The sequence below is a fragment of the Dysidea avara genome, chromosome 7 (assembly GCF_963678975.1).
Source record: "Dysidea avara chromosome 7, odDysAvar1.4, whole genome shotgun sequence".
Classification (NCBI taxonomy): domain Eukaryota; kingdom Metazoa; phylum Porifera; class Demospongiae; order Dictyoceratida; family Dysideidae; genus Dysidea; species Dysidea avara.
This window is the reverse complement of record NC_089278.1, coordinates 37,356,235-37,617,888: the sequence shown is the minus strand read 5'-3', so window position 1 is coordinate 37,617,888 and position 261,654 is coordinate 37,356,235. Positions and strand designations below refer to the sequence as shown.

Genomic DNA, 261,654 nt, shown 5'->3' with positions numbered 1-261,654 from the left:
GTAACTGTCAAAGTTTTGAGTCATTGAGTGCTCCAAACTAGTGTTTTTTAGTGATCATCTGGGAATGTTTAAACTATAAGGGTTTCTACTTGCCAATCTAATTTTAGTTATGGAAAAGTTTAAGTTTAAGCTCACCAAATGTTGCCGGCTTTCCATACCCCTGTAGTGTTCAGTGATAAGGAATTTGAAGTTACTAGACTAATCATTAGAGGACTACATTTGAATTATAAAGTTAAAGCTATGGCCCATCTGCATGGACTAGTAGTTAATGTTACTGAAATTACTTTGGTTACAAAAGCATTAGTAACAGTTATAATCTGAACAGCTATATAATCAAGGACAAAACTAGCTATAGTTAGAAACATTTCATTAGTGTGGCATATATACCTAATATTAGAGTTAAGAGTAGTGTGACTGCTCTATTGGAATCCCTGACTGCATGCTCTATTAGAGTATATCGATCTTTTGCAGTAAAAAATAAGTGTCTTGCTGGGTCACGTGCACTTAAGCACCTGTAATATTAATAATAGTCCTCATAAACTAGGGTTCCAGGTTTACCATGCGGGCGGGTGACCAGAAACTAAGGTTTGACTTGGTGTGGCCTAATGTACTGATTGTATACAGTGTAGTCTCAGGATGAGTCACACAAGTGGTTGCAAATTCTGCAGAGGAGTGTTTCAAATAATTATTTTAATGTTCATTTTAATAAAAATATTTACAGATCATACAAAGATATTCAGAAAATCCTAGTCAGCTAATACCATGTGCTACTACTGGCTGCTATCTACAATCTACAAAATAGCAATACCAAACTACTGATGTTTATATATAATAACATTCATTCATTCACACTGCATCTACTTCTTCAGGTGAAGTCCAATTGTAGCTGCAATGGCAAAAAATAGAAACCAACCAGTTGGGATTGCTAATCCCAACCACACTTCTTGATGGCCTAGTCCCCAACCTATAGGGTTAGCACAACAAGTATAAAACAATGCTTTAATGGAACAATGATATTTAACTGATATAAGATCATGTGCATTATTACAGTGTGCAATATATACTACTTGGTTACCTTTCAATAAAATATCCCTAACTGCTTTAGCAGGCATGGCCACTGGTAAACAGTAGGCGGTATACCTTATCCAGGCTTCCAAGCCTTGTAGCGGCCACATTATACCTTGAATAGAAGAAACAGAGTAAACAATCATACAGTATGGTAGTATGGGATTGTGGAGGTTTGGGCTTTCTTGTCCCAAAAAAAAACAACAAAAAAACAGTCTCATAATATAACACTTGGTTAGGCATAACTGAGTCCAAAAATGTTCTACCATTATACAGCACAACTTCTACAATCCATGCAGTCACTATTACCTATGATGATGGAAACTACAGATGATTATCGTGACACTGAAGTCATCACATGACAAATCAACACTTGTGTGGCAATGGAGAATTACGTGGTAATTTTGTAATCTACCAATTATTCAGCAATTCAGAATTACGCGGTAATTTTGTAATTTACCAATTATTTAGCAATTCATCAATTACGTTGCTATGCATTGCTAAGGAAGTGTAACTCAATGAAGCACTTTAAATTAACACAGAAGTATCTAACAATTGTTTTATAGCATACGAGGCCTGTTATGGTTGTCAAACTCCTGTTACAACATATAAGTAAGCCCCTACCTAAGCAGATCAGCATAATTTCAGTAACCGGTTACACCCCCTTCAAGGAAAACAGAAAGCTAACTTTCTATACAGTACATAAACAGCCTTCATTCATCGAATGAAGGTTTATTTTCTGTAGTTCAAAGTTAGTTTGCTCACGTCATTGTAAACAGACATGCAGGTACACAGTTTTCCCAAAACCAATTTTAGGAAACTAGGTGTGCGCCTGCAGCCAGCCGTGGGCATACGCTTAGTTTAAAAATGACAATAGAAAATCTTATTGTTCACACATTGCAGGCTTGTAGTACAAGAAAATACACATATTAGCAGATACTCCAACAGTATTGACATACCAGCACTGAGTACAATTGGGTAGAAGATGGCAACAGACAACTGTAGAGCAAAGGCCTCCGAGCTTATATATGCAGATATTGTCAAACCTTTAAAAATAATAATAATCACTTTAAACATGCGATGTGTAACTCTAAAACAAATACTTTAAAATGTCACCACAAGTACTACTTACCAAATGCAAATCCAACCATTCCTTCAACAACATATATCAAAAAGACAAGAACCAGGCTTCCCTCTCGGGGGAGCTTTAAAAAAAAAGAAAAGAAAGTTAAAATAAAATAGTGCAAACATACATAAAGATGTATGCATTCATAATTAACAAGTACATCAAAGGTATATAGTACTGAATAGTAGAGATCACGAAAATTGGACTTTCCTGCTCAAGAAACACTGCCCAGGGTGGCACTTGATGGATTTAGCTATTAGCATTGTGAACATATTCATGATTTTATGGTTGTTAAGAAATTACTTTGGTACACTCAAAACATCATTATGAGCTTGCATTTCAATTTTCTGTGCTTAACTGCATACCCACAACAAAAGTCTTTTTTTTTGTCATTATACTTATGTTTGGCCTCAGTAACACCTTGTCATCATTCTTATGTAGGAACTTACATCAAAACCAAAAATTATAGTGAAAAATGTTGGGAGCAACTGAAAAATCAACAAAACAAAGAATGACATGATCTGAGCAAGGATAATTTCCACAGGAGTGACTCCTACAAAGAACAACAAAAAAAGTTAATCGTTTACTACTTATTACTTAACTACAACAACATTTGTGCTGTGCACACACACGCACACACTACATGTATGCATGCATGAACACACGCACTACACGCAAGCACAAACACAGACACACCTGCTACCCATGTGCGGTCTATGACACCTTCTTTGCGCTCTGTGATCAGCTGAGTTGCAGTCAAGGTAACAGACAAACCAGTAATCATACTGGAACAAACACAATTTAATGTACACACTAATATAACTTACTGTTCCATCACTTACGCTCCTATGATAGGTGTGAAAACAGAATCAGAAAAGTCCAGGCTTGCTTTACCATAAACATATCTGGAAACCTATAGAAGAGAAATATTTTATATTTCAGTGTAAATCACAGCCTATAAACTATCATTAATCTGGTTGTAGCAATGTATTCTAACTAATTCATTCACCACAAAGTAACTCAAGTAGTATTCATCATCAAGGCCATTTTGAGTTACTAAATTATAACCAATGTATCTATCTTATCTTACAACTCATGCTGTTTGTTCCCATGCGCTAATTGACAACCCAGCCACTGGAATTTATCCCCCAGTGTAATTAGTCATCACCAGGCGTAACACTTCAATCCTCCCATACACAAGTACACTTACATTTAACAGTGGGTAGTCAACATAATCAGGGATGCTCTCATTCCTTTCGATGACTCTCAATACTGCCTACACCAAAAACAATTTAAAAAATATAATGTGTGCATGATGTGGCTGTGGCTGTCTGTACACGTGTACATACTGGTATTTACTATTTATAGTACGCTTGGTTAACATCATTGTTTATTGGGAAATTCTTTAGTAGCCAAAATGTACTACTATGTGTACAAAAAGTGTGTAACATCATACCGTTGTTCTTAATGTGTGTAATATCAACACTATGGCTCTTAATGAGCCTTTTCAGTGCATAAAATCAAAGGCAACGCTGCAGAAATCATGGAATATGCAAGCCTCTTACTGCACTGTTCACCAAGTATCCTCAAACTGCTCTATAATAGACTATTCCATATCTGTTCAGTCTTAAGGGGAGACTTTTAAAAACAACATCTTTTAATAGTGTTCTAGGCACTGTTGTCAGTCTGTGTGATTATATAAAGTGCATAGAAATTTGTGTTGCAATACATTGTTCTGCTCTTTTGGGTTGTAACTTACAATACATACTTCACATGTTATTACTTACTCTAAATGCAGCATCAAGAGTACTGTTCACTGTGTAGTAAATCTGTTGGTCTGTATTAAAAAGATAGTGAGTCTAGTGATTACTAGTGATGTGTAATATCATTGTTATATCAATTACCATGATACTGTTAATAAAATACAAAATTTCTTATTATTAAATTTTATATTGTGACACTTGGGGGATATGTAGCAACTTAATAAGGAGCACTACAAAAAAATTAGGGGTGAAATGAAGGTCAGATTTTAACCTCTGAAGCTTCTTGCAAAAGCTACCAAAGCTGTGTAAACACTACTGATACCAATAATGTATAAACTTGATGACTCATAATGACATCGACAAAATTAGGTACTGCAGTAAACAAAGAGACCGTATGACGTATGTACATATTCACAAGTGATGCAAATTTTTAACTCACTGGCAACATCCATCGACACTTGAATTGTAGCTCTGTCCAGTTCGTCATCTACATAATAACAAATATATTAAGTACACTAAACAGACTATCCTCATATGGAGTTTCCTGATACATAAGCCCAAACTCAAGAGTTGGACATCCAAGGATGGAGGTGTAAAATATAGGGTATTCCCTGTGCTCTGAATAACCTACAAAAAAGTTGACAGTGGGTTGGTATCAAAGCCATTCATTAGTGCATTATTCATTACGTAGTCGTAATTATATGGCAAGTACACCAGAAATGACAGAGCTTGTACATCAACAGTAGTAGGTGAGATATAGTCTAACACATTTTCCCACCTGCATAACAGTATGACAAGATTGTTGTGATAGCAAGAGTTCATCATATAAAAAGAGAGCTCTCTTTTTTTATTCGGTAATAGTGAAATAACTTCAGAATTAGCACCAAAATTATGCATTAGTGACTCTTCAGTGCTATGGTGTGAAATGAATGTGTGTTATGACAGTGATGTCTCACTATCCTTTCAAAAAGATTGAAGCACGTCTATAAACTTTGCCCACTTACTTGGTTATTGTACAGTACATCACCAAGATAAAGGGGGTAGCACAGAACTAGTGAAGCTGTATAACTGTGACATAATGAACGTGTGCAGAAGTTGATTGCAGTATGGGTTTATGGCAGAGTGACTAGCATTAAAATGTAGAGAAAAATGGAGGACAACTCATAAATGAATCCATGTATGAAATTCACTGTTTGAGAGAAGGTCACGAGGTGAAAGATGAACATCTGTGATGTCTTAATTGTACCATTATTACACCATTAATGTAGCCATTAGCCTTGTCCATTAGCCTTGTCCATTAGCCTTGTCCATTAGCCTTGTCCATTAGCCTTGTCCATTAGCCTTGTCCATTAGCCTTGTCCATTAGCCTTGTCATTAGCCTTGTCCATTAGCCTTGTCCATTAGCCTTGTCCATTAGCCTTGTCCATTAGCATCCATTAGCTATCATACTTACATCTAGTCATGTCCATTACGGACATGTGATAGGAGTGGAATGGGATACTGGAATGAAATTGTTACAAGGCTCAATATCACTTTTTAAAACATCCATACAGTCGTAAGTCATACAAGTGTTATAGCAAGGTGAAGTATGCTAAAAGTAAAAGAGTTGACTTCAAGGGGAATCCTAATTATTTTCTACTTAAGTGGAAGAGTTGTACTTTTTGAAAGTAAAAATGTTATTTTAACTTTCAGAAATCAATCATCATAGTTAAACAGCTTCCACTACCCCTTTAAGCAATACTACACTTTGCTGTCTTTGCAATGTAGTTACATCTTTAAAGTCTTAAATGTATTAGGTGTGATTGGTTGATTGGTGGTAAGCCACAAGCCTCTTTATGCCAACCTATGAGGTTATTGACAAGCAAGAAACTATAATGTGGAATGGACTGACAAAGAGGGCTCGAGCTGACTTTAAAAACAATTTGCAATATGACGTCACAGAATTTTCTAGTTGGCCGACTCTTTCATGTATTGTTATCTCAAAAAATTGTATGATAACTAACAAACAAGATATTATAGTGAGGTATGGTTGTTATAACAATGAAATAGTATTTCTCCAGAGAGAGTGAATTCTATATTGTTATACCATACCTGTTAGTTTTAACTCGAGATTCAATAGTCTTATTTAGTTCCATTTATAATTTACACTTGGACATGTTAGAGTCCCCCAAATAGAACATCCATTAGCAATTAGTGATGTCATTGGCTTTTATAAGGTTACATGACAGATCATGCTAGCAGCCATCATGTGGAACTGAGATTTAGCTAACTGAGCACTAATTAGATCAAGAAGCTACCATTATAACCAGCAACCAAATCACAAAACTTGCTTGAATTTCATAGTCCTAAACCATAGGCTATTCAGTGATTATGAAACATCCTTCACAAGCCAGATCCTCAAATCCATTAACTTGCCATAGTAATAGTTAGTAATAGTACCAAGAATCTATACTTATATACTTATACATCACGTATACCAATCAGATATTTAGTTAAGATTGTTATTAGGTGTGTTATGACATAAGACCCATTACTTTCTAAGAGATGTATCATTACTGGGATATACCAAGTGTTTTGTCATACTATAAAAGTCCCATAACTTTGACCACAGTCACAGAACTTACCAGAAATAATGACAGGTTCTACATTTAGTATCTTGATGCATACATCTTCTCTCCTGTATGGAAAATAAAGACATGATGTTCATGTGGAAAAACAACCTGACCAGGTCATAAAAGTGTACCCATGGACAGACAAATGCTCCACTTAATTGTGAGAGATTCTTTGGGTGTGCTGAAGAACCCTAAAATTTCTACTATATATGCTGACTATAATTAGTGGAGGCTACAAGTGTAATTGTACTTCAATAAAAAGATGGAAATAGCAAGGGGAATGTATATCTTAACACAAGCTCTTGTAGAATAGAAACCCTCACAGAATACTTTGTCGAATACACCACTGTGTAATTCCACATTGATTATGCAACGAGATGTAACTTGTACAATCAAGTAACCGTTCTACCACTACACTTGCTAAGCAAGTTCTTTTTCCACAGCAGTTTGTCATAACAGGCCAAAATCTTGAATGCTAGTTGTGTTCAGGTTAATAGTGCGTTTACACTAGCAGTTGGGCACGGTACGGTACAGCACAGCACAGCACGGCACGGTATGCTTAATTTTGCTAGTGTAAATGGGTATCGATCCGAACCAAACCGTTACGTGCTGGGCTGGCCTGGCCCTGCTACTTCAACCGTGCTGGCTCAGTACGGCACGGCACGGTAGACAAATTGAAACAAACCTTGCTATATCCTTGGCTGCTGTACGTAAATACGATGGCTTCTACAATGGCCAAACGTGAAACAAAGTCCAGTTACCACGTTCAACTTGAAATGAGCTGTCCATCGAGCGGTAGCCACTGATATTGTCCCTCAAATGGATTGCTGGTAACTTGTACGACAGCAACAGCTTGAAATTGGCGAGGGCATCTCGTAGGACGATACTTTAGCCATCACGTGCTTATGTATAAACTTGCCCAGCACGGTTATTTCCTTACCAATGTAAACGCGCACTTAAAACATAGCGTACCGTACCGTGCTGTGCCGTACCGTGCTGTGCCGTACCGAGCTGGAGGTACTAGTGTAAACGCACTATAAGGAATCTTGTATAACTATTGTGCTGCAGTCAAGCGGTTTTAGCAGTAGAGTTTGCATTTTCATTTTATGACTTTCTCATTGTCTAGAGGGAAAAACCAATGGGCTGTTAAAGTTTCAGTCTTATCTGGTAAGAGCTTTCACAGCTATAGAAAGACAAGAAGAGCAAAACATCCATTTGTACAGTGCCTACCGTAGATTCCCTAAAAATTCAGCAGAAATAAATTAATTCCGTTCGTGTCTGGCCAAACAAGTAGGAAAAAAAGTACCAACCCGGTGTTATTGTCAAATTTTTAGGGATCTATCCCTAATACTCTCTGCATGCTTCATGACTATGTTATTTGCAATCCGTTTATTGTTTACTTTCTGGATTTCTTTCTACAGGGACCAACAGGAATGCCTTGCGATGGAACTGATGATACTGGCTGCAGCACTAACTTATATACCGTGATTGCCTACATTATCCAGGAGAGATGATCCATGTCATTACTACATCGCTTTTGAATACAATCACTCAGACGCAATATTAAGGATTCCATAAAAATAGAAACCACAACCAATAATATTATTAAACTATCTCGTGATGATTAAATTTTGCTACCAGATGCTGCATGAAGTGTTCCATGATTTAACAGAGCATTATCTGAAGGTGTATCATGTTTGTGGGTTCCAGGAGAGATGTTATTTTGTGAACAAAAACGAAGATCATTATGCGGCAGCCGCGCATGATGTTACACAGTGATATCGTTGGGCATGTTCCCTGAACAATTTCACACTTGATGCTTCATCCAGCATCGGGGTAGCATATTGTGTGAGGTCACTGGGAATCCTCAGTACTCAAGAGACCTTCGTCAACTAGTACTCCAATTGCCGAAAAATTAGTGCACTTATAATTAGAAACTTTCTTTGCGTTTGCCGAAATTTAGAGCATATTGCATTCAAAGCATGGGGAGTGCCGAATATTTAGAGATGCCAAAATTTTAGGGAATCTACAGTATATGGGGAAAAAATTACAGGCACTTGTTTATTCGATCATAAGTTTTGAGTGCAACAGGCTACAGAGTTGGGACTTCATTTTATTCACCATGAACTGGGACATTCATCAAGGTATAATTTTTGGCCTAAATACACCAACGCTATTAAGCAAGCAGACTGTTCAAGCTTAGAAACGGCAATGATAAAGTTACGTTTTACTGCAACGTAAACAAACATGTTTACTTTATGGTACAGAAACAAAACAGAGATATTCTTACTCTCCATGAAGAGGTGAATCCTTTGGTATATTAGATATTTCAGTTCAAGTCTTCCTTCACTGTTTACAGAAGCAATTAAAACACACGTAAAATTATTTATGTAGCATGTGTCTTTTATTTAAATGGAATTTATCTCAAAAACAGAATTATGTAAACAAGTCAGGATTTCGCTCAGCGGGTCACAAATGCTTTCCTGGACAACAATGATAGCTGAATTAGTATAGCTAACAATGATGATACCACCTTTTTTTTTTAGATCTCTGCACTGCTGTGTCCCAAACATTTTTCATGTACTGATTCACTTATAACTTTTAAGGCAGGCTAAGCCCATAACATCTACAGCCACTGCAGTGCCTTCCCAAGATCAGAGGTAAGCAGCACACACTCTTGGTAAAAAAAAAGCACACACTCTTACAATGAAGTGTGGCTCCAGTAACCAACTCTGACAAGTTTAAGTTAATTAGTGGGATAGTGTAACTGCTACATGTGTCCTTGTATTTTTTTTTTTTGTTTGCTTTATGACAAACAGGTTAGTTTTCTAAAACAACGCACTATTACCTTTTAAAATAGCTATCTGTAAAGTTTTCAGGAATCAACACATGTGCAACAGCTTTTCCATCTTCCACTTTTTCAACTCCTTCACGAGGGTCGCTTGTAAAGTCCTGTATGAAATAAAAATTACAGCACTTAAAAATATCGAAGTCCCTACCAGATCTAAGGAATCTTCATCAATGTGAGCAATGAATAAGGCACCAAGGGGACGTGGAAATAAGGCTACATAATTTACAGAAAAAATACAGCATTATAATAATGTAATAGTACATTTAAAAACTATCACTTAAAAAAATGAATTAAGGGATCCAAGCGATAAAAATTGTGAAACAAGAGATGAATGACTGTATTACAGTATAGTGTTATAACAATTACTTTTTGTCAGTTGCCAACGTAGGGATTTTTCCACCGAGCTATGCTGCAATACCATCATTCATTCATCTCTTGGTTCACTACTTTTAGTTGCTAATGGACTACAGTTTCTGAAGGAGATGCCCCACCAGTCCAGACTTGAAAAGATGATTGTCAGTGATGATGTATTAAATAGGGAGACAGCACTCACCCTTCTAGGTAATGCTTCTCTTAATATCAATGATTGCAGGTCTTCCCTTTCATACATATTAAAGACGACCAGAAAGCACTTTAAGCTAGTTAAAGCACTACCACACTTATGCAATTGTGAAAAACAGCACTCTGGTGCCTGAATACAGCACTCTGGTGTCCGAATACAGCACTTGGCTTTGCCTTGTGCTATATTTTTCCATACTATACTCACAGCAGTGCTTTAGCTAGTATTTAATGCCTACCAATGGGTCTTTTTGTGGAGGAAACCTTGTGCCGAAGTTTACAAAGTATTTGGATATGATGCAATACTACACAGTGTGTTTTAAAAGGCAATACAGTAATGTCTATAATAACGAGGTTGGAAACTGTCCCTATTATATTAAATAGCTATGAAAAAGAGTAATCATTGTGAAATTAAGTGATAATAAAGGTGGCAGACAACAACACAGTAAGCTTATTAAAGAATATCATTCTATGAATTTCCATTACAATTGCTAAATTCAGCTGGTGAATCATTGGAGTTACTGAATGGGAATAATCAAATAATATGAAGGAAGTATCACAATTTACCCTAATACAACAGTCACTGTAACACTATTTGTCTAATATCTTTGTTAGTCAATCCAATACAGTAGTAGTAGTAGCAATGTTTTTAACACCATAGGTAGGCAATACGGGATACACAAAATTAGATAAACTAAAAATACATAATAACATAATACATTACTTGGTTGAGCAGTGTCAAGATTAGTGACATAAACCTTGAGGTCTTCAAGGTCAGTTCCGTAGCTGAAGCAAAACAAGGATAACTGGATCAGTGGACTGATGAGAATGAGAAACAGCAGGCTGTAGAAAAATACAACCATGTCATAAACTTGAAGCACTAAGTTTAGCTGTTTATTAGTAACATATCACAACCTATTACACACACTACATTGTATCTACACACAAGACAAAGCCACTGGCAGCCACGTGACACGCAGCCATTGCCAACTAGCAAATCAACATTGGGATGTCTATACATTACTCAGGCATTTGAGTAACAGGAGACCAGAGGCCATTGGAACTAATGATGCCATGATATAGAATTTTTTATATCACAATATAAATCATGATAATCACGATATACATTAATACTCATCATTGCATTACCAATACACGGTTTTAAAATAGGTACAAATAAAAGCTAGAGACAATATTTTATGTAATTTTGTCCATAATTGATATTCTATAGTGAATTAGTAATGACAACCGACGACAAATTTGAGATAAGGTCTTTTTACAGCATGTAATACAACTTTTGGAACAATTTTTTCAATTATACAAATGAAAATTTAAATTAAATTCCATAGTATCACGATATAGGCATTTGCACTATTGTACTGTATCACCACAATTTATATCATGATTATCGTGGCATCATTAATTGGAACCTGAAGTTCTAAAACAACCCTACCATCACTAAGCAAGACAAGACAGCTGGATAGACTGCAAGTAACTCTTAGGCAAACAACAACATACATTACCAGGCACGCGCGCATGCACGCACACACATATACACACTCACAGTGGTTCACGGAAGAATTTCATAAACTGCTTCCAAATTAGTGCAGCTAAGTTAAAAAACTTGGGAGGACTTGGTATTCCACACTTGGGCACTGGAATAACATTAAGAACACATACAACAATCAATAAAGTACACAAGTGACCTAATCTAACAAATGCATAATACATGTACATGTACTTCCATCTAAGTCAGAAGTTATGATGACACTTGATACAACCTTACACTCAAAAAGTGGTGGTGGTGTTATATCATCATCTTCTTCCTCTGAGCCTCGTACCAATGGCGTCCTCTCAGTTGGCTCTGCTGAAGTGGGATAACTCTGGGAATGGAATTATTAAATACACGAAATCATTTTTTTTGCAGTTACGTACAATGGCTGCTCCCGGTTTGCTGGCCTTCTTCTGTCCACTCAGTTCATCTTCTTCAGATAACTTTAGCAAAACATCTTCCAGAGTCTGTGATACAATTGAAACTATCATGATTATGAACAATACTGTTTTTAGCTAACAACTCGCCACTAATAGCATTCACATTTACAAAATATATCTGCTACTGCATAGAACTAGATCTATGCAACTATACAACTTACAGTAACATTGAAGGCTCTGATGAGATCATCAGGTTTGGATTGGGCCAACAGTTTACCTGATCTCATGAGACCAACCTAAATTAAGACAAAACCAATACCACAATTACAGACACATACCAATAAGAGCCTCTAAAACTCACCACATGGGCCTGTCTGGCCTCCTCAATGTAGTGGGTGGTGATAACGATAGTTGTGTTACCAGCTGAGGTAATCTCCAATAAATGACGCCAGATCCTAAATAATAAATAAGCACATCCTAATACAAGCACTACTTGATTATTAGTCACAGCATTACTTAGCTCTCAACAAGGGATCAATTCCCACAGTTGGCTCATCCAGTATCAACAATGGTGGCTCCTGAAGCAGAGCAAGAGCAAAGGAAATACGTCTCTTCTGTCCACCACTGAAACAAAAGAAATATTACTTGAGTTTAAATAGGTTGCTTCTTCATATAAGAATCACAAAACATGAATTGTAAATATAATGTGTACTGATAAATTCATAAATATAATAGAAAGTACATACGACCAGTAGTTGTCACTGGTTGTACATTATATCATAGTGGTTGCGTGTAGTTGTATTGTAAGTACATCATATGGTTGTGACTGTACAAGCTAAGCAACAAAATGAAATGTTGCTGCTATGTGATTCCCAAGTTTAGACAACACATGCTAATTTGTAGCTGTTTATTAGTGAGGAAAAGCAGGAAATGCAGTGAAAATTTTTAAAATTATACATAAAACATTAAACAATGTAGTCTTAATCTTGGTGACAAAGGTTTTAAGCCATAATGTAGAGAGAGCAGTTGGCTAGTTTAGTTTGTAAGTCAGCATGATGCACCCCTTCTTGGCAGCCATGATTATAGTGGATTAGACGTCCCCAAGAGTTCATAATGTATATACTGAGGAGAGTATCCTACTCTCATATACCCCTGTAGAAGGGAATATCGTGAAGTTATGACATAGCACTTCTGAGTTCGCCTGTTTTTCCTTGTAGAATTAATGATGTCATTAGTTGAACATGGTATCGATTGAACACGTGTCTAACAACGTTGCTAGCAACTTCAGCTCTAAAAATTTCTCACCAAACTACAATCGTTCCTTCATGGGTTAAGATCGCTTCATAGGTGTTTCTTACTAGGCCATTTGCGAATGCGGCTATCCTGAGCCTTGTGGGTGTGAAATGGTGCTAACAATTCTTGCACTTTTACGGCTGCTCATACATCCCAAACCACATCTAGTCGTTACATCATAACTTCACAATACACCCTTCTACAGGGTTATACGAGAGTAGGATACTCTCCTCAGTATATATATATACTATGAACTCTTGACGTTGCTTGATCAGAATGCAAATAAATTTGAATAGTGTCTTAGAACTTTTTGAGCAGAATGCTTGTGTACTGGATCTCCATACACTATAATAACTAAGTACACTGTACACTGTCTGGGACAAGTTTTCATCATGTACCACTAAGAACCCTTAGTTAGCAAAACAGGCAAGATTGTGATTGGTGATACCCACGTTGGCACATGTGTTCAGCATACCATTAAACCACAAAATGGTGTGAAGAGCTTGAGTGAAACACCTGAATTACCCTAAACACAAATCAATAAATAGCTTTTGTTATCAGGAAGTTATGGTTTGGAAAGGGGAATAAAGCCACATGTTCCACAATTCATCATCTGTCTGACACTGACAACACAGAGGTCATTACACTATGTTACGTACAATATTGTGTGAGAGATCCAGTTACCCAAGTTCCCATATTTTTAGGGGTGTGCCTGATAGGCTTATAATAGAAGCTCCTAAATCTTTATTGGTGTCAGTTTTACAGCACTAGGACACAATATCACACATCCTTATCAGTTAATTTAAAGGATGATTATTAAATTTAGTAAAACACGCACGCACGCACATGCGCACACACACACAACAATACCTCATGATTCCACATCTACGATGTATAGTTGGCAAATTCAAAAACTCCTTCAAGAATTCAGTACGCTTGCGTGTGTATTTCATGTTCATCCGATAGAGGATACCAAAATAGTACATCAACTCCAACATGGTGAATTCATATATCAGAGCAGTTTCCTTCAGAAAAAGAAAGTTTAAAATTGTATAATTAATTTCTGAGGCAGTATACCCCCACAATGATTACTACAGAGTATTTAATACTCATAGGCGTAGCAAGCACCTTGTGGTTGGGGGCAGTGCTCACCCAAAAACATAAACAGAAAGTACTATCTAAATAACACTGCACATATGCAAATGAACCTATTTAGTATTCAAGGAATTGTCCTCATTATTAAGAGCTAGGTGATCAGAGTGTGCTTCTTGATAAGGTGAATGGTACTAGACATATTAAAAATTAAAAATAAGAAATAGGGATCGCTGAAAAAAGCAACGAAACAAGAAGGGATCGTTGGGGTGGTAATGTAAACCACAAATCCCTATTTTGACTCTTTATACTCAAATGGAGCATTTATAGAGAGTCAAAATAGGGATTTGTGGTTTGCATTACCACCCCAGCGATCCCTTCTTGTTTCATGCCTTTTTTCAGCGATCCCTATTTCTTATTTTAAAATTTTAATATGTCTAGTTTGTGTATTTTTTTCCAAATCCATTTATGGATTATAAGTTAATTGACACATTAGTGTAGTAAGCTAACAGAGATTCCTCAGTTTAAAAGGTTAACTCATTAACTAGATATATTAATGCAATATTAATTTGACTGTATTTTCGTCCTGATTTGTACACGCACAAAATATAAGGCAGGATACATTAATTCCTAGTCTACTCAGTGTTTTAGACATCATTGTCACACTTGGTGCCATTGTTGAAAACACACTGCTATTAGGGCTGGGAGATTATATCGATTATGGGATTAATCGTGATTGTCTCTGAACATCGTGATGTTCAGATGTGATATAAATAATCATGATGTTGTGACATCACATGCAAATGTGTATTAGTAAATTGTACTTCAAAATGGTGGCACATACTGCTGTGGAAGAACACAATCTGGGAAACAAGCTTGATATTATAGTTCATTGTGTGAATAACTCTTACAGCGTAGTTTAAAGCTTACCTGTTAGAAACCATTGAATTTTAAGGATATTATTATTCATTATGCTGTTTTGTTTGTATTAAACTATAACTGCCTATGGCCTTAATTATGTTGAACAGTTGTACACAATTTCACTGTGTATTAAATAATTCATACAAAGTTGTGCAGTTGTAACATCGTGATAGTTATCATAATCGTGATATGTTGCATCCCACAATCGTGAAAGTAGCAAAATGTCACAATCGCTCAGCCCTAACTGCTATATAAGCTAGCTACCTGTCAGAAGAATTACTGATTGTGCACCTATCATACAGGAGACAGTGTTGATGACGGCACAGGAGACTTGAAGAAGAACAAGATGTCTTAGGTGTTTATTCTAACAGAAGGACAAGAATGAAACTCTATGATACAAGTTATAAGCATGGTAATTGTTAGTGTTATAATTCCTGTAGAGTCCAAACTTTTTTCAAAAGAGAAGATAAATTTCACGTGATATAATGATGCATACATCAAGCATGTGCATTATAGGTGTAGAGTTGTCTAGCAGAATAGGTAGTGAAGAGATAGCTATACATTGTAGCTGTAGTGCTATTATTGTAGCGATGACACTTTACAACACCTATAAATGCACGTGTGAACAAGGCTGCATGCAGCAGCAACCGTGTGAGTTGGTGTTAATCAAGCTAAATAGGAGGAGATGGCTATGCTTGGCCGAAAAGTCTTCCTATGCCGGTGTCTGCATGTACAAATCACAATGTCACTACTAGTGGCCAGTGGCGTAGCCAGTCTTACATGATTACCAGGGATTTGGCAGTAATTACCCATGCAGGAGTACTTTAAACTGGCATATTGAGTTCCAATTGCCAGGACTTAGACTGGGCTCTAGCCCTGGAAAGCCTAGGTGTAGCCTGCTAGCAGCAGTGTGTCATAAAGTGGAACATCATAGGTATAGTCAACAAAGTCTGGTTAGCATATGGTCATAAATGCTTGCAACTGTCAATGTCACTAGCTGATCGGAGAATGTGCTAGAGTAAGTACACAGTAGCTAGTTACAGTGACATAAGCACAGTAGCACACAATCCTCCCATATCAGACTGTCAGGCTTCACACCATGTAAGTTGTTGTGTGTGAAAAGCAACCATGATATCAGCGTTACTATTTATCTTCCCCCTATAACGGACAAACAAACAAAGCACTCACTGTGATGACTAGGAAGAATAAACTGGATGCCTTGCATACGCACTTGAACGGCTTCTCGTAGCGAACACGGGAAGCTCACTAGAGACCCTATTATGGCGATCTTGTAAGGTAAAAGAGTGCTGCACAACTTCAATCTGCCATCTATTAACGTTATATAGACTATAGTCGAACAATATGCATCCCTGAGCACACAAGATCCCGTAATTTTGTTCTTCTATGGCTTCTTCCATATACGGAATAGCAGGCAATGGCAAAGAAGAACTTGAGGCGGAGGCTGGTTAGCGATCTGTGGAGTACGGGTTAATTAATGGGTCATGGACACGCGGAAGGACTCAGTGAGTAAGGCTGTGTAGTTTTTATTGCAAAAAATGGAAGCCTTGGGCTGTACACGAGTGAAACAAAATAATATTATGAATAATAATATGAACAATTCGCATAAAATTTGCAATTTTTGAATGTTTCCAAATTTCGTCTAGACCATTTTTACTGCTATATCACCATTTGTCTGAGTTCAGTGTTTGATAATAAGCCTTCTGAGTGTTGTTTTATGCTCGAGTCTGCTTTCTAAGGCTGGTTTTAGGTGACTGCTCTATTAGGATTTTCAAAAATTCTTCTGCGATCCCTATTATGAGCCCACTATTGTGGTTCATGATACTGTGACCTTTCTGAAGGTTCTGTTAGAGCACATGTTGCATCCCAAAAACAAATCAAGTGTCGGAAAGCACAAAGGCCAGAATTTAAAAGCGACAATGCGACAATGGAAGCCATTCAAAGATATTCTATGATTTCACAGCCTGTGAGCTCCCATTTACAGTAGTAGGAATGGAGACAAAGGATTCAGACTTGGTGATTAACAGTACAACATTGGTGGTTGTTACACAGTGCACTGGTTACATCTGGGACTGCAGGGTTCTACCCAGAAATTCCTGAGTGGTGGCCTAAAGTTAACATGAATTGATATCCTGTGTGTTGTATATTGCATGCATATCAGTGATATATACAAGAATTGTACTGGTCGGAATTAAGAGGATACTGGTCGGTTTTTAGAGGTACTGGTTGCTTTGAATCACTGCCGGTCAGTGTGGGCAGAACCCTGCTGAGAGGGACACAAGCATTGCATGGACAACAAGTTATGGTGTGCTATGCCTTTTTAACAGCCCTACACTGAAAAGGTTCAAAACTTTTTATTGCTATTGCATCATTCACTTGTTAATATTGCATCATAAATTTAATAGAGCCAGATTGTCTCTTAACTATTGTGGAATGCACTACTGGGCTGTCCCTGGTTATATATGTCAACAGGCTATAAGCAGCCATAGAGTGTTAATACTGTGGTAAAAGAATGGTCAAGTTTGTTTCTTGTCCAGGTCCATACAGCGGAAAAGAACTTTCGATACTGTATGACTTAAGTTTACAAATAAGCATGTGTTTATAATGCGTTTATAGGTGATGATACAACAAATCATTGAGCAGTAGTGAATCAGTGGTGGGAGGAGGTAGGAGATATTTTGTGTAGGGGTAAACAAAATTGCTCCTATATACATGGGGGTGTAAATCTAATTAGTATAATTTATCTTTACCCACTTGCATCATTGTAGATGATGAAGTAGATTGCATTTACTACTAGTGACTAAGAGTACAGCAAACAATAGCACAGGTACCTGAAAATAAGATCAGAATATATTCTTAATAACGCTCTACTGCAAAATTCATCTGGAGCTCAGTGAAGCTCAACACATGAAACAATTTCTACACTGGTGAATTACCATTTCTGACAATAAAGCCAGTGCTAAACTTCATAGTTTACTAGAATTATAACCTATGCTAAAAATGTGCAATATGCACACGTCACGCAATTATTGTGATGTTATGTCCTGCCTCCTCTGGTAGTGAATGCTCACTTTCTGATTGTAGGCTCTTTAGATGATATTGTAAATAAAATAAAATAGGCTCCTGAAAATATTAAGCACAACACAGAGGAGGTCAGCAGCGATTAAGCGTCTTTAGAAATTAATTATGCAAAAGTCGACACTCTGGGATGAAATTAAATGTGTGGAATATGTAACAAATTGTGGCATCATTGTGTTGTTCACAAGAATATACATACCTGATTAGTGCTAGAAGATACGAGAGTTATCTAGGGTCTTTTACAAAACAAAATACATTGCCTGAATGTTTACATGAAGAGCAATCCATATATCGAACAACCCCCTGTTACCCCCACCATTTGCTAGCTTTTGTATTGCGAATCACAAGCAAAATAGTCATTATTAGTGCTGTAAAAAGGTCGAAATCATCCTATATAACATAACACTAATTCTATTTCAGACAATGGTATATAATATGTAGAGTTGACTTTGAAGTGTGTAGGTATCTCATTTATGAAGAAACCTGATATACTTGTTTACAATCACAATGAGACCCACAATAATGCACTTAGCCACATCATTAAAGAAAAATCAAAGCAAAAAACAGTATTATCTTCATGCTATATCGAGGAAATTATAGAACTCTGCATGGGCAAAATGCTGATTTACCTGAAAAAAAGAAAGCTCCTAAAAGCCAGAGAAGAAATCACTCCAGAGGATCTCCATGGTGCGTCTTATTATTAGAGCTGTGTGTACAATTATCTGATTATCAAGATATCGTTAAGACAGATTGGGATGACAGGTTTATTTAACCCTTCAACCCACAAAGAACACTTGGAGAATGCGTGTTTACACAATATGGGGCACACATGGCGACACTAGGTGGAGCAACCTAATTTTTTATAGCCTATTGATCAAAAGTCTGTTCACTGGGCTACAGTACTTGGAGAAGGTTAAATGAACACTGTAACTACAGCAGCTTACTTGTTATGAAGCGATGAATGAGTCGCGTCTCCGAGTTTCAAAATTCTTGCCACATGTTTAATTTCAATTGTGGGTTTGCTCACACGAGTCATACAAGGCCTGATAGAAATTCAACGGCGAATTGAACGGAAGTTGTTGCAAGGTGACAGAAGAACAAGATCATTTTATAAAGAAATGTAAAGGGTCTACGTGTTTCCTTACCGAAAAGTTATTTACACAGCTTGTTTTGGCCCATACCATTTAGCATTAGGGTAAAGCCCTAGGTATCAATTTAATCCTTGTTGCATCACTAGTAGAATGACGTAAATTACATAGCCATAGGTTGGACACTTAAGTTACAGTGCTTTGTATCATTGCACACCTCTAATCATTATCCGGAATGAAATTGGCTGTTTCAAGCTATTATTAAAAGTTATTTTGTGTGTTTCAAGCATGTTCTAGTTACTGGCTTGAGGGAAGTTCTTTAAATTAGTAAAAGCATTACCTTGCTCGTGCTATATGAAAAATATAGCACTAAAATACTGGTATCAACACAAGAGCACTTGACTTTGTCTCGTGCTACTATTTGTCTCTTGCCCTCTCTTTACATGCTATATTTTTCGTATCTTATTTCTTGCAACATTCAAGTGACCACAACACTAGGCAATAGTGCCGCAATGTTAACGTGGAAAAAGGGAGTAATTTCTTCAGAGCTTGTCAATCATCACCAACTAACCCTGGTAGATGAAACAAAGTTACTGTAAATACTTTCTAATTGTCTGCACAAAGATTAGCAGTGTACTGAAACCACACTCAGCTGCAGTTGTAGTGATTCTATTTTTATGTGTTGAAAAGATCATGTAAAGGATCTGTTATTAGCTATATGTAGCGTCTGCATGTCTTCATGTTAACATAAAAATCTGACACTAAAAAAAGTTGATTATTATGAAAATTAGATGAGACACAAGCTGTAAGTTACGTATACACTGCATGCTAACAGTGGGAGTGGTTTATATTGTTTCCAACTGTCTAAGTAACAGTTAGACACTCGCAATAGGTGTCTTCGAGGATTTAAAAACCTGAGGTGACGTCAATAATTACCGAGGCACAGCCGAGGTAATTATTGACGTCACCGATGGTTTTTAAATCCTCGAAGACGCCTATTGTGAGTGTCTAAGTGTTTTAGACAATGGCGTAGAAGCAGTGAGTTAGTATAGAGAGTTCCCATTGTAAACACCTAGGGTATTTCAGCGAGCAAAAGATGTGAGGTCGCGCAAGCCATGAAGTGCGAATAACTGAAGGTTTGTAAAGTCGATAAAAAGTATGTTTGAGGCATTATAGATACGTGTGAATGGCAGCAAATGGGAATAGCCAGTGCCAACATGGCTGTCTTGGTCTACAGAGCGTGCTTTAATATGGCGAAGGCCACAAACTGAATTAATGGCTTGTACCACGATGGTCTATAAATCCACTGAGCTACCCACAATAACAGCGCACCTGAGTGTAATTTCTTTGTAATAATCTGCTCGCAATCGCTTGGTGTTTACTGATGTGCGAAATACTAACTGTCCACAAAAAGCTAATTGCATTACTGTAGGCCACATTGTGGTTGTAAACAACTGTCGGGTGTCTTACCAGTAAGACACCTGATACCAGGTTTTTTCGCAAATAAGAGACCTCCACACATCAAACGAAACACTGCATACCATTGTCTAACTGTAGTAAACATAGACCGTATTCCAAATGATGTCATACGCATTTTCTACTTGGGGGACTCTTTTTGAGTATTATCAACAATGATCGAGATTTCAAACATTGATATACAGGCTAACAAACAAAATATCGAGGTGAAACTACCAGGTTTGGTTATTACAGCAAAGAAACAATAGTATTTCTTCTAAACTTTGAAAGCCAGCTGAAAAATTCTAACCCGGCATTAGAGAATAGATTTTATACCTTTATAACTGTACCCGTTAGTTTTAGGTCAATATATTCTTCCAGGATTGTATTTTAAAGTCCCATTGGAACTCTCACTCAAAGTTGTTAGAATACCCCAAATAGCTGTGGCCATTATATTTTGTGATGTCATTTGGAATACGGTCTATACCGTAGATGGCTTAGGCAAACTTCTTTTGGAGTCTGCTTCACCCAGTTTTAATCAATATTTCTGCCAGCAAATCGACACATATAAACAGTATTACAGTGTTTATAATACTACAATAATGTGTAGATCAACTTCTAGAGCAATTTCCATTAGTAGCCAATACACACAATAAAAGGCACAAAGTGCAAAATGTTTAACACAAGGAGTATCTATAAAACAAATGCTCAACAACTTCCTAGAACTACACTAGCTCATCTCTACTCCAAATTCAGCAGTGTTTAATGAAAGCATGTGGCTCAACAGAGGTAAAATAAATACAGCAACTGAAACAGAAAAGTACTCTGTAATAACATAAAAGCTGTAGCGATACCTGTCAGTGAACAATAAAAGCTCACTAATCACCATCCTGTTTGTGAGTGCATTCATAAAGAAAAACACATTCTACCCTATTTAATGCATACCTGAGGCATGTAGCCTACATCTTTGCCAGGTACAGTATGTCCAGGAGCTCCAGGAGGTTTACCCATGATGATGATTTGTCCTGAACGGATGGGTATTCGTCCCAGGACACAACGTAACAATGTGGTCTTGCCACACCCACTGGCACCAAGGAGACCATATCTAAAGAAAAGCACAAACACAACAGTAAACCCTAACCCCTGCTGGCAGCAAAAGTTAACTATGCTTACAATAGTAAAATGATATTAATCCTTCGTATAAATTACAGTACAGTAAATCTACTTTCGTTCATCCTTGAGGTAATGTTGCATACTTCCCAGAATGCAATTAGATTACATCATGGTTTTTTTTTTGCACCAAGGCTGACCAAGCAAAGATTTACTGGTAATGTCTTGGTGATATATCTGAAACATTGTTGAAGGCCTTTCTGCTGTTCACAAATCCATAACAAACCATTCTTCTTCCATTCCTTGCACTTTTGACTAGAACAAAGAGTCTTAGCACATCACACTTTTACATTTTCGTAAAAGTAGTCGGTAATCAGCCGCTAAGAATTTAAATAGTTGGTGTTTGTTTCATCTTAAAGTCCGCGAAGTGATTTTATTCATTCTGGCAGTGGTCATGGAATAAGTGCAACAGCAATCAGAATATTTATCTGCCACCCCCTAATAAACCATATGGCAAGCAGCATTGGAACTAAACAGTGGACTATACAAAGACTGCTGGACCATCGTAAAATATCGTGCCTTCATTGTACGCTTATATAACCCATAAATTTCAAGTCAATTTTTAAAGATAACTTGGCCAATGAACAATCTAGTGCTAAGGACAGTAAGGAGTTTTGATTTTAACCACTTCTCACCTTGTAGAACAATTTTACTGATGACAACATGGAAAGTACTGAAAATGCATACCCATGGACTACAACATTGGCTAACAATGCCATCAAGCCTGAATCATGAAAATTCAAAGCGTAGAGTAACACTTACCCGATGGCCACACCAAATTTGATGGTCTGTGGTGGATAATTTGAAGTCATTTAGCAAGAGAGACCGTGTGGCTAGTCAGGGTGCGCTCCATATAACAGTAATCACCAGATGGCAGCTGGAGTTAATGTTTTTAAAGCGTGAATGTTAATTATATCAACAGTAGCTGGGCAGTCTGATAAGAGTTCGTTCTGTGAGATGCTTCGCTGTTGTCTATGGATTTCCACGTTTGTTCGTGCATTACCACAAACATGCTGTCCAATTAATCACTGCCCTTAATCAGTTCAGTGCAACTTGGTGAGGGTTTGTCTTCACAAGAAATTTACTGAAGCAGTCGTGTACCTTTAGAAAGGAATTTCTCAGATGCTAGCTAGCTACTAGAATCCACTCACAACCCAAATCTCTTGACCAACGCCTGAACGCCACATAATCATACAAATCCCTTCCTAGCCCCACTATCCCCGGGTTTTGCTAGTCGAGGCTTGGTCAGGGTTTTTATTGCCAATACTTCCCCAGTAGGTGAGTTCTGTGATGCAAATTCCTACCTTCCCCCACCTCAATCCCGAATCTGGGGACTACATTGATAGGTACATTAACAAAAGAAAAAAAGGAAGCGTTTTGGGCTAAAGACCACATACGCCGTAGATAAAATGCATCCTGACCGGATCTTATTAAATAACACTAGCCGTTGAACTTGCTTTAAATGAAAAGGTTAACAGTCTTCATAAGGCCCCTATTCGGTGATTATTAGTTTCTCATCCAGCCTTTCTAATTATTATGACGCGGGCGGGAGGGTATTACCATTATGCCATTATTTTATAATATTAACACACTGATGTACAGACCTTGTCCAAATTGTCTTTCTTTCTTACTACAAACATTTCCTTCACCAGCTGATTCTACTTTTCGTGATTGCCAACTGTTTTTCGACAGTCAACTGAAAGCCTGCTTTGATGAAGTCGATAGAGCACGATTGCAACTGGCACTGCAGCAATTTGCTAAGGAAAACAACAGTTCTCCTGGTGATATATAGCGTATTGTAGCGTTCATCAACAAAAATTATAACAGTTTGGTATCACGTGTTCTTCTGAGCATGCGCAGAGTAAATAATGGCTTACCATGCGGTAGTTTAAGAAGGATGCGGGCGTAGTCTCGCGTGCCAGACGGTTTTGTGTGGGGGCGGTAAATAAACCGTCTGGTCACTGTTGCACACATTCCGGGACCACTACCGGAATGTTGGCAGAGCCAATCAGATCATTTCGCGCACTCTGTGACGAAACAACCACTAATAATTCAAATTCTTAGTGTAATAAAGAACTGAATCTCGGCTACAGATCACTTTTTCGAAAGTTTAACGCCATGGGCTTAGGATCTTTGTTTCCCTAGTACAGGGCTCTTAAAAGCGTTCGTATAAGAACGATCGTGGTCCGCTACGGATTTGTGAAACGACAGAATTGTCGAGGAAGACGTTCAGCAATGTTTCGAATACGTCACCAGGACATTACCAGTACAATTATTGTCTTAGTCTGCTCAAAGAGGTGATTGGAACGATTATTGCATCATCCTTGGCGCAAAACAATGCCGTGATGTAATCTAATTGCATTCCAGTGAGTTCACGGAAAGTGTGCAACAGTGACCAGACGGTTTATTTGCCGCCCCCACACAAACCGTCTGGCACGCGAGACTAATGCGGGCGGTGGATGAGAAACTAATAATCACCAAATAGGGGCCTAACACTATTGCTAACTCACATCGTCCCATACGGGACACTCAAGTTGAGTCCTTTGAGTGCATGGAATGCGTTCCGCCCAGTTCCATAAAACTTGTGCAGATCTTGTGTCTGTATTGCCAAAGTCTTCGCGTCACTGTCGACGGCTGAATAATCCATCCTCCAATGTTCGCTAGACCAGGTTTGGATTTCACCAGGATCTCACCCACACTCCACGCACTGAAGAGGCTTATAGAGTCCGGAGGACGAGAGACGGATAACTTCGTAAACGGAAAAATTGAGATTTAAAAAGCAGCAAAACTTTCCTCAGTTTGCAAGGAAACAATTGCTTCAGCGCTTGTCATGCCAAAATGATCCTGAGGCATTATGGCTTATGCCCAGAAGATGGAATAGACTTGTTGAACTAAGTTATTAATTAAGGTTGTTTTGTAGTTAAAGTACTTAGTTTGGTAGTTAAGCTAGTTAGAATTTTGTATTTAATATATTTAATTGTAAGCCTACTAAATGAAGCTTATTCACCAGCTTCTTACTTGTAACCAAAAAAAAACAAAAAACACTTTCCTTATTTGGTTATTTTCTGTTACGCATGCGAAAATTGTTAGACACGTGTGAGCGGCGCCGCTGCACACTTTTCTTCCACAACCGGCCGCTTCAATATCTATATAACGCACTCCAAGTCTAAATGCATCTGACAAAAAGGTGATAGAGAGTCGTAAATCGTAGTATTGGTCTCAGAGCTACCATGAAATTCGAGATGCTGCCCGTGACGTTTTCAGTGTGAGTGATTACAAAACACCTGTAGCTAAAGTAAACTAATACCGGCCTGTATTTACATGCACCTATCAATGTCAAGCCCCACCCCCATCCCTGGGGATCCCCATACACCTTGACATCTACATCTTTCCCCCACCCCTTGGGCTTTTAACAGCAGCCAAAAATTATTTTAATAGATAAATCAAATCCCCTATGAAACCCCTTTTGAGGTGGGGAAATAGTGGGGTTTTGGCAAGCTTCTTATACTGGGGAGTTTGATGCTAGGCTTTGTCAGTATTGCTACCCAGGGGTGGGGGTGGGGCATGAGATTGATAGGTAAGGTGGTTGCCTGATACATATATGGAGTGGCACTCTAATCCTGTAGTCTACTGCAATCTTTGCGTGGTAATGATAAAAACTGCACTTGACTGTTGGTTGATTTCTAGTAAAATCACATTTACACTAAGCTATGAATTGTGGTATACTTTTTATTTGACCAATTGAAGTTTTTGTCTTGCTTGCCTTTGACTTAAAAAGGCAAACAAGAAAGTACAATGTTAGTTGAGTTGTGTATCTTGCCTCATGTCCCCTATGCGAGGAAACAATAGTTAGGCATAGCTACGCTGACCCGCAAAGGAGGCATGTAACAGTATTATGCATGCTCTTGCATGATCCTTACTGAGAACTGGTACGCATAATCAAATGGCCCCATTGTTTGTTCTGTTACATCACTGTTACATCAATGTCACCAGAGTACTATTCCTTGAAGTAAAAAGGCAAATTATGCCACATCCACACACCACATAGACAATTCAAGGACGACAGGTCCTAGGGCTACATAATCATAATTAATTTTGTTATACAAGTGTGCAATGGAGCACTTCAATTTGCATACAGATTGGCTATATATACACTATGAAAGAGGCATTGACCTGTGTTTGGCACGTACTACACAGACCTAACATTGACACCTGAATCAGTAGACATGAAATAGTGAGGACATACTTATGGTGAATAGTGTAGTCAACAAATCACAATAATTGTGTTACATGTGAGTAGTCCTCTGTATGGTGGAACATTTATATTTAAGTTCAAGCATTGCAGTGATATGAGGCAGCAATTTGAGACTAAACAATGCTGCCACGTTAACGAGTTCACCAGAGACAATAATTTTCCATATCAACACTTCCATATTTAAAGTGCTCATGCTGCTGTAAGAAGTATACTAGCTAGACTTGTAGCTGCTTCTTACAATTTACCATACCTTCTTAGCAGCACCAATAATGATTGAGCAGACAAGCACTGCAATGATATAGTCATATTTATTGCAATCGATCATAATGATCACATGCCTCTGACTGGCACACCACATGGATGGAAAGATTACGCCCCTTTAAAATACTGCATGTGTCTCATAGGCTAGTTGCCTGAGGCCCACTTGAGATACTCTAATAAAGTAGCCACCCTGATACAACAGCCATGTTCAATATTCTAATACAGTCACATGTGAATATCATACATAGCACAAAACTAACAAACTAGTGTAATTAAAAAAATACAATGAAGTGTATAGGGATCCAAGCAATGAAAACTAGTGAAACAGGAGATACGAATGATGGTATTACAGCATAGCCCTGTAGCTACTATGACATTGAACAAACTAAATGTTAATGTAGGGACTTTCCCACAGTGTTATGTTGCAATACCATCGTTTGTACATGTTGTTTCACTAGATTCTATTGCTTGGATTCCATCCCTACTTCATTTTTAAATAAACAATACTAGTTTTTGTGTGCTCAGACGATATGCTGTTGCTTTTGAGAGTCAATTTATATGTGATCAAAGATGTGGTGTAAATGAATGTTTCAGCTTTTCCAACAAGTGAGGATATCACTAACCTTAGGATATCCAGAAAGATTTTACTTAGGACACCAAAAAACCACTAATAGCTGTTTTAGAGATAGTGTGGTCAATCATCTTAAGGGATCCACGTTATTAGCTATATGTAGTGTCTGCATGTCTTCATGTTTACACAAAAATCTGCCACTAAATTGAAAATCATATGAGACACAAGCTATAAGCTACATTGCGTGCTAATCACTGCACTTCACAAGGGCTTTCATTTAAGATTGTTTCAGTGTTAAAAACTTGCTGTGGCTGTTTGCACTGATAGGCGTGGAGACCATTGTGCTGCCAAAGGTGTTCAACACTTCATGTGAAATGGTAGTCACACCATTCAGAGCTAATAGGCTGTGGGAGTGGTGAGATTACACAGGTAGATGAACTATTGCTTTGTTCTGTTTCCAGGTCTATGTTAGTGTTGAATAATCAAGTGATCTGTAAACAATACTGTACTGTATGGTTTTACATGTTGTGGACGTATATATACAGTGAAACCTCAGTTCATCCAAACTCCTTGGAACCAGGGGAGGTCAATTATTCTGAAAAGTCAACATCTCTGAAACTGTGTATAAATAGCATAAAGATTTTTTTTTTAAATACCAGTATTTTAACTACCATATAAGAACAGTCACTAGAGCAGTCATTAAATTTCTGTAGTTCAATTTAACCGAGAATCTGGAAAAGTGGGTTCTGGGTAACCGAGGCTCCATTGTACGTACAAGATTAGCTAAATGTTTAAAATAAACACTAGACATTGTAAATAGCATAACTGGGTAGTGCTTTCTTCCATCTCTTGCATGTTTGTAGTATCAGATTTGTTTTGGTCCGGTGGTGTTATCCTTCTACTACCAAATTCTACAACATACTGTCTTCTTCACTTTTGCTAGTTTACTGCATGTAACGACAGTAAACTGAATCTATTTAATAAATGTAAAGTGCTTCATAACCACCAGCGTTGTACATGTTGTTGTTGACTACTACCAGATTCATATTCAGCTGTGCCGGATACTGTGTACAATTAAACATTTTTATTTAACCATATTTTGACAGATTGATTAGACCATTTGTTAAATATACATATGATTCCTCAGTCACATGCAACCACAAAGACCAAAGGTATGGCAAGGATGGAACTATTAGAGTGCTAATTACAATTGCAATATCTTGCTTGGGTCTTATAATATTGTCAATTACGTATACCGGTATATCTTTTTTCTCTCCATATAGGTTCACACCTCACATGAACACTTATTGGTACTATTTTCATTGCTAGACAGGCCTGCCCATAACAAATCCAGACAGTTAGGGATCCACTGACTATGCTGTGGCATAATGTTAAGCATAATAGGTGCCTGAAAAGATTGAGCGTAATGCTAGCATAATAGGCAGAATACTTGTGCCATAATAAATCCAAAACTCACAGAAAAAGATCGATGTACTCTAATAGAATAGTCAGCAACACTAATAGCACCTGACTGTTCTATTAGAATATGTTGATCTTTTCTCTGACATGCATTTTGACAAATAAAGATTTGCTCTACTTCACATTTAATAGGAACTGAGGGATAAATTGAGTATAATAGGCAAAAGTTTTGAGCACTGCTCAAAAGCATAATAGGTTAAAAGCATAATTTGTGGGTCCCTACTAACAGTGCTGTTGTCTTGTTCATTGACCAGCCTAGGCTCTGGCCATCTAGTAGGAGTTTCCACAAATGTATATAGCTGTGACATAAATATCGTACAGACCTATGCACATACTTGAATACATACAATGTCATATTACCATCAGTCACAAATTTCACATCCTCCCATATCACTTTGCATGTGAGTTTACGTCTCTCTTACTCTTGCTATCCAAAGTCCCTGGGCCACGTTGTTGGCTCTTAGTTTACAGCTTTACACCACTTCCCTAATTGCCGTTATATCATGTGTATGAATGTCATGAACATCTTCCAAGCATATCACACTTTCCTTCCTTCCTTGATAGGAAACTAAAACTCTGCAGCACCTGTATAGGGTGCTAGCAGAGCATGAAGCAAACACTAAAATTTAGTATAGCCAATGTTCTTGTTTCATTGTAACAGACCATTCCAACACTTCATTGTGCAATGCACTATATGACTTTTGGGATCCATCCAATCCATGTCTGTGTGGAGCATAACCCTCTATCTTCAAGGGAACTCTTCAAGTTCATTTTTCATGTAAACAGCCTGATCAAGCTTTGAGAAAGGTAACAATTCAATTAGTGTAGTCTATTAGTCCATATTATTGAATGCAACAGCCACGTAGAATAGGATTAGGCCTCAGAGGAAATACAATTATATTCTGATTTTGTGAGAACAATGTTAGAGTTATACATGCTTTTTATATACTATGATGTTGCACAAACCTTTCCACACTACACATGCTATATAAAATTGCAGCAGAATAGTGGTATATATCTTGGCTTTTGCAGCTCGATTTTCAAGTTTCCCAATAATTCCCCATTGCACATTGGAATCAGTAGCTCTCCAATGTCTTCCATAGTTTTTGGGTCATCCAATGCGAAGGGTAGCACCATAATGATCACTTTTTTAATTGACAGTATGGTTTCTCTCCAAACTGCTCTTTTTGGTGATAGATTTGTCACAAGAATAGTGTATACTAAACATTCTTTCTACTATACACTTGGCGGAAATAAGTATTGCAATTTTTTAGCATCAATGTGTAAACAGCGGCATACATTCACCTTTATTTAGGTACAGCACAAGATCATTGCCAAGCGAGTGCTCAATTTAGTAGGGTCTGGAACATCTCTTTTAGATTTGCAATAATAAAGTTCAGCCTCTTTTAAGCCTTGCTTGCTGACTTACTTACAACTCCTTATGTTTAATATTACATGTCAAATTTTACGATAAAGATTTGTAATGCTGCAAATTCTGAATATTATGTTTTCATTCATTCATGGTTGCATGTTTGTAGATATGCAGAAGCAGAAGAGGTAGGACTTGGGTTGCGTGTTGCAATATTATACCATTTGGTATTCATGTGGGTCTCAGTAATTGTAGTACAAAATCAGCAAACTATATGGGGTTCACTTTGGTTCAGTGGATACACTCACATAGTGCAAGCTTTACACAAATTGTACGTTGTTTTGAAAGAGCCCATTGATAGGCAAAGGAAAGAGTATTTTTTATAAGAAATCCAATGGCTCTTACAAGTGCATAGCCTCAAGTGTAGAACATTTTAAAATCTTTACTATGTAATTTATAAATATAGTGTGCTTTTTATACTCAATTTTGAGGTCTTCCACAGTAATAAAATAAATTTTTAAAAAGCCTACAAGCATATGTGAAGCACTATCTAAATATCTACTGAGCCCAAGTGAAACCCATTGTTTGCTGGTTGATTGATTATTGAGGCTCACATGAAATACCAATGCAGTGTATGAAATTAAGTAAGCAGTCCTGTTGTACAGTGGACCCTTGGTTATCTGAACCCCAATGTGTCTCATGCAATGATAAAGGAGTTCATATAAGTGAACTGTTTAGAAAACTGAAATCCATACATTTATATATACAGAGTTCTGTTGAAGTACTCTAATAGAACATACACTTGTACTAAAGATACTCTAATAGAACAGGTATATTCAATTTCAGATAAATGAGGGTATGGATAAATGAGTGTAGAATAACTGAGGTTTACTATACTACAAAACCTAAGTATGACTCAAGTGTAAATCAACCAATGAAGTCGAGCAGAAACATTTCAAATGCAAATACTGGTAAATCATCCTATTAGCTATTTTTCATGTCATATCACTAATGGAAATAATTGTAACTGACAACTGTCTTGCAATTAACTATGTGCATATGGATGTATGCTCAACATCAGGCTGTAATGATAATTTAAACTGGCTATAACAGACATGTTCTGATATTATCTTACAGTACAACGATCACATGCAGAGGTTTGTTTGCACATTCTCACAAACATATTGAAACTTGCTGCATATTGACCCCCACCAGCCTGGTACCTGCAAGTTTGTTTTTAGGAATCTCCAGCACATCCCATTTGTTGCACAGAGAGGAACTTGAATTTCACCATTATCACGTTGTACTTTTGCACACAGTAACTTCACACTACGTGGAAGTGTAGTGCTCACAACTATAAAATTAATATTCTAATAAAGCAGTTACGACAAACTGCTACCTGATTGCTCTATTAGAGTTATTTACTGTATATCAATTTTTCTTGGATGTGTAGAGAAGTTTTCAGCATAGATCAGTAATTCTGTCGGTAGTTACTAGCATTATGTTTGAAGCTTTCAGGCATCCATTACACCAGTAAAATAAGCAAGTACACAAACAATTTAAAATTATTAATTTTCTCACATGGAGTACAATGGCCGATTCCAATACTTAATAAAAACAGCAGTATTGGCCTGAAACTGACACTGGAATCGGTGTAATCAGCAATCTATAAATCATGTAACATTTTAGCTGATGTTCCACTCAGGTAGTGCTCAAACTGAGGGAGCAATGGGATAGACAAACAATAACTCATCACTTTTTTGCTAGCATGTCTTGCAAGTTGGCCACATTAGAGCAGTTCATGAAACAGATTTTTCTGTAATTATATAGGCTAAAAATAAAGAACACTCTCAAACTATTCCACTACTAAAATTAATGCAGGAGAGGAGAATCTGTGCACCATCTATCCCACCAACAACTATCCCACCACTGTATGCTATTGAAAGAGTCTTTGGGCTTGTAAAATGTTAATGCCATGTACGACTGTATATTATAGTGATCAAAGTTATTAGCCATCAGTTTGACCTAAAGTGCCATTTAATTTGTTTGCTTTTGCAAATAGAGAGTGGGCATTTACGTTATTACTCCAAGGGAAGGCTAGAGGCATTTTCAACAACTGTATCATACAGTATGAAAGTAACGTATAGTAGGGATTATGATGGTTTGGGCTATCCTGCCCAAAACACCAGCCTCATGTTTTTCTCTTCACACCAGCACGGCGGGGATTAGTTAACTACAGGATTGGTTAGGCATAGTTGAGTTCAAAATAAGCCTTCAAAGGAATCCCAATGCAAATCAACAAGCTTTTATAAAATTTCAAAACTTCTATTTAACTATGTGTAACTCAACTATGGATAATGTTATGGTCTTGATTTCTTCACTATTCATTGTTTCGACTTGAGATGTGCTTTTATACCAATTGCAGCAGCTACAGTGCATGCATCATGGACTTATCTTTATCCTCCTTTGGTCCCATTTCTTTCTCCACTACCACATAGGTGTTGATTCGTGTTAACACGTGATGGCCAGCTATCATGACAATTGTCCATAATTGCAAGAATTGTCTGTATTTCCTTAGTCAGAACATAGCTGTCATTCAATTTCAATGCTGACACCACTCCATCCTTCAATGCAGTATGTGTGCCATAAATCATGTTATAAAATGATTAATAAACAAACAAGTGTACATATTTGAGTAAGGATCATAGAAATAAAAGTCATCTATATCTGCAGCTATGCTAACTATACCTAATCCGTACTTTGGTCATGGCTATACTCTGTACATGACTGAAGTAAAATGTGCAATAGTATAGCTGCAGATGTAGATGACCTCCCTTGTTTTATTGCTATGATCCCTACACAAATGTAAATTTCTCCTTATACATTGTTATATAATAGTGCACCAAGATGTAAACTTCTGAAAATTGTTTTTTTTTGTTTTGTAAATATCTGCAAGATGCATAACAGGTTATGGTGTAAGTACACCCAATAACTTCAGTTTACACTCCAAATTGTCATGGAAATGTGGCAAAAGCAGGAAATTTTTTTTATGGAATTTGCTCTTCATTATGCTCCACAGTACTTATCTTTAAAGTGTTGCAGTGATACTTATAATTAACTTGAGTGGTGGAATGATAGTTGATGCCAATAATATTATCTGATACATATATACTAATAACACTACAACTCATCAAAGTTCCTATAAATGATGCATGTCACAGTGCAGCATGTAAAAGTGATCATCAAGTTTGCTAAACATTTCTAGCCTTGTATAAATGTAGTAACAATCTTTTCCTAATTAGGTAGACTTTCTACATGCTGAAAACAAAGTCACTATAATGATAAAAACTCTTCTTATACTAGTTAAAGCACTGCTGTGAGTTAATATGAAAAAAAATAGCATGAGGCCATGGGTAAGAGACGAGTATAGCATGAGGCAAAGCCGAGCACTGTATTTAGCTAGAGACCACATCAGAGTGCTATAGTGCATGAGTGTGGCAGTGCTTTAACTGGTTTAAAGTGTTTAAAGTGCTTTTAACTGGTTTAAAATACTTTAACAGGTTTAAAGTGCTTTCTGGTTGTCTTTGTTTGGAGCGTTCATTTTGTAGATGTCAGTTCTTCCACCAGACAATTGGTAGGTGTCTGTAGTACAAGTTTGGTCATAAAACAAACAGATAAATATTGTTTTGGCTACTTCTGGTGGTTTAAAATATTACGCACGTGATCAACATTGCTGTATTTTCTATACGCAGTGCTATACTTTCCTTTCACTGCTGTATGGAAATAATAACACTTTGATCTTTTCCCATGCAAATGCTTTAATTACAACACAGTGAATCTTTGTAATATATCATTGTGATATTACATTCATTCTTATATTTAAGAATACAAGTGGTACAGTTTATATAGGCCCCAGTGAATGTTTTGTTACCTTATCTTCAATACATTTTGAAGGACACCAGATGTTGCATAATTTCAGGTATTAACTATCACAACCCATAAGATGACTGGACTAATGCACTATACATTAGAATACCAGCTGAGGTAAACACAATAACTAAAAGCAATGCATTAGAGTCCATTAAATCCATTAACACTAATGTAGTTGCAATTGCACACAAAAGGTCACTGCAGACAACACCACCCAAACAATCATACACTTTTTCACAAAAGCATGGAATTCTGATATGCATGTTATGGTATCATCACAGATTTGACCTTTATGGTCACATTTACATAAAAATTGACCACAAAGGTCAATGCAACAGGATGCAATAACTATGAGTGTTTAGCAGACTAGTGTGAAAAAGATGTGATAAAAAGATTGGTATAAACAGTTTACCCAGGATCCAAAAATTATATTTCATTATACATTCTATACTTGTACCAGACATCTTTGTAAGTCATGGTGCCTACAGTCTCACATGACTAAACCACTTTTTCTTGACTCACATATCACCTCTGAAATAAGCTGACTAGTTAGCATAGGTCATGAATGCAGCTGTATGATGAGCACAACAAACTTCAAGCTGCATATGGTGAACAAAGATAAAGACTTGTTAGGATTTACTATTATTCCCTTGTGGCTGAAGGTATGAAGAATGAGTCAGTTACCTACTTATGTCCAGACCCTACAAGCATATTGATTTAGTACTTTATGAGGCACCGTGACAGAAAATTGTCTAGTTGTTTAAGACTTGCAGCATTAGCTATATATCTATAAAATGTATAAAGCATATTATGGCAAAAGTTGGCTTGCCCTCAAGCTCCCCCCACCCATGGAGTTTTGCCTGGTCAACCTTGAGTTAAAAACTATCTAAATGGTGGGAAACATAGCTGAGCTCTGAAATACAATTAGTTTGCTCACACTGAGCTGACTCAGTGACTCCTGAGAAAACAGTTTAAAAAATGAAATTTGCCAACTAGAGCAATGACAGCAAAGTTATGAAGAGCACAGTTTTAGTAAACTTATGGATGTAGTTAGATATTTGACAGAAAATCTTTTTAGGGCCCTGAAGTACTACAAATGAGCCAAATTACAAAGCCAAAGTTGGGAATTAGTAAAACGCGGAATACGGAATAACGAAATAAGCAAAACTTATCTTTTGCCGATTGTACAAATAGTTATATATAGTAATTATACTTTATTTACCTTGTAACAGCTCTGTATGGCGCACCACGGCGATGGATAGAATAGCAGCTGGCGAGCATTAAATGGGACGAAGCACACAACCAATCACCCTAGAACAATCTACCTTTGCTAAACTTACTTACCTACACTCTTGATTCAAACCTGAAGAGTTTTGTAATCCATTTAAAGACACACAACCACTGGACTTCACTACTGAACTCTAGTGTGACTAATAAATTCGGTCATATGCACATGAAGGGTAGCTAAGAATAGAACTAGGTCTTGGCGTTTTGTAGCTATATCAACTAAGGTGTATAGCGAAGGTAGACCGTTCTAGGGTGATTGGTTGTGTGCTCGTTCCATTTAATGCTCGCCCAGCTGCTGTGGCATGCCATGTAGAGCTGTTGCAAGGTGTAAATAAAGTACGATTGCTATAGAGCATTAAATATTTGTACAATCTGCTTGACTCTAACCTACGCAATTGCCTTAGCAGGATTATGTGCTGTAGTATTTCTGATAGCACTTAGTTTCAAGCTACTTTACCTTTTTGTATGGTAGGTTTGGGGTTATGTGACGCACAGCATTCTTCTCACCCTTATTTTCTGGGTTCATTCAGCCCAAGTTTTGGTGTCCCGCTTAATAGAAACTTTTGATGCTACTTTGTCCATGCTGGGAGAAGACAGTGCTCTCCGCTCTTATTTTGATAATTTATCGGCCCGGCGATTCCTACAACCAGTGTATCCTCCCAATGTGAACTACAGGCTTCTCTTGATAATCAGCTATTTTCACAGATCTTTAATACCTCAAACATTCGTGGTCAAGCACGCCTGCTTGCTGTCTCTCATTCTTCTGGACTAGTAGTGGCTGGCTGAAGGCAATTCCACAGCCTTCTTTGGGTTTGGCTTTGTCTTCGCATGATTTCATTATCGCTCTTCGCATATGGTTGGGTGTTCCGCTTTTTCCCTTATCACCGCTTTGTACATGCTTGTCTGTGATTGATCAATTCGGTGACCACCTCCTAGGTTGCTCACATGGCCCATTGCGTATCCAATGCCATGATGCTTTGGTTACTGTTGTACGTCATGCTCTACTCCAACGGACCATCCTGATGTTCTTCAGGAGCAAGGTATTGCCTCTTCTGACTGGTCTCGTCCTAGGGACATTTATCACCCAGATTTCTCATTGGGTCGTCCAGCATACTTTGACCTCTCTGTCAGGTACACAACTCAGCCTGCTTTTATATCCTCTGCTGCTTCTCAGGCTGGGGTGGCTGCTGCTGCTGCCAGTGAGGAAGCTAAGGACAATCACTATTTACATTCTGTTACCAATGATGGAGGTGACTTTTCACAGTATCCCTCTAGTGTGTGAATCATTCGGTGTTTGGTCTCCTTTTGCTTTGTCCACTCTTTTTAAAATTGCTGACCACACTACAGTTAAAAATGGTTTGTCTCAGAAGTTGGCTAGGAGGCAATTGTTGCAAAGGTTATCAGTGACTTTATGGAAATACAATGCCAAAATGGTCCTCAGATACTATGCACTTTGCTCAGAGGACACGATAGATTTTGTTTATGTTTTGTAATGTAGTTAAGTAGGTCACAGTGTAGCTTGTAAGTAGTTTAGTTTATTGTAATTAGTGTGGTAGTTTGTAATTAGCTAGTCTTTGTATTCTTTTGTGTTTATTTTTTCATTTTATAAAAATCTGCAAAATATAAGTTTTGCTTATTTCGTTATTCCGTATTCCGCATTTTACTAATTCCTGCCAAACTTGTATAATTCCACCAACAAGAAGGCTGGGGTTGCACAAACAGAGTAAAAATATTAGGTTTTGTGTTTCACTGCCTGTCACAAATAAAAATCATGTATAGGCACATTTGCAAGGACAAGAAACACATGACCTTGTTCATGGCTTGTTTGCAATCCTTCAAATTCCCAGAATCTGGGGATTCAGAACGAAATGGCTATTGGCGTTTTAATACAAAAGAGGAAGCTCCTGCAAGACTTGCAATAAGCTACTGGCTGGTCTGGCCAATTATCATTTCTCTTACGAGCCACTTCTGATACACTCCCCACTGCCATAAATCTGCGAAGGTGGCAGTGTTGGGCAAGTTACTTTGTAAAAGTAACTAGTTACATATTACATAGTCTATTACTTGCAACTGAACTATTTAGTTACAGTTATATATTACCCATAAAATAAAGTAACTGTAATAATATTGCATATTATATTACTTTGTGTCCGCAGCCTTAAGCTGTCACGTGTGAAACTACCACCTTATCACGTGACATGATTGCGTTGTTGGACAATATGCAAATTTTGGTTAAGAAGCTGGTGAATAAGCTTCATTCAGTAGGCCTCGTTACTTTGTTGTGGCTAGGTGTTACTAAGGGATAACTAACGAGATTAGTAACTTCGTTACTTGTAGTAATAATATTACGTAATATTAGACTCGTTACAGTAACTATATTACTTAGGTAACGCGTTACATTTGTAAGTAAAGTAGCTTGCGTTATATTACATGTTTTTATAGCGTATTTCGTTATATTACTTTGTTACCACAAAAGTAATAATATTACGTAACGCGTTACTCCCAACACTGGAAGGTGGTCAATACAATGTGATGTAAAATGTTTATTATGTGAGTCCTCCCGACCTACAACAGCACATGTCTTGAATCAGCAGCGTTACACTTATCGTCATAACCAGGTGCTTTCTGCTCTAGCCACTATACTTACTTAGGCTTTTACTGACTGTCCATCTATATGATTCAAGTGTTTGCTGACTTACATAACCACCGAACCTGTGAAGCACCTCAAGCTACCATTCCAACTTCGATTCTGATAACTCCATATTGCCCTGATATTGTTGTGTACAATTCACAAGCCCATTCTGTTGCTATGACCTGTCCACTAGACTCTGTCCATCATTTAGAATCAGCACGGAATAGAAAGCAATCAGAAGTTGAATATTTACAATTATTGGCAGACAGATTAAATATCATGAAACTATTGAAATTTCAACACTTGGCCAATACCAACCAGCCTCCATTGGAAGTTACCTTAATTTCATCAAATTTTTCAACCCTACTAAACTATCCCTAAATCTACTGTAACTGTGAGGAAATGTTTAGATGATGCTGCCTACCAAAGTATTCTAGCCTCTAAGAGGATATTTTTGGCTAGGAATAAAGAGTGGCTGGATGTGGCTAGTATAAATTTACATAGCTTCTTTTTTATATTTTTATATTCACACCCTTGCCATGCCCATGCAAGTTCTTCCTTAGGACGTCGTCACATGTGACCAAGGACTATCATACTTTCTGTAATTTATGTACTTTCATCATTTCATAATATTGATGGTTTTCTCTCTCATGGAGGAAAACTCATATGATGAAGGGGACAATGAAGTGTCACTATTACAAGTACTTGCATTCTGAGACAGTGAAGAATAGTACACAGAAATGTCCTTAATGCCCTTGATAACTGCTATACAACTGCATGCACTTAACTACTCAGACCGGCACGGCATAATTGTGATGGTTTGTTGCACCATAGATCTATGACTCACACAAGAGGTAATTACAATGCTGGAGGAGGACAAGTGATCGGTGAAACTTAATCGTTTGCAACATCCCAGAGAGATGAAAGAGCTGACAGGCTGAGTCGGCGTCATGATACATATATTCCATGGATTAATTATACTGATTGTGGGTTGTAGTTGTTTCATGTTATATTCCTCCGCAGCTCCGTAAAAGCCAGGTAGTTCAAAGTAGACTAGTTTGACCAGTTTATCAGGCTACTTCACAGGTCTATGATCGAGCTCCAAACAGAAGATGAGTAGACTCTCTACTCAGTTTACTTATTTACGTAGTAGTGCTGGAACTGTACATGTGATGTTTCAACTCCCTGGGATACTCTTCTATCAGCAACAAGCTGCCTATCCCATTTACAAATCAATCAACTAGCTACAGGGTCAGGTCTTACAACTGTTGGACTGAGTCACTGGACACTGAGCTGTAGTAGTTAATTGTTCAGGCATCTAGCTAGGACATTGCATGGGTTATGATGAAGTTGTATGGTAGAGATTGTAAAATTGCAGTGTATTTAAATACATGTGAGCATTCTGCAGCTGTACTTGTATGCGTCACTGACTGTGTCACTGTAGAACCATGTAGAACCATGTAGCTGACACTTTGATATTCGTGGCAACTATTGCCATGCAGCTTGTGGGAAGTACACCCATGCACTGTACTTGAACTTGCTGTAGAGGTATAGGTGCACCCCCTGCTCATTTTCTGGTAGTTTTCAGCAAAATTTGAATGTTTGAAACTGATCATGAGTGTTGTTTGCAAAGTTGTTTGCTCCCTTGAGAAATACTAATGTAAATTAACTAGCCAATAGCTAGCTAAACAGTGTATGAAGTTTCCAGTTGGAGATTTTTGGTGAACACTTGAAGGCAAGGCTAGAATATTGCTACCAAGTAGAAATAGGTTTTCATAAATTTTCATGTTAATTAGGCCAGACAAATATAATTAAATTTGATTCTTTGTCCGCCTGTATCACCTTCTAATTACTGCATCTAGATTCATTACTGCTATAATTGATCACCTGTGCTGGAGTTCAGATGTTTAGAGAAAGTAGCAGTCATTTTCAGCTAAGAAGACATTCTTTGTAAGTGGTAAAGTGTAAGCATAAGCTTTAAAATGGCTTTTGATAATCCTTGTAGTGACAGATAACCTGCATGATGGTGCTGTGGTTCATTCAATACTGTGAAAAAATGACCACCCACCCACATCAAAATTGAGGAAGTGGCTGAAAACCTTAGGTGTCATACATGCAGGCATTAAATAATTACACATGGAGTTAGCTACATGTACAAATTACCTGTTCAAGTTGTATACAAAAAGCAACTCAAAGCTACAAAAAATCTTTGGAAACAGAAATGCTGTTAGTCAAACAGGTACTGGCACTGTGTAAGTGTTAACATCACAGAAGTATATGTGAATTCGTCTGAGCTCCAAAATGTATTTGGGTATTTGTATGAGTTGTAGCCATGGAAATCTACTGGTGTTGGTCTACCAAAATGTTCCTTCTTTAGCTCGTCTTCATACCATTGTTCATCCACCACTCCCATCATGCCAATACCACTATAAAAACCATTCTCAAAAGTGGGATGTATGTCAGAAGGTATAGTTGAGCCATTAAGAAAACGTCGATAGTTTGCAGGGTAATAGTAAGGATTGTCCTAGTAACAGTACACAATGATTTAATTAATACACCTTATAAGAGATGTTTAACTGACCTCGTACTCATTTCTTCTTGAAAGTGAGAAGAAACCATTGTAAAGTTTGTACTTTCCAGATAGCGTATTGTTTACCAGCCAACCACATAGCTGCTGGATAATGGTGCGTACAGCAGGTTGAGTATCTGGACTCAGCTTGAAACCATCTCTCCAAATATAGAGAAGTGCATTAGCTGCCATAGAAGTTGAGAAAATTCGATCCTCGGTGCGATTCACAGGCATACCTAGAAGCATACAACAGATAAGTCAATATACACAATCACACGTTTATAGTTGCGTACCAGAAATGTCTACATCATTATTTCCTATATAGCCATCATAATATGCAAGACCATTTTCATCATGATTAGCTTGTTGCAAGATCTCTTCAGTAATATTGTTTCTCAAAACTGGTTCAAGCTTAGTTAGAGCTGTATTCAGTTCTGTGTAAGGCAGTTTCTGGTCAGTTGCTTTTAGAAGCTGAGTGGTACGCGCAACAAACCAGTAGGTAACAATCTTGGAATAATAGTACAGATTGGAAAAATCAGGTCTACTAGAAAAATTGTGAGTTATTTCATATTCAATGTAGTCCACTGTGTCTAAATACAATTGTGAGTCAAACCAATCTTCTGGCAGAGTCCAGTTAGACAGCGCAGCGGCTGTGAGCCCGTACAGTACATTAGCTGCCACAGGTACAACAACGTTATTGACATTGGAGGGCATATACATATGCTTACTGAATGTCATTACATTTTCTGTAAAACTGGTAATCCAAGTTGATGGTAATTTTAGAGTGGTATGCCCATCGCTTTTCTTTTTGTTTAGATAATGTCTAAGATAAATATACATCCTTGAATCAGTAAGGTTTTGATCAAGATCATTGGTAAAAGGCTGATAACTGTAGTTGCTAAGTGCTTGTATACCATCTCCAATGAATTCATTGTCTTGTAGCCACTTTAAGTAAGATTTCTGGTATTTTGAGTTTTGTAAAACATAGCCAAGTCCAATGTAACCTAGTGTGCTATCTGCATCAGGTGGGCTGGCTAAGAATTGCACCAATCCTTGCCTGTGTAAAATGAATTAAAATTACAACAATTTCTAAACATACATGTTTAGTGAAGTATGACATATGGACTATAATCAATCACCACCATTATACACATTTCTTAAAACTTCCACAAGCTAACATTACATGAGCACTTACACTGAACTTGTAAACTCCTGCAAAACTTTAGACTGATTAACTAACCCAACATCTTTCATCAACCAAGTCAACACATTAGAAGCAGTTTCTTCACTATCAGCTATATTTCTAACATTGGTACAATGGGTGGTCCAAAATTCAACCGATCCGTTATAAAACTCTGGCCAAAATGTCACTATGGAAGATCCCATTCTTTTATTGTGATCATGAAACTTGTTTAGGCCTTCCAGTGCAAGCAACAGCTGCCTGTCTCCAATGTCCGGTCCCCCAGGTATGGATGCTGCTTCCAGTTGCATTATGACTAACCACAGTGACATAAAAATATTATTGTCATAGATTTTCAGATTATCACGTAGCAGTTCTGACTCTGGATTACCAACAAAATTGAACCTAATATGTGATCGATATAGACCCTGCTGCCTCTCCCATTGTACGCCTGGAATAAATTTAGCATCTTTTTTCTCCTACAAATAAAAGAAATTGCTACAATACACCAATATAAGAACAAAGCTAAAAGTAGCCTAAATGTACATGTAACCTTGTAGCACATCAATTATTTGGTGAGCAATAAGATGACATTGCAGAGGTTATACCAGCAGGGATATTAAACATGTAGATACGTCACTACTATAATTTGTATAGATCGCTACTGAACACATAGATAATTGTGTGTGTGGTAAAATACTAGTCTGATAAAACATCTAATATTACTGTACTAATGAACGAATTTAAAATTAATATTAAAAAAAAGCTTTTAAAAGAAAGAAGAACTAGCCCTTCATGTACCATACTCTACTTTGTGTGGTTTAGACTGCACCTACAGATCTAGAGCTATAAAATAGGACCTTCAGAACAAAGAATTGAGAAAAAGTGGGGCTAGTAGACAGTTCCAGGATGTCCTACCCTCACTGCTAGGTCAACTGTGGATGGAACTTGACCCTTAAAGGGATTACCAGAGAACCCCTTATGACATGATGGCAGAGTGCAACAAGGAAAAACCAAGATGACAGCAAAGCTAGCTCATAGGACAAGTTTTTAAAGCCGGACAGTTATAAGCCACAGTAGTCCTACTATAGTTGAACAACATCACCCATTCCACTTGTCTACAACACTGCCAATTTGAACTGGGACACTTTAATAAATTTTTAGAAGCCATAACTGAATTTTTGTAATGTATTCATACTATACATGTGTCCATATGCACTTTTGTCTCTTACAAATAGTGTATACATGTGTACCCATGTGGTCTACATATACTGCAGCTATTGATTTTAAACTGATGTTTTAGTTAGCTACCACCCAGCTATCAATGGGTAATCCATCATTAGAAGGGTCATTCGGGGCACCCCCTTTCTCCTTCCCCATTTTTACTGCTGTATTTAAAAATGAAATAGGGATTCAAGCAATTTAGTGAAACAAGAGATACGAATGATGGTATTACAACATAGTTCTGTGGGAAAATATGTAAATTGGCAATTAATAACAATTATTTTCCTAATTACCACCATTCATATAAAAAAACCAATGAATTTACAAGATGTGTTATTTAGGGGACAATATGAAGAAGGATGTGACTTGTACTAGTGTTGTTTTAGTATGGAGTTTTAGTTTTAGTTTTAGTTATAGTTGTAGTTTCATCAATAATTTTAGTTTTAGTAATCTTTCTTAATTCTTTTTAGTTATTGATTTAGTTATGGTTATTCACTCTTTGTTGTTTTAGTTTTAGGTATAGTTACAGTTAAAAACATGAAAACCTTTTAGTTTTAGTTATAGTTTTAGCTATGCACATGAAAATGTTTTAGTTCTAGTTCTAGTTACAGTTAAAAACTTGAAAACCTTTTAGTTTTAGACACAGTTTTAGTTATGTATCTGAAAACCTTTTAGTTATAGTTTTAGTTGTGCATAAGAAAACCTTGTTTAGCTTTAATAGTAAGCACCAAGTGAATATTTTATGTGAATGAACTCTTGTTATAATTTCAGTACCATTTTTCCAGCTTAGTAATACAAAATCTTTGTATTACAAGACCTGTCAATTTTTTTATAATATGGATTAATACAACACTTAATACAGTGCATTTGATGCAATCTCTGTCACAGGTATTCCTTATTCTTTCTTAGTAGAACTTCCCTTTCCAAGTTACTATTAGTAAGTCTGTTGCATTTGCCAGATGTCGATTCCCCACTTGTAGAAAATACTACTACTACCTACTACCTACATCACTACTACCTAGTACCTACATTACTGAGTTCGTGAATTTTGGTCAAACAGTTTTTATTAGTTATATATTTAATAGTATGTACGTAACTATATGATATAGATATTATAGTTTTAGAAGTAGTATCAAATACATTTAGCAAGCAGTTACAGTTTTAGTAATAAGATCAACTTGCTATATTGTAAGCAGTATTAGTTTTAGTAATAATATAGATTTGATTTTAGTTAGTTATAGTTTTAGTGATTATATATGTTTGTTTTAGTTATAGTTTTAGTTTTAGTAATAATATAGATTTGATTTTAGTTATAGTTTCAGTGATTATATACATTTGTTTTTAGTTATATTCACCTTACTAAAAGTACTTTTAGTTTTAGTTACAGTTAACTGAAACAACACTAACTTGTACATAGATGTTGACTACATCAGGGGGATGAGACTCAGTCATCCAGAGGTAAATGTTCCCATCCCTCCAGAACAAGACTGTGAATCACTATTTTGACTCTTTTCCAGGAGTTATTCCCATCAGTCCTGTTCTGATTGAACACACTGACCAAGTGGCAATTGATGAGTCAGTCTCATAACATGATGAACAATTCCTGGAGCAACAGCATCTGAGCTGCAATTACCATGGCCAGCTGCTTCTGCACAACAATTGCCAACAAACTCTGAAAAGTAGTTGCAACAGTAATCAAATACTGTTATCTTGATACCAGCCATGGGAAATCAGACTACAACATCACAAGACATCATCACATCTACCTTTAACAATTTCTCCTGACCCTTAAGAGAGTTTCTTAATTGTCCAGCAACTAATCCAGTACTTCTGCTGTCCACCAAAGGTTAGTTCCCAAAGCAAGACTATACTTCCAAGTGATGAAAGCTTGAAGAAAAGGAAAGGTGCACTTTAAGACAAAGAAAGAAGGAAGGATGAAAATAGATTGTGAAGGAAAAGAATAAGAGACAAGAAAAGCAGAGAATTCCAGAGAAAAGGTAGGGAAGTAACATGAAAAGGCTAAAATGACATCAACCAGAGCAGGAAGACTACATTGACCTAGATATTATAGGAGCGAATCTACCCCACAGTAGCAAGTTGATAGTACATACGTCTTGTTCACAGGAAAACATGGATAACTTACAAATGATTTCATAAAAAAGCTGGTATGTATGTTCATAACACAAGCAATAACCAGCATGTTTTACTGACACTCCATATGAGAGTGGTACATACGTACATGTTCCTTATTTTTTATTGTTTTTTGTGCATCATCCAAATGCGTGACACAAATGATAGAGATGAATTGCTCCATAGGCATTGCAGAGAACTTAATAGATTGTGAATGAAAAGAGAAACACCAGAAGAAGTGGAATTGAGAAGTGCATGCAAGAAGAAGGGAACACGACAGACATAACAGACAGCAAACAGAATGCCTGAACAAACAGAATTAAGAACAGCATGGCAGTCACAGGAGAGATCACTTATCTACAAAGCAACTTCAATTTATCTTACAACAGTGAAGAATAGTTTACAAAGTTAATCCCCAACTGGAATCTCAAGGTAGAACTGAGTGATGTCAAACAGTAGTGGTACTCAAAGAGATCATGACACCAGTGCCACTAACACTGCACAATTTCCACAATTTAATCAACCAAATGTCATTGCTAAAATCACGTACACATATGGGTTCGTCACAACACTGTAAAAATGAAGTGTGTCCTGCCCACCAAAATGTCACAATACACACACCAAGTATTCCAATTGTTGTGTATATTGTGAAATATTGACACACTTTATTTTTTACAGTGAAATAATTCAATGAGAAGTGCGTCAGAAATACCTGCTATAGATATTTTACCTTAGCTATTAGTGAATCATCTTTTCAATTTGCACAATATTGCTTATTCTTCTCCACCTACAAAATACCGAAACACAACACAGCATACATTTAGCTAATCTTCAACTATGCACAATTCTATGCAATTCAACTCATTCAGCTAGGCTCGCCCCATGATGTTGTTATGTAGCTAGCATCTGTCTAGTATATAATGAAATGTGCTTTGGTAGAATTAGTTGAGCACACTGACGTATCCATTGAATTCTGGTATCTGTTATCTTTGAAGGCACTGGAATGTCACTATCTTTTAGTATTCGGCCACATGTAGTCACTTGTTCTCTATTTTTGTCTTGCAGTGTATCCATAGCATCACGTGATCATTTTATGACACGTTGCCCAGCATAACCCTCAAGCACAACTCAAATAACCCTTGTAGGTGCCAGGTAGTCAAAACATTCTGTTACTCTTTTATTGTACATATCACTTTGTTGTCCCCAGCCATGTCTGAATCCAGTGCTCTGATCCATAGATTATTAATCCCACACACATGTCTGATCCAGCACCATTTTCTTGTTTAAATACCAGGAGTCAAATGAGAATGATCATGTGACACAAACTGTGTACAACTACATAAATATCAAAAGATTTACAGACTTTTGGTTCTAATATTGAACATTTTTGTGGAAGTTAGCTACATTGCTTGTAGGCGGGAGATTCAATACCTTGGGTGTGAGAGCGTGGGATTGCACCTCAATCGTGAGAATCACACCTCTAAGAATTATGCTAGTACTGTTTCTCAGCATGGTACACTAATTTTTACAACCTCGTCAATAAAGCCACCTTGTTATTGAGACCAAAGGTTTTGGCCTGAGAGGTGACCCTATTCATTATCTACCACTGGTCCTCCATCCGTACAAACACTGAATATCTCTGTTGTCCTATCTTTGCATACCCATCTGCCACATCTAGTAGATCAACTGTGCTCCAGCACCTGCCAGCATATCATCTTCATAGTTAGTGTGTGGCATAGCAAATGGTGGTAGAATGTATGTACAGATACAATTAAGAGCAACTAAGCCTGCATTAAACAGGTGGAATAGATAGAAAGCATAGGTACACAACTACACATTGTAGGAACCTGGGCCGGTCGGTATGACCCAGGTGGTAGTTGGTTAGCCTAGCAGATAACTGATCACGATGTATAAAACATGCAATTAATTGTACAGACAGATCATTATACCATATAAGTACAGTCCCATGATGGTCACATGATGAGTACGATTAGGTAGGAATGTGGCTGTTGGTCACATGTCTAGTTAATATCCTACACACATTAATTATCAGCCTATAAGGGCACATTTTATGCACGTATGTTGTGGTTGTTCTCTCCATCAGGTTGCACGGGATGGATGGCAAAACTTTGTTGATCTCACTCCTGGCAAAGGCTACAGATCGAGAGCTCTGTACTAGAGGTGGCCACTACAACGAGGTGGCCTTATTAAAGAGGTGGTGCACTTTTATCGACATTCGCGAATGAAAATTTTATCACGTGATCTAGAGGACTGAGGATCAGACGATTCTAACAGTGAAAGCACGAAGATATAATGTTAGGCACGAAACTTGGTCGCTATTCCGGCGGTACCTTATGCTACCACCGGGCAAAAACAGTTGGCAGGACGATTCTGAGGAAACCAACTCGAAGACCAACTGCCTGTACAGCTATAGCTACAATTAAACGAGCGGGAATCGGAGTGTTGCATCACAAAAAAAATCACCCTTGCATGCAGTCTACTCTCATACAAGGGGGCCCTAGCTATATCCCAGGGAGAAATCATGTGCAAGACTTGCAAGTCTTCAAGCAAGATTCTTGCACGGAAAATGTCCCTTTTCTTGCAAGATTCTTGCAAGCAATGCAAGTCTAACTTGCAAGTAACTTGCAATATTCTCGCAATGCACGATTCCTGCAAGAAACTTGTAAGTGCAAGATATGATTTTTAAAAAATGACATCAGTTAAATAAAGTTTTTAAAAAGTGCAAGATTCTTGCCGCACGTAAAATGTCCCTTTTCTTGCAAGTCACTTGCAGTCTTGCAAAAATCTTGCAACTCATTTTTCCCTAGGTAGCGAGCTAGCTATCTACTATCAAGCGTCAGAACCTCTCTCACAGCTTTTCTGCATTAGCTAATTTTTCCTCTGGCAACTATCTCCAGCCATAGATCGTAGCTAAAGGATCCGCTATGCTCCAGCTGAGTGTTGAGACTTGCCGGTGGTAATTAGGGTGCTAGCTATCCACTTTGCCATTGTTCACCGCGCTGTTGTTGAAAAGTAAAACAATCAAAAGAAGAAATAAACTATAACACAACCACTACATGACATGATGTATGATCACTACAGTTATTCCAAATAGCTTACCAGGCCTGCCTCTATCCTGATTCTGAGTGCTTCAATCAAATCTTTGGTCTTATCTTTGAAAGCTGACTCTTCACTGAGCACCAAGTGCACTACTAGCCAAAGGGGAAGAACGCCCCGAAGGAAATGGAATCTACAAAGCATCATATGAATGACGATAGCTAGCTTTAGCTACTGCATGGTTGATTGGTGTGACACAGCTTATATGCAGCATAACAAAAGGTGAGACAAAAGGTCAAACCAGTAATATATAGCTATCGTGGGACAGCAGCGGAAACGGAAACGTACAACATATGGTGATGTTTTTATTTACTTTTTTTTACGACCTGCATGGTGATGTGCATGCATCTATATATAGGGCGTAGCTTCGTATGATCTCTTTGATACGTTCTATTCCAAAACAGTCCCTAAGCAGCCAGAATAACTGGGTTGGAATAACTCGCCACAGCACGAGATCGAGAGAAACCATTAATGGAATGATGAACTTGAACTTACAAATAGCTAGGCCTGCGAAAACAGGGCATGCACACTATCAATTGAATGCTTACTAAGAGCTGAAAATTGCATTGCCATAACATTATGGTGTAAAAAGTTATGACTTTACAGGGGCGTAGCCAGGATTTTTTGAAGGGGGGTTCCAGCACCAGCATTGAGTTACTAGAAGCAGGGGTCTGGGGGCGCAGCCCCCAGCCGCTGAGAGACTTTCAATATTTTAATAAATCAAAACTCAGCAAATTACTATATTTTATGCAAAAAGTACATTAATTATGATGCATTATGTGCCCCTGGGATAAAGGTAGTACTAGATAAAGTCACCTAGTGAAAACAGACAGCTAGCTTAACACATAGAGACACATATAGTAATCTGTAAGTGATGGTTATATAATAATAATAATAATAATAATAATTAACTTTACAGTGTACATATACCTACATACATACAAGTTGCAGATGTTGGTATGATAGAATTGGGACATATGGCAGCACACTGATGGTCCACTGACATCCTGTGTCAGTGGCCGGAAGCTAAATTGTAGTAGTGATTAGCTACAAAGTTTACTTACTAGACTAAGTCTAAGATTACTTAAAAGGAGGGGAAATTAACAGTTAAAGGGAGTTGAAGTTAGGTTGGTGAGGGATCTTTGAACACTTTGAGCATGGACATAGAAATGAAAAAGAGCAGGTGTTGTTGGAGGTGAAATTGGCAGTGAAATGATTCCACAGATAATCTAAAAGTTTGGCCTTTATCTTGAGTGGGTTGTCCTGGTATAGTTGATAACGGGAAGGGCATTCCAGATGCGAGGAAGCCGGTTAAAATAAAAGTTACTAGTGGAATTGTCAGGTGATCTTGTTTGGAGTAGCTTGTTTCCAGAAGCTAGACGTGTGTGACCAGTTGCAAATTTAATGAAATTATTGATGTCAAATCCATTGTGGGGTTGTGGAGATTTTTAAGAAAGAACATCACATCATTTACATCAAGAATGTACATCAGGGGTAGCATATGGAAATTATTAAGACGAGACTTGTAGTCAGTAGAGTAATCATTTAGAATGTATTTAGTTGCACGCCTCTGAACACATTCGAGTTGCTGAATGTGCTTAATTAGGTGGGGTTTCCAGATGACCGAGCAGTAGAAAAACTGGGATCTAACAAGAGAGGTATATAGTCGAGATTTGGCTTGAACATAATTTTGTAGGGAGAAAGATCTTCTTAGAAGTCCAAGTACCTGATAGGATTTGGAGATAATGTGGTTATAGTGAGCATCCCATGACAGGTCGCTTGATAACATAATTCCTAGATCTTTGTATGTATCAACACAAGAAATCTGGGAGGTGCCGATATTGTAAGATGTTGGAGATTTCCTTTTAAAAGATAGCAGAAAGATTTTTGATAGACCGAATAGAAGATTCCAGTGGGTACTCCAAAAGTTTAAATTATTTAAGTCTTCTTGAAGTTTAAGTGAATCTAGTGGTGAGGAATTAGTTTTGATGCATTTGGTGTCGTCTGCAAATAGGAACAATAGACAAAATTTAATGATGTCCGGAATATCATTAACATATATGAGAAATAGAAGTGGGCCAAGTATACTTCCCTGTGGGATTCCGGATAGAACTGGGAGAAGGTGAGACAAAGAGTTGTTAATTTTCACACACTGATATCTCACTGTGGTATAGGAGTCATGAATCCACTGATACAAATGACAATCAAAACAATATAACTACACAAATATGCATAGCATGAATTCATTTTGCATAACACAAGTGATAAATTACTGGAGCTCTATATCTTTAAACACTGCACACCAAAGCTATAGCAGTATAAGGTCATGCTAAGTTTTGCATTTAATGTTGGAATGTCTGAAAAACTTCATATGGACATGGATATTTACATGCATGTTCTATTAGAGTATACCTGACTGCTCTATTAGAGTATATACCTCTATTAGAGTATATCGATCTTTTAAACAAGTTTTGAAGAGGGCTCATGTTACCTCTGTAAATCTTTCCCTGAGAGATGAACGTAAGTTTTATCAATTGTTGTGCTGTGCCATTACACTATATTGCTCACTCATTTTGTCCTACCACACTAAATGGTGTGTTAGGATCCTGCTTGCAGAAGTCTAAATTTTACAGGGGAGCAGAGCCTAAAAAACTTAAACTATTTAACAGAGAAGGTTATTTTCAGAATAGATTTTCAATTAATGATGTTTTATACAATTTATAGTACATTAAAGGTATAAATCTTTTACCTGAAGTGATTGGTATATGGCAGGATGATTGGTACAATGGTGAGGTTAGCAGTGCACAGGTCTAGAAGAATAGGTTTAATTTCAGCTTACACTCTGGTAACTTCTTGAAAATTATAGTTTTAATGTTGGATGTTCTATTAGAGTAGTTGACTGTTCTATTAGAGTATTTCGGATTTAGCAACTTCTAAGGTATAAGACTTACTCCAATAGTATAATTTTGAACCCCTTTTAGTAATTCTTGGATAAGATTAGCTATTCCCCTTGCTCTTTCCATCTTTTCATTGCCCATACATAGGGTCCGCAATCCGAAAAATCAACTTCTACAAATCGATCCCCCTATCATTGTGGGATGTTCATTGTAGTATCCCATTGCTTGATCTACCATGAAACCGGAGGCACGATTGTTGTCTTCACAGAAATATCATTTTCAGTATCTCACAAGATGCAAGATTTATTTTTAAAATTTCGTGCTCAACACAAAGGACCGGATGAAACTTGCTACTTAGCCAAATCGTATCCAGAGTTATTGTAGTTGAAAACTACGCACAGAAATAAGTAAATGATTTGCTGGGTGCCCGGCATAGGGCTGCTTTCTTTGAAAAAACAGACAAAGAAATACGAAGTTTCGAATTCAAACTGCCCTACCACCCAGGGCAAGAGAAGCCAACTCTTCCTCATAGTGTTTCGATACGGTTGGGTGCATAGTCTGTCTATGCTGTTAGTTTGGAAAAGATCTGAGACTTCTCACCATCTGGGTGACGAGCGTCAAATTTTTTTGCAGCATCAAAGAATTGTGTTGCGAATTCTACCCATTTCCAGCGCTTCTGCAGCCACAACAATCATCAATTATAGACTAAAACTATGGCAAAAGATGTCCCTGAACGTTTGGTAATAGCGGTTGTCAATTATTATTTCATCCACAGCTTCCACGCCTCGCTCTAAGCTATGCATCAACGGAGGCAGCAAAATCGTCCAAATTTGACTTCACCTCTAACGCTCTACAGCAGCTTCAAATCTTCACTAGATCACCCTACATCACCATTATGCTGCAAAACATCCCAAAACAAACCGAAAAATGTACAAATCTTTCATTTTTTATTCGAGCTGGGTGGAGCCGGCTCCTGGTGAGCTGCTGGTACACTGCATCATATGAAATCACAGAAACACCAACTACTACTACTGCCAAACGTTTTGATCCATCATTTATCATCATTCTAAACAAAATTAAGTGACCAGTGTGGCATCAGAAGTACCGGAAAGCACTTTGGTACCATTGAGAGAATCCCTTGAAATGACGCACGAAAATTTTGACGTTTTTCACCCAGATGGTGAGAAGTCTCAGATCCTTTCCAAACTAACAGCATAGACAGACTATGCATCCAACCTTATCACATCACTATGAGGAAGAGTTGGCTTTTCTTGTCTTGGCTGGTAGGGCAGTTTGAATTCGAAAATTCGTGTTTCGTTTTCTGGTTTTTGAGAGAAAGCAACCCTGTGCCGGGAACCCAGTGAATCATTTGCTTATTACTGTGCGTACTTTTTAACTACGTTAACTCTAGATAATATCTAGCTAAGCAGCAAGTTCTATCCTATTCTTTGTGTGGAGCCTGAAATTTTAAAAATAATTTTTACATCTCACGAAATACTAAAATAGATAGTTCTTTGAAGACAACAACCGTGCCTCCGGTTTCATGGTACAATGAACATCCCACAATGGTATAGGGGGATGGATTTGTGAAAGTTGATTTTTCGGATTGCGGATCCTACCATACATTTGTATAAAATGGGTGGGCACTATTCTACGGAACGGAACGGAACGGAACAGAATGATGGACTAAACTGCGGAACGGAATGCTTTCTCAGATTGAAGCTTGCAGCTTACCATTGCTGTACAAGTTATCAGTGGCACTTCCAGCAGGTAATCAAACGTACCCCAAGAAAGATAAAACGAATTTAAGGATTGATTGTGGGTTCTTGTTGGTTGTCATTAGTAACGAAGTACTAATTGTGGGAATAGCTGACTCAGTGATTTCATCTTCGGATATATCAAGTAGGGAACTTAATGCATGACTTTTTTTTACTAGTATGTGAGTTATTTTTACTTACTTGACTTTAGAATGTACAGTCTGAGGCCCAGCCTTTCTAATCGGCATAAATCAGTATGTGTATAGCTACACTACAAAGGAAACAAGTATGGTGACAAGCTGAATAAACTCAGTCTAAGTAGAATCTAAAGGAATTTTGTGCAGTGTGTGAGGAGCAAACATTCAGATACCTCAAGGAGGCTATATTGTGTGAACATCAATGATTCATTAACAGAGTAGTGGACTATTGTCAGATATCTCAGCCTGATTACTGAGTTGAATTCTGGATGGGGTTTATTTTACAGAATGGAGTGCTTTCTGAATCAACTTGCAGCTTGGCTAGCTTCTATCATTGCTGAAATTTCATTTTATCAGTGGAACCTCCAGGAAAATGGAATAGGATAATTATAAAACATTAATTAAGTGATTGTTTAGGTAATCATGACTATTCAGTCTAATAAACAGAATATATGGTTGATTGAGTGAGGTATCACTTTCAGAATGTTCAGACGACCAGTGATGAGATGCATGGATTCATCGAATTTTTGTTGTGGTTGGAGACATTAAATATCCAAAAGCAAACTGACTGTATAATATTAATTCACTTTCTTTATATTTTCTCAATTTTGAGCCTGTATACAAATAATTGAATTTTCCTTGTCAATAGAAATCCTAGAATAAGATGGGAGAGAAACTTATCTTTGTTTACCTATACTGTACAACCAAGAGTTCGTAATACTGATTTGTATGGGGGAGAGTGTCTAACTCTCAGTATGGCCTGTACAAACACCCTGTGTAAAGTCCACCTTTCATCAAATCAACACCTTTACTGGGGGATAGAAAACTGTTGATTAGAGTTGCTGAAGAAGGTAAAGCCTTTGTTCTGAAATAAGGCCGAGGTGTTACTTTAAGCAGGGTGTTTGGTGAATGCATTCAAGTTAGACACTCCCCACCTTATTATGAACTCTTGGTACAACTTCAAAGGAAATGAAGAAAGCATACAGATGAATCAATAAAATCACTACAATATATAAGGTGAATTACAGACTAGTGAGATCTTGGTTAATTAATGACAGTGGTTGGAGATTAAGTGTGGTAGCTTCTTGCTCTTGAATATGTTGCAAAGTGGAAGTACAAATCAAAATGGGATATCAATTTCATTATGAAAAATTTGTATACATAAATAATCTAGCATTACTATTTCATTTGTCCTCCACTTAAACATGCTACAACAGTACTAGTGTCAGTAAATTGGCAGTGAGTCTACCTTGAAATCTCAACTCTAGAGTAGATCCAACACAGGACAGCCCGCACTGTAACAAATACATGTGATCCCATTGTAATTTCATGGACCAGCTGGACTGGGAATCACTTGAAAATAGACGAACAAATTTAACCTGTTTTGTTTGAAGTGAAGCATGTGAAATGTTACACTTAAGAAATCCTAGGATTCTTAGGTGGTATGTAATATAATGTAAGTGTTCCATTTCAGGTCTGACTAGATACATTGAAATTACACACACATCCTGGTCCAAATCACGTTTGCCTGGTGGCTACGGGCATGGTTTCACATGCGGCTTATAATAGAGATTTGGCTGATCTTGGAGTTTTGACATTTAGCCTGATTCAAGGCTAGCAGTCAGACTCATCCTTGAATTGTGCAACAGATAAAATCAGCTCACTATTGAATATGGCATTAGTCCACTGCACCAGCTGTTAATATATAAATAACTCCATGCATACACTTCAGTGATGTTTGCAGAATATACCCTCCTTGCGGTCTGCCAAAATATTTGCTCCTCACACACTGCACAAAATTCTTCAAGTTTTAATTCAGCTGGCTCTTTCCTGTTACCAGTATCTTCCTGCTTGCTTTATTTATACACTGACTTATGACTTGAAAGACCGGCCCAGACTGTTTTGTAAAGTCTAAATAAGAAAAACAGCTCACATAAAGTTCCCTTCCGTATGGATGAACATCACTGATACAGCTCATCCCACAATAATACTTCGTTACTAATGACAACCAACAAAAACCCACAATCGATCCGTTAATTCTTTTTATCTTATGTTTAACCACCCACTGGAGATGCCACTGCTAACTTATAAGGGAAGTTTCAGCAATGGTAAGTTGCAAGCTTTAGTTTGAGAAAGCGTTCCGTTCCGTGGTTTAGTCCATCATTCCGTTCCGTTCCGTTCCGTTCCGTTCCGTAGAATAGTCCCCACCTATAAAATGCAGCTGCACCTGTAGTACAGCTTCTAAAAGCTTCCTAGCTTGCTCATTGTAAAATTTTGGAGGGAGCGGTGCTTCAACGCCCCAAGCACCCCCCCTAAATCCGCCCTTGCTATATCATTGACTAGTATTTGCTGCAAGTTGTTGGAACATATCATCTCCTCAGCAATATTTTTCTCACACTATTGACTACAATATCATGTGTACAAATTAACATGGATTTCTTTGATTGATAATGAAGACTAGCTGTGGTGAATAGCGTAATTTTGCATTCTGCATAGTAACGCCGTTAATGTTTCAGTACAAACATGAAACTGATCAAATTGCAATGTACATACAAACTAAGAGTCTCCCAATATGAGCCACAATTTTACCTTTAATAGCTGTCAAATTCAGTGCAAGGATTGTTGTTATACACTTGACTGCATTATTAGAGTATTTACATGACTGATCCACGTACAATAATCACGGAGCGAAAAAACCACCTTGCAACAAAGTCATCAGCCCAGGTTAAGCTTCCTGGCCTATACTGAGTTTAATAAAGACAGATTCTATTAGCCACAAGCAGCGCACATCAAAAAACCTAACTTTGAGCGCGATGTTGTATGGCTTCTCGAGGGTATGGGCTGTTTCCGGCCATCCGAAAACGAAATCAAAAATAGGTCATGGACACGAACAATGATCCATTCAGTAAGCCTTAATTGCTACTTTTTATCCCAGGATTCTCCTTATAAACTTCGCTATGCCTGTGAAATAATAATAATAATAGCTATTATAAATAATAAGAATAATAATATGAACAAACTGACATATTTCAGTTTTGTCTGAAATACACATACTGTTTCCTTTTCACTTGATATACTTACTAGTGGACCTATACTCATTGCAAAGAACCACCAGAGGGTTGTTTTGAGTTTAAGGATGCTTTTCAAGGTGGTTTTTAGGTGTGCGTTCTATTAGGATTTTTGCAAAAAAAACATGGGCGATCCCTATTATGAACCCACTATCGTGGTTCATGATAACCAGAAAGACTTGAAGCCCTCATTTTTGATAGACCATACTGAAGTTAGATACTCTCTCTTTTATTATTATTCATTCTTGACATTATTAAATGCAACAGCAGCACTATACCATCTGTATGATTACATGCATAGATGCTATACCTGTTCAGCAAAACTGAATATCTTGCCAACAGTATGGGAACAACTCCTGGAAATCTCTCTTTATCCTTGTGAATAGTTCATCCTGGATTTATTTTTGAATTCTTTCTTCTACCATCAGACTATTGAACACCCTCCCAGAAGAAATTGTTAATTTCCCAGACCGGTGTGATCACTTCAAAACACTTTAGAAAAATTATTCATCTAATAATTTACACGTATACCATATACTCAATACTGAGTTCTGTACACTACAAATAAATAATATCCTACTCTGGTGGGCAGCATCATCTAAGCACATTTTGACAAATGACTTGTCGAGTGTAGCTATATCATAACATGCATATTCTTTTCATACCCATACAAAGAATATATACATATCTATGCTAATAGCTAGCAAGTGTGGAGATTTCAATGGTCTCATAGCAACTTAAGTACTATCTAGCTATGGTATGTTCCTTAGTATGATATACATACTTCACAGCATGATCATAATATCTATGGGACGTATAATGTGCATACTTCTGAAGTATGTACATCTTATTGCAAACTAAGTATCCAAATTTCTGTGAAAGATGGCTGTAAAGGTTACTGAAAGTCAAGCAGCATGTCAAAAATAGCTACATGTCATGAGGAGTACTACATACATGGAAGGTTTCATATGGTTTTACTGAAAAAATGCACGGTTTTTGCTACAATATTATACTGATGGTGTATTTGCGTAAGCAACCAATCAACGAACCCTTATTTCTGAGCATTCCTGGAACCCAGGATCCAGTATCTTTCTTGGAGCACAAGCAGATCCAGTATCATGCATTCCTTTAGCCCATGATCCAGAGGGATTCCACTTAAATTTTTACCAATTTTAGTTGTCTTCCTGACCAGGCAGTAGCTTCTGCTGTGCTAACAGTTGAAAAGGGGCAGAACCATGCAGTTGTTGGAATGCTTTGGAGTCTGGGCTATGACTGAAGACTTTACAGAGTACTGCTGACTGTATATATAGTAATATGTGGCCTAGCGTACATGTACAGAAGTTTGGCTAAGCAGTTCACATTGTAGATTGATGAATATTAAAAAATAACAATTCAAGTTGATTCTATTATCTTGGATGGATGCTGTTATTCCATGCAGTGCGTGGCCTGCAATAAGCAGAGATCAATAATTCTTTGGAAAATAAAATTCATTGTTCAAGGAATTATTTAGCCATGTAAGTCTCTCCTTAGCTACGTACACTTTATTACTGCCTGAATGTAAAATAGTTTGTGTCTATTAAGTCAGCGGAGGTGGAAACAAGCTAAAAGAGTGTATTTAGGGGACAATAATTATTGACAATGAAAGCTGCAAGTTTAGGTTTGAAACATACATTCCATACAGATATGCCATCTGGGGGTATGTCCTAGTTTTACAGTACTTTGGCCAGCCATATATATTTCACTGCAAAAAAGTAAACAGCTATGCTAATGGTTTTTATGTTATTGGAGTGATTGACTGCTCTATTAGAGCACTTCAATCTTTTGATATATCCATTAAAAATTGGGAACCATGGCCCCATCAGGCTGGGCCTCATGGCCCTGCCTAAGGCCACTTTTATGTTTCAGATCTCCGCCCATGTATTGCTATGTCTCACCACCTAAATTTGGTCGCTATTATGAATTTTCACCATTATATAATTCATCATCTCAATAATTATTTAATGATTGTATAAAAGTTATAAATGAGCTTGCTTTCATAGCTAGGCAGGCTAAATGGGCTGAAGATCAACCCCGATGTCAGGAGAAGGGACTTTGATTAATTTAACCCTTTCACTTTTCAACAAGTTAAAAATAAAATATCGAGATACTCTGATAACTGAAGTTAACTTAAGAAAATGGTGCATATAGTGCGATGTGCAATGTACTTTATGTGGCTCTTCCGGGGACTACAACTGACATGGTGGCTACCCTGTGGCATTGACTCAACAATGCTATGCATACTGACATTACCAAGTTCTACATCTTCTGGCCTCTAGATTTGTGGACATGTTTGTCAGTTGTTCATAATATCCATGTGTACGCTACCTACCAGGCTTATGAGCTAGTGAAGGACCTCAAACAACTGTCCCATAAAACCTGTTGATCACATCTTATACATTGTCTACAATTCTGTGAAATATCCACTATTACTTAACTGGAACTGACTTGGATTCTGAACGTCACATTCAAGCAGCTAGATCTAGGAAACAAAATAAGACTGAATACTTAATTACAACTGCTTGCAAAATTTGATCATTTACAGATTATGAGACAGTGAAAACTAATGTGCTAGGCCACTAGCTTTATTCAGAATATTTCAAAAGCTGTTTGACTTCATTCAGCCACCTGTTACCACCAAATCTTCCACTCTTGATGATGCAGCCAATACATACATATCCTGCAGTTGCTCACAAAAATTTCTTGGCCTGGAACTACAGTGAGTGGACACCTTAGTTTACGTATTATAATAATGTGACAGATTTTCTGTTTCTGTAGTTTGTGTTTTTTCCTTAGTCTACTTTTTTTTCTTACCCTTTTTGTGCCCACACAGTTCTCCTTATGAAGTCTAGTTGAGGTCGCATGAGACTGAGGTATCATCTTAAATATTGTAGTGTATTTACATGTTTCCTTGTTAATAATGATGGTTCTCTCTTTCTTCAGATAACTCTAATAAAACAATCAGGTGCATGTAAGACTGTAATGGATAGTGAGCTGCCCTCACACATTGGTTTAGACTAAGTTTCTGATATGAATTATAAAATTAACAATAAGTGGGAAAATGATGCAGTGTAATAAATTACTCTAATAGAGTAATCACTTTGGGAGATGAAAACTGGTATTTACAGTGATGCTTAATATCTGTGTCTTAGTCAATTAATAATTTCACAAACTCATAGGCCATCCACACAACAGTATTAGAGTATATGGCTATACCTGCATTACAGTTTAGGTAATCACAAAAGATGCAATATTGATAGTTATTGTATAGAGAGTCATGTACATAAACATGTTATTGAGGTCACTGGAGCTGGTCCTGCAATAAAATGCTCCAGAAGATATAAAATGATTATTTTATGGTATTTAGACTACAAGCACACTACATTATACTACACACAGGGGAACTATAGGAAAATTGATGTAGAGGTTGTCATGGGTGGCTCTGGTAATTTTCATGACTGGTTCCAAAGCCGAAATGTGTTATAGAGTTGACTATAATTATTTTCTTTCTAGTTATTTGCTTTACGTGTATTTGAGTGATTTTTTTGGAGTGATATTCACTCCTAACAATTTCCACCTGCTCAGTATTAATAAATAAATAAACAAACAAACAACAGGTGACAATGAGGTATTTATAGATTACAATGAGTAACAAGAAGTCACAGTAGGTTACAACAGGTTATAGGTTACAATGGGTAACAACAGGTTACAATGGGGGTAATTACAGTAGGTAAAATGGGATAATTATAACAGGTTACAAAGGTCACAGTATAAACAACAGGTGTTTTAGATGACAGAAGACTTGACAAGAGCATCAGTGTACTTTGCATAGATTAATTCCAGCAGTATTATTATTCTCAATATTTGTCATACCCAAAATGAACTTCATTAGAATATGGCATGCAGCATGGTTTGATCTTTGATATTTAATGAGGTCTCTAATAACTTCCAAGCATATCATAAATCTCCTTGAGTTGGTAACCTGCTGAGTAATTTATTCAGACTTCGAGCACATTCACTGTATAGTATTAATTTTAGCAAAATGTACTTAAAACCTAGTTATTAAAGCTTATTTTTACTTTTCAAAAAATATATATAATGCAGTTAAAATTAAACACCGAGCCATGTTATAAGTTGGTTAAGAACCTTAGCCCTTGGTTCTTCATAATTTTAGAAACCTTTGGCTTCACCTTGGTTTCTAAAATCATGAAGAACCTTGGGCTGGGTTCCTAACCAATGCAGTGGAACCTGTTAAAAAATGAGGACACCTGCAATCTGGACACTTAGTAATGGTCCCAAATAATCCCTTAGCATGTAAACTGACCTGGAAAATCAGGACACCTTTATAAAATCAGGATACTTTTGGTTGGTCCCAAGGTGTCCTTAAAAAACAGGTTTCAGTAAAATATCTTCCATTAAATAATATTAAACTCTCTTAGCTACATAGAACTCGTGAATGGAGGGTAAAGAATATAATTGATTTTGTAGGTGATTTCAAATTTTAAATATTGAATTAATGGATTTCTAATTAGATTTATCAGATAGCATAATATACAAGAGTCCCAAGTTGTTGGCTGCCCCTATCAGACAATATGTAAAGGGGCGCAAGAAAATGACTCCATTAGCTAAGTGTACAATTTATGGCGTTTTTTGGGGGGCAAGTGGAAGAACTGCACATGCAAGTTAGAAGGAGTAATGATAAAAATTCTGCTATATAGCATCAATAATGGCATATGTTGCGTAAGCAAATTTATTCTCAAAATTTCCATCACAATTTTATTCTAAATTCCAAAATAGCTGACATTGTGCTCATTTTTGTTATTCCAGCCTACAGTATTATCTCTTAATGTGTTAATTTTTGTAATTAAATGTTCAGCAGGACAATAGATGTTGATAGATCTAGCTGTGCCAATACTTGGTTTCAGCTGGCAGGGTGCTTATAGAACTTTGGTGAACTTTACACAGAGTGTTTGTACAGGCCTTACTGAGAGTTAGATACTCTCCCCATATAAATATTATGTACTCTTGGTAGTAAAACACCTTGATATTTGTGAAACAGAAGATAAAAGTAAAATTCTTCAACCAGCTAATATACAAATAGGATTACTAGAGCCAAGAGTTCATAAATATTAGAAGAGGGAGAGTACCAAATGCTCAATATACCCTGTACAAACGGGGCCTACTTGAAGAATTTACGTGGTCTGGTCCAATATGGTCCGTGTTTTCTAAACCCCTTGTACAAACTACAAAGGGGGTACAAACGCACTGCTACAAGTTCACCTTTTGATGAAATCAATGCTCTCCTAGTATGGAAAGGCATTGATTGGTGCTTAATACAACTCTACTGGTATGAGAGAACTGTTGAAAGGTGATGGATATGGCGAAGCCTCTATTCTACAAAACAGAGTGAGGTGTTCATACTGTACTACTGGCAGTGCGTTTGATAAATGCATCTTACTCTCTCTTAGTACTCTTACTACTATATATTATGAACTATTGCTAGAGCATCCAGTTAATAAGACCCTATAGTAGTACTCAAAAACACAAAAGCAAGTATTCCCTCCTATCATATTTATATTTATACTTCTCCAGGTTACTAATAGGACTGGTCTAGTACTAACCTAGGTTAAAACCTGTTTTTAAACTTACAGTGTGTATGACACATACATTTATTAGTCTAAAATAGTAACAAAACCACAAACATTTTTGATATTATCTTACGTAGAAATGTTAACAGTTAAAAAATGGTTGTTCATTTATAAAGCCATTGGATGATTAATGTTATTCTTTCAGGATAATTGGTTCAGAAGTTGATAGAACTCACTTGTTGATACTTTTAAATCAAAGAATCTCTAATTCACTTGCATATTATTGTTATTATGTGCTAACTCCGTAGGTTAGGCGTAATAACTGCTCATACATACATGGAGATATATACTGCCTAGTTAGAATCAGTTGACCAACTGAGCGCATCCTCCCTAGACTTACTGTATGGTTTTGTAGTGCATCATAGAGAATGTGCTGGTTAGTACAAAACTCAGCCAGGGGAGAAATCCAATGTCTGATTACTGAGAGGAAAATGTAAGAGCCGATCCGGCACAGTTTGTAACTGATACATGTAGCTATAGCTATACTTCATGGTTAAAATAACTAACTAAATAGCTAGTTGATAAATTTAACTGAGCTCTCAAAAGATAGCCAACTACAGTGATTTCTGGAGTTCCACAAGGTTCAGTACTTGGCCCATTATTATTCCTCTGCTATATCAACAACATTATTCAAAACCTTACATTTAAAGTTCGACTATATGCTGATGACATCTTAATTTGTTGTACATTTTGAATGAACAGGATATTGTTGCTCTTCAGAATGATTTGAATACAATAATGAAGTGGTCTATAGACTGGCAAATGTCATTTAACCCAAACAAATCTGAATTTCTAAGAATTATGAACAAAGTCAACTACATTTAATCTGATTACTATTTGAGAAATTGCCAAATACTCATGCAAAATATCTGGGTATGATTATTGACAAGCATTTAAACTGGACTGAACATGTTAATATGATAACAGCTAAGACTAACTCTGTAAGAGGGTTTCTACAACATAACCTATTTAGTCATGTTAAAAGCTCCTCCACTAGTCTTAATGCTTCTCCTACACAAGTGATAAAGACTGGTTACTTATAATCAATAGACATGTTTGCACTCGAAGATTATCAGATATTAGGTACATCATGTTGGTAGTGGATTGGTGGTCAAATGCTATAAAGGTATGGCCAGCAATTTTTTTTTTTTTACATTACGATTTTTTAAAGTATGCATTGTGTGAATAAATTGCATACAGCTAGATTTTCCACCATGGTAAATATCTAGTGGTGAAGGGAACTGACTGGTTAATGGGTAGGTAATGGTATTGAGACCTTCCTCAAGGCTGCTTTGTTGTCGCACATCTCAATGACAGTGTTCCTATGAACATAGGTGGAATTATTCACACTGTATTGAAGTACAGAAACCATAAGGGCAAATAGAAGACAACAATTATATATTCATTAGGTCTAAGTCCTTGAAATTAGGTTAGGTAATCCTAAGGCTGCAGCACATGTTGCTGTCAGACCTTCAGTGCTGGTCACTGTAAAGTGCTGATAATAATTATACAACCAAGTAGTAAGAATAATACGAAATGCGGTTAAAATTACGTCATTAATAATGAATGAATAAATAAATAAATAAATAATAAATAAATAAATAAATAATAAATAATGTTTGAGAAAACTACGAGGCCTAGAGACATGAACTAAGCGGGGATAGATTCGCCTGTGAATGAAGGCACAACCGTATAATAAGTACGCCTGTTCGTGCTGATGACCTTACCGTACGTGTAATTCTATATAATGCCCGGCACCACGCCCTTGTTTAATTATGGCTGGAAGGAGAAGATTAGTAAACGTCCGCGGAGAGGCCAGGCGCCACTTTACTGGTAAGCAACAACATTGCAAGTATGTTTAAATGTTTGTAACTGTGTATTTTGTGTGCAGGATATGCGCTCCAGGCGTCATGAAGTGAAGGACCAGCTGATGACAAGTTGGGATACCAGCTGATGCGCTCATAAACAACCAGCTGAAACAGCAAGGTAATGAGTAATGTAACACTTGTACCGGTAGTTGTATTATAGGTCTACATCTTCATCCTTCATCTGGCTTGCTAGCGGCTGGAATTAGTTTCATTATACCGGCACCTTCATCTGGCTTGCTGGCGGCTGGAATTATTTTCCACTCGGCTTAACTACTGGTCTACTGTGAGTCTGTAATAGCTAAACAAGAAGCCGATGCAGTGCTGCATATACAACAATGTGTAACTATCTCCTGTATGTTGTGCACGGCTGTATGCATAATATTATAGACTGTGATCACTGTGCCAATGCCACACCGCTGATATACAGGTACATCACCAGTGGCCTCTAGTTACAACAGAGTCTGTTGTGCCATATTGGCTTGATTGGGATCAATTGCTAATTGTGCCTTCACCATATCCCTTATTCTGCATAGCCTCACTTCACTGCTGAGTCATCTTCAGAGACACGTCACACCTACAATATATAGTTACTTTCAATATAGCTAACTTAACTTGGTTTTTTGTGTAGGTTGTGTTTTAGTATTGTGGTTTTCTGAAGCCAGTTAAACTCCCTTACCTGCGTACGTATGCATATGTATCATTTCCACAGGTACACGCACACTGCTCTGAGTGTTTCCTATGGCACTGTTTATACTTGCCCAATGGGTAGGTTGCAACGTTGGTGTATGTACTTGGTTGTATGTGACGCGGTCCTAGTAATAATAATAATATTGGACTACACCTGCAGTGTATAGTCACCATACCATCAACACAACATATCTAAAATTGAGATGGTACAGAGAAGGGCAACATGTTTTGTGACTGATAATTATGACTGGAATGCTAGTGTGACAGATATACTGCAACATCTGCAGTGGGAGCCCTTACAAGATAGACGAAATAGCTTCCGTGTCATCACAATGTATAAAATAGTTATATTAACAATTTAATTGACATTAATTCACCTGAAGGATACTTACAGCTAACTAACAGTATTACCAGGGGTCATCCACTCTGATTCACACAGTTGCAAACCAATGTAGACTCTTATAAATATCCATTTTATCCTCATGCTATTAGACTCTGGAACAGCTTGCCAACCAATGCAGTAACATCAACTAGCATTGAAACTTTTAAAAGTAAATTGAACATGTAACTACCTTAATTACTTAACTACTCTTCCCTTTCTCTTTTTTGTACAATTATACTCAATTTTGAGTTTGTACAGTAATGATAATAAATAAATAAATAGCTTTTTCTAAAGTTCACTCCTCAGAACTGTGGGATTTGACAGACATGTTAAACTAATTAATTTAACTAATAATTGATGTAGCTATGTGTGTTTTGTTTCTTTTGTGTGTGTGTGTGTGTGTGTGTGTGTGTGTGTGTGTGTGTGTGTTTGCCTTGCCAGGGCTCCAGCTGTTTTGAAACTTCTTGGTACCCCTGCCCCTTATTTCCTGTGCATTTGTCTTAAACCATAAGACGTATACATAAATCAATCTACTGCATGTCGGGGTGCCTGGCTTTTACATAGAATATATTTCTTTGAACGAATTATACAATCTATGCCGGGTTTAGAATTAACATGTCGATTTGTTGGTAGCTACTCCATTTTGTACCTTGATGTTTCAAGCACTAGCTCCTCTATACTGCAACAGTGCATGTGACTAGCATGTAACTATTATCTGGTTTTCATTTCTACTGTAAATTTATAGCCAAGCTTAAGAAAGTTTTCTTTCCAAAATTATTTGCCATATAGAAATAATGCTAATGACTACTACAAAATGCTACCTGTACGTATATAGTAGGATGCAGACCTATTGATTTGTAAGCTTTAGCATTTGTTCAAAACTCTAAGTTCCGTAGCTATATAACAGAAAATGCTATGCTGCAATATTGTTAATTATTTTCATAATTTTGTCTTGAAATTATTCTGGCATTATGTGCTGATGTCTTTCTTACTGGCATGCAGATATTAGACTGATTGTTACTCTACCATGCATATTGACTCAAATGTTCATTGCACATGCATCATGTATATGCACTACTTGTGTTATAGTGAGACCTCGTTTATCCGAACCCGCTGGGGCCAAGCCCTGTTCATAACTTTGGATAATCCGTAACTTTGAATCATACATTAGTGCATGCATAAATGCAGTCACTTATTCACTATATACCTGTTAAATGATGGTACTAATGGTCAACACTGCACTAAGAGCACTTAACACTTCAATACAAGTAGGTTACCCCACTGTCTGCTAGGGTTTGGTCTGTGGTCACCACCAAACTATCAACAAATTAACCAATGTTTACCACCAAACCATCATCAAACCATCATCAATCCATCTAATTACATGCCAATGTCTTTGAATGGCTGCTCTCCAGCTGGCAAGCCTATATAACTGCCTTCAATTATTAGTCACGTGCAGTACTTCAGACCCGTTCGGTTACCTAGTGTCCAGATGTTTGGGGTCCGGATAAACGAGGTCCTACTGTACATGAATAATACTGTGTGTGTCCTATATTGCAATACAGTTAACTAAGCATAACTAATATCACATATAAAGGTACGGATCATCATGGGAGCAAGTGTAATAGTTGTAGGGTCTACTTGATGATCAGTAGTATCTGTAAGGATCACAACTATTGTAAAATCATGCATACAGTAGTATCAAGAGTTCTAGTACATACTGCACTATATAATAGGAATCATGGAGGTTCAGGCTTTAATCAACTTGTCCTTTGATGGATTGGCTAAGCCCAAAAATGCCTTCAGAGTGGCCTCAAATTCATTCAGAAAGTTTTTTATTTAACTGAATTTTCTACTAACTGACTGATGCCTTGCCAAGCAAAGTTAACTATAGTCATGCTATGGGCTTGATTTCTGACGTCACTTTGGTCAGAGATGTGCCTCAATAGCAGCAGCTACAGTGCATGTATCATACACTTATGTCCTCCATTTCTTTCGTTCATGGTAATGTATGGTGGCTTGCAGAGGCACTTCTTGTACTGCTCTTCATTTGCAACACTATGTAATGGGCTGAACATAGCAGAAAACGAAACATAATGGCCACTTCACATAATTGATAGTTAGGGTGCACGTTCAAATGAAAAATAAGTCTGGCACCATTCTTTCTTTTGATGCTGTATGCACAGGTTCACCAGTCATAATTTCATTACAAAATTAAAGTACTAAACAATCCCAAAACATTTGATTACATAGAATATAAAGGAGTGAAACAAGGGAGGTCACCTATACACCTGAAGAAATACTAGTAGACAAAGCCATGGGTGCATAGGGATTATAGTAATTTTTCAAGTGTAGGTGACCTCCCTAGCTTTTATTTCTATGATGCCTTGATATTATACTTGAAATTCCTTGTACTTGTGTTTTTTTGTGTTCTATATTAATACTATAGTTCTTATTCTTTTATTACAATACATTCCACAAAATATCAACAGTGGTTTATTACCTCTAGATAATACAGAAGGTGTACCAATGTTCCACTTCAGTCTGTTTACCATTGATAACGGTACATCACCACCCAGTGTCATCTCTACACAACTGATCACCTCAAATGTAACAAACAAGTCCTGAAATGGTAAATACATGCAACATTAAAAATACTGTGCTCTAATAGCAATTATTCATAAACAACATTTCCATAATAGTATATGTACCTTCACATTGACAGTTACAGAGGTAGACAAGTCAGCATCTTCCTTTACAGCAAACATATGCTCTAGTCTCAACAAGAGGCTTGTCTTCTCCAGTAGTTGAACTGTCAACGGATGAACATTTTCTGGTAACTCTCTCCTCAACCCACTGATCTGTCACAAGAGAAAACAGGTGTAGCTATATACCATTTCTATACAAATCTTCATGAAAGGTCCTTGTCTCAAGGGCTGTGAAACAGACCAAATATTCAGGGGAGGGCAACTTTGGCTATAAAATAGCTATATAGTGGGTAGCTAGATGCAGTTATGATATAAATTTGATTGTTCTATTTGAGTAGTTTACTGCTCTATTCAGTAGAATATCTCCATCTTTTAAAGTAAAAGTGGTTAAGATGATCTTTGCCCCCTCCCCCCCCCACCTGGTCCCACCATTTCCATCACTTATGGCTGGCTGGCTGGTATGGTGTTGTGATTTAAACTTTGCACCATGTGCAGATGTATAATATATAAATAAGACCAACAGGGCATGTGGGTACACACCACCACATAACAGATCATACCTTAGTACTGAAATACACTATTCACAATGTGTAACTTGTATTATATTTTAATAAAAGCACAACATTGCATAATAGAATGAAAAGTTAGTTACAAGTAATAAAAATTTGAAAAGATAGGTAAATACTTTGTGCCACATGTGGGCCCAGTCACAAATTATAATTATGTGCATAAGCACACATATGACCCAATTAATTTGTGAAAGGTACCTTTTAGCACATTGTACAATGTAGTGGTTTGAATTGACATCAATGGCTAAAGATATATAGCCACCGCCATTAAGTGTAGCTATTTATTCATTGTATTGGTAGAGTACATGCAATGATACCACCCACAATTTAGACACAATCCGGTATAATATCACAAGTAGGGGAGGTGGGTGGACAACTTATAGGAGCAAGAAATGGAGGGAAGGAATGAGCCAGGCTCAGTTTGAGGCCAGAGGATGTTGTCTATCCACTGAGAGTACTGGGCACATTCCCAAAAGTGATCTAGCCCACTGATGCTGTTTGGCTGAGTCCATAAGAGAAGTTCCAGAGTGGTATCAGGGCATCAGATTGTCTAAATACTGTGGATTAACAGAGCTCCAGTGAAAGAGGCACAGATAGCAGACCCAGCTGCAGCAGAGTGGCAGTAAAAATCATTAATGTAACTAATAGCCTATATTTGTGACACAAACACAATATTGATTTTTGTGAGAAAATGGTACCTTTTTGCAATTTGGTCACATATTATGTAGGCACAAAATCATGCTGAATGCATGTAACAGGTATACACCATTGAGGGAGTTCAGACAACTACTTGCACATGACTGTTTTAATAAGGGGGCAGGCAACTTTGTCATATGGGTTCTGTAAATAATTATGCTTACATATGAAGCTATAAAACCAACACAGATACTGTTTCCCACCTGATGAGTAACACATGTTGTAGTTTTGACATTGAACTTCTGTTTAGTGCAATTCTGAGTGAAATCCTCCAAAGCATGTACAAATCAGTGCATGGCAGATCTAGGACTTTTAAAAGGGGTTTTTGAAAGTTGGTATAGCTGAAAAATAAGGCAACTGAGGACATTTCTCCAGAAATTTTTGAGATTCTAGAAGCTCTGAAATCGGATTTTAGGCTACTTTTAGTTAACAATTATAATAAATCCAATGCTTTAAACTGTATTAATACTATAGCTATTAGCCAAACTATAGGGCACAAGTTGTGACTAAGCTGTAGCTTTGATTGCTCTATTAGAATAGTTACTTGACTGCTCTATTAGAGTATCTCAATCATTTTTAATGTAGTAGGAGGTGAAAAGTCAACAGTTGCTGAGAGTTTAATAGCTATAAATGGTGCTAGTTACATACAGTTTACATGCATGCATGCTACTGAAATACAGTGGTATATAGTTGTTTGCTATAACAAATTGTCAATGCAACAATAATAAAGCTAGTGACTGCCACTGAGCTAAATTCAAAAGAGGGTTTCTGTCAAAACCACAGAAACCCATCCAGACCTGCCACTGCAAATTATGGTGTGATTACAAAACACTGCAATTTTAGATTCCTCTAAAGCTAATTGAAAAGTTCTCCAAAAATTCTGTTGTGGCTTGTAACAGTATTCTCTTTAACAGTATGGAAACAGATTTTTAGCTACCTGACTGTTACACTTGGTTTAAAGAATTCTATAGCTCAAGCACTTCAAAAAACTACTTCAATGCTTTTATTACAATATATAAGGTAGCAGATGACAAAGTTCAAGAGCATAGGACTAAAACTGAGAGACCAGATCTAAATTTCTCAACTAAAACACTAAGCCGAGTCTTTAGTTAGTACTTCTAACTGGATGATTTTAAAGTGTCACAAACACATCTGATACAAAAGGGAGTCGAAAGCAAGCAGAGAAGCCATTGGAATTAGTAGCATGCCCCTTTAACAATTATATTTCCTAATAAAGCAATATTATAGGCTTGAGTGTATTTTAATTTTTAGCATTATAATAGACGCATCAAGCATAATGTTGGCATAATGCTAGCGTAATGGGCATTATTTAAAACATAATATAGGTGAGAAGCTCCCCTACAGTGAAAAGGTTGCAATAAAATTCTCTATAGGTAAATAAAAAATACAACTGTAGTTGTGGTGATTACTATAAGGTTTTGTTTCAAGACTAAGTTACCAGCATTTATTTGATAAACAGTAATATGGTTTGATAATATTTGATATACATTGCAACTGTTAATTACAATAAACATGCAGTTATTAAGTTCATAAAGTAATATATATACTGTAAAATTTCATCTTAAATTCTTCCTTGTTGGCTTTGCCATTGATAAGAAAACTTCTTTTCTGCTGCGATACTCACCAATCCTTTGTTCAGAATATCTGAAATGGAAAATGTTAATACTTAACTACTATTACCAGGAGTAGTACATAAAGTAGGGAGGTACTCTTGTTATTACTATAGATTCATCTGTGAGACCATGTAGTCATCAAGGACAATTAGCTTAAACACTTGCTATAAAATAGATGGCTTCATTAAAGTGGTGGCCACGATGTGCTGTTGTGCTGTTTTACTCAACAAGTGATTCACAAAAACTATTTAACCTTAACCTAACACAGTCACACACCTAGCTAGGCAGTTAGCATAATGATTTCAAAATCGTTTTACTTAAACATGTGATATTTTATTTACGGCCCCATATTGAAATTATTTTGCTACAGTACTAGCTCAGTGTGAACACTCAATCATTTACATAATACGGATAGTTTCTTTAACTTGTATATATGCCATAAACCAAGAAATGTTTCCACGAAATAACTTGCACAAGCTCATCACTGGATATAGATGCAACCTTCCTTGGTAACAACCTTGTAAGCTGTTTAGGATTTATTAACAGTGAACGGAGCACCTAATGACATTCACATACTGTAAATGACAAAAGTTTGGAACAACTTAATATTTGGCAAAATCAGCATGCCAACCAGGTTGACTAAATGACAAAAGTTTGGAACAACTTAATATTTGGCAAAATCAGCATGCCAACCAGGTTGACGGATATAGCATGTAGCCAATAGTCAATAAACTAAACAAATAAACTTCATTTGATTCACCAAACTTTAGTCTTGCAAAAACTTTTGTCATTTACGATGGTATAATCGCATGGACATGCAGAGATTATACTCACGTGAGATAGTCAAAATCTATCTGAGATGATCCAGCTTGAATGAGTCCATATATACCCCACATCAGGTAGCAGGCCTGAAGTAGAAATGACACACAAGACAGTAACATGTGCTCTGTATGATCACCAATACATGAAGCATGGAAGGTACATATATCATATATCAAACAAGTACAGGGCAAGCAAGAAGGGAAAGAAAACTACATGCATTTAATAAATTCTGTTAGGGACCATAAAAATATAAACAAAACAAGGGAGATCACCTGTGGACATACCAGTAGACATTTCATCCCTACTTTACTGCATTTGGGATGAAATGTCTAGCAGGTATAGGTGACCTCCCTTGTTTTATTGTTTTCCTTGTACTTGTTTACTTTTTCATAGTAAAATCATGACTAGTGAACCACCCTGTACCACATCAAAAAAAAAAAGTGCCAGACGTATCATACACTACGCATCTGAACAAGCACCTCAACAATCAACTACTGAAAAGTAAAGAGGTCATTATGCTTTGCTTTCAACTACATTTAGTCTGTCATACATCATTACATGAACAGTACAATTAAGAAGCACCTCTGCAATCAACTCATCACTACAGAAAATAGGGTCTTCCCTTTAGAAACTTGATAGTCAAGCCATTACACGCTATCACGAACTTATACATTGCACAATCTATGATCACAATAATTGCACACACCGAATGGCATTTTTGGCATCGTAATTGAAATACCAAAATATATTGCAAATATAGTGACTGAATTGGTGTAATGAACATTGGAAACGCTGCAGTATTTCAGTGAAATCTAGTTTTATATACCTCCTTGCTTCAGAGTATTACTTTTATTTAATGTCCACTATATGTACACGAATACTGGCAAACAAGAACCAAAATAATTTATGGTTGATCACTAGTGAAAAGAAATGGCACACAAAAGAACGACAATGATGTGTTATGGTAAAATGCTGTCAGTCTACCGTCTAACAATGATTAAAAAGCCTCGAGTTGCTCATAACTTGATCAGTAGAAAATTTCACTAAATAAAAAATTTGTAGCAACCTTTTGTAAACACTTCGAGATGACAGGGCTTAACCAATACTGCATAGCTGGTTTCTAGTTTGGTGAAGAAAAAAAAGTACAAACTCCATAATCCCTAATACACAATACTACTGCATGATTAAAGTGATACTTTACAATAGAACTATTATTGAAGACAATACTGTATAGTCAACTTCACAAACACGATATATTTTTCATAAAACAATTCTCTTTAATTTGTACACGAAGGAGAAATGCAGTCTTTCATTAATACCGATTTTCCAGATTTTCCAGTTTCCTCTGAGATAAACAAACCTACACACAAACACATGTAATATTTGCCCAGTGGCTTTTCTTGTTCTCCTGATTGTGTACACCATGACCGTTCCACTGATGCGGTCACACCCTCTGCCAGGCACTGATAGTACACAACTATAGTGTACAAATGACATACACACATACACTACACTAGACTACACACCAATAAGAACTGGCTGGCCTCCATGTATAAGTCTTCTACCATTTCATCTGTCACTGTATTGGAGTTCTCACCTGTAGAAAGGTAGGAATATTAATAGATATTGGAGGGAACAACTTTTACCCATAGGATGGCCCATGACATTATTTATTGATTTATAAATTTTAGAAGCAAATGTGGAGACAGTCCTGTACGCAAGCCAGGTACTGACGCTGATAATTCTAAATGGATTCTCTGCAATCAACCATATTGGTTTTTCATATGTAGGTCACATTTGAGACCATAGATATATTGATTGAAAACACCTCTACTATTACTTACACATTTTCAGCCAGTCTGTAAGTCAAGTCATTAGGTCTAAGTCCCTGAAATTAGGTTAGGTAATCCTAAGGCTGCAGCACATGTTGCTGTCAGACCTTCAGTGCTGGTCACTGTAAAGTGCTAATAATAAATACTTTAGGTTTAAGGAAGAAAATCCATCCCTCCTGGAGGAAGACTGAGTGTGGCCCCGACTAGACATTGGGTGACCTGCAGTTCGAATGCTGGGACTGGAGGGATTTTTTTCCTTACTTTGGCCCCTTTTCTGTTACACCTTTTCAGCCAGTCTGTAAGTCAAGTCATTAGGTCGAAGTCCCTGAAATTAGGTTAGGTAATCCTAAGGCTGCAGCACATGTTGCTGTCAGACCTTCAGTGCTGGTCACTATAAAGTGCTAATTATATAACTAAGTACTAAGAATAATACGAAACGCGGTTAAAATTACGTAATAAATAAATAAATAAATAATTAATAATTAATGTTTGAGAAAACTACGAGGCCTAGAGACATGAACTAACCGGGGATAGATTCGCCTGTGAATGAAGGCACAAACGTATAATCGTCGCTCCTGTTTGTGCTGATGACCTGACCATACGTGTAATTCTATATAACGCCCTGTACCACACCCTTGCTTAATTACTTACATATTGCGCGAAGAAGATTAGTGATGCCCGTGCAGGAGAGCCAGAAGCCACCTGTGTAAACAAGAAGATTACAGAAGCCACTTGTGTAAACAAGAAGATTACAAGTAAGTTTTTATGTTTGTAACATCTCAAGTCTCCATGCCAGCTGCCAGTGGATTCACTGATTCATGTAAATAAACAATACAAGAAAACATTAAACTGACATATGCCACGCTCTTTACAATAAGCTTACAGTTACATATAAAATACAAGTAAACAATTTTGTCTTGTGCAGCTGGCATGGCGAACTTTCTTTGTGTTGGTGTCAGGCAATTCAATACGTGCTTAATCTTTTTTGCCTTCACCTGGCGTAGCTACTAGGCTCTAGTGGCTTGGCTGTCTTCCTTTATCTGGTTCATCTGGCTTGCATACGCCTACAGCATTGTGTAGCTATCTCCTGAAAGTTGTGTATGCATAACTATGGTGTGTCACCCATCACTGTGCCATTGCTACATCACTGATGAACCTTACTTAGCTCTAGTTGATGTTGATATGCATTGCTGTATATTGGCTAATAATTTTTATCTGCATGGTGATGTTGCCTATAATGTATTGCTGCATACAATACTGCAATAATGTATAGTTCTCTCCTGTATGTTTTGTATACATATACTTTGTACACATCACTGTGCCATTTATACCACACCAATGATGTACTGGCACTTAGCTACTGGTGGCCTTTAGTTACGATGCCACTATAGTGTTATATCTGTCACTACTGTGACATATTGAGTTGATTTGGGGATAATGCATTCACCACCTAATAGCCTCACCGGGGGGCTGTCACGTTGGTGTATGTACTTGGTTATATGTGACGTGGTCCTAGTAATAAAATAATAATAATAAAAACATAGTAGCATCATTTGTGTATGTACTTTTAAAGAACACGAGTTGGAGGTGGCCTTCTGCCATCCTGGAGCAAATCGTGGCCAGCCATGATGAGCAATAAAAAGCTTGCTTGCTCAACAGGTGTAGTGGTAGGACAAGGCAATTTCACAATGATATGCTTGACACCACATTCTGTGAGTTTCTATCCTACAAGAGCTTGCACTGAGGAGTATTACAATGTACATGTAAAGCATATCCCAACAATTCATACATTACACTAATAGCAAGTTATCTGAATGACCGTATCTTTGGTTTGACTAAAATTCTGATGCAAAGTGTTTTTAAAGTGTATCCAAAAAGGACAAAACTGAAAAAATATAATACCACCAGCTGGCCCATCACCTACTGCACGCTACCACTTTCGAACAGTTTGTCCTCTGTTGTACATCATGGCCTTCAACGTGTTGTAGACAATGGACATGCACTCTAATGACAAGTGCCTTTGCAACATGATCTTTGCAACATGATGATACAACTTTGATAGTGGCATATAACTACTCTTAGTGAAGGTATTGATATTGTGACGGTCATAGCAGTCAAGCTTGGGCAGCTAGCAGACCAATAAAGATGTCACAAATGATTGTTAACATTATTACAGTGTATGCATTATCTCAAATGTGACTACGAGAGTTGAGTTGTGATCACCCAACAAGGTTAAATTGACAATTCACTTTCATTGAGGAGTTAAACAGTTGTTTACAAGATATACAAAGAGACATCATAGGATCACATGATCGCATGCACCAGATCATCCCATAACATTAAGAAAGTATAGACAGACAGACAGACAGACAGACAGACAGACAGATCATCTTACTTAACCTTTCCCACTCAGCAAGAGACATCATCAAAACAAACAACAAAAGACTTGTTCAAAAGTTTTACTGCACAGGGAATAAAAATCTATTGCTCTGACAGACCCAAACACGACATTCCACAGCACATTACTAACCTTGGAGGATAAATGTTTCTTCAAGGTACATACGTAGCCATGTTAACTGGTAGTACACACTAGATGACTTATCAGTATTAAAGTCAGTAGTGTCAAAGCCTACAAAATAGCAGCATGATTCACACAAACACAGGTACATATACACACTCACCAGCTAACCCATAAAAGAAGTCACCCAAGTCAAATCCTCTGAAATTTGGTCCAGCAAATTCAAGGTCAACAAAAGTTACTGAGTCTAAGAAACAAAATAGCACCATAAGAAATGGATACCTACAGTAGTTTGTACATGAAAGATGTGATATAGGGTCACAATCTGTATGCTCTATGATATTATTCAGTATTGGGAAACCACTGAACTCTCCAGACATCAGTATATTGTAAAAACTACAAGGCTATCATTAGAGCTAACAATGTGTGACCTACACCTTGAACTCAAACTAATACTACACAGCAGCAAGAGAATTATTTTTATGTTGTAGACTAAAAAAATAATTGACTTTGTCATTTAGCCACAGAATGTTACATAACACCAATCAAGGTCATAACACATGTCAACAGTATAAACAACTGCACACTGGGAATGTACTGCTTGTGTGGCTAATTGTCATGAAAATGTCATACCAATGCTATGTTGTTGCCAAGAATAACTTCTACAACATTAACACACAGAACAGCCTGTACCTTCATCCAGTGAGTATATCATATTCCTGTACTGTACATCATTGTGACACAGTACTACTGGACTATTGAGTTGATCCAAGTGACTCTTTAACTCATCACATTCTCTCCTCAACTCCTCCACTGATCCTATCAGCTTCTTCATCCTAAAGTGATGAGCAAACACTGATGAGGAGACAGATCCCCAGTATATTTTATACCTGTGATTGGGTGTGACAGTGACTACTTAAGCAATTATCATATTTAAAATCACTGTCACTTCAGCTACTAACACTTGTGTACTTTCAGTGCAACAGTACAACTAAGGTAACTGAAGGTTGAGATGGGTAGGTTAAAACAGTGGGCCTGAGCTGAGGACCTGTGACTCTGGGTATTAATGATATCAACTTCATAATATCAATACACTTCTATTTTATACTAATCTGCATGACTCTCAATCACAAAGCACTACACACCAACGATACTCTGTAAAGGGTCTTCATGACTTTAGCCTGTAGCCGGCAGCTGGTTGGCATTGGGCGATCATTCTTTACAAGTCCAGCCACATAAGTGGCAGATCCAGTGATGTGCTTTAGCCATCCACTGAACTTGTCATAGGTACTGGCTTTGTACTTCATGTGAAGCATGGGGCCACTACTTCATCGAAGCAGCTACTCCCCTAATGAGTGACTTGCTAGGCAAACAATATGATGGGTTAGTGGAAAGGTACCTAGTGGTATTTACTGTGACAGAAAAATGGTCTACCTATGCCATCATTACCTGCAGAGTTAGCTAGTACAATGCATATAAACATCATGAAGTACGTCATATCTAGGGATCTCATGGGTTCCTAGTCCCTGGTGCTCCAGTCCACTGTTTTTACCTACCTGGTTGAGACACACCTTAACATCTCCTTACAATTTCCTGGCCAGTTAGGACAATGTTGTGCAACTATGTTTACATGGTGTACTGCTATTGAACTTAACACTTCAAATGTGATCACTCAAACCTCTGAGCTAAATACTATGGCTACCTGTCATGTGATTGCACAACTTCCTAACTGTAATGCTATTAGGTAAGCCTTTGTTGTGGTCAATATGGGAACACCACAGGATACATTATGGAGTGGTGATGGAATGTGACAAATACCACAATGTTGCTGGGCAACACAGCGCTCATAATGATATATAGTCAGAAACTAAATAATAACAAAGGACATTTTATCATGAAGTTCAATAAAAACCAGTGTTTGATCACTATCATTATGGACTGATATTGTTGTCATACATTAGCAAAGATGTTTACTACATGTCCCCATTATGGACTCTTGATAAAATTATTTAACTCTCCAAACAACCTCAACTATAACATTCCCATCACAAGCAATGACAATAAAATTATGTTGTTGATAACAGCCTTATCACATCTAGTAAATAATGGAAATTACCACATAACGAGCTATGTACTGAGATACTCTTGCAGAAGTTGATAAATCAGCAATATGCTTTGTAAAGAACAATGTCAGACTAAATTCATAGTGGACTGTACCACATACCTCAAATATTGTTGCCTAGTAGCACCATATGTACATTGCTACTGTGAGACTTCGCAACAACCACTCTTGTTCTTACAACCATAGTGATATATACTTCCAACCAAAAGTGCATGTATTTGCAGTACATGTAATTAAAGAAGCCACCAGTTGTGTCATTGTAAAGTAGTCCTGTACTCATCAATACATTGCTCCCTCCCCCCTTGGGGCTATACACTGGGGAATTGACATGAAACTATTCCCCAGCTTTACTAGTATCTCTTGCAGGTATGGCAAAATTCCACTAGGGCATATGGTGGGGCTATCACACACTAGATGGGGGAATTTGACGCCACACACACACACACCACAAGGACTAACAATAGCCCTGTAGAATCATATGCTACTGGGATCAAGGTTTTTGAAGTTATCTTGCTTGCTTGATTTCGTTTGAAAAGGGCCTTGATTGCTCAACAAATTAACACATATTTTGTAAATTCTCATTATGCTTTTAAGCTAGCTTGATTGCCACCATTGAGGACTTCTTGATAGCTTGATTAAGTGCAATTTTAACTTTGATTGCTTGATTCAACTTGATCCCGGTCGCAGAGTTCTGCAGGACTATTGGTAGTGATTATCCCTTGCACCATCCAATCCCATACCACACCCACACACACCTACCTTGCAGTTCTGGCTTCAGTCTCTAAAGCTTTGGGTATCTCATCCAGCCAGGTATTTAAGAATGAACTGAACAACAATGGCTGTTTCAAGTCTTCATCTGGCAAAGGTAGTGCATGCATCCTTGCCATCTGTCTAGCTATCCTTCTACCCATCACTTCATCACGAACCTCATATAATTCTAATTGTCTTCCTTTAGCATATCCATAACATAGTCCATTATCAAAATGAGCATATACTGGTGGAGTCCCTATGTGTTTGTTGAGGTATACCAGATTCTTTATCTCTGATTCTCTGTTGATAATTTTTTCTGTGTTTCTACCGTATACTCTGACAAGTAGCATATCTTCTTCTTCACCATACTTTACACCGACTAGACAATTAGTCAGACCTCCTTCAAACACTTTGAACTTCACTGTATCGTGTTTCCATTGTGGACGGACTAGTTCCAACACCTTTAATATTCCAGACTGGTAAAGTGACGAGTCGATGCAAACAGACACGTACGGTACAACAACGTCTAACATGATGAAACACAAACTTGAAATAAATAGGATCAGAACTCGTTGTTGCTATTTAAAGACTTACTGTAGATGCTAGCTCATTTATAATTAGTCACCCATCTGGTCTTCAAACCTGTTACGCAAGAAAGGGTAGTCTCGCTCGTTAGCTCATGATAAATCGCAAATGTTCCGCCCGCACATGCTTAGACGATTCGTTTAATTTGAATCTCCAGGAAATCGACTACAGCTTGCCCAGAGGAAAACATTACATACATACAATTCGCAAGTCTATTATGTTGCTATGTTGGAATTGACCTGTCCACTAGACCATAGACTCTGGAATCAGCACGGAATAGAAAGCAATCGAAAGTTGAATATTTACAATTATTGGCAGAATTTGACAGATTAAGTAGCTATCTCCAGTTATTATGAAACTATCGAAATTTCAGCACTTGGCCATTACCAACCAGCCTCCATTGGAAACTACCTGAATTTCATCAAATTTTCCAACCCTACCATAACTATCCCCAAATCTACTGTAAGGAAATGTTTAGATGATGCTGCCTAAGTATTCTAGCCTCTGAGAGGATATTTTTGGCTAGGAATAATAAAGAGTGGCTGGATGTGACTAGTATTAGCTAATTTATATCAGTAGCTTCTTTTTATTTTATTTTTTATATTCACACCCTTGCGGCGCCATCCCCACGCAGGTTCTTCCTTAGGACCATACATATGGTCGCATGTGACCGAGGACTATCACACTTTCTGTAATTTATGTACTTTCATCATTTCATAATTGATGGTTTTCTCTCTTAACAGCTAACAATACAAAAACGACCAAAAACTATAGCTAGCTACAGCACTATTATTTTACTAATGCACATATCTTGCCTATCAATGTCATACCCTACCCGAGTAGAGGCTAAGAAGTTTGTCAAAATCCCACTGTGACCCTTACAAATTTTTTACTAGGGATTCCATTTTCGGCAAGCTGTTGTCAGCGGGAAGTAGCTAAGTAGATATAGATAATGACACCAGCTTTACGACACACACTGATTATGATGACAACTGAGACCATGACAGACTATAGTCAAAGATGTACAAATTTAGCTTCTTTCCTTGATCAGTAACACATTGCCAATTAACAATGATTGTACACTAACTGAATTTGAACGCATTATCTGACTATATTTTATGAACAGTAAGCACTAATCGTAAGATATTGTATTTATACTCAATTTTTTGTGAGTTTTACAATTATTAATATACATACATACATACATACATACACGAACCCTGTTTCTCTGTACAACATTATCAAAAAAAAAGGAAGATAATTAACTTTGCAGAGCGATTTGAGGTTACAGGAGACTTATCATTAAAATCCACTGTTGTATTGTTGAGAGTTGAGAACAATGCATAGTCAGTTGGTCAGTGCCTGTCATTATTTTGATATAAACCAATACCAAGGGTTCATAATACAAGTAGCTAATGATCATAGTCAAATTAATAGTGGACTCCCCAGGGGTTCGACATGAAGACCTTAGACTGTACCAAATTCAGAGTCAAGCAAAGAGGATTTAAATCTTTTGAAGTAGCTACTATTAGTTAGCCTAGCTCAACCTAACTGGTAAGAGACCTGTATGAGACACCTAGCCACAAATTTGACAAACTACACAACTTTGTGGGCTACTAACAAAATTCCAGTTACAGGGGCCATTGTCTAGATACGTATTGCTATAGGATTCTTTAGTGGATCAACACTCCTCAGGAATGATGTAGCTACCACATGTCTTGTACAAAATGGCCTGATATAGAAGCCTTGTATATACTGATGGGCCAGATCTACCTCTAAGATGTCAAGATTGATATTCTGGCTTAAGTATACTAGTTAGTCATGTACCCAAACAGTGACCACTTTTCTTTTGTGTGTGTGGGTGGAAGGGGACACAAAAGCAACCTGGTACTTTCTGTCAGTACCTATGTACAGCCGATTTTTTTTGTACAGGTTGGTAATTTAGCTAGGTCAGAAAGAAATCAAAAAAATTCTATTTCACCACATTCAGGGATATGATATTTTAAACTTTTACCACTGTGGTGTGTACATATACAAAAGGTGCCAACCATTGTTGCCTCGCGAACTTCTTTCTTTTACAGCAACATGGCCATGTACTTCTCCCACATAACACATAAGTATTCAACCCTGTATATTCATGTATTAAAAATACAATGGAAACTCAGATATTTGGACCCCCACTTATCCAGATTCTCGGTTAACTGAACTACAGAAATGACAGCTCTATTAGGGTGGTGACTGTTCTATTAGGGTAGTTGATAATACTGAAATTTTAAACTAATATTATGTTCTTCATGCTATTTATACACAGTTTCAGAGACACGGACTTTTCAAACTTATGGACCACCCCTGGTCCCAAGGGGTCTGGATAACTGAGGTTCCACCATAGGTAATTTTGTTTGTATACCATTTCATGCATTTCCTTGGTGATGCCATATTTACAATAATTGAAATTATAATAAATAAAATATGATTTAATGTTATAGTCAATACATATGTGTAAGTATTGCAATACAACAAAGTGTATAGTTCATCTTAAACTCTTCCTTGCAGGATTCGTCATAAACATCATCTTACCATTACGATACTCACCAATTCTTAGTTCAGCACATCTGTAGAAAACAAGAGAAGATGTATACATGGTTAGCACACACACTCACAAAATTGAGGTCACAAACTAGTTAATTACTTTCTTAGCTATATGCATCTGGTACCTAACCTACAGAGTACATGGCAAAACATTAGAGTGAATTTCTCTACTAATTTCTACCACAATACTCAAACTAGTCACTCCTTTAGTAGTGACGTTCACCACTTTTACTGTGTAGCCTGGAAGAATGAGAGGTCAGTTGCAAAGAGGGTTGATTTAGGCAGCAATATGTTATATCACTGCAGCCATCTCTTATCCACCACCTCTAATACTATATACCTGTAAGCAGAATATTTGGTTTGGAATAATTTGTATTTGGCAAGAGTTTAATTTGATGAAACAAAGTGGAGTCCCAAGAGGTAGTTCCTCTTTGTCTACAAAAATGCAGACGTTGCCAGAGAGAGTCTTTCGTGTGAAACCATAGATAGCTAACAATGGGAGATTTATCCAATATATAGCCAGTGACCATCCAAAAAGGAAAAAAAGTTCTTTGTGTACGATATTTGTTGTGGGCTTTCCAGTGAGAGTAATCTGTGATATTACAAACAATCGTAGAATTCATTGAGTAACCATCTCCATTATCATCGGGTTAGTAGGCATGGTAACTAAAGTATTGACAAAATCTCTTAATTCCATGGATGATTCATTTGAAAGTGTACCTGTTTGTTCTTGAGCAGTTACAACTGTTGTTCTTAAGGCTGTCTCTCCATATTGTCATCACTAATAAAATATGGCAAGATTTTAATTTGGAAGAGTCCGCCAAATCACCAATTTTAATTTGACACAAAAATTTCTGCTTGTACGGCATTATGTGTACTTTTTGCAATATTGTGAACTATTAATTTAAAACACACCCTTTTACAGCTCAGCCTTTTAGCATACTCACATGAGATAGTCAAAATCTATCTGAGATGATCCAGCTTGAATGAGTCCACATATACCCCAGCTAAGGTAGGAGGCCTGTATAAGATGTTGCATACAAGTGCTCAGTATAGTGATCAATATCACTAACATGGTAATACATTCCAACTGAACTACTGTCATAAATTACAGTTATGCAGCAAAAGCTTTGAGATACCATGTTAATAGGATTTGTTGGGGTATATACTACCCATTAAGTCAAAAGTACACATACTATACATACCATGATTCCACAATACTACTGACCTCGGAGGATAGCTGATTCTTCAAGGTACAGTTTATACGTAGCCATGTCAGCTGGTAGCCCACTACAGTGGACATGTTGAAATCAGCATTGTTTAAACCTGCACAAAGTGGTCAAATTATAGTCACACTAAACACACACACACACACACACATGCACGCACACCCACACACACTACACACACATGTACCAGATAATCCACAAAAGAAATCACCCCCAAGTCAAATCCTCTAAAGTTAATTCAAAGTCAACAAGAGTTAATGTGTCTAAAGAGAAAAACAGGCCAATAAAACGAAGTGTCACTATTATATACCATCTGATGTATTCTCTATTAAGGGCAAACTTCAAGATCAAACAAATAAGAGTGCTATTATATTCATACAACACTGAAAGGAAAATATAGCACTGTTGACCATGTGAGTAACATTTTAAATGGTCAGAAGTGGCCAAAACAATGCTATTTGTTTGTTTTATGACTAAACTCGCACTATATTGACACTTACTCATTGTCTGATGGGTGAAAACCGATGCAGTTCAAGTCTACTAAATGAATTCTCTGAACAAAGACAACCAGAAAACACTTTAAACCGGTTAAAGCACCACCACACTCATGCACTTTGGGAAAAGAGCACTCTGGCATGGCCACGTGCTATTTTCCCATATAGCACTTGTGGTGGTGCTTTAACTAGTATTCAGAGTATTCCCATACAACAGGACAGAAAAACATTTACACAATTATTAATATAGTGGCTTAACTTCCCAGACAGTACAAACATCAACATGACAAGACTGTTACAACAAACTATGATGTAAACTCTGAAATCTATATTCAATAAATTATAGTATGGTAACATGTAGAGGAAGGGAACAGTTTCTATATATAAATAACTGGGTTTGCAGACTGACCACTTCTACCCTTCTTGCAAGTCCTTTTTGGGATAGCAATATTATAATTATTAACACGGTAACAGAAGTCTGTGACTGCAGAATTTTTAATTATAGCTTTAAGAACAAATCAAGCATTTGGTTTTACCTGTAAAAAAATATATAGTCCTTGTATGATATAGTTAAAACACCACCATACATGTGTATGGGAAGGAAAATACTGCACAAGGGGTGTATTCGAGAGGCTAATACAGCACAAGGTAAAGCCAAGTGCTGTAATAGCCTCAAGATACCTATCAGACTATCACTACATGTTCATATACTGATTAAACGCCGCACCTTTAATAGTAGCCACTTAAATGGTGCCACAATTGATCTCGGCATTTTTAAGCATCGAGTGGGTAGAATAGTCAACATTGTGGCATTTAATCTATTACTGGTAGATAGGATTAGTTTGGCCTAGGTTTTGACAACTTACAATGTTACACGTGCTGATTATCTGTATAACTACAACACAGTTATGTAACTAATTGTTGTTATGAATGGAAAGTACAGTAATTGCCGGCACTTTGATCTTCCTATGTGAAGTACAATATACATTTGTAACAAAAATACTATTTTAAAACTACTATTTTTGTTACTCAAACAAAGTGGGTGTGCACATGGAGGAATGTAGGTCATAATGTACAGATTGAGCCAAGTCAGTTGTGAGTTAAGCACCTTTAATACATTTGCCATAATTTATATTGTTGCTGTGCAAGTCAAATTTGCAAGTCTCATTCAATTTCTTACTATTCCAACTGTCTAGCACTATAACTCCAAAACTATTCAACATGAAAAGCTAGCACTTTGGGTATCCATTTCTTTGCTGCTGCTTTGTTACAACAGATAACATTGATGAATTTGAAGAATGCATGAAAACGACAAGTTTTTGCTTACCACAATTATTACAGAAGTTGAGCTTAGCACTTCACACAACCTAAGAAAATGTTCTACAATATTGTTCATCATGTGTGTCATGTCGTACTGTATACTACCCTTTACAGCAAGATGAAAACCAACAGCAGCAAACACATATTGTTGCTATGTTGCAAGAAGTAACTTCTATGCTATACTACAACATTAACATACACAGAACAGCCTGTACCTTCATCCAGTTAGTATATCATATTTCTGTACTGTACATCATTGTGACACAGTCCTACCGGACTATTGAGTTGATCCAAGTGACTCTTTAACTCATCACATCCTCTTCTCAACTCCTCCACTGATCCTATCAGCTTCTTCATCTTAACATGAATCAATGGACACCATTATACAGAGAGTATAATCTTAACATTGGAAAATTTGTTTCACATCATCAATAATATTACTTTACAGTAAACTATAAACACAGTTTGGCTGGTTAACGCAACTGCAGGTGGCATTGTGTTGTTACTAATGATAATATAGTACACAGTGACCTGTTGAATAGCCTACTATCATACAGTACAATAGCACTGTATAGTAGGGACAGAAAAGGTGTAGGCGTGGCCCATGAAAAAAATATCACCCAAAAATCAGCCTCACTTTTCCCAGACAAAGATTAGGCAGTGTAAAACTAAGCCCAAACAACCGACCCGAAATGTTTCCAACAAGTTGCTATGGAATGTTAAAAAAATTATTTAACAGAATTTTCTACTAACTGAGACTGACTGATGCCTTCAGACAAATGTAACTCGATAATGGCTAAGGCTACAGGATTGATTTTTCACTGTTCGACATCCGAGAGGTGCCTTTTGGCATACTGCAGTACGTACAATGCATTCTTCATGGACTTACCAGTGTCCTCCTTTGTGTCCCATTCATCTTTGCTGACAGTGAAAGGTGTCGATTTGGCAGTAGCGTGTAATGGCTCTCTTCCCTTTGTAACGGAAATCGTCTGGATTTTTCATACTGGCTACTTTGATTGCAGAGATACTTTTCGAACAGTTCTTGATTCGTAATGCTGTGAAACTGAACATAGCTGACAACAAAGCGTAATAGATACTTCACTTTCAGACGATAATTGGTAGCTGGGGCGCGACGCCATTTCTTTTGATGTGGTATACATAGGTTCACCAGTCATAATTTTATTTTACAAAAAAGGTACCAAACAAGTACACAAAAAAATTTGGTTTTTTTTCAGCTAGAGTAGGGTGTACTTTTTAAAGGAACAATGCAACAGTATAATACCAGTTTCAATCCCAAAATTATTTCACAACCATAAATTGCAAAACAGTGACAGTGATGCTTTGTGTGAATTTCACAATATCCCTTTAACATATAAAGGGCCAGCTAGCACACAAAAATTAATATAGATACTAGGTAGATATACCAAACAACAATAATTTAGAGTAAAATAATATTATTTGTATACTCATCATCTCCATAGCCAAGAGACCACATGTTGGCTGGGGACTACAGTACAGAAAGGAAAATGATGAAATGTTTGTGTGAAAACATTAAACCTCAAGTCTGAAAATTAAAAGTATCTACCTGTCATGTGACTACACATCCAGACAACACTTCCTTACTAGCTGGCTTAGGTGAGTACCTTGAAACAGAACTAATGTCATTACCTCAGCCTTTGTTGTGGTCAGCAATAATCTCATCACATCATAGAGTGTGTTTGTGTGATGAACAAGACAATGTGATAAATACCACTCTGTTGCTAGCAAGCCTGAATGAGGACTACATTAGTGAGTGCTGTGATAAGTTCACAGTTAAACATGGAAAACTTTAATGAGTGTCATATAAACGTTTTATCATCATCAATACAAGCGATGAAGTTAATGGTGTACATTACTGAATTTGTACTTGTCATTGTTGATGAAGTTACGTTAACAGTGTAGAGTACTACTTTATTTTGTCCTTGTCATCATCAATGCTACATATGGTGAAATTCCCTATTCATGCATTCCTGGTCCTACACTCTCTACCAATATCACTACTTCAATAGTACATGTTCCACCCATGAGTCATCTTGTCCATGCACAAAAGACTTGGCAGAGGATGATAGCAACATGAAGCTCCAACACAAGTGATTTAGAACTCGAGAATAGCACTGATAGTACTTGTGAGAATGGTAGTGATGAAGAGATACTGTACCAGAGGGAGAATTAACTGCGCAATCAACCATACCAAGCTCCCAAAGTAATATAATAGGTAGGTAATATATGTGGGGACATGTACCCATGAACTGTTTTGTTATAATATTGATATAAAATGTGTGAAAACCGTTTGTTAACTGCCCTGGCAAAGTTTCAGATTCCAAGAACTTTTGGACTCTGAGTTACAGCCCGACAAAGTCGCAACAACAGAAAGATCAACAATTATTTGTAAAACTGAGTTCATTCCTGTGACCACTCCTCATCTACACCGATCCATGACCTTGTAACACCAGGCACAGTTCTAAGGGTGTTTCACCGGTTTCCGGAAACCAGTCAGCTTTTTGAGATTGAAAGAATAATCTAAACGTTCAACGAATTTTAAGCCTAAAATAATGTACTTGGATTTATTAAATAACTATTAGTGATCAAATTACTCTTTCCACCACAAACAATCCAAAATGCTTCATTTGCACCTTATTCATTTGCAGCTTAGATGAGATGTGTTGAGAACGGATACATCAGTACATCTACACTCATGAAGGGAGAATGGATTTGGGACACAAACACAGGGATTGGAAATTTAGTTTACTAACTAGCTGTTATTTGTGAACAGACACTTTCTAGACTATGTATTGTCAGGATCCGGCTTATTTGGCAAAACACAACTACAGTTCACCAGATAAATTCCACACCAACCAAACCATGTATACTAGTGATACTCCAAAACTTCAAGTGAGACTGTCCTTTGTATGACTGATAATTTGTCACAGTTGACATTTGGATAAAGACACTCAATGAAGGCCAGTCCAAAGGCATGAATCATCACTACTAGTACTATAATCACTACCATGTAGGCCACCATTATTTGTGTTATATTATTTGCTTGTGTAACTATGTTAGCTAGATACTTTGTGCGCGTATATGGCTAGAAGCAGTATACTACACAGGCATGAGTACTCACTTGAGTATCACCACATGCATTGGTTTTATCCGGTGCTTGCTACATAAACTCCTGACAATACATAACCTAGAAAGCAGCTGTTCATAATTAACAGTTCTCTAAAGTACCTATTTGATTCACCTAATATATTGCCTGCCAATCAGACTGCATAGACAGTGAACTGTTCCACTAGAGTATCTTGGAATAAATTGTCTTGATTTGAAGGCACTAGAGTACACATTCTTCAAGACTTATCAAAATTATTATGTTTTGTAATTATGATCATGTCAAGACTCTGTATTGTTATACTATTGTATCACACACCAAAGCTACACATGGCTTATTCATAAATTCAAATTCAGAATTTGTCACATCAGAGTGTTTACAGTACACATTACTATTGCTTATCCTGTGTGTATTCACACTAACCACAACAGAGGCTACTGTAGTTCTGCTTAAAGGAAATCACCTGACAAGCCAACCATTATAATGACAATTCCTAGATGACTTGTATGTTTTCATATTAAACATTTCATGAAATTCTTGTAGACTGATGATCTATAAAGAGCTGGCTCCTGGTCGTAAGTGGTTATTGACATTGAGAACACTTCAACTGTAATGAAACAATAGTCAACATGCATGTACATACCGTACCAGGCGATTCAAAGAACATAGAACAGGTATTCCATAATAGATCCAATACCCTGGGGACCACCTAGTGTTCAGTTAACTAAAATCCCAAAACTGTTTAAAACAATGTATTTAACACCAAGAGAAATTTTCAACTACTCTAATAGAACAATCACTTTAGTTAACTGCATAGTTCACACTTGAGATTCCACTGTTGTATACACTTACCTGGAGAACATCTGGACTTATAGTTCAGCTATCCACACTAACACTGATAGGTCAAAGGTAGATCACCTAAATTCACTATTACAGTACATCGCTTTACAAATGATTAGTGTTAGAGGGGTTCCACTGTAGAACTATAAATGGGTCAGTCCCTGTGGCAGCTCACCAAAGAGCTTTGGACAAGTTATTTAGCAGCACAAGTACTTGAAGTACTTGAAAAAGAAACTATTTCTGTTAGACAAAGTCAACGCAAGTAAAGATCATTAAAAATTTATTACAAAAAAATGAATAAAAAAATGCACACAATCTGGATTCTCTATCGTAATTTTTTTTTGGCTATCTTCTTCAGAGTCAAGCAGGTTTCTCTCCTGGCCCGATATTCACCAATTCTTAGCTCAGCATACCTGCAACACCAAACCAACACAGTAGTTACAAAGGTAACAAATAACATCTACTGGATGAACAAGCACCCCCAATGATCAGGTGGGTATTGTGATTTACACTGGCTTCAACAGTGAAGCTCTCCCACAATCATACACAACACAACATAAAACTGTTGTACTCACTCAAGGTAGTCGAAGTCCAACAAAGAATAATGAGTTTGTATTAGACCCCATATTCCCCAGATCATGTGACATGCCTATAGGAAGGTTTAGATGATTAACCGTAGTGACTAATATTTCAATGGATTAAAAATACACAGTAATAAGGGTTCAATACTAATATAATATGTGACCCACTGAGCAAACCCCCGACCAGTTGGCACAATTCCGCTTTTAAAATAGATCACATAATTACATAGGAAAATGTACTATAAAAATAATTACATACATTTAAACTTCAGTTAATAGTGGAACAATTAGACTTTAATCACACAATTTACCATCGGAAGTCAAAGTACAAATTGATTGTTTAGCACTTACTGCTGTCTAGCACTGTTAGCGTAAGTGACCTATTATCGAACATAAAAATCACGTGATGTATTCGGAAGTTTACAATATTATTCCGCATACTCGTAAGGTGTTTATATGGAGAATTCCAATAGTGTAGCCTATTCTTAATGAGCTTTCCATCGTTTAGAGTTTATGTGTGGACATCACAGCAGTCTTGATACTCATCACCACTGACGAAGAAATGAAGAAAAAGAACACAGGAATCGCCGTGAAAGAAGTACAACTCTAGCGTGACTTTGTTGGCGGGAATGGGCTTACTGTTTGTCGTTTTCCTGAGTAAAAGATGTATCCACGAAGACTGTACAGAAGGGGTTGTTGTAAACAAGGATAATAAGACTGTGTTATTGGTCATAATGTGCTGATTTTTCACTGTACGCATTTACACTAAACGATTTGCCGTTGTAACTCACAAGTGCATGCTTGTATCAAAACTATACTTCAGTTACAGTTCAGATAACACGTTGATATAATAGTTAAGAGTGTGTAGGGTGCACTGAAGTCACCACAGTAGAAAAGGTGCAAAACATTCGATAATTGATTAACGCAAATTAATGGGCGTTCGATAATTCATATTTTACGGAATGCAAAAATCCACTCATAACACGGACACTAATCGGATTCTATTGCTCAAACTTACGTGAGGTATTCTCTACAAGAAAGGCGCTACCTCCTGGTGAAAATTCGAAGTTGATACTACTTTCCTCGAGATATTTATGAAGTAAAGTATAAACCTTGTTCGATAATCGGTCACTTACGCTACCCCTGAGAGTATCCACCAGATAAGGATGAAAGCCTATTGATTTTTCCCCCTCTATACAACAAAGAAGTAATCAAAAGAAGTTTGAGAAATGCAATCTAGTTGGGTTTTAGCTCAGCAGGTCATGTATTATAACTTGTCAGAGTGCACAACATCACACTATACACACACACACACACACACAGACACACACACACATACACACACACACCAGAGTAAATTGGTTCACTTCCACAAACAGATCTTCTACCATTTCATCAGTCACTGTATTTGGGTCCTCACCTGTTAGGAGAAAGGAGCAGTAACAGTAGCAATAAAACATCCTAACTACTTAACCCCCTAACTACTTAACCCAACAAGACTAACTAACTCAACAAGGCTAGAGCCAACAACACCACAATAAAAAGCTGAAACATGCACATTACCAACAAGCTACTTGCCTCCTCTACACAGACTACACTAGTACCATAGTACACTGTAGCACTACCAACAATATAATTTAGTGCTACAAGATGTTACTTGTTTCCAGTTGCCTGCATGGCTAATGCGTACTGATGTGTATGTCCACCGTCGTACTATGGATAGACTACAAAATGGAGTGACATACACAATACGCTATAAACCCGCCAGTTATTAGTGCTGTCACAACTGCTAGGGGTCACACCGGTCCAGTCCAGAGGACTATAAACCATTTCTGATTACTGTGTCTCAATGTTATCACTAGTAAGATCACACGTACACACACACACATCAAAAAAGTTGACAACGTTGACTCACCTCTCAGAAGGGCAGCCTCCTCCAGGTACATACGTAGCCACACCAACTGGTAGTCCCTACTAGGGAACAAGCTGAAGTCAACATCATCACTTCCTATATGGAAAATGAACAATAATAATTAGATGTGTATTTTCTGGCGGTTGAACGCAGTGAATTAGACAGAAAATAAGCTCCCACAGGAATACGTAATGTAGTTGTGTCACGTGGGGACGTGACGCTGGGTGGGTATATAAAGTTGGGATAGTGTGCACTAATTCAATCTATGCCACGTTTTCAGTACAGGTTGGCTCCCACCCTAATTTCCTTAGCTGTGTTTAGATGAGTTGTTACAATGAAGTGGATTGGATGCTGGACTCTTCTGACATTTTGCATACACTGAACATCTGTATCATTTTGCACACATGCAGAGTGGAGCATTTTGAGCTTTTCCCTGTTGGTAAAAAAAAAGAAAAAAAAAGCCATCAGGTTTTTCCTAGGGCCACTTGGGCTGAGCAGTCCTGAATTTTTTTGTTAAGTTTATTATTATTATGCTAGCCCCCACTCTGCCACTCAAGTTATCGTGCATACTGTGAATTTTACTGTTAGTGTATGGTGTCGTGCGTTATGGTGTCGTGTGTGTTTTAGTAGTATCAATAGCCAACTGCTTTGGTGGTACAACCCCATTGGATGAGAGTTTATATGCATGTGTATTGGGGTGTATGGGTAATCAGGGTATGATGTGGGAGGAGCTCCTAGAAACAATACTCTAAATGCTTGGTATATCATAGGTCAAAGCCCAAAATTTCTTTCTAATATTAACCAAGCTAATTTGAGTTTTCATAATGACTTTCCAGCCATGTTGTCAGTCTCTTATATAATGTATTTGCTTGGTTAAACACCACACCCTCAATAGTAGCCACACATGAATGGATTAAGGGCTTCAATATTGTTTTAGAGTCAAGTGGTGGCCAAATTCGAATAGTCGCTGTATTGATTGTTACTAAGGTGATAAATTCCACGGCGTTTAACCAAGAAAACATGGTATGCTACTTTGCATTTAGTGTAATATGAGAACTTCTTTACTTCTGGTCTGTACAAGGTTAGAATACACGCTTACCAGCAAATTCACAGAAAAAATCAGCAATGTCAAATCCTCTAAAATTTGGTCCCCCATACTCCAAGTCAATAAATGTCACTAAAGAATCAAACAAAAGGTCCAGTAAACAAGGTCATAGACAAGTGGTACAAGCATGGTATACACTAACACTTATAGTGCTAATTGTACCCATCCATTAATAGATCACTTGATAATTGGTCTTAGTTCAATTGCAAACATTCACCTCAAACTTCATTGACTCACTATTCACAAACAAATAGATTTACTCTTGCTATTATTACCAGATTACAAAATTTTTGTCACTAACAATACTTGGCAATAACTGGTGTGTAGTAAAGTGATATATCAAAAGCCTGCTGGAAGGTTTAGGGTGGTACCAAAGTGACCATCAACATCCTGTCTTACAATAACAGCTATTACATATTTACTGTTTGAGGTTATGTTGCTATGTCAACAGGGGTAATTTATATTATGGTTTACCAAGTGGGTGGGCAAAACTGGTTTAAAGTGGTAATTGGCTGACCCTAGACAACACCAGTTAATAACTGGTTTTTTGTATACTAGCTGGTTCACAGCACTAGAGCTTATGCCCACCCCATTAGTTAAGGTCACACCTTTATCATGAGAGTAGATGATGTTTCTATAGGTAAGGTCATTATGACAGAACACTATGGGACTATTGAGTTGATCCAAGTGACTCTTTAACTCATCACATTCTCTCCTCAACTCCTCCACTGACCCTATCAGCTTCTTCATCCTAAAGTGACAACAAGCTGTCAAACACAATACATACAATATAACAGTACGTTAGTGTAAGATGTCGAATGTGTTCTAAACTGACAAAAGGTTCTTAGGCCAGCGGATCTATACAGTCTACTCGTCTTATTTCTATTTCCAATGTATTCACTTTTCAGAATACAGTAGTTGATCTCATAGCATATTTATCATTACAAACTACAAATACATAATCCACCAACTCAAAATAACAAATAATGTATCAACACTCTCCAGTAGGGAAAAATGACTTCACTGACCACTGCAAGAGTAAATGTGACTGGATCTGCAAAATCCTGACTGCATTTTCAGTTTCAAATAAGATGATACCCAGTTTTGTTGTTAGGCCCCCTTTTCATTAAGAACAAAGTGTTTAAAATTTTACATAATATGAAGTATTTTACCCATTGCTTTATACTGTAAATAGATCTGTAAATTTAGGATTGCGCCGGGTTTTCACAGATCTGGTCACAACTAACATTATATCAAATCAATTCTCCCACATCTTGTGATAGTAACATATTACTGAAGTTCTCTAAAAATTCGGCCCCTCTATTCTAACAGTGAAATAATTTCCTCTAATAAAAAATTCAGCACGTTTGCTATTTTTGCAATGGATGCTGATAGTGGTGAGAACGTCAGAGTTGTCTAGCCTTAATATCGACGATACCAATTATACTGTGACGAGTGGTCGATCAACTAAAATTAGTGGTGATTACTATCTAATTATAGGCCGAAATTCGGCGAGATGAAAATTATTGATTTAAAAATATGCCGAATTTTTATAGGACTTACGGTAGACCATTTACTGATCCTTCATTACTGCCTTATTAGGATGCTGTATGTGACGGACATTTGGGAATGTAGCACATATACACTCCAGCACATGTTCATAACAACAGTACTATGTACACACCTTCTAGTTCTGATGTCAGTCTCCAAGCTTTCTGGTATCTCAGTCAGCCAACTAGAGAAGAAACTACCATACAATACTGTGTGTTCTGGGTCCTGATCTGGTGAAGGTAGAGCATGAATCCTTGCCAACTCTCTGGCTATTCTACGCATCATCATTTTATCATACAAGTCATTCAGTTCCAATGGTGTACCCTTCACATATCCATAACATAGTCCATTATCAAAATGAGCATATACTGGTGGAGTCCCTATGTGTTTGTTGAGGTATACCAGATTCTTTATCTCTGATTCTCTGTTGATAAACTTCTCCGTGTTTCTACCGTATATTCTGACAAGTAGCATATCTTCTTCACCAGACTTTACACCGACTAGACAATTAGTCAGTCCTCCTTCAAACTCTTTCAACTTCACTGTATCGTGTTTCCATTCCGGTCGGATTGTCGCTAATAGTTTCAGTATACCTGGCCGATAACACGACGCGTCAATACACAGCGATACATGTGGTATGACAAAACCGCTTGGTACTTCATCCAACATCTTGAAACACCACCCTAAAATACCGTTAGCCACACTTCACAGCTCGCTTTACATGCTTTACAGCCACAACTTGATACACCAAACCGGTCAGGCGAGTGACGTAAGAATTAACTAACGTATTGAAAAGGCGTATCCCATCAGTTATGAAACAGTGAAAGCATGCTGACAAATTTTAAGTGAAAATTTGGAGATGCATGAAAGCATACCACAGTAATACCTATGATGAAAGAAACAATATCCCCAAGAACAGCTGTACTGATAATTAGTCATGACATGTTTGATTTCAGAACCTCACATCAAGCAGCAATTAGGTTTAGGAGCAGCTGGTAGTCTGGTACATATGAGCTTATCAAGCAAAACACTTATTGGTGTTAATGTACTGATTGTATACAGTGTAGTCTCAGGATGAGTCACACAAGTGGTTGCAAATTCTGCAGAGGAGTGTTTCAAATAATTATTTAATGTTCATTTTAATAAAAATATTTACAGATCATACACATTCAATAGTAACTGCATTTTTAGCGGAATTTTCTCTTTGCTATTTTCCTCAATGTCAAACAGACTTCCCGTATGGCATGATATTCACCAATTCTTAGCTCAGCATACCTGCAACAATAGTAAGAAGCTATCATAGTCTAACGTAGTATTAGTAGAGTAGATACACCAGACTATATTGATATGGCGGGTTGCATAAAATCACAAACTGGACTGGTGGACTACTCATGTTTTTCTTCTTTTCTTTGTAATGCAAATCTTGGTAGCTAATTGGTTATTGGTATTGCTACACTAAATGTAGAATATGGAAGTGAGTTGCAGCTGGGTGTACTTAGTTTTGCTCCTAATTTTTGTTGTTATGTGGTACTTGACACAAAGTCTGACTATCAATAAAAGTACTGGACTGTAATTTGCTTTTTGTTGTTAAATAATTTTCGTAGCAAAACTTGTATGAAAATTTCTTCACAAAAACTTTTACACAACAAAACTATTCTAATAGAGCAGTCATTCATGTAAATCATACAAATATTTTTACAAAATTTTATTTTGCTTGAAAATAAGCAAATTACGGTACTCGAATTTATAATGATGTAGTTAACAGTATTCTACACCAACTGACTCTTCAACAAAATAACAACACTGACTACAAGCCAATACTGAGTAGTACTACTTCCAGAGGGTGTCACTCCAGTAGGAATAGGCACTGTATAATGATGTGGAGAGCACTTTTTGAGTTTGACCATTTAATGTTCATTGACTCTTCGCTTTTACTGTGTAGCACAGTGGTTATTGGAGTGACACACCCTCTTGCATAGGAGGATGCAATGGTTCCCCAAGCGTAAATATTTGAAAGATAAAAGGGTACAGTTGTCTGGTGATTATGTGTGTCAATACTGGTTGTGTTACTCACTCGAGATAGTCAAAGTCCAACAGAGAATAACGAGCTTGTATTAAACCCCATATTCCCCAGATCATGTGACATGCCTATAGGAAGATGTACATGTGTAGTGACTTGACGTTGACATGTAAATAATACAATTTCAATGGAATATGAAGTAGCACATGTGCACACACACACACACTTCAAAGAAAAGTAAAAAGCAAAACAATGCTTTCAGCTACAGTGCTAGCACCACACACACGCATGCAAACACGCACGTGCGTGCACACACTACACACACACACACTCATACACACCAGAGTAAATTGGTTCACTTCCACAAATAGATCTTCCACCATTTCATCAGTCACTGTACTGGGTTCCTCACCTGTAGAGAGATAACAACCACAACTACTAACTAACAAGTTGCTCATACAACAAGTGTAGCACAGTGTGATTATAATGAGGTCATTGTAACTTTCAGGGTATCTCCACAATGCTTTATAGAATACTTTCAAGACATACAAAATGACTCTGATGTATTTCTGTAAAAAATATCTAGTGGGTACCCACAAAACTGTGGCATAAACATTGTATAGTTTCTCAGTAGTGAAGTTGATACCTGTAAACTTTCATGTGAAATTAACTTTCAGACTTTCATATTCTTTGAGACAATCACAAAAGAAGGAGCTTGTGATGGTGGAATTGAAAATGTGAACTGAAAGTACTCAGTCGTAACTGCTAGGGGTCACACTGGTCCAGTCCAGAGGACATAAACCATTTCTGATTACTGTGTCTCAATGTTATCACTAATAAGATCACATATACACACGTACACATACACACACACATCAACAAAGTTGACAATGTTGACTCACCTCTCAGAAGGGCAGCCTCCTCCAGGTACATACGTAGCCACACCAACTGGTAGTCCCTACTAGGGAACAAGCTGAAGTCAACATCATCACTTCCTGTAAGGTACAGACAATACAACACATAATAGATCACTGTTATTGTAGACAGGAAAAGAATCTTGTCAGGGCAGATAAGCATCACAAGACGTCTTGTGGTGTTTATCCACTCTTGATTGAAATGATTTTAAAGGACAACTTGTATGTGTAAACTTAGACCAGTGTCACCACCATCTTAAATGGTTCAACACTCAACAGATCGCTATATTTCATGTATGAATTAGTAAAGTAAACCACTGCATCATACCTCACCCAAGGGATAAACTATATAGCCTTGCTAAAACGCATTTCATAACAAGATGAATCCATAGTGGTCACATTTCTGGAATAACCGATCTGATTAATATGCGTTTGTTATGTAATATATAGCACAAAGTGTAACCTTTCTTGAATTAGATTGTTCTTCAAGTTGAAAAGTATTGTTTCAATTTATTTGGTAATAAAGAAAGTGTTATACATATGGAGACAAGTACAGTTGAAAACTGTATAGAATAGTTCTTTGGAGTGTAAAGACACCTTTTTAAATGGTTGGGATTCCATTGTTTACTTGGGCTGGTTTTTGAATGTTTACACTTTGTTGTTTGATAACTTCATTGCAGTTATTGTTATGTAAATAAAAATAACTTTTTAATGCGGCAGATAATCACTGGCAAAAATGGAATGACCTATAAACAATCATTATTTCTAGGATGTGTCTTGTACACTCAAGTGATACAGGAATTCCATGGTACTGGTAAACCATAGGTATTTATATTTGAAAATTTCACACTACTGTAAACCTAAATTTCAAATAGGGGATTTCCTAAAACTCTTGGAACTACAACACCACAAACCCCTGTGCCATTTTCTGTACCATTGTCGGATCTTGAAGAGGTACATTAACACATAACCAACATCACTAAGTTTCTGTATGAGCCACTATCAGAGTTCAGAGTGGTTTCACCTTCATGACATTGTAGCCACAGTAAGTAACAAATACTGCAGGTATACACCAGCAATGTTTATTTAATACCATTTTTGTCTTGTGCCACTAAAATATTTAAAAGGTGCACCATAGTGAACTATTCCACTATTGGTGTAGGTTGCAGGATACCAATGAGTTGGACAACAATACAGGGGTGTGTGCCTATAATGGAGAACAGCCTTCACACTCTCCTTACCAGCATATTCACAGAATAAATCAGCGATATCGAATCCTCTAAAATTTGGTCCCCCATACTCCAAGTCAATAAATGTCACAGAATCTACATAGCATGAGAGAGGAACAACTCAACTATATTTACGCACACAAACACCTAGTATACAGACATACAATATTATTCAGACATAATTAATTTCTCTAAAAAATTAGCTATACTGTAAGAGTGCCATTTGTTAGCACACTCACACCTTTATCATGAGAGTAGATGATGTTTCTATAGGTGAGGTCATTATGACAGAACACTATGGGACTATTGAGTTGATCCAAGTGACTCTTTAACTCATCACATTCTCTCCTCAACTCCTCCACTGACCCTATTAGCTTCTTCATCCTATAAAACATTGTATATTAACAATGACAATAAGTAAGAGATCACTAAATCAACAATTAATAGAGAGCCTGGAAGGTGACTTTCAATTTCACATGGTATACCCTGTACTGTAACCATGATATGAACGTGTAGCTATGTTTAGTTTTTGCTTTGCATACACACTTTCACCTTGTACAGTACGGTCAACTGCTATCTACTCTTAAGGAGTTTTACTAACTACTATGTGCAGGCAGATGCATGAAAAATTATCCATACTGAAAATATAAAGTAGTTGATAAAAGCTGTTTAATACACAACACACTTTACACGTAGACTCACCAACAGTAACAAGTCACTCTTCAAGCTGAAAAGTGTCTTAACAGTACAGAACCTAATCTAGCTTAGGAAGTTTATTAACTTTTTTAAAAGAAAAGACCCATCGAGCTTTGTGTGTAATGCAGCAGTAACTCGTAAGATAGAGGAAATGGGAGATTGCAAAACTGAAACAATTTGTGGCAATTTTGCACTAACCTTGCAGGGTCTTCCCTAAAGAATAGTAGATTTTGCTTAAAATTCTTTTGATATGGTAAAAGGAATGTAGATAAAATAACTTTGATGTTGGTAGCGAAGTGAAACTTTTACCTCTCTATTTTGCTGGGGGAGAACCATGACTGAGAACCATGCCTTGGCTAAAAATCGAAACCTAATTTGTATGGATCAATATGCTCATCCCTAGACACTAGCATAATACGATTAGTACATTGTCAATAATTATAACTTGTCGCCAGTAGCTAATAAACTATCTGATTCAAAGTTAAACAGTTAACCTGTCTCATTTATAGACTTGGCTATCACAAAATAGACATATTGAGGTAGTTTTAGCCAAATTGTCAATTTTTGGTCATCAGTTCATGGTCATCAGTTCATAACAGGATGTTGCCAGTTATTGTACATCACACCTTTTCTGTGCTGTATGATATAATGAAACTTTATACTGAGATTTTACCAGATACCACTTCGTCAGCTTGACTTCCCAACAGAATTGTTAAACTCAAATGGAGAACAGTGCACAAACAAACACATGTACAATATGCACGCACACACACACACACACACACACACACACACACACACACACACACACACACACACACACACACACACACACACACACACACACACACACACACACACACACACACACACACACACACACACACACACACACACACACACACACACACACACACACACACACACACACACACACACACACACACACACACACACACACACACACACACACACACACACACACACACACACACACACACACACACACACACACACACACACACACACACACCTTGCAGTCCTGGCTTCAGTTTCTAGTGATTTAGGTAGTTCATTCAACCACCCAGTAAAGAATACATCATACAACAATGGCTTGTTTGTATCTTCTGCTGGTAAGGGAAGAGCATGGATCCTTGCCAGTTCTCTGGCTATTCTACGCATCATCATTTTATCATACAAGTCATTCAGTTCCAATGGTGCACCCTTCACATATCCATAACATAGTCCATTATCAAAATGAGCATATACTGGTGGGGTCCCTATGTGTTTGTTGAGGTACACCAGATTCTTTATCTCTGATTCTCTGTTGATAAATTTCTCTGTGTTTCTACCGTATACTCTGATAAGAAGTATATCTTCTTCACCAGATTTTACGCCGACGATTAGATTAGTCAGACCTCCTTTAAACTCTTTGAATTTCACCGTATCGTGTTTCCATTGTGGACGGACTAGTTCCAACACCTCTAATATTCCAGACTGGTAGAGCGAAGCGTCGATACGAAGTGGTATGTAAGCGACCTCTGCAAACTTGGACGAAGCGAAGGCCATGAACCTGCGAAGCAGTGTAACGTGCTAGCTTTGATCGGCAGCAGTTTTAGTCGAAAGGTTGCGTAGTTACAATACCGCTCTTTACGACTATTCAAAAGGGCACTGTACCACAGAATCCTCGCAGGGTACTGGGTACGCACACAATACACACGCGTGCCCCCCCCATTATATGCGCAAGTCACGTGCTGTACCATAGTATTAGAGCCTACGTACAGAGGTATATTATCAAAGTAAATGGTCTAGCCACAATATAAATACATTAAACATATCATTTCATAAAACACAACTAGAAGAGAATAATATTTTCTATTTCTTTGATGGCTTCTTCAGCAACAAAAATGTTTCCCTTCTAGAGCGATACTCTCCAAATCTTAGCTCAGCATATCTACAACAATATTAATAACAATGGTTACTTTCACAATGTCACCACTTATAGCATACACAAGTTGAGCTGAACCCTGAGTGAGAAAACATCACAAGGGGGTGTCACTCAGGCTCTTGCTGTAGGTCGATCTGTGACCGCAGTCAAACTCTAAGTCAACGGTCAAGGCCACAAAATAGCTCTTATAGTGGGTCAAGACGATACGGAAGGTTCGAAACCCACAATCGAAAACTATACGTAGCTATTATCAAGTTTATGGGATTATACGTAACTTACAAGAAGTAAGGATCTCCAAGAAGATGTTTTAAAGCTCCAACAGGCATTTCTCCGTAATTATAATGATTTTTTTCTCCCAGCTGCTGGTAGCATGCACTAAGAAAATATTATACTATGTTACAAGCACAGATGCATATAGGAAAACAGAGAAATAAGTGGAGGTCAAAAGTTCGACAAGAAACACTCAAGTCACAGGTCAAAGACGACGCTGTAAGTCAAGAGTTAAGGTGAAATTTTTCCCGGTCAAGACTTTGACCGCGGTTGCAGATCTACCTACAGCGTGAGCCGACGTGACACCCCCTTGCATCACGACTATCAGTTAGGGTGTACATGTGTGGCTTGGCCCCATTACAATCAGTGCATTTTAAGGTTACGGTATAGTCACGAGCAAAATTTTGAATGCCTATCGATACTTTTTGAGAAGCCCATAAAACCAGTCTAGCAGTGTGAAAAGTTTTAAATGAAGGTGAAGCTCTTCGTATTTAATGTTTTTATGTAGCTACAGTGTAGTTTGAGGCAGGTGGAACATTATAATTTGTTGTACAGACACTTTCCTAATCCTTGCAATTTTCCAAAGCGAAAAGCATGCTCACGTCACCATTAAATAATAGTTAGCTAGAGCCTGCTGAGCGCTAAGGCTGTAATTACTGTGCAGCACGAGTACAAGAGGCAAGGATACAAAGTATTTGTAGCATTGTGTTATTAAATGAACTCGTGGATAATCCAGCTAGCGAGATGGCTTTCACGGACTACGCTTTACGGATTTGAATTGCAAGTTGTTGTAAAGTGTCTGTAGTAACACAAGTAAGCCAGCCTGTACATCGCTCAATTCCAGCTGTCACTACCATGCTTTTCCGCCGCCAAATACAGCAAAAACTGTAGGCTCTATTGGCTTTTCTGGGGCATAGTGATGCTGTATATTAAATTTATTAGGTCCTGTGGAAGCGTTTTTGGCATGTTTCTCCCCAGTGATTCAGATACAAGCCTTCAAAGAGCTTGTTTCACTCGAAAAAACTACTAAAATTTCAATAAAATGTCTATACTACCAGTAACTTAAAAAATCGCTTCCACAGGACCTAGATATTTTAGTTGTTTAGCCACTTGTGATGAAATTATAAGGATTCAGTAATCTGCTAGTCTGGTTTTTGGCAGCGTGTTTTTATAAAACATTGCTCTATTGTAGACCACACACCCAAGGACAGTTGTTGTTCTGTAGTAAAAACAAACAAGCACAATTAGTTGTATTGCTAACACAACACAGTTGTTGAAATTACATTGCGGAATGCTCGGATCACATATCAACGTGTTTGGCCTAGTTTTCCTTATTTCAGCAAGTTTTCGTAGGATCAATAAAAACGGAAGTGACGTCAACACAATTGCCATATAAGTACTGCCACGTGCTCACACCCATCGGCCATTTTTCTTGCTTCACCCAGTGAGTAGTAGGATCGTCCTATCATGTCTTCAAGTGACTCTCCCTCTCATCGCCGGCACCACAAGAAGCACCGACGCCATCACAAACGAAGTCACTCCCGTGGATCCGAGCATGAATCTTCGCAACTAGCGTCCTTGCTCGAGTCTCTACGTGGAGAAATCAAGACAAGCCACTCTCAACTGTATGACGAACTGGGAAGAATTACTTCAAGAGTCGACGCTATGGAGGACAAAGCCAAAGATTCGGCAGTGCCGGGGCAGAGACTCCCCACCGCATCATCCCACACCATGGAGCAGAGCCTTCCCCCGCCATCGCCCAGTACAGTGGAGCAGAGCCTCCCAGCCGCTACGACGCAACTCCAGGAGCAGAGCTCCTACAATAACCGGGACAGGGCTGACGGGGCAGAGCCCCAACAGGAATCCAACCACCTGGAATCACACCTATTGAATCCAACCATCCAGCCAGCACCGGGTCGTCAGACTGGGGAGAAAGGGAAGACGAAGTTCCTGATTACGACGAAATAGTCTACTGGGAACCTAGTGACTCAGACTCGCCAGAGGGCGACCTTCGCAGAATATCATCCACCACTGCTAATATCGTCAAAGACGCCTTCTCCCACAAACTGCTGCCCAAGAAGAGGAAAAGCCTCAAAAGAAAGCAGCCCATCCCTGACACTCCATTTACAAAGGTACCTAAACTGGACTCCACTATCCAGTCAAGGATGACACCAGCAGCAAAGACAGCTGACAAGGGCCTAGCAGGTCTACAGGGATATGTATTAGATGCTGCCATTCCCCTAGTGAACATGCTGGAATCAGCTAGAGCAGGGACTCTTAACCCAAAAGAGGCAGCAGAATCTGCCCAACAAGCTTTAAAACTCGTTGGCAATGCATCAGCCCACCTATCCTCCGAGAGACGTCGCAGAGCCTCTCAATGTCTCAACAAAGAGCTATCCACCCTGGTGCAGGACGAATCTACCTTCAATGATGCTGCCCCCTTCCTATTTGGTTCCTCCTTCCAGCAAAGGATGAAAGACCATATGGAGGCACTGAGAAACCTGAAGCAATCCACTTCATATGCTCATGGACAACAACAGTCTTTTCGGAGGAGCCACCCTCCACAGTCCCGGGGAGGTGGCAGCAGCAGGGGCAGGGGTCAGAGGAACTTCAAAAAGACTAGCAAATGAACTTAATATCTGTATGCTATTTGAAAAAGCCAATAAGTGCATTAAAAAGTATGAACGTTCAAGGGGTTCATCAAAGGGTCATAAACGACACCCAGAGCAGTTGTCTAGGGCCCAATACCAAGGAAGCCAGGGTGATAAATCAACCACTAGTGACCTTACAGGTGCCAGAGTGCACAGCCAACCAAAGGGTATCAGAGAACATACCACAGGCCTCAGATCTATCACCCACCAATCAACAGGTGTCAGAGACCACACCATTACACTCTCAGAAGACACCAACCTGTTCAGTGGCAGAGCCCACTCAATACTCTGTGTTGGGCCTTCCCATAGTGCACCTCTACCTAATTCTGGACAATCCACCTTGGACCCAGTTGACTCAGAGGGGTATAATCCCAATGGCAGAGACCATTTGTCAGTCCAGTCAGTAGTGATGTGCGATATATCGAAAAAATATCGATTTCGCAACAATTTTGTCAATATCGTTATCATATCAATTTTCGATACTGCATTAGCAGATTTTGATATTTATCGAAAAGGTAATATTTTGCAATAATTATCGAAATATCGAAGAATATTTCGATAAATCTACAGCATTAGTGTGTGATTGTACAATCACGCTAGAAATGAAGGTTGGTTCTGTACTATCTAGCCACTTTAGAAACTTGTCTACCAGTTTTCTAGGCTTATTAGTTTTATGCAATAGTTTTAGTGAGTAAATTGTATTTCAAGCATACTTATAAATATGGGCCGCCCACGCAATTACACCACCCACACAATTAAAAATTATCGAAAATCGTATCGAAATTTTGATATTTACCTCAATATCGTATCGATATCGTATCGAAATAAAAATCATGATATCGCACACCACTACCAGTCAGACATTTGCAGGCAGAATCAGTCTATTCAGTCTGAACTGGAAGGCCCTAACGCAGGAGACATGGGTGATTCAGACAGTGATGGAAGGCTACCACATCCCCCTCATGTCTGTCCCCAACCAATGCTCCCCTCCCCAACCCTCACCTGTCCTCAGAGGACACTATATTATTGGAGGAGGAGATACGGTCTCTCCTGCAGAAACAGGCCATCTCTCAGATCTCAACTCCAGTAGAGGGATTCTACTCAAACATGTTCATAGTGCCCAAGAAAGATGGGGGTCAGAGACCTGTCATCAACCTAAAGTACTTGAACAGACATGTGAAATCAGAGCATTTCAAGATGGAGGGCCTGCACACAGTCAAAGCTCTATTAAGGAGAGACGACTGGAACTGAAAGATGCATTATTCATGGTCCCAATAGCCTCCCAATTCCGACATCTTCTCCTCTTCAAGATGGAGAAGAAGACATACCAGTTCAACTGTCTCCCTTTCGGCTTGTGCACAGCCCCGAGAGTATTCACGAAGATACTCAAGCCAGCCATCGAGATGCTCAGATCACTGAGCATTCGACTAGTAATCTACATGGACGACATGCTTCTAATGGCAGACTCCAAGCAAAAACTAACGGAGCACGTCCAGTGTACTGTGTTCCTCCTCGAGAACCTAGGGTTCATTATGAACAGCAAGAAGTCCATCTTGCAACCTATGAAGGAAATCGAGTTCCTGGGAATGATTGTAAGCTCCCTTTCAATGGACCTAAAATTGCCAGGAGAGAAAATCAGGAAAATCAGGCTAGAAGCACGCCGCCTGTTACATTCAAAGCAACCATCAGCTCAACTACTCTCCCAGCTCCTAGGGAAACTAAACGCCACCTCTCCAGCCCTGCAAATGGCTCCCCTATTCTGTCGTTCACTTCAGATCTGCCTAAAACAAGCTCTGTCAGACAGTCAGCAGAATTACCAGGCAGCAGTTCAGCTGTCCCCTCAAGCACTGGAGGACCTTCAGTGGTGGGAACTTCACCTCTCCTCTTGGAATGGGAGAAGCCTGATCACCCAGCCAACATCCTTGACAATAACATCGGATGCATCCCTACAAGGCTGGGGGGCCACTTGCAATGGCAATCGGACCAGAGGTCCATGGTCCCCATCCGAACAGTCCCTCCACATCAACTGCCTGGAACTACTAGCAGCCACCTTGGCAGTTCAGTCCTTCGCAAAAGAGAAATCAGGCATTTCAATCCTCCTGCAAATCGACAACTCAACAGCAGTTGCTTACATCAACAGGAGGGGGGGAACAGCATCACCAAAGTTAACAAAGGACCTGTGGTTGTGGTGCATGGAGAGGAATATCCTCCTTCATGCTCAACATCTACCGGGGGTTTTGAACATCATTGCAGACGAGGAGTCCAGAACATGGTCAGACAGGTCAGAGTGGAAACTCTCCCCAATCCTATTCCAGGAAATCAATCATCTGTTAGGACCTCTGTCCACAGACCTGTTTGCAAGCAGGCTATCGTCTCAGCTCCCAGTATTTGTGAGCTGGAAACCAGACCCCCTAGCAGTGGCCACAGATGCCTTTACTCAGGATTGGAACACCCTTCCAGGGAGACTGTATGCCAATCCACCCTGGGGTCTGATAGGCAGAGTCCTATCCCTAGTTCACTCCCAAGGGGTTCAGGAGCTAGCACTGGTAACACCAGTTTGGAAAGCCCAACCATGGTATCCCATGCTCCTCCAAATGCTGGTCAGAGCACCAGTCCTCATCCCACAGTCTCCAGACACACTACAGCCAGTGTGTCAGGACAACCTACCAGACATCATACCACAATTAGCCGTGTGGGTTATATCCGCCAACAATGCGAAGGCAGCCACCTTTCTCAGACAGCTACAGACCTTGTCCTCTCATCATGGAGAGACAAATCTACAAAGTCATACAATTCCTCCTTTGGGAAATGGGCTAGCTGGTGTGCTGAAAGGAACAGAAATCCCTTTTCAGGCCCTATAAGTGATGTAGCCAATTTCTTAGCAGAGCTATTTGAACAAGGCTACCAGCACAGTTCATTAAATTCCTATCGATCAGCCATCTCTTCAACTCATGAGAAAGTTGATGGTATGCCCATTGGGCAGCACTCCACTATCGTGAGATTACTCAAAGGGGCTTACAACAAAAGGCCCCCTCTACTGAGATACTCTACCACTTGGGAGGTGATCAAAGTCACCTCCTACATTACTGCCTTGGGTGATAAATATTGTCATATAAACTGGTAGTACTCCTGGCTCTAACAAGACCTTCAAGGTCCAATGACTTATCTAATTTGAGCTTGAAAGCTATGAGAGTGTTACCAGATGGTGTACAATTTAATCCAGTGTGTCTTTCAAAACAGTCGAGACCGTCTAGGCCACTGAAGCCATTCATATTTCCATCATTCTCTTCTGACAAGAGGCTATGCCCAAAGGAGGCACTAAAAGCCTATACAGCAAGGACAGAGTCCTTCAGAGGAGAGGGGAAAGATAAATTGTTTCTCTCATTTGTTAAGCCTCATAATCCAATATCATCATCTTCAGTGGCCAGGTGGATAGTTACCATGCTAAAATTAGCTGGAATAGATACGGACACCTTCAAGTCACACTCTGTAAGAAGCGCTTCAGCTTCTGCAGCAGCAACAGCTGGGATTACAACAAATCAAATTATGGATGCTGCCGATTGGAGATCTGAATCTGTTTTTGAGAGGTTTTATTACAAACCAACTAGTAACAATCAGATGGGACAAGCAGCGTTGTCTACATCTTCTTCAGATTCTCTACAAACATCACGTTGATATGTGATCCGAGCATTCCGAAATGTAATTACCTGAATGGCTCAGATCACAGAGTGATTGCCAGCTATTCTGGATTACATGAGGAATGTGAGGTGAACATATCAACGTCCCACCCATCCCTTACCCGTTGATATGTTCAACCATACCACTTAGGAGCAGAGTCTCCTTTGTTACTAGCATTACTCCAATCAGCAAATCCACTTTAGCTATAAAAATGGCCAATCGGTGTGAGCACGTGGCAGTACTTATATGGCAGTTGTGTTGATGTCACTTCCGTTTTTATTGATCCTACGAAAACTTGCTGAAATAAGGAAAACTAGGCCAAATACATTGATATGTTCACCTCACATTCCTCATGTAATCAGAATAGCTGGCAATCACTCTGTGATCTGAGCCATTCAGGTAATTATTTATCCCTGCTTGGTTTAAAGTAGATTTTGTAATTTGTTCTGCCCACGCATTTACAACTATTCCGTAACCTCATAGGAAATGTATGGTGAACTTTTGGCCATAAATAATGTCAGATATTTGAATGAAAAGATTTCATTTTTAGCAGATCAAACAGTACTACAAATGAGCCAAATTTCAAGAATTTGTGCTATTCCACTGAATCCACTTTAATGTTATTGAGTGTTCAGTCCAACGCATACATAGTATAGTGGCACAACCAAACTATTGTGCACTTTTTCATAAAGCTATGAAACTTTCCACATAAATAGTACTCCTCAATACATGTATTTTCAGATATAGTGCCATCACTGATTTGACCTTTGGTGACCTTTACTGCCATTTTTGTACAGAAAGTACACAATATTGCCAATTTTGGGGGCTACGCCGCTATACTAACAGTTAGATCTCCATGTTTAATTAAGTTCATGTGGTACATGTTAACATGTGGGTATGAACACCTGTAGACATCTGCAAGACAATTGTTAGCGTATCCTTTTTTGCAGTGCTTTGTACATAAATACTCTAATTGAACAGTCTCCTCCTTGCAGTACAAGAAACTCTTCACCTGATAATTATTTTGGGTTAGTCTCGTCCTTGCAGACCCATTCTCTGGATAGTCTGGCACTGCTGACCTTATTTTAGGCACCTATAAGTGCCCCCTTTTCGGGGTGCTTATAAGTGCCTAAAATAGGGTCGGTGGTGCCAGACTATTATCTGGGGTGGTGCCTATCAATTACAGATCATAAGGGGGACTGATAATCTCTAATTAATAAGCATCACCCTTCCCATGGGGGGATGTTTATGATTCTATATTGTTGTGATCACTAATCCGCTACGCAGGCAATAATAAATTATTCAGTTGGATTAAAAGATTTTTTTGGTCATAATGGGTGCACTAAAGTGTTAGAAAGAGATTGGTTAGCTTGCAAGGCATCACATATACAAGTTACACCTTTTTAATATCAAACAGTATGTTTAATCATTTAATTAGATGAAGACACTGTTAATGTACAAACTTGTATGGGAAACATAAAAAATGATTTGCTAATCAACCTGTTAATTGTGTATTACAGAATATTTGATGAAAGAAATTTGATGGATTTGTTAAAACTTTTTATTTATTTATTTATATTTATTAATGCTTTACAGCACAAGTGCTGAAGGTCTGTAGGACACCTGGTCCTACAGCCTGTTCAAAGACTTTAACTACATAAGGTGTGTTTGAAAAGTTGCAGAAAGGAGAAAAAATCCATGACTAGACCTATATAGGTAGCCTCAAACCTGCAACTTATTTATTTGTCAAACATCCATAAGCACCCCTAAAAGTACATACAGTGGAACCTCAGTTATCCAGATTCTCAGTTAACCAAACTATGGATACGACTGCTCTATTAGAGTAGTGGCTGTTCTATTAGGGTAGTTGATTATACTGATAATTAAAAAAAATTTCTTTATGCTATTTTAGTTATTTATTCACAATTTCAGAGCTACAGACTTTTCAGACTTATGGACCACCACTGGTCCCAAGGGGTCTGGGTAACTGAGGTTCCACTGTATTTTGATTTCTTGATCTTCATCAACATTCAACATGATAAAGTGTGGATCATCAACTTTCTCTATCGTCAAAATAGCCTGTCATACAGTATAGCTCTAGTGTTGTATTATCAATTTTCAGTATACATCTGATACACATCATTCACTCACTCCAGGTAATCAAAATCCAGTACAGAATATCGAGCCTGTATTAGTCCCCATATGCCCCACATTACGTGGCATGTCTAATAGTGATAGAATACAGGCAGTATACTATATAACACACTACACACAAAAAAACACAGATGCATGCACGCACGCATGCACACACACGTTAGGACTGAGACAAATGTAAAGCTTTGAAGCATCAGAAGGTTTTTACAACATTCAGACTTCACTTTTACCCCTACAAAGCTAACAAAGTATTGTTATTGTAACCTTGTGTTGCTGTAACATATTATTGTTGCATTTATAGTTGTACTACTACAGTTGTAACAAAGAATGAAGCCTGGACTATATTATATATATCAAAAAAATATAAATTTAAAAATGAAGTAGGAATCCAAGCGATAAAAAGTAGTGAAACAAGAGATGAACGATGGTAGCTATTACAGCATAGCTCGGTGGGAAATCCCTACTTTGGCATGGTATATAGTACGTTCACGTTGAGCTGAATCCTCAAAAACATTTAATAACTCATGGATGCAATTACACACAATCTCGAAATTTGGCTCATTGGTAGGGCTGCTTGACCCGCTAAAAATATTTCAAAATCTTTTTGTTCAAATGTTTGACATAATATTTACGGTCAATCAAAATTTTCACAATACATTTCCTATGGGGAAGCCATATAACTACAGTGTCCATTACAGCCCTTTCCCGAACTTGTAATGGAGCCAAACCGTATGTGTCCGCTGTTGGCACCTTTGCTGTTACTAATAATCATCTAGTTGGCTGAAATGTTAACTCTGTTGAGAAAAAAAATCCACGTTTAATTTTTAGCTGTTTTTCAGGATTCAGCTCAACGTGAACATACTATAGCAATTATTTTGTGTTCACTGCCAAAGTAGGGATTTCCCACTGAGCTATGCTGTAATAGCTACCATCGTTCATCTCTTGTTTCACTACTTGGATTCCTACTTCATTTTAAAATTTATAATTAGTTTGTTTAGCTTTTTGTTAAGGCATACAGCTAGCTATAAACATGTGACTGTTCTATTAGGGTGACTGCTGTATTAGAGTATCTCAAGTCAGCCTGCAAAGACGTGCTCTTGCCCAAAAAGGGACGTGGTTTCAATCGATTATAGATGAGTATCTTGAGTCAGCCTTCCAAAATTGAAGGTGTGTGGTCACTGAAATACAGCTAGTGTGTCATCGTGGTTTTAATCAATAGATCGATAATGTACAGAATGAAGAATGAGAGTGATCTTATGACTTATTGTGAAAGCTATCTAGTACCAGTACCTCCGTACAGTAGCCTCAGTCATAGATTATATAACTAAGGAATATATAATCTATGCCTCCACACAGTAGCGTAGTCTGAGCACCTTAAATAATCTTGCGGTGTCTATTATGTTACTTAAAGTGTTGATACGGAAAAATAACACCTTGATATGGCTTCATTGGATGAATAAGACAAACAGCCTGATTGAAGATAAAAGAAAAAAAGACAAGGCGCAGAGGGCACACACTCATCGGAACCCCAAAAGGCACATCCCACTGGTGAGTTTGTTATTGTGGCGTAAAATGGTGGCCGTGCACTGCTTCGTTTGGCCTCTAGGCTTGCGACTGTGGTCAGTCAGGCAGTCTAAAATTCAAGTTTTTGGCGATTTTTAAAATTCTGTATCCAGCCACCTGTAAATGTTGTTGTATTTAATGCTGTTTTATGTATAGCACTATTCTGTAAAGGTGATTTTCGTCTTGTAAGATATCTCTAGGGTAATTTTCAAAGGCAGAATTTTGGGCTACACGTGAAAATTTCACCTGGATTCCTACTTAAACGGTACAACCGTATCGTTTGATACCATCAATTGTGTTCATTAATCAGTGACATAATGCTAGCTTTGAAAATTCCGTATGAAGCTTTGTGAAAGATGTATTTGTCTATATTGATGTGTTCATCCCAGCCCCATTACACACATCTCTACAGCACATTCACTTACCAGTGCAAACTGGTTAGCCTCAACATATAAATCCTCTACCATTTCATCAGTCACTGTACTGGGCTCCTCACCTGAAACAGTTCACACACACTACTAAAACTGCTAAAATACTCTAATAGAGCATACACAGCCAAGTAAACACATGATATGGTGGAGTGAAAAATCTCCATCAATTTGTATGCACAAAAAGCAAAAATCAACAATACATACAATTGTCCAACATTGACATTGCAATCACACTGAATAGCTCATGCAATAATCGCATGTCACAAATTAAATATCACCCAACCATACACAAAAGCAACACAAGTCAAACCTGTAATGGATGTTAACAGCACTACTATAAATCATAACTATTATTACAGTGTCAAGACTCTAACTATCTGTATTAATAGGTGTTAGCCTTCTGACAGATCTATATCCTGAATAGTAGGCAAGTGAGCAGTGTGCCAAACTAATTACTCAATCTAGTAACACTATTCCGTGCCAAATGTCAATATACTATGATGTGTATGATGATCAGGTTATAGCTAACTGCTATATACCATTTTATGCAAATCCTAGGGGATACACACACATACAATACCAGGCCGATCACACACACACACACACACACACACACACACACACACACACACACACACACACACACACACACACACACACACACACGCACGCACACACACACACACACACACACAGAGTCAGTGAGTCTGGTAACTTCATCATCAATATATCAGTCAGTACAACACAATCAACCACACCAATACCAAGTTGTGATAATCACCCAGTCACAGTTTCTGGGACATAATGAACACTTCAATAGCATGAGGTCATGACCTCATCACCCCCTTGCCCTCTCAGGCTGTGCTGTGTGTACCTCAATAGGATGAGGTCATCACCTCATTAACCCCCCCAGGCTGTGCTGAGTGTACAGGAATGATGACATCATCAGTTGTATCTTGTATTTAACCCCCCCCTTCAGGCTGTACTGTACAATACATGTGCCAGACATCTCCTCCCCACATCACTTCTTGTATTAGTTGTGTAGAATGTACACAAGTGATGACATCCCTCACGCTATGCAATACAAGTGTCAAGAGGTGATGAAATCACTACCTACTTGTCACAGAGTGCACAAGGTACAAGTTATGACAAACGTTGACTCACCTCTCAGAAGGGCAGCCTCCTCCAGGTACATACGTAGCCACACCAACTGGTAGTCTCTACTAGGGAATAAGTTATAGTCGACAGTATCAATACCTACAGCATGGGAGAACACAATAGATTAACATCAGCAGGACCTCATCAAGGGAAAGAAGTACAGTGTGCGTACGTCTAGTTAATACAGTAACATACAGTGGTACCTCTCTATAATGGGTGGAATCTATGCAAGATAGGAAGTTGTTACATCTTTTAAAAAGCAGTTCACGTCTTTGGCAAAGATTACATGAACTATAACTCAAGCACTAATACACCATTGACCAACATCTCTTTAGAATACAAATCAACAACTCTAAGACAATCTAATCGTGACAGTTATACATTTCAGGCAAACACACAACTTCTAGCTATCCATGGAATGAGGAGGTGTTTTATTTTTCATTACAATTACTTGTTGGTTTTCACTAGCATACAGATACACACAGACAGTGATGCAGCCACCAGGTAAATTCCAACCACAACAGCACATATACAGTATAGCTGGAAATTTTCATGGGACAAAATTTTCACAAATTTCGTGAGTAGTACAGTAATAATAGCTTCGTGAAAAAATAATCGTGAAATGTTTCAGAGCTATTACCTTAACTCAAAAATTTGTCTGGACTTCATGATTTTAAAAAATGCGAAAGTCGTATTTTACAGTTTCATGAAAGTTTCATCTGTCAAAATTTCCAGCTATACAGTATACAGTCATTGTCCTTTAAGGTAAAATTGACAAACTTGCATTGTCCATAACAAAGCAATTCAAGACAAGTACACTAACAACAAACAAAAAATATATTTAAGAAGTGAACTCTTGCTGCTACTACTAACAGCTACTTTATTACTGTACAGTTAGTTTACACTGTTCACCATAGTGATATATCAGTGATGTACATGACACATATTCTAACAAGACTAGCAGATGTTTATTACACAACTGGATGTCTGCTTGACTTTACTGTACAGGGTGTATTACACCTTGTTATGCTGTAACTGCCAGTTGTCACTATGGAGAGGAGTACTCAAAGCTAACAGTAACCATGTAAACAACACAACAAATTGCTGGAGGGGTCAACAAGTTGTTTACAGGCTATCAAAGTTGGTTAAAATTCCATAAACAGTTGTGCTGTATAAAAATATTATAAACTATTTATTATACCACCAACTTGACTGCATGTACCGACCAACAGGTACAACTGTAGAAACACCTTCAACACACAATTACTGTCAAGCATCAACTATTACCATGTGGACTGACACAGTAACAAACTTAAAGCTTGCCACTATATTTCTAGCATGGCATACAGAGATGTAATAAGAGTAGAGAGAACACAAACTGATATCTAGTTTTAGGGGACACCCACAAAATGTCTGAACATATAATACACACAGTCCATAACATGAGGATAATCTGGTTAGTGTCTAGTTGCAGTAGGCTATAACACACACCTTATCAGACTGAGGCTATGACAAGAATGCTATCACACCATACAGCAGTAAACAAACCTGGTGTATTACAAACACCTTGGAACTAACCAAATAGTAGTGTCCTTGTCATCCAATTTTCCACATGTATACAGTGGAACCTCTCTTAACAAACTCCCCAAATTAAGGACACAATAGAAAAAACTTCCATAATAAGGACAATTTTGGTCCCAACAGGTCTGGTTAATACATTTTCTACATGTACCTCTGAAAGAGGAAAACCTCTATATTACAGCACACAAAAAGTGGCCAAAAATTCTGGGTCCTTAATAGAGAGGTTCCACTATATAAAATCTGGACCTTAACAAAGTGTCTAAATTATGTATAGTAGGTATAGTTGGAAGGTGTCCCCAAGTGTCCACCATAACAGGTATTGATGCAATGTAGTCTGGCAATGTCCACCCCTTTGCATAGAGTAAGGGTCTGGTGACCGTAATATACAGTACTTGTGCAACTGGAATTCAAATGTGGGTTCAAATTGCGCGTGATGTTATAAATTACCTGTTCAGGCTGTTGTAACTTGGCAAAGAAAGCATGAAACTTCATTCTTCTCAATGTAAGTCTGTACAGCATGTGTATTTCAGAGTCTCGCTAGGAAAGTATCAACTGCTTTCCAACTATTCCTAATTCGGTCGCTATGGTGATGGTATTATTCACGCCACAAACTACACATATTACATCACAAATAATTATTTACATTGGATACTGCAATTTGAATGGCTCTACTACTATACTGGTAGTAGCACAAGTAACATATACCAGACCCTTACTCTATGTGAAGGGGTGGGTGCTACCAGACTAGGGTAAACAATGAAGGCTAAAGCCTGTATAAGGTGGTTTACCATAAGCCAAGGGAGCCTACAAAATTGTTCATACATAGGTAAAGTAGGACACATTCCTAGTAGGGCTTAACATCTACAGGTTTCCTGCAGAGAATGGTGGTATACAGGCTACACAGGACTAGGTCACAGATGGGTAGGGCAGTAACTTTGTGCACAAATAGTATAACCAGTTTTGTGGTTCTAGTCTTCAATTACAAAGCTTGTTAATATAGGAATGCTGTTTACTTTACCGTTGTCAGCAAAAATAACTCTTTTAAGTGGCGCCTCTCTATTTCGGACCACTTTAAAGTGTCCTTATCAATGAGGTGATCAGATTTCAGGGGTGTAAATGTGTGTACAAATGGGACAATGGACAAGTGTCCTGACTGTCAAGGTGTCCACATTTCAGGGACTTTCTAAGGGGTTCCACCAGAAGGGAGACAGTTACACACAACACCTGTTAGATTGACTCACTTTATGAATATTAATATATGGCATATATGGTGTAGGTGTGGAGTCACTATAGCAACAAAACACACACACATGTGCAACACAGCCATAGGACAAAATTTTTGTTATTTATGTGGCTTACCAGGAATTTTACCTCAGAAGTAACAAGCTCATTGCTTTATGTACTGAATAGTCAAGTATCCTCTCATGAAAAGGCATTTTATTAATCTATGGTGGCCCCATAAATGAACTATTGCCATACAGTATACCTCAGTCACACAGGCTGTGCACATTTTAATGTACAACATTCTGTGCAGAAGCCACTATTGTGTGCACCAGACTTCACCAGACTTGTCAGAATACTTGTAGTTGACATATATGTACCCTAATATGGGCATAAACATTATCAGGAAACCAGTGTGGTGTATTACATCACTAGAGCACAGCAGACAAGAAGATTGGAAATATTCTTCAGTAGATAATTACCATAAATGAAAGTGGAAGTTTGGCATGACTAAAGTTGGGTGAACTGAAGATAATTTATTTGCAGTTGGCTACATGGTAAATTCACCAAACTTTTATCTGCTAACCTGCTTTGCATGCTGATTCACCAAAAATTTACATTGCAACAAACTTTAGTCATTTTACAGATTCACCTGTTAAACTACATACTCATTAAGGCATCTTAATTTAGACAGAGGGGTTGATTTTTGTTAAGAGGACCGACCAGTTAACACAGGAGCCCAGAAGTGCCACAAGTGCACCTTGCAACACTTCTGGGCTCCTACATTCAACCACTGGTCACATCCATACTGGTCACAGGTTCTCACAACACTATACAACACTGATCAATAGAAAGCCACTGATAGAAGGTAAACAACTACTATCATCCCATTGGATTAATACAATGAAACCTATTTACTGAATTATACAGTTACCTCCCTATAAAGACTTTGGTCCAAACAGTGTTGACGTTATGTATGACATATTTTACTACAAGGTAAACCTCTTGAAACTGGTCAAACGTAAAGTGTCTGTTCCTCTGTGATACACTAAAAATCTCTCTTAAAAATCCTTCTGAAATAAAGGACGCTGTACTTGCCATAGACCTCTACCAACATAATAAACATCAGAAAAAGGATGACTAAGTTATATCAGTACAAAATCACAGTGTCCATAACACATGGTATTCAACACAACATTGTGACCAGATTAAGGAATAGGATCTCAACACTAATCCAATTATTCTGTAGTTTTGTTTTGATGAGGTGACCTGAAATTTTTGGCCTCCAGTTGCAACTCAATTATGGACAAATTTCAAACAAAAAGCATTTTGTGTTATTGTAAAGCAGTTGTGTGCCTTTGGTCACATTAAAATGGCTTGTACATATTAACACAACCAGGATGGGAGTATGATATGGGACAATCCCACACTGTACACACTACATACACAATATTATATTAGTGTAGCTAATGAAGAGACAAGCCCCACACCAGAGGCCATAACCACACTGACATCAATAGGATGTGACATGCTCCAGTCTTCAAGAATGCATTGATCTTTCTAACACAGATAATGGATTAAATCTTTATCGTGTTACTACTGTAGAATAACCCTTTGAGACACACTTCGTTATAGTGCCAGAGAGTGTTCTAAGGCATTGGAATATAACAAACTGGCTTCTATCTTGGTACTAAGTACATCATTGTTGGGCTGATCCACAGTAACACAGTCCAAACAACTTGTGTAACGAGAAGTAACTAAACAAAAAAAGTAGTGATTCACAAAACTGCAACCAAATATCAAACTGTGACGCTAGTACCTGCTGAACACAACTGGTCCTTCTTGTGTTGATATGTGTACTAACTCTTTGTACTGTGTGGATATGTGTACTAACTCTTTGTACTGTGTGTTACTTTGGGTGCTTCCCCTCACTAATACACTGGATAGAGTGATAGCTGATGACCCACAACAGCTAGCTAACACTAGCCGTCATACAACCTGTAACAGTTTCTTAAAGGATCTTCCCAATTGCAGACACAATGCACCAATCATCCGGCTGCATACCTTAATAAAGACAATTATCTTGGCCCCTAAATACTTCACTTCATACCAGTGTACTAATGTTCAATGTAGCATGTCAACCATATTCTGTAATAGTGATATGGCCACTAATGGCCAAGACAAATATCCAGGCCAAAAAATGTCTCAACGTATAAATGATCAATGGAGCATATCTGCAGTAATCCTGAGGCAGGTCATATAGCCATTAATGGCCAGTCATTGAGCACAAGAAGTAGGCAGTTCAACAATGGTAAGCATTCACAACACACCATCGCACACATATCAGTATTGATGGGCCATCGGTGGTGTATTGCCTGTAATGTATGGTACAAATCACGTACTTGTGTTGGTATGTACAGTATAAACTGGCTATGTTGAGTGTGTGGAGAGCATAATTAATTGGTGAACCCCCCAGTGTGTTTGTTTAATAGTAATGTATGGCATATGTACTGTTCAATTTCACATATTATAATATAACATGTAACTATACCATGAGTGTGTAAACTCATTATACAACACGTGTGCTGTGTGTGTGCGTGTGTGTGTGTGTGTGTGTGTGTGTGTGTGTGTGTGTGTGTGTGTGTGTGTGTGTGTGTGTGTGTGTGTGTGTGTGTGTGTGTGTGTGTGTGTGTACAACAACACGTATGTTTTTATTGCCTGTTTATTATAAAGCTTAAATGGTGACTCTAGGAACCAAAAAACAAAGGAGAGGGCATATATCACCTCCAAAAGATCAGCCACCAACAGGAGACAGAGCTATTTGCTATGATGAGTTGGTCAGTTGCTTGCTAGAATGACAATCACATACCCAAAACCACCTTATTCTTGATGAGAACAGACAAAGCCACTAATAAGTAGTGCTGAGCAGTTTTGATATGTCATAGACGTTGTAACTTGATATTGCGGTATAACTATATTATATTTTCATGCTTTAGTTAGATGCCATTTAAGACTAGATCCATATACAAGTACAATTTCTAAACATCTTTATTCAAGACAGAATTATGAGCGAGCTTATTGCAGTATATTATTGTATACCAGTTCAAATCCTACATGTGTACACTTTTCACACAACTAATGAAGCTTTAAAATACAGTTGCTTTTTAAAAATCTACACTATTGCAGTGTTAAGAAATTAGACAATATCAGAAACAGATACCACAGTTTAAATAAATAGTTGGTATATTGTTCAGCACTACTAATGAGAGAAGCTGGTATGATATAAGTAGTAGTAACAGATGTTGAAGTACTGAGGGTAGATATATTCAGAAACAAGTCTCCAGAGTTTCCTTATGTAAAGCAAAATAAGTGTGACAATGTTGAAGTAATCATGTCCAGGAAATTGCCTAGGATACCATATAAAATTTAGTATGTTTGTGTGTCAGTACATGTGTGTGTGTGTGAGTGTGTGCACGCACGCGTACACACGTGCACCCACACGCCATATGGTGGGGGAGACATGTCTACAAACAGCCAACAACAACAGGTTACAGTTAACGATGATATAATCAAGCTAAATCAGCAGCAATCAAAATGCAGTCTATAAGCTAACAGAATTATTGAATTATTTGTAATTTCATAATTACGTAAAGAGAGCAGCCAAATAAAGCATGAAAAACATGTGTCCACCATCTACACAATACATTAGGTCGGGCTGCCTAAATTACAACTTTTAGCATTCACTAATATGTTCACTGTTCCACCAAAGTTATAAAATATTCGTAGAGCTCTTACTAGTAAAATAAATGTCAGGAAGGATAGTTTGAATAGAAAAACTTTGATAGAAGTTTTTCAAATTGCATTGTTGCTATTCACTAAACTTAGCTACTTATAGTCTGTAGATCATGGAGTATTCATCCACATGTTGTGTATCATCAAAAAGTACACATTTACACAGGCTGGCAAGCAAGACTAGCGCTCCAAAGGACCATCTAAAGGCAATATGTAATAGTTGTATCATGTACTCGAGTGATTTGCCTGATATGTACACCCAAGCTCGAGGGCCGTTAGCCTGATATGTACACCCAAGCTCGAGGGCCGTTAGGCCCAAGAGCGTGGGTGTACATATCAGGCAAATCACGAGGGCACGTGATACAACTGATATGTACCATGTAGGCTAATAGCCTACTGTGGTGGGCGACTAACCACCCAAGCCAATACGAGGCAACCCGCTGGATTTATTATATAGAGAGACTTGTAAAATTCGATTATGGGTCAGCAGCAAGTAACGTTGCAGTTACGTATGTTAACATAAACGGGCAAATCCTATGAATATCACGGAAACACTCAATTTTGCGATTTAACAAGTGTTTCAAAGTTGCTACATCGTTTAACCACTGTTTACAATGTTTTCTAAACATCCAGAGGGGTAAGCTTCACTGTAGAGTGGTTACCTCGTGATATACGAAAAGTGGGCGTGGTACGTAATCAAACACACGGACACGCGATTGTAAATTAACTATAACACTAGTTCTCACCTTAAACCTCCGTTTGTCAATTCATAGGGTGGTAAGGGTGTCGAATCGCCTTCATATGAGTGCTGTAGAATGCAAAATCGGGTTCATGGTTTTCATCACGTGAGTAATAATAAACTCCCATAATCGAATACTGCCAGGATTCTTATAAAAACAAACAACGTTACCTCATAAGATATCAAGGCCATGGTACATTTAAATGTATCATAGCCAGCCATGGTTTATTTTAAATGTACCATAGCCAGCCATGGTTTAACTTAAATGTACCATGGCCAGCCAGGGTTTATAAGATATGTACGCTGGAATTTGCCTTTGAAGTTAGGTGGTTTCATGGTACATATATATACAATTTCTCCTTGAGGGGGTAGTTTTCATGGTCATGAACTATAGACCTCTACCAATACAATTCAACCTCATAATACCATGACCATTTTTGCTACTGAGAGATGTGATGGGGTGTAGTTTGTGCCCACATGTCCCTATTATCAGAAGCCATTAGTTATTACATTACATACACTACCTCACAACCCTGACATGATTATCCTCTTGGGTTATGGGTTCTGTGTTAACAAGTTAGTACGGTTTCCCTAGCAACATGTCACTGGTACAATGCACTACACTGGTAGCTGTTGTACTGATATCATTATAATGTGTACACTGCTATTGGAGATGACATGTACCCTCACATAAATTATGAATCAAGCTTCACTGATACCATACTGTGTACACTATGAGTTGTAATAGTATAGTAGTATAGTGTATTAGGAGTTTGCACTTTTTCATAAAAAGTATTGACCAGAAACCAACCTCACAATATCATCATGGCGTCTTGGCAGTACTAATTAGGTAAATTTTAAGTACAAGCCAAATGCTTCCAATAGGTTAAAAAATTCAGTGGCAGAATTTTCTGACTGACCTGATGCTTTCAGACAGGCATAACTCAATAATGGCTAAGGCTACAGGCTTAATTTTTCACTGCTAGACATTACTTCAGCCTGACTGGTGCTTTTTGCCATACCATAGTACGTACAATGCATATACATTTGTTCTCCACTTCTCTTTACTGACAGCACCGGTTGCAGTAGACCACGATGGCTTCCCTACATTTGCAGCTAATCATTTAAACTAGTAGTGACTATTGATTGCAAAAGCGTTTCTTGTACTACTCTTCTTTTGTAACGTAGTGTAATGGGCTGAACATAGCTGAAATCAAAGCATAACGTCCAATTTACTTTTCAGCTGATAGTTGGGGTGTGCTTTCAAATGAAAAAAAACAACAACAATAAGTCTGGTGCCATTCAAAGTAAACAAAACAAACACAAGGAATTTTAAGTTTATTAAAGATCACACTGAAACAAGGGAGGCTGCTATATATATCTTCAAGTATAGGTGACCTCTCTTGTTTCACTAATTTCTAAGATCCCCAATAACTTAAAATTCCTACTGTTGCTATTATATTAGTAATATTACCTACCAATGCAAATTCACTTTTGTATGCATACTTGCTTACAATAATATGCAAACTATATACACACATACATTTACATACTACACTACACTACACTACACACACTTACCAGCAAACTCACAGAAGAAGTCACCTAGGTCAAATCCTCTATAGTTAGGACCACCATACTCCAAATCGATAAGTGTCAACGAACCTACACCACAAACAGAAAAGAGACCTGAACACAACTCCACCACAAACAGACTGGCACCACTGACATCATTACTACTAGCCTGTACACAGAGCTACACCACTGGCAGTGATTTAACTGCTAGCAATGGCCACATTGACTAGACCACTGACTGTACAAATGTAGTAACTGTTAATGGTGTAGATCATTGAAATTTGTGATCAGTAAATAAGTGCATTACGGTAACATCTAGTGTAGGTTTCTGCTTGCATTTCTAATTATCATAAGTGACCAGTTCATAGATGTGTGGTAGTGAAATTCCTTATTCCAGTGTGTGTCCACCACATCTCACTTAATGAACGAGTGGGACTTCAGGAAGATTTGCTTGACTTCAAAATGTCCCAGTGTGTTTACTGTGACACACACACACACACATGCACGCACACGCACACACGTACCATCGTTCTGGGAGTATATCATGTTCTTAGACATGAGGTCATTATGACAGAACACTATGGGACTATTGAGTTGATCCAAGTGACTCTTTAACTCATCACATTCTCTCCTCAATTCCTCCACTGATCCTATCAGCTTCTTCATCCTACAAAACATGGATGGTGTAGGCAGTAAGTACAGTGGAACCACATTAAGAGATTTTCTAGATCTAAAAGTGAGCTGCTGCTTTATGAGGTCAGCAAATTTTGAAAGTCAATCATGTGACCAGATTAAAGATTAAAAACATACACACAACACATGAACCATGCCATGCCTAAACTAATGACCAATGAAAAGGCATAGCAGTATGTAACAAAGACACACTAATGCAAAGAGTAAGGGATACCTTATTTCCAACTAAATGTAAGTTCAGTTCTAAAGGTCACAGGAAGAACTACCAACCATACATGGTCAATTTTAAAAACAGCACAAAGGATATTCAGCATGATATGTTGAATACCATAAACTAAAGGTGCTTACAAGTGACACTTCCAAACATTCCATACAACTATAGACACTCACATATGTGTAGCAAGGGATTTTTGGATTTTCTCCCTAACTACAGAACTGATCTATAGCCTTTACATGCAGTACATAGGTTGGTATGTTATTTTTTCCTCTGTTCGTATAAGGCTAGTCCCTATCAGTGTAGTATTGTCAAACACGTAACTGTACTTCTAATAACCAAAAACTGGTAGGCATGGTTGATAACAAGTGTATAACATGACTAGGTAGTTGTGGTAGATCACTTTCAGCCTATATGTGTCACACAAACTTTAATGCACTACACACACACACACACACACACACACACACACACACACACACACACACACACACACACACACACACACACACACACACACACACACACACACACACACACACACACACACACACACACACACACACACAAGCAAAGCTCTTGGCGGTCATGTGAAACACAAGTGGCACTGTGATACCAGTGTACCACACAGGTACTATTTCTGACACAGGCATTCCTGGGCTATAGGTACTATTTCTGACACAGGCATTCCTGGGCTATAAAGTAGAAACACATCACACTTTTTCTTTGCTGGTCACATGCCCCACGAAAAAGAACAGACAGACATCAGCAAAGGAGGGAACCTGCCACCTGGTTTACCAACAGTAGTCATCATTCATTGCACTTGGAAACTAAAATGAACTCCAGCAACACCATACGTCCGATAGATTGTTGTGTTTTGTACAGATAATATTGGACACTTCGCCTCGCCTTGGAACTGACCAAAGATGTCCTGGTTTATCAAGTGTCTAAAACATAAGAGGATGAACTAGCGTCAGTATACTGTATATATTGTGAAGTAATTCAACTTTGATCCAATGCTAACGTATATCCATGATGTGTATCTCATACTCTTTACAATCCTTCTATCAGCCAGCCCAGTACACTACACTACACTTGGGTATAGCACATGACCAGCATCCTCTGTATCCATATATTGACAAGTTCCATTGTACTAACATACTTGTCCCTAGTGTACACTTCCCTGTATTGTGTTTCTTGTGTTAATAGTGTAGAGAATTGAGATGGTATCTGGAAACAGACCAGCGATTGTGATCATTAATATATCAGTAATAGTGATAACCACAGCTGTTCCTACCTTCTATGATGAGTTGTTCTATGTGTTGTAGATTAGCACTATGTGATTAGTTGATGAGTAGAGCATATGGTAGAACATTGTTTGATGTTATTAATTTATGATATAGTTTGTGGTGAATTGGCTCAATGACTGTACCATCAACAATTTGTAGCCTCTCATCTAATAATGTACTGAAAACACTCAAGCTACTAGTACACAACAATTAGTTATAAATCGTGTTATCTTATAGCGACAATGAACCACTGTTGAACATAAGCTTAGAAAAAAAGCAAAAATTGCCAGCAAACAGGCACCATGATGAATTGGTTACTGTGGACATTATCCCCTAAGAGACTTGTGGAATGGTTCAGAGGTTCCAAGATCCTGGTGTATGCCAAGTACCAGCAGCATCTTAGGAGGTACCCGACTCATGATACACATAGCACAACTTAAAAACTAATGGAGTTGTTACAAATTTACGTGACCAAAAAGGCAAAAACTAACACCTATAACCACTAATATATCTATTTTTAGAAGGAAGATCATCCTAGCCTTCACACACACAAGCTCCCCATGTACACAGTCACACACAATCACCACCTCATAACAACAATACAGTTCCTAGAACCAGACAAGATCTCTCTGAAGTGGTACACAGCACAAACAGGTAGTAAGTAATAATAGTAGTTAAAACAACAGCAGCTAGTACCATCATGTAATGGCTTCCCTTCCTGTACAACATGTGTACCTGCCAGTATCCTGTACAGTACATGAAGAAAATTATAAGAGGATTACAGTGTGGTATAACAAATTTATTAGTTCTACAACTATGTACATGCTACTTGTATTTTTATCTCTACATGATCTCTCACTCAAGATCAAGTTTATGTTGCAGATCATGAGAGATAAATTGGATACACTGCTACAGTATTTGTGTATGGTGGCCTGGATGTCCACAAAATTTCTTTCCTGGCTTAAAGCAATCCTTGATACAAATCACTGCAAACACCAGTTGGATGAGACCAAAATACATCTGACACTCTCCCCTTCTTTATGCACAGTGGGAGTGCATAACTGCCAAGTATATGCTACAGGCTACCACAAGGTCAAGGTCAAATTATACAACACATAGTGACATCTATGTGTCAACTATAGCCAACTGTGATTATACTAAGGACAGCAATACACCACTACTCTGGTAAAATTGGTATTAGCTGGTTCATTAGCACAACAATGCCTTGTGGCAGTTAGGAACAACTACAGCCAATAAGGTCTTAGATGATTTCCACAGCCAGAAGCACCATGCCCAGAGTGAGCCAAGTAATTCATGGAATAGCGTATACAAATTTCTCAGTGTCGATCTCACCATACAGTGTTGCTATGGGCACAACTCGACCACAAAATAGAGTATACATTCCAACACATAGGAGTGCTGTAATATTGACAAGTATCATATAACCACACAAAATGTCACACAGCCAGATTATACTGAACAAACCAATTGTACGACTGTAATAGCACAGTGCTTACATCACAAATACATTACATTCCAGCACATAGGAGTGCTGTTCACACTAACAACTATCATATATCAACATGGTGGTATAACGACACTTTGGGACCCAGATGTCCTGTTTAAAGAGGAAGTCTAACGTACTCTACCCACAGTGACTATCAATTAAATATTGTTGCTTATTTCTATAAATGGTAAACACCATGTGGAGACTATGGAGACACCATATCAATAATGTGATGCTTGTCAAAGTGAATAGCACTGTTTTGTGAAGAATGTGAGGCTCTATACTTGTGTGGCAAGATCTGCTCTCTGTGACATTGTGATACTGTGAGGTCAGTAGTACGTATTGGAGTCACTGTAGTGTGAAGGATTAGGAGGAAGTTGTGTCAATTTTTGTTTAATAGGACTCTTGCATGCATGCGTGTAGTGTGTGAGGCAGCATAACCAAGCATGGCTAGAGAATCCCACCCAGCTGTAACATCAATGGGTACCTGGTGTTAACAGGGGAAGCAAATGCCAACCGTCCATGTCTCACGTGGTGGGTGAAGGTCCAAGTAGGACATCACACTTTCTGACATGGTGCAGCCTCCTACACCAGGAGGATTTGTCTCCTGAGCTACACAGGTATCCCAATGCTGGTTTGCTAGGTAGGTGTGACTGCCTGTACGATAGCTGAAGGCTTTGCTCTTTTTGTATAGAGTCATATGCTGGTTTTGTGTGTAAAGAGATAATAAAGGAAGATCCTGCTATCAAGAGCTTATGCGCTCCAAAAACATTTTAAACATACACAGTGAATGAGATTATGGCACAGTATGTGCTCATGGCATAAAGAGAGCACATACGACTTGTGTATAATATATTGAGCAGAGTGTGAACATTACCCAGCAACAAGGAACCACGCAAGCACAAACAGACAAAGCAAAACACACACTACACACAAAATGACATCATCACATCCACACTATGGCTATCAATCAGGAAGCACTAATACACACCCACACTAGTACTATACAGCTACTAACTATTGGCTATTTCTTAGTTACCAGTAAAACTAAGGACACTCATCCCAAAATACCACATTTGGGATTTGTTCGGCAGCAAATATTTAGTGACCAAGTTAAGAATTCATGAAGTACTAATGAGCTAGTCAAGTACATGTACATCAATGCTTGACAGTACCATTATAGTATCACAAGCAGTTAAATAAACAATTAAGGGTACATCAAACAACTACATCATACAGCAAATGACATTAAGTTAATATTTCATCTCAATGTATACAAACATTTACACTGTCATCCTGTAGGGAACTGTACAGGATTCCAACTTCACTAATGACAGGAAGTACACACAACACAAGCTCCTCCCAGTAAGACAACTGACTGAACAGGCATGAACTAGCAAGCCCAAACCAGCCCATACCTGCCACAATGAAAAGAGTTTGAATACACACTCTAGTACACATAACACTGACACTTCTTGTATGCCATCTATCCATTTACCAGACAGCTGCCAGTATGGTTATGTAGTCGGTGGTCAACTCAGACACAGACAGTGAAGCTTGTCTTAATAAGGCCAACTTGAAATCTCCAAATGTGTCATTTGTGTACTGCCTAATGTAGCCACCTCCTTACCAGATTTGAGCAAGTTTCCTTTTCTTGCATAAATGGGTCATAAATTTGTCACTTTCATTGTCTAAGCAACATAGACTCACTGGTGCAGCAAAAGTAAAGAGATTTCCTTCAGTAACAAGTTTAGTCTATGAACTAACTGGCCAAATGGAATGTACTTATTGAATATTAAAGAACAATTATCTCTTATAGTTGGTTGCCATGTGAACAGGAATGAAGAAGAAGCAGTTCAACAGGTGTGTCGTTATCAGTGAAATGTTAGCTATGTAGCTGAAGAGGTATAGATGTCACGTAGCTACATGAAGCTACAACTAACACTGCTGAGTTGTGTAGTGAGTTACATTATGAAGCTTCCTTCTAAAGACTTGTTGAAAAGAACATCATTACAAGCAAGACAATAGAGAATAGTGTCCACAACAAGATACCAGAGGTTATGGTGAGTTGTGAGATGGCATGAGCAAGTCAAACATGAAATCCTAACAAGAGTGTTTTTATCAAGAGGCATCATACATACTCAAAGTACATGCATATTTGTACAGAACAATAATGCAAATGTGTTACAGTAATGTGTCTCACTGCCTAGTACTTTTGTGTTAGTTTGCATACTGCAGCATGCGTATAGAAACTACAGAACATTACTATTACAATTCTAAGTCTGTATACAACCGTACAACCAAGTTGAGGATATAAATGTTTAGTCTCAGTCCCCCCCAGACCATGCTGTGATGCTGTGTATAACTATTACACACTGTACCTACACAGGCAAGCATTCATTATGGACACCTGCCATATCTAATCAGTGGTTAGAATAATAACAATATCAAAAGAACACAGTGAAATATTCAAAACCATTTCACTGGCTTATAGTAAAAGAATGTGGTAATTAATTATCATAACCCACTGGATATGACCTGACAAGTCCAATACAAACAAAGCACTGTATCGAATGGTAACCATACCACTACACTGTTATTAAATGTGCTGGACGGTAAGCACAGCCCATCGTTAGAACAGTTGATAAACTATCAGCCTTCAAATATGTAAACTTCTAAGTCTTAGTCTGATTACAGGCGACTATACATGAATAATTTTGACAATAGCACGTGACAGTACAGTACAGTTATATATAGGGTACTGGGACCAGTGTAATGTGGACATGTTTGGACCTGTGTAATATGGCCACCTTGTCAATAGTGTGCTGATTTCCAAAGTCCAGTTTCTTGCAAATGTCCTCATTTTTCAGTGTCCACATTAACAGGTTCCAACTTATCTGATATGGTATAAGGCAACACAAGACATCCTGGTTGGTGAGTGATCGAACGTGGCCTTCACTTTCCTGGCTATCACAAAGCAAAATCACAAGATGATTGATTTCCTGTCACTGTGCTAACAGTACATATTTGACGCATGATCTCTGACGGTAAAAATTCAGAACATCAACTAGTGCTCTTCAATGAATAGAATAAATACTCATGACCTTGGCATAGAAAGCATGTTAAAACATACCTGGTGCTAAAAACAATTCTGTACCATGCATTATAATTCCCAAAAAGCCATTTTGTGTGCTAATCTATTGTGTTTTACAATGGCAGTATTATGAATAACAACGCCGTACTGATTACAAACACCACTACAATAATTCAATATCAAAACTTTCAATTTCTAACCATGTTAAACAACACGTAATGAAAGACACACGGGAATAATGAATTACATTCAATCATAAACTCTATAAGTTATAACTGAAAACCATCATTACCATAATTCATATACTCGATGCTTATAAAAGAAAGCCCTTCGAATCTTTGGCTTTTATTATTCAAAACTACGACTCTAGTCTAGGGTGCAGCCCACAGCATTCTGATGTTGGTTTTGGTGATATCTAACTGACCATACACACAGTCATAAATACCAACAACATTATAATATGTACGTTCATACTTTAAAGGAGTGGTCGTGCATCAATTTTCCTTTAACAAGCTCATAGCTAAACAGTTATACCTATGACAGCAATTCTGGCACCTCAACATACGCTACATGGAAATTTGTCTGCTACTAAACTCATACATTGATTAATTGTCTCTATTTGCTTATTTTGCTAACACAAATATTAGGAGGAGAACAGTTTTTGGATGTGAAATCTCAGAAACAGTACCAAACTTATATTCATCTGAATGTACACAGCCATAGCTCTTGGCAACCATTGATTTTGTGTATACAGTCAACACCTAACACAAACCACACATATACTGTGTTCAATATTCAGCTACAACAATAACACAATTCATAGTCACTATAATTACTTATTATCACTTTTATTCAACACAATGATCCATCTATCCTAACTAATCACTCACTGCACATTAATGAATGCACTTTACAAGGCAGAGTTCATAATTGACAAACTTGACTTGTAAACTGATTCATAAAAGCATGAATGAATGACAAAATAGGATGCATTTTTGAATAATTATAGAACTTTGCATGGGAGAGATCAAAGGAAAAGGTATACTTTAATTTTAATAAAGCACACTTTACGGCAAACAGTGCTTTATTGCACTGCAAAGAGTGTTTTATTGCACCACAAAGAATACTTTATTCGTACATTATAGAACTTTGCGTGGGCGAGATCAAAGGAAAAAGTGTACTTTAAATTTCATAAAGTACACTCTTTCAGCCGGCCAACTACTTCATCGACCACAAAGAGTGCTTTATTCGTTCAACAAAGCACTCTTTGCGGTGCAATAAAGCACTCTTTGTGGGCAATAAAGCACAGTTGCCCACGTGCCTTAGTGTAGGCTAATAGCCTACGGGGCTCGCGCCAGTACGACTAATCACCCAAGCCGGTGAAGGCTGATAGCCTCGCCGCGCTGAGTGATCAATCACCCCAGCCAATACGAGTTTCACCACTGGATTGCTTTTATAGACATACCTAAATGCTTCGATGATGGGTGGGAGAAGGTAACGTTGCTGTTACGTTTGTTAATGTAAACGGACAAGTCCTGGAGATATCACGGAAAAACTTCACCATGTGACTCGCAATAGAATCGATTGTGGGTTGCAAGCAAAACCTGCCAAAAGACGCGATGAATGTCTACTATGCCAAACTATGGTGAAATAACTTTGTTAAACTTGTTTGTGTGTGTTCAGGCTGCTAATAGTTCGTGTAACGCTTGTTAATTACGAGTCCTAGTGTATGGTGAAGCTACACGACTAGAAAGTTCCATAAATCATTTAAAGCATAGCCTTGCTCGTGCTATATGAAAAATAAAGTGCTCGGCCGCGCGCCTCGTACTTTATTTTTCATATAGCACTCGCGGCTATGCTTTAACATATACATAAAGCACTCTTTGCGATGCAATAAAGCACTCTTTGTGGGCAATAAAGCACAGTTGCCCACGTGCTTTAGTGCAGGCTAACAGCCCACCGTGCACACACCAGTACGACTAACCACCCAAGCCAGTGAAGGCTGATAGCCTTGCCGCGCTGAGTGGTCAATCATCCTAGCCAATATGAGTTCTACCACTGGATTGCTTTTATAGACATACCTAAATGGTTCGATGTCGGGTGGGAGAAGGTAACATTGCTGTCATGTTTGTTAATGTAAACAGACAAGTCCTGGAGATATCATGGAAATACTTCACCATGTGTCACAATAGAATCAATTGTGGGTTGTGACAAAAACCTGCCAAAATACGTGATGAACGTCTACTATGCCAAACTACGCGACACTTAGTTAAACTAGTTTGTGTGCATTCAGGCTGCTAATAATTCGTGCAACGCGTGTTAATTACGAGTCCTAGTGTATGGTGAAGCTACATGATTAGAAAGTTCTATAAATCATTTAAAGCATTGCTGCGAGTGCTTTGTCTTGTGCTTTATTAGAATCTCAGCTCATGCTTTATTTTTCATGTATATAGTATTACAGAGTACATGACTTGTGTCTCACAAATCATTGATGGTAGATTTTGGCTGCTCACACAAGACCACTATAAGGATACTGAAACAACACAAACTCTTTTATTGTGTAAAAATTGACAACATCTGCGATTCAAAACTGATCTGATTTCAAGACAACTCTATGTCTAAGAAAGCACCATATATAGTCTAGTGAACTGTACTACATCTAACCAAACACCTTTGTAACAATACACCGGCCCATGTAAATGAGGGATCGTACTAGCTGATAGTATCATTATGATAAGTGTCACACATCAGAGATGCTATTATCATAATGCTTTCCACTATACAACTAGGACAAGCATACACACAGATGGATAGACATACCTTGCAGTTTTTTCTTCAGTCTCCAACACTGCTGGTATTTCATCCAGCCAAGAATTAAAGTAAACTGTGTCCAGTAATGCCTTGTTTGTGTCCTCGGCTGGTAAAGGAATTGCATGCATCTTGGCCAGTTCCTTGGCTATTCTACGACCCATCGTTTTATCGTACAATTCATCTAATGCTAAATGTCTTCCTTCAGCATATCCATAACATAGTCCATTATCAAAATGAGCATATACTGGTGGAGTTCCTATGTGTTTGTTGAGGTATACGAGATTCTTTATCTCTGATTCCCTGTTGATAAATTTCTCCGTGTTTCTACCGTATACTCTGACAAGTAGCATATCTTCTTCACCAGATTTTACGCCAACTAGACAGTTAGTAAAGCCTCCCTCGAATACTTTGAACTCTATCGTTTCTTCTTTCCACGTGGGTCGGATATGTTCCAACAGTTTCAGTATTCCAGGTCGGTAAGACGAGACATCAACACAAAGTGATACATACGTTACAACAACACCACCAAACACGTTTGATGCCATCACATCTAACTGTGCGAGCCAAAATCAACATGGACAAATTCGAATGGTCCTCTAAAAAAACATGTGACTTTCGGTAAATATTATTATTTACAATATCGAGTATCGGAAAACACGAAAAAAATTATTTTTAGCCAATGGAAGTAAGGTGTGACGTATCACCGCCATAGCAACGCGGCATCTGTGTTAGTTTTACCGCATAGTGGTGGGGCTTGTGATTGCAGCGAGTGTTAGCGACATTTCACAGAGTGTTAATTGTTGGTCTTGTTCCTTGAAGCCATATCTTGAGCTACTGAACGCCAAGAACGCTACTGGGAACCAGAAATTTGTAGTGAGTTAAATATTGCGGTGAAAACTGTTGTCACTAGTTATTTTAGCGAGTAGGAACTGTGTTGTTTTGTTTGTAAATGGCTTTCCTATAGGTAATTTGATAGTAAAATGGTTAAATTTTGTGGGTTTTCGTGGCAGTTGTATGGTAGCGGGTGATTGATTACATAATTTCTTATCAATGATCTATGAATATTCAGGAATCGTATAATTACATAGTTGAAGTTATTTTACTGCTATTGTATCAGTTGAATGTTTAGAAGAAGGTAGCCGGACTCGTTAGTACTCAATGTTTTAATTTTGTTCTCTAGCGAGATGACTTACGGTGTGGACGCGTTACCGCTTCTACGTGAAGAAGTAGAGGATTGTCCGGCTACTTCAGCTACGCTATTGCTTACAGATGACTTTTGTGAGCTGAATGACAAGAACCACCAGTTTATTTGTTATGTGAAGCTCTATTTAACAACTGAGGAGCTGATTGTGGCGCGAAAGAAAATTTGTAAGGACAGTTCACCGGCCTTCACTTTTTCTCGCGTCCACAGATTCAAGGACGTTACGCTGGAAAAAGAAGAGTTTCTGAATGATGTTATGGTTATTGTGGACAACGAGAGTGAAGAGAGGTATATGTACCAAGTTCATTTCACCGGCGATATCCACAGCTGGCTGACCACTTTTGAGCGTGTTTTAATTTGGAATAGCCAGCCAGTAGAAATTAATACCGAGGTTTGTGCTACCAACGGCTGTGTGAAGAGGCACAATTTTAGTGGACAGAAGACACCCGTAGTGTTGTGGAACAGGGCTGACTGCCAGTGCTTGAATTCAAGTGCAAGAAGTTGTAATATTTCTTGTAGTGGTGACTTGGCCTCACATTTGGCTACTCCTGTTAGGAGCAGACTGTCCTCTGTCTTTAATAGGCACTCCCGTTTGGATGAATCCCCTTCTCCAGAGCTACAGGAGCTTGGTGGAATTGACTTGGACAATATGTCAATGCATGATGAAGATAATAGCAGACAGAAAACATCTTCATCATTGTTGCAAGCTTGGAGCCAGATTAGTAGTGATGAGTATGTTACTGCTACAAGTGAGCTTGATTCACAGGCCAACAATAGCAGGATCCGTACCCTAGACACTGCAGTGTGGAACAAAGGGCATACTCGTAACAAGAGTACATCGGTGACGCGGGGTGTACAGATAATGTCACGATCGAACAGCACAGTGAGTGCGACTGCGTCTGATCCAGGAGCAGACCCCAGAGTAGATTCTGGGATGGTGGTTGAATCTGGACTGGCTTATACCAACCACACTGCTGTACTGAGATCAGTTTCCTGCGACTGTCAACCAGGTAGTTTTGATAGGAACTTGTTTCTTGCCTCGCCATTGAGGCACAAGCAGATTCGTGGAAAGAAAGTGAAGTTTTCTCCACGACAGAATATGCTCACCACATCTCTACTGCCTGTTGATGATGATAGTGAGCAGTGTTTGATTTTTGAGAATGGCACCCTTGATCACAAGCAGGATCATAGGAACTGTGCCACTCCTGAAAGCCTGACTCCGCCAGAAGATGGTACACCGATTACCCCTACCAGATCGGTGCCAACCACCAAGCATGAAAAAGGAGGCTCTTTGGGTTTTGGAGTAATGTTTACTCCACCCAAACGCAAACTAGTTTCAAGACTTTTCCGACGTCGTACCACAAGTAGTATCAGTGATGTTGATGACCTTTCTCGTACAGAGATGGAGTCCCCAGAAACTTCAAAACCATTGAAGAAGAAGCTTCATCAGATGGACCCTAAACTGGTAGCTTCACAGCTGGTCCTGATTGATGCAGAAATGTTGAGGAAGATTAAACTTGAAGAGCTGAAAGGTGGAGCATGGGTTGGTAAAAACAAGGTGAGCTTCATATTATTTAGTCACTGTGGCTGTGTGTACAATGTACATTATTGTTAAACCTCATTCAATAAGATTACAAATCAACAGAATACCTGCTAAGACCTTATTAGTTCATTTAACTGTACCTAGTATTAGATGTGGTATACTATCCTTTAACCATTTGTTTTTTTCTTTCCACCATAGGAGACCAGAGCTCCTAATGTTTTGACAATGGTGCAAGCCTTCAACAGGCTAGCTTTATTGGTGCCTACTGAGATACTGGAAGAAAGGACGCCAACTGCACGTGCCAAAGTGATGGCGGCTTACATTCAGGTAATCACACCACCTTTGTATGTAATGTAAAGTAACTACAAAGAATGTTCTGTACCAAATAAGTATGACTTTGTGAGGTGTAACTTAATACCAGTGTTATATGTATGGCTACATTAGTAGTTGCCTGTAGTTATAGTACGCTAGATTGTGCATACTGCTAGGGATGGGTCAAGTGAATAGTTACAGGTAGCCAAATATTGTTAGCGGTTTTTCTCCCACGTTCTACAATGATTGGATCTTAGCTGTAGCAGTGTGGTGTAACTATGTGTGCCTGAGGTTGGCATTTTGTAAAAACCACCAACTGGTAGGTACCACATGTCACACCACTGTCTGTTATGACTAGTGCTTTAATGAGAATGGCTTCCTGTGTTAATGTAGGTGTAATGAGCTAGTGACATTCCTGTGGTGGTTTTTAAGTTGATGTAACTTCTCTGCAACCTGTGTGCTAGTGTTTATTGTGTGTGTACTGTTATTTAGATTGCTGACAAGTGCCGTAGTGTGGGCAACTACAACTCACTGAAGGCCATCTTGGCAGGCCTACAGTGTACCCCAATTTATCGTCTGAAGAAGACTTGGAAGGAAGTCAGCGGTAGACGTAAAAAGTGAGTTTAAAAATATCAATATACAGTAAAAATGTTAGAAATGCTACTACTCTGAAAGATTTTTTTATGAACTTTCTTTTCTTTTTCATTATAGGAAATTTGAGGATTTGTCTCGTTTGATGTCGGAGGAGGACAACTGGAAGACATACAAGAATGAGTTGAAGGAAGTTATGTCATCCAAGAACCTTTGTGTACCCTTCCTCGGACAATTCCTCACCCAGATTGTGCAGCAAGAGACTGTGAATGATTTGAAGTCTTACCGGAGAAAGTCACGTGGTCGTAGGCCACAGTCTGGCGAGTTTAACTCTGGAAGTCATGAAACTTTGTCTGCCCCAGCCTCCCCAGTTAATTCTTTCCATGAGGATCAACTGGAACTTTCACCTGTTACCTCTCCTAGTACAATGAACCCACCAGCTCAGTGTGAGCGAAAGACCAGTGCTCCTTCAGACATTTTAAACCACGTTGAAAATTCTGTGAATAAAAAAGATGACACAGTTGACCTTAACCTTAAACTGACCAGTGGTAGTAGTATTGTTGAGAGAAGGGATAAGCTCTCCCCACTACCTGTTGGCAAGTTCAAGAAGAACCCCCTGTCGAACAACCTGTACAGGGACAGCTTTAGAAAATCCTCTCCAATTTCTGCTATGAAGCTGGATGGTGCTGTGGGACAAGATGTTTTGAGCCCAGAAGATGTTAGCATGCTGTCGGTGATTAGCCCTCAGTTAAAAAGAAGCTGTGACTCACTGGACTCGTTGGACAGCAGCAATTACAGTCGTGGCTCAACCCCACCAAGAGATATTCATGATGAACTAGATGGCAGTTTCATGACCTGCCCTCTTTCTCCCCTAGATGTGTCACACATTGAAGTGTCCATTGAAGACAGTGTCACTCCCTGTGAAGAGATGGTAAGGGAGAGTACCCCTGTGGAGAATAGCAATCTCAATGGAGAGGCTAGTTTTAATGGAAAGGACATGGAAGTATCCACCATTGAGCGTGGAGCTAAAAAGACCTCCAGTTTTGGTTTGAAGAAGAAACGCTGGAGTAGTTTGAAGAGGAAAGTTTCTTCTCCAATTGGAGACAGCAGCAGCAGCACAAGCTGTAGCGACGCTGGTCCCCAGAAAAGGGACAACAAACTTCATATCTATGATATGGACAGCCAGGACGTTCACATGATGCTACAACAGATACAGTTTTCCTCACTTGGTTACACGAACTCACTAGAATGCCGTCAAGACATAAAGTGTTTCATCGAAGGACTTCACTTTAACAGTGAGGAGGAAAACTACCATAATTCATTGGAAGTTGAACCAAACGACCAACCCCTTTACTAACTCGCTTTTTCAATTGCCAAACTATTTTATTTTTTAAAGACTGACTTATTATTATTTTTAATGCAGGTATTTATCGTGCTGTGGCACAATGGGTACTGGAACATATAAAATACTTACAAAAAATGCATGCTTAAGGAAAAATATTTAAAAATTTAAAATCCAGTAACCCGGAATGTCATGGCACACTCATTGTAATTTATCATTTTGTGTACATTTGGAACAGCAGCAACAGCAACAACAACAACATGTGTGACTTGTACAATGACCCTGAATTGTGTTTTTTTTTTATTGAGACCAACATTTGACTTCATTATGTTATTTTTAGGGTGGATACAGGGAATATACATACAAAACAGCACATCTCTTGTACCCTAGAGCATCATACAGCCAAAGGGGTGAGCTTTCAAGGTTGGGTACATTGATCATTGATGTGAAAGTTACTTAAGAGCATTTGAGCTATATGGTAAATACCACACATTAGGATGAAGTCAATGAGCATAACTAAATAATGCACAACACAACCACTTCTTCCTCATCAGTGTGTCACCCACTAATATATTAACTTAACTACATTATCTTCTGGTTAGCATTATACAACACATTACTTACTGATCATAGATGACTCACAGTCAGCACAACACTCCCTCATTATACAAGTCAGTGACATTGTCTAAATAATCTACTACCTAGTTACATGTTGTCATAATAGAACGGTCTGATTGATATGGGCTACAAGTAATAGCCTTAACAGGTACATGGTCATATTACATGGGACATGAGTTTGCCTCACAAATGGGAATACATAGCTAACTGTTGTATTCAATCATCTGACTGTTGTTTGGGAGTTCTATCTACCACATACACTGACCATTAATACTTTCACAAGTGCTCCTGTGAGAAGGCCAAACCTGTTGTTAATACAGGAAGTCAAATCTTCAGAGAATAATGTTATTGGATTGATGAAATGAAGTTGAAAGTATTCAATCAATGGTATTCACATTGTTTACTGCAAAACAAGGTGGCAAATACAGACCTTAAGAAGGTCACTATGTCAAGGGAACCAATACAATAAAAGTGTTGAAATTCTCTACAGGCCTGGTTGTATTTTAGTGAGGCATTGAATACGAAAACTCCACCCAATACTTTCATGACTGTTCTATTAGAATGTTTTGTAATAGCATACTGAGAATATGTGGACACCTCTTAATGAAGCAACACATTGCAGTTGAGCAATTCCACTATGTACACTATGATATGACCAGTTTACTACTAGGGGACTATATAGTGCCAATAACATCATCCTCTTGTAGTAGCATGCTTTTTACTTATTGGTAGTTGTGACCTATTTAATGCTGTTGCCAAGGTTACCATGCTTGCTTTATATTATCCAGTCTAACTGATCCTCCATTACCGGTCCTTGTGTACATATGTCTGTCATTATCAGTGAGATGGTATGATAAACAATGGTTGGTCTTAAGGAATGAACTTGTGACATCACATGATGGGCCCTTCACAACCTCAAATTACTCTAATAAAACATACAAAAACAGGTCCAGCTAGTGATGTTGATCTTAGGAAGCAATTGTTAAAACCGACAGTAGTCACATTAATACCTTCATCAGAACTCTGGACAACTTTTCAAAACACAACTACAACCATATCTTCATCTACACTGGTGTTGTAAACAATAACACGAATGGTACTTTTATTGTCAACAACAGCTACTCTGAAACCCCGCAACCCTAATACCTCATCATGTTATATCACTGTACTAGTTAGATACTGGAAGGAGTACCACCTAGTGAGCTGTTCCTATGAGTTAATGAGCCCATCATCTACATCATTATAGTTCCAAGGGGCAGTGGTGATGTTTTTCTATTCTGTTATACTGGCATCATACCTGTATAACAACTAGTGACACAGGAAACTAGATAGTACCAGTGCTAAGCAGCGCTCTCTAGAATAAGCAAACGTGTACATGTAACTAGCGACTAATTCAAGGAACGCAGTCAATAATTATTTCACGACGCGCCTTACCTTTTCCTCACGTCAGTGGAGTGGGCGGGCTTCACAGATTTGAGCGGTTAGAGAGTCTTGTGTTGTGGTTAAATGTCAGCAGATATTATGCCATGAGCACTGGAATAGTTGCTGGAACGTCAGTCGGTGCTGGTTTAGTGAACGTGGGAAACTCTTGCTTCATGAACAGCGTGATTCAGGCTGCTTTTCACACTCCGTCTATCAGACCCACTGCAAAGTCTCCTGTGCAAGTGAACTAAGAGTGTATATGTACCAGGTGTGGCTAGCTTTCATACATTTAGGTGGTACTCTCAGCCAGTTCTGTACTCTCTGCTGCTTGAAAGATTTGTTGGCACAACACACAGCAGTCCCGGGAAATGCAGTCTCCCCATTACGGTTATTTCAAAACCTGAACTGTAAGATATGTACTTATCATAGTCAATACATACATAATGTACACAATACACAGGTCTAATTCCGACTTGGCATCCTGGTAGTCAGGAAGATGCTGCTGAGCTATTTGGTGCTATTCTTGCAGAAATAGACAACCTACAGTACGCATGTATAATAGCTATGCAACAATAGTTACAAATTTTGTTCACTCACACACACACAAGTGCTGTTCTAGTTGTAGTTACTATAGCTGTAGATCTTCATGTCTTTGTGTACATTTTCTTGCAATCTACAGGAAATCAAGCATATACGACAGCACATTAGTTAACAGTGAAATTGAATCCAAGAGTATGTGCATACTACATTTGATAACTGTTAACGTGTATGTTGAACTAGTTACATGCATAGAGTGTCAACATTCTCACAGTATCAAACAACAGCAATCGCATTTGCAGATAAATTTACAGGTGTGTACAGACATGTAAATAATTTTCAAGGGACAAAGCTTTTGTCTCTTTGGATATAGTGTACAGTGGAACCTCGAGTTGTCCGAACCAAATGGGGGAGAAGGGTGTTCGGATAATCGAAAGTACGTAAGATCAAATATCCATACATTTATATACTGAGCTTTGCTCAACTACTCTAATAAAACATACACTTGTTGACAAAATATCCTAATTGAGCAGTTGATTTGGTGTTTGGATAATCAAGAGTTCGGATAATCGGTGTTCGAATAATCGAGTTTCCACTGTATACAGTTTATCCTCAGTTATCCATGTAACTAGAGATACATATAAGTGATTTGTTCTGATGAATTAAGCCCATTTTCTGAGATTTGATCAAATTGCTTTTTATAGGATACACAGCAGCAATGAATATTTAATTGAACAAATCACTTTTGACATTAAGGTACATATTTGGATAACTGAGGCTTGAGTAACAGAGGGTACACCAATAGTAACTGTGTTTGCTTGTATTGTTTTCCTTACTGAGGGCCGTACCGAGGGGGGGTTTCCAGGGGTTTTAGGAAACCCCTTTGGATTCTACACATTACTTGAAACATTAAGAAATTGAAACTTCAGGTTTTCAGAATCTGAAATCTATCATGGAACAGGACACATTTGAAACTTTTATTTTAGTTAAATAATAGTTTCTAACCTGATAGCAACACTTATAGCATTTTTCTGAATTATGATTTTGGTGAAAAGACCGAGATACTCTAATAGAGCAGTCAGGCAATATAAACTACTCTAATATAACAGTCACTTGAAAACCCCTTTTCAAACTTCCTGTGTACGCTCCTGTTATCCTGAACATTTAGGGTACTAGTATTGATGAAGCAATTCAGAGTACATTTGCCACAGAAGATATGTCAGAGAACAACATGATCCATTGTGACTTGTACGTTATAATATTATCGATAGTGCTTCGATAATACTTTTATGCAGTTGCCAAAGAGACACTTCATGTCGAATAACCGCTGCTCTCTCGTCTCTACCAGTGGTAATGGTGATACAACTGAAAAGGTACATACACCAATACAGTGTTACATTATACAAAATGGGTGTTGATACCACTTTTATCAGTATTGGTAAAATAGATAGTGGATACTTGGTCAGTACCTTAACTGATGACATAAGTTTGTTGGACTAACCAACAAAACTAGAGGTATCAGTACACTTTCCATTAATACATTATTAATATTGTACATCTGTACATGGTTAACTTGGGATAATAGCATGCAATACTACAACCAAAAACGCTTCCATCATCCATTTCACTGAACGAATATCAATCAATGATAACAAGGTTCACATTGTGTGCTCACTATAAAAACAACCTGGACAAGATCACTGATTAGTGATAATATTTCAGCTGTACTGCCATGTTGTTATTACAGTTTATGTACGTGTACTATGCAACTTAACATCATAGGGAACTACACGAGAGTACTTACTAAAAGCAGTTATCGTGCACATTCAGGGCTCAACCCAGAATATTAACCTAGAGGGGGCGAAGTAAGTCGCTTCGGATTCTAGGGGGGTCTGGGGGCATGCTCCCCCAGGAAAATTTTGAAAATTTAGGTGTAAATATACTCAATTTTGGTGAAATTTTACTGTGATGCCATTGAATATTGACCATTGGATTATACAACTTTGGGATCAATTAAACCTTTCCATTTCTCAAGGCTTTAGGTATAAACCTAGGGGGGGCAATAGCTAACCCAGAGGGGGCCTGTGCCCCCCCCCCGCCCCCCCTAGATTAACCCCTGACATTGGACAACAAATGGAATCTGGTCATTATGTCTGTTATGTGAACACTTTGAATGGGTGGTATGAGATGAACGATGCCCAGGTAAACTGTAAACCTTGCAACATGTATATGTATTAAAGTAGACATCAATTAGGTAAAGAAAGTTCCTCTGAAAATGGTCCTAAAATCCCAAGCGTACATTTTAATTTATGAACAGCTAACTTCAACAAAAAATAAAGTGAGCTTATGTGTAACTGTAGAACAGTGTATATATAGCTACATGTAACATGGATTATAAAAAGTTTCAGCAAGTGTTCAAAGCGTTGCATAAAGGAAATAATGTAGTGGCTATAAACTTGTTGAACAGTCTACCATCCACAAGCTCGTTTAATCTTAATAACAGCAGCAGTACAGCTCATGATGGTAACACAAGAATGCCTAAAGAGAAAGGTGAGAATAGTATACTATCTGTATCTAAATAAAATATGCTGCTAGAAATGGATACGTGCCTACAACAACTCGGAAAAGACAACAACATTTCAATTATTACCTGTTACAGCTTGAATGGGGTCTGCCGTAGTGCAAATATAACAGGAATACATTTACAATGCTGCTACCAAGAATGGGAGGTACATGACACCAGAATGTGTTGGATAAATGACAAGGTCATATACATACATCCATTATTTACTATGTAATAAATCTAATTATTTAGATTATGAATGCATACACAATGCTAACTGCTGACGAGTTTAACCGAAAAACTGTACGCTACATCAACATTATTTCATTTTAAAAGTATATCTAACTTCCTAGACATACAGTGCTTTACCTATCAGTAGTTATTTCATCACTAAAATGATACAACATGGCGTATCACAAGCAAAAAGGTGTGCATTTTGAGTTGTACATGACTGGTACTTAACCATGCATGTAGATTGTAACGTTTGGCTATCATTATTGGATAATTCCTGTTCACCAAGCAGCACATTGGTCAATCATTGTGAGCACTACAAAGACCACATATTGTTTGAATGTATATAAAATTCTAGGTAGTAAGTTTTGCAGACAAGACCATTCATTATTACGATTCATTAAATAGCCACTCTGGTCTGAGCTATGTTCAAGACATCATGTAAGTACACCCTTCTTCTGTTGAATAAATATTTTTGTACATCTTATTTAGACTATTCATAGAGCTACGGTATCAGCAAGAAAGGCAGATGATGTTTGAGTGGACCGGATGGAAAGCAGATTTTCATAAGGCATGTTCCAATCATACATTGCTATTTATTTCCATTTCACATTATCACCTGTGTCAAGATGATGTCAAGATGATGTCAAGATGATGTCAAGATGTCAAAAGTGCATTGAATTTTGTTTGACTTTACAGTATAGATCACGTGAAAGTATGTACTAGCCCTCACACACTAATAGAGCAGTCATGTACACGCTAATAAAACAGTCAGATATAATCAATAATTACTGATTATCTCCTGCCTGCCTCTAATCTCAAATAATCAGACCACTTTTCCTCAACATGGTGCTTATGGATAGAAAATATAAATGTCTAAAATTGGTATCAAGCTACAGCAGTGCAGTACTAAATCAACAACAACAAAAAATCAGTATTAGTGTGTGCTTCCTAAAACTCTAACCCTTGTGTTACAGACGATTCCTGTTTATAAATGGGAAGTCATGCATCATGCTACTGCAAATTGACACCTTGGGTAGTAATCAGGGAAACAAAGGAAGACAAAAGTAAGTCCATGATGTGTGCATTCTATGTGCTGCGGTATGCCAAAAGGTAGATCTTGGGACAAAGTGATGTCCGACTGAAAAAATCAAACCCATAGCTTTAGCCGTTATAGAGTTATGCTTGCCGGAAGGCATCAGGCAGGCAGTTAGTCAGTAGAAAATTCTGTTGAATGTTATTATAAATTTTGTACCAAGCATTCAGGGTTGTACTGAAGGAACTTTTGGTACTAGGATGGTGAAGATGATTTTCTGTGTTTTTTTAGCCAGAAAGATCCAAACTTCGTGATCCCTAATAAACAGTACTACTGCACTGTATGGTGGTGCATTTATTTTATTTATGTACAGGATTATCCAAAACAAATAAACAAGTTTGATTGTGGGATATTTGCACTGAAAGTATGTAAATGTCATGGTCCCACAGTGGGTTAAAATAACAACAATGCTTTGTTCAGGTAGCTCAACACTTGGTGCACGGAACTTCACACAGGTATAGTACTATACAAGTATGAACAAGTCAATACATCGGCCTCATATTCATTAGAATGACATACCATGATTTAGATACGAGATAGTGATTGAGCTGTCACACAACAGACTGCTGTAAGTTTTTTAATTAGGGATGAGAAAAACATTCAACTACATAAATACAGTGAAACCTGTCTAATCAGGTCACTGCATAAAGAGGTCACCTGTCTAAACTGGCCATTATAAAAATCCCCACATGTGCTAATTGTGTATAAAGTGACCAGCCACCTCCTTAACGATTTTGTCCCTATGATGACCAGAAGAGACAGGTTTCACTGTACAGTGGAGAATCAGTTATCCATATTAAGTTGATATTAATTAATTCTCTAACACCACCTAATACAAAAACAGCTCTGATTTAATGCATGCATGATCAAGCAATGTTTGTGTAGAAACCAGTCACTACAAAAGTATGGGGACAAAATAAATAACAGATTTCTGTTCATTTACTCTATCAGAGCACGCAAACACAATGCACTAATACATTAACTGTCATCATTGGCATGTGGGCAAGATATTCAGATAATCACTCTCCACTGTAAATAATATGATAAGACTTGTCAGTGTTTACTTTAACTAGGTAGGAATGTAAAGACAGACATGATCCTGGAGTTAATGCTGCTCTCAAATTTGCAACAAAATTTCCAAAATACTGGAAGGAGAAACTAGTAACACCGCTGACAACAGTGACACCACTGACAGCAGTGACACCACTGACAGCAGTGACACCACCAACAACTGTGACACCACCAACAACTGTGATACCAACGACAACAGTGATACCACCAACAACAGTGACACCACAAACAACAGTGACATCATCACCACAAATAAAGCAAACTTACAATTCAGCTCCAACAAAACGTCAGCTGTCTCCTGATGCCATAGCTTCGCCAAACAAAAGACCCTTTTCTGTGAGACATGATGATGTTATACCATTCAGCTGCTCTCAGTGTAACAAAATCTTTAAGCATAGACAAAGTCTTTATAATCACATTAAAAGCCATCATTCTGATCTCCTGACAACAGGAAACATCACCTGCAGAGAAATAATTGTAACTTTAATAAATGCAGATACTTAAATCAACTTTGGTGTCACTTAATGAGCCACCACCAAATTAAATTTGAGATGATCAAGTAAGAATTTAGCAGTCTAACAGGTAAAGTAATTCTACTTGTACACCTAAATGTGTTAAACAATTTTTCACATAAAACAGAGTTTCTTGACTGGAAAGTGGGGCTCGAAGAAACATCAAACTGTAACTACTTTCAAAGTACAGGGAACAAAAATAATCAGACTGGGGAAACAACATACTACTATTGCAGCAGAAGTGGGATGTATCAGAATTCTGATGTTAACAGAACCAGAAATTTGAAATCTCAAGGCTCATGTAAAATAGATGACCACTGTACAGCTAATATAGTGTTAACAAAAACTTCAGATGGAGTCTTTAAAATGGAGGCGTGCAATACATAAACATTCATTAGGTCATGTGAAATTACAGAAGGTAACAAAGGAACAAATTGCTAGTAAGATAGCAGCTGGTGTTGCAGTACAGCGTATATTAGATGACATACGAGATAGCATACAAAATAAGTTCTATTGACATCATTTGATTACCCGTAAAGATATCTCAAACATAGAGAGGTTGTTTGGATTACGGGAAACAGAGAAACATCCAGATGATGCTATCAGTACTGCTCTTTGGGTGGAAGAGTTACATCATAGAGGTGACACAAACCCAGTACTATTGTTTAAGGAACAAGGTAAATTACTAGATGGCTATGACCACCTCAAAAAAGATAACTTTATGATGATATTGCAGACACCATTGCAAGCAAATTTAATGAAGAAGTTTGCAAAAAAAGTGGTGTGTATAGATTCTACCCACAAGACCACAGGGTATGATTTTTTACTCATAACTATGCTAGTAGTTGACGAATATGGTGAGGGACTTCCAGTTGCCTGGTGTCTTAGCACTCGAGAAGATGAAGCCATTGTCACCACCTTCTTCCAGCACATTAAACAGAAGGTTGGCCTCATGTCTCCATCCTGGATTATGACAGATGATGCCGAGCAATTTTACAATGCTTGGATTACCACATTTAATACATATCCTCAAAAACTGCTCTGTACTTGGCATGTTGATCATGCATGGCAAAACAATTTAACTAAAATTAAAGACAAGTCACTTCGGTGCCAGGCTTACCACACTTTACGTATACTACTAGAGGAACCCTGCTTTGAAAAGTTTAATGAGTTACTGGAACAGGCTGTTGACCAACTTGAGACTTGTAAAGCAACTGAAACGTATGGACAATATTTTCATGAGCACTACTACAGTCGTAAAAAGCAATCGGCTATTTGCTATAGGTTGCATTGTGGAATTAATACTAACATGCGCATGGAATCCTTTCATAATGTTCTAAAGTCCCTTTACATGAAAGGAAAAGAAAACAAGAGAGTGGACAAATTGATCAGTATTTTGTTAAAGATTTCAAGGGACAAAGCATTTGAGCGGATGATCAAGCTAGAGAAAGGGATATCTTCTTCCTGAATAACAACCATTAGAAAACGTCATACAACTAGCCGAAAACTGGACCAAAGTGGAATACAACATACAGGTGAAAATGAGTGGAGTGTCCAATCATGTGAACATCCAAATGTGTACTACAAAGTAGTACAGAATGATTCTGTACCATGCACACAAGACACATGTACACTGCGGTGCAATACCTGTAATATTTGCATCCATGTGAGTGCCCAGATTCAATATTACAGACCACAATTTGTAAACACATACATCTTGTAGCGAGAGTGGTAAAAACTGGGCAACCATCTACACAACATACACATCACTGTACACAAGAAGACAATGACAATATCCTTTCTGAAGTTAAAAATCAATCAATACCATCAACACAATCGATTAAAGAGAAAGCTATATTACAGTTAAATCATAGATATACTATACACATAGATATACTATACACATAGATATACTATACACATAGATATACTATACACATAGATATACTATACACATAGATATACTATACACATAGATATACTATACACATAGATATACTATACACATAGATATACTATACACATAGATATACTATACACATAGATATACTATACACATAGATATACTATACACATAGATATACTATACACATAGATATACTATACACATAGATATACTATACACATAGATATACTATACACATAGATATACTATACACATAGGGATTGGAAACGGAACTCGCGCACTATAACATCCGTGTTTCGGTTTGCGTCATAGTGCGGTTGCTAAGGACGATGATGGCGAGCAGATGTGTCCGTAGTTTGGTTTATCTGTTTGTCGCTAACTTCACTTCAGGATGAAGCAGTTAAGTCTCCCAGGACAATAACAAAAGTTTGAAGAGTTTGCAAGAGCCGTATTTCGGCGAATTTTCGGTAGTGACACATTGGAGGACGCTGGTGCATGATTTATCCAGTTTGTTTAGTGACTGATTTCAACGACCCGTGACCTTGTACTGAGTCGTATATTTGAAAGAACGGACTTTAGATGTATTCCATACCATACCATACTGTCCTGCAAGTGTGTCTGCAACTAGCTAATAGAACACTTGGTCCACCAAGCCACATTCTTCAATTCCCAGTCCAGGTCATTCTATGATTTCATAGATTTGCAGGAGGCCTGTATGGAAGCTTCAGTACTTACACATGGCATTATACTACAAAGTGGATAAACATGATTGATTGGTCCCAGTATGACTTCAGTTAATTGCACAAGCCATTCACCATTGCTACAGAGTTGGCTAAAGGTAGCCGCACCAGTACAGCCAGACTGTGTTAAGTTGACATTCCTCAGGGTAGTGGGAGGCATTCCTCAGGGCAGTGCATTGGGCCCTCTCTTATTTTTAATATATGTTAATGACTTACCATCTCAAGTCACCAGTGGTTTACTGCTACAGTATGCTGACGATACCACTATTATATGCAGTGCACCTACTAAGGATGATGTAGCTTCATTAATGAATAATCAGTTGAAGTTAATTGACCAGTGGACCAGTGCTAATAAGATGACAGTGAACTACAGCAAGTCATCTGTCATGTGGTTTAGAGTGTCTAATAGAAGATTGCCACATGGTTACCCACCAATTATGATGGATGATGTTATATTACCTTGGTCTGATATTTGATTACCATGTCTCAAAAGTGTGTAAATCCATGTCATACTATCTGCATTTGCTTTGTAAACATCGGCATGTCCTTACAGATGATTTCTTGAAAACTCTCGCAGAAAGTTTAGTTTTTTCTCACTTGATCTATTGCCTGCTTGTGTGGGGTCCTTCATTGCCACATTGTTCATTTGAACGCATCAAACGTATGCAGAACCGTGCTGTCCGTTTGTGTAGATGTCTTCACAAGTATGACCATGTTAGTCATCATTACCACTCATTGAACTAGTTACCTTTTGAACTGTTAGTCCAGTATCGCTCTCTTTGTGCTCTGCATAGAATGTTCAAGTACCAACGTTTACCATTAGATCCACCAATTGTGTTTGGTAGTACACACTCCTACCATACTAGAACTTCTGCAATTTTTGCTCAGCCGATGCGATGTCGATTGTCTTTTGCACAAAAACATTTTAGATATAAGTCAACTATGTGGTGGAATGCTTTACCTGAGGAAATGGTGATGGCAAGAGATTTTTCTGATGAACTGTTTTTATGTTTATTGTCAGTTACTTAATTGATTTTGTAATAATTTTCTGTATGTTTTGTGTTGTATTCTTGTGGTTGTATCATGTGTCATGTACTATATACCATAATGTATGTGTGTTGTAGTGTTTTTTAAGAACGGCTGGTGCCGACTGGTTTTGAGTTTAAATTATAAATCAAATCAAATCGACAATCCCTCACACTAACTAACTAACAAAGAAACCATACACTTTGAATATTTTAACTGTACAGTGTAATATGTGTACGTTGATTATGAATTACGTGTGCAATGTAGCTAGCTATAAGTGTTTATGTCACTTCTTTTGAAAGTACACGTACTGTTTAAACATATAATTTGGTAGTACATCTTGAGCTCTTGCTTGTTGGTCATCAGTACACTGTCATCATAGTTCGGTGTTCTTTGATGGATGTCTAATCATGTGGCTTGGATGATTCTTCAAAATTTTGTGTCTTATTAGAAGATTCTGTCTTTCAACCCCGTGCCATACAGCTTCGGTTTCAGAGCAATCCAACACACACTTTACACCCCCCAAGTGTGGTAGTAGTTGATGGTATGGTAAACTGATATCTAGCATTGGTCATGGGCCTACTAAAAGTCCACAAGTGTAAAGTGGTGAGCAGTAATTTTATACAATATGACAATTGATACAATAACTCCAAGTTGCCTATTACACTACACACTTGATATAGATTTCAAAACTACCTAAGCTGCTTCCCAACACAGAGAATCTGTGAAAAGTCTACAAAAATGAGACGGTGTGGCCATAACATAATTCGCTTACCTCTTGACATACTGGTGGCTTGTTTATTACGAACAACAGCCTCTTGTGGTTGCACACGCATTCCTGTTATTGTGTACAAGGCTAGGTTAACCAATTCGTCAAGTTAAAAGTCGACAAATTGCTAATAGTTGGCAAATAAAGCCATTAGAAATAATATCGCGCTCGTAACTACGGACAGTATCTATGGCGACTAACTAGCGCAAGCGAAACATGGATGATTTTTCGAGCTCGTTACGTCACATTGGGAATTTGTACAGATACGTCACGTGAGTTACTTCCGTTTCCAATCCCGTTGTAAAGTTTAGTATATCTATGGTTAAATCAGCTGTCCACTCTAATAGAGTCTTATGATAGTCATGATATTTTAAAACAGTTACAAATCATCTAACAACATCTATCAATCTCATACAAGTGCAGCTACCAAATACCACATGTACTGTAAACAGACCAGTCAACAAAACACAACAAAGACAACGAAAGTATTATTCAGTTAAAAAGAAACCACCAAAGACGTCTACAAGAATACCAAAACCCACCTATCTACAAAAAAAACATCAGAGATACTCTATCAGAGAACTAGTCACTATTTATTCAAGATACAGGTAAATTTATAATTATTCCTCAGTGGCTATTTACTTGGCAGTATAAGCATAGATAATACACGTAATAAAGGATTGGCAACGCGCATAGCAACTATTAGACAATCCTCGTTACGGTCGTGTGACTTATTATGTAACTTATGCGCGTCTATTGTCATAGATACGGCTACCCGATATGAATGCTCCGCTTTATCGTTCCCAGTGCTGTTATTTCACTATCCAGTAATAGAGAGGAACTACTCATGTAACCAGTATCGATCGTAGTGAGCCATCAACCAGCGGATTTTGGGCGCGGCAGCAACTTGGTGAGTCGTGGAGTCTTACCGTTTCACATGAGCATCGAATTCTATCAAGGATTCGATGCGCTCCTGGTAGCCAGCTACAGTAGGTCATAATAAGGATGGACTATGTAAACCAGGATTTAAGCCAATTGTATGCTCGTTTAGGGCTTCAGCAGCAAATACCTTATGTATCCAGTGGCAATGTTTTTTAATGGAGAGCTCGAGATGGATATTGTATGTATGTTGGGAATTTACTTCCCCAGTAAACGCCAGGTACCCATTGATGTTGCTGTGACAGCTCACTAGGTCCCCAACTGTATACAGCTGGAGCATACAGCTGGAGCAATGTGAACAAAGTTTCTTGCTCAAGGAAACACTAAATTTGCAAACCCAGGAACCAAACCTGGAACCTTTCAATTACCAGGCTAGTGCTCTAGCCACTTGGCTATGCTGCCTCACTGTCCTTGTCCCAACTTAGTGGTTGTTGTGGAACTTTGGGTTCTGCGACCTCTCCCTGTGAGATCTATATAGTCCCAGGAGGATTCTGCACAAGACTATAGTGCCTGAGTGGTGCACAGGCATCCCAGTGTTGGTTTTTGGGTGGCAATAGGTACAGCTGCTGGCTTAGGCTGTGTGTATGTGTGTGGTGGAGGACAAGAGTTCACTGAACACTCCATTCTGTTTTTGTCGTGTTGTTCACACGTGTGTCGTATTGCGTGGGTGACTAGGGTCACCAATGCCAGGGGTCAGTCACTCAGAAAATCCTCGAAATTCAGCTATCTTAATAATGCATGTGCTGTTGACAACTGTTACTGTGTGCTATGACCATGTAAAGTGAACAACTAAATAGTGCAGTAAGTAAATTTCAATGGTGAGGTTTCCTTTTATATCTGGGGCTAATTGTTTGTAGGAAACCATACCAAGGGGGCCATATTTACATGAAAGATCTCACAATGGCTGTAGTTTTAGGTATGTGGAAAGTATCCGAAAAAAGTAATCGTTTGACAAATTTCTGAACTTTGATCAACAAAATTTCACTGAGTGACAGACCTCTCGACCAACATCTCTAAATTGTGTAATGTTTAGGGATTTCAAGTGTTTGTTAGAATTTCAATAATATAAATCTTTATCTAGGTTTTACTTGGATTTCACACTTCTATTATTGCACAAAATGGAGTAGCCGACAGCCTCAATGGAGATGCAGGTGTGCTTTGCACAGATCCGCAGTTAATGGAACATCCATCAGTCATTTATCTAGCTAACTCCAAGCCATCCTGGACCTGGAAGCCTCACTGATTTTGTGTGATTCCAGAGTTCAGAATTTAAGATTTCTTTATGAGATTGTGTGTGAGAATCCCATGTAATTTCTGACTCTGAGGGTTGTGATGTTGCTGCTGTTTTATCTGATATGAATACTATTACTAGCGCTTGAATTCAATGAATGTAACACAGTCATAATTACCATGACTGCTATACACTGGGATGTGGGACCTACTGGCAAATGCTCCACAGGTGTACAGTGGAATCTCAGTTATCCAAACCTGTATGTCAAAATTGAATACTCTATTAGAGTAGCGAGTGTTCTATTAGAGAAGTTATTTTTCATACTTTGCAATTGACTAACATTGTGTAGAGATTTTGTACAAACTTCAGTTATCAGGTATCTGAGCTGCAGGTGGTGCCTAGGAGTTCAGATAACTAGTATAATATGTGTCCATTGTTTATATCAGTTATTATAACAAAGTGAACTAGCTAGACTTAGTTTCCAGCACTTGAAGGGAATGTCTATTTTTGTGACAAAACACAAGGACGTCACTTGATATCCAGTGGATGGTATTTGCTGTGAGCTGCTACATTTATAGATATGCTCATCATTCCCTGTCTAAGCTTGAAGTCACGATACACTACTCTTTACCACCAACAGCTCCTTCATGTTGATAACATTCTCTGTTCCACTACACCTTTTATATCCCATTTTCACGTACTTTGATGGCTAATGCCACATCTGAATTTGAGCTCATGCATATTTGCATAACACCACCATAACATTGAGCTCTCTTGTGCTGAATAGTAACTTGATGCTTCTCCTCGTGGTACCACGACAAAACTCCAAAACCCAGCACAATGAAACAACTTCAAACCATACTTTGGGTAAGTGGTACGCCTACACAAAACAAAGCATGACACTCTACTAATGGTTACGATTAATTCTTTATATATTGTTCGGAAAAAAGCACTTTAGTGTCCTTGTTAAAACTCCAAAACTGTGAAAAGCCATGAAGCAGTGGGCCTTATCTTGCGCTGGGTTAAAACTGACAGTGCGTTTCACTATTTTATTACATCAGATACTCACCTTAGTAGTTGTACGTTCGTTTGAACTAAGCTTTACGTCTTTACTCAGTAGTACCCTGCTACGGTACAAGGAATGAAGCAGCCTAGTGCGTTTAGCAATGGGTGAGAGGGCGCATTAACTGGATGACGAACCGTAACGAGGATTGTACGTGACGTCACTACAGGTTTAATAGACGCATTGCCAATCCTTTATTACGTGTATTATCTATGGTATAAGTAATGTACTATCAACATACAAGCAGGGGGAATTTTAAACACCAGAGCTATTGTATAGGACAAGACAATTATGATCAGGGTCAGGGTCAAGTTTGCCTTTAGAATGTCACACCTGCAACTGTTAAAAGCTTTAAAAGCTCCCCTTAAACTTCCCTTTTCTATATTAAGCTTTCTTTAAGAAGTTTGAATTTTGCTGTTTCATCCTTCATTACACACAAACATAAACATGAGCTATGTATTTGTTTATCACCATTTATTCAAATTTTGAGTCCACCTGATTGCTGAAAGGATAGTATATAGTAATACAACGGGCACGAGTGCTCTGCTTGATATAAACGCACAAGCCTGAGGGCCATAAGTGCGTTTATATCAGGCAGAGCATGAGCGCATGTTGTATAACTGTTATGTACCACTCACCTAATAGATGGGGAGAGCCTCACTAGACAGCTGTACCTCTTATAAAGGCCAGGTTTCTAACATTGATTGTGGGTGACAGCTAGAGCCAAACGCTGCAGTGACATTCCCTCTACAGTATCTCAGCCACTACACTATCTTACTAGTCACACTGGCGCATTATAACTTATAATGCATTCATTGCGGTCTGAAACCAGTGCATTATAAGTTATAATGCTGCAACAGTGCCATCTAGAAATTATGGCACTAGTGGTGCCTTAGAACTGCCCACACAGAGTGGTGCATACTACTATAAACACTGCATAATATTATATACAAAGTATTTCTGTTATGCTCAAAATTTCTTTATATCTACACAGGTATCAAGGACACACAGAAGTCATCTCTTATGTAATCATCATATGAAACATACGTGCCATTATATATATATTCAATGAACTTTCCATTATTTGATACTGTACCAGTACACGTATTTATCATCTATAAAATTAATATGTGTAAACATTTTGTACTGATACAATAGCACATGGATGTGGTAGGTGTGTGAAGATGCATGCAATTTGGGGTGTGGCCTGTGCCATGCCAGTGACAGTTATAAACACACTGCTGCAATTTCATAATTAAAATGTCTCAGTAAACAATCTAAGTACATAATTTAATATACCATTGTAAACCATAATAAAGTCTCAGTGAGTTTTACAGCCCCCTTAAAGCCTTGATTACGTATATTAAAGCTGTAGTGTTGGAATCATCTGGCCTTACACAAATAGTTTACACAATAATATACTAATTACTTTCCATACTAAAAACTTGCTAGCACTAGTCTGGCGGTGTACACTGACTTCGTATAAAAAAGAAGAGTCTGGTCTTCTAGCAATCAAAATTCATAGTGTGTTACAGAAAATAGGTATCACCAATCAGATTGCATTATTGGTAATTTCTAAACTATTTTGATGCGTGTTTTAGAATTACCATAGATATTATACAATTATGTAATGTGTGGAAGACTTTGCCACAAAATTTTGTGAAGATTTGTTATGATTAAGGTAGCTTTCAGTCGACAATAGAGTGTTCTTTTAAAAGCACAAAAGATAGGAGGTAGTAAAGGCCCTTGGGTTGTACTCGTGATGGTATATGGAAAGTATCTTTGGTCAGCAATGTGTTAATGTATTTCATCAGCAACTTGGTTGGTCACAAGCCATTCTTGCTACCATTATTGTGACATCATTGTTTAATTGCTCCCATGCTACAGGGACTACACCCTTCCTCTTTAAGTGAGGGACGGGTATCACCAAACTAGGCTAGCACTAGCATGCTAAAAATCAACTGAGATATTATTTATCATTGCCATAGACCATAAGGCCACTCCAATTTGTAATTATGTTTCTGGTCGACCGCCCGCATCCTTTTCTGGAGAATGTAAAATATCACAAATACATGGGTAAAATGCCCACATCAGCTTTTTGAAAATCTGAATTTCAGAAACAAATATTGGGCTGCAACAAGTAGCTATGCTAAGTCTAACTATCTAAATGCCATAATTTGTATTTTATCAGTGAAAACCTGCATAGTACGGATCGATATACTCTAATAGAACAGTCAGTAAATCACAAAAATACTCTAATTGAGCTGTCACTTCATTGTTGCTTTGTTGCTGAATTCCGCCTGCCCGCACCTAAAACTGATTCTCAAAGGACCAGAAACATAATTACCAATTGGAGTGGCCTAATACAGTTTTTTACCAACAAAATTTGGGAGAGTGTATGCCTTTACAAGGTAGTTCTGCTGTCTATAATCTAGAGGACACTCAATGAAGCCAAAACAATCATTCACGAGAATAGACAAGCGCTTCGAAACAAGCAGGACAGCTGGACTATTAATTTAACCTTCACACTTAATTTTCTAATCTGTGATTCTTTTAGTTTAGCTAGCATAGGAAAAAAGAACAGAGAGGGTATCGTGAAAGCCGCTGTCTAAAGTACTCTACCCATTTGACAATAAAAACATAGGCAGGTTATATAGAGCCGGTACCGGTTACACTGTTTTGCCGGCTATTTTGCCGGCAGTGGAGGGTATAATACTTAGAATATTACGTGCATTAAAAAAAAACTTGTACAAAAAACCTAAGAAAGCGAAAAAAAAAAGTTGTTTAAGCGAGGGTTCGAACCCGGGCATCCGTACTCATAAGCAATATTTATAACGATTATACCACCGGTGCTGCAGCTAGTCATATTATTTAGTTTCTACGTTATAAACATCCGACTGAAGTGACTTCTATATATAACAAGAGTGAAGAAGAAACCAAAGCTGAACCCTAGCCTACCCCTAACGCTAAGGAACTACTTTTCGCATCCCCTAAAGTTGAATGCTCGGGGCAACCTACTAGTGCCGGCACAATAGCCGTTAGTGTTTGCAAACCGGTACCGGCTAAATATACACTTCGAAAAACATACACATTCCTTGGAGTAATTAAACGTGCAGTAACACAATACATACTTCGTATCGCAACGCATCGCACACTTTATAAACACTCCACTCCAATGATCACAACCCTGGTCAGGCCGAGGTTCCAACGCTCCATCACAGATCCGGCGAGACAGGTGATTTAATAATTATCCTAAATCCATGTATTTCGTGAACTACAAATACGACTGTGTTCCTTGATTTAACGCTACGTTGTACATGTACATTACATATTCTAGAATAAGCACGCGTGCTTTAATTATGAAATATCTGGACACAATTAACAATGTGTTGTCAAGATGGTACAACAACAATAATTAGTCTCTGATCATCATCTTACGCCACCAAGGCTGAGGCAGTAGAGGACTCACTACAGGGGGAACAGCAACATAGTGATAATAAAAAAATTAATACACATTGTGTACATCAATGAAGCAGAGAAGGATGGTCACATGTCAACCATATGACATGAAATTCCTACAATCTGGGTATTGTACATTCATTAGCTCCCATGGTTCAAAATTATACAGCTGTTAGATATTTACAAGACAGTAACATGAGGCAATCAGGAGTTTTAAGTTCGATTAGGGATCACAGAGAAAAAGTAGGGAAATTAGGGAGGTCGCCTACACCTGCAGACATATACTAGACTGAATTAGGGATTGTATGTCCACTAGTATATCTGTAGGTATAGACGGGTTGCCTTTTTAAGGCGTGGTCGTTTTACCGTAAATTTTCCACATACTTTCCGAATTCGCTAAGTCAAAAATGTATTACGGCTAATGGAGAAATGAACGTTTTGGTTAACTTTAGCAAGCAAGAGTTAGCCAGCCTTCAAAACAGAAAGTATGTTAGAGAGAAAGGTTCGAGCTATAACATATCCAGCGTGTAAGGTGAAGGCTGAACGAGAAGATGCTTTTCTCTCAATCTCGGGTGTTTGGATAGCGATAAAACTCGCTGAAAACATTATTTGTAAGACTTTGCTACTACTTAGAATGATAGACTGGATGATTTTAACTCACCTTGTACCTTTGAAGAATCAAAAACGTTTGTCAAACTATATTTTAAAATGGGTTTTTTGTTGACTTCTTGACCAACATTGTAATCATACGTAAAACGGAGTGGCGTTTTCTCGCGTTACACAAGGGACACGCCCTAAATAGGCAACCCGTCTATAGGCAACCTCTACAATGCGTGTATTGTATGAACTGTGGTATGCCAAAAGGTACCTGTTGGGCTAAAGCGACATCAAACAGTAAAAAAAATCAAGCCCATAGCCTTAGTCAATTATCCAGTTACGCTTGTTTGAGGGCAAGCCAGGCAGGCAGTAGAAATTTAAATTAAAAAAAAAAAGCATATAGGGTAGTACTGAAGACATGTTTGGGCTTGGTTATACCTAACCAATGCTACCAAGGTATTGTGAAGCTGGTTTTGGGCAAACTTTTGGCCAGAAAAACCCAAATCTCCATGATGCTAATGTACAATACTACTGTACTGTATGATTATGACTGGTGAGCCTGATTAAAGAAAGACACCAGACGTATCATAAAATAATTTGAACACATGCCCCAACTATCAATGACTGAAAGTGGCCACTATACATTGTTTTTAGCTATGTTCTGCCTGTTACACAGCATTAAGGTAGACGGGCGTAACTTCGTGAATACTTTGCTTTTTCGTTTATAACTTTCGATCTACTGAATCGATTTTAACCAAAGTTCGTTATGTTTAGCGTGTACATATGTACTCTCAGTATACCAACTTACAAGAGATTTGAGCTTATTGCTGAAGAGATATAGCACTAAACATCCGGTGGTGTCAAAAACGCGTTTGGGGGGTAACTTCGTGAATTTACGTATTCTCGTGTTTCTCCCTATAGAGTCCGCAATTGTTGGAAAGAAGTTGCACACAATGCTTAGCTTGTTCCCCGTGCTTTTCTACGCGATAGAATTGAAGACAAGTTAGAGAACAATTTGTATGGATCGGATAATCAAATCTTGGTTGATTAGAATAGGCAGTACTTAACAGACGGTTGATTTGGGAAGGAATTTAGACTTACTTACTTTCAAGAACCATTTGCAAAATGCATAGACACTAAAATTTTGTTTTTGTACATTAGCGATTTACCCAATGGGTTTTGCTAATTAATAATAATAATAATTTTCCATATAGAAGTGATTAGTAGTAGGTTTTGGTATGCCTATTAAGTTTTTAAGTAAAAATCGTGTTACATGTTCTTGAAAAACTAATGATTTTGCAAAACTCAGAAAAGCTAGACACTGGTGCTTGGATGCAAATTAATCGCTATATACTAGCGTATCTTCACAGCAAATTTCAAAGCATTCGGTTAAGCCATTGGGGAGTAACAGCCGATCAAAGTTAAAATTCACGAAGTTACCCCCACCTACCTTACAAATGACGGACAGTACAAGAACCTGCTATAGCCTTGAAGCTATACTTTTCCAGACAAACTCAAAACAGTTATAAAACATTTCAGTAAATAAATATTGTATTGCTTATAGATACTTTCACCACTTTCTTTACTGTTGTTACTGCCATGAACGATTGATCATGGGTTCCAGTTAATCAGCTAATTATTTTAACTTCGTAACCGATAGTGGCAAAATTAACTAATATCGGCCGTTACCGATTACTTGACCAATTATCAGTGCAACACTAAACTTTATTTCATTACAGATTCCAGTTGTACAGTAGTTCAGTTGATTCACTAAGTACACACTGTGGTGGTCACTTACTATTTCCAGTTTGGTGGTAGAACACGTTTAGTCCTGTAGTACCTTGCCAGTCGGTGGATCCTGCTCTCCACCAGAATAAGACGAAACTTTGAATCCTTGTCCTGTAACATGTGACAATATATAGTTAACCTGGTACTACCTCCAGTAAGAATATATATAACCTACCTACCTACCTAATGTACAGCAGTTGGTCAGACACGTAACCATTTTTTGCTAACTTCCACCATTGTGGTTTGGTACTAGTAAGGAAAATAATGCTCTTTCAACCACCCTTGCCTATTGAGAAATTTCAGGGACTACATTTTCACGATGTCTCAACCATATTATACTGCCCACTGAAGAATTGTTATATATATTCCACTGTACAGGTAAGCACACGCACAAACACACACACCTTCCTGTGTCTCTCTAGATGCTTGCGGATAGCCACAGCTTTCTTGATCATGTGATACAAGTCCTCAGGTAGGGCAGATGCTAGACCTATGAACACATACCACTACTAAAGTGATAAATACAGCAAAAATTACACAAACCTTTAGCCTTCAATATCCTCAATATCTTATTACCAGTAACAATCTTCACTTGTGACACACCATGAGAGTCACGCAATATAACTCCTGTTAACAGAACTGTGTAGCATGATACATTGATGGAAGATGTTGTACCGATTTGTGATGGTGTCAAGCCTTTCTTTGCTAGTTTGTAAATGTGTTCTTTCACTTCATCAGAAGTCATCTTGAGCCACTATATTAATGGACCCTTTAAACAACTGGTGCGACATGCAATACAACACCTAACCGTTGGAACACTCCTCCGATACGGGATCGCCGAGGACGATATCCCTTTACTACAATAAGAGTGTGCGTTTATTAGAACAATTCATGAAAATATACTATATTGTGCACAACAAACATACACAATGCCACTAGACTACAATACAGTATTGACACTACTATTACTGGAGATACACACTCCATGCTCACCCTGGTGCGTGCATACGACCCATCTTCGCCGCTCCTTCTCCGACAACGTGTTACAGAAGACTTGTACGCATGCGCGACTCCAATTAATACCCACCAGATTGTGAGCATGTTCTGAACTCTATTCCGTCATCACGTATACTGCATTGTCAACTGGATTATAGTGTTTGCTTGGTGGGAAAGGAGTATTAGATACCACTTGTTTAGCACGGGGTGAGTGTTATAACTTGTTTGCTGGTCGCGTTATTATGCCGTAGTGCGGTTTCGTTTTCGTGTTAAATGATTTTGTTTTGATGTGTGCATCTATGGTGTTTTAGTAAGGATTTATTGTGTCATCTATGGTTGTGTACAAAGTTTGCTTTCGTGTGTGTGATGCTACCAATGAAAAACTAGTCATTTCCGTGTACTGTACTATACCAGACTGATTTTTTTATGAGTGTTATTCTGGTTACCCAGGAGATGCCAGTGTTCTACAGTGTGGTTGCCAGAGGCACTGTAGTCCTGTGTGACTATGCCTCGCGTAGTGGAAACTTTGAGCGTGTCACACTGTCCTTGCTCAGCAATGTACCACGTTACAACACAAAGATCAGTTATTTAGCAGACCAATACATGGTACATGTTCTGGTGGAGACACCCTTTACTTACCTGTGTATCGCCGATGAGTACTTCTCCAAGGAGAAAGCTTATCAATTCTTATTGGAGATCAAACGACGTTTCTGTGCTGGAAGCATCTACCAGAGGGCACAGAATGCCCGTGCCTATGAACTACGGAGAGAATTTTCTCTAGTTCTCAAGAATGAAATGGACTACATCTCAAGCAGCCGTATAGTACAGTTAGAAGGTGAAGTTACTGAGGTCAAAGGAATCATGACGGAAAATATTGAAAAGGTTTTACAAAGAGGTGAACATTTGGACATTTTGCAAGAGAGAAGCAGTTTATTGGAAAACACTGCTGGTACCTTTCAGTTTTCAGCGAGAAGATTAAAGCGAAAAATGTGGTGGAAGAATGCAAAGCTCTGGGCTCTGTTGATTTGCATATTACTAGTGATCTTGATTGTGATTATTGTTGCCATTGTGGTAGCCACCAAGTAGAATTTGAACACTTTTTCTTTGTTTGTAAGTTAAATGTATGGATGAATGCATTGTGTACAGTTGCCAAATGAAAACCAGTAGTTTGTTTTTATAAGATGTCTGATGTAATAGTGTTGGTATTACATCATTGTGAATGACCTCAATATAATAAAGTGTTTGTGTATTATTAGCTCTTAGTATTATATGAAGCTGATCAATACACACCTTGATGGGTTACAATGTATGGTCCTGAGTAATTAACCAATCAATCATTTTGGTGAATTTGTCTTGGCCTTTAAAATAATGTTACCAATGATGATATAGGAATGTAGTTTACCACTAAAACAGATGTAAATGAGTCAGCATGTTGAACCGTTCTAGAACTATGCATTGTGGCTTTAGTTCCAAGTGCTAGGCTTTTAAAATGCTGTTCGCTTCTTTTTCTTAATTCTATATTAAAAATATTTTTTACACTAGTTTATGCACTTTAAAGTTTTCACCATAAATCCATTAATTTTATTGATAACACAATAACGTAAACAAGAAGTGCTGGTACATGTGGTGCTTGATATTGCACAGTTGTATAAACATCTCAAGTAGTGCAATCATGAACAGTAGCTTTCCTTGTAATTGAGTGTACTGCTTTGATCATAGATAATATTATCTATGCTTTGATTTATGTATCAGTGTACAGTATGTTGTGGTTAGCAACCAGTTGTTTGTATGGCTTGTGGTAGGTACTGCATGGCCACAATATATATATGCAGTTCTAGATCATGTATACAACACTGCTCTGGGTATATAATGCATAGGTTTGATAGGGTTTCCAAATGGACATGTAAATTTGACTGGATTGGAGGATCATTAGCACTGATTAGCACATATAAACACATGGGCTCTTTGCCCTGCAGCTACATTAATTTGTAAACTGAAGAGCTGGCAAATTAATATGCATGGGACTGCTAAAGTTGTCTGCATGCATATTGATGCATTTCATTAATATTTTCTTTATAAAGCAACATTGCATGGTGTAAACCATGTAATTTATGACAAGTCGGGCAATGTGTACTATTTCACACAAGACTGTTGGAGAACACTTCAACACAACATGGTGCAGCTTGTAGTGGCAATCATCTTTGATGATGAACTACACTGTAGGGTTTTGGGAATAATATAACGTGCAGTTTTACAAAAATATTTAGATGACCATAAAAAGCAGATACACCTGCTCTATATGGTGATCAAGAATCTATACAAAAACAGCTTCAGATGTTGTCAGTACATGTGTATGTGATATGGACATGAAGGTGGAGAAATAAAGGCTTTATACAATTTTTATCTCTGAAAAGTGAACCAGCAGATTTCCTTGTAGGTCAGTGAAAAATAAGATGAAACTTCAGTAGTTTAAAAAGTATCTTTATTGGTTCCTTTTGACTCCATATTAATTTACTGGTGGACCTACACTTATTCCAGGGTTGGGGATGCTGTTGTTTAAGTGAGTGTTCTATTAGGATTTTGGCAAAAACATAGGCGATCTCTGAAACACTACCTCACATGATTCGTGACTGTGTTGTTGAATATGAAACACATAATATATATTAATAGGGCCACCTATGAGACATTATGTCATTAATAATGAGGATACTATTTGTAATGAGGTCATGAAGTGCTTTACATTAGCAGCCTAGCTGGCCGCCACTATCTTGAGGTGGTCTTTTTAAAGAGGTGGTGGTTTTACTGTATCAGAACAGTATAATTTCCAATCCTATATCAAGAGTTCTTAGTGAATTCTTGGTATTTTCCAATCACTTCCCCTGCATTGATGACAACACTGACCTGCACAAATTCATTTCTATATTGTCAATGCAAATGGCATAGAGAGCTACAATAATTACCCCATATTGAGTTCATACCATTATGAACTCCTACATGTGTGTGCAGGCAATCTCTTGAAGTTGCAATTGAGTGTCAGGTGAGAATAAATCACATCTACATAGGTAGAGCTATGGAGTATTCAATACCCTCACTTGTAATTATAATTTGGTGCAGATCACAAAAGTCAGAATTAGTTGCAGCAGTAAACGTACACTGTAGTGTGTGTATTAACAGCTAATATATACAAACATTGGGTTCTGCTATTTAGCTGTACTCAAGTTGCTTTTGTCTAGACTACAACACTATTTTTGGAGGTGGTTGTTTTCTTAGTTGAGCTAGTGATTAGCTCGAGTGGTTCTGTTTCCCCTGTATAGAGTATAGCTGTGTTGTCTCTCACAGTGTCACTACTGTCATCTTTCCAGTCAAGTAGTTTTGGTAGTTCAGGTGGTTCTGGTAGTTCCCTTAGTAGTAGTTCCCAGTCAGGTAGTTCAGGTGGTTCAGGTGGTTCTAGTTGTTCTAATAGTAATTGTATAAGTGGACGTACCAGTGGAGCTAATGGCCCTAATCGTTGTAGTAGTAGCAGTAGTAATGGTCGGAGCAGTGGTAGTAATATTGGCTGTAGCATTTGTCTTAGTTGTTGTAGAAGTGTTGGTAATACATTCTGTAGTGATCGCTGTACTAGTGGTACAAACAGTGATAGGATTAGTGATGGCTGTTGTAACTGATTTAACAGTGAATCTAATAGTAGTTTTAATACTGGTTGTAGTAAATCCATTGTAATCAATGGTCCTCCATGTTGTAACGAATCTTCTAATAATAGTTCAATTATTGGTGATAGTTGCTGTGGCCATGATGAGCTACAAATTAAACAGAAGTCAGTTGAATAGAAACAGCACTAAATTTTAATGAGTCCCTGCTGTGCAGGATTTTGGGTCTGGAGTCCCATAATTTTATATATATATGAAAATAAGTTGTATGTTAGATGTGTGTATGTACCATTCTGCATGCACCCCATGTGAACACTTAAATAATGCTGACACTGTATTAAATGTCTGGGCAGTTGTACATTCAAAGTGTTATATGCCAACATTGTTTTAGACATCATGAATGCCTTTTGGCCACAGGCTCTGTACGAGTATAGCAGCTGCAAAACTATATTGCTTTAAATATGTGTGTGTGTGTGTGTGTGTGTGTGTGTGTGTGTGTGTGTGTGTGTGTGTGTGTGTGTGTGTGTGTGTGTGTGTGTGTGTGTGTGTGTGTGTTCTGTAGACATGTCTCCACATAAGTGTATAACTACCCACTCTTGATGTGGCTGTCAATGTTCTTCAGGACAAGCATTATTCATTGGATGGCTTCCTTTCAAGTCCAAGCGTGGTTGCGTGTGTGTGTGTGTGTTGAGTGGGTGCGTGTGCATATGTGTGTGTTGTGTGAACATCAACATAATTATTAATTGACATACACTGTCAGTATGTGTAACATTTTACGCCTTCATCACAATGCACATACTTTTTTGGTGAACTGCCAGCCATTTGGTGAAAAGGTGTATCCTGAACTTGATCTTCTATAAATAGAAATACAAAGTATCATGTGAGCATATGACTGAAGCAGGTATTACTTATGACACTATTAGGAGTTATTACACACTCTTGATGAGATACATCTGTAGATAAATTTCTTATCACAAAGGTGGATCCAGACTTTTAGAAAGGGGAGAAAGGAGGGGTCAAAATGGAAGCATGTGCAGGTTCTTTTATTTATTTATAATACTAATAATCGATAATATCCCCAAAGATTACTTTACCCCTAATGATTCATGATTAAGAAAAGTATACTACAAGTAACTGATGACAAACATTGACTCGTATAAATTTTCCTTTCCCCCTCTGTGATTAAACTTTGGAACCTCCTCCCCACTACATAGTCAATTCCCCTTCCCTGGATCATTTTTGTAATAACTGAAGTAATATATTTCTGTGTGTTGTAACCATTTGTGATTTCTGTACAGTAAAAACAAATAAATAATAATAATAATTTCAAACTAGACTGTTGTATACAACCTGCAACTAAAATATAGTACGTAGTAATAGTAATAGCTAACTAGCTAATGAAATGATCTAATAAGTATACTGAAACATTGACAAACTCTGAAGACTGCAATGGATGGTTCACTATGTGGTATACACAAAGAATTCCATCAAGATTGACAAATGATCAGAAACTTCTTTTAACAAAATGATAAAGCTTTTGTTTAGCAGAAAAGCCGTTTTGATACATGCAATATTTGGTGAGGTAACTGACTGACCCCAAAGGACTGTATGGTTTAACTAATCAGGGCGTCGACACTACAGAAAAAAAATTAGCCAAGACTTGCCTTGTGTGCTAGGTGAGTGACTTAGTATGGAAAAAGAATTATTTGTGCCTGATACCATAAAGTTCAAAAAATATCTTTATACTACGCTGCACCTTGATAACTGCACACTAGAGATAACAATGTTATGTTGACTGTAAAGTAGAATTCGCTCCTTTGATTGTTGCAGTATGCATAGATATTGATAAAGATTCATCTGGTTTAATAATATTGTTCCACTGCTGCCTGCTTTGTAGCATGAATAGGCCAACTTGTGTTGTTTGACTGGAATCCAAGTGACCTGTGGATTGAGCCACGATGAGTTGGTGGCTCTTCTAGGTAGTCTAGCTATTTGCTATCATTTCACTCAGGCTAGGATATTAACTAGGATATTAACTAGGCTACAAGATTCATGTGGTAGCGTAAACAATCACCTGATCAACTTTCATTCCAATTATCACTTCTAAGATGTAATATTGGCACTTATAAATTATTTTCAATGATGCAAACTACTTTTGAATCGTTTGAAAATTTAGCCTTTCCACTATATGGTGCCAAGTTGAAAACCTATAAAGATACAAGGTAATGTGTCGTGCCAGCGTGAGTATATTGACAGGAAGAAAACTGCATTTTCACGTGTGCATAGCTCCATGGCCCCCTTCTCCAAAACACACCATTTTGCATTATAGCTGTCCACCAGGTAGAGTAGGCTACATAGCAAATTTGATTAAATTCGTACCAGCCATTTGTGAGATATGGGCGTTCAAAGTTTCTATTCAATTTCTTTGTTATATTTCTTTCTTCTTAAGTCATAGGGGGTATGGGGGCTTTGTCGCACACTTTGCAAAAATTGCCGTAAAATGTAAATGTATAGCTTGATTTCACTTGATCTTTGGGACAAAAGTTTAAAGGCAAATTCATGTACCAAGTTTGCTGTGAATATGATGAATATATACAAGGAATTATATGAGGATTTGTTCACCATCTATTTTGTACATTGCTATTTTAATTCTGTAATCTTGCATCTGGTGTTGTAAAGCAACAATAAATAAAATAAATAAAATATTAAACTTCTGTCACAGCTACAGGTAAACTGAGTATGGGAACAACTGGAAAATCAGTGTGTACACAGGCTGATCATCGTAGCAGTATCTTTTGATAGTTTGAAAAACAATAGAATTTCAGCTAAAAAGTTATAACCAAACAAGTATAAACTCACTGTATAAAGATACTCTAATAGAGCAGTCACTGCATGCAGGGTAAAGAGGTGTACAAAAATGCCAAAACAACTTACTGGAGTTCAAAGCAGGGACCTCCATACTTAACCACTAAACTGTTGTAATATTGAAATTCTGATTTAAATATAAACGTTTGTAATTTCATAACTCTACCCTAGATTGTTCTATGTATGTTCTATTAGAAGTCCTCAAAAAAAAATGTGCGGTCTTAAAAAGCCTGGGTGAAAAAAGTTGTGAAATCAAAGATGGCGGCCCTGCAATTATGTTGACACTATTGTTTTTGCATGGATCATAAACTGAGGTGTCAAATATGGCAAAGATCATGTGAACTGTAGTGATGATTACATTTTACGCTACATGTAAGTTACTCACTGTAGAGGCTCACTCTTATTTATTAGAGATATCTTTTTTCTCTATCATGAAATGTTTATATCACAATTACCTTTCAATAACATGTTGTGGTTACATATTGGATTTTCACACAATACAGCTATATAGTATACGACAAAACTTTAGCATACTGGACGTACCATCACTTGATGCTGGCCTTGAAGACCAAAGTAGGGCTGTAGACACATCTTGCTTGATCACAATACCTCCAACATCAAAATACAAAGAATCAGGCAGCACATATAGCTGATCATTTAGTGACAGGACAACATGTTCAATAATATTTATAGGTACAAGCCAGTGGATCACAAGACAACCCTCTACCACTCTATCTAACAATACTGTTGGTTCCTGTACATCAAATTTCCTCTCAACGTCAGACCAGTGGGTAACAAGATCCTGTACCGTTATCTCATCAAGGTTCTTATTCCACTTTTCCTTTATTGCTGTATAATACTTATCTGGTATCTTCAAATTGGGAATTTGCCTCAAAATTTCCATTACTTTCCTAGAGTACACTTCCTCTCTGTACCGGTCAATCAGTTTTAATGCTGCAGGTTGACGAGAAACATTTGCCATCTTCACTAACATTCGTATGTTCATCCAGTTCCAATATGGTGAACTGCCCAACACATCAAACAAATCATCTAAGTCTTTTGCAGTTCTTATCTCAGTCACAAGATTTTCAGGCAGAACTGCTCCTCCAATTTTATTGACATTCTCCAGACAAGCCCTGCGTAATGTGATGAACTTGACTTTACAGAGAATTAAAAACATTTCAGCCGTAAAACGTGAAAAAGCATCATCAACATTTTCACAACTGGTAAAGTCTATGTCTATAAAGGGGACGATTTCCATAGTAAAGTTGGATTCTCCTGTGTGATGAACAATACATTTGTCATTTCTTACATGAAAATAGCCAATAAAAAAAAACACTTGAATACTTCATTCATCACTGCTTATTATTTGTAAAGCTCAGGCCTATATGTGACACCAACATGGGACAAAGAGTACCAAAAGTAGCTAACTCAAATAGCTCAGACATAATTGTCAGACTGACATTATTCTGCATGTACTAGGAAAACTTACGGACATGCCAATTAACATACAAGCATATTACTTACTTATCTCATTTTCAAACGGGTCAAGTCCTAATTCTGCTCTCCGTACATTAGTGATGGCAGTTTCCAGTTTACCCCAAGTGGCATTGATGCCATCTTGTTGTAGCCACTTGTCTAGCACCCTCCTCATACGCTCCATATTGTGAGTGTAATCATTTTCAATATTATCCATCACTGATCTGGCCAGTCCTAGTGCTATACCAACTGTCCTCCAATGTCTGGTGTGATGGGGGACCACTTTAGAGTACAGATCAGAGGCTGCTGGTATTTCTCTTACTGCAACATAACATTTATGGTAGGCCTTCATTTGTTTCCCACTTTAGGTGCAGCAAAAACAGATATGGGTGAATGAAAATATATAATGATTGTTATATTAGAGTATAAGACGGCTCTACTATAGTACCTCAATCTTGAAAGGTGCGAGATGTATCATACATCCCCTAACAGAAGGATAACTAAGAGGTTAGAGCCACTACCATTTTGTTTCACAATGTGCAAAGCCCTTGACACTCAGACATAAGTACCACATAATAGAGTTTACTATTATGTGGTACAACTCTTATATCAAATAACATCAACAGTGTATATAGTATGTATTTCTTTTAGGCTGGTAAAAAGGGTGCTTGACTGGGTGAAAAAAAGTTGTGAAATCAAAGGTAGCAACTATGAAATGGTTGCAATGATGTTCCCCTGGATGTATCAAACACTGTCTGTCTGTCCAGTAATAAATCTATAAGGTGGCGATGAGAAACAAGGAATGGCCTAATATTACCAAGCTCTCATGATGATTAATTTTATTGATTCCTTGTTTCCTGTGATCACCTGCCCACATACCACTCCACCACCCTAGCTCCCCCTTACCCATTGATAGCAAATGTATACTCAGAAAAGTAGGAATGTATTATAGCTATATAGAAAAATCTGCTACAAACACTTGTTTCCATGGCTCTGATGTCTATGCAACAATAAACAGGATAACAGTCTCGTCCGACTGTCCTGGGGGGCGGGACCATGAAGGACAGTGATAACTACTACAAACTGCTACATTAAACACAACTTACACGGCATCCCAAATGACACTGCACCTCGCACTGCACCCTTCATCTCACGTTCACTGAATCATAGATTCTCGAGAGAGTATAATCTATGACTGAATCCATAAGCCATTTTATTCCTAATTACAGCCTGAATTAGAAATACGAAATACCTAGAAACCTTGTAAATTAAACCAATCTTGAAAATTAAATCCCAAGGAATATTAAATCACTATGGAGGAGACATCTAATACAATATACGAACTAGTCAATACACATAATCACCAAACAACAATTTTTACAAACATAAAACACTAAATTAATAAAATAATATGTTGTGAGCTGTTTACTAGCTACACATTGTTACGACAAAAACTAATTACAATAATATTTTAACAAATGTAAAACAATGACAAAATAATTATCAAATTATCCATTCAATAAATCATCATCAGACTCATTGTCAGAAGAGTCAGCTAAGAGAGTGTTACTGCCTGAAGATGATGATCTCCCATTGGTTTCCCTGGTGACCATGATTCTTGTTGGTGTTAGCCTGTCTGTTTCATCCCCATTGGTACGGAGACTTAGCATGTCATCGGATGACATGGAGGGGCCGTTACGACGACTGTCCATTATAAGGAAGGGTCTCAAAATGGCTTCTTGGATACGCTCACAAATCTTTTTAAATCGACGAGGTGAGCCTATGAATTTCATGTATTTATAAATACAGTCATGGATTTTAAAATTTCTCTGCTTACCTGCTATGTGTGTAAATGTGACAGTGTATGTTTCTGGCATGGTTTGTCTGATGCTACCATTCTCGGTGATGCTACTGTCAGCAGTGTTGATGGTTAGAATTAGTTTAACTGTCTTCTTGAATACTGCTTTGCCTGTAAAGGGAAGAACATTGTCCAGTACTAGCAGTGAAAACTAGGCAATTAGAACTATGAATTCTTTTGGTTACTGTGTTTTAAAGAAACTTTTCTACCACAATCTGCTGACACAATGGTTTCGAAGGATATGGTTTAATACAAGGACCTAGGGTTTAAATTATATACACAATACACAGACATCATTTCAACAAGAGGTGTCTTACAGATAACTACGCAGCACAGATACAATTGACTTACCCTTTGACCGAGAGTCATACTTGAGCTTAAAGCTGTTGTCACTCAGCTCAGTACAGCTAACACTACAAGCCTATCAGACATACAGCAAAGTAATAAGGTGAACACACAATAGTGAACTAGTCAATTCTTATCAGCCCATTGAATTAATTTGTGTAATTGTTATAATGCAAAAAGCCGATGTCACTTTTGTAAGTTGATGAGTGACCATATTACACAGTGACCTTATTAGAGCAGCTTTCAGTGTACTGACAATAGCAAATGTAAGTATCTTAGCTAAGGGGTGTGGCTCAAATTGTGCATAACTTACAGCACAAGCTCCCATGGCACTAGCTCTCAGTTCAATGAATGACTTGTCCTGATAGATCACTATCACCTGTGGAGTATACACAGTATTGTAATATTGGTACTGATGTTTCACTGGGGAGACACATCTATGTTCGGATGACCAAAGCTCCAAACCTTGCTACGTCATGAATAGAAGTTTGGAAAGCTTGTGGTAGTGTCTAATCACTGGACTGGAATACTGGAATGGAATACTGGACTGACATTTTTTTGGTTTTACAGGTGGGATTACTGTACATTTGGGTGACTTGTGACAACATTTCAGCACTGAGTGGTGAATATAATACAGAATGTAGCCAAATGGGTTCAGCTAAATGCACTGTTTGACAGTATCTACTCTACTGTATAGCAGATATACTGGTATATCCAAAAATGTTTCTCTCACTGTTAGGCCCATGTGATTATGCAACTTTTTTTATAACATAGATGGTGTGTGTGAACACACAAACTAGATCCCATTGCATGACTGGTCATTATTTCATTACTGGAATAAAATGTCTGCATTCTGTTAATTGTATTAAGATGCCATTTAACTGTTAATAGGAGAATAAGATTGCATGGTCATAGACAATGGCATACAGTACAAACAAGTTTTAGTAGGTAAATTTAATGTGCCCCCATTACACACAGTTACATACGTGTATCATGGACTTCAGTGACTAGCCACCAATTCACAATATACGTATGTTATAGAAAGTTGTATCACAATAATCACATGTGCCTAAGAGAGAAACATTTCTGGGTATACCTACATGTCAGTATCTGCTATACAGTAGAGTAGGTACTGTCAAGCAGTGAATAGAATACATTTAATTTAACCCATTTGGCTTATCACAACTACTTTTCAGGACCATATTCACCACTCAGTGCTGAAATGTTGTCACAAGTCACCCAAATGTACAGTAACCCCACCCTTAAAATGTGTAAAACCAAAAAAAATGTCAGTCCAGTAGTCCATTCCAGTAGTCCATTCCAGTATTCCAGTCCAGTGATTAGACACTACCAGAAGCTTGCTATAAATCGAACCAGTTTGGATTGGGGAAACACCTTCCTACCACACAATTACATTCATTAAGTAACTGTTCTAAATTTTTAGCAAATTCCAAGTGATGCTTTGCCTTGTATCAACGATTTATAATATAACAGATATTTAAACACGTTAGCATTACACTCACTTCTTCCTTTTCACCACTACTTGTTACCAAGTTAGAGAACCAGGACTTCTTGACCCTATAGAGGTTAGGTGGTATTTTTTAGAACACATCATGAAATGATTTACAACATCGTGATGACAATTACATCATCACCATACACCATCATGATACACTCACGTTGGTGGTGATCGTGATATTGGGGGTGATGACGGAGGTACTTCATTCATTTCAGGTAACTCTGGGGTGATAGTTCCTTCTGAACCTGTATAGGAGGGGTATGAGATGTAGTAAACACAAGCCTATACAAGTATAGGGGTAGTTACACATACCATCCAATTTTCTTCGGTGAAATCTTGGTGAGCCCACAAAAGATCTGATGGTAGATATTCTTCGTTTCCAAGGCGATCCTGGGGGTGTGGCCCCTACTGGTAAAGTTGGAGCACTTGTACGGCCTCTGTGAGTGGTTGGACTGTAACTATAGTAACCCTCTGGGTGGTTCTTTATTGGTGATTGTACCCTACAGTAGAGATAGCGTGATGAGCATGTGTAGTGTGATTGACTGACACACAGACAGACAGACTTACCCCAGAGCAGGAGAACTAGTTGTTATTTGTGGCAGTTCAGAGGTACTGCTACTGAAGGAACTACCAATAGAGTGTGACCTGACTCTCTCCAGCACCATCTGTGAGTTACTAACACTGGAGTCCAGCCTCTTTCTTGGAGGGTCTACACATACACCACACTTCAATTAAACTTGTATCACCATTTGTGACCAAATTTTATAAAACCATCAATGTCCACACATCTTGAAACTTCATTTTATAGATTCTCTGTTATCTACTAGTACAATTAATTTCAACTGGTTGGCAGGCTGACAGGTACGTACGTAGGTAGATCTAAAAATATTCTAGGGTTTTAGTGCTTTTAATACTCGGCTTTCTTTAACGAATTCCTTAAGGCACTGTTTGTTGTATGTGATATTTCTATGGTGGTTTTTAATGGCAGCATTTCAGTGTCACCATTTATTTTAAGGGAGTATGTACACTACAGTGGATCTCTGTTATCCATACCCTATAGCCCAAATTAGCCCTGTGGCTTGTAGTCTACTGATCATAATGAAGTTTGGGTTAGAACTAACTCTACTAAACACATACTGGAGCAAAGTGATGGACTGGCACATATTTCAGTACCACACATAGTCTGTACATTTTTTCATCATCACAATGTATACAAGCGTATGTAACTAAACCAGAGTTGAAACAAAGACTGTTATGGACAGGATAGCATCACAATACCCAGAACTTAGGAGAGTCAATTTGTCGACTAGTGCGACGACAAAAACTTGCATAAGTTCTTGGTGGGAATTGTGTTGTGTACTATTGTGCGTACATGGACGGTTTTCTAAAATTCGGCCACATTTTATCCCTTACAAGCATCAATGTACATTATATATTACACTTGTTTATAAACCAGCTACAAAAACCAATAGAAGTTGTAGCTGCATGTATCATTAGTTGAAGCATTGTTCTAAAATCTAAACTACAGTAGTCTTATAGAGAGAGTTTGTATTAAGATAGCATCTAGCCTATAGAAATGACACTTTCTTAAATCTGGCTTTAATATGTGTCACAATACCAAAGAATTAAAGCTTTGCATAAAAGAGTTTGAAAAATTTCATGTCACTTGGTGAACAACGGTACCTTCATGCCAATTTCATCAAACTTTCAACACACACCATTTCATCAATTTTCAATTCACAAGTACACAGTATACACGTACCTATTAGTTCATTTCCTAGGGCAGGTGCTTTCTGCACATCTTCAAGACTTGGACGATGCTCTTTACGTAGCAACAACAGAAAGTAAATGACCTTTTCCTCTGTAGGGCTAAAGTGATAGCATACAATGATAGTGTAGCCCATATAAGCTGTACACACATACTCAATATTATGAACCCTTACACATACCTGTACTGTAAGGTTGAACTTGTGCTTAAAATTTCATGCCTTAGAAGTTAATTTCCTAACTGATCAGATGCAAAACTTCTTGTACTTTTGATTCATGCACTTTACACAAAGCTTGATCTCTACTTTCACTAATCTTGATATACAGCTAAGTCTATATTTGTCTCAGCCAGATGACTATGTACTGCCCATCCTAAAGGACACCCATGAATTCTGGACAACCTTTTTGTAAAGGACGTTTGTCTAGCTAGGTCCCAAATCAACAAAGTTAGTAACCCTTAATTGGGGACACCTCTGTACAAAGGACAAAAATAAATTCCCCAAAGGTGTCTGTCTCAGCTGTAAAATAACTAAATTCCTTGGACTTGCTTCATGTGCACAATGCATAGTATACAGACTGAGTTACACACAAGACTCACTCTTCAGACATCAAGGCTTTTATTAATGCATGTTTATCTTTAAAACATCCCAGAGATGCCATGCTCTTGAAAATGTCCGGATCTATTTCACTACGACTCTGAAGTGGCACTGTCTAGAGTGATAATCCAACCAATTAAATTACACCATGTAGAGGTTCCATACCTGCACAGCATGCTCCATCTTTGGCACATCTTCAATCTCATATCCTCCACTGCTCACCCACGGGTGTTTGATCACCTCATCCATCTGTGAGTAACCAATACCCTCAATGAGAGCTGATAAACTTAAAGTAAATTATCTAAATGTCTAATGGCTTCAGTTTTTGATTAAAAAGTATCAGAAAGATGTAGGTTCTAATAGATTATTAAACAAAACTGTATATAAATGATCTTTGTTTATGACCAAGTGATGCTTCTGTTTGTCTCAATCAACCGGCATGTACTCTGATCTTGCAGTCAGTTTAATTACACACAAACACTTTGTTCATGTCATAATTACATAGCGATTTGGTTTGCCATACATTTAGTCCCAATAGTAGGAGTGCACTTAATCCCAAATCACACTGGTAGTTTCCAAAATCGCACTGTTAATCTAACAGTATGGTATGATTCTATTGGAACCAAATGACGAATGGTGTTGCCTGTTGCTTAGTAACAGTTGCTAGCATGGAAGGTGGTCACTATGTGATTAGTAGGCAATCACACGCACTTTCGTGCAACTAGGGAATGATTGTACTTGTAATAGCCAAAATTTCACTTGGCTTTGCCTCATGCAATTTTGACTGTTACTTATACAATTATTTTCTAATTGCACTCAAATGTGTGTGATTACCTATTCACTGAGCAGTAATCACAATCACACAGTTCTACAGCTTAACTACCCCAACACAACATTCAGAATATTCTAGTGACCAAACAAGAGTCTTAAGCAATGAAAAGTCATCCCATCTCCAGCAACCATGCAATGTATTGTTGATTTACTCAAATAGCAGCTTGTATTTCATAACATGTGCAATACACTCTAATACAACAGTCACTGTAAAGACACTGAACATTTATAACGTATACAGATGTGCATGCACACACAACACATGCAATAAATAAACACTACACACATACATGTACACAGTTCTTACAGTCAATCTCTTAGCAGGGTTAACATGTACCATCCCTCTGATCAGTTCTTGAGCTGGTGATGGTACAAATGATGGGATCTTGAACTCTCCTCTCTTTACTTTCTCTAGTAACACCCTCAAGTTGTCATCATCAAATGGCAGGGCTCCCTACAGTGTGTGTAGAGTAGTGAAATCATACACAACATTCCAGACAAAATTAAAGAAGGACAATGTACCAACTGATCACTAATGATAATGCTATAACTCTTATGATTCTGGCAGACCTATGGACCCTTCTAACAAATCCAACTAGAGTGTCATATATGGGAACACTGAAAATACTTGGATAGTAACTGGTATAGAATACATACAAATCTCTGGTATTACAGTGGTACTATAGAGTAGTGTTGTCAAGCACATGTGCTTATAATTTTCGGAAAAAACTTTTGTAAAATAATAGCATCTGTTTGGCGCATACGCTTAATAAATAATTATGGTGTATTTAACACACATTGCAATAGAGTAGTTTGTGGTCATGTATAAGGATATTTGACTGTACATCTACAGGTGAAATTCCTTTGTGATGAACAAGAATAACACAATCCAGAAGGCTGATTTGCTGTATACATACTGAAGGGAGACGTAAGCGCTGGAGGAGACAGTAATATTTTCCAATACTTCCAGCTTTTCTTCCTGTGTGTAGCTTTGTTGCATGTTGAGTTGGGCCATGTGCACCTATCAGCCATGGTTAATGACAAGAAATACACTTAACAAATAATATGTGCTTAATAGGCACATGCACTTAACAACTCGACTCTATGGTAAATAGTCAGAATAAACCATTCTCACTGACTACTTGTAGTACTCACCACTAGTAAGGCAAACAAGATTACTCCACAACTCCACACATCTGCCTTGCGACCATCATACTGTTCTCCCTGTAACAAATAGCATTAGGGAACCATTAAACTACACAGTGCAAGCAATCACACATAACTGATGTTCACTAGGATCAGTACATTTCACTGTTATACATACAAGCTCAAAGACTGATGTTCCAAAATCATTGTACTGTTGGTAGTGGTCTAATATGAGGACTACAGGGATTAGGCCACTCCAAATAAATTCTCTGTTTCCCGTCCTGGACTCAAGCATATTTGCATGCGGGCGGGTGGTCCATTTCCATTATTTCATTATAAGATTGGCAGCTTTTAAAGCCATTATTTGCCTGGCACAACCATGAAAGCTACATTAAAGCATGCTTAAGCTTGTTCCTTCCTTTTCAAGTTGCAAAAATAGTACAAACGTGAAGTTTGTGTCAACTCAATAGCACTGCTGACACGTGATCTGACACTGTTTCAAGATGGCTTTTACTGAGCCTCTCAGTATGCAAGAATAACCAGAAAATAATGGAAGAATACGGAATAATGGAATATTTAGAGCTGACAGTAACTAGATGCGGGCGGTGGACGGGAAACAGAGAATTTATTTGGAGTGGCCTTACTCTGAGAATTCCTATAGATCAGTGTATGTTGCCTTCACTTTAGAGGTCTAATTTCATGAGGACCCAAGTGTAATAAGTCATCCCAATAGAGGATATGCATACCGAAAACATTCTAATAACCACGTGATCTTTTGATGGTGAATGAAGTGTAAATTGATTCATAGTGTGGTAATATCAGCGCTTTTTACAGATCGGTGATTTCTTCTACCCAGGAGATAATATAACTGGCGAGCGAAAGCCTGCCTATAGCATTAGTGGTGAGTTATAGTCTTAGCAAAGTTATCAGCATTTCTTATGGAGAGGTGATTTCTTCTACCTAGGAGGTAGTACAACTGGCGAGAGAAAGCCTGCCTGTAGCATTAGTGGTGAGTTATATTCCGAGCTGCATTTGCTACCCATACTTTTGCATGGGATTTTCAATAGTCATTCACTGTCCACTTTTTTTGGAAAGCACCGCTGCACTACTTTAATGGATCATTTTTCTTTCGAATAATATAGTGCGCATATCCTCTATTACTCACAAACCACATTGTAATCAGAGTAAATACAAGTGGTGACTACAAGTGTAGTTTATTGACTGAGGCATTACAAATGATACCACAAACCTTAACCTGTACCCCACACTATGACAAACCACCCACACACTTACTCACCCTAATCACTTCAGGACAAGCATAATGTGGTGACCTGTATCACAACAAACTCAAACCCATAATTAAATTATAAGTGGGATACTTACCCACAACTGGTCTCCAACATGTGGTCACGCACCTGTAGGGAAGCCATACCAAAGTCAGCCACTTTGATGTTCTTGCTCTCATCCAGTAGGAGGTTCTCTGGCTTCAGATCACGATGACTAGAATTATTAAGTGAAATCTTATGACATGGAATATGAGCTGGACCAAGAAGACAGTCCAACAGACGGTAGAAACAGAGGTAAACAAACAGACAGAAGACTTACTAACATACAGACACACAACACAACTCACCATATAGAGTGTTTATGGCAGAAGTTGACAGCAGATATAATTTGAGAAAAGAATCTCTTGGCCTGTATTGAGAGCACATAACCTTAACACAATTGTTGTATCACACAATGTAATAAAATGTAAATACACACCACACAGAGAAAAACACACCATACACATCTCACACCCACACAAGGTGTGGCATCAAGAGCAAACAATAGCAACCAAGAGAATTGAACAGTGTATTAGCTTGTGATAAACTATTGCATGAAGTAACAAGGATGATATCATACAGTACAGTACGGTAGTACTGTATAGTAGTAGGTGTGGGGCGATCCGTGATATATATATAACCCAAAAAACTGCTACAATTTTTCCTCACAACAACGTGACAGTATTGGTTGGGTAAAACCAAGCCCAAAAGTGTCTTCAGATCGACCTGAAACGTTTCCGTCAAGTTGCTACAGAATTTAAAAAAAAAATTATTCAACGGAATTTTCTACTGCCTGCCTGCCTGCCTGCCTGACACCTTCAGTCAAGCGTAGCGGAAAACTGGCTACAGCTATAGCCCTAATTCTTTTGCAACGTTTCTAGTTCGCTTAAGAAAAAACCTTTGGTATATTGATAAACATACAATGCTTGTGCTATTGTCTTACCTTTTATCCTTCTTTACCACAGCCATCAGTCAAGGTTCTACCGCTGAGTGTTAATAGACTACAGTACGGCTTCCGTCTACCAGTGTATATTGCATCAAACTATTCGAATACATGCGCAAGCGTACGTGACTCGCTGTTGATATTGATCAGAGAGAGCAACTCACGGTGAACTATATAACAATGTGTAAGTCAATAAATATAGTTTATTTAGTAACAATGTTGAACTGAGTCATCCATGCTTTACAGATTATTCGGGTACGACCCCACGTGCTAAATAAAATGTGGACGTGTTACTACACATCATAGTGTAGCTCTGCTTCTTTCATGAGCCACGCCCACTTACGTATCTGTAGACATATGGTAGCCACGCCCATTCATCGGTGTGTAGGTATGCACGAATCCACGCCCACTCATGTAAATTACTGTCTGTAGACATATAGTAGCCACTCCCATAATGTTCCGTAGATATGCACGAATCCACGTCCATTATTGTCTGCAGGCTTATGAAGAGCCACCCCACTGGTTAGTTGTTATTATATGACTAGTATAACAGTGCTGTGATTAACTCTTTTAAAATAGTGTGACTAGTTTTGTGAAAAGCAGGCTATTTAGTGGTCATGAACTTGCAAAAAAACTTCACAAACAAGTATAAGAAAAATTTTAAATTCCTAATTTTTTCTTATACTTGTAGTAATTGTATGCTTACACAAAATGGTATTTTCAAATACCGTTTTGTGATTTGTATTTTCAAACAATTTGTTTTTTGATTTGTGATTTGTATTTTCAAACAGTATTTTCAAATACCTTTTAGCCTTTGCTTGCCAGTATTTTGTGTTGCAAGCATTCACCATTATGGCAAAAGCAAGGTGTAGTAAGATGTAACATAATTTCAGCTTGCTCAAGAATGTGATGGCACAAACAAGTGTAGTCACATCTTCAGGGATTTGCTTGCCAGTACTGGTTAAAACTCTTCTTTAATCCTATAGTGTTTTCATTTGGTGTCTAATTGGGCTAAATACAGCAATCATTAATGGCAACACAAACAATTACTACAATTACTGAAATATTCATACCCAGACCCTACCAGAAGCCTCATCCATCAATGACATCATAGGGATCACATGTCCACTAGTATAACTGCAACCTCTGTTGTTTTTATGGTTATGATCTATAACTGATTTTTCCTTTTGTTTATTGTTTTATAACATAATTATGACTAATGAACCCACACAAAGGAAGAATGACACCAGGCATGCCATTAAAATTAATTTGTGTCTGAACGAGCACCTCAACTATCAATTATTATCAAAAGTGAAGTGCCATTAAACTTTGTGTTCAGCCTGTTACCAGTATTATTAATGAAGAACACTACATGAAGGGCCTCTGCAATCAATCCAGTCACAAAGGAAAACTTGGACGATTCCTGTTATGAAAGGGAACTGCGTTACCACGAATTGACACCTTTCGCTGTCAGTACAGAGAAATGGGACACAAAGGAGGACACAGGTAAGCCCATGAAGCATGTATTGTATGTACTGCGGTATCATCAGTCAGGCTGAAGTGATATCTAACAGTAAAAAAAAAGTCAAGCTCCTTGCCTTAGTGGTAGTCGAGTTATGCTTGTCTGAAGGTATCAAGCAGGTACACTGTAGCTAGTTGGTTAGCCAGTAGAAAATTCCGCTAGACAAAAAATGAAAATTCCGTAGCAACTTATCGGAAACATTTTTGGCCACTTTGTAGACACTTCTTGGACTTGCTCTTACCTCATCAATACTGCCAAGGTACCATGAAAGAATTATGAGGATGGGTTTGGGGTGATATTTTTGGCCAAAAAAACCCAAACCTTTGTATACACAGTACTATTGTACTGTACGACAATGAGACTTGCATACAATGTGTTTATTTGGCTTCGCTAAGGAACAAGCTATGTACACTATCTAGCTTGATGGTAAGAATTGTTGAACATACTTTACACCACACACATGTACTCATAGCGACACACTATACACTACATTGTTGGCAGCCACACAACACCTCAACACAATGGGACACCAGTGACCATGAATCCACTCCACTACTAAACTAATTATGTTACTACTTAACCAATTATCAACCACAAGCCTTAAATAGGAGGGAATGAAGCTGAACTCCAAAAAAGGATATCCTGAAAAATAATCATCGATGATCCTATTTGTATCTGTGTATGCATTGTTAGACTCCTAAAATCAACATTTGTAGGGGACACTAGGGAAGCATGTTGGTCAAGAGTTTGTGAGAGAAAGGGTGCTCTACATGTTGTAAGTGATGAAATTGTTATCTCACAGTACTACCAGACATGTCCTGCTTTAACAGGATATGGAAACCAATACCTGTCACCCACACCTCTTCCATCAGGATGTCTCTTGCACACATTAGCAATGTGATCACTAAGTGTAAAGTGTATGTTACACTAGTACCAGTATAGTGAAACCTGACTGATATGGTCTCTTTCTGGGTCTAAACCTATATATGGTTACTATAAAGAGGTGGTCAATATTTTGAGGTGATGAAGTAGGCAATTGTACTGCCTCGTTGGCCATGTTCCCTGACTTGGGATGTCTAAAATGTGTACACTAATAATAACAGGAGTGTTTACTCTAATGCAAATAAGACTGTAAGGTGTCCAGATTATCAATGTGTCCTATATACACATCACAAAACTATTGTTATTATATACTTCCAGTCTAAACTATACATTACTACTAGGAGGGGTATACTAACATATTGGCTATACTATTGATTCCTATTGAGCCCATTACACAACTATGATGACAATGTATACCTTATACCTATATGGGTTCTTGATACAACATTGGTGCTGTATTACACTATGTATATAATCAATAGTTGTACGGAAGGAAGGACATCCCTTCCATTAAAGCAAATTAGAATGAGTTGCAACAAAATTAGATCAACTTTATGTAACCACATACTATTCAATACTTGTTGGTTAATCTGTGCAAACAAGCATTATGCAAGGTGTTAGGCTAACTGCTAGAAAAGCAATGTGTTATCCTTAAAAGGTTAATAAGGGTCCAGTGATGGATTTGACATACAGATTTCCCTGTATGAAGCCAGACATTTCATAACATTAATTTTAATGTGTGTCCCAACCATCAGTTATTACTATACTAAAATGACAAAGTGGCCATTATGCTTCATTGCATGTTCAACCCATTACACAGCATCACAAACAAAGAACAATACAAAAAGCATCTCCACCCAGTTACTATGGAAATATGGACAATTGCTATTATAAATGGATAGCTATTACGCACTACTACGAATTGTCGACATTATGCACTGTCAGTGAAAAGCAACGGGAGCACAAAGGAGGAAAAAGGGTAAGTCCTTGATGTGTGTATTGTACAAGTATGTATTGTGGTATGCCAAAAGCATCTGTCAGACTGAAGTGACATGGAAGATTTTGGGCTACTCTGAAGACAGTTTTGGGCTTAATTCTATCTAACCAATACTGCCAAGATGTCATGAAGGTATCAAGAGGTTAGTTTTAGGGTAATATTCTTTTGTGTGAGAAAGTTCAAACCTGCATGACCCTTATAATTACAGTGGTACTATTATACTGTATGGTATATAGGCTGAAACAAGTCAATGGTGGCAACTAGACCCTCACAGGTACACACAGGGTGGGTTTCATGTAGTGGGAAGACATGATACTGTGAGCTCATATGAATCCAGTTCCATATACACAGCACAAGCTGTATCATATGGGAGCGTGTTGAATTACATTAGGCGGCCTCCTTGGGGTGTAATTTACATGTGCTAGTTTAAATTGCAAGTGGCAATTAACCTCCTTGATGTTGTACTCAGTACATTTTTAATATGCTCTCATTTCTACACTACCACACACTACACACACACAAACATACCTCTTTTTCCATCAATCTTCCCCTCTTCACAAGATAGTCAAACAACTCTCCACCAGACACATGCTCCAACACAAGGTACCTACAGGTACACACCAGTCCATATGTACCAACCATGAGAAAATGTGTGTAATTTACAAGCACAAATTAGTAGCTACACACACCGTCAGTCCACCCAACACCATGTAACTATTAACAACTCATGGTAGTCCATGGTAACTTGATATGATACCTTATTTGTGAGCACACTGGGGCCTAGTTAGAGCGTGAGTGACGGGACTGTACGACAGGAAATTTTGACAAAAGAAAAATTGATAAATCAGTTACATTTGTCAAATTAGATTTATCAAATGTCAATAAGCACCTCAAAAGTCAGTGTTCAGATCTGTGGTGTTTTGCTTTTCGTCAATTTTAATCCGTCAAAGCTGATTAACTGTGAGTTCGTCAAAATTTCCTTTCATCAATATTTCTTGTTGTATGGTATATGAAGAATTGTGACTTTGTGCTTACAGTCGCAATATCTTATAGCCACATCACCTCTGGGCCAGGGGATTAAAAGGGACTCCACACAAAACTGTTATGATGTTACAGCATTCTTCAGCTCCCGGGTCTAAATTTCAGCTTCATTGTTAAAAGGACCAAAAGATCAAAAATCAAAAACTTCAGTAACTATGTAGGTCACACTAGAGTTTCAATCATTTTATTGACCAGATACGGTCACTACATGCATTAAAGAAGTAGATCTTGGTAATGATTTAGTCATCTTCCTGGTAACCTCTCATTACAAGGGTTTCCTCTAAACATTAGGGATAAGAATGAAAATGACCATTAATAAGATTTCTATTTCCTGGTAACCATTATACTGAATGATGATAACACCAAGAGCAAAGCATATACATCAATGTGGAAGCTTAACAATGTTCTGTCTTCATTTAACAATATATAGGTGTTTTGGCTCATGCGAGTATGGACAGAACAAGTCTAGGTACACACATGAAAAATAATTTTAGCAAAACCAGGTATAATGTGCCTGCATTGATTAATATCTGGACTTAAAAATAATCTTGATAGGCATCAGAGTGAAGATTCTTCAACAAACTTGTGGAAACTTAGCACATAGATAAGATTTATCATTCCACTTCTTTCTTGAGTTTATGAAACAAACAGTAAGTGACTGTGAACAAACTCTTCCTTGTAACTTCGCACTAGATTATAATAATCCTTATTATAAATTTATCACTGATGGCCTACAAAAAGGTTGGTGGAAATCGAGTATTGTGTTTTCCATGTGCTAAAGAACTTGCGCATGCCAACCATTTATTGCAACAAATTCCAATAAACCACAAACACTAACTGGTGAAAATAATAAGTTATAAATGCTAGATGGTACAGATTTTATACTGGAAGGTTGATTTGGCAGATTTTTAATTTAGCAAAATACCGCTCACTCGCCTCATGTTCCTCCCACCAAACTTTCTTCACACAATGGGACAACTTCTTGTTAGGTGTGTAAAGTTGCCAAGTTGCTCTTAATAGGTAATGCCCCATTATGCACAGTCAGCATAATGTAATCCAGCTGGAACATTGTCTCTACATAATAACAGGTTTATATTTTATAAGCTATCACTTAAGGAACACAGTCTGAAGGTGTGTTGGTTACAAACCCAGATGATTGTTTTCTCAGTGTTGTTTCTTGTTTTCTTCACAGAAGCCTGGGTATGCATAATATTAACATGTAATAGTGGTTGGTTACATAATGGGAACACTGATGCTGCCATGACTAAAGCTAGAGAAGGTAAAGCTTGATGATAGCTTGCTTTACCCTACTTTTACCTCGACTCTTACGCTTGTAAATATTCTACATACAGAATATGCTGACTTGACGGTTTGCAGACTGTGGGTAGCTTCTGTATTGGGTCTCAGAATTGCGTAGATACCTAGTCGGAGCATTCAAACTATAACACAGAGATGGTAAGAATTTATTTTAATTCCATATGTGTAATTCTACACAATATATCTTGGCACAGAGGAGCATAGCATCATGTGATTGGAATTACAAAGCAATTAGGAGTGTTGTTTTAATCATAATCAGTTAGCTAAACAAACAATTAACACATACAAGCAAACACACCACACTAATTAAGCTAAACATATCACAATCAAACAATCACTGCATGGTCTGTTTCAATATCTAGACTCCTCTAATTACTGGAATCTCTGATAAAGGAGATACAAACACCTCCATATTAAGGCCACAAACACCTCCATATTAAGGCCACAAACACCACCATATTAAGGCCACAAACACCTCCATATTAAGGCCACAAACACCACCATATTAAGGCCACAAACAACCCAAAATATTGAGGACAATGTTTACGTCTAGTGTGTCAACACAGAGAACTTCATTTGGGGCTAAAAAAATGAAAAAAATGAAAATAATGAAAATAATGGTTTTTATTACTTTTTAATTTAAAAAGAACTTTTGAGTGAAAGATCAGTGCTATATTTGCCATACAGAACAGTTTACGTGACCACAGTACATGTACAGTAAGTATATGTGACCACAGTGTTATATTAGTGATCACAGTACTATATTGGTGTCCACAGTGAGGTAGTTATAGCACTGTACATGTGTGTGGGCAGAAGATGGTTAGCAATGCAGTGCCTGACCCTAAAATCAAGATGACAAGGATGATTAATTGAAGAAGAAAGTACCCCAGAGCCACAGGAAAAAGCACTCCAGAGGGTCAAGGTATGTCTGTATCCAGAGTGAAGTCGACTGTTTCACTTGAAGGCTTTGAATGGGTCTGTGGTCTGTGCACTCCAGCTAGAACTTAAAAGTTCTTTAAACATTGCCTTGCTCATGCAATGTAGCACTAAATGAGCGGCCTTGAGATGAAATACACTCTGTTTTGCCTCATGCAATATTTGTCTCACCAGTTCTTTTATGTGCCATATTTTCATATAGCACTTGCGGCTGTGCTCTGACTAATACTTCATTAAGTACACCTTATGGATCTATGTACCTGACATGGTCACTATTATGAGGTGGTCTCATCAAAACAATGCTTTATTGTCTACACAAAACTATAACAATGCAGTACAGCACTGTGCCTATAACAACACTGCTAGTCAATATTTAGTGTAGTCTTCTACAGATTGCTTTTGTGTGGGGAAAGCCTAAAACACCAGTACACCTCCAGTGGAATTTCTGTCCAAACTTCCCCCTACTAGTAACATTTGTGTAGTGGCATATATTGTTTGAATACATTGGAGTAATGATAATGACACATTCGCTACGACAATAATATGCTTGCAGCCTGTAGCCATGGCTTTATTGAATGTATATTTCAAGTTTCAATCATGTGCACTACAAAACACAACCTGCCATTGGGGCATTGTACTGCATCAAATATACACTAAATCTTCTATTATTGCTAGAGATGGGGGAATAATAATAATAATATTGACAGGTGCATTACTCCCATACACACTAGCACTATTACAGCATACACCATACTAACATACATGTACGTGTGGTACGGTACACACAATACACACACTACTCACAGGTAAGTGTTATTCTCATATACATCATACAGACCCAACACATGAGGATGATCAATCAGTTTCATAATGGCAATCTCTCTCTCAACCTAACAACACACAATATAGATGATTAACAAGACCCCTGGGGGGGATAACATACAACATAGCAAGGTGTTCAAGCTGTTGTTAACATGTTACAATATCATCACACAATAGAACTGCACAAGGATTGTGGAGCACATGTTTCAAACATTAAGAATCTTTGGTACATTGGCCATCTCACCATATATTCCTTGCTGTAGAAATGCTACCTCTTGAAAAGGGTAAGCTTAAAATTCTCCAAAAAAATATAACAATCCAGAAACGCTTGGCCTGTTCAATAATTATAGCGTTGTTATGTGACCCTCCCATTTGAAAGGAGAGTAGTCCTCATATTACACAATTCTTGTAAGTTACGAGATTTAACACCGTACAATTAAAGATTACAGTCTCAACAAGCTGAAATAGCCAACACTAAACAAATAAAAACAACTTCTCTCTTAGTATTTTTACAGACCATGAAAATGTGGACCCATTAATAACCACAACAGATGCTGGTGGTTGTATGTGTTGCACTGATCTAAACCTCAAAACTGATTAATTCTTACACACAACAATAATATTAGATGATTTTAAGGATATCCCCAGAACCAGCTATCACAGTGAATCTGTCAGTGATGCAAATCTGTTCAGCCGCCCAGACAAAACATCCTGACCTTACAAGCAGGTGGCTACATTAGGCAGGTCACTTTGGCACAAGTTGGCTGGTTTAGACAGGTGACCTTATTACAGCAGGTTTCAGTGTATGCACTAAAGTTTGTACGTATATTGTCTAAGAGTGGGCAATATTTCATATTTTACTGATATCAATGTGCAAAAATGATACCGAGATACACTATAACAAGCATGTGTTATAGTTGCTGTTACCTTGGTAAGTATGATGTAACATATTGTACCAAAAAAACACCATGGATACAGCTCAGGCATACAATACTAGCAAGAGTTCATAGAGTATCCTACTCTCATATACTCCTGTAGAAGGGCGTATCGTGAAGTTATGACATAAAAACAAGATGTTGTGGTTTGTGACGTACGAGCAGCTGTAAAAGTGCAAGAATAGTTAGCACCATTTCACACTCATGATGCTCAGGATAGCCGTATTCATGAATGGTCTAGCAAGAAATGCCTACAAAGCGGTCTTAAAGCATGAAGGAACGATTGTAGTTCGGTGAGGAACACTTAGAACTGGAGTTAATTTGGTTGCTAGCGATGTTGTTAGGCACGCGTTCAATTGGTTCAACTAATGACGTCATTAATTATACAAAGAAAACGGGTGAACTCAGAAGTGCTACATCATAACTTTATGAGAGTAGTATATATTATGAACTCATGATACTAGGTATTGACAACCAGCTACTATGCAATAAACAGCATTTTTGGAATTTGAAAACAAATTGGACAGACAGGTCATTTCTAGTTATGAGTTATTCAAGAGACATATTGCAATATTAGTAGTTATCGAGATAACGTGCCAAAAAAAATTATCAATATTTGTTTTTGAAGATATCTCCCATCCCTAATATTGTCATTGCGATGTACGTACAGTGGAACTGTGCTATTTCAGACAGTCTGTAAATGTCTCTATTAGACACTGAAGTGTTCTAACGTGAATTTCATGCAACGAATGTGCATAAATATTTTGCTAGTACTGCCAAGAGATTTACAAAACTTGAATGAGCTGAGTCCTTGTGAGGAGACTCCCTGATATGTAACAACAAACTTGATTGATATCAACAACATGTACTGAACTACTAGAACAATGTGTGGGCTGAAATTGCAAGAAAACGGTTGAGTAGTTAATGCTAACGTCAGATGTGTACAATAACAGCAAATTCCTAGACAATTTGATTTTGGTAATTTGATAACATTGTTAATGGAAAATCAAATGTTACACATTTCCACAGTGTGAGTTTCAAATTCCTGAAACATGATGAGATTATCTTGTAGGTTGAATGGATGGCATGATGGTTGATGTACCATATTATCTAATAAACCAATATAGTGTGTAACATGGCAATGGAATGCATTCCCTGGTCCATTTAAATGCCTGGGTGTAAAAATTGACTGTTTTTCAAAGTTGGCATCACAAGCTGTTGTAAATGAAGCTGCTAAACTGCACTACCTTAATTAACTAGTACTACTCCACAGGATATGCTTAAAAATAGACACCGGCTCCCAAAATCATTTAAAGGAATAGCACCTTGGGCTGTGCAATAATACACACAAACTCACAATGCAGGTACATTACTATACCAGGATACTAGGACAGGATACAGCCAGTGTTGGTTACATATTAGGCCTATACCTACACAATATGGCCACTCAGTAAGATGAACCTGTACCCACAATGGCATGTATAGCAGTGGTCAGTACATACAGTTACATTAAATTTTCATTATCGCAATATTGTGATAACTGTAGTAAGAGGTTGACAGCAATAATTTTTTTTTTCGGATTTACAAGTGTGAGCAGCTATTGGATAGCCATTAGCCAGGTAATAAAAGAAATTTCACAGTCACACAGCCTTAAACTACAATTAAAGTGGAACTCAACATGGACACTGTACATGAGGGAAATGGTTTTAAGGTGCGTTTAAACATTGTTTCATATGTTACAACACAAATATCGCTGGAAAATTTGCATGGGGATTTTTGTGGCCATAAATTAGAGGGTCTTTTCAAAAGAGGTCTCATTTGATCATACATACATGAAGGTGTTCATGTTGAGTAAACTTTCACATCCTCTATGACATCTACCAAGTATATACATAGGAAGTGCCTTTTATGCATCTGTCTTCTTCCAGCCTGTTCAATCAGTAAGAACCACAATACTTGTACTGGTTCAGTTTAGCACCAAATATTAATATAATAACATTCAAGGAAAACTTAGACTACAAACGTGTCTAGGTGGGTGACAGTTTTCCATTTAACATATCAGGGATCCCTTTTGAAATGACCTCATGCCCGCATAAACATATTGTCTTGTACCTTTCATATCAACATACCTTCATTAGCACTGATTTGCTCAATTTTCCTCTGTTCACAATTTTTACCGCTGCCGTCTTCTTTGTGATACAGTGTACACCCAGCTTGACCAGTCCTGCAAAGAACGAGGTAGTAAAATATAGCTGTAAGTTGACCAGTACATAATATAGTAGAACCCCACCCTAATCAGGAGAATTGTCCATGGTCCCATTTACACTAATAAGGATACTTTAGGGGCATCCACAACTCAAAAGTACACACCATTACAACTTATTGCCGTATATAGTAATGTCTGATAGGATAAGATATAGTATTATTTACTAATCACCAATGGCAACCACATAAATACGCTCATGTTACATACAATCCCTTGAAAAATTCACAAAAGTGTACAATACAACTTGTAGACTACAAACTATTGTCAGTGTACAGATTATCAACACTACATCACAATGTATGTAACCACAAGAATGTGTAGCATGGTAGTAATTCATCCTCGTTCTTCAATAAATATTTGACCAGATTTCTGAAAAGGTAGTCTTCCACACACAACCACTATAATAATGTGAGATGCAATGTAGAATAGTGGATGGAATATAATTTATATGAAATTAGAAATTTTAACCTCAATTAGTGATTGTAGGGAAAAAAGTAAGGGAGGTACCTACACCTGCAGATATAAATGTGGACACTTAATCCCTACTCCATTCTATATCCACGACTGACTAAGGGATAGAATGTCCACTAGTATATCTTGAGGTGACCTCCCTTGTTTCGTTACTTTTTTCCTGTGATTCCTAATCAAGGTTAAATTACTAATTTTTCCTTGTACTTGTTTGTTTAGTTTTTTGTAACATTATAGTAAACTTGGGAATACCACATCAAAAGAAAGAATGGCACCAGACTAATTATTTTCGTCTGAACGTATGCCCCACCCATCCATTACTGAAGAAGTGAAATAGCCTTTACACTCCATTTTCAGCCCGTTACACAGCATTGCACAATACAAGAAGCACCTCTGCAATCAATCCACTCACTACGGAAAATATGGATAATTTTCATTACAATTGTAGGGAAGCCATCAAGCATGCTACCATGAACCAACACCTCAAGATGTTAGCTAAAAGAAATGGGACATAAATAAAGTGAGTCCATGATGCGTGCATTGAACATACTACAGCATGTCAAAAGGCACCTGTCAGGTAGAAGCAACATTTAACAGCAAAAAAAATTAAGTCAGTAACCTCACAGTATACTGTTATGGAGTTAATTATATTTGTTTGAAGGCATCAGTCAATCAGTCAACAGAAAACTAATTCCACTGTGAAAAAAATTGCAATAACCTAATTGAAAGGTTTTGGGTCACACAGACTAGCACTACATAATTATACGTAATTTACCTATAGGAGTGTAACGCATACAATCATTGATAAGACTGTATGATTGTGTGTATGTGATTTCTGTAATACTTTCAAGTACAGATCTGGCTCCATACCCTCTGAAAAGTAAAGCCCAAAAAATCTGAAGAGACATCTTGTATAGGTATAGTACGAAGAAATGGCCCCCTACACTATTAACTACATGTATAAACAAAGTCTATTAAGGTTCTGAAACTGTTTTACTCATAGTACGCACTACCAGACGATACAACGATACTTGGTGATATTGCTGAAGCTTGAGATGAAGCATTGTCATGGTGATGTAATTGACGAAGTTTGGCTGAAACTGTGCTTGAATTTTTAAAAAAAAGGAGCAGTTAAACAAAACTTGATAAATTTCTCAATTAAGCAGCTGTTTAGCTGTGACAATATTTACTATCAATAAAATGATCTGATACATCAAGGTGTGGTATTATCTCATCATTTGCAGTCAAACGATGTTGTATAGTTAGTCATTAGCTTCTACTGACCAGTAACACTTAACTGATTACTGTTATATGATTTTCAACACCACAAAACATTACATGTGGCAGTATAGTTTCTATCTGAAACTAAAATCTGGTGTGAACAGTTTGGCAAACAAGTACTGTTATTGCCACACTAAAACCTTCCAGTGTTATTGTTCAGTGATTAATAATGATTCTATCTACAGTCAAACAAAAAATGTTCAAAAATAGCAACATTAATGTTATGATTAATACTTCCTATGTAGATTGAAGGCTTTATTGCTTTAATTCTGCCAAATCTTTCAGACTGCTTTTGTTGGAAAAAAAAAAGAAACATACATGATATGGTTTGGTACCAGATATGGCATTACAACACAGTAATACAGGAAGAGTTTTCAATGATATTTGTAATACTGAAAACCTGAAATATTTTTTTAAAATAAACATTCAAATTTTGTCAGTTGAAAAATTGTGAAAGTTTCATCAGTAAAATTACTCCTATTCAAAGTGGGTGACAAATGCAAGTCTATTTTGCAAGAGATTATTTTCCAACATGCTTTAAAAGTCATGCAATTTGCTAAGATTTGTTCACACAGACACCTGGTATGCGCACAGAGCACCTAGTACTCTCATTGACAGTGCTACTGACTCATGTATGTGATTGTGTGGGTTGTCTTTTTTGTTGTTCCACAATTTATTTACTTTTTACTATTTCTAAGGCACTGGTGAGTTTAAAAGAGAGGATAGTGTCTAGGCTAGAAATCAACACCTCAGATGATGATGATTACTCTGTGTGAAACTTATTATCCAAACAAACAAGAACATTACAAGTACATGTGCTTAATGGAAGAGAGAGTATCCAACTGCCATACACTGCATCAAAAATGAGCACGTCATTTACTCTTGGCTATAATTATACAGGGAGAGCTCCTGTTAGATGAGTATGAACAAGAGCTAAGAGTTTAAAAACCTGGAGTTAACAGTAAACCCACGATAGTGTGAACAGGGTAATAGAATTTCTAAGCAAAGAAAACATTAGTTACAGAAAGAAGTCGCCAAGAAACAAATGATGGGACCTTACGATACAAACATTTACTAGCCAGAAACATGGGATCTGATAATGTGCTACAGTAGGACCCAGACACTGTCCCATAGGATAAAACTCAACAGTCAGAGGACACCCATATTACATGGGTTCCATTGTACAAGTGGGATGCTACCATTCAACAGCACTTGTGAGGATGTGAAGAGAAGATCAATATCAGAACACACTACAGCCATAGTAGATATATGCTAATAGTAATTGGTCTACCCACAACACTGCCATTGGCTGTGGTCATCATGTCATAGCTACTTCAATAGGTCAGTAATGAGGAATCACTAGCTAGTGCTAGCAGATGGTATAGTGTACATCGTCTTCCTCTTATACTTTACATCATTACATCTCTCAGACATAGCACCCTCTTGGGTGACTAGAATGTTATGGATGGCAGACCTTGTGATGAATACTTGTAATAAGCTGAGAAGACCATTACAATGAATGTACTTATTATCCCATCACCATCAGCAGTTAAGGAGCATTATTGATCTTGTACAATAACATGTGTGACTCATCCATAGCTTGTGTGTATGCATGTGTGTATGTATGTATGTACATGAGTGTGTATATAAACATACATCATGTACCAATGTAGGCATACACTGAAACCTTATTAATTCAGTCACCTATGGGACCAAAAAATATGGCCTCAATATTGAGGTGGTCTTACAATGAGGTCATGAAGCTAGCTGACATGGTCGTTACAATGAAGCAGTCTTATTATAGAGCCAAGTGACGTTCCCCTGTACCGTACACACATTACACACAACATACGTACACACAATACACACACACATTGCATTCATCAAAGGCTACTACAACAATATACAGTCTTCTTAGTAGTAAACTAATTGCATACTTCTTTTTTCATCAAGTAAATGATCAGTAGGCATTGAAACATAATACAACTTCATCAGGTCAGCTTATATGGGTAGGAACAATTCAAGCTAATGTCAGATTTCATGATTGAAATAAGCTGGGAAGCTAACAAAGACACTATAGCTAGGATTGCATACATGGCAAACCATGAATAGGCTCTAAACCAAGAGAAATTTGGTTTTCAATTTTGCATTCAGCAATGTCTCAGAACTATATACGCCATATTTCTATATTACAATTCAGTGGAGAAGGTACAAAGAGTTTCTTCAAGTTCATGTAAGGGACCTCATAAACGTAGGGGGCGGTGGATTATCAAATCACAAAGTAGCACACAACTGAAGCATAAGGGGTTAGTATTGTAGTACATCAGAACCCATATTGAGTCGTGGGCACATTTCACATACACAGCTCAGCACAAATATCATGTAAAAATCAAAGCAAAAGAATCAGAGTGTGACATACAATTAGAGAGGTGTAACCAAGGGGGATAGCTCCCAGTTAAGGGTTATGCTGATTATGTCACAACTAAAATGTGCTTTCTCTGGCAGACACTCCGATTAACTTGTGTGAAGTATGTGAAATATTACACAACTACACGCTTACCTGTCTGGCCTTTACCGAGGGTACGCTGTAGCATGTACGGTCCTACACAGTGTGTGGCCGATTCATCTAGTGAGTGGTTCGTCTGTGAAGCCATTAGCCTGGAAACCCAAACGCACTTAGTAAATACACCCTTGTTATTATTTCTACAACCCCAAAACCACGACAAATAGAAACTTCATTAAAAGTGATTGTAAGCTCCCACCCCACCCAAAAGTTCGCACATTCACTTCAACACGACACGATACGACTTACTGGTTGATGGATGAAGTAAGACGCTGACCTACGCACTTATCAAACTCTCCTTAACTTGCACTTCTATATTAAAACACAAGATTTACCGACTGTTGAATTTATGCGAAAACGGAATTCATTTGCATCACGTGAAAAGTAGAAGTGTTTATCGCGTGATCCTACTTAGTTTACTCGCGTGATCCTAAGAGACGGCGTGGCAGCTGGTTTGAGACGTCAACAAGCGACAGGTGCTCTTTGCCCGCTCTTTTTGTAAACCGCCGCCTTTGCCAAGTTGCTGCTCTCGTTAGCAGACAGTTTACTTTGCTTGGTAAGTTATATTTGGGTATATTATATTCCTATAGGATGATTAACTTACTAGCTATCTGTTTAGCTAATGTTAGTTGTTAGTTACTAGTAAAACTGACTTTTGAGCTGGCGGTAAATACGCAAAAGTTTGGAGCGCTTTGAGGTAATTGTCGCGCTATATTTCCACGGGCTGGATTCTTAAGAAGTGACTTCTTAGTTTTGTTTGGGTGTTGTACTAAAATTCTGAGAATTAAAAAACCGGAAACCTTATAGGGTAAATAGTGAATACTTTATGTTAATGGAGTGTTAATTGATTTGGTTTTAGCTGTGTTTATCTCGCGTCTGTTATCTCAACCACAGTATGCCCAGACGAAGTAGTCGAAGACTTAGCAAGGAATCATCAATGGAGGCAGAAGACAAGAAGCCTGCAGCTGAGGAACAAGAGAAACAACCAGAGAAAGACCAGCAAGAGAGTCCTGAAGCTGAAAACCAAAAGGATGAATCACCATCAGAAACTGTAGACAATACAACAGAAAACCCCACTGAAAATGGAGAAGACAAAAAGGAAGAGGAAACCGATCAACCCACTGCTGAAAAAAGAAGTGGAGATGAGGATAATGTGGAGATTTCAGCTAAGAAGGTGAAAACTGATGAGCAGCAACAAGATGGTGAAGACAAACAAGTTGAGGATGGTGGACCACAAAAGGAGCCCCCTCCTTTAGCTAAAGATAAAGGCATCACATCTGAAGTTAATGATGGAGAAAAAACAACTTTAACCGCAGAAGCCTAGCTTGACTCTCCCGCCGTTTTGAACATGACTATGACTTCATTTTAGGATATCTCATCATCATCGTATTCTTCCGTATATTATTGTGTTAAAATTGAGTACCACAATGAAAGTTATCGCGTAGCAATGGACGAAGATACGCCTTACTCGCGAGAACTCTTTGTAACGTTTTCTAAGTCGCGACTGTTAGACTACATAGAAGGCCAAGCGGAACAGGCAGGACGCTTACAAACTAGATTTAGAGGTTCGTTACTGTGTTAATCTGATACCCGAGTCCATTGTTTATGGGTAGTGTTGTTTGTGGAGTAGTCCAGGTAAATATGTGGAAGTAGTTTAGATATTTGTTAGTGTGCTTGAGGGGTCAGAGCTAACTGATCACCCATGAGACCAACTACAAACAGCAAAACCAATGCGTCCTAAAAAGAAAATTGAAGTCACGTGATCTCGTAAAAGCCTATGGTATGCCAGCAAGTATGATCATGGTCAAATACTTGTACTTACTGATTGTGGGTTTTAAATAGCCATAATTTTGTGGTTAATTTGACTGTTGACTGGTAGCACACGTAGTTGGAGGATCTGGTGACAACCACCTTACACACCTGTGCCAGTCTTACAGAAAACTGACGCATCCAATCATATCGCTCAGAGTTCAATTAACAAGGTACTTTGATATGATTTCCACTATAGCCAGCCTTGAATTAATTGTGCATGCCAGTTAGCTGACAGGCAACAGTACTCAACATGTACAGCCTCCTCCGAGTCCTCTCTAGTAAGTTTGTTATGTCAACCCTACATCCAACATAAATGTAGGAGTTTGTTGTCATTTAAGTATCACCATCATACTATACAATTAATTGTTTATGTATGTGTTTTGAAATTATTGAGTTGTATTCCATTTACACAAGTGTTTAATGCAGCTTGGGCTGTCACCAGACTCTCGCATTTCTCACACGGGTCGGCTATGCTGGACTACAAGTGCCTATGTATTACTGACATCCTATAGGGTTGTACACTATGATTGACAGTTAAACCATAAGCAGTTTTATAATTGGGGTTGGTGAAGACTTCAAGTTTTGTGTATTGAAAATTAAAAATGACCTTTTATTTAATTTAATTGTAGTTGTATTGGAATTCAATAAAAGTCTAAAATAAATACATTATATTTACTGTTTAAGTAGGCTGGTCCCCAAACAAATGTGATGTAGACAAATGTCAAAGGAACCACACAGACAGTGACCTGGTATTGCCTGTGCATAGCATGACTTTTCGTATCAGGTATAGGGTCATTCATCAATTGCCAATGAGAAGAGACTGAAGCATGTCAGTACAGGGAGTACAAGTAGCTAGGTGTGGCCAGTAAGGCCAGAGCTACACCACTTTTTAACTGAAATAAATAAATAACTTGCAAACTTGATGAAGCTAAAACTAAAAGTAGTGGAATGCATTATTTGATGGCAGCAATTGATAGAAACAATAGTTATCTAACTTGTCTTTCATTCAGAACAGCTTCATGTTGACTTCGTCCATATTAAGCACCCTAAAAATAATTATCATTATGTTTTGCTTTGGCTTTGTGTCTCAGCTACTTTGGAAACATTCAGTACAGTTTATCTCTTAATTAATAAACTCAAATGGTGTTAAGATTTAAGTGTTAAATATTATAGAGGTACTTTTTAATCATTGTCCAGTTTTATCATTGAACACTTGTCAAGTAGCTAGGCTAACTAGTTAGCACGTTTCACACAGTACTCCAGCCCAAAATTGCCTTCGACTAACATCTCAAAGTGTGCAGTTTTAAAAGCACCCCCAGACTGCAGAGCCTTACCACTTTCACTTTTACTCTGACACCTCTGGAGTCAGAATTGTTGTGTGACTAGAAATTTGACTGGACATTTAGTCTATTAGTGTCCACTACAATACAGTGAATGATTCGGTATATATCAAGCATGTTATTTATAAATATAGTTGAAATTTTGTCTCACTACCCATTGAATTGCTACTCAACCTCAAACAGTTTATTGAGCCTCAATAAGAAGTAGTCTGTGTTTGGGATCTATCTCCCGACTAGGAAATCACCTCTGTTGGGTGAGAAATGCTATTAACAGCACACTTGAAAATTTCTTGGCTTATAATAGCTAGGTGGCTGGTGGATCAGTGTATAAACACCTCACTTGGGAATTGTAAAGCCAGAGAGGTGGTCTTTCTTGTAGCATAGGCAGTGTTGTGTTTTATTGTAATTCCTGGTTGTCTTGCTCAGAGTGATTTTCTTGGTACCTGAATTGCTTCAATTTTCGGTGATCAGAAGTTGTCATATAATTTATTTATAGTCGTAGAACGATTTGGTATGATTAGTTTGGCTAGTTTTAGTGTTTGACAGTGTCATGCACGTGATCCATCGTGCTGTGTGTGTGTGGGATTGTTGCTTAAATTTTCAGTGATCAGATTATCAGTGAGTGTTCATCTATTTCTAGTCATAGATCCAACTGGTAGGATTGGTCTGGATAGTTTTAGTGTTTTGCAATGTCATGTGATCAATTGTGCTGCCTCCACTAGGGCTATATAGGGCGCATTTGTCCTAATGCCCCATCCTGGATCAGCCATTACATGACTACTAACTTTCTGATCGTCTGTTTTCATAACATTCCTTACAAAACTGCACTGCATAATTGTACCGTATTTGCCCAATTATCCACATAACTACAGGTGCTGTATGACTCATATAGTACAGTTATGCAGCTGATCAGTACAATAAGGGAAATACAACAGTGGTGACACTGATCCTTCCACGCAAAGTTGTGTGTACAAAAATACAGCACTCAGGAGGTGTCTTGAGGAAATACAGCACTCGGCTTTGCCTTGTGCTGTATTAGCCTCTTGACACGCCCCCTCATACTGTATTTTCCATACACAGATGTGGTGGTGCTTTAACTATAACATACAGGTGGCCACTGAGACAAGTTCCACTGTATATTCCTCAGTAGATTGTAATGAGTTTTTCTCATTCATTAGTAACCTTATGTTATGTTCATGTGGTCACACAAACAACTGATATAGTCATATTGTATATCTTATGATACACTGGAACTATTGGTATTTATACCTGCCATTTTACTGTAGTGTTTTAATTGTGATACACACATGATGACTTCACCTGTTATTAAACTTCTCTGAGGGCTAGATCTGGTTGTAGTCAATATCATCTGCTTCATGGACCAGGATAATTGTAGTGTTAAGAATCATCCTTAAAGCTTATAGTTTAGCAAATCAAAACACATAAATGTTTTCCATCCACAAACAGTACATAAACAAACATGTTTTCATAATATACAGGTATATAATGTCATTATATGTGACCGGATTTGCGAAAAGGGGTCTTCCATACACATCCATTTGTAACTTCTGATTAGAACAGGCTATTGACTTGAAATTTGGTCAGTAGTGAATACCAGCATGGATTAATAAATGGAGAAAATGTCAGATTTATTTATTATTTGAAATCCAAATTTTGGTCTCTCAAGTTCATGGAATTGGATGTGTGCGGAAGACCCCTTTTCACAAATCCGGTCACATATTTGGCTTTTAGTACCCGGTGAAATGATGAGTACAATAACTAGTTTGTCGAGCAGTGATGGTGTTGGTGAGATTTTGTTTTGGCAGATACAGAAGTACTAATTATTTAAATCCCTAACTACACATAAATTACAGTGGAACCTCTTTATAGCAACAGGCCAAGAATTGTCTTTCTAAGAAAGAGATTAAGATGCTGTGCCCAGCTGGGCCTACAAGACTATAACATGTCATATCTGTTGAGGCCAAAATCTTTAATTTGTCCTTGTGTCTTTGATTTGGAGTAGGTCCTAGATGACTGTAACGTTACAAGGTAGTAATTATCATAAATTTAGCTTGTGGTACTCTACACACTGTGTGACACATCAGGTTAGGTGTAGATAACTGACTGTACCTTTCCTAGTAGTACTTCCCTCTGTGCAATTTTTTTGTTTATTAGAAACACTAGATGAACCTTTATAGTTCGCTATCTTAAATACTTTATGATGCTCTTTTATTTGTTGTTGGTAACCAGACAGCTAAGAGGTCCTAACTGGTAAATTTAGAGGTGTGCGATGACTAATTTAGACATATCTTGATATTTCCTTTGAACTTATCTCGATTATCTCACATATCTCAATAACTGAAATAATTATTTATTTTAGTAAACTGCCAATATTGTAACCAGTAAAGTGAGCAAATTGCAATTTGAAGACTATAAAAAAGTGAAAATGTTAGTCTCCCAGATCAGGTATACAAATAATTTACGGAAGTTTACTAGTATCTAGATTAATAAACCTATCATCCTTATCTCGATAAATCTTGCGATATCTCGACAATGAAATATATCTATATAATCGCACACCTCTAGGTAAATTAAGAGCATTTCTCTTTGGAAATCAGTAGTGCCTATTTGATATGGCTGGGTACTGTCATGTGCAGTTTGTGATAGGTGAATTTCATGAGTGACTGACTCTGATCACCTATTCTAATGGTGTATGCCTTTCAGGAATGAAATTCTCAATCATAGTGTGTACAATGGGCCCCGTTAATGTTAGCCTTTTCAAAATGAGAACACTGGACACTCCCTGAGTATGTAAAGTGACTTGGCTATCAAACACTTTGGTAATTTGGTTGATGAGGACACCTACATAATCCAGACCCAGCCAAACTGACCTTGAAAATCAGAACATTTTGATAATCAGGAGGTCACTATTGGTTGGTCCAAGGTGTCCACAATACACATGTTTCACTGCATGGTACATCTCTTGTTTTGTCTCCTCTACAGATGTGGTTGGAGCTTATAAAAGTTTATTGAAGGAGAAAGAAGCTTTAGAGGCCAGTTTGAAGGCTCTAGGTATTCCTAGAGGATGTTCCTCTCCACAGAACAGGACAGGTTTGCAAGTACTAGCTCAACAAACTCCTGGGGAGGAGAGTGATCGATCAGTAGGTCCTTCACCAACTAACCAAGTAAAGAGCTAGTCATGTTAGGCCAGTGTATGTATGTTTAGTAGCATGTTTGACCATGTGTTGCGTTGCATGATTCTGCTGTCATCAAAAGCTTCCTACAAGTGTCTCCTCACTTCCTTAATGTACTACAACACACCACATATCACCTGTGTATTGTGACACCTACAGGATGATGATGATAATGATGATGATGGATTACATCACAAGGTGAATACCCTGATGCAGTCACTGGCTACTCTGTCTGAAGAGAAAGCTAGAATTGAAGCTAGTTTCCAGGCTGATAGGAAAGTGATGTTGGTAAGTGTGTGTGTGCGTGCGTGCGTGTGCGTGCGTGCGTGTGTGTGTGTGTCCTTGATATAGAAATATTCTAAATGCCAACAAAACGAATAGTAACGAATGAATATTCGGATATTCTAATGTATATATTTGATTCACAAACACTTACAATTATGGTTTTGTAGGAAAGAAAACTTTATTTGTGCTGAACTGTTGGTACAACTACTACAAGCTCCAATTTTTATAAGAATATATTTCATGAAGTTTTACTGCTTTACCATTGTAAAGTATGTCTAATAAATCAAATCCGTTCCCACAGTATCGAATATTTGAATAACAAACTATTCTAATGGTTTGCTTTAGCCATAATTTATGGTGTAGACAAGAGGCTCACTTGAGATCAGCAGTCAGACTGAGATACTCTATTAAAGCAGTCACCACAAAAATTATATGAAAGCAATGAAACAAGATAATTATATGATGGCATTGCACCATAAGTATGTGGGCAGGATTGTACAGTGTAGGGGTTTTCCCACATAGGTATGTAGATGAAAACTTTGTGGCAAATTAATGAGTCAATATACTGCATACAGTTTAACCCGCCAAACATTTCACAACTCATGAAATTATCATTTTTATAACTGAAGAGGATGAGCTTGAATTTGCAACTGTTTATTTTGCCAAATACAATTTAGGTGGTTATTTGCCAAACTTTACCTCCTCCACAATTTTCCTCTATACCATAATACCATCATTGATATATCTCTTGTTTCATTGCTTTTTATTACTGGGATTCCTACTTTATTATCAGATTTACAATTTTTAAATGCACTACAGTAAAACCTGTCTAATCAGGTTACTGTATAATGTGACACAGGCATGAGGCTGCAGTCCAAGGTCTGAGGGAACACATAACAGGCAAAAGCCTGAATGCCCCATGTTACAGCTAATATGTTGATCCGTGCAACCACTGGATGTATATGTAATTATGTATGCGTAAAAAATTGATTGTGGGTCAGCATAGTACAGGCTACGTTTGGTTATGATGAATGGACAAATCCTAGAGATATCACAGAGAATTTTGGTTACATGGGTTTAATGTTTTAATCGGTGCTATTGAATCATTTGTGGAATAATTACTAAAAGCCTATACAGATGGGTAAGCTTGCTTACTTCATGCAAAGTGGTGACTTCGTGTTATCAGTATTGAAGATGTAAAACGTGCGGAAATACTGTTATAGCACTAGTTCTCACCTTAGTCCAATATTTTTCAACCAGTGGGGTAGCAAGGAAACAAAACGGTTTACATTTGAGTGGCTTTTCATGACCAAATCCAAGTTGTGCATACTAATCACTTAAACAATTGATTTTGGCTATAGTCGCTGCCCAGTTGTAGCAAGGGCTACATTCAGATGTAGCCTGAGCATAGCCGCCAACTGGGCTACATTGTAAATGTAGCCTGGGCGGCTCCTTTGATCTGAGGTGTAGGGCTGTGCGATAATGAAAATACCTATTTGTCAATAATGAAGACCAATTTTATCTCAATAATGGTTTATCTCGATAAGGAGTGATCTGCACAAAACAATATAACTACACTTTTATACATTAGCATGTAAGGATAGTTTAGCAAATAGCTGTACATTAACAGTAATTTAAACAGTCTATAAGTTGAGCTGGCAGGCGAGTAGAGACAATTTCATAAATATGTAATCCGAATATTTTTGGAATTTACAAAAACTTACAGAAGTTTACAATTATTTCATTAGTAAAACAACTGTTATCTTTATCACAATAATAGAAAATTACCATGAAGTCAGGTTGTTAAGCGCATGCGCTTATAATTTTTGAAGAAACCCTTTTGTAAAAATTATACTATCTGTTAGAGGTGCATACACCTAATAAATAAATATGGTGAGTGTAACATGGAATCACTACGTTGTAATAGAGTAGTTATTGGTCACGCCAGCGTGTAAGGATATTTGACTCCATTTCTGGGTGAAATCCTTCGTGATAAACAAGATTATCACTATCCAGTTAGCTGATTTGCTGTATACATAGCAAAGGAAGACCTCAAGGAAGACGTAAGCACTTGAGGAGACATTAATTTTTCAGTACTTTCAGCTTTTTTGCCGTTTCTTGCTGTGTGTAACTTAATTGTTGCATTTGGTCATGTGCACTTATCATCCATGGTTAATTACAAGAAATATTTATGCGCTTAATAGATACATGTGCTTAACAACCCGACTCTACGGTATCTCGATGGGAATTTTATCTAAATTATCTCCCAGCCCTACTGAGGTGTGAAAGTGATACATCAAAATATAGTTCCCATTTTGCCATCGTTTTGTTCCGTTGCAATGGCAAGGGATTGGCATCGAAATTCCAGTAAAATGGTGATAGAATGCTAGTACAATGATCAATGTCCTGTAAAGTCATCTGTCTGAACTGGCCATTGTCCCAATTGTTTTATTTGTGTACAAAGTGACCTGCCTAATTCAACCACCTGTCTAATAAAGTCAGGAAATTTGGTCCAAAGGTGACCAATTTCTAGTGTAGATGTGTACGTGTGTGTGTGTGTGTGTGTGTGTGTGTGTGCGTGCGTGCGTGCGTGTGTGCATTAGCTTGACGTTTCATGTAGTGGTATGTATACAGAGTGTATATTTCATTCTCTTGTAGGCCAATCAAGAAACACTTTCTAAACAATTGCAAACTGAAAGAGAAAAGGCAGAAAAGGAACACAACGAGTTAAGAAAACAGCTAGAGAATGTATGTGGTTTACTGTAGGGCTGTAATAAATATTCAATATTTGGATATCCGAATATTATTATTTTACTAGAGTGTGTATGTTATGGTGGAAATGGTTTTGATTACCAGCTACTGTATGTTTATACAAAATGGCCTGTTCTACTCACCTGTTGCAGCCTTAGTATACAGTTTATAAAATTGACACATTACACATGCGCGCGCGCGCGCGCACACACACACACACACACACACACACACACACACACACACACACACACCACACACACCACACACACCACACACACACACACACACACACACACACACACACACACACACACACACACACACACACACACACATACACACACTTATATTACTCGTCAGTAACATGCTCCTCACACACACACACAGGTCCAGTCCACACTACAACAACAACAGAGAGAACGTAGAGAAGAGGAGGTACATCACAAGGAGATGTTGATGGAACTGCAGAGCCTGTTGGCACGGGAACGAGGTTCTAAAGAGGACCTGGCATTAAAGGTATGCACTGAATGGATACCACCCGGACATCAACAATTGTACACTATATAAACGTCAGATAAAGATACTCTAATTAAACAGTCACAGCAGTCAGACAAATATTCAGTAGCTACCTACATAAAGTGCTTGGTATATTTTTACAGAAAAAAAAACTAGTTTGGGTTACCCTGATAGAGCAGTCAACCAAATACAACAGTCAAATTAATTATAGATTGTGCTGTGATAATTAAACTGCTGAAATCACAATCCACTGAGGGTCTAGGGGGGTGGGCACACACCCATTCCCCCTAGGTTAGCATGCTTCACATACCAAGGAATATATATTCCCTATAGATAGCTGTATTGTTATGTAGCTAGGACGTGACATCATCAAAAGTCTGGCTATACCCCTGCTCATAGTATATGAGAACCATTTGTAGGAATACTGAACTAGAATGTGCTGATGTTTGCTACTTGTTGAAAGTGTTTCAAACTGCTAATGGTAGTAATGTACAAGGTGATGATTACTCTCTTACAACAGTCAGACTATATGGGATTACTCTAATAGAATAGTCACTGAGTTGTAGACATGGGAGTGAAAACTTTGATCTCTTTTAGCTCTTATTGTATGTGGCTGTGTGTTCTGGTATACATCCTGTACATGTTATATGTGAATTGTTTGCAGTAATTGTTTATCTACAGTATAAGTTCGAAATGATGCACACTTTGGGACCTTCATTATTTTACCTTTTGTTCTGTTGGGGTAGGAGTGACATTATCTGTGTCAACCAATTTAGTTAGACTACAGGTAAACACTAGTGCATGGACTAAGATGTAACCCACAAGTGAACCAGCTAAAACATCTTGTTGTAGATGCTGTTGACATCCTAACTTGTGACAGGTCGCAGGTTTCATTAGTTGTAATAAGTCTTGTTCTACAGATTAAGTCATTGTAATCTCGTACCCACCCTTACAATAAGTTAGCTCCCCTGGCCTTCATTTACGACCCGGATAAACTTATGTTTGTAATACTCTAGTAGAGCAGTCGTTTCAATACAGATTGGCTACCGCTATAAGATTATAAGAAATAATGACCTTGTGTGTTTTAACTTATTCATTTATTAAACCTTAACCAATGATAATTAAATTAATGGTCGAGTCATACAGTCTAGAAGCATCTTCCATGTCTTTACGAAAGAGTTCTAGTCTGACTAAAGTTAACTGTGGTATTAAAAACAAATAGATGTCAAACTATTTACTCCGCCCCTCATCCCCTTATTGGTCTAGCTGTATTTATATTGATATAGCACAGTTAAAATAAGGAGTAGTGACATCACGTAAGTGAGACGCTCACTTGAGACACCCTAGTAATACAACAGTCATGTATGATGTTCTAATAGACGTGTATAGCTGTATGCTTTAGCAGAGAAAAAGTAAATTATAAAATGACGTAGGATCCAAATGATATAAAGTAGTGAAACAACACATGAATGATAGTATTACAGCATAGCTTGGTGGTACTTTAGCGTTGACCAAAATAATTGTTATCACATGATTTTCATGCTGTAAATCCATCATTCATCTCTTGTTTTGCTACTTTTTATTACTTGAATCCCTACTTCATTTCAAAGTTAGAATTTGAGTGGAGCTCTATAGTTATGTACTTGTAAATGAATAGACTTCAAATAGTTCACTTGTCTAAACACTTGTATTACCTTGAGACCATTGAGGATCTACTGTTTCTACAAATCTTCATGTTTTTTCTCATTGTACTTCAGCTACAAGATCTGGAGTCATCACTGGATACACACAAGCTAATGGGACACAAGGCAAAGGAGTATGAGCAGAACATCTCAGTCTTGTCACAACAGTTACAACATGTCACTGAACAGTTGAGTAGAGCAGAAGAGCAGGCCTCTCACCCTCCACCATTATTAGCCACACTACAGCAGGAAATGGAACAGATGAAGGTGTGATGTATTCAGGGGCATTCCCTAGGGGTGGGGGATATTCTGGTGAGGTGATATTGACCACTCTAATAGAACAGTCACGCAGTTGTGGAAACGTACTGTAGCTACCTGTACTCTGGGGCATAACAAGCAGTAGCAGCACACACACATGCAAGCACACACAATACACACACAGTGAGTGATACACTACATTTGTGTTCTATTATTCTTTTGTCATTTGTAGGAGGAACACCTTCATGCGATGGGTAGGGAACAGTCCAGAGTGTCAGAGGTGGAGGATAGACTGCAACAACAGGCATTAAGGGAAGAACAACTTGTTACCAGTCTAGAAAACAAGGTGTCCAGTCTCTCAAATACGATTGGTGAATATGAGCGTCAACATGACCAAGACAAGACCACTATACAGTAAACACATCACAAGTGATGTAATGAAGTTAATGTGGTGTATTGTATTGAAGGAAATTAAAGGAGAGAGTGTCTCAGTTGGATCAAGAGAACACCACATTGACTAAGGCACATGTAGAAAGGTAAAGAGATGATCATGTGATTATATGTGTATGACATGTCATTAAACTATGACAATCCAGGACACTTCTATATTCATCATGCAGTATGGTAAGGCCACTCCAAGAAAATTCATTGTTTCCCATTTCCCGCCCGCATGAAGATTCTCTTCCTGCATGGTCATTCATTATTTATCCTGTGATTGCATAGCAGTAACTAGTTTAGCATTCAGAAAGCCCATTTAGCTAGCTTTTCACTGTTCAGGTTCTTAGTTTAAATATTTCTGCTGTATTCTTACCTGTAAGTTAGTTATGAATTTCAAAAATATGTGGAATGTGGAAATATCTATAATGAATAATGGATAATGAACCTCCTGCCCACGTTTATTTTTGAGGTCAATGAAATGGGAAACAAGGAATTTTCTTGGAGTGGCTTAAAACTGTATATTAGGGATCATAAAGGTTGGATTTTTTCTGACCAAAAATGTCACCCAAAAACCAGCCTCATTGTTTTGACAGCTTGGCAGTATTGGTTAAGTATAACTAAGCCTAAAAATGCCTGCATAGTGAACAGAATGGCCACTTGGTTCATGAAATTGTTTTCGTAAAAGTGTGTGTGCGTGTGTGTGTGTGTACCTATCTACCTATAGAGCTTTTTCATCTCCTTGACAACCATTTTCGTCGGCCATATTGTTGAACAATTTTGTACGCTGCGGGCCTATGGACAAGTTGAAATGAGCCAATCTGCGTAAACCACTAACAACTAACAGTTCAAGCTGTGGTGGATGGGCTTGGTATTGGGTAAGAATTAACATATATAAAATGCACACTAACCTGTAAAGCGGTTGGAAATATCCCCATAGAACGCTCGATACTGATGTTCATAAATATGGCCAAAATGTGGTGCAATAAACAAAAAATTACGGCACCAATTTTGGTCGTCAAGGAGTTGGAAAAGCACTATCTGCCTATCTATGTTTGTTCATACGCACCCTCGTGAGCAAAATTGTTATAGTAATAGTAAAAGCAGCTTTTACGTAAGAAGTTTAGCAAAATGAAGTGATGCAAAGGTAAACTTTGCTCTGAGGTGGTTTCTTTTTCGGCAGTCTGAAATACTGGTGTGGCGACTGTCCTCAGACTTTGTGAATTACCTTCCCTTTGGGTTTTACAGGTGTTTAACAATAGAAAAACAACAGTGCAGGCCTCGTAGACTACCAGGAATAACCTATCCCTTTGAGTTGGAAAGGGGGCGTATCCCCGATGTATGCAAATGAAAATGAAGAGCAACTTTGAGGTTTTGTCAAGAGAATTTGTGGGGAAAAAAATACTATAGTCAAACAATAAAACAGTTTAGAAAATACTTCTGTGCATAATATGCTGTTAAAAGCAGTTTGTTTAACAAGCACTTCCATAGCAACGTAATTAAAGAATTATGAAAATTTCATGAATAACAAAATCCAAAAGTTACAATGGCATTATTGCACAACTTCAATACGTAGTTGGTTAATTCCAGATGAGTTAGCTAGCTGCATGGCGTCTGGTTTTTAGAAGTAGCACAACATCAACTTGTTTTTTGATGACTATAGCAGTAACAGCAGTGACTATTGGTACCAACAGGAGCACATGAACATCACAAGGCTCACCAATATTGGTAGTACATCAGGCATCACATATTGTTCTAATTATAGGCAGGAAGTTGATAGGGTGGAGAATCATGAAAAACTGACTAACCTACAGGAGAGGAACACAAGACTGAAGGTGATCTAATAACTCAATACCACAATCACAATTTACTCTATTTGTTTCACAGAAAATTCTTAAAATAGCCACCAACAAACTTGTGGACAAAACCGTTCTACCAAATAACATAGAAGGTACAGTGATGATATAGTGTTGTACTTGTTAATGTTAAACTTTGTGCCTTTAGTACTGTATAAGACCCATAGGATCTAATAGGGATGATGGTTCTGTCTTTGGTTACCTCTTCATGTTTACCCACTGAGTGAGGTGTTTAGTGAGCCTCCAGGTGGCTGTGAGTTGAGTCACACCTGACATCAATTTTTCTCCTTACTGTATAGTTATTTAAGGCATTTTAGGTTTCCCTAGGTTATTAGTGAGTGTCTTGTTTCAAACTTAGTTTTCTGTGTAAATCTTACACTGCCTGACTGGAATAGCAATGGATAAAAGCTGCATTGAATATTAAGCACATTGTTCACTATTAACGAAACTATTTTGTAGCTGATACACAGTTATGTATCTGGACCCTATTACAGTAGTTGACTGTTCTATTAGGATATTACATTGTATCACTTTTACATCAAACTAAAGAGCCATGCACTGTCCAGTCTTTGTGAATACCATATGGTTCCCTGTGGTATGGATAACTACCAAAGGTTCCACTGTATGTGTGTATCATGTATATATTATCTGTCTGTACCATTGACTACATCTTCTTGTAGACTTGACAGTAACAGAATATACATCTCTACTATCAGATATACCTTCACCAAAGGTGGGTGATGATATCCTGGCCATTTCCTAATTCAGGATACTAATATCTCTTCAGGAATGTCTACAGCAGCTGGCAGATTTGAAAAGAGAATTTGACAGTTTCCGTACTAGAGCACATTCTGTATTGAAGAACAAAGATAACAAGGTGAACAATGCTCTAATAATAGTCACACCCCTTTAACATACACCAGTGTCTTGTTACAATCTTAGTTATTGTTTGTTTACTATAAGGCTATGATGTACACGTGTCTGTTGTGTAGTTGCTATACTGTACAAGTAGAAGGGAAAAAATTTTTTTTTCAAGTTAGACTAGGGATCGAAGGAAAAAAGTTGTGAAACAAGGGAATAGCTAAAAAGTAGTGAACAAGAGAAGTTGTCTGTACCTGCAGATATACTAATGGACATTTGAATGTGTATGCCCCAACAATCAAATTATTGAAAAGTGAAGTGGATTTAATTTGTATTCAGCTAACAAAGAACAGTATGAGAAGTGCCTCTGCAATTAATCCAATTACTATGGACAATATGTGTGTTTAGGGTGATAGGTATGTAGCTAGTCAACACAACCACAGGGAAGCCATATTGTACTTTTCATCATGTAAGGTATTTTATGATGATTTTTGATGATAGCATTCCATTATGTTTTGGGGATCCTCATAATATGATACCAGCTAACAGTCTCACTTACCAGTACTTCATTATAGTGACCATGTTTACCACCTCATATTACTTGGTGCCACTAAATACAGTGTCAATAAACTTACTGTGTAACCTTTCACTATAGGAATTGGTGGTGGGCACTAATCAGGAGGTAAAGGAGTTATTTGAGGAGAATGCTGAGTTGAAGCAACAACTAGCTGAACAACAAGCACACCATGAACATGAAATGGAACAGAGCTTGAAGAAGAGTCAACAACTGAGAGAGGACATGAGGTCCCAACATGAGGAGTACCAAAAGAAAATTGGACAAGCAGAAAATGGCTACAAAGTGTGTGTGTGTGTGTGTGTGTGTGTGTGTGTGTGTGTGTGTGTGTGTGTGTGTGTGTGTGTGTGTGTGTGTGTGTGTGTGTGTGTGTGTGTGTGTGTGTGTGTGTGTGTGTGTGTGTGTGTGTGTGTGTGTGTGTGTGTGTGTGTGTGTGTGTGTGTGTGTGTGTGTGTGTGTGTGTAAATTATGTACCACACGACAGGGAATTTTGACAAAGGAAAAGGTGATGAATCAAACTTCATCAGTTTTCATGGATTAAATGTTGACAAAAGTCAAGAAATGATCAATCTAAACTTGTACTTTTAAAGGTGCTTTGGGCGGTAGTGACAAACTAAAAGTCGATGAATTTAACTGGTTCATCAAATTTGTCTACTTTCCTTTTGTCAAAATTTTCTGATGTAGATCAATCACAAAACATTCACCTCACATTTATAACAATGTACAGCAAAAACTTCAGGAGCTACAGTTGAGAGTACAGTCCACGAGAGAGAGAACTTCAACACTACTACAAGACAAAGATACAGAAATTAACCGACTAAAGTTAGAGTTGTCATCCAGCCGAGTTACTACATCAGTCAACAAGAGGATCACTACTAGTCGATCATCATTTAGTAGTAGTATCTCCACTCCATCCACTAGTATACTAGTACCTCCTGTATCAGATGATAATCAGTCAGGTGTGTGAACTGGTCACTATGGAACTTCATTATGAGGACCAGTTATGTAACTATGAGTAATGGGTCCATTAGTGGCAGTTAGGGTTGGGACGAATATTGAAATTTACCTTCGAATATTTGCTAATAAAATGTTCGAACATTCGAAGCTTTGGTGTTAGCTTTCAAGTTTTCTTGTATTTATGCGCATCCTTCTTAGTTATTACCTTTCTAAACCTATTTAATAAGTTTGGAAGCATTTGGAAAGTGCATGGCAGCAGTACTGAATGACACGATCTATCGATTGTAAATGGGCATGTCTGCTATACTGCAATCATGCATAGGTAAACACCAACTAATGACTAAAAAGACATTTTCCATGCATTATCTATCACTTTATAAGGTGTTTTAAGGCTGCAACTATGGTAGGAAGCTGAACTGCGATGGTTTAAAAGTGGGCATGGCACACGAAGATCGATCGTAAAGAGACAAACATTGATTACGCAAGAGAAATAAGCAGCTGCAATAAAGATAGCAACGTTTATTTGTTATTCTTTCGTAGACTATAAGTGCATTACGAAGCTTCAAAGGATACTTTTATAATTTGAAGTTTACTTAACCTTCAAACCCACGAATCATTCAAAGCTTCGTTCCAGCCTTAGGAGTAATAGTATTACTTGACATGGTCACTATAATGAGGTGGTCTTACTAATGAGGTCATGAAGTACTGGTCATGATCACTACTGTGTAGTGAGGTGTTCTTGTTTGCTAGTGTGGTGTTCTTGTTTGCTAGTGAGGTGTTCTTGTTTGCTAGTGTGGCTACACTGTTGACACACTTGTTATGATATTGTTGTCTTATAGGAGACAACAGTGCATTATCAGATGAAGAAGCTGCTAGTTCTCATTCACACAGATTACTACCATCAAGAACATCAAAGGTGTGTGGTGTGTGTATGTAAGAACAAGTTCTTACTGTGAACTATTCTGAGTATATTGCATACTGTAGTTACCATTAAGATGAGTTGTTGTTCATTATAGAAAAATGAGGCAATGTCAGCAGTGAAGGCAATCCTCAACAAGGTGCGTACTCTACACTGTATAAAGTGTTATACACACATACAGGTGTATAGTGTAGTGTCTGTTTGTGTTCTCATGAAAGTCAATGAAGTGAACAAGTGTCCTGTCTCCAGTGGTTCATTCAGTCTACTATCATTTAAACAACATTTGCTCCTACCTAGATTCACCCAATACTAAATGTATGGGACGTTTGTGCTTGATCATACCAAACAGTTTTTGTTAATATTTATACACATGTAAAATGATTGTATGTCAGCCATTAGAGTATTCTATTAGTATAGTTAATGTAGTTCTTTTTATTAATGAATGAGCTCATTTATCAGAATATGTTTGTCATCAAACTAAGAACATGTTACACTACACATGATCCCCAGTATAATAAAGGGACCACACTGTATTGGTACATTGTACCATTCTATCACTACAGCCAGTGGCTGATGAGGAGGTGAAACTACTACACTTCATACAGGAACAAGCTAGGAGGGATGCTGAGATTTCATTGGCTAGAAGGAAATGTATTGAACTAGAAGAAACTATTAGTGACTACCATGAAAGGTGTGTGGCTAGCTGTGTGTGTTGTGGGTGTGGCTAGCTGTGCATAGTTGTGTGTGTATGTGTGTTGTGTGTGTGTGTGTGACAGTAAACCCTCAGCTGTCTGACCCTCTAAATAGTCCATTTCCATGCAAGCTAAAGTATTCACAGTATGGTAATGAATACTAATTTATTACACGTTGCACAACATCCGGTATCCTTTGGGAGACCTTAAAATGTATTGAAACTTATGGGACTAAGATCTTTACACTTCACGCAGAGGAGGTTGGTCACGCGTCTTAAAACATCTCTTGATCTCAAAGAAAAGTTCAACCCATTCAACCCCAACACCTCAGTATCGATATCTAGTATTCTAATGCACGAATTAGTATCAATAAATTATGGCTCCCAGTGCCCTTCGTTCAGACACGAAGCATGCTGTGTGGTTTTCTTAGCCAAGAAACAAAGGATACATCATGAATACTTCACGTGGATGTGATGTAAAGAGAAGAAAATGCCAACACTTATTTCAAATTCCGATTTTGGTTGTGCAATAACACACATCAATACATCATAGGGCTATGATGTGTGACCAACCTCCTCTGCACTTCACGGGAGCCCAAACCATATCGTTTATTCTTATTATAAGAACGTACTTCTATAGCAGCTACTATACTACAACGACGTGAAAATTGGAAAGATACACTGTGTTGTGATCGAGAAATCAGCGATCTTGTGTCAAACAGTTAAGGTTTAAAGGCTGCATCTTGCCAAAGCGAGGTATTTTTACTCTTATAAATATAGAGAATCGTTAGGCAGCAAAACATGGCCACTAAACCTACTGTAACAGGTGAAATAATTGCCTAGTATTGATAGAATCACAGCGATGAAAGATCATCTATTTTCTGCGATAAAATTTTGCATAGCATTGTTCCCAGCCTTGCAGAAACGTAGTAACAAATCACTAAGTAGACTTTCTAGATGCTGTAAACAAAGTCACTAGAGTCTTCTACCATGCTAAAGTCGCTTCTTTCCGCTTCACAGCACAGCGAATCTTCTCAAACTATATACCATCGTGATGCTAATAACCTGATGATTACAATTTCGTACTCATAATAAGAATAAATGGTATAGTTTAGGCTCCTGTGAAGATTTCTTACCTCACCCCCATAGGCTTCAATACATTTTAAAGGACACCGGGTGTTGTGCAATCGCAGTTATTAACCACCACATTCCCTAGCCCTTGTGTGAAAATGGGCTATTGAAATGAATGTTCTATTAGAGTGTTTTAAGTACAACTGTATGATCTTTCAGAGTGTATGATCTTTCAGAGTGACCCAATACATTATGTTAAATTATAAACATACACCTATACTCAAAATAATTACAAGTATGTAAAAAAATTGGTATTTTCAACTAGAGTAGGGACCATAGCACTTTGATAAAAAGTACTGCAACAAGCTGGAGTAGTGCACAATATTAAATCACAGTAAAACAATAAGAAGTGTTATATCCCTACTGGTTAAAATTCAAAATGCTTTCAGGAATTCCCAAAATTTTCACCTATTATGTTCTTCAGTGTTCCCATTATGCTTGCATTATATTCCTTTGTAGGCACTGTGCTTAAGATACCATAATAGAAATGCACAGTAGGGATACACAGTGCAACCTCTCTTATCCGGGCGATCTGGTACGTACTACTGTCCGTATCTCAGATCTCAGAAATGTCCGTAACTAAGAATAGCATGCTATTATGCTAAAGTGACTAATTTAAAAAACAAATATTGTCATTATTGCTATCAGTTTAGTGCTATGCAGTTTAGTGGGCAGAGGGGAAGTCACAAAGCCTTCATGGTCACTTCCCTGGGCTGTAAAAATGCATTATCACCTAGCAACCAACTGGTAGTTATTAAACAAGCCACCAAACAGGTAAACAGCAACCTTTAGGCTCCCTCCTTGTGCTTTCATCTCATTGTGGTCAATAAACTACAAGCCACATGACTAATTTAGGCTGTCCAGACAATGGAGGTGTCCTGATAATAGGGGTCAGATAAGAGAGGTTCCACAGTAACACTTTTTATTGTTTTGCTGTGATTTAATGTTGTGCACTACTCCAGCTTGTTTCAGTACTTTTTATCGATGTGCTATCGTCCCTACTCTAGTTGAAAATTCAAATTTTTTGTGTACTTGTTTGTCAACTTTTTGTAACTACTTTTCTGTAAAATACAATTATCATGACTGGTGAACCCATGCATACCGCATCAAAAGAAAGAAACAGCACTGCACACCCCAGCTATCAATTATCATCTGAAAAGTGAAGCATCCATTACACTTCGTTGCCAACTATGTTCAACTGGTTACACAGCACTATGAATCAAGAACTGTTTGAAAAGCATCTCTACAATCAAAGTAGCCACTATGAAAAATATGGACAATTTCTGTTTCGAAGGGAAGCTGTCACATGCTACCATCAAACCAACACCTTTTGCTGTCAGCAAAGATAAATGGGACACAAATGAGGACACTGGTAAGTCCATGAAGAATGTATTGTACGTACTGCAGTATGCCAAAAGGCATGTACTGTATCCGGCTGAAGCGACGTTGAACAGTGAAAAAGTCAAGCCCATGGCCTTAGCTGTTATGGAGTTACGCTTGTCTGTCAGTCAGAAACTTATGTTTAATGAATTATTTTAACAACTTGTTGAAAGTGTTTCAGGTCAGTAAGGCTTGTTTGGGTTTAGTTTTACCTATCCAATACTGCCTCATTGTCATCAGGGAAAAGTGAGGCTGGTTTTGGTGATGTTTTGTCATGTCACAAACCTTTGTGGTCCCTACTATACAGTACTATCATACTGTATGTTCCTAATAGCACAGTCATTTCCAATTTCATATAAACAAAGGTCAGATAACCGAGAGTCTACTGTATTTCAACAGTGCTCTGCGTATAAAAGTACAGGCTTTAGTTATCCAAACAATTCACTTATCTGAACACTTTTGCCATTGCCTGAGGCACATTTGGGTTCAGATAACCGAGGATCTGCTGTACATGACATTAGTGTTACTATCTTTGCAGGGAAGAGAAGTTAATAGAACAGTCCACTGTGTTGAAGGAAGAGATCAGAAGACTAGAAAGAAGCAGGTAGTTATCTATGTTACATGTGTTATACACATAATGTACCTTTACTGTGAACAGATCACGGGAGACAGCTAACCTGGAGTATCTGAAAAATATAATTTTGCATTATATGTGTAGTGCCAATGTTGGCAAGGATCACATGATCAATGCCATAGCAACCGTGTTACACTTCAGTCCACATGAGGTCAGTGATGATCATGTGATGTCATGTGAGCTCCTAACCACTACAGGTCCAGTTAATCAAACAGAACCAATCTAGTTGGTGGGGTACTACATGACACACTCTCCCCACTCTCTATTTCATTGTATTGATTTCTATTGGAATTATAATGGATATGTACAGGGTGTATATAAAAGAATTGAATCAATGAACAAGTAAAATGTTTAGTGCTTAAACTCTATCATTTAGTGGAAATACTACATGATGTGTAATATTCCTCCACACTTCATATTTCACACACATCACATGTACAACACACACCATAGTGACACTGATAAGTGTTCTTATAGATCATGTGTGGTCTAAGGTGTGGCTTGCACAAAGTTGCTACAAAGTTGGATTTTGTGATGTTTTTGAGGGCAAAAAGTATTGAGCATTCTATAGCTAAAATTACCATCCCTAAGTGTGTTGTATACTATTAGCAGTGTTGGGAGTAACGCGTTACGTAATATTATTACTTTTGTGATAACTAAGTAATATAACGAAATACGCTATAAAAACAGGTGGTGTTATTTACCAGAACTGGAACTATCCTACAATAACCATACACCACACAACACATCCTGTAAACAACTCTTGTGGTCATGTGATCACTTGTGGTGTACTTTGAGTAATCAGCCACACAAGAATTGTTTGCTCTAGTAACCTCTTAACACAATGGAGGTTGGTCACAGTGTTATCAAACATCTTGTAATCTCAAGTGTGAAGAAAGTTATGAACATTGTGTGCCGTTTTTCTCATAACATTTGCTTGAGTGAAGTTTCATAATCACTGGTCATGAAACTTTGTTGTTACAATTTGTTTATATAAAACAAGTACAACAGATGTAACAAGGATACTAGTGACATAATACATGCAATGTTAAAACTGAAGTGTTCACTAGACACTAAAATGCCCCAATACAGACCTGTAAAAACTGAAGTTCCGCTTGACCCCCTGCACACCAAAATGTCCTAATATGGTCCGTATTGGGACATTTTAGTGTCCTGTGAACTCTTCAGTTTTTACAGAGTATAGTCACTAAGACATAATATGGTAGTGATTATGATCAGGATCAAAATAATACTTGATTACTACAGCTCAGTCAAAATTTTGATTCCTTGATATTTAACTTGTATTTTGATATTTGATTCCTTGATATTTAACAGCTCAGTCAAATTTTTGATTCCTTGATATTTATCACCTTGTACAGGCACATGCCTTTTGTGTATCCCTTTAAACAATTTGATAATAATAATAATAATAACTATAATTCCTAGAAAAGTTCTTAAATATTGTTTAATCACCAATTTTAACAGTACTTGATCACTTGATGTACCCTAAATCAAACCCTTGATCACATTAGATCAAGCACTGCCACTAAACTGATGGAAGTGACTAACACTTGTTTTAATACTAATAGCAAGCACTCAACTAATACCAGTCAATTCTGTGACTCTGTAGTGCATAACAATGGACTCAGCTTGTGAGTGGTTAGCTATGCAGACTTCCAATGGAAACTGTGACATCACATTATTGCATTTCCTATCCCTAATTAAAAAGTCATCCATAACTAAATCAACACAAACATGGAGCTACACCAGACCCTAACATGTTTGTACAGTATGTTGCTAGCTAAAGGCATTTACATCAAGAGAAGATTTAGGGGGTGCATGGGGGCTGAAACACCCCCTCCAAAATTTTACTTATATGCTATATAACTAGAAAGATAGTAGAAGCTACAGTAGTTGTCTCTAAAGCATATACATGGGAAATGAAAAGAGTGAGAAGAGAAGAGCTAATCTCTTCTAGGAATCAACAAAAGGGAATCGAATTATTTTGTATTTGAGGGGTAAAACTGCAAAAAGTTGCTAAAACTCTAATAGACAGTCAACTATTCTAATAGAACATCCATCATTAAAATTCTTTAAATTATAAAGAACAAAGACCAACTGCTAGACGCCTTGATCTTCATCTTGAACTCAAACCATACTGCATCATCTATGGTGTGTCTTTATATGAAAGCTAGTTACCAAAGTTAAAGTGGCTCGCAATGTTTATTCAATGAGATTCAAACAACACAATTATATTTGATCTCAGAAAGTTAAATTTTTCTGTGATGGCATGCCCCCAGACCCCTCAGATAAAGCATGCTCCTCATACTGAGTGTGCTTCTCAGAGAGAGTAAACCATCATTAAGATGTCAACAACACATACAAATACAGACATGGCAAGGAAGCTATAAAAATAAAACTGTTACAGTACAACACAAACTGCACTACTAGTTGTATCAACCAGTACCGTATATCCAGTTGCCACATTTTTAGCCCCCTCTTGGGAAATCCTAGATCCGCTCCTAGCATTGACTTTATAGAATCATATTTTATGTTCATGTAGTATGGGCTGAGGGTCTACCAGTGTTCACAGCCTTGCTGCAACAACCAATGATACTAAAATTGTTTAGACAACAATTCAGTTATGCACTGCAAACAATCACACACTCACGTAGCTAAGATTGGCCAAACTATATGCTCAGGTCCTCAAGTAGCTTCATCCTAAGCTGATTGATCGATGTTAATCTCGTGAGGTCGTCATGGCAAAAAGGGCATCACATGACTAAAGTAAGGCGGCTGGAACGTGCATAACACTTTAGAATTGAAAATCGAGGGTACTCGAGCGATCGTTAGTATACCTTAAGTGGTGGAGGGAGGTGAGCAAGGAAATGTCGGAGCCGTCACCAAGTAAAGTAAGTTTTGATTAATAGCCGAATTAATCTATAATCCAGATGATTAAAGACTGCATTAGTAGGTCATTACTTGTAATCCATATTATCAAGAGTATTATAATAGGCAGATAGTGTTGTGGTTACTATTGTTTGTAGTCAGTATACTCTTGATCATGTTTAAACTGTGGGCAGAGCAAGAAGGGGCAGAAAAACAAATTCTGCCCAATTCTGTGACAATGCAAAGGTTTTGGAATTCTATACTTGTACTATGCTAGCCAGACTGCTTTTTTCTCTTTGTCATTGGGTAGGGAGAAAAAAGGGTCTGGAACAGTTTGAATCCCACAATTGTCTTGACACGTCACGAGGCTACGTCATAAGTATGCAACCCATGCGCTTAAACTCTATTGTAACAAGAATGTCACAGCACAACAATAAACAAAGTTACTTAAAGAACTAACAATCAATTCAATCTATTATCGCCTCAAAGGCAGCTTTAGATGCTGATCGGTTTATAAATATGCGCTTGCAATTGATTGACGCAAGCGGCTACTATTTGAAAACACATCACGTTTCTTTGGTTAACACCCCCCAATTATCTGGGGAGTGCCAAGATGAGTGTGGGATTCGAACTGTTCCAGACCCTTTTTTCTCCCTACCCAATGACAAAGAAAAAAGCTGTCTGGCCACGCGATACTAGTACTATGCACCTCTGCAAGTAGTCTTGCATGGCCAGTCCAGTTTTCCCTCGTCACGATGTTGTTTAAACCAATTAGAATTTATAAGTGCCATATTGAATTTATTTCGTTAATAATCAATATATTAATATTGAAAGGGACACCCCCCAAAACTACGTAAAATGCTTAAAATGGTGTAAAAACACAGTGATTTTTGTAAATTTTTGAAGGACCCACAACAAAAAACGGTCTGCTAATTATTCACATACCTCTAAGGAATACGCCACCTTATTTTCAAGACTGTAGCTACAGTAGATAAGTGGGCCCAGCTAAGTTTCTGAATCCGGTTTGTCATTTTGCCCAATGCGTAATGTATTGTGGGATTCACCTGTTACCAAGACTGTGGGAATTTTCCTTAAACTAATTAGTCTAAACACAAAAAATGGTCTGGAACATTTTGTACATGATTAGAGTACTTTTGTACTTTTAAGGAATTGTATGAAGAGTTGTTGCCCTTGAGCGGGCCATTCAGTTTAGAGACAAAAATTAAGGAAAGCCGCTTCGAGAAAGTGCCTCGTGAGTAACTTAGTTTAGAATAGCTTTGTTCTAGTTTCTGTAGACCTATATAAACAGACACCATGTTTCCTAAGCCAATTTTTAGTGGGATTCTCGTATGTTTTTGACCTTACCATGTCAGTAGATATGCAGAATTCCGCTAAAATCAGTGAATTTTATTAGGTTCGCAATCCCAATGGCTAGTTTTAATATGCTTCTGAAGGTGACTGCATTTATAGGCCAGCTGCCTGCTGCACAATGAGCATACTAGTCTATTACATATATCCCTAGCTACTAAAGTTTAGAAACATTGTGCAAATGGTGTGAAGTCTGGTTTTCAAGCTGCTGGACTGAAACTTGCTTAGCTAGTAATCAGAATTTTGCCAGATATTATTTTTTCAGAGGCGCTTATATTTTCTAGTTGATATAAACATCATGTGAGACACTGTGATGGGGAAAAAGCGTATTGGTTATGCAAGACTACTTGCAGAGGTACCTAGTACAAGTATAAAATATTGTGAAGTGTATCAAATTCCAAAAAAGCTGAATCTTTGTGGGTCCCTGGGTCCACTATTCATACTTCCCCATAGATAATAGACAATGTATTTAGTAGGTGAGTCTATTATTTGTGGTTCCACCTCAGTTACATGTCTCAGGACCCAGTTACATAGCTAACTACTCACAAGTCCATTATTGTACACTAAGAATTGACTGGTATTAGTTGAGTGCTTGCTGTTAGTGTTAAAGCAAGTGGTAGTCACTTCCATCAGTTTAGTGGCAGTGCTTGATGTAATGTGATCAAGGGTCTGATTTAGGGTACATCAAGTGATCAAGCATGATTAAATTTGGTGATCACAAAACTACCATAATGTTTTTGTGAATACACTGTAAAACTGATGTGTCCATAAGACACCAAAATATCCCAGTACAAGACATTTTGGTGTCCAGGGGGTACTTCAGCAGCTTTTATGTTATAGTTAAAGCACCACCACATGTGTGTATGGAAAATACAGCACAAGGGGGCATGTCAAGAGGCTAATACAGCACGAGGCTAAGCTGAGTGCTGTATTTGCCTCAAGACACCCCCCCCGAGTGCTGTATTTTTGTACACACAAGCATAGGCGGTGCTTTAAGTGTTATATTGTACTTCCTGGTCATCTGGTTCGGAGCAATTTTCTCTAGTACTCAAACCGCTGCGATTTTCGTTTTCAGGATATCAGTAAGTGTTTATATATCTATTTCTAGTCGTAGAATGAACTAATAGGATTAGTTAGGCTAGTTTTAGCGATTTACAATGTTACGCACATGATCAATCGTGCTGTCTTAGTGGAGTCGTGTTTAAATAGGTTCGTGATAAGATGATCAGTAAGTGTTTATACAGTATATTTCTAGCCATAGAACGAACTGGTAGGATCTCTTTGGCTGGTTTAGCAATTTACGGTGTGTTGTTTTCATAACATTCTGTAAAAAGAATTCTCCGCATAACTGCACAGTATTTGCAAGTGTGCTGTATTTGCCCAATTAAGTGCATAACTGTTCTGTATGAATCATACAGTACAGTTATACAGCTAATAAGTACTGTATGAACAATACACTACACGGCATCACTTTGATCCGTATAATATAGACCGCACAGTAATGGCCCATCTAGTGGCCTATTGGTTGGGTTGTGGTATTTACCATATAGCAGGTTTTTATTGCAAGACATTACTTTTAGCATTTGTTAAATTTGCGAGAATCTTGCCGCCATGATAACATGATTTTGCAAAGGTCACATGCTGTTGAAAGCTTCATCATTAAGCTATCTGGAAAGATACATTTGCCCAACCAAAGCTGTGTACTGTAAAAGAAAGTTGAAGCAAAAAGTGCATAAGAAAAGGTGTATGTGACTCGAGCTAACAATCTTTGCTCAAGGAAAAAATGATTGCCTGCAGGCTTAGCTTGCTAGCAAGGGTCCAGCTCTTTATTAAAGCTTTCTCCGAACCCATCAGGCTAGTTAAACAATGGAGACATGAAAGACAGCAGGGGACGATGTAACAGTTGTATATACAACACTGGACAGGTGATTTTGCTTTTACTCTGCTAGTAACTGAAACAGTTGATTGTTACAAATGTTGCCACATTGCCTTTTCAAGGGATAGTCACTTCTATACTGTCTGTTGAAACACAGCTGGGATCAAGATTCAATCAAAGGGCTTGTGCACAGTGAATCAAGTGATCAAGGCATCCACAAAAGTGGTGATCAAGCACTTTTGAAAGTGAACTTTTAGCAACACTAAGAATTTACTAAGCTTTTACGGTTGATCAAGAGATCATGGCTCTTTTACAGATGAAATCAAACAATCAAAACAAAATTTAGACAATCAAAATTCTTGATCGCTAGTGTATCAACTGCATGGCAGTATGGAAGTGACTACCCCTTGCTTTATTGCACATATCTTAACTAACAGCAAGATTTAAATTTTAGCAATGACCTTCTGTTACCTGCTGCAGAAATTTCAGACACTATAATAACCCACTGTATGAAATGTGTTTTGGTGTATCCTAGTATTATTGGATCATGTGAGGTGTTATGGTTTCACTAATCAGTTACCATTGTGATACTTTACAGGAGGAACTGGATCGGCTATTAATGGCAGCTGAAGATGGTAATATAAGTGACCTACATTACCTATTGGAGGACAAGAAGTGGGATGTGAATACAAGAGGTCCTGGTGGTGATCCATGGGTGAGTTGTAGTTGGTATAGTTGTAGCATTGTGTAGAGTGAGTAGTGTGTTTATTACAGATGTATACAATTTTTTGTATAAGAAATTTCAGTTTGGAAATTATTTTTGATTGCCATTTGTTTCATTTTCTGGTGAAAATTATAATCCCAGTAAATTATATATCATCAAATAAGTCACTATACCTTTAAGGAATATGGTTTCTCTGAGCTGTGTGAGTCACAACACTTACTTAATACAAAAATTAGGGTCTGGAATGGGACATTGATAGGTCACTTGTTTGGCCTTCATGTTGAGTGCACTATTTGACTGCTGTTAAGTTGTTCATTACAGAAACTTCATTTAAACAACTATTCCAGGGGAGTGAAGCTTCTATAGTGAAATGGTTGTTGCAGGTGGTATGCAATAGAGAGCTATAGTACAATGGACATACTGGGCTCACGCTTAAGATGGAACTGAACACACAACAAATTAAATACAACCCTCATGTGTACTGAGCTATTATAGGATGACCCCAAATCTCAGATAGCGTGTACTACTTGATTAATTCTGAAAGGTTTTTGATAGCTTGAGATGATGTAGTACAGTATAGCTTGTGAAATAACACAACTTTATTTTACGACCATCTAATTATGAAGTTACAAGCTAATTGCATCAATAACTTGGCCAGTTACAATGAACAACCCATCACTAAGCCACTTCAGTTTCAATTGTATAACACTTTGTATACTTTTCCTTTTTTTGTAGATACCGTAGAGACGGGTTGTTAAGCACATGTGCTTATAATTTTCGGAGAAAACTGTTATAAAAATCATACTATCTGTTAGGGGCATATGCCTAATAAACAATTATGTTGTGTTTACATGGAATCACTGTGTTGCAATAGAGGAGTTAGTAGTTCGTGCCAGTCACCATGCCAATGTGTAAGGATATCTAGCTCTATTTCTGGGTGACATCCTTCGTAATGAACAAGAATATTATAATCCAGATGGCTGATTTGCTGTGTACACAGTGAAGGGAGACCTCAAGGGAGACTTAAGCGCTCAAGGAGACATTCACTTTCCAGCATTTTTTCCTGTATGTAGCTTTGTCGTGTGTCAAGCCTTGCATTTTCCCACATGTGCTTATCAGCCATATGGTTAATCACAAGAAATGTGTATGCGCTTAACAAATAATATGTGCACGTGCTTAATTGACAAATGCGATTAACAACCCAACTCTACGGTATGGCACACTATGAGGTATATTGTGTTACATGTTATACACACACACATAGTGGGGTGGGTTTCCATGGTAGTATAAATGATCATCCAGTCATGGTTAGTAGTCCTGAACTACATTTTTTGTTAGTTTGTTGTCCCTACTCTAAACTTTTAGTCTACCTTGGAATGTCAAGATCATGACTACATCCTTCATGGTATTCAGTATTTGTGTCTCTAGTGAGGTAGTAGTTAATTTATAGCGCTCAATAACCATATAAGGTATACCCTTATGTTAATCCTTCATTTTGGTACATTACCATCCACTCTATTCGGTACAATAGAAGTGGTACAGTATAGTGACCTCATCTGTCTCACTATAGTCACTACATGATGTCTTATTACATGTGATTGTCTATTACTATAGTACAACGGGACGTTGCTACTGATCACTGCAAGACATGCACAGTTAGAAGCATTTAAGCTCCTACTCACCAAAGGAGCAGATATTCATGCTAAGGATACGGTGATTATTATAATGTGTAATTACTGTTGGTGGGTGTGGCTTGTCCATTACCATAGGTGATGAACTAAGGCCATAACAAATTAATCTTAGGTTTCATGGATGCAGCAGATCAATGTTTTGGCAAACCCAAAATAAACACAAATCACGTAGATCTCTTAAAATAATTGCTAATATGGCTGTAGACTCTTTAATAATGTGCAAGCAGTAATAGTGTAGTAGCAATGGGTAGAAAATGGAGCTCCATCACTTTATTTCGGAAGGACTTTAGCTTTTGCACCTGTCAAGATAGGGATACTCTGTAAACTCCAGCAAAACAGTCAGTTGCGATTTACATTATTTACTTTTCGACCTGGCCAGGTCACTACTAGAGGGCAAACAATCTGGGAAACATATGATTAATTTGGTATGGCCTAATTGTAGCCTTACTAGACATATTAATGATCTTACTAATTTATCTAATAATATTGATATTTTTAAATACCATGTATAATGTAACTACCACTAGACAGTCCAAGTAGCTAAGACACTTGGTTTGTTGTAACTTGTGATAATAATAAAATTTGTGTCATTTCAAAATACAAGGAGTAGGGCTATGAATCAATTGTGATTAATCAAATGATCAATTGGCAGTGTTGGGGCAATTACTTTTTAAAAGTAACTAGTTACATATTACATATTACTTGCAACTGAACTATTTAGTTACAGTTACATATTACCCATAAAATAAAGTAACTATAATAATATTACATATTATATTACTTTGTGACCACAGCCTTAAGCTGTCACGTGTGCAACTACCACCTTATCATGTGACATGATTGCATTGTTGGACAATGTGCAAATCTTGGTTATAAGTGAGAAGCTGGTGAATAAGCTTCATTCAGTAGGCTTCATTACTTCGTTGTGGCTAGGCATTACTTAGTGGATTAGTAACGAGATTAGTAACTTCTTTAGTTGTAGTAATGATATTATGTAATATTACACTCATTACAGTAACTTCATTACTTACGTAGGTAACACAATTACATTTGTAAGTAAAGTAACTTGAGTTATATTACCTGTTTTTATAGCATATTATATTACTTTGTTACCACAAAAATAATAATTATTATGCAACACGTTACATAAGTGATGTGTTACCCCCAACACTGTTAATTGGTTATTACTGAGGGTGATTAATAACAGGGCAATATCCAATTAATTAGTTGGATCACATGACCACAAGATTGTTTACTGTTTTCATCATTATCGGTGCACTAAAGTTATTCTGCCTTTTCTGGACTCCTATATCATAGCATCACTTTTCACCTTATTTTTCTTTTAAATGATACGTTTGACTAGTAGTGGATGAATACACAAAGTGATTACATTGAAAAAGGATGAAGTCAAGTATTTGGTTGATTGACTGATTATAGAGAGCCATCCAATAATCAGTTCTCTTGTCCTCAGGTCACAGCTCTATCAAGAAGGGACCCTGAGGGTTGAAATTTACATGTTTGGTGGCTTGTACAAACAACAACTGTCATTATGTTGCTAAGAGACAGTACATTTTTACGTCTCCTGCCCAATCTCAATGGAGTGACTAGAAATGTATCTCTTTCTACACTAAACTACAAAAATACATTGTGTATGCTCTAAAATGTGTACTCAACATACAATCAATTTTAGGTTGCTTGTGAATGTAATTGCACAATTCGCACACACATATGGCGGTTTCGATTATAAACACCCGTAGAATCACATTCTAAACGCTGTGTAACTTCGGTCGAGCGTTTTAGTAGCCCCTGCATTTATCCTGTAGTGGGCACGCCCTTAAGTGAACAGGAACAGGGATAACCGGTCTCTTGTGCACTATTGTGCGGTTAGATGATGCAATCGTGTATTTTCGGAACATCGATAACAAGCATTGTAGACGATTCTTCAATGTGATAATGGCACTACTAATAAAGAGAAACAGTAAGGAGAGAGATTATATAGGTTGGAGTGGCGTGTTGCTACTTTTGTATGCCTCAAAACAGTGACCTCGTTCTTGTATGCGGATGTGCACTTGCTCAAATGCTGGAAAACCTGACCTAGAGATAATCACTTCAACTGTAAACAGGTTAGTGATGTTTGTTGTATTATTATAAACAGTGCTAGCCAGTAAAGTAGTGAAATTTCACATTTGGTTTCACTTAGATCGATTTTCGTACTTTAAAGTTATATAATGGATTTGTGGTTGCACTTTTGTAAACAACAACTTCATAATCGAATTCCTTGCTCTATAGCGAGTAATTTATATATAGTTTTATAGGATTATGTGGCATGGTGTGTAAGTTACAGCAGTTTAGAAGCAGTAGATTGGAACCTCTACAAACTTGGCGGTGAGGGGGTTAATTAAAAGGAGCTTGGTTGAAAGAAAACAGCTCGCGTGTCCAAGTAATCACGTTCAAATGCATTCGCAAGCAACCTGAAATTGACTGTACATTTCATTGTTGTATTTTTTATTAATGCATTGACAAATGCAAAGTACAAAGTGAGTCCTACTTACAGCTTTATACATGATGTATTATGGTGTGTATAGTACAAGCTAGTGGCAAGCTACAATTGCTCCAAAACTTCAAATTACCACAAGGATGGATTTAGCAGTATGGCTGGTATGGTTTCAGCCTTGAACAATAAAATAATATTGAAAGTCAGAAATAGCTTGCTCTGAATACTCAAACATATAACAACTCTCAAAATCCTTCATCAGCATTGGTCAGAGGGAGAGTAGAAGAAAATATCTCACTAAAATCTGCTAAAGAAATCGATATCAAAATACTCTAATAGAGCAGTCAGCATTACATAATGATTATGACACTATAAACAATACTAACATCACTGAGTGTGGGCATTGTAATTGACTTATAGCCAGCTGTCTGCAAGTGATGAAATGCTATATGCAGCCTGTAACTATGTGATATGATTTTTTACTATGTTAAATGTGAATGGAATTTTAAACTATCAATGATGTATGGTACAGCTCAAACGCAACATCGTCTCGCAAGAGTGCAAGCAATTAAAAACTCACTAATTAAAGGGCGTGGCACTCATTTTGCTTCCAGTATTCATCTCGAACTAAACAGGATGAATACTTGTGAGCAAAATGAGTGCCACGCCCTTTACTTAACAAGCTTTTAAATTACTCCACTCTCGAGAGATGACATTGCATTTGATCAGTACTATACACTGTAGCACTATTAAATTTCTTGTACCATTTAAAATCTCAAATTTTCTGTGTATGGGGAAGGGGATAAGTCTAGTTTTCACAATTGTAGTCACAGCTACTCAGATGGCCTCACCATCATCTCATTGCTAGATCCATGCAGCTATGCACTAGGTACATATTTCTACAAGTCTAGTTTTTGTTCAATGGATCACACATAGTATTTTATAATCCACACTGTATTGCACCCTGTGCACTTGTAAATGTGTTCTGTGAGAGATTTCCAGTTAGCTATATGATAGTTACACAACAGATAACACTACAGTGTATGTGTAACTAGAAGTGTAGCTGGATGGGTATATAGCAGACTATAGCATAGTTTGGGTAGTAATGTATGTTGATAATTGTTAACAATTTTTAGTGTAGTGTTATGATGATTGTTGTAGTGATGATGTGTTTGTGTTGTTTTAGTATGATTATGCAGCACTCCATTGTGCTGCTGCTGGTGGAGATAGTACCATAGTGAAGGAGTTGATCAAGTCAGGACTGGATGTTAATGCCATCGATAAGGTAAGCTAGTATAGTAATGAGATGTTGGTAGTAACTGTTGTGTACATGTTAACTGTTAAACAAGTAGTATTGTTGTCTGAGTGTGTAGCATTAGATGATGTGTAGAGTTATTACCTCTATGATCATGTGTGTATGTGTGTTATGTGTCTGGTGTAGTATTGATTGTGTGGTATATGTAGTGATGTGTATGGGATGACATCTCACTGGTCTGTGTTACTCTGTGGGAAATTGTCATCCTCCAAGTTTGCTTTATCAAAATTCAAATTGCGATACAAAGGTTGAAGGTGCAAAATTTTTGTTGATACAGAAATGATAGCCGATATAGTACATGACATGATAGTAAAGTGACTATTGTAATAAGGTCACTTGTTGTTGATTTTATGTTACAGATCCCCCGGGGCTGCGTTGTTATACATATCTTAGTGCCTGTGTAAATTTGTTCATTATTATGACATTGCAAAAGTGTCCGCCATTATTCCATCATCTCAGTGATTGTATGGGAGTAGTAAACGAATTCACTTACGTAGGCATAGAGGAAAGCAAGCTAGATGGGCTAAAGAATCACCTAAAAGCCAGGAGATTGATATGCTCTAATAGAGCATTCAACTTGCTATAATAAATATAATGTAATGAGCCACCATCCCACATTGGTTTAGGTTAACTTTCCTGATCTGAAACATGTTTGGCCTAATAACAGTGTAGTAAACTAGAGTGGTATGGACCTTATCCACTTTGACGTCACAGCATAAAAATGACAGTGATAGTGTGGGAACTTTGTACAGGGTTGTATTGGGAGTGATAGCATTTTGCTATGATAATGTTTATGTACAGCAGCAAGGGAAAGGGAAGGCATACTATACGTATAGTCCTCGAATTTACTAGAAGCTACATACTAACCGCATACGCTAAAAATATTCCTGCTTGAGGTAACTGGGCGTCCAAAAATTTCTGCTAAGATTTTAGAAATCCTCTTTGCAGAAGGTTTTGAAAGTTCTGGGATGGTTAGTGGTGAAATTGAAGACCACTTGTCAAAAAAATTAAATCCAGAGACCTGTAATCCTGTATCACTTATAACAAATGTATTTCATTTAAGTAGTTAAGTATGTGTAGTGTAGTTATAACATGTAGTGTACTTTCTGGCTGTTGGCGTGTGTTGCCAACAGACCAGTGGTGTTTTCACCATAAAGTTATTGTTAAATTAAATTAATATCTTGAAGGAAAGTTGATAAGAAGGTATGCTAAAAAAAGCCTTAATCCGCGAGAAACCTTGGTTCAAATGCCGTGATTTGTTCTGTAAGTCGGTAGTTTCACAGCTATAATCTGGAGATTCCTTACACAGTACCCCTATGAACCTGTCAATGTACTTCTGCCCATTCGCACTACTCTCTTTTGAGATGTTAATGCAATGCCCCATATACTTTACCTGGGATTGGTCCTGAAGCATGGGGAGTTGTTCATAGCATCTTGAAAATGAACAATGCTAATGGGCCAAAGCACACATATATTATTGACAGGATCGTAGGGGCACTGTGTAAGGAATCTCCAGATTGTAGCTGTGAAATTACGACTTACGGAACAAATTACGGCATTTGAACCAAGGTTTCTCGTGAATTAAGGCTATTTTAGCGTACCTTCTTATCAACTTTTCTTTGAGATTTTTCGACAAGTAGTCTTTCATTTCACAACTACCCACCCCAGAACTTTCAATTATTCTTAAAACCTTCTGTAAAGACCATTTCTAATATATTCGCAGAAATTGTTGGATGCCCAGTCTCCTCAAGCAGGAAAGTTTTTAATATATGTGGGTTAGTATGTGGCTTCTAGTAAAGTCACAGAATCACCTATATACTTACTTAAAAGACAAACATGCATAGTTTTGTATCCATATCAAAACTTTGGTGTGGTTTCTCATGGTGGGATCATTTGACATCACCACATCATGCTGTACTCTTAGTGAGTTTCCTATAGTGGTCTAGTACAGTAATGTCACTGTGACATCTATTCTCCTCATCATTAGTCACACTGATGTCACTCCACAATCTACTCCACCATGACATAGTAGTGTTGAGTAATAATATCTTATACTGAGTAATCTTGGTAATGAAGGACCAATATTCTTCACCTTGCTGAGTATTCATGTTAAAACCCTTTAACTGCTAAGGATGCCATATATGGTGTCCTAAGGCTATAAACCCGACAGTGATAGAGATTTATACACTATAACATTCTTCATGCACTAAACCAACAAAACACTGGAACATGGGTAATCAAATCCTTGATGTACTAGCATTGCTAGTAATGTTACATAATCACCTGTTATCATGTACAGTAGGGAAGGTTATGATTTTGTAATGCAATTTTTTGTGAGATGGATTTTAGGCCATGTGTGTGTTTACGCACATGTGGTTGTAGTTGTGAAAGCACCTGATAGCCAGTCTTAACTTGTATTGCTTCAATTATAAACAGACTAACAATGTTTATTGTATTGTAAGGAACTTTAGAACAATGTTTACTAATGGTTGAACATGCTCACAAATCAATTTTTACGATTTATGGTTTATAACATTCTTGTGGTTCCCGTTATGAACAAGACTGAAGTAGCTGTATAATCAAATTGTTTAGACAATAGCAAACATATTATAGACAGGTTCAGAACATTTCATGGTTTGGTTTGTCACTTTAACCCTTCAAATCTGGAATTAATTTTGAACATGAAATAATGTGTTACAGAGCTTTCCCTAGTGAAATAAAGTAGATCAGTAAAAATGTTAATTTGCTACCAACATCAAAGTCAAAATTTTAATTATATTCTTTTTACCACATCAAAAGAATTTCTAGTAAAGTAGAGCGGTAAGCCCCTGTGTAAGTACGTATTATAGGCAGGCGTCAGGTTTCTGTTAACAAAATAGTAACCATGGTAACAGTGTATGGTCATGTGCGACTATACATGTTGTGAGTAGATTGTGACCGAATTGTGTAGTGGTATAGTTTGATGGTGTAATAGAATTTCATTATTACAGTGTAATGTGCTCATATACAGGTTTAGTAGGAGTGTCCACCATCAGTAAATTGATCAGACAAGTTGACCACACTCAACTGGTTTAGAATTATAAATGAAAACAGTCTTGTTGTTTGAGTTATAGTAGATCATGTGATAGCAGCCATACTAGTGTGGTGTGGTCCTGTTTAGTAGGTGTATAATTTTTATTGGATGATATTTATGGTAGAGTGATAGTCGTGCACTGGTAGTTATGTTAAAGTTATTAGCACTTTGTTAGGTGATGTGATTACTGGCTACACATTCACTATTTGTGGTCAATAACTTCAAATGTTATCATAAACACTCCTCCATATTAGTTTGGATAATTGACTCTCGACTATTATTGTTGATGTGTAGTAGTGTAGCTAGTATGTTGTGAAGTTAATTGTCATCAAATATAATTCACTATAGTATCAATGGACACCCCTACATGTTGCAGCCCAATGGGGACACCATGAAGTTTTCCAACTTCTACTCAAAGCAGGAGCTAAACTGGATATGGTTGATGAAGTTAGTGATCATAATTTATTAATAATGAGGTTATGTGTATAGTGGTATAGTATTAGTGTAGTAATCACACAAATTAAGATGGCTGTCAAGTGGATAACAGGAGCCCTTGCTACAATAAACTTTATACCCTATGAAACCATCTGTTGTGTAATAATCTGTATGGTTAGAGTAGTTGTGTGGGATTATCTTAAACTAGTTAACTTAGTCACGACAATGCTGTTAATTCTTGTTGAGGTGATCATGTGTAGATAATAGTATTGCAGCATCCCCCAGTACGGCTTTTGTAGAATAGAAATGTCCACTGAACAATTATACATAATCATGACTGATCATTTGACCGCCACCTTAATCTGTTATATAATGTACCATATTGTGTTGAATTATGGCCAGGCATTTTAAGCAACTTTTACCCCGCACTATACTATACCGGCATTTATATACATGACCATCATTCATGAGCCAACTTATACCTCAGTGTTGTACTCTCCGTGATGTCTTCCTACTTAATCATGTGTCACAGATTCAAGCTATATAGGAACTCTATAAAACGTTCTTCGCTTCATCATTTATAATATGTTCATTTGAGACCAGGTGTTTATTCAAAACCAGGAAAAATTTCTCTCCAAAATTGCAGCCTTGATCAAAATGGCTTTGTTTGAGATTTGTCAACGCATAAAAAAAATTATTCCCTCCTTGAAATTTTGGATGGTGGCAATCTCCAAGAACTTTCCCACTCAAAAGAATCCCGCTTTGTGGTATTAGAAATACTGTATGTTATATTATCCAGTGAAATGAGTATTGGACTTGTTGTGTTAAGGTACCTTGCAAAAAAGTGAAATAGCTACCCATTCTATTAGCATGGCTATTTTATTAAAAACATGACAACTATATAGTGTAACCATAGTGATAGATGTCTCCATTGTGGAGTAAAATGATGGTTGCTTGGCAACACTGCAAACATTACTAAGGTATAATCCTTTGGTACTATAGGAATGGCTGCTAAGTTTGATCACTCTGTAACAGTAATTGTTGATTGCATAACAGTTGCTATGGTTATCGGATTGATTTTTATCAAACATAAACAGATAACTACAATGAAAAGTAATTTTTTGCTTTGTGAATCAGCTGAACAGAATGAGTCAGTCAGACCAGTCTGACCATAAATGTAGTATATGGGATTAATGGTACGAGAATTGTAAACAGGAAAGGGTGAAATAGTCCATCATATAGCTGAACATGACTTCTTGTTTACAAAGTGAGAACTATTAATCCAATATACGGTAGTCCCTCAGTTATCCACCTGTACCATCATTTATCTAAAATTGATAATGACTGTTCTATTAGAGTATTTTGTTTGTAGATGGTTTATTAGAGTAAGGGTGTGTTCTATTGGAGTATGTGAACAAAGTTCTGAATATAAATGAATGGGCTGAACAGTTAACTTATCTGAACACTTTTTATCATAACCTGAGACCATTGAAGTTTAGATAACTGATGGTCTACTGTACTACAACAAGCAATCCTATTACATCTACTAATACAGTTAAACTAGTACAAATCCAGTCACCTGTTAGACAAAATATGTGAACTTTATTGAGTAGTTGTGACCAGTCACCATACATGGTTTGTACAGTGACCATATTCCACAGTGACAGAACTAACTGTGTTATCATATTTGGTTATTGTGAGTGTGGCCTAGACTAGTATTGTGTGGTGTGGCTAGGGACCCGCCAATTATTTTTACCTATTATGCTATGCTGCACTGCTCAAAATTTGCCTATTACGTATGCTCAATATTTATACCAGTTTTTCTAGTAAATTTGCACTTTATGGGAAAACAGTAAGTTGCTGAAGCGCAGACTCTAAATCCTTGCTTGTCAAAATGCATGTCATAGAAAAGATCGATATACTCTAATAGAACAGTCAGCTATCTGATTATTCTCTGACTGTTCTATTAAAGTATATCGATCTTTATCTGTGATATGTATTTTGATAAGCAAGAATTTATGGTAATGCACAAGTGTCCTGCCTATTATGCTAGCATTATGCTCAATGCTTTCAAGCACCTTTTATGTCAGCATAATCAGCAGGTTCCTAGGTGTGGCCCTATACATGGATACATTGTTAACAGTTCACACAAAAGAGAAAGAGAAATGATCATTACTGCTTTTTCCTGCCTACTTCCAGTCTGGTTCACCACATAAACATGTATGACACCTTATCCTTCTACACACTGGATGATATTTCAAGTGCCGCAGAGTGTAATATGCGCCAGTAAAATATATTCCCATAATTTGCATGCCCTTTACTGTAGGAACACATAACAATGATCAAGACACACGGTAGTGTGTCGTGCGGCCAAGAAAGCCGACACGCCACATTGCGAGTATAATTATTGGAAGAAACAAAGCACTATTTTCACGCATACGTAGCTCCGTGCTTCCTTCACGAATTGGAATCTTTTTATACTTCAAATGCCCCTCACCTTCAGCACCCCACTTACCAAATTTGAGCAAGACTGACAAATGCCACCGTGAAATAGAAGCCTTCAACAATCTGCTTAATTTCTTTGTTTTTTTCTTCTTCGTTTAGGGGGGCTTGGGGGGGCTTAGATTATTCTTTTTGCACACCTAACAAAAACCATTATAAAATGCGAATGTGTAGCTCGATTGTCTTGAGCATTGGTACACTTTGAGAACAAAGGCTTGTGGGTTAAAAGTAAATATAAACACTCGGGTGTCTATGCAGGTAAATATTTTATTGAATAACAATTAAAACTCTTTAATTGGGTAGTCACCAGAAATCTGGATATATGGCCAGCAACACCTACCCATGTAGTGTAATAAAGTTAATAGTAACATGTTGTAATGATTTGTTGTTGGTATATTAGTTTCAGGATATATTGTGCAAAGTGATCAAGTTTGATAGTAACTTTATGTTGTAGCTATGTACATTGTACAAACATGACAACTTAAACTACTCATTCACTTCTTCATGATTTGTGTTGTTGTAGTATAATTCGACCACACTCCATCGTGCTGCTATTGGTGGAGATAGTACCATAGTGAAGGAGTTGATCAAGTCAGGACTGGATGTTAATGCCATCGATGGTGTAAGCTAGTATAGTAATGAGATGTTGGTAGTAACTGTAGGAGTGTATAACATGCTGAGTGTGCTTTGAATACCACACTAGTTATAGCTACTAGTTGTACCAACCAGTTGTTAGCCCACGCTATATGCCCCTAGCTTAGGTCCTTCATTCTTTGACAGGATCGCAGCTAAAAGTTGATGATTTTAATGATAAAAACAATCCAGCCAGTGTTTCAGTGGTATTTGCGTTTAGCATTAAATGATGTGTAGAGTTATCATGTACATTGGTGACCTCTATGATCATGTGTGTATGTGTGTTATGTGTCTGGTGTAGTATTGATTGTGTGGTATATGTAGTAGTGCATAAACGAATGTTGATTTTACGCTTCAAGGGTTTGAGTGCAACATTCAAAGCTTTAGTGAACATTTTATGTTGCTATAGCTACAGTTAGCTATATAGACATTATGCAGTCAGCATAATTTTGAGTGTATTGTAGCTTAATTCATTTAACAATAGTCATCGTTCTGACTCCTTTTGGCAAATGGAATTTCTCGCGTTGACACTATTGTTCGTCTGTTTAATAAGATATGGCAGCAGGAGAAAGCACACAACAAGATGCTTCAAAACCTTACAGCAGTACACAACTCACAAATGTGCTTCCTCTACAGCTTGTCCCAACTGTACTTTGTGATTATCAGTGGGCGTGGTCACTTGTGGGACGCGAGCTAATTAACTTGTCAGACACCTAATTGGCTTTGTGTACAACCACCTTCCATTAATTTCTAGTGTCTCAGGTGTAATTGCCCATGGCGAAAATTGTTCGTGGCATGATGAGCAGTCAGATTGTTGCAGTCTTCTGCTCGCCAATATAGCCAGGTTGCGCATGCATAAAATTCAAACTTCTGTGAATGCTATCCCACTAGAAAACTGTGAGAAGGCTAACGCCTGTGAATACAGGGAGTCATAAAACTTCGCTTATGTCATTCGAATAATGCACCCTTCGAACCATTGAATGAATGTAGTACATTCGTTTATGCACTAATATGTAGTGATGTGTATGGCATGATGTTTCACTGGTCTATGTAAATAGTCATGCTTTAGTTGTGATAATACAAAGATTAAAGTAGTGTTTAAAAGTAAATCTTGAGTATTCAGTGTCTGCAAAATTTGTTGCCATACAGAAATGATACGTTTACAGTACGTGACATGATAGTAAAGTGACTATTGTAATAAGGTCACTTGTTATTGATTTTATATTACAGATTCCCCAGGGCTGTGTTGTTATACATATCTTAGTGCCTGTGTAAATTTGTTCATTATTATGATATCGCAAAAGTGTCCGCCATTATTCCATCATCTCAGTGATTGTATGGGAGTAGTAAACTAATTCACTTACATAGGCATAGAGGAAAGCAAGCTAGATGGGCTAAAGAATCACCTAATAGGTGTGCTCCACCCATTCGCACTACTCCTTTTCAAGATGTTAATGCAATGCCCCATATACTTTACCTGGGATTGGTCCTGAAGCATGGGGAGTTGCTCATAGCAAATGAGCAATGCGAATGGGTCAAAGCACACACATATTATTGACAGGATTGTAGGGGCACTGTGTAAGGAATCTCCAGATTGTAGCTGTGAAATTACGACTTACAGAACAAATCATGGCATTTGAACCAAGGTTTCTCGTGAATTAAGGCTATTTTAGCGTACCTTCTTATCAACTTTTCTTTGAGATTTTTCGACAAGTAGTCTTTCATTTCACAACTACCCACCCCAGAACTTTCAATTATTCTTAAAACTAGCACAGTGCTGTACTCCTACAATTTTTAAACCAGGCGTGCGCCCACAGCCGGCCTTCGGCTGGCTGTGGGCAAGCGCCTGGTTTACTGAAATTGTTTTCGTAAAAGTGTGTGTACCTATCTACCTATCTATGTTTGTCCGTACACACCCACGTGAGCAAAATCGTTTAATAACGGTAAAAGCAGCTTTTACGTAAGAAGTAAAAGTGAAATGAAGTCTGTATTAAACTTCTGCACAGGTGAACTTTGCTCTGAGGTGGTTTTCGGAGGACTGAAATACGGGTGTGGTGACTTTCCTCAGATTACCTTCCCCTTGAGGCTTTCAGGCATTTAGCAACTGAAAAACAACGGTGCAAGCCTCGTACACTACCAGGAATAGCCTATCGCTTCAAGTTGAAAGGGGGCGTATCCCTTACGTACGCGAACGAAAATGAAGAGCAGCTTTGAGGCTTTGTCGAGAGAATTTGTGGGAAAAAACACGTTAGTCACACTATAAAACAGTTTAGAAGATACTTCTGTGCGTAATATGTTGGTAAAAGCGGTTTGTTTACAAACGCTTCCTTAGCAGTGCATAGCAATGTAATTGAACGAATTACGAATATTTCATGAATTACAAAATACGAAAATTAGCTAATAATATTATTGCACAACTCAAAACTACCCTATTGTAAAGTAGTAATACATAGTTGGTTAATTCATATAGTAGCATATACTAGCATATACTGTCTGTAGTGATGAGTTAGCTAGCTGCATGGCGCCTGGTTTTTAGAAGTAGCACAACATCAACTTGTTTTGTCACTGGTTAATTGCCTACCAATAATTGGCAATAACCAGTTACTTGGTTATTTGTATATTGGCAGACATAATATGAGTCAACAAGCCTTAACAAATGTAGATCACTCTAGGATGATTGGTTGTGTGCTCGTCCTATTTAATGCTCGCTCAGCTGCTGTTTATCCATTGCCATGGCGTGCCATGCAGAGCTGTTACAACTGCTGGAAGGTTTAGGGTGGTACCAATTAGTGACCATTAACATCCTGTCTTGCAATAACTGTTATTACTATCACATATTTACACATTCTTTGAGGTTATGTTTATGATGTTTTAACACTTGTCAGCAGGAGTAATTTATGGTTTACCAAGTGGGTGGGCAATAACCAGTTTAAAGGTTTCTTCACTACACCAGTTAATAACCCGTTAATTGGACACTGGTGTACAGCACTACTTAAAATCTTCTGTAAGACCATTTCTAATATATTCGCAGAAAATTTTGGATGCCCAGCCTCCTCAAGCAGGAAAGTTTTTAGTATATGTGGGTTAGTATGTGGCTTCTAGTAAAGTCATGGAATCCCCTATATACTTACTTAAAATGTGCACAGTTTTGTATCCATATCAAAACTTTGGTCTGGTTTCTCCTGGTGGGATTATTTGGCATCATCACATCATGCTGTACTCTTAGTGAGTTTCCTATAATGGTCTAGTACAGTAATGTGTCACTGTGTGACATCTATTCTCCTCATCATTAGCCACACTGATGTCACTCCACAAGAGGTTAACATCTACTCCACCATGACATAGTGGTGTTGAGTAATAATATCTTATACTGAGTAATCTTGGTAATGAAGGACCAATATTCTTCACCTTGCTGAGTATTCATGTTAAAACCCTTTAACTGCTAAGGATGCCATATATGGTATCCTCAGACTACAAACCCGACAGTGATAGAGATTTATACACTATAACATTCTTGATGCACTAAACCAACAAAACACTGGAACATGGGTAATCAAATCCTTGATGTACTAGCTATTGCTAGTAATGTTACATAATCACCTGTTATCATGTACAGTAGGGAAGGTTATGATTTTGTAATGCAATTTTTTTTGTGAGATGGATTTTAGGCCATGTGTGTGTTTACGCACATGTGGTTGTAGTTGTGAAAGCACCTGATAGCCAGTCTTAACTTGTATTGCTTCAATTATAAACAGACTAACAATGTTTATTGTATTGTAAGGAACATTAGAACAATGTTTACTAATGGTTGAACATGCTCACAAATCAATTTTTACGATTTATGGTTTATAACATTCTTGTGGTTCCCGTTATGAACAAGACTGAAGTAGCTGTATAATCAAATTGTTTAGACAATAGCAAACATATTATAGACAGGTTCTGAACATTTCATGGTTTGGTTTGTCACTTTAACCCTTCAAATCTGGAATTAATTTTGAACATGAAATAATGTGTTACGAGCTTTCCCTAGTGAAATAAAGTAGATCAGTAAAAATGTCAATTTGCTACCAACATCAAAGTCAAAATTTTAATTATATTCTTTTTACCACATCAAAAGAATTTCTAGTAAAGTAGAGTGGTAAGCCCCAGTGTAAGTGTGTATTATAGGCAAGCGTCAGGTTTCTGTTAACAAAATAGTAACCATGATAACAGTGTATGGTCATATGAGACTATACATGTTGTGTGTAGATTGTGACCGAATTATGTAGTGGTATAGTTTGATAGTGTAATAGAATTTCATTATTACAGTGTAATGTGCTCATATACAGGTTTAGTAGGAGTGTCCACCATCAGTAAATTGATCAGACAAGTTGACCACACTCAACTGGTTTAGAATTATAAATGAAAACAGTCTTGTTGTTTGAGTTATAGTAGATCATGTGATAGCAGCCATACTAGTGTGGTGTGGTCCTGTTTAGTAGGTGTACAATTTTTATTGGATGATATTTATGGTAGAGTGATGGTCGTACACTGGTAGTTATGTTGAAGTTATTAACACTTTGTTAGGTGATGTGATTACTGGCTACACATTCACTATTTGTAGTCAATAACTTCAAATGTTATCATAAACACTCCACCATATTAGTTTGGATAATTGACTCTCCATTGTATTATTGTTGATGTGTAGTAGTGTAGCTAGTATGTTGTGAAGTTAATTGTCATCAAATATAATTCACTATAGGGTCAAGTGACACCCCTTCATGTTGCAGCCCTAAATGGACACCATGAAGTTTTCCAACTTCTACTCACAGCAGGAGCTAAACTGGATATGGTTGATAAAGTTAGTGATCATGTATGGTTAGATTAGCTGTGTGGGATTATCTTAAACTAGTTAACTTAGTCACGACAATGCTGTTAATTCTTGTTGAGGTGATCATGTGTAGATAATAGTATTGCAGCATCCCCCGGTACGGCTTTTTGTAGAATAGAAATGTCCACTGAACAATTATACATAATTATGACTGGTCATTTACCACCACCTTAATCTGTTATATAATGTACCATATTGTGTTGAATTATGGCCAGGTATTTTAAGCAACTTTTACCCCGCACTATACTATACCGGCATTTATATACGTGACCATCATTCATGAGCCAACTTATACCTCAGTGTTGTACTCTCCTTGATGTCTTCTTACTTAATCATGTGTCACAGATTCAAGCTATATAGGAACTCTATAAAACGTTCTTCGCTTCATCATTTATAATATGTTCATTTGAGACCAGGTGTTTATTCAAAACCAGGCAAAAATTTCTCCTCAAAATTGTAGCCTTGATCAAAATGGCTTTGTTTGAGATTTGTCAACTCATAAAAAAAAAATTCCCTCCTTGAAATTTTGGATAGTGGCAATCTGCAAGAACTTTCCCCCTCAAAAGAATCCCGCTTTGTGGTATTAGAAATACTGTACGTTATATTATCCAGTGAAATGAGTATTGGACTTGTTGTGTTAAGGTACCTTGCAAAAAAGTGAAATAGCTACCCATTCTATTAGCATGGCTATTTTATTAAAAACATGACAACTATATAGTGTAACCATAGTGATAAATGTCTCCATTGTGGAGTAAAATGATGGTTGCTTGGCAACACTGCAAACATTACTAAGGTATAATCCCTTTGGTGCTATAGGAATGGCTGCTAAGTTTGATCACTCTGTAACAGTAATTGTTGATTGCATAACAGTTGCTATGGTTATCGGATTGATTTTTATCAAACATAAACAGAGAACTACAATGAAAAGTAATTTTTTGCTTTGTGAATCAGCTGAACAGAATGAGTCAGTGAGACCAGTCTGACCATAGATGTAGTATATGGGATTAATGGTACGAGAATTATAAACAGGGAAGGGTAAAATAGTCCATCATATAGCTGAACATGACTTCTTCTTGTTTACAAAGTGAGAACTATTAATCTAATATACGGTAGTCCCTCAGTTACCCAACTGTACCATCATTTATCTAAAATTGATAATGACTGTTCTATTAGAGTATTTTATTTGTAGATGGTTTATTAGAGTAAGGGTGTGTTCTATTGGAGTATGTGAACAAAGTTCTGAATATAAATGAATGGGCTGAACAGTTAACTTATCTGAACACTTTTTATCATAGCCTGAGACCATTGAAGTTTAGATAACTGATGGTCTACTGTACTACAACAAGCAATCCTATTACATCTACTAATACAGTTAAACTAGTACAAATCCAGTCACCTGTTAGACAAAATATGTGAACTTTATTGAGTAGTTGTGACAAGTCACTATACATGGTTTGTACAGTGACCATATTCCAGAGTGACAGAACTAACAGTGTTAACATATTTGGTTATTGTGAGTGTGGCCTAGACTAGTATTGTGTGGTGTGGCTAGGGACCCGCCAATTATTTTTATCTATTATGCTATGCTGCACTGCTCAAAATTTTTCCTATTACGTATGCTCAAATTATTGCTCAATATTTATACCAGTTTTTCTAGTAAATTTGCACTTTATGGGAAAACAGTAAGTTGCTGAAGCACAGACTCTAAATCCTTGCTTGTCAAAATGCATGTCATAGAAAAGATCGATATACTCTAATAGAACAGTCAGCTATCTGATTATTCTCTGAGTGTTCTATTAAAGTATATTGATCTTTTTCTGTGATATGTATTTTGATAAGCAAGAATTTATGATAATGCACAAGTGTTCTACCTATTATGCTAGAATTATGCTCAATGCTTTCAAGCACCTATTATGCCAGCATAATCGGCAGGTCCCTAGATGTGGCCCTATACATGGATACATTGTTAACAGTTCACACAAAAGAGAAAGAGAAATGATCGTTACTGCTTTTTTCTGCTTACCTTCCAGTCTGGTTCACCACATAAACATGTATGACACCTTATCCTTCTACACACTGGATGATATTTCAAGTGCCGCAGAGTGTAATATGTGCCAGTAAAATAAATTTTCACAATTGCTCAATCAGAAAGTACATTGTAAAATTGTTAATTCTAAACTTTAAAAATAAGTAATTATTTTACTCACATGACTTTTATTTATATATCATGATTCACTTTGAATAATGTTAAAGCTTTCCCTATACTCCTTAGTGTGTAGAAAATGAAAGCCTTTCCAAGAAAGAAGTAACAATGGTGAAGTTTCTACTGTGCTGTAAATAAATTCCCATAATTTGCATGCCCTTTACTGTAGGAACACATAACAATGATCAAGACACACGGTAGTGTGTCGTGCGGTCAAGAAGGCCGGCATGCCACATTGTGAGTATAATTATTGGAAGAAACAAAGCACTATTTTCACGCATACGTAGCTCCGTGCTTCCTTCACGAATTGGAATCATTTTTATACTGCGGATGCCCTTCACCTTCAGCACCCCACATACCAAGATTGACAAACGCCACCATGAAACAGAAGCCTTCAAAATCTGCTTAATTTCTTTGTTTTTTTCTTCTTCGTTTAGGGGGCTGGGGGGCTTAGATTATTCTTTTTGTACACCTAACAAAAACCATTATAAAATGCGAATGTGTAACTCGATTGTCTTGAACTTTGGTACACTTTGAGAACAAAGGCTTGTGGGTTAAAAGTAAATATAAACACTCGGGTGTCTATGCAGGTAAATATGGTATTGAATAACAATTAAAACTCTTTAATTGGGTAGTCACCAGAAATCTGGATATGTGGCCAGCAACACCTGCCCATGTACTGTAATAAAGTTAATAGTAACATGTTGTAATGATTTGTTGTTGGTATATTAGTTTCAGGATATATTGTGCAAAATGATCAAGTTTGATAGTAACTTTATGTTGTAGCTATGTACATTGTACAAACATGACAACTTAAACTACTAATTCACTTCTTCATGATTTGTGTTGTTGTAGGATAATTCGACCACACTCCATCATGCTGCTATTGGGGGAGTTACTGCCATAGTGAAGGAGTGTATCAAGTCAGGACTGGATGTTAATGCCATCGATAAGGTAAGCTAGTATAGTAATGAGATGTTGGTAATAACTGTTGTGTACATGTTAACTGTTAATGTTGGTCACTCACTTGTTATTCTCTAGCCTAGTTGATTAGTTGTCTGTTGCTTCTCCTCCCACAAGCTAATGATAGTGGGGGTGGTTTGGTATCTGTACAGAGTCTTGGCTGCCTTTTGGGATAAACCTCCAACTCTAGTCAAGGCCAATGTGAAAAATGGGCTTTAATTTGAGGCAACAGATACTTGGGTATAAGGAAGAATTTGGTGTCAGGAATTGTTTTTGCACCACCAAGTTCTTCATACTGAAGCATGATGATGGGTACAATTTATGCCTATGTGATATGCAGCAGCCATCCTAGGTGAGACCCCATACTATCACAGTCCCTCTATCACGAATGGAGGTGCTGCGTAGCAACCAGAGCTAATTTTGCTCTGTTTGTGATGGCACAGAAAGAGGCACAAGCCTGCAGTGACAACAGTGTACCAGAATACAGGTGCACCTCCTTTGGCCTTGTAGCAAACATGTGCCAATAAACCAGGTGGCATGTTGGTACTCCAAATATGTGCCCATCAAGCAAGAGGCATGTTGGTACTCCCAGTGTGAGAGGAATAGCATTTGCTGGCTTTTGCGGTGTGCTGACTTCAGGTAGCATTCATGTCCCTTTAAGGGGTTAGCATTAGCTACGTGTTATGACCAGTGGCTGTGGTAGTCTGATCATGGTGGTGGACCAGCAATTTCAATTATGTAGTCTGTGGACTGGATGTCTGACAGCACCATCTGCATTGGTAGAGAATAACACACAGCAAGGAACACACGTACAGCAAAGCAGTAACTATAGTGTAGTGAGCTGTACTATGTGACCTGCCATTATGTATGTGTACAGTGCAGTAGCTATGCACCATACAGGTTGCTCTCCAGCAGTAGTGGTCTGGACACTAATACATATTGACCAGACGTTGTCTAGTTGTCAAACATTCCCTGCACATATAGTGTTTACACATTCAGTATATTCACACACATGTACAAGGGTATGTGATTCAATGTAATTTTAGTATGTGATTGAACGTCTGTCTTGTGAGGTAATCTGTTGGGTGAATTTATACAAGTATATAGGAACAAATCTGTCTGCATGCTTACGGCAACCCATTGGCCGCTGAGACAAATTGTATACTTGTGGCTATGTGCTTATACCTCTACAGCCATATTACCTAGCTAGTGAAGTGGTGGGAAAGATATGGGTAACACTCTTGAGTAGGTGATGGACTGACCGCGTGTTACGTACTTGCTGCGCATGCGTTGTTACTCCAAATAATGCTGTTTTCTAGATAATGCTCTCCTTTAGCTAGCAAAGGTGTGTGTGGTGTTTGCTCCCACCATTAACTATGTTTAAAGTCTTTAAACTTCATTTAAACAAGTAGTATTGTTGTAGGAGTGTGTAACATTAGATGATGTGTAGAGTTATGACCTCTATGATCATGTGTGTATGTGTGTTATGTGTCTGGTGTAGTATTGATTGTGTGGTATATGTAGTGATGTGTATATGAGATGACATCTCACTGGTCTGTGTTACTCTGTGGGAAATTGTCATCGTCCAATTTTGCTTTTATTAAAATTGAAATTGCAATAGTAATGCTCAAAAATAAATCTTGAATACTATGTTGTGTGTGTTATGTGTCTGGTGTAGTAGTGATTGTCATTATGTGTATACTAACATTGGTGGAGTTCTCCTAGTAAGTATGTTATTCATTCAAGTAGGGTGATAGGTTAAGACTGGTAACTGTGCGTACCCTACGTGCAGAACTTTATTGTCTTATATAGAAGTTACATACATAAAAAGCTGATGAGCATTAAACTATCTACTAAAGTGTATCTGATTAGCTTATATGTTGTACTAATACAATACCTGCCTTCCTGCTCCTATACTACGTTATAATCAATAGCTGTCATCACCTTCCTTGTAAAATTAGCTACTTTGTAAGTACAAAACACTTTACAGTGTTGGCGTTTTGAAACAGTTAGGTAGAAAGAATAAAGGTATAACATGAAAAGTTACAAATGTAGTTAGGTAGAAGTGCCAGTATCGATGATTGTAGTAAAAGGTTCAAAATCTGCATGAAGTACAAAAGGTTAGGTAACATCAAGGAATTTCTCTCACCATCTCATCATTAGAAGGCACTTGTCCTAACCACTGAGCCATACATCACACACAAGTTAGTTCATCATGTAAATTACACAAGGAATTCTAGTGATGTGCCATAGACAACTTGTTTATATGGGAATTTCTTTTAGCAAACTTGGCAAAGCCAGATCATGAGCATTTCATTTGACACTAAAACTACTTTTGATATGTGAAGTGGTTTGTGAGATACTTTTACTTTAAAATTACTCATCATTTGATTCAAATACCTGACGTTGAACTAATTGCACTGACTCTATAATTAGGGAACACCACCAACGTTTCAACAACTACATGTAACACGGTGACCTATCAACACTCCTTATTTGCCAGGACTATCCACCTATAGTACTCTATGCTAGAAGATGTCTGATGTAAATGTTGTGAAGATTTAAACGTCTAATTCACAATCTGTACCTGTGACTCGTTATTGTAAAGTAGCCAGTAACTGTGTATATTGTACTTCTTGTATGTACAACTGGTTAAGCAATAACACGCTGTTTTGCAAAAAAAATTTATTTAACAAAATAAACTGGTATGCCACATAAAATTTTTGTGCATATTTTAATTGCTTTAGTATGTGATAAAACAAAATTCAAATCACTAAAACATATAAACCATCGGATTTGCCTGTTCTGGAGAGTAATAAAATTCTTGTGTAGTGTCTATACAGCAAAGGGCACATGATGAGAGCATGTGATAGAAATAAAGTTTACTGTTGTTATTTCTTAGTCCTTCTTTGTGGAAGAATATATAGGGAAAGCACTATACCTTGATCATGTAAATGACAGTGATGTTTAATAACTTGGGTTTTCAATGTTAACTTTTTTGTAAGTTGGAGTGTATAGCATGAACAATAGGGTAAGTGCTGTACTGTAGGTCAGGTACCTGTGTTATTGTTGGGTTAGTAGTGTTGTATGTAGTGTCACTTATAACATGATGATTTGTGGTTCTGTTCAAGATCACCTCAGCATCAAAAAGTGAACGTGCATTTTCTACATACGGTGGCTTTGTATTTAGTATTGCTACCTGCCCTACGTGCAGCCAGGGAGCACGTGACTACCAAGCATTAAACATCAGTGCCATTCATACCCTGCAGCATGCGTGGTGATATTACTTTTAAAGTGCATGAGCCTTACGCCACCATCCTGCAAAGTACAGCATGTATACCATAATGATGGGAAACATGCAGATACTCCTGAACCTGCAGAATTGCAGTAGCTAAGCTAAGGAAACTATAGTAATGTGATACTTACAATGATGTGCATAGTTCTAACCTGTCCTATTATGCAGGCTATACATGTAGCATCATTTGATAACACATAACTTATATTTTGACAACAAAAGACATTTGCATTTTAATACCGTAACATTGGTACCTGCCCTACAATGCAGAACTTGCCATATTGTGTATTATATGTTATGCACTATGTGCAGGACCATCTCCACATAATTTGAGACCAAGCATTCAAATTCTAACCAAGCCCAAAAGTGCCTTCAGTATATATGACCCTAAATGCTTCCATTAGATTGTTACAAAATTTCAATGGAATTTTCTATTGACTAACTTCCTGCCTGCCTAATGTCTTCAGGTAAGTGTAACTCGATAACAGCTAAAGCTACTGGCTTTTTTTCACTGTTCAATGTTGCTTCCTTCCGAGACATGCCTTTTGGCATACTGCAGTACGTACAATGCACACGTCATGGACTTACCTTTGTCCTCCATTGTGTCCCATTTCTTTTTGCTGACAGCCCAAAGGTCCTTACGTTTGTAAACAGGAATCGTCATATTTCCGTGTTGAGTAGATTGAGTGCAGAGGCACTTACACTGTTCTTCGTTTGTAGTGGACCGAACATAGCTGAAAAACAAAGCATAATGGCCACTTCAATTTTGAGGGGAGTGTGTAAACAGTGGAATGGGCTACTGGAATGGTGGAACAGTAATTGATAGCTGGGGTGTGTGTTCAGATGAAAACATTAACTCTGGTGCCATTCTTTCTTTTGATGTGGTTAGCATGGGTTTACCAGTCATAATAATGTTACAAAAAGATTAACAAACAAGTATAAGGAAAATGTCAGCTACTAGTATATCTGCAGGTGTAAGCGACCTCAAGGTCCCTTGTTTCCTCATTTTTCTATGATCCATAATCAAACTTAAAATTCCCATACAATTGTATTCACTACATGTTCTCAGTGTGTGAACTGAAAAGTTATCTAGCTAACCATCGCACTGATAACTCACCAGTTTTTGCATGCATTGAATGATAGTTACATGCTAATATCATCTGACCTGCTTGAATATTTTCATTTCATACATGCTATCATTCTTCCTGTTCTCTATACAATGTTGAAAGTCATAGTGATGTGGTTAATGTACACAAGTGGATTGTTAAGATAAAAAACTGTCACCAAATAGTTAACATCTTCAAAGGCATAAATAATCTGTTGCTCTTCCACCAATAGTTTGGACTTGTCTGACCATGAAAACCAGCCTTACTTCTCCTTCATAATGATTTGGCAGAATTAGTTCGGCATAACCAAGCCCATAAATGTCTTCAAAGTGATCCCAACAAGTTACTAAAAAAATTTTTTTTTTAATTTTCTGCTAACTGACTGACTGCCTGACTGATTGACTGATGTCTCCTGCCAAGCATAACTCAATTATTATTAATGTTACCAGCTTGATTTGTTCACTGTTTGATGTTGCTTCAGTCTGAGACATGCTTATTTGACAACCACAGCAGACTTACTATTTTCCTCCTTTGTGTCCCATCTCTTTCTCTATACTATTCGTAGGTGTTGATTTGGGGTAGTGCATAAACGAATGTTCTGAAATTCGAATGTTGGGAACATTCGAATACAAATTCATAACATTCGAATCGTATATAATTAGGTCACGTGCAGCTGAAGCAGCTGAAAATAGTACAGGACACGACACGCACCAGGTGTCAAGTTGTTAATATGTACTTCACTATTGTCTACACTTAGTTAACAGCCTGTTGTCTACATGTGAAGCCAAAAATGCTACACCTGATGGCTAGCATGCCAGGTGTGAGGTTGATTACATTGATAAAACTACTACTTCACTACTGTTTAGACTCACTTTACTGTCTATGTCAAAGAGTATTTCAACAAGTAAGTGCATAGAACCCCCACAACAATAAGTCTTACTTCTTCGATTCAATGAATTAAAAATTTTGATTGTGGGTTTTAAATATTAGAAACATACAAATAATCCGTAATTTTTCATTCAAATGCTCAATTCTAGCATTTGTTTATGCAATAATTTTGGGTAACATGGCTTCAGCAGCTGGCTGTCATGAGAATCATTCCATAGTAACTGGATTGGTTACAGAGACCCTTCTCATACTGTTCTTTGTTTGTAACTGGTAGAACATACCTGAAAACAAACTGGAATAGCTGTTAATTGATAGTCAGGTGCACGTTTAATCACACAACTTTCTGGATTGATTGCAGAGGCGCTTCTTGTACTGTTTTATATTGTAATGCTGTGTATTAGGTAAAAGAAAGCTGAAAAGAAGCAAAATGTCAACAACGCTTTTCAGCAATTGCTGATAGCAGGGATGTGCTTTATGTCTTGTCAGTGCCATTTTTTCCAGGGGTGTTTGCAGGTTTCCATTGCAACTAAGTGACTGTTATATTAGAGTAGTTGATATTACCTGACTGCTTTATTGAGTATCTCGATCTTTTCAGCAAAATTATAATTCAGAACAATGCTATAAGTGTTGCTATCATGTTAGAAACTATTATTTAACTATGATAAAGGTTTAAAATGTGTCCTGTTTCATGATAGATTTCAGATTCTGAAGTTTCGATTTGACTTCAACGGGTTTCTGTGGAATTTTGATTTTGTTTTTAGCTGAATTTTCTTCTAATAGACTGATGCATTCAGCCAAGCATAAGTAACTCAACTGTAGGGGCTTGATTTCTTCACTGTTCAACATTGCTTTGACCTGAGATGTGCCTTTTGTTAACTGCAGCTATACAATGCATTAGGGCTGGAACGAAGGTCAAATTTGAACTCCAAACCTTCTTGTAAGATAGCCACTGATTCATGGGAGTGTCATTGCTTCAGTGCTGGCTATCACATGAGTTGTCAGTAATTCTGTAGTTGGTGGATTGATTGTGGAAAGGCACTTCTCATACCCTTCTTTGATTATAATGAGTATAGAACATAGCTGAAAATGAAGTGGAATGATCATTTCACTTTTAGTAATACTAACAGATAGTTAGGGCACACGTTCATTTGTAATTTCTGTAGTAACAGGATTGATTGCAGAGGTACTTTTCATAACTGTTCCTCATTTGTATCACTGCACAGCAAGTGGAAGATATCTGAAACCAAACTGGAATAGTCGCATTGCTTAAAGGAGGTCATCTAAACCTGCAGCTATACTGTAGTGGACATTTAACCCTATTGACAGCCTGTACTAATATGATGTAGGAATTAAATGTCTACCTGTAAAGCTACAAGTGTAGATAACCTCCTTGCTTCATTGCTTTTTATTTCTGTGATTTCTAATTTTCCCTCACACAGATTTATTGACTAACAACTATCAAACAGTACAGTGGTAGAGACATCTTACACGCTAACCCACTTTGGTGTCAACCGTTTCTCACCTTGTAGAACAATTCTACGCTTTCCTTTCACTGATAACAACATGGAAAGTAGTGAAAATGCACACCTGTGGACTACAACATTGGCCAACAATGCCATCAAGCCCGAATCGCAAACTTTCGAAGCATATACTATTGTAGAGTAATGCTTATCTGATGCCTATATCAAATTTTGTTGTCCTGCGGAACATAGTTTTAAAGCTTTTTAGTGAGAAAGGAGACCATGTTGCTAGTCAGGGCATGCTCCGTATAACAGTAATCACACAGTGGCTGCTGGTGCTGTTCACCAGTGCATTAATCAGAGTTGTGACAAGCTAATAGTTTTAAAGTGTAAATAATGTTAGTTGTATCAACAACAGTAGCTGGGTGGTTTGACAGAGCTTGTTCAGTTAGTCCACTGAGACACTTCGCTGGTCTATGGATTTCCGCATTTGTCCATGCATTACTACAAACATGCTGTCCAATTATCTTTATACAGCTGCTCTTAATCAGTTCAACACCACCTTAAAGCACTTATGGTGGGTAGATACCTGTAACTTCACGATAGGTTCGAGACAATGTCCATTGACGATCGTTGATTAATAACAATTGAGCACAAGGATCACATGTCTTAATAGTTTTACTTAATCACAATAACCACACCCCTTTATTATTGGTCTAGCTGTATCGATAATGCTAGCTAGTGCAGTCAAAATATGAAATAGTGACATGGCCCCTGGTAGATGAAGCTGACTCGAGATACTCTAATACAGCAGTCACCCTAATAGAACAGTCACACGTGTATAGTCGTATGCTATACCAAAATACCAAACACACTAGTGTAACAGTAGTTGTTAACTGTACACTACTTATAGACATTGTATGTTGTTGTAAATGTGCACTTGTACGTATGCACACCAAAGATTATTAGAGTCATGCTGGTGCATTAATTGGAGTCATAGTGAACTACATGGTGCTTGCTACGGGATGGGTATTCAAGTCCAACGCCAGGTCCTGGGCGACACTAGTATGTTTAAAAAAAATCAATAATTTATGATAAAGTGATATAAAGCAGTGAAACAAGAGATGAATGATGGTATTACAGCATAGCTCAGTGGGAAAATCCCTACTTTGGCATTAAATAAAATTAACATGCTAATGTAGGGATTTTCCCACCAAGTTATGTTATAGTATACACAGAGTTAAACTATTAGAACAAGTACAGTTGGTAACTTGGTATAGTACATGTAATTCATTACTGGATGTGATCAAAGAAGTAAACTCCCGGTGTGGGAGTGTCAAAGTGCCGCATTTGGTGTTAACTACCATACAGCTAGACAGAGCATATCTGCTCCTTAGTTATCACCCTGTGGCGGAGCCATTCAAACTATTCATTACATCATATCAACCATGAATGGTATATTGGTTACCGATGGAGCAAATAGCCAAATATGGATATAAAACATACCAGTACAACACTGACACCTGACAATAAAATGTTAATCCTTTATACAGTGGAACTATATTCAATAAATTAAATAAATGTCAAGAAAAGTCTGTGTGTATTTTCAGTCACTCCAGTGTATGAACTTCTTTCAAACCTCTGGCTCCATCATTATATCTCATGAGTAATTCTTGACAGTTTTTAACCCTTGCACACCATGTGATGCCACTCCACGAATCCCAGACAAAGATCATACCTCTGGAAAGTGTTGCTTTGTAAAAGCCTCTATCAAAATTTGTCTTGTTTAAGTTCTTCATAGCCACACAGAGTCTTTGAGGATTCTTGTAGTAAAGGGGAAAAAAGTTGAAAAAGGAATTATCAAGACCAACTATAAGCTGGCTTCAGAACTTCTAATTACATAGTATATAAATTTAAAAATGAAGTAGGAATCCAAGCGATAAAAAGTAGTGAAACAAGAAATGAACAATGGTAGCTATTATAGTATACTGTAGCTCAGTGGGAAATCCCTACTTTGGCACTGAACACAAAATAATTGTTATACCATGCCAAAGTAGGGATTTCCCACTGAGCTATACTGTAATAGCTACTATTATTCATCTCTTGTTTCACTATTTTTTATCACTTGGATTCCTACTTCATGTTTAAATTTATAATTTTAATATACTAGTGTTTTTAGTCTTTTGATAAAGCATACAGCTAGCTATAAACATGTGACTGTTCTATTAGGGTGACTGCTGTATTAAAGTATCTTGAGTCAGCCTACAAAGATGTGTGCTTGCCCCAAAAGGGGTGTGGTCATTGTGGTTTCAATTGATTCATAGTATTAGACTAGAGTATCTCAAATCAGCCTACCAACTTGAAGGTGTGCGGTCACAAATAAAGCTAGCGTAAAAGGGGCGTGGTCTCGGTCGATGGATTGATAATACGTAGAATAAAGAATGGGCATGATGTTGTGGAGTACTGGTACCTCCGTACAGTACAGTAGCGTAGTCTAAACGCCTTAAATAATTTTGTGGCGTCTATTATGCTGCTTAAAGAAAGTGTTGACATGGAAAATTAACGCCTCAATATGGTTTCGTTGGATGAAAAAGAAGACAAGCAGTCTGATTGAAGATAAAAGAAAAGACAAGGCGCACAGGGCGTACACTCGTCAGAACCCCAAAAGGCACATCCCACCGATGAGTTTGTTGTTGTGGCATAAAATGGTGACCGTGCGCTGCTTCGTTTGGGCTGTAGGCTTGCAACTGTGGTCGGTGAGGCAGTGAGTCTAAAATAGGAGTTTTGGGTGATTTTTAAAAATTTTATATCCGGCCGCCTGTAAGTGTTTTGTTGTTTTTAACGCTACATTTGATGCTAGATGGATTAATATTCCGTAAAGGTGATTTTCATCGCATAAGAAGTTTCTAAGCTGGTTTTTAAAAGGCGATATTTTTGGCGGTGCACATCATTTCGGGAGGGATTCCTACTTAAATAGTACTACTGTACTGTTTGAAAAAGAAGTGAAGTCTTCTAAAAACAATAGCTGTCACACTTTAAAGTATAAAGAACTGCACCACTAAGCAGTTAACAACCTGCTGTAGCCATCTTGACAACTCAACAAAATGTGGAGTAATCCGGACAAGCCTTTGTGGAAGCATTCTTTAAAAATGTTTGTGGTAGCTAATTGTCTGGGTGGTGTAATAGAGGCAGGTAACCAGGGAGAGATGTGCTTTTTAACAACAACTCTGTTTCCATACTAAAAATCATATCAGAACACACTAGCTCAGGCTATTTGTCACATCAGTATAGTACTGTAGTATATCAGCATTCACTGAATAAAGAAATTTGTTTACGAAGTGAATGTAAGATCAGTGTCTGCTCTTTAAGGATTGGATATTGTTAGCTCATAACTAGTCATGACCACTAGTATCGTGATACAGTATCATATCAAACCATTTATTGATGGTGATACGTGATACACAAAATGCACTGTATCACAGAACACTACCGTAAAATGAGTTTGTCACCCTCCCACACTTGGCCGCACAACACACTTGATATAGGCTATTTCCATTATTTTTGTAGTACTCTAATAGAGCACACTTTTTTTCTGAGCACTTCAATACAATGCATATAGAATTTCCACTGATAGATCTATGAGTTATCATTCTAGTGTACTAAATCAAAACTTTCACTTATAATGTAGAAATTAAGTGAGGAGAACAACTGACAGCAGTGGAAGAGTAATGGGCTTAGGTATATAGGTGTGGAGGTCGCTGGTTCAAACCCTGGAGAATTTTTCCAACATTTTTGCACATGTTTTTCACTTCTCAGTGACTGTTCTATTAGAGTATCTCGATCACATTTTCACATGTTTGGTTTTGCTTTATATCTCCTAAGCTAATACTTTCAGTACTTTCAAACCACAAAAGGTTTGTACCATGATAGTAGCTTCATGTACAGACTGATTATCAAGTTACTCCGTCAAACAGATTACCCTGTAGGCATGACAACAAATCGTTTCTGTAATTTTCAAAATCACACATAATTCTGTTATTCTTGATTCAATCTGCATAAAAATTGGGCTGCTAACGTGCTGCATTATGCTCTTACAGCTGTACTGATAGCTGTCAACTCCTGGATCTAGCCTACGAGAGTAAACTAGGGTGTTACATCACTGCATTAGATTCCTAGAGCATGTGTACAACAGCACATGGTCTATAATACTTGTAGTATGCTAGCTAATTTTCTACACATGCACTTGTAAGTGGATAAGCTCTATGTGAATATCATGTCTGAGCCTGGAAACAAAGGCTATTGTGCAGAACAACATTATGTATGAAATTGACTGTTGCATAAATGTAAAAGTCTGTTTTAAATATTCCCTTGTCTGCTTCCATATCCACGTCCGCCCATATCCACCTTTTCCAACTACCCTGAAGTTAGTGACCACAAATGTACCATTGCCAACCCTCTGGTATACTGTAACCACAAAACAGCTGCAGCAAGACATGTGACATAATAACAATAGAAGGTCCTTCTACTGTCTATAGTGGATACAATAGGCCAAATCTTCCACATGTCCAGTCCATTTAGGCAACTGCAATGGTTTGTTTTACATAGCTGCCACACACAGAGCTTATGATAAAACTTTTCTGTTGTCCTGCTACAATGTCCTGACAAACCAGAATCCATAATCATGAAATGCTATGGTTACATGTCACCTAGTATACACTGGCACATTTTTCATGTACTGTACAAATTTCACATCTACGCAAGTTCATTGTTCAAGCATTTGTAGAACATGTCACCTTTGTAATGTTGTTGTTGTGTGGTGGCATATTGGTGATTATGTATTGACTGTATCATGTGTTGTAGTTGGGGAGAACTCCTTTTGAAAATGCAGTACATTATAATGAGAGTGGAGTAGTATGGTGGTTTGTTAAACAACACCAGACTGACACTTCACAATTTGATGAGGTGAGAAATTACATCATGTATTGTTATTAATGATAATTACTATACAGAGTTAAAGTTGTATGTGAAATATTGCAGAGTATTCTGCAATAGTTTGAGTCATTTATGGTATATGAATTGTCGTAAAAACAAATGGTAAATTGTTGTTTCTACATTTTGCTTCAAAAATACAGCACTGAGGAGGTGTCTTGAGACTAGTACATCACTCGTACTGTATTATCCTCTTGACACATCCTTTGTGTTGTGTTTCCATACACACACATGGTGGTACTTTAACTATAACATATTACACCTCTGTGCTATACAGGATACACAACAGAAGATTAAGGAGTTGGTGGAACAAGAAGAAGCAAGACAAGCTGAAAGTCAAGAAGGTGATTGTTTACAAAATAATGTTGTGTTTTGATAAGTATGCACCTATTTTACTAGTAAATTGAACTAAAGTAAAATACCTACGTACCTGCTCTCGGAAAACTTTATTAGCATCTTCCCTATTAACTAGTAATGGGTGGTACTGAGAATTCACGTAAATAATCAATATGGTATATGATACTGCTCAAATAATGTAACGTCATCTCGTGAGAGTGCATACGAGCAATTAAAAAACTCACTTAATAAAGGGTGTGGCACCCATTTCTCTTGTGTGTATTCATCTCAAACAAAACAGGATGAATGCTCACGAGCAAAACAGGTGCCACGCCTTTTAATTAGCGAGTCTTTTAATCACTCACATGAGATGACATTACATTTGAGCAGTACTGTAAAATAATTAATTGAGTCAAGAGTTCATAATGAAAACTAGTGTTACTATTTTTTTATTATGAGCTCTTGATTAAGGCTATATAATGTTTATTTCTATGGTATCCTGTAATTACTTTCGATATTTGTAATATATTGCAATTATCACAATATCAAAAATACCATTCGGTGTGTACTGATTAATGATACTTTAATCTGACAAGTGAATGTGTTACAATATAATACTCTCAATAGCAGCTTAACATATTATTTTGAAATACGTCAAGTGATTAGCCAATAAAATTAGTATTACACTTGTTTGTCAAGCTCCCTTGACAAAAATCCAGAGAAGACACAGTTTAAGCACCCATTAAACAAATTATGCGAAACTAGTTTTATTGAAGAGGTTTATACATCTATCTCAGTTTAATTCAGTGAAGTATTATTGTTCTGATTATAGAATACGTACGTGACAATTCTGGAGAAATTCTACACACCAAACCGCAACTTATTAATTTCACCCCAATCACCAAGCACCTTTACAAAACAAAATACGTCACCTTGAAGCTTACGTGAAGCACCATCCGAATATCTAATCAACCCCACCCAACCCCATCATGTTTCAAATTTGTATTGTGACTATTGAGGGTCACATGAACTACCAAATAAAATTAAGGGCAATATATTTATGTGGAGCTTAGAGTGTTTCCAACCTCCGCTGACAAAAATCTGTACTACTAATTTGATTGGCTAAAAGTGTGGTGTGTTTCTATTGGAAGTAAGTGTCCGACTTGATAACTAGTGTTACCATAGTGATAGATGCCTCATGGTATAGCAACAATATGGTTGCTTAGCAATGGTTGCTAAGTAACCATTACTAAGGTGAACGTCATTTTGAGAGCATAGCAATGGTTGCTAGACAATAGTTACTAAGTGTGATTGGTCTTTTGCAGTGGTTATATATTTGAATTTCTGCCTAGTAACAGTTGCTATGGTTGTCGGATTAATTTGCAATAGGACAGATGGTTGTGGTATTCAGGATTAATACTTCTTTCATTGTAAACAGGAAGGAGTAAAATAGTGCTATTACATATACATAGGCATCGGAACCGGGGGGTGGGTCCCCACACTATTTTCAAAAGCATGTTCCCTCCCCCCCCACTTTTTGAGGCAAGTAGTAGTAGCCAATCAGCCAAAGTTATACATACACACAGAAAAACATACCTCCATATGAGAAGCCATGCAACAATCACGCAAAAGCACTCTGGGGTGTAGCATCACCAGTACCCCACAACTGTCAAGCCATTCATTGTATGATTAAATAACACAAAAACGCCTGTAATTTTATTTCTGTTATACTTGCATGTGAAATCTGTTGTTCAAATATTTCCTGGATCCCGTGCAGTGAGAAGTTTAAACAGTAGAAAGAGTGTCATATCCATGGCATTATATGATGTGGGAAAGTTTAACTTGAATTGAGGGTGGTAACAGATCTAAGTCTAAGAGGGCAGTCACACTGTAGTGCGCGAGTGTATGGGAGTTGCTGACTACCGACGATTAAACCAGAAATTATTATGACTTTGTGGTGAAATTGATTTATCAAGAGAAACAAACAAGGATGTTGAAACTCAAAGTGGCCAACCGTGAACGCAGTGTGGTATTCACGTGATCTTCACTCAGTTTGGGAACACCTACTAGAGCAGACATCCCAGCTTGTAGTTACTTAAAGGTAGCAATGTTTCACTATGCGGATAACCACTATTAATGCTGTAATCCTTGCAGTGTGAAGTACGTAAAGCTCACATAAAGAAAAGACCTTCACTTGACCATGATTTCTCACGTGATATATACATGCATCAAGCACATGCAGTAGGTGTAGAGGAGCATAGCGGCAGGATAGGGAGTGAAGAGATATACACCTGTAGCTATGTAGTATAGGTGTAGGGCTATTAGCTGGTGATAACACCCCACAACACCTTTATATAAACGCATGTATGAATTGGGTACAGAGGAACCAGACCCTGTGTGTCTGCATGGATATTAATCAGTTTATGGTTGACTGGTTATGGCTATCTTTGGCCCCCCACTCTGAAAATCGTTCCTACGCCTTTGATATACTAATCATATTGAAATATTTATATTGATTTCTAATTCTATTATTATACCCCTCGGGGCACCGAGGGTTACAGTAGTTGTCTTGTGTGGATCTGTGCAAATTTTCTGTTACCACTTTAACTGCTGTGTACCTCATTTATAGGTTAAAACAAGGTGCCATTATACTTCTCATGAGTTTAACAAATGAAACATGTGGATTATTCACAAACGCTTTATTCAAAAGTTATGGCAATATAAGGATTCAAGATTTCCAGTAAGATCTTAATTATCATTAGGCCACTTAGTGTTAGTTTTATATTTCAGATCCCCAGCCCGCACACCACCTAATTTGGTCATTATTATGAGTTTTCACTATTATTTCATATAGAAGTTCTAGGCATAGAGAAGGGAAGACTAGATGGGCTGAAGATCAAAATTGCTAAAACATACTTAATGACCAGACCACTTCATGGTTACCTTTTATAAATAGACCACCTCTTTACATTGTAATAATAGCTAAGTTCCAAACATCTATGGCTTTATCAAAATGTGAATCCTAGAGTAAAACCCTCACTTAGAGATAGCTTCTTCACATTTTGCAAAGACCACCTCTGTACAAAGACCACATGTAATGAAGTTCTAAAGGTAGCTAAGGCATACTTGATGGTCTAATTGATTAGACCACTTCATGGTCACCTTTTATAAGGAAAACGTGTTTAAAAAGACCACCTCTGCAAATGGTGATATTGATAAGCTCCAAACATGTATTTCATGACCCATACAAAGGGGTCAATGCATCTTACATACTTTGGTACACACTTCACTCAAGTGACCTGGCTATCTGTTTTGCTTATGATTAGTTTGTACCAGAATGTGTCATACAAAAATAGCCCATGCAAGTGAAAAATGAGGTCTCATAAGGAGATGACCTTAATAGCCTAGCATTTTTAGCTGACCTAGCTGTTTTTGGTAAAGTCATGAAATAGATGTTTGGAACTTTACTATTATTACAATGTGAAGAGGTGGTCTTTGTAAAGAGGTCTTTATGAAAGGTGACCATAAAATTAATGTAATAAGTATTCGTTGGGCGTGTAAGCTTTACTGCTTGTAGGCGTCAGATTCAATACCATGATTCTCACAATTTAAAGTGCAATGTCACATCCTCACATCTCCATGGTCGGATAATCACTGATTGTAATTGCATACTAATACATCCCTTATGTTTATGTGCCAGTAAATTCCTCTAGAATTGTATTACTGTACATCTTTTCTACCTGCACGCACTATGTTGGCCATGCACTGTTTGTACATGCCTCATTGTAGGTTGTCCCGTTGGTGATTGTACTTGGTTGTATTTGTCCCGGGCCTAGGTAAGATGTATTTATAATCTGTTAGCCATGAGTAACTTTTACTTGCGATATATATATATATATATCCAACTTTGGATAGTAACTACAGATTATCACTTGACTGTTTTTATCACAATTAGAGCAATACCATGTTGATTAAAAGTGTGTTATTAGTTTGACTGCCAGGATACCGTAAAATACCAAATACCAGGGTATTTTCTCAATACCAAATACTGGGATCAAAAATGCCATACCGCCCAACACTATTATTAAGTCAGTCAACAGAAAATTCCACTATGTTTAAAATGTTGTAACAACTTATTGGAAGTATTACACTGAAGGCATTTTTGGGCTTGGTTATACCTAACTAATACTGCCAAAGCACAAGGAAGATGATTTTTGGGTGATATTTTGGATAGAATAGCCTAAACCACCATGATCCTTACATGATAAGCTTCCTTAAGCAGTAACTATAGCATCATGTAGCTAACGTTTCATATGCTTCCTCTGATAGGTACCTTTACTGCCATGGGACGTGGTAGAATCACTAAGAAGACTATCTATGCTTACAAGCAAGCAATGAGGAAGGGAACTAGAGCTTCCAATCAGTTGAAGTTGGTAATGATCGGACCAGAGGGAGCTGGAAAAACGAGCACCGTTGGATCTCTCCTTGATAAGCAGTTCCAGCAGGACCAGGAGTCCACTGTTGGGGCTTCCCTGAACACTTGTACTGTGGAACGCATTTTTGCATCTGAATGGCGACAAAGTGAAATAAAAGATCAACTGGAAAACCTACCAAAGAAGTTTAAGAGTAGGATGAAAATATGTGTTGCCGAGGTGTCAAAGAATGTTGATGATAAGAAAGTCACAACTTCAAGCAGACAAGAGGAAATTCCAAGAGAAGTTGTATCCCGTGTTCAAGAGGTAGTAGATGCCAAGGAGGTATCTGATGGTGATATCCGAGTAATCATACTGGATCTTGGGGGCCAAGAAATTTACTACGAGATTCACTTTATGTTCTTGGCCCCAGAAGATGTTGTGTTGATGACATTTGATGCATCAAAAGGTCTTGACCAGCCAGTGATCAGCCGACAACGCTTGGATAGGTTTCAAGAGAAGGTAGCAGCCAGAGGAATGCAGACAAATCTTGAAATGTTGGAAACACTTTTCCAGTCTGTTTACAGCCACTGTGGGGTTGAAGCTGAAGGTGACTTGTACATTTCCAAACGTATTCCAACAATTTTAATGATTGCCACACATGCCAAGGGTCTCACTGATCAGCAGAAAAGAAACATTGAGCTCAGATTTTACAAAGTGTTTTCTGGGAAGGGGTTCATGGATCACCTACCAAAATCACGTGCTGATGCTTTTCATTTCATTGATAATGACGCCAGAGATGTCGTGGTCTTCAAGAAAGTGAAGGATGTCATTATAAAGGCAGGTAAACCTGGTATTGAAAAGAAGTGTCCCATAACTTACCTGCAGTTTGAAACTGGCTTGCTACAGGCATCAGAAATCAAGTCCACCATCGGTCAGCAAGAAGCACTGGAGATTGCAAGAAGAGCTGAAATTGAAGAAAATGTTCTAAAAGAAGCTCTTCTCCACTACTCCTACAAAGGTGTCCTACTATACTACCCAGACATGCCAGCCCTACAGGATGTGGTGTTTGTGGATCCACAAGAAGTGTCTGATCTTGTCTCCTCTGTCATTTCCACACATGATTGTGAGCCATCCTCAGCTGATTTGCAGTTATCCTGTGACCGCTATGACACATATGGGTTACTGGAAGAGTCATTGCTTGATGATATGTTGGATAGGTGTGGTCGTCTCCATCAGAAAGAAGTCATATTAGGACTGCTGAAGAAGTTTGATCTTGCAGTGGAAGTAGTAGTCACCACAAAATTTGATGTTGAAGACGATTCTTATGAAGTCCCAAAGAGAGGCAGGGTGTTTGTGGTTCCCTCCATGTTGGTATACAACAAGATGAAGGTCTACCAGAAACAGGCTGATGATGTGGTCGTGTTGTACCACTTTCCTGATAGGCACTTACCAGAGAACATATTCAATCACCTCCTGGTGAAGACAATCAGCTGGTGTAACAAGGAGGGTCATCATATTCAATGGTATGTTTTGATATTCATCAAACACTTAAATTACATGTAGTTTTTTTACAGCATTTATCGAGGAATTGGCTACTTTGTCTTTGGAACTAAAAGCCAGAGCTTCAAATTGCAGCAATGTCAAACCACATCTTCTATCAAATGCTATTTGACCGTTCATGATATCCAACAATCCACCGATGATCAACAAATGATGTTGGGTCAACGTCAAGGGTTACTGGCTCACCTGAAGGAGTCAATTTCTGAAGTCCACCACACATACATTCCATCTGCTAGAGCTCCCATTGGATATGTTGAGTGTCCACTAATCCACAAAGACAATTGTCTACCTCATATTCGACTTGATGATATCAATGAGTCAGAAAATATTTACTGCTCCAAAAATGAATTCCAAAAAGTTCCTAGGAGTGCCTACATGTTGCTATTATCTACATCAGTTGGTGGTAAGTCACATTATAATGAATTATAATTTACAACAGTAGTACTATTGTTGTCATATGTAGGTAGTGCTGTGGCTAGATGCTCCAACACACACTTAGATACTTTACTAGCAAGCACATTGCTTGACCAAGGTATGTATTAATGTGTTTTACTAATGAAAATTGTTATACTACTCATTAGAGCCTACCACAAAGCAATTAGCCAACATTGTCATGCCAAGGATTGCTGCAGATTGGAGGATTGTGGCTATTAATTTGGAGTTTGACCAATCAGTCATCAGACTTATTCAACAACGAAATAGGGATGATCCAGAGAATTGCTGTTTGGAGATGTTAATCAAATGGCTTACTGAAGATAAAGGGATGGGACCTAAGACTTGGGCCACTCTACTAGCTGCCCTGAAGGGCATTCTTCAGTTAACATCAGCTACTCAGCAGATAGAGGATGATCTCACACAACTGACAGTGACTACGTATGTTACTTGTTATTATGACTAATATGACATAATAATACTTTTGGTGTACAGGAAACCTGATAATCGACGTGGTACCAGGTCACGAAAGTGGTGTGCCATGTTGTGATATCTCTTGTAGATTGTCCAGTGAATTTTATATTTATTCACTTTATAATAGTTGTATATTTCTAAAAGATTACCATAATGAATTGTGGAAAACTATGACTGATGATTCTCGTGCACAAAATGAGGGAACGTACTCATTATACTCCATTAACACACACACCAGGCTTGTAATTGTAATGGTAATTGTAATTAATTACTAATCATTACCACTTTTTTCAAGTAATTACTGTTAGAAATTGTAATTGAACAGGTAATTAATTACTAATCATTACCAAATTATGGGTAATTATAATTGTAATGATTAAATCTGGTAAGTAATTACAACAAGCCTGACACACACACACAACATGTACATGCAATATCTATTCAGTGGATCATTCAACACATTAACTTACTCTCAGTATAAGTTATCATAGTGTTGTAAGATTATAATTCAAAGGATGGATTCTGACTTTATTTGGAGTTCCATTCTAAAACATAGCTACAGTGCTGCTTCCTACTATAGCGATGTTTAAATCTTGCCATATATATACCAGTATGTTATGGGCAATTGAAAGTAATCAAATTAGCTGCAAGACCATAACATCTAAAACCTGATAATTATTATTGGAGGTGCTTATCTCATAGTGCTGGTGTAACAGTTTCAAGTGAAAGAGAGGTAAATGAATGTTTTGTTATTACAAATAATATAAGTATATACTTTTAGAGTGATGAGCAGATGCATTTCTAAACTACTTCTTTAGCAGTTCAGGAAGTGATATCATACAGTACGATAGTAGCTACTGTATTTTTAGGGATTAGCTATGAAGGTGTTTGGGCTTTTGGCCAAATAGTATCACTCTACAACCAGCCTTACAATACCTTCATGGTGCCTTGGCAGTATTGGCGATATATAGCCAAGTCTAAAAGTGCCTTCATATGACCTGAAACGCTTCCAAAAGTTTTTAAAAATTATTCAGTGGAATTTTCTACTGACTGACTGCCTGACTGATGCCTTCAGACATGCACAGTATAACTCGATAGCAGCTAAGGTTACAGGCTTAATTTTTTACTGTTTGACATCGCTTCAGCCCTACTGGTGCCTTTTAGCATACCACAGTATGTATACAATGCATGCTTCATGGACTTACCTGTGTCCTCCATTTATCAGTGCAAGGTGTAGATTTGTGGTAGCGCTATGTGAGACTTCCCTATGTTTGATGGGAATGGTTCAAGTTTTTTGTTGTGACTTGGTGACCTCTTGTGTGGGAGATGGAGCTAAGTGTAAACAATTTGAACCAGTCAATATCATAGTAACCTTTCAGTAGTTTATATGTTTCAATAAGGTCATCACGTTGTCTTCGACAATATAAAGAATAAATTCCAAGTTCTAATGCAGTATGCTTGGGTTCACCAGTCATAATAAAGGCAAACAAACAAGTATATGGTTCAATTAGCTAGGGATCATAGAAAAAAATTGTAAAACAAGAGAGGTATATAGCCTACACCTTAAGATATACTAGTGGACATTTAATTCCAAGAGCATAGACTGAATTAGGGATTAAAAGTCCTCAGGTGTAGGCAACCTCCCTTGTTTCACTACTTCCTTTTTCTATAATAGCTACCTAATTGAACTTAAAATTCTTCTTATACTTTTACTACTGTATATAGCTAAGATTACTCCAAATAAAGAGGTTACATGGACCAGCTAAACTGGGTTCACTATTATATGCAACCGTAATTCACTTTATTTTTGTGCAAAAAAAATTTTTGTGTAAAAATTAAATATTTTTGTACAAATGACTTCTCTATTAGAGTAGTTTGATCTTAAGGTTACGGGATAGTGAGCGACTGTTAAACATAAATTTTATTACGTAATTAAGGTGGGCTTGGTGTTGTGTTGTGTATCAGCTGGTAACAGGCTTAAATTGTTGGGAGAATAATAGTGTGCTGACTGGACAGTTACAAGATACAAGAAAACACACGTAGCAGTACAAAATAACATAGAAACAACACACTTAGCAACTGGCGCAGCTGTAATTCACTTTATTTTTGTGCAAAAATTTTTTTTGTGTAAAAATTAAATATTTTTGTACAAATGACTTCTCTATTAGAGTAGTTTGATCTTAAGGTTACGGGATAGTGTACTTGTTTTATTCCCGGGCTAGATGGACTACCCTTGCCACCACCCCAGCACTAGGTGTTAAAGTGCTGGACAGCTGGAAATACCAGCAATCAAACAAGGCCGCCAGAATCCAAGCGACCCTCGGAGTAGGCCAGATCAATATTAGCTAGTAGTTGATGGATGGCCAATTGAAGAGCGATGACCCCTCAAACACATCACTGCAGATCTTAACAATGAAAAACAAACCCTACATCGCAGCCAGAATAAGCATTTGTTGTAATTAATGCTGCACTTCTCAGCCAACATTGAAGCATAGATTGAAGCAAGCTTCCTAAAACTGTTCTAGCAGTGGGCCCCATGCCACCAGTAGCTGCAAACACCAATGGTGAAAAGCAAGCTCTCTCAACCTCTCTAACACGCTCATCATATGCCCGTCTTTTTTCACGTTTATGAAGCTGGTAACATCTGGACAATTGGGAGCGAAAATAAGAGCGCGCAAAAGGGT

The 261,654-nt window shown here is 37.7% G+C and overlaps 15 protein-coding genes and 4 long non-coding RNA genes across 31 annotated transcripts; 8 read left to right on the top strand and 11 right to left on the bottom strand.

The window, feature by feature from the left end:
• Positions 1-675: 675 nt before the first annotated feature.
• LOC136260862 (ABC transporter G family member 20-like) lies at positions 676-24,774 on the bottom strand. The gene is made up of 23 exons (XM_066054756.1): positions 24,533-24,774; positions 21,798-21,957; positions 14,071-14,225; positions 12,424-12,531; positions 12,269-12,362; positions 12,129-12,203; positions 11,911-11,994; positions 11,762-11,858; positions 11,540-11,630; positions 10,700-10,818; positions 9,566-9,630; positions 9,415-9,518; positions 6,579-6,631; positions 4,394-4,441; positions 3,979-4,028; positions 3,402-3,467; positions 3,034-3,104; positions 2,888-2,976; positions 2,641-2,744; positions 2,198-2,270; positions 2,025-2,111; positions 1,076-1,180; positions 676-964 (listed from the first exon to the last, which is right to left on the bottom strand). Exons 1-23 carry the CDS (start codon positions 24,667-24,669, stop codon positions 858-860), a joined length of 2,142 nt encoding a protein of 713 aa, XP_065910828.1. The 5' UTR covers positions 24,670-24,774; the 3' UTR covers positions 676-857.
• A 15,111-nt stretch (positions 24,775-39,885) lies between these two features.
• On the bottom strand, positions 39,886-48,243 carry LOC136260863 (uncharacterized). 2 transcript variants are annotated; one of them, XM_066054757.1, is made up of 5 exons: positions 48,030-48,243; positions 41,571-42,034; positions 40,669-41,432; positions 40,388-40,611; positions 39,886-40,330 (listed from the first exon to the last, which is right to left on the bottom strand). In XM_066054757.1, exons 1-5 carry the CDS (start codon positions 48,171-48,173, stop codon positions 40,034-40,036), a joined length of 1,893 nt encoding a protein of 630 aa, XP_065910829.1. In that variant the 5' UTR covers positions 48,174-48,243; the 3' UTR covers positions 39,886-40,033. The 2 variants fall into 2 exon arrangements, with proteins under 2 accessions (XP_065910829.1, XP_065910830.1); XM_066054758.1 differs by lacking the exon at positions 48,030-48,243 and adding an exon at positions 44,187-44,917.
• A 14,995-nt stretch (positions 48,244-63,238) lies between these two features.
• Positions 63,239-67,265, top strand: LOC136262076 (uncharacterized). Its single transcript, XR_010704095.1, has 3 exons — positions 63,239-63,462; positions 63,521-63,615; positions 67,076-67,265. It is a non-coding gene; the product is annotated as an uncharacterized lncRNA (long non-coding RNA).
• A 2,738-nt stretch (positions 67,266-70,003) lies between these two features.
• On the bottom strand, positions 70,004-79,105 carry LOC136260868 (probable ethanolamine kinase). 2 transcript variants are annotated; one of them, XM_066054769.1, is made up of 8 exons: positions 78,812-79,105; positions 78,227-78,763; positions 76,039-76,181; positions 75,509-75,592; positions 75,358-75,456; positions 72,522-72,592; positions 71,008-71,081; positions 70,004-70,204 (listed from the first exon to the last, which is right to left on the bottom strand). In XM_066054769.1, the coding sequence occupies exons 2-8, from the start codon at positions 78,748-78,750 to the stop codon at positions 70,117-70,119; spliced, it is 1,083 nt and encodes a 360-aa protein (XP_065910841.1). In that variant the 5' UTR covers positions 78,751-78,763; positions 78,812-79,105; the 3' UTR covers positions 70,004-70,116. The 2 variants fall into 2 exon arrangements, with proteins under 2 accessions (XP_065910841.1, XP_065910842.1); XM_066054770.1 differs by having other exon boundaries at positions 78,227-78,743; positions 78,812-79,103.
• Positions 79,106-81,250: 2,145 nt separating this feature from the next.
• LOC136260875 (uncharacterized) lies at positions 81,251-84,043 on the bottom strand. 2 transcript variants are annotated; one of them, XR_010703714.1, is made up of 4 exons: positions 82,808-84,043; positions 82,620-82,717; positions 82,339-82,412; positions 81,251-81,414 (listed from the first exon to the last, which is right to left on the bottom strand). It is a non-coding gene; the product is annotated as an uncharacterized lncRNA (long non-coding RNA). The 2 variants fall into 2 exon arrangements; XR_010703713.1 differs by having other exon boundaries at positions 81,252-81,414; positions 82,620-84,030.
• A 4,629-nt stretch (positions 84,044-88,672) lies between these two features.
• LOC136260866 (probable ethanolamine kinase) lies at positions 88,673-94,375 on the bottom strand. 3 transcript variants are annotated; one of them, XM_066054763.1, is made up of 7 exons: positions 93,702-94,372; positions 92,626-92,768; positions 92,012-92,089; positions 90,916-91,008; positions 90,350-90,420; positions 88,995-89,068; positions 88,673-88,832 (listed from the first exon to the last, which is right to left on the bottom strand). In XM_066054763.1, the coding sequence occupies exons 1-7, from the start codon at positions 94,235-94,237 to the stop codon at positions 88,745-88,747; spliced, it is 1,083 nt and encodes a 360-aa protein (XP_065910835.1). In that variant the 5' UTR covers positions 94,238-94,372; the 3' UTR covers positions 88,673-88,744. The 3 variants fall into 3 exon arrangements, 2 of the variants coding, with proteins under 2 accessions (XP_065910835.1, XP_065910836.1); XM_066054764.1 differs by lacking the exon at positions 92,012-92,089 and having other exon boundaries at positions 93,702-94,374; XR_010703704.1 differs by lacking the exon at positions 88,673-88,832 and having other exon boundaries at positions 90,350-90,858; positions 93,702-94,375.
• Positions 94,376-94,691: 316 nt separating this feature from the next.
• On the bottom strand, positions 94,692-100,161 carry LOC136260865 (probable ethanolamine kinase). 3 transcript variants are annotated; one of them, XM_066054761.1, is made up of 7 exons: positions 99,461-100,161; positions 97,973-98,115; positions 97,744-97,827; positions 96,491-96,583; positions 95,930-96,000; positions 95,643-95,716; positions 94,692-94,843 (listed from the first exon to the last, which is right to left on the bottom strand). In XM_066054761.1, the coding sequence occupies exons 1-7, from the start codon at positions 99,994-99,996 to the stop codon at positions 94,756-94,758; spliced, it is 1,089 nt and encodes a 362-aa protein (XP_065910833.1). In that variant the 5' UTR covers positions 99,997-100,161; the 3' UTR covers positions 94,692-94,755. The 3 variants fall into 3 exon arrangements, 2 of the variants coding, with proteins under 2 accessions (XP_065910833.1, XP_065910834.1); XM_066054762.1 differs by having other exon boundaries at positions 97,744-97,822; positions 97,974-98,115; XR_010703703.1 differs by lacking the exon at positions 94,692-94,843 and adding an exon at positions 96,235-96,421 and having other exon boundaries at positions 95,650-95,716.
• Positions 100,162-100,194: 33 nt separating this feature from the next.
• On the bottom strand, positions 100,195-131,448 carry LOC136260869 (probable ethanolamine kinase). Of its 2 annotated transcripts, none has more exons than XM_066054771.1 (7): positions 130,806-131,446; positions 121,713-121,855; positions 121,195-121,278; positions 112,287-112,379; positions 111,117-111,187; positions 109,126-109,199; positions 100,195-100,381 (listed from the first exon to the last, which is right to left on the bottom strand). In XM_066054771.1, the coding sequence occupies exons 1-7, from the start codon at positions 131,339-131,341 to the stop codon at positions 100,303-100,305; spliced, it is 1,080 nt and encodes a 359-aa protein (XP_065910843.1). In that variant the 5' UTR covers positions 131,342-131,446; the 3' UTR covers positions 100,195-100,302. The 2 variants fall into 2 exon arrangements, 1 of the variants encoding a protein (XP_065910843.1); XR_010703707.1 differs by lacking the exon at positions 100,195-100,381 and adding an exon at positions 111,997-112,235 and having other exon boundaries at positions 109,134-109,199; positions 130,806-131,448.
• Positions 131,449-131,538: 90 nt separating this feature from the next.
• Positions 131,539-136,110, top strand: LOC136260861 (uncharacterized). 2 transcript variants are annotated; one of them, XM_066054755.1, is made up of 5 exons: positions 131,539-131,669; positions 131,977-133,555; positions 133,739-133,867; positions 134,345-134,469; positions 134,564-136,110. In XM_066054755.1, the coding sequence occupies exons 2-5, from the start codon at positions 131,981-131,983 to the stop codon at positions 135,798-135,800; spliced, it is 3,066 nt and encodes a 1,021-aa protein (XP_065910827.1). In that variant the 5' UTR covers positions 131,539-131,669; positions 131,977-131,980; the 3' UTR covers positions 135,801-136,110. The 2 variants fall into 2 exon arrangements, with proteins under 2 accessions (XP_065910827.1, XP_065910826.1); XM_066054754.1 differs by lacking the exon at positions 131,539-131,669 and adding an exon at positions 131,885-131,931.
• A 3,394-nt stretch (positions 136,111-139,504) lies between these two features.
• On the top strand, positions 139,505-145,700 carry LOC136260871 (uncharacterized). 2 transcript variants are annotated; one of them, XM_066054772.1, is made up of 16 exons: positions 139,505-139,610; positions 139,658-139,735; positions 140,145-140,189; positions 140,487-140,564; positions 140,617-140,700; positions 140,765-140,912; positions 140,958-141,127; positions 141,178-141,228; positions 141,279-141,352; positions 141,400-141,465; positions 141,515-141,597; positions 141,649-142,616; positions 142,673-142,707; positions 142,762-142,820; positions 143,326-143,905; positions 143,963-145,700. In XM_066054772.1, the coding sequence occupies exons 2-10, from the start codon at positions 139,676-139,678 to the stop codon at positions 141,404-141,406; spliced, it is 717 nt and encodes a 238-aa protein (XP_065910844.1). In that variant the 5' UTR covers positions 139,505-139,610; positions 139,658-139,675; the 3' UTR covers positions 141,407-141,465; positions 141,515-141,597; positions 141,649-142,616; positions 142,673-142,707; positions 142,762-142,820; positions 143,326-143,905; positions 143,963-145,700. The 2 variants fall into 2 exon arrangements, 1 of the variants encoding a protein (XP_065910844.1); XR_010703708.1 differs by lacking the exons at positions 139,505-139,610; positions 139,658-139,735; positions 140,145-140,189 and having other exon boundaries at positions 140,482-140,564; positions 140,617-140,912; positions 143,330-143,905.
• A 1,990-nt stretch (positions 145,701-147,690) lies between these two features.
• Positions 147,691-148,693, bottom strand: LOC136261933 (uncharacterized). Its single transcript, XR_010704058.1, has 2 exons — positions 148,283-148,693; positions 147,691-148,089 (listed from the first exon to the last, which is right to left on the bottom strand). It is a non-coding gene; the product is annotated as an uncharacterized lncRNA (long non-coding RNA).
• A 365-nt stretch (positions 148,694-149,058) lies between these two features.
• LOC136261934 (uncharacterized) lies at positions 149,059-152,598 on the top strand. 2 transcript variants are annotated; one of them, XR_010704060.1, is made up of 4 exons: positions 149,059-149,186; positions 150,297-150,366; positions 150,421-151,313; positions 152,504-152,598. It is a non-coding gene; the product is annotated as an uncharacterized lncRNA (long non-coding RNA). The 2 variants fall into 2 exon arrangements; XR_010704059.1 differs by having other exon boundaries at positions 150,297-151,313.
• Positions 152,599-154,840: 2,242 nt separating this feature from the next.
• Positions 154,841-158,447, bottom strand: LOC136260873 (small ribosomal subunit protein uS15). The gene is made up of 7 exons (XM_066054774.1): positions 158,347-158,447; positions 158,162-158,210; positions 158,029-158,107; positions 157,897-157,980; positions 157,758-157,843; positions 157,364-157,464; positions 154,841-154,977 (listed from the first exon to the last, which is right to left on the bottom strand). Exons 1-7 carry the CDS (start codon positions 158,367-158,369, stop codon positions 154,944-154,946), a joined length of 456 nt encoding a protein of 151 aa, XP_065910846.1. The 5' UTR covers positions 158,370-158,447; the 3' UTR covers positions 154,841-154,943.
• Positions 158,410-159,569, top strand: LOC136260872 (vesicle-associated membrane protein 7-like). Its single transcript, XM_066054773.1, has 2 exons — positions 158,410-158,556; positions 158,800-159,569. Exon 2 carries the CDS (start codon positions 158,803-158,805, stop codon positions 159,433-159,435), a length of 633 nt encoding a protein of 210 aa, XP_065910845.1. The 5' UTR covers positions 158,410-158,556; positions 158,800-158,802; the 3' UTR covers positions 159,436-159,569.
• A 1,895-nt stretch (positions 159,570-161,464) lies between these two features.
• Positions 161,465-167,592, bottom strand: LOC136259545 (uncharacterized). 2 transcript variants are annotated; one of them, XM_066053008.1, is made up of 5 exons: positions 167,447-167,592; positions 166,389-166,661; positions 165,405-166,139; positions 162,796-162,850; positions 161,465-162,146 (listed from the first exon to the last, which is right to left on the bottom strand). In XM_066053008.1, exons 1-5 carry the CDS (start codon positions 167,487-167,489, stop codon positions 161,579-161,581), a joined length of 1,674 nt encoding a protein of 557 aa, XP_065909080.1. In that variant the 5' UTR covers positions 167,490-167,592; the 3' UTR covers positions 161,465-161,578. The 2 variants fall into 2 exon arrangements, with proteins under 2 accessions (XP_065909080.1, XP_065909082.1); XM_066053010.1 differs by having other exon boundaries at positions 166,389-166,702; positions 167,447-167,565.
• A 73-nt stretch (positions 167,593-167,665) lies between these two features.
• Positions 167,666-192,108, bottom strand: LOC136259544 (serine/threonine-protein kinase BRSK2-like). Its single transcript, XM_066053007.1, has 21 exons — positions 191,950-192,108; positions 191,698-191,795; positions 187,252-187,346; positions 184,170-184,255; positions 180,600-180,678; positions 176,036-176,097; positions 175,786-175,902; positions 175,700-175,733; positions 174,412-174,480; positions 173,564-173,710; positions 172,591-172,674; positions 172,428-172,540; positions 171,825-171,931; positions 170,630-170,771; positions 170,375-170,562; positions 170,223-170,307; positions 170,067-170,121; positions 168,857-168,922; positions 168,550-168,619; positions 168,178-168,309; positions 167,666-168,120 (listed from the first exon to the last, which is right to left on the bottom strand). Exons 2-21 carry the CDS (start codon positions 191,789-191,791, stop codon positions 167,849-167,851), a joined length of 2,097 nt encoding a protein of 698 aa, XP_065909079.1. The 5' UTR covers positions 191,792-191,795; positions 191,950-192,108; the 3' UTR covers positions 167,666-167,848.
• On the top strand, positions 192,096-213,352 carry LOC136259543 (GRIP and coiled-coil domain-containing protein 1-like). The gene is made up of 21 exons (XM_066053006.1): positions 192,096-192,256; positions 192,595-193,265; positions 197,856-198,037; positions 198,206-198,334; positions 200,990-201,079; positions 201,473-201,601; positions 203,359-203,550; positions 203,774-203,955; positions 204,009-204,077; positions 205,742-205,811; positions 205,864-205,927; positions 206,513-206,565; positions 206,620-206,709; positions 207,349-207,552; positions 207,995-208,226; positions 209,064-209,140; positions 209,241-209,282; positions 209,707-209,834; positions 212,884-212,949; positions 213,004-213,130; positions 213,177-213,352. Exons 2-21 carry the CDS (start codon positions 193,148-193,150, stop codon positions 213,222-213,224), a joined length of 2,292 nt encoding a protein of 763 aa, XP_065909078.1. The 5' UTR covers positions 192,096-192,256; positions 192,595-193,147; the 3' UTR covers positions 213,225-213,352.
• Positions 192,596-193,024, top strand: LOC136261222 (prothymosin alpha-like). Its single transcript, XM_066055195.1, has one exon. It carries the CDS (start codon positions 192,596-192,598, stop codon positions 193,022-193,024), a length of 429 nt encoding a protein of 142 aa, XP_065911267.1.
• A 2,373-nt stretch (positions 213,353-215,725) lies between the features above and the next one.
• On the top strand, positions 215,726-259,141 carry LOC136260821 (uncharacterized). The gene is made up of 15 exons (XM_066054697.1): positions 215,726-215,891; positions 219,711-219,827; positions 221,451-221,549; positions 225,208-225,306; positions 228,758-228,856; positions 231,870-231,968; positions 236,721-236,819; positions 239,908-240,006; positions 251,625-251,726; positions 252,031-252,097; positions 256,419-258,027; positions 258,079-258,467; positions 258,528-258,596; positions 258,646-258,937; positions 258,992-259,141. Exons 1-15 carry the CDS (start codon positions 215,868-215,870, stop codon positions 259,044-259,046), a joined length of 3,318 nt encoding a protein of 1,105 aa, XP_065910769.1. The 5' UTR covers positions 215,726-215,867; the 3' UTR covers positions 259,047-259,141.
• Positions 259,142-261,654: the final 2,513 nt, after the last annotated feature.

Coding starts and splice junctions, on each gene's coding strand:
- LOC136261222 (XM_066055195.1), top strand. CDS start 192,596: ATGCCCAGACGAAGTAGTCGAAGACTTAGCAAGGAATCATCAATGGAG.
- LOC136259545 (XM_066053008.1), bottom strand. CDS start 167,489: ATGAAGGGTGCAGTGCGAGGTGCAGTGTCATTTGGGATGCCGT. Junction 166,140..166,388: donor CCCGTTTGAAAATGAGATAA/GTAAGTAATATG, acceptor TTCATCACACAG/GAGAATCCAACTTTACTATG. Junction 162,147..162,795: donor GCTGGCAGTTCACCAAAAAA/GTATGTGCATTG, acceptor TTTAATTTGTAG/CTCATCATGGCCACAGCAAC.
- LOC136260865 (XM_066054761.1), bottom strand. CDS start 99,996: ATGGCCTTCGCTTCGTCCAAGTTTGCAGAGGTCGCTTACATACCACTT. Junction 96,584..97,743: donor TTTATTCTGTGAATATGCTG/GTAAGGAGAGTG, acceptor TGTACCTTACAG/GAAGTGATGATGTTGACTTC. Junction 96,001..96,490: donor GGAGGCTGCCCTTCTGAGAG/GTGAGTCAACAT, acceptor ATCTCTCTACAG/GTGAGGAACCCAGTACAGTG.
- LOC136260821 (XM_066054697.1), top strand. CDS start 215,868: ATGTCGGAGCCGTCACCAAGTAAA. Junction 225,307..228,757: donor ATGTTAATGCCATCGATAAG/GTAAGCTAGTAT, acceptor AATTCACTATAG/TATCAATGGACACCCCTACA. Junction 236,820..239,907: donor AACTGGATATGGTTGATAAA/GTTAGTGATCAT, acceptor GTGTTGTTGTAG/GATAATTCGACCACACTCCA.
- LOC136260871 (XM_066054772.1), top strand. CDS start 139,676: ATGTCGAATAACCGCTGCTCTCTCGTCTCTACCAGTGGTAATGGTGAT. Junction 140,913..140,957: donor AAGAATGCCTAAAGAGAAAG/GTGAGAATAGTA, acceptor ATATGCTGCTAG/AAATGGATACGTGCCTACAA. Junction 141,229..141,278: donor ACGAGTTTAACCGAAAAACT/GTACGCTACATC, acceptor CTAACTTCCTAG/ACATACAGTGCTTTACCTAT.
- LOC136260863 (XM_066054757.1), bottom strand. CDS start 48,173: ATGATGCTTTGTAGATTCCATTTCCTTCGGGGCGTTCTTCCCCTTTGG. Junction 42,035..48,029: donor TCAGGATAGAGGCAGGCCTG/GTAAGCTATTTG, acceptor TTTTATTTGTAG/GAGAAAAAAGATGCTAAATT. Junction 41,433..41,570: donor CAGGAGTTTACAAGTTCAGT/GTAAGTGCTCAT, acceptor CATTTTACACAG/GCAAGGATTGGTGCAATTCT.
- LOC136260869 (XM_066054771.1), bottom strand. CDS start 131,341: ATGGCATCAAACGTGTTTGGTGGTGTTGTTGTAACGTATGTATCACTT. Junction 121,856..130,805: donor ACTGAAGAAAAAACTGCAAG/GTATGTCTATCC, acceptor CATGTTTTGTAG/GATGAAGAAGCTGATAGGAT. Junction 112,380..121,194: donor CTTCTTCTGTGAGTTTGCTG/GTAAGTGTGTGT, acceptor CCCATGCTGTAG/GTATTGATACTGTCGACTAT.
- LOC136259544 (XM_066053007.1), bottom strand. CDS start 191,791: ATGGCTTCACAGACGAACCACTCACTAGATGAATCGGCCACACACTGT. Junction 187,347..191,697: donor CCTCGGTAAAGGCCAGACAG/GTAAGCGTGTAG, acceptor CGTTCTTTGCAG/GACTGGTCAAGCTGGGTGTA. Junction 180,679..184,169: donor TATGAGAATAACACTTACCT/GTGAGTAGTGTG, acceptor GTGTACCTGTAG/GTACCTTGTGTTGGAGCATG.
- LOC136260861 (XM_066054754.1), top strand. Junction 133,868..134,344: donor TGATGGCGGCTTACATTCAG/GTAATCACACCA, acceptor ACTGTTATTTAG/ATTGCTGACAAGTGCCGTAG. Junction 134,470..134,563: donor GTCAGCGGTAGACGTAAAAA/GTGAGTTTAAAA, acceptor TTTTCATTATAG/GAAATTTGAGGATTTGTCTC.
- LOC136260866 (XM_066054763.1), bottom strand. CDS start 94,237: ATGTTGGATGAAGTACCAAGCGGTTTTGTCATACCACATGTATCGCTG. Junction 91,009..92,011: donor TTTTTTCTGTGAATTTGCTG/GTAAGCGTGTAT, acceptor TTTTCCATATAG/GAAGTGATGATGTTGACTTC. Junction 89,069..90,349: donor AAGTGAACCAATTTACTCTG/GTGTGTGTGTGT, acceptor ACCTTCCTATAG/GCATGTCACATGATCTGGGG.
- LOC136260862 (XM_066054756.1), bottom strand. CDS start 24,669: ATGGATTATTCAGCCGTCGACAGTGACGCGAAGACTTTGGCAATACAG. Junction 4,442..6,578: donor AGAACCTGTCATTATTTCTG/GTAAGTTCTGTG, acceptor GTTATTATGTAG/ATGACGAACTGGACAGAGCT. Junction 4,029..4,393: donor AGTGTCGATGGATGTTGCCA/GTGAGTTAAAAA, acceptor TTTTTAATACAG/ACCAACAGATTTACTACACA.
- LOC136260872 (XM_066054773.1), top strand. CDS start 158,803: ATGCCAGTGTTCTACAGTGTGGTTGCCAGAGGCACTGTAGTCCTGTGT.
- LOC136260868 (XM_066054769.1), bottom strand. CDS start 78,750: ATGTTAGACGTTGTTGTACCGTACGTGTCTGTTTGCATCGACTCGTCA. Junction 76,182..78,226: donor ACTGAAGCCAGAACTGCAAG/GTAGGTGTGTGT, acceptor TCATCACTTTAG/GATGAAGAAGCTGATAGGAT. Junction 75,457..75,508: donor CTTCTTTTATGGGTTAGCTG/GTGAGTGTGTAT, acceptor GCTATTTTGTAG/GCTTTGACACTACTGACTTT.
- LOC136259543 (XM_066053006.1), top strand. CDS start 193,148: ATGGACGAAGATACGCCTTACTCGCGAGAACTCTTTGTAACGTTTTCT. Junction 209,283..209,706: donor TGAAGGCAATCCTCAACAAG/GTGCGTACTCTA, acceptor CTATCACTACAG/CCAGTGGCTGATGAGGAGGT. Junction 209,835..212,883: donor ATTAGTGACTACCATGAAAG/GTGTGTGGCTAG, acceptor CTATCTTTGCAG/GGAAGAGAAGTTAATAGAAC.
- LOC136260873 (XM_066054774.1), bottom strand. CDS start 158,369: ATGGGTCGTATGCACGCACCAGG. Junction 158,211..158,346: donor GGTCGTATGCACGCACCAGG/GTGAGCATGGAG, acceptor CTCTTATTGTAG/TAAAGGGATATCGTCCTCGG. Junction 154,978..157,363: donor CTACCACCAAACTGGAAATA/GTAAGTGACCAC, acceptor TTCCCCCTGTAG/TGAGTCCTCTACTGCCTCAG.